The 288,358-nt window shown below is 45.7% G+C and overlaps 4 protein-coding genes and 1 long non-coding RNA gene across 32 annotated transcripts; 4 read left to right on the top strand and 1 right to left on the bottom strand.

The window, feature by feature from the left end:
• Positions 1-63,541: 63,541 nt before the first annotated feature.
• LOC106969022 (uncharacterized) lies at positions 63,542-173,555 on the bottom strand. 4 transcript variants are annotated; one of them, XR_008289091.1, is made up of 11 exons: positions 172,699-173,555; positions 171,812-171,949; positions 135,322-135,361; positions 126,483-126,603; positions 90,152-90,208; positions 82,271-82,438; positions 79,605-79,895; positions 76,875-77,012; positions 76,426-76,587; positions 69,905-70,037; positions 63,542-67,335 (listed from the first exon to the last, which is right to left on the bottom strand). It is a non-coding gene; the product is annotated as an uncharacterized LOC106969022 (long non-coding RNA). The 4 variants fall into 4 exon arrangements; XR_008289092.1 differs by lacking the exon at positions 135,322-135,361 and having other exon boundaries at positions 79,605-79,786; XR_008289094.1 differs by lacking the exons at positions 126,483-126,603; positions 135,322-135,361.
• A 24-nt stretch (positions 173,556-173,579) lies between these two features.
• On the top strand, positions 173,580-179,667 carry SRSF6 (serine and arginine rich splicing factor 6). The gene is made up of 6 exons (XM_027070137.2): positions 173,580-173,838; positions 174,062-174,210; positions 175,546-175,670; positions 176,033-176,241; positions 176,510-176,593; positions 176,691-179,667. The coding sequence occupies exons 1-6, from the start codon at positions 173,732-173,734 to the stop codon at positions 177,049-177,051; spliced, it is 1,035 nt and encodes a 344-aa protein (XP_026925938.1). The 5' UTR covers positions 173,580-173,731; the 3' UTR covers positions 177,052-179,667.
• A 3,889-nt stretch (positions 179,668-183,556) lies between these two features.
• On the top strand, positions 183,557-227,208 carry L3MBTL1 (L3MBTL histone methyl-lysine binding protein 1). 17 transcript variants are annotated; one of them, XM_053199924.1, is made up of 24 exons: positions 183,557-184,489; positions 186,539-188,622; positions 194,269-194,421; positions 194,574-194,800; positions 195,120-195,261; positions 195,478-195,628; positions 195,785-195,914; positions 196,558-196,642; positions 203,924-204,012; positions 204,533-204,637; positions 205,536-205,671; positions 206,005-206,114; positions 207,286-207,437; positions 207,873-207,949; positions 208,519-208,604; positions 208,804-208,914; positions 209,381-209,495; positions 210,336-210,435; positions 210,619-210,816; positions 210,907-210,956; positions 215,102-215,259; positions 215,690-215,752; positions 218,950-219,080; positions 220,613-221,715. In XM_053199924.1, the coding sequence occupies exons 3-24, from the start codon at positions 194,286-194,288 to the stop codon at positions 220,866-220,868; spliced, it is 2,808 nt and encodes a 935-aa protein (XP_053055899.1). In that variant the 5' UTR covers positions 183,557-184,489; positions 186,539-188,622; positions 194,269-194,285; the 3' UTR covers positions 220,869-221,715. The 17 variants fall into 17 exon arrangements, with proteins under 17 accessions (XP_053055899.1, XP_053055897.1, XP_053055898.1 ...); XM_053199922.1 differs by having other exon boundaries at positions 185,403-188,622; XM_053199923.1 differs by having other exon boundaries at positions 183,557-185,532.
• A 1,528-nt stretch (positions 227,209-228,736) lies between these two features.
• SGK2 (serum/glucocorticoid regulated kinase 2) lies at positions 228,737-251,735 on the top strand. 9 transcript variants are annotated; one of them, XM_015065399.3, is made up of 15 exons: positions 228,740-229,428; positions 234,140-234,384; positions 235,591-235,650; positions 236,162-236,211; positions 236,737-236,794; positions 236,997-237,080; positions 237,993-238,121; positions 239,182-239,294; positions 239,594-239,630; positions 240,619-240,705; positions 243,377-243,472; positions 244,369-244,524; positions 246,534-246,623; positions 250,029-250,227; positions 251,331-251,735. In XM_015065399.3, exons 3-14 carry the CDS (start codon positions 235,615-235,617, stop codon positions 250,191-250,193), a joined length of 1,101 nt encoding a protein of 366 aa, XP_014920885.1. In that variant the 5' UTR covers positions 228,740-229,428; positions 234,140-234,384; positions 235,591-235,614; the 3' UTR covers positions 250,194-250,227; positions 251,331-251,735. The 9 variants fall into 9 exon arrangements, 7 of the variants coding, with proteins under 7 accessions (XP_026925941.1, XP_014920885.1, XP_053055912.1 ...); XM_027070139.2 differs by having other exon boundaries at positions 228,746-229,428; positions 234,218-234,384; positions 237,990-238,121; XM_015065398.3 differs by having other exon boundaries at positions 228,746-229,428; positions 237,990-238,121.
• Positions 251,736-253,374: 1,639 nt separating this feature from the next.
• Positions 253,375-286,695, top strand: IFT52 (intraflagellar transport 52). Its single transcript, XM_015065400.3, has 14 exons — positions 253,375-253,529; positions 255,275-255,399; positions 256,256-256,343; positions 259,958-260,087; positions 260,372-260,447; positions 261,536-261,607; positions 267,100-267,226; positions 270,205-270,291; positions 272,883-272,951; positions 276,925-277,079; positions 281,399-281,486; positions 282,346-282,454; positions 284,910-285,055; positions 286,411-286,695. The coding sequence occupies exons 1-14, from the start codon at positions 253,509-253,511 to the stop codon at positions 286,456-286,458; spliced, it is 1,341 nt and encodes a 446-aa protein (XP_014920886.2). The 5' UTR covers positions 253,375-253,508; the 3' UTR covers positions 286,459-286,695.
• The last annotated feature ends 1,663 nt before the right edge of the window (positions 286,696-288,358 follow it).

Below are 288,358 nucleotides of genomic sequence, written 5' to 3'. Positions count from 1 at the left end.
ACGTGTCTTGGGCACAGAAGTGATGTTGTGTCCTCAGTACATCTTATCAAGTGGCACATGATATCGATGTGTCTCATTACGTGTCGTAAGTTCGATCACTTGGGTAAGGTGGTGCCTGCCAGGTTTCTTCACTGTAATGTTACTATTTTCTCTCTTAGTAATTAATAAACCTTTTGTGGAGAAATGTTTTGGGACCATGCAAATATCCTGTTTCTCATCATGCTTTTGCTTGCTACTTTTAGCACCGATCAATGGTACTTGCCCACAACAATTATTACGGCCATGTTGGCCTAGTGGCAATTCTCTATTTCCATCGTTCCTTCTACATTTGTTCATTGAAGTTCCTCTGCAAGGAAGAGCTGTCCCTTCTCCTCCAATAAATACAATTATTTTTACAGACTCATTAGTATTGATTCCATGGATTATGATCCCAATCTTACAGTAAATTCTAATATACCATTTTTTCTCTTTCTATCAACTTTCATTGATAGTTTGGTACATTCCTGCTCAGCCAATATACTATGCTAATCGGTACAATTTTATAATACATATTAGAATCTGGACATTGAATTCAAGTCTCCGTGTCATTTTTATTATGTTTCCAAAACTTCCTTGACTATTTCCCCCTATTTACCTTTCAGGACGAGTTTTTAAATAATTTTGTCAAGTTACACAATAAATTCCTAAGGGTGTTGGGTTGAAAGTGCATCGAATTTATTAACTAATTTGGGAGAAATTATTCTTTACAAAATTAAGTCTTACCATCCAAAAACATAATATGCCTCTCCATTTTTTAAGTTGGCTCCCATATGTGTCTGTGAAGTTTTGGTATTTATTTAATGTAAGTACTGCACCTTCTAGTTACAGAAGTTCCTAGAGTTCGGGGTTTTTTCCATGATGTGTGTGTGTGTGTGTGTGTATGTGTGTGTGTGTGTGTGTAACCAGACACCTTACTGAACTCTCTTATTGGTTCTAAATTTTTAGCTCATTTATTTTTTCAACAATTATTTACTGAGCACATACATACCATGTGCAAGGCACCGTTGTAAGAAATAGAGAGCTAATTTAATTCTGGCCCTCATAGAGCCTAAATTCTAGCAGGTCAGGTAGACAAATAAGAGAAAAACAAATAAGTCTTTATAAATAGTATTGTTATTTATAAAAAGGCAGTGTTAAATGTTTTTCACAAACTAAAGCAGCATTAGGAAATACAAAATGAAAGGATGGGGGCATTATTTTACACATAGTGATTAGGAAAACCTCCCTAAAGGAGTGGTACTTAGTCACAGACCTGAATAAAACTGAAGAATGAGCCAGGAAACCATCTGGGTGAAGAGCATTCTAGACGGCGGAAATAGCTTGTGCAAAGGTCCTGTGGCAGGAATTAGTTTGGCAGATCTGAAGCCTAGCAAACCCAGGGTAATAGGAACAGAGTGAGAGAGTATAGAGCAGAAGGGAGTGAGGTCAGAGACGTGGGCAGAAGTCAAGTCCTACCTGGTCTAAGGCCCTGAGTTTGTATTGCCTCCTAAGTGTGATGTGACACATGGATTCCAGCAGAGATTTTAATAAAGAGGCTGTGGAAGCCATCCCAGTGAGAGAAGACAGTGGCTGGGACCAGAGCTTTGGCTGTTGAATGATCAGAAGTCAGATTTCAGACATATTTCAAAAATAGTGCTGGAAGGACTGCTAACAGATTGAATGGGGGAAGTGAAGGAAGGAAAGAATAGTGGAAATGTACACCATAGCACACAGGTGGGCATAGATTTCACATAGCTCAAGGATCCAGACTCAGCCAACACTTATATAGTCAACACATAAGGTTTTAGTTAATGTTCTTTGTCATAAGAAAAGACAGGATCTGTCTTCTGGATCCTGTCTTTGTCCATCGAATCAATCCACACACTCCCAGAGATGATCAATATAGCAATTGAATTATGTCAAAAACACTGTGATGAAATTGAGAGACTGTAGGCCTAGCAGCCAGGGCTCTGGGCAAAGTTGAGCATATCAGGCAACCGCCCTGGGCTCACTGTCCTCACATAAAATGTAAGAATATAAAGGGACCCTCTTAGAGGTTTCTTCCAGTTCAGGTATTCCAGATTCTCCACAAACTGCATGAACACAGGGAACCTGACTCCAGGACAACAACTTAGAACGGACAAGCAGGAGAGAGCAGCCTGGTTCTGTTTGCCCAAGGACACGCTGGGTCTCCCCGTAGCCTGACTCTCTGCCGTGTAGAGCAGTGTTGGGGGGGGGGGGGGGCAGCATGAGATAATCCTGTAAGGTTCTCAGCACACAGCGCGACCTCGTCATACAAGGGCCACCTCACTTTTCCAGTTAACTGAGAGTTAACAGGCACGTACAGATCACCGATTTTCAACTGTATTATGCTTGTCAACCGACACTCTACTGAACACATTATATTTTATTGATGACTCAAGTACCCTTCAGGCTCCTTCCAGAGCCTGAAGGTCATGATTATAATCTCTAATTAGCTTTGTTCTGGAGCTGTGTGGGAGGGCTGGTTAACCAGAAGTTTCGGGTACATGAGTCCCGGATAACGAATTGCTGCCTCAACGGATTAAGAACAGATTTTGTTCATTTACTGAAGTGCTTGTTAATTGTGAATAATTACTGGAGGGTGTACTTTAGCCATCACCTACACATATAAATAACCATTTGTACCATGACTCCAGGCTATTAATACACTCCCAGGGCCGTTCTGATAGAAAGCTGGGAGAAGCATGGGGCGCACATCCTCTGTGTTAATTTCTGTTGGGCCTGACTTCAGAGGATGTCAGGAAAAGAAAAGAAAAACTCCACTGGGGTCTAAGTTAACCTGAATTAGTCAAGGTTTAAGCAACTAACATCCATAATGAAACCTGCTTAAGGAAAAGGTATTTTTGGAAGCCCCCCACCAAGGATTATAAACGAATTAAACTCTGTGATGCCTGCTCGATTTAAAGCAAAGCCCCCTGCTGTCTTCAAAGGCTTCTGCCTCATCAGCAAGGAGAAAAGAGGGGGGTGGTGGTGGTGGTGCTGGTGTTTACCAACCATCATCCGCCCTGCCTTCTTTCCTTCCAATGTTCGGTTTTAGGGGTTTAGAGTGAGTGAATGGTACAGGGGAATGAGCAGAGACAGAGAGAGGGCAGCTCGGACCTAACTACCTCATCAAATGACAGGTTCTGCAAGTTCCCCCCCAAAAAGTAAACTCATCCCAGTTTATCCCTGGGGCCTCACTGAATCACCCCTGATCCCTGTGACCACTCGCAGCTTCCTTCCGTCATCTTTGGGCTCTGCCTGAAACTCCCTCTCTAGCCTATCAGCTTCCATTCTAATACGTGTTCTTGCTTAACCATGTCATGTGCTACTGTTTGAATTGTGTCCGTGAAAAAGGTATTTTGAAGTACTAGCCCCAAGTACCTTATTTGGAAATAGGGTCTCTGCAGACATAATTAGTTAAGATGAGTTCACATGGGATTAAGGGGGTCCTAAATTCAGTATGAATGGTGGCCTTATCAGAAGAGAAGAACACACACACACACACACACACACACACACACACACACACCACAGAGGAGAAGGAAGATTGGAGTGATTATAAGCCAGAGAATGCTGATAAGCACCAGAAGCCAGGAAAAGGCAAGGAAGGATGCTTCCCTAGAGCCTTCAGAGACAGCAGGCCCCTGCCAACACGTTGATTTCAGACTTCTGGCCTCCAAAGCTACAAGCAAATAAATTTCTGTGTTAAGCCACCCAGTTTGTGGTAATTTATATAGCAGCCAAGGGAAACCAATACACTATGTGATACAGGCATGTTCAAACTTTTCTGTTCAGCCACCTTTTCTTCAAATCAAAACTTGTAGGGTGCTCAATCAGCTATTGGAAGAACTCTGATTAATGTAGTGGGGGGTCAGGATATCAGGCCCCCTCCTCCTCCTCACCCCCGCCACCCCCAAGACCATCATGCCTGACATCCCCTCTGACTCCATAAAACACAGTCCCACATGAGAAACTAGCAGGAAGGCACAGCACGGGCCTCTCCTGGATGTGAAAGTCAGCTTTCCCTACTACTAACTGTGTAGTCTTAATCTCCCAGAGCCTCAATTTCCTAATCAGTAAAATGCATATAAAACCACCATCTCAATTTGATCACTATCCCGCTTAAAGGAGACCCTGTTTGTAACACAGCCACTCTAGGCCTGTGTTAGGGGCTGAACTGCACACATACACACACACACACACACACACACACCTGCCCCCCACAATTCCTATGTTGAAGTCCTGAGCCCCAGGACCTCAGAATGTGACTACTGAGGTAAGGAAGTTAGAATGAGGTCATGACCCAATACGACTGGTGTGTGTACAAGAAGAGGCTAGGACACAGACACACACAGAGAGAAGCCCATGTGAAGACAGAGGGAGAAAACCTCTACAGCCATCTACAAGCCAGAGCGAGGGCCTCAGATGAACCAGTCCTGTCCACACCTTGACCTCAGACTTCTAGTCTCCAGAACTGTGAGAAGTTTCCAGTCTGTGGTATTTTGTTAGGTCAGCCCAAGCAAACTAACACAGCCTGGCATGTGGAGGGCATGTTGATTTCCTCTCCATTCCTCTGTGTCAGACTCACTGCCAAGTGTTTCACATTTGATTCATCCTAGACGTGATTCTTCTCCCATCCTGACATCTCTGAAAAGGGCCAGTGTCTGGCAGCCTATGGCAGCCAGGCCAGGCAGGCACATGACACCTCCCCAGTGCAGGTGCATGGCGTCCACTGATGGCTTGATTAGAACAAAAGGTAGAAGGAGGAGGAGTTTGCTTTCTGCTTGGGCCAAGACTTCCATCTTCTCCTGCCCTTGGACATGTGTGCTTATGGTTCTCGGGCCTTTAGAATCAGACTGGGACTCAGGCCTTGGGAACTGGACTGAATTCCTGCTTCTCCAGTTTACAAATGGCAGATCTTGGGGTTTCTCAGCCTCCGTAACCACGCAATCCAAGAGGGGTGCCTGGCTGGCTCAGTGGATAGAGCGTGCAACTCTTGATCTTGGGGTTGTGAGTTCAAGCCGTATGTTGGGCATAAGCCTGCTTCAACTAGAAAAAAATTGATGGGATGGATACATAGATAGACCTATAGATCCTATTTGTTGTGTTTCTCTGGAGAACCGTGACTAACACACAGCCATTTGAGGAATGAGCGAGTCCTGGCTATTGTCTGCCAACCCGCCCTTAACACCTCCTGGTAAATTCTAAAAATCCTAGCGTCAAAATTTGCAGAATGGGCAGCTTGGAGGGAAAAAAAATCCTGAGGGCAGATTTGAAAGCACTCTTCCAAGAATCCGTGCCGCATGAACCCTCTTGGGTAGCACAAAGGACAGGACTACATGGAAAAATACAGACATCAAAGACTGAGTCAAAAAGCTATTTAGAGAAATTGAACTCTGAAGGTGGAAAAGTTTTAGGAATAGCTTCAGGAGTTTATTTCGCTTATGTTTTCCTTCTAATGTATACAAACATGTGATATATGATGGAATCTATGTCTAAATGAATTTAAAAGAGGTCTTTCAATGAGTATAAAACAAAAATTCTAAATTATTAAAAAGCATGGAATCCAGCTTGGATGGCAGTATTTTTTCCTTCTTGGTAAAAGGCATAAAATAAAAGCACATCTTACACTTAATGGTCAGTGGCTTTGGTTTGATGGAATATGGTATTATTTTAATTGCCACAATCATTGTAGGCAGTAGGTATGTTTATCCCCACTTGACAGGCCAGAAACGGGCTAAGGTTAGACCTGCCTAGAACCACCCCACTAGCTACATCAGGCCACGCCTGCAACCCAGCCTTAGACCCCCAGACCCTTAGCACTCGGCTACCGATTCTACTCCCTCAAACTCTCCTCAGCTGCCCCCACCTAAACCTGAATTCCAATCCTGAATCCAGCCTCAGGCAGGAAGTTACTGCGGGGAAGTTAAATTAGTTAGTTTTTCATGCATATATAATGAACTGTTAGCAATAAATAAGCCTTTATGAGTGGCAGATTTATCCATTTTTATGGTGCAAAAGTAAAACCTGCCTGGCGTATATTTCTAACAGGTGCTGCCCCTCACACCTGCATATATAAATCACAGTGGCACGAGATGGCAGGCCAGGAAGGCCAGAAGCCTGGTTTACAAGACTCACAATCCTCACGGCCTCAAGAAGCCTGCAGTACACGTGGGCAGAAACTACACAGAGCGCTGGGGTGCAGACAATTTACTGGACGCAGGGCAGCTATTGTATGGTCATAAAGATGGTGTGTCAGAGGATTAGCATCGTCTGCCGGACACCAGGCACGGAGCGTCTAAATAAACACGGAGCATGCAGCTGGGAAAGGGAAGGGGGAGAGAGAGAAGCCATTCCCAGGATGGCTTGCGAAGCAGGCATCCACAGAGCACTCTGGAATGAAGCAAAGTCTTGGAGACAAATGCTTTGCAGCAGAATCACAGGGAAGGCTCATGGAAACAGACTGGGTGCGGGACTCCACCCCCAGAAATTCTGACTCAGGAGGTCTGGGCTGGGTCTGAGATTCTGTATTTGTCCCAGGCAATGCTGAAACTGCCAGCCTGTGGATCATACTTGGAGTATCAGTGTCTAGGTTGTATACTGACCAAAGGCACAGATATGTCACATGTTACTCAGGGTCCTGAAGTAATCAGCAGTCCTCCCAGGACTGTAAAAGGTACGATATGTACGAAGAGCCACCATCAGGTTGCCTGGAAGTTAAGAACATAGACTCTGGGGGGTGCCTTGGTGGCTCAGTCGGTTGAGCGTCTGACTTCAGCTCAGGTCATGATCCCACAGTTGAATTTGAGCCCCGCATCGGGCTCTGTGCTGACGTCTCAAAGCCTGGAGCCTGCTTCAGATTCTGTGTCCCTCTCTTGCTCTGCTCCTCCCCCACTCATGCTCTGTCTCTCTCTCTCTCTCTCTCAAGAATAAAAAAAAAAAAAAAAAAAAAAAAAAAAAGAACATGGACTCTGGAGTCCAGCTGCCTGGATAACTCTAGGAAAGTGACTTAACCTCTCGGGCCTTAGTCTCCTCATCTGCCAAATGGGGGTGAAAATAGTACCCGTAGGATAAGATGGTTATGATCGTTGAGTTATTATAGGCAGAGTTTTCTCTGCTCAGCAATTGTGAAACTGAGTGATGGATTGATGAAGGCTTATTGTACTATTACTTTCATGTTCTGTATAATTTTTCCATAATAAATTATTTTTATAAAGGCAATGATGACACTTATACCCAACTCAGGGAATACTGGATTCTACTGGAACACCCCCTCCCCTCCAAAAATAAGAAGCATGGGAACAGAATCTCTAGGCACAAATGTATGTTTGAGAAGTGGGAATGGACCAACACAACGACCTGAAGTAACTGCTTGTTTTTCTTGCATTTCACTTCATTTGCTTCAAAAAGTGAAGCGTAGAGAGGAGAGAGAGGCTTGTAGATGGGCAAGACCTCTCGCTGCCTCTCTGTGCTTTTTTATGAAGCTCTGGATCTCTGTGATTCTCCCCTGCCTCTGCCTCCCCCCTCCCTCTCCCTCCTCCCCCATCTCTCCTCCTCTCCATCTCCCTAGAGTTTGCAGCACGTGAGCACCTATGGAAGGAAGCAGAAGCATTTTCAGAACAGCAATTCCAGTTTTCACCTCTTGTATTAGCACGTTACTCCCAACGTTTTGGCATGCAATTATTTCTGTGATTAGTCTTGTAGGGGAGAGGAAGCGGCCAGATTTGTATCACCTGGGTTTCAATCCTGGCTTAGCCTCTTACCAGCTGTGTGGCCCTGGGTAAATAATCTCCTAGAGCTCCAGTCTGCTCATCCGGAGAATGCAGGTGACCCATGTGGGCCCCTGAAAGCAGGGCCTGAGACAAGGACATGGGTATGAGCATTCACTGGAGAGGCAATCCCAGGGAGCAGGAGAGCCAGACACGGAGGAGGGAAAGCCAGGAAGGGGCATGTTTCCAGGTCCGTGCTGGAGGCCACATGGCTCAGCTTTGTGAGAGACTCTAGGGTTCAAGGTGCCTCCCAGAACTGTCTACAGGAAGAGCACCAGGCATTAATCCAGCAGTATCCAATCCCCACTAGCTGAGTCCCCAGCGGTATTAACTCCCCCATATTCAGGATTGTGCCTGTGTGTGGACCGAGCATATGGCTACAGCTGAAGCAGGAGAAGGGTAACATGAGCAGGGGGCACTGGGGTGGGGGGCTGTCGTTGTGCATGGGACCATCCATGCCTGTGGCTGAGTCCAAGGTGAGCCAAGATGTGACACAGGGCACCAAAGTGACTGCTGTGGCCTTTAACAATTGCAGAACGACATTCTGCAGAACAACTGCACGAGGACACCAGCTAAGGCCTGTGACCCAGCTGATCCGCAGTAGGCTCCTTTCCTTTTCCCTGTCACCTTGCTAGGCTGGGAGCCGGGACCCTGTGGGCCTCTATCCTCACTCTCATCTTCCCCTGACTCTGAGCTCATAGGAGTTGCTCAGCAAATCTCTTTCCCATGGGTGTCACAAGTTCCAAAAAGGCCTAAGGAGAACGTTGACCTTTCATTTGTGCATTCTTTTCATCCCTTCAAAACATATGGTGGCACTCCTATCAGATACCCCACGCTGGTCTGGGATAACAAACGGGTGAAGTGTTTACCTGCTAAGATACTGGGATTCATTTGTTATAGCAGCAAGCATAACTCATACTAATGCTCTCTGCCCATAAAGAACTCCCTGTCTAGTAAGAGACAGGAGACATGTACCCAAGCATCCTAGCAGACAGGTGACTTACAGGAACTTCAGACCCTGGAGGACAGACTCTCGTGACGGCAGGTGGTTCCACTGTATTGCAGGACTGCTGACAGCACCAGCCACCGCCTGGATTTGCGCCACCTGTCACTCTGGGATCGGGGCAGGATTTCCAGAGGAACGGGCATTGTCGCTGGGCCTCAAAAGGAGGAGTAGGATCCACACCCACAGAGACTGGGAAAAGGCATTGCATCTGGATGACACAAAAGGAGCAAAGATACGGTGGGTGGAAACGCAGAGCCCTGTGTGGAATGGCAAGAGCCACCGGTGTTTGCCGAGCGGGAGCCACAGGCCAGACGCTGTGCTCAGATCTTTACATCTGTTGGCTCACTTGATCCCCCAACACCCTCATGAGGCAGGAACTGCGATGATCTCATTTCAGAAATGAGAAGCTGACGTACAGAGATGTGTGGTCACTCGCCCAAGTCACAGGAAGTGGCAGAGTCAGGACATGAATTCAGAGAGCCTGCCTCCAGAACCGTGCTTGCGACTGCCCACAGACCCTGTCCACAAGCCCTGATGTCGCCATAGCACTTTACAGTTTGCAAAACTCTTTTGGACTTCTTATCTGTTTTTTATCATGGCAACAGCAGCTGTTCCCATTTTGCAGATGAAGGAACCGTACTAAAGGTCTTGTGACTCAGCGGGGTCACACAGAGTAAGCACAGAGGCCAAGACTCAAATCCCATCCTCTGCCCCAGCTGAGGATGCGACAGCAAGGAGTCTGCAAAGCTGTCTCTCTTCTCCTGCTCTGCATCCGAGGTGAGGTGTCTATATTTAGATCATTACAAGGAGCTGCTGAGAGAATGTCCTCCGGCTATGAATTCAGCCTTACACACACATTCACTGCGGATCCAGGAGAAGGCCAGGAATAAACGGGTGGGAGAAGGTCCTTGATTCCAAATAGAAATCGAGTTGATCAAACACAGCCCAAGCACAAACAGAGGCTACGGGAGGGAAACCAGCTTTATCTCAAACCCTATGTACTCAGAAGCTTTTCCCAGAACCCAGGTCCCACTCTCAGGAAATTGCCATTTCATGCATGGGTTTATTTTTCCTGTGTACTTTGCAAGGCTCCGTGTTTCACTGACTCCTTATCTCCTTGGTCCAATTCCACAGACTGTTGGGTTGGAAAAAGTTCAAATCCATTCAGACCATGTTAGGGGCTGACTTGCAACCGGGAGAAGTGCTCGTGGGCAGGGCAAAGCCACCATCTCGCTGCCAGCTGCACTCGCTGAGGCCTCTCGAGAATGCAGTGTCTGCTGGGTCCGTGTGGCAAGGACAGCCTGCTGTTCATCAAAATGCACGCTCCCCTTCTGTGACTCACAGTGCTCTCTGAGGAGCCCAGCCCAGCCAGGAACTACATTTCCCAGTGACCCTTGCAGCTAAGTGAGGTCACGTGACCAATTATCACCAATCAAGGATGAGCAAAAGTGATTGTGTCTCTCCTGGGCAAGGCAGTTAGGAAACAGATGTGCTTTTTCCACTGGACACAGACCCTGAAACAGTGGAGCCAAAAGATGGAAGGAACCAGGGTATCCATAAGGAGAAATCATTTGTATTAGGTTACTAAAATGATGAGGGTTATTTGTTATAACAGCAAAAAATAGGCTGAACTAATGTATCTCCCTTCTTGACACCTGGCACCTATGGCCCCCCCACGGAAGGAGGGTTGGAGTCTCACTTGCTCCCTGAGGAGAGCTGTAATCTTCAACTGCTCCCTGTTGCATGCTGACCTGACCGTTGCAATTGAGTTCCTGCCTCAGTTTCCCTGAATAGAACAATAGATTCCCTTCAAGACAAAACTGGCTTTGATCCCATTTGGGACCAATGACTCAGACTTGGTCAACATCCTCCCACCCTAGTTCTGGACTGAGACATGTTCAAAATGAGACTACAGCCTCAAATGTCATAGGTGATGCCCACCTACCCCACAGTTCATGTGACCACTGCCCAGCAGCCCTGCCTTTAAATTGTGTTCCTGGGATGGATCCCTTTGATATTGGTACTGGTTGGGTTTGAGCCCACAATCTCTAGCCTTATTGGTGGTTTGATACCAGACCCTGGGGGGAGAATAGCATAAGAGGAAGAGTCCAATATAGACTCTAAAGAACCTAAACCAAACCCATAATTTTCAGGATAAAGTCTGTACTCCTCTGTTAGTCCCTGGAACCTACCTACTCATCTCGGTCCTCCCCATCTGCTCCCCCCCAACCTGCCTTCTCCCATCAACCCAGCCCACCTCTGCTCCCCCAAATGTCTGGCACTACATAGAACCCTACAGCTGTGTACATGCTGTCCCCTCCATCCCGAAGGCCCTTCTGACTTAAAATGGGATTTCAGAGTCCAGCAGGGGGTTGCTGCTGCTTTTTGCCTCCTCAGCATCCCTCCCTTTTCTAGAAATATAAACCCACTGTGGGGAACCTTAGCATATTAATTATAGCCAACTCCACCACCTTCCCCACCGGAGGGATGAGCATGAAATTATGCAGGGTTAGTCCAGGAAACTTAATGTTTAACGCCAAGGGAGATCAGCCCTCTTTCCTTTATAAGCTGCATGGAAGACATAAACTTAGGGCCTTCGGTTGATCATCTTGTCCCCACTCTATTTGAGAATGGAGCCAAGAGGCAGACCTCAGAATGGGGTGAGACAGGAGACCCTGAGTCATTGTCTGTTGGTCAGGACCCCTCTACCAAACCAATGCATCTGTCTTAAGCGTTGGCTAAAATTGCTAACAGCTCATAGATGAACCTTTTCTTACAACATTGCTCTTAGCCAAAGAGGCTCATTTGGCCTAGAAATTCTGAGGAGGTTATGCTCTACATTCCAGAGGGAGCCCATAGCCAATGCCTGCCTAATATGGGAGTACAAAAGGCCAATTGTCTTGCCTTAGAAGGGGACCATTCTGTGATGTTATTCCTACTCCAGAACTCTTCATGGGATCAGGCTGCAGCTAGACTCTAGCTGAAACCACGTTCTTCATGGACTCATGTCTCGCTTACAGACTCACTCCCTTGCTGCTCCTCCTGAGAGTATTCCCTTAATAAATCACATGCACAAGAATTCCCACTGCAAGCTCTGATTCTAGGGAATCCAACCTGAGACTCCTCTAGATCAAGCCACGCCTGAAGCCAGCCCACGACTTTGGAATTGAGTTTCTGAAGTTGTATTTGACCTTGGAGACCTTTAACTTTGTGAAAAATAAACATCCATGTAGCAATCTTTACTCTCAGTCTCACCTTCTTCTCAAGCCAGAATGAGGTAAGCTTGCAGCCTGCTGGCTCCCCGGAGACCCATGTGCCCAGCCCATGCAGGCAGACACCCCCACACCCCACACACCCATGCTACAAACAGAAACTGTCACACTTCCCCACACATCTTGGGAACTTTATTCAGTGTGTGATTCTAAAAAGGGCTGCCAGATCAGGCCAGATTTCAACTGCAATTAAAAGGACCAACTGCTTAGTATCTCTTTGGTCTGTGCTGAATACAAATAATGTTTGTATTTGTAATAAATGTTTAGAGAAAAACTGCTTCAGTTCTCGGCTTTAGAGAGTTGCATGCCTTTCAAAGATTCTTGCATCTGACTGTTAAAATGCAGAGATTGCTGGCTATTAGGATCTGTCCTGAAATCCTCCAAGATGTTGGCACTGTATAGTATTAGAAAATTATGGTGTTTTGCTGTGTCGCCACAAAAAGAAAGATTAAACACAAAGCCGAGCTTAATAAATAAAGTTGAAGGTTGCTGAGCAGAACGAGGAAGCCCACTCTTCATTCCTACGGCCAATGCCTTGAAAAGTCTGGAATGAATTACACACACCCCAAACTCCAAGCCTACCCATCCCCAGAGTTTTCAGTCCTTGTGTCTTCAGGATGGGCTGTTACAGGCGTTATGAGGTTTTCCCGCATGCTGTGGATTTCAGTTGCTATCAGGTACAAACCTCAGACCTCCCATTCAGTGTATGTGCATGAAAGTGACGGTTTATTGATGCTACTGCACCAAATTCCTATAAAGTGGTTAAATCATTATCATCCTCTGTGTTTTACAAAAGAGAAATCTCAAGCACAGAGAGCAGGCCACCCTGCCAGTAAGAGGCAGAGCAGAGACTTTAACAGAGGCCTCTCTGAATCCAATGTTCATGAAGCTATACTGCCTTGTGTGTCAAAGAATATAATGTGGATTTAGTCTTTATTTTCCTTAAATGTTCGATAGGCACCTGGGTGGCTCAGTCGGTTGAGCGTCTGACTTCAACTCTGGTCATGATCTCGTGGTTCATGAGTTCGAGCCCCACATCAAGCTCTGTGCTGACAGCTCAGAGCCTAGAGTCTCCTACAGATTCTGTGTCTCCCTCTGCCCCTCCCTGCTCACACTGTCTGTCTGTCTGTCTCTCTGAAATATAAATAAACATTAAAAAAATTTTTTTAAGTTTGATAACGCTGTACTGGGCACTGTGAACAAAGCTGATTCAGAGTGAAGATTTCCTTCTGAGATGACCCTTTTGCAGTCGCGGTGGCCATAAGTCTCCAAGGCCCAAATCCACTGGTCCCCAGTGGAGACCTGTTCAGAGACCTGGGGGTCAGAGCCGAGCTGCCTCATGACCACAGATGGGTATGTGAGGCCCACAGTTTCTGCCACCCATGTGACATGCCCCTCTAAGCCCCCATTTCCTCATTTGTAAAATGGGGACCATAATGCCTCCCTAGGAGTCTGTTTTGAAAGTTAAACATCACAAAAGTATGACATCTTAGCACAGGGTCTAATATATAAAAGCTGCTCAGTCATGTTTGTTTCTGAACCTGAATGGGTCCAACACGCTCATTTAACAGATGAGAATGCTGAGGCCCAGAGAGGGGCAGAGGTTTGCCAAGATCACACAGTGAGTCTGGCTAAAAGCCCTGCTATCTCTAAGCCCAAGGCTTTCCTCCCCTTCATCCTATGCCCTCCATCCTGAATCTGGGAAGGAGTGGTTCTGTCTCCCCTGGGCCTCACTAGAGGGGGTGTCAGTACCTCCCTGGGAAGGTGCTACATGCACAGACTTGCAGCTGAGGAAGATGAGCCGGCACAGTGTGGCAGGAGACCTCCGGTAGCAAGCATCTCCCTGACTTCTTTCTTCTGGGGTACAGGCTCCAACTGCCTCCTGCCAGGTGACCAACCTTTCCTGCCCCCTTCAACTTCATCTGTGGGGAGGCACCTGGGTAAGGCAGGGGAGACAAGAGCAGGGTATCCTCCATTGGGTAACAGTGGAGAAGGTGGCAGGGGCCAGTGAACAGAAACTAAACAGGCCACGTCATTCTGAAGCCTCGATGTCCCATGAGACACACAGCCTTGGGCTCCTCTTATACATCATTTTTTTTTTCAGATTAGCTTGTCGTGGATCTGAGCCCAGGGGAGTCCAGACCCTCAGCCCTGGCTGCCCAAGCAATGTTCACTAAATGCAGGCCTTTCGGCTTTAGCTGCTCCCGCCACTCTCTCCTCTGCCCTCCCTGCTCAGACCTAATCTTATTCCTGATTAAACTTTCTCTCCCTTCCATTTGTAATGGTGTGCAAGGATGTGAATTTTGAAGCCCCGTATAAATATGTGCTTTAGAATTAAACTGGTTCAGCAATTCCTGACCATGATTTCTCAGAAATTAAGCCCGGACAATTTGTTTGGCTGGAGCAGAACATCTGAAACATGCATGATGGAAACGCGGTGAGTGTGCTCAGAGCCAAGCAGCTTCCGAAACAGCAGCTCCTCGGAGCTCCGGCTGCGCGGGAACGTGCTGCCCCCTGGCAGCGTTCGCGGCTAGTGTCAGCCCAGCCCGGAGCCCCGAATCCCACACCCCTGGCCCTCCCCATGCAACCCATCCCAACTCCTGGGCACCTACTATGCGCCGGCCCTGGCCCTGGGGGTGCTTCCCTTCACTCTGAGAGGAGCCTGGAGCTCCAACAGGTGGAAGTAAATTTGGGAAAGCGAGAAGAGAGGAAGACTGATTTCCAGACACATCTGTGTCTGGTGCAGAGGGCCCTGAAATACTCATGCCCGCTACAACGTGGATGAGCCTCGAAAACATTCTGCTAAATGAGAGAAGCCAGACACAAAAGCCATATATGTAGGACTCCATTGATATGGAATGTCCAGAAGAGCCAAAGCCCTAAAGACAGAAAGGACATTAGCCCAGGGGCTAGGGATGGGAGGGGGAAGTGACTGCTAACGGAGATTCCATTTGCGATGATGAAAATGTTTTGGAACTAGGTGATGGTATAGTTGTACAACACTGTGTATGTACTTAATGCCACTGATTCGTGCACTTTAAAATGATCAATTTTTTATATGTATTTTACTACAATTTTAAAAAACCCAGATCTCCATAAGAACGTCAAGTCTCATCTTGCTCTGACTCCCTGGCCACGCCCCTACGGAGCCCCGCCCACCAAAACTTTCGCCAGAACCTTTCTGAGCATCCTTGGAGGCTGTTCTTGGCTCCCCTGCCGTTTCTACCAACCTCCTCTTCTGGTACCAGGCTGGCTGCAGTCACGCCATCTGCACCTGCCAAGACTTTCTGCGGCTCCATCTGGCTCTGTGGGGCATCCGACGTGGGGAGGGGGCTGGCATCAGCTGAGGGGATCATCTCCTTTCCTTGTAGGAGATGTTGGCATGAAAGCTGCAGACTTATAGGATTTCCTGGTGGTCTTAGTACAGCAAACTTTCCAGAAAGCTTCACAATGGCCCATGAGTAAGACCAAGGACCTGCTTAGTGATAGACACTGTGCTGGGCTCAGAAGCTCCCCTCTGGTTTGGTCTACCACCTCTAAGCCAAACTTGTGGATCTAGAACACATCTCCCAGGGGCTCCTAGGACTCTTGTGTTGATAGGATTCTGGCAGGCCTGTCTCCCCGCCTCCTAACCCCATCCTCTGGACACAAACATCTGGGTGCTCGCTTGCTCATCTCCAGTACATGGTTTAACCCTCACGCATATATGAGGCACAACTTAATATTTACATTTCATTGATGATAAAATGGAGGCTCCACAGGAAGTCAGTGCCTGGCCTGCCCCCCTTGTCCCTGGACTCTGCTGTCCCTAGGGGCTGGGCTCCCAACACACAGCAGGGGGCAGAGTTAGAGCTCTGGGTCATCAGGTGCTTCTCCCACCTGCCCAGGAACTCTGAGAAGGCAGGCAGTGACTCAGTTCCCTGTCTGGGTGCCCGAGGCCCAGCACAGAGTCACTAAGGCGGGAATAGCAGTGAGTCTTGGCTCAGAGGAACTGGGAGCAGGTCCCATGGAAACTGAGACAACAAGAACTGATTTGAGAAATGATTGCTGACCTGAATCTTTGCTCAGAACTTGAGATAAATGATGACTGAAACTGATTGGGGGTTGGGCATCTTACCTCACCTGCTTCAACTCTCCCTCTCTCTTCATTTTTAAGCTTTGGTTCTATATCACACACACACACATAAATCTAGCTTTTCACAGAATTGTTACAGAACAAGACATTTACCTCAATGGTCCCCTGTGTGCTCCCCACCCACCCCAACCTTGAGCAGTCAAACTGTTCTAAAAGGGGATGAAGAGTTGCTCAAGATCCTAGGATTCAGCCTTGAGCTGCTAGGATTAATTTTCTCCCACACTCATTGAATGACAGAATCAGGTTTTAGGAAGATCTTGCCAGGTTGGGATGGTGGGCCAAATCTAACCACGGAATGCACAAAGTAAAAATACCATCCCACACTGGGTTCAAACAAGATGCGACATTAAAGTGGGTCCACAGCGTGCTGGAGCACCCAAAGTGTCTAATTTTATGTTGGGCACATAAACACAAACACAGTGCTAAGACAAGGCAGGTGAGAGGGCCCATCTCCCACAAAGTGTTCAGGGTGTGCTGAGGTCCTTTCCACACTCCCCTCCAGGAGGAGTAAACTGGAGTCTTCCCAGAGGGGTTAGCCCCTCACTCTATCCTGCAAATGAACCTGTCTCCTTTCATCACCTCTCTGTTTCTCACATCATCATGTCCTCAGACTCCTAAGAAACAACAAAAGGACCCTGGCCTTGATCCTCTCCCTCACCTGCTGCATGTGGCCTAACCAAGCTCTCTGTCGGTTCTGTCTCCTGAACGCCTCCATTGCCCTCCCTGTCTTTCCAGTCCATCTATACCCTACTGGCCGGGCCCAGTAGCCGACTACCTGGTCCTCAACATCTCAGTGCCCATTCTCTATATTGTGTTTAACTCCGTTGTCCCATCCTGCAAAGGTCACCTCTGTCCCCAGCTGTGCACACTAACAGCCCAGCCTGGCACTCTCCTGCCCACCTTCTAGCCACCTGTCTCTCCCTCTCTACCTCACTATGTCCTAACTTCATGCCAGGCAATCCGTCTTTCTTCTTCAGTGTTGAAGGTGTCATCTCCTCGGACAGAAGCACCACTGACCTTCCGTTTCCCAAACTATAAAACTCCTATTCACATTTCAAAGACAGGCTCTGGGAAGACATGGGGCGTGTGGTCCCTCTGTCTTCCAGGCTCCCAGAGCACACAGAATTACACTTATCATGCCGCCCCTGACTTGTGACTACACATGTCTCCTCCCCTGACAGCGAGGACTTTGAGGACAGGCTCTGAGTCCTATTTACCTCCTAACCCCCTGCGCCCAGGATTGAGCCTTGTGCACAGCACTCACCAGTAAGTGTGCTTAGAATGAAGAGACACGGGTGGGTGCAGGGATGCATGGATAGAGGATTACTATGGCTGTGATCAGCATCAGCAGGACTTCAGACCACCTCCATCAACCTTCCACTAAATGAGCATGGGCTTCAGAACAGGCATGAGTTGGGGGTAAGGATCTACCATTCCTTTGGTGGCTTTTGGTCCCCTTGAGCCTTTCAAGGTGTGGACACCTCTCCGCATTGACGGGATCCCCAGGGTTTCAGGATCTATCTTTCTTCACGCAAGGCCCTTGCAGCAGTGACCTGTTCCAGCACTAGAGGAAGAGCAGCAGTGTTGGATTTACCCAGAAGCATCATGTGAGTCTACACAGACAGACCTTCCCAAGAAGCTGTAGCAGGTTGAGTGCCCAGGAATCAGACTCCGAGAGCAGCAAATGCTCCTGGGACTGCTCCCTGTGGGAGGCAGCAGAAAAGAAGCTGCCCTGTGACAACGCAACAGCTGACTCCATGGGACACTCTACCCAAACCTGGCCCTTCAGAGCTGAACCAAGCTGAGGAAGGGGTCTGGGCTTCCACATATGCATATCAGCACAGGCTGCCCTGGCAGGCAGGAGACACGACCTCGAGAGAAGTGGCTCCTTTCGGCCCAAGCAGTTGTGCAGAGTACCCACAGCTGAGGGCTGAGAGCCGGCAGCACCCCCCACGAGGGGAGGAAGTCCTTCAGTCCTGCCTGGGGATGTGGACAGCACGTCCGAGCACCCCCCCGTAGTCCCCGTGGCTCCTCCCCTGCTTCTGGAAGCCCTGCCGCTAGCACATCTGCAGAGTTCTCAGGGCCCACCCCATAGCGCTAAATCCCGTGCTCCCAACCGGACAGCCTCTAGTACCCAGCTCTACAGCACCCTCCCTGGACCTAGCACACCAGCACTTGCTCCCACGTGCACCCAGGCTTCCACCAGCAGAGGCGACCAGCTCCCGCAGCACCTTTGGGGTTTACCCCATTTCCTCACCAGTTCTGTTGAGACTTAACCCTGGCGTCACCTCTGGCTAAGAGGGAGGGAGGGGCAGACCCTCGGAGGAGCAGGAGGCCTTGCCGGACAGAGGCCCCGGCCTCACTTGCAGACACAGGGGGCAGGGCTGGAGGCCACTTCTGCAGGCTCAGATGATTCAGCGAATCTGGGACTCAAGATCAGGGGTGCAGTATATTGAATGTCCCTGTCACATGTGTCACAGTCCCATTCTTTCCCAGCCAGGGCCCTCACCACAGCCTAGTGGATGGAACCAGGTTGGAAATGTATCTTCTTTTGCTCTCAAGATGAAGTCCAGGGCTGGGCCTCGGCTCTCTCTGCCCAGCCTTTACAAGATCAGAGCTCCTTCCCTTGTTATCAACAAGGGCCTCTGGCTTTCACACATGACTTTTAATTGTCCATTAATCATTCATAGTCTTCCCTTATCTTTTTCCAATGTGTCAGCTGAGCTTAGCAATAGCTGTCCAATTCCTCTGAGTTTATAGAGACCTTGTGCTCCCACTTCTCAAATTCCCGACACCTTGCATCGTCACCTAGTGCCTTCCTGGCCTCAGAGCATCATCACAGCTCACCACTGGTGAGACGGTTCACATCTCCACTGCTACCTATGTCCAGAGCTATCTGTTCTTCACCTCCTGCCAGGGATGCAATCCCCATTGCCAGCTGGGCAGCAGGTGATCCGGCTCCAAAATCCCACGTTAACACTCGCGTTGTCAGACCACTCCCCACACCAACTGTCCCAGTTCAGGTGCCTCAAAAAGCAGACTCAGATGCAGATTAGAGCATAGGCTCTAATCCTACTGCTCTCTGGTCCGCTCCCAGCCCCGGGATGTATTAGTCAAGATAATATTAGCTGCTTTAGGGGCGCCTGGGTGGCTCTGTTGGTTGGTCATCTGACTTTGGCTCAGGTCATGATCTCCTGGTTTGTGGGTTTGAGCTCCATGTCGGGCTCTGTGCTGACAGCTCAGAGCCTGGAGCCTGCTTCAGATTCTGTGTCTCCCTCTCTCTCTCTCTGCCCCTCCCCTGCTCATACTCTGCCTCTCTCTCTCTCTCTCTCAAAAATACATGAAAACATTTCAAAAATTTAAAAACTATATTAGCTGCTGTAAAATATTTATACATACTAGCTCAGACCCAATATAAATTTATTTCTCTTCACATAAAGATTAAAGAGGTGTTTTGGATCAGTAGATGGCTCTCCTCCAAGGGATGATTCAGGGACCCAGGCTCTTTTTCTCTTGTGGAGAGGAGCCATCTTCATCACATAGCTTCCAAGGCCTCCACGCTTTTCACATGGCATAGACGGTGGGGTATGGTGGACACAGCTACGAGGCTTGCATGGGCCTGTCCTGGAAGTGACATGCATCACTCCGTTCACATTCCATCAACTAGAATAAGTCACAGGGCCACACCCAACTGCAAGAGAAGCTGGGAAGCATGACCGAGCTGTGTGCCCAGAAAGATGAGGCTTGGCCAACAGCCAGACACTTTCGAAAACATTCAAGAAGCCACAACTTTCCACTCTGGCATAAAACTAGAGAAATGTCAGAATCTCAGTCTGACCTCAACTCTGCCAATGATGCCAAAGTCCTGTGAAGTCATATGAAGTCATTCCAGAACTCTTGATTTCAAATCCCAACTTCTTGCACACCAGACCTTCTAGAACACACAATCTTCTCTTAAGCTTCCCACTAAAGCCTCCCCTACTCTTCCCATCGCACGTTGGAGCAACATCAGCTACAAATAGCTTATGTGAGATTTAGCACCAACGACAGAGAAGGAAGACAGGACGAAATTTTGGCTCAAGACCCAAGAAGCATCCTTATCTCCAGGAGAAAACCACAATAGCTTATTTCTTTACTTCTTCAGTCTCTTACAGGAGCTATGATAGTTTCTTACAATTTTTTTTTTTTTAAGATTCAAACACACAAAGGATCAGTGGTGGACAAGTTAATGAGAAATACAATTGTTGCAACTAGAGGTAAAGAGCTGATCATGGTGACAGGTAAAGGAATTACTGCATTTATTCAGGGTTTGTCAGTTTAAGTACAGGAAGTTAATGTTGGGGAAACACGCATGGTCTTTGAACCAAGTGAATAATGCAGCTGCTTCTTCCTGCCATTTTTTATAACTGTTATTAAATTAAATACACATAAGTTCAAATGCCCCCAAGGTAATGCATTCAGAATACCTTTGGGGAATAAGTCATATTTGCATTCTAAGATGCCAAGTTGAGCCTATATATTTATATCCCTTTCCTCCTTTCTGCCAATAGAAATGAATAGAGAAATCTAGAAATTTGATAAAAGGGAAGAAAGTAAAAGCTCAGAGAGTCAGGGGCTGGAGAAAAAGGTGAGATGTGAGACACTTGGCAAGGGGCAAATCTTAACTTGGTGTGAGTTGTGGGGACAGCAACAAGTCTAGAGGAAGCACAGAACCCACGTACTCTCAGGCCCAGATTCATCCCAGCACTTACTTATTTCCCTGGACGCCAGCCTGACTTCCAGCCACCAGCACCTGCAAGGTTTTGTCTGAAGACTCTCTGACCACAGAGCCAACTGTGTTTGAAGTAGCAAGCCTCTAGAAGCAGGCTCTGTAAAAATACCCCAACTCCCTCACCTCTCAGGTGGGATAAATCTGAGGCACATGCTCTCTACTGGTTCCCAGAGTTCCCTGGTGGGAATGAGCTGCAGGTGTCCCTGGAGGTAACCTGCCTGATTATGCACCTTGTCTTGGCTGCCTTTCCTTCCCTGACTCACTTCCTCACTCTTTGTCAGATGTGTCCTGAAATCACCTTTCCAGTAAACTAGCTGCACCTAAATTCTTTTTTTTAACAGTTTTTTAATGTTTTTATTTTATTTTTAAGAAAGAGAGAGAGAGAGAGAGAGCACGTGCACGAGCAGGGGAGGGGCAGAGAGACAGAAGGACAGAGGATCTGACTGAAGCAGGACTCCATGCTGACAGCAGAGAGCCTGATGCAGGGCTCGAACTCACGAACCGTGAGATTATGACCTGGGTTGAAGTCAGACACTTAACCAACTGAGCCACCCAGGACTCAGTTGCCCTTAAATTCTTATTTCCGGATCTGGGGAGACCCAAACTAAGCGGAGAGTTAACCCGAACTTTCTGAACATGTGGGTGGTGGGTCAAACAGAGTGGGGCCATTGCCACAGTGGGGTACTAGAGTGGGCAGTGGAGCCCATTAGGAGCGAGTGCTGTTGTCTCAGCTAATGTACAACTAATATGAACATGAGGAAGGATCTACCCATCTGGGAGGGCACCCCTTTAAATGCCTCCACCCTACCATACACACACACACACACACACACACACACACACACACACACACACATAACTAGACTGCCTCTCTTTCTTTGGGAAATATTTGAGCAGAGACTCATACAATATCTGATAGAATCCATCTCAGTCTTGGGCAAACATAAATCTCTCAAAGAATAAGAAAATAAAGAAATATCACCTACCATAAGAAAATATTTTGTGGCAAAAACAACAGCCTAATTCTGCAGTCTCTCCAAATGTTTTCCTGCAACTGTACTTGAGAAACCTTTAGGAAATCTCTCTTAAATATATGCAATAAGATCCAAAAACACATCGCAAGATGTTAACACTGGGGAAATCTAGGTGAAGGGTATGAGGGAACTCTCTGTAATATCTTTGCACCTTTATTGTAAATCTAAGACAGTTCCAAAATAAAACATAAAAACAAGACAAGACTAAACAAAACAAATGTTGCATCTATGAAGGAAATGCTCTGAAGCCAGAAAATACTTTCAGTAGGAAAAGCAAATATGGTCATCAAAATATCTAAATGTAGTGGAGGCCAAACAATTGATTGGATACTGCCAAAACTCAAACTAGCTATTTGGAAGATCAGTGTGAGCGATTTCCCCCAAATTCAGAAGAAAGGGACAAAAAAAAATAAATATGATGAGACAAGAGAAGAGAAATATAGAATGAATCCTGGAGGTTCCATAAGCGCCCATTTGGAATTCTAGAAAGAGTGAACAGGACAGATGGAGGAGAAGCAATAATGAAGGAAATAACAGAAGGAAAATTCCCTCAACCGTAAGCAATGGACCCGCTCCCAGGGATGGTAAGTAAGTGCTGGCAGGGAAACCTGCCATGAGTGGTGCTGTGGACAGGCGCCAAAGCTCATCCCCCAAGCCACACCTGAGCCTCTTGGCATCTGCCCAGGTGGACACGGCAAAGAAGAAATTCAAAGAGCACTGGCTTGTCTGAGTTGCAACACAACAATCAAAGCTGTGGAAAAGTCCACAATTCCTGACATCGCTCCTGGTGACCTAAGCATTTGCAAAGGTCCAGGACACCTGAGGAGAACATAAAGGAATCCTACAGAGCATAATTGCACAGCTCTGGGAAATGGACAAAGTGAGGGCAGCCTTGGAGGGGGTTTTCTTTGGGGTGGAGGGGGGAGATTAGGATTAAGTCCCAATGCCATGTTTCCTCACCCCCTTCCAGTTTCGCTGCCTTCCAATGCCTGCCCCCCAACCCCATCAATTTCCCTATCCAGGCTGCAAAAGCTTAGCCGACTTTGGACTCATTCCCAAATACCCCTCAGGTCTATTCGTGTCAAGATGATGACTTTTTTATGATTAGAGACTCCCTCGTATCTGCCCTTTCCATCCTCACAGCCTCAACCCAAGTCCAAGCCATTGGACTATTTAACAATATCTCATGTGGTCTTCATGCTTCCAGCCTCTGAAACTCAACAGTCTACTATTATCAACACTTGGATCAAACCAGCAGAGAGTAGTGAGAACTGTGGCAAACTGGAGAGCAAGCGCTCTGACTAAAGGAAACAGTCACTAATCACCTCTAGCCATTGTTTCCCGTGGGAACCTTGACCCAGAGAGGCCAGATCTTCCAGTTTTTAAAGAAAAAGAAATTCAGACTTCGCTGGTAAAAGCTCCTGTTCTTAAAAGTTGTCCCTAGCAACCACTGTTTTGCTTTGTCTCTATGAATGTGATTCCTCTAGGTACCTCATATGAATGTAATCATACAATATCTGTCCTTTTGTATCTAGTTTATCCCACTTAGCATAACGTCTTTCAGGTTCATCTATGTTGTGGCCTGTGTCAGGATTTCCTCCCCTTTTAAGGCTGAATACTATTCCACTGCATGGGTATACCACATTTTATCTAATCATCCATCAATGGACATTTCAGTTGTTTCCACATCTTGCCTATTATGAATAATGCTGCTATGAACATTTTCATACAAATATCTGTTCAAGCCTCTACTTTAAGTAGTTTCAGATATATACTGAGAAGCGGGAATTCTGGATCATATGTTAATTCTACATTTAATTTTTTTTAAGTTTATTTAGTTTTGACAGAGAGAGAGAGAGAGAGAGAGAGAGAGACAGAGCATGAGTGGGGGAGGGGCAGAGAGAGGGAGACACAGAATCCGAAGCAGATTCCAGGCTCTGAGCTGTCAGCACAGAGCCCCATGTGGGGCTCGAACTCACAGACCACGAGATCATGACCTGAGCCGAAGTCGGACGCTCAACCGACTGAGCCACCCAGGTGCCCCTCTACATTTAATTTTTTGAGGAACTTCCATAATGTTTTCCTGAATCATACATTTTTAAAACAGTGAATTCTATGGTATGTGGAATATATCTCAATTTCTTTTTAAATCTGAGCAATACAGAGGAAACAATGTGAAATGTTTTATAAGGCAACTAGCCTGGGCTCTTCAAAACGTCAATGTCATGAAAAATCAAAAAATGCAGGAGAAAAGTTATAGATTGAAAAACAATAAAGACACTCAGTGACAACAACAAAAATAGATGAGGGAATGTGGTAGGCACTGGAGGTTAGGTTATCCAATACCCAAACCCAACCCTTTCTTTCTTACCTTCCTCTACTATAAAGCCTGGAAAGGAGTGGGTGAGGGGGAGTCAATTTCCTGGCCTCTCTTGCAGCTCCAGATGGATGTGTGACACAGTTCTGGCCAATGAAATATAATGGGAACCTACTGAGAATTTCTGGGAAAGCCTTTGCTTTCATATCAATCCCTTCTTTCTGCCCGAGCATTCAGAGATGACAATAGAAATAGAACAGCCATCTTGCAACCATAGGTAATGAGTTCAACCACCAAAGCACCAACACATTAAGAACAGGGGAATGGAAATCCAGAGCTGAGTTCTTGATGGCACCTTTGGTCTGCCACACCAGCTCTGGACTCTCTATCTCTGGACTTCTTCTTATGTGAGATTAAAATCATCATCATCATCATCATCACCATCATCCTTTAAGTGAGTGACAAATTTTGTTACCTGCAGACAAGTGTATTCCCAAATGTTATAGGAAGACTTTCAGAAAGATGGCAAATTGCTTAACCTCCCTATACCTCAGTTTCCTCATCTATAAAATAAGAGTAATCATGGGGATTTGATGAAGAAACATCATAGTGTTGATGTGAGGGCGTAAGTACTTAACTACTCGTAAAGCACTTAAGAGGCAATAACCCAATGCATGTTAGCTGCTATTATGGTTACTATCATTATTACTATTTGTAATGTTATTATTGAAGAATGAGAGAATTTTCATGAAACCCCACTCTCTGAAGCCCATTGAATTGATCAAAAGTAGTCCAAAAGACTGGGGTGCCTGAGTAGCTCAGTCAGTTAAGCATCTGACTTCAGCTAAGGTCATGATCTCGTGGTCTGTGAGTTCAAGCCCTGTGTCAGGCTCTGTGCTGACAGCGCAGAGCCTGGAGCCTGCTTTGGATTCTGTATCTCCTTCTCTCTTTGCCCCTCCCCTGCTTACACTCTGTCTCTCTCTCTCTCTCTCTCTGAAAAATAAACATTAAAAATTAAAAAAAAAAAAGTAGTCCAAAAGAGAGATGGAGACTCCAGTGACAAACCTAGGCAACATCTATGAACCCATACCACAGATGCTGGCTTGTGAGGTCTGGCCCAGACCAAAGGGAGACACTGGGAGGCAGTGGGGTTTTGTGGGAAAGAGCATGGATTGTAGAATCAACTTGACTGGACTTTCTCCTGGGTCTACCATGCATTTGATTGAAAGGTCAATTAAGTCATGTAACCTCTAGAAGCATCTATTTCTTCATCTGTAAAATGATGATAATAATGGCAGTCCCTAATTCAAAACATTGTTGTGATGATCAGATGAAGTGCATAGTCTAGAGCCTGGACACCATATTATCCACCTCTGTGTGCATTAGCTGTTGCCATTGCTGTTGTTATTACTATTATCTCCAGAATCTTGAGAAAGGTGTTCAGTAAATACTTGTTGGAATCATGGCGGATAAATGGATGGATAGATGATCAATGAATGGTCAGATCGATGGTTCAATAGATGGATGGATGGATGGACAGACTCTCTTGGAGGTCAGGGAGTTGGTATTTAGAATCCCCTGTTGGTCTGAGAAGGGTTAACGACCTCAGTACACGCACAGCCCATTAGTTATGGAACCCATCTGGCCTCCCTTCTCTGCCCCTACAGAGTAAAAAAGATATCTTTGATTCACAGCCTCAGTGTACATAGCTCCCCCTTGGAAATCACTTCTTAACAAAACTCTGAAAGAAAAATACATCTTGCCACCACCATGAGAATTATAGGTTGTCAGCAGCCCAGCATTAGTGCATATCCCTAGACTTTATTTATTTTTAATAATAAAGCTGCTGGGCCCTTCAATAATGGGGGCCATGCCATCTTTGAATCTCCTGACTGCTGTCTGACAGGAAAGGGGGCCACCTATACCGCCCTACCTTAAGCAGGCAGACCAGCTTCAAGCAGACAGCACCATAAATCATAATTAGCTGCCACCTTCAAATGTGGGCGTGGAGGGTGAGGGGCAGTAAAGCCCACACCAATCTCAGGCACAAAGACAAACCTTAGCTTGATTCACTGCAAGGTAATTACAGGGACTGTCAGAAGCTGGTGCCGGCTTTACTTTCTAGTCAAAGAAGCTGCAGGAACTTAAAACCTCCATGCATTCAAAAATAATCACTGAATTCCTACAGTGAATTTGTGGGTCCATCACTCACTAAATAAAGACGTCTGCAAAGTACTTTGTTTCTTTCACGTGGACCCCAAAAAATGAGTTATTGCCTTTTCAGTGATCTGCAAAAGGGAGGGGGAAGAAAACCAGTGTTTATTAAGCATCTACTATGCACTGCACTAGACATTTTACATGTTATTTCTTTATTTCAATTGCCCATCTTGTGGGGCTGGCATTTTAGTTCCTCTCTTAGGAATATAGGGAGGAGACTGAGGTTTAGGAGTTAAATAATTTGCCCAGGGCACAAAGGTGAGAATGGAATCTGTACCCGTATTTGTATGACTCCAAAGCTGGTGTGAGTTTCTAGAAGGACTCACTTGTCATCCCGCGGCTGACACTGTTCCCTGTATGTTACAGATGGTGTCATTCTTGTAGACACTCTGCCCCAGCCAAACAGATAGATGCTTATGCTGAGCTAGCCTGGGCCTGCTGCCCACACACCCAAGTCAGTGAGACAGTAGTGAGAGATCTTCCAGATCACCCTTCTGCACACAGTGTTCCTGACTGGCCCCTTGAACCCTGTTCCAGGATTTCACTCCAGCATAACCATGGCCAGACACCTTTACCTAGTACATACCACCCCAAATGCTCAGGGCTGCCTCAGCCCTCCCTGGGTCGCTGGCTCATGACCACATCATCTTTCTTCTCTTCTCCCTGAAACAGATATTTATTGAGTACCTTCTCTGAACCATTCCCAATGCCAAGTTCTCAGGGTCCAGCAGTAAACAAGACAGCCACAGCTATAATCCTCATGGAGCTGTTAGTCTACTGAAGGAGGAAGACACTATATAATCAGAGACCAAACATCTCCAGAAATCATCTACTCAACACATCAATGTTTCCACTGAATCTGTAAAAGACCATCCAGCACTGAGTGAACACGATCCCATGGATGACCTTAGCTAACCCCCTACAAGGGTCTATGAGCTAAGTATTAATATTATTCCCAGTATATAGATGGAGAAACTGAGTCCCGGAGAGGCTAAGTAAACCCAAGAGCTCATAGTTGACAAGTGGAGGAGCCAAGGTCTGAGCCCAGGCTGTGTGATTCCTAGTATGATGGGCTCAGGTAGCCAATAACCTCATTTATTTAAAAACAAGTTTAAAAAATAATTCAGATGGAGGCTAGCATACTCATGCTGGCCAGACATCATCTTTTAAAGCAGCTCGTTTTCACCAATTGACAGGTGTCTGGGTGGCCCTAGGCACAGATCAGGACTCATTTCTTTGCCAGGAGAGTGGAGCAGAGGCTGAGGATAGAGGACGAGCCTTCCCGACAGCCCTTGGCAGGCCCCATCCATCTGGTCAGCTGGTGTCCCTTGCAAGAGGCCGCAGCTGTTGCCCCCTGTCCTCCCAAGCAGTGGGTGGGGCCGGCCACTCCGTGCAGACAGCAAGCCATTGATTTCAGATCTCTTCTCCCTCTCTTTCTCCCCCTCTCTCTGGATCCCAAGAATCCATTAACTACCCGTGCACATGCGGCCCGTCCGAGGATGGCTATTACCTTCTGTGCTCACAGCAGAGCTGCGCGTCTCTATCCAAGCACAGATGGAAGACAAGGGCGTGGGGTTAATTGATCAAGCAGCACCAGCTCCTGTGCAAGGGTTGGCATAAAATGGCTCGTTTCGCAGATGCGCAGGTCCCTTGCTCACCAGTCTCCCGTGACTAAACCAGGTCACTAACACGCTTTTGAACAAATACCCCCAAACTTACACAATCAGGTTCATCTTGTGTCCCCCAAAGCGGTCACCTTGGAATACCACAGTCACCTTCCTCCGTTCTGCAAACGTGATGAATACTAACTAGACACAAAGCAGGCAGTAGGGCTGAGAGGCAGAGGGTGGGTTACATACAATTCAGTGCAACTTAGTTCATATCAATCAACATTTCTTGAGCACCTACTAGGTACAAGGCCCCATGCATGGTGGACAATTAGAATATAAAGGTGGGTCCTACCATCAGGAGTGGGATAGACACACAAACAAAAGGGTTTTCTGAAGGCGGCGGGGTGTGAGGAGGGCAGGAAGTGTGCGGAGAGGGGGACACACAGGTTGGGGACAATACAAGAGAGATGGTGCTAAATCCTGGAAGAAATGGTAGTGGGTGTTAAGCTCAGAAAGGCAAGAAATGTCACAATAATTTTATTTTCTCTACACCTATCTCAGGTCCCAGCTTACAGAGCTGGCAGGAAATTCACATGTGGGGTTCCTTTCTTGTCCCCCAGGATCCTGTGAAGGTCACAAGGATCTTCATAGAACCAACTTTAGGGATGTCCAGTGGCCATAGGTCCACTGGTTGCCTTTGTTAGGATATTGCCCAAGCCCTTGGGGATCCTTCTTGGCAGATGACAAGGCTGCCCCCATGCCAAGCTGGGCTCAAGAAATTTCCCAGACTGGTACCTCCAATGCCAGGGACCCCCTCACAGTCATCTTAAAACCCCCTCACAGTCATCTTGTCTTGATCCAACTACCTCCAGGATTCCTTTCTGCTCACAGAATCCCAAACAACATGTTCTTCCTGGCCTTTGGGAATTTTCTCTCTCTCTCTCTCTCTCTCTCTCTCTCTCTCTCTCTCTCTCTCTTCCTCTGTCTGTCTCTCTCCCTACCCTCCCACCCCCTAGTTCTGTCCACTTGGTTCTACTTTATCTCCACCAAAGGCCTCTCTCCCTCCCCGCTTTGCAGAACCCCCTGTACTCAGTGAGCCTAGGTTATCAAAAATAACAGAATCAGGAAAGAGACCCTTCTACAGGCAATGTCTCCTTTAATCCTACAATGCAAGCTTCCCTTAGCAGGAGAGACAAAAGCCTCTCCACCTTGAAATAGGGAAGGCAAGAATACAACACGAATTAATGTAGTACGTTATCCCATCTGTCAAAGGAAGACTCAGAAACAGAAGTATTTAGAAAAGAAAAGGAAAAAAATCTTTTTCTTGCAAAGAGTGCAAGAGAGTCAGGCTTCAGAAGAACTGGCTCACCAAATTCAAAACAAAGCAATTATTTCAGGGAAAACAACTGCAAAATGCCCTGGCTCGCTGGGTTTACGTTCGCTTGTTCATGACTTGAAAACAGCAACTTCCTCACACGATGATCATATGCACAAAAGTATCTGCAGAGATCACAATAGCAGGACCCAAGGACAAACCTGTCTTTGTTAGAGAGGCCAGACTTAAGGGAAGTATTCGAGGATATATTGTCTGGGAGACCCTAACAGACTGGGTTTGTCTCAGGGTTTATGAGTCTCTGTCGGTTCAGGGTCTCCCCCCCCCCCCCCCCCCCCAGTGTATGTGAAGTGCTTGATCAGATTGGAAGCGGGGCAAAGTGGCTATTTTGGCTTCTTCAGACCACACAATCTATAGAGAAAATGCAATGGAAATCCAAACGAGGAGATCATAAAAGTGTGGGCGGTTTGGGCAGCTGGACGTGGGGAGGGCAGAGACAGAGACACATTCAGAGTGGCTGACATTGGATGACAGGGGCTGCGAGGCGAGGCTGGAAGAGCTGGCTGAAGGTCAGACCGAGGACCGTGGGTGGCCTTCTCTGATACCTCAGCTGGGCTGAGCAGAGTGTGTGGAGGATGGCAATTGTGTGCCAGTGCCCCAGGGCCTAAAACATCAGCCAGACCCCGAGGCCATTTAATCCAACATTTTCTGACACAGGTGAGGAAACCGAGGCCAGAGAGCTTGGCTGTGTCCCTACAATATCTTCAGCAGCAGCACATTTGGCCTTCAGGTCAGCGGACTGAGCAGGGGGAAGGGAGGCATGAGTTTTTGAAGAGTAAGAAAACATTTAGAGTCAGGTGTGGCTCATGAGGCAAGGATCAAGGTGAACAACGTCACTTCCTGCTAACAGTTTTGTAAAAGTAATTTTAAAGGATAAAGACAAGGATGAGAGCAAAATTCTTCCGCTGTTCACAGCCACTAACGGGCATTCCCAGGAGGGTCCAAGCACTGTGAACAGACTGATTGGGACATGGACACGGCCTCCCAAAAGGGTCAATCCTCATTCTGGCAATTACACTCTGGGTTCTTTTCTTTCTTCCTATATATTGCTCATTTTAATTAAAAATAATAATCCATGCTCACTCTGAAACATGTAAACAATAAAGAAGGAAATGGAGCGAAAAGTGAGGGCCCCCTTTAATAGCTACACCCGATCCCACCCTCCTCCCCAAAGACAAATGATCTTGGCAGTTCAGTGTCTACTTTTCCAGATGTTTGCACTGATTCACCAATTTGTATGCATACAAACTCATTTAATGAAGGGTTTTTCTATTCAAAGGGCATTACACAGTATATTCTTCAGTTCTGATTTTTTTTTCTCTCTATTCAATTTGGCATCACAAACATCTTTTCATGTCACATACTTGACCTCTTTCTTTCAAACAGCTGGAAATTATATTGTGTGGGTGCCCCATAACTGATGTAAATATTCCACATTAATGCGCATTCAGCTTATTTTCCAGTTTCTGACTAGTGTAAATAATGCCATCATGCTTGTGTATGTTTTTGTACATCTACACATATATCCTATAGAGTAGATTCCCAGAAGTGAAATGCTGAATCGGTGAATATGTATACTTTATACTCCTGGCACCAGCACAGTATGAGAAAGAGGTTCATTCTGTTCCCCCCTCACTAAATAAGGTATTAATGACCCCTTAAGAATATTTGTCAGGGGTGCCTGGCTGACTCAGTCGGTAGAGCATGCGACTCTTGATCTCGGGGTTGTGAGTTTGAGACCCATTTTGAGCATAAAGATTATATAAAAGACATAAAAAATATATTCGTAGTTTGATAGGTAGCAAATGGTATCACATCGCAATTTGTGCTATTTATTTATTTATTTATTTATTTATTTATTTATTTATTGGAAAGAGCGAGAGAGAGAAGGAGAGAGAATGAGCAGGGGAGGGGCAGAGAAAGAGGGAGAGAGAGAATCTTAAGTAAGTGGCATGCCCAGCATGGAGCCCAATGTGGGGCTCAATTTCACGACCCTGGGATCATGACCTGAGCTGAAATCAAGAGTCAAATGCTTAACTAAGTCACCCAGGCACCCCATGTGCTACTTTAATTATAAGTAAGGCTTATTGTAAGTAATAGCATTTTTTAAAATTCCAGTATAATTAGCATACAGTGTTCTATTAGTTTCAGGTGTACAACATAGTGTAATTCAATAATCCTTTACATTTGGGTTTATCATTGTTTTATTTGGGGTCCTCTGAGAAGCACACACCAAGGCAGGATTGAACAAGCAAGAGCCTTACTGGGGACAAAGGGAGGTGGGGGAGATGGGAGAGCTTTCAGACCCACATGCAGGTCTGATGTTTATCAAAGGAGAGGGAGAAGGAGGATTGTGCAGGATGATCCTCGGATCACAGTGCTGCTCTGAGAAAGCCTCCAGCAGACCAGCGGGGTGGTTTCCAAAGTGGAGGGGCTCTGTCACTGGCTGGGAACAGACTAGGGGAAGCACGACCCAGTGTGACCACCATAGTGGACCCAAAGATGCCTTAGCTTGAGACTGTCAGTCAGCTGTTTTTTCCCCCTACCAAAAGTTCTTCTGGAGGGAAATCTGACCAACCCACTTCTATGGCCACCACTGTAGTCCAGCTTTCTTCTTCTTGAAGTTGGCCTAATTTTCTAAGGCATCTTTGTGTTTTTGTTACAGATCTGCAGAAAATCTTCATATATTTGATAGAGTAGTTCTTGGTTGAATATCCTGCAAATATTTCCTCCCAGTCTGCTTTCTTTTAACTCTGTGTTTTGTTTCACTGGATAGAAGTTTTTTAAGTTTAAAAACCTTTTCATAGTAAAATCTGTTCATTGTTTCCATTAAGGTGTCTCTGTCTTACTTAAGAATGCTATCTTCTAGGGGCACCTGATGGCTCGGTTGGTTGAGTATCCAACTCTTGATTTCAGCTCAGGTCATGATCCCGGGGTCATGGGATTGAGCCCCATGTTGGGCTCTGCACTGAGCATGGAGCCTGCCTGGAATTCCCTCTCTCTTTCCCTTTGTCCCTCCTCCTACTCATATGCTCGCTCGCGCATGCTCTCTCTCGCTCAAATAAAAAAGAATGAAAAAGAATGCTATCTTCTTTTAGTACAAAGAAAAATGAGAGGAGGCTCCCATTACTTTATCTTGTACCTTCTCTGACTCTGCAGTACATTATGGATGTAATTTTAGTATAAATGACTATACTATGCACTGACCAGGGCTTGACTGAATTTGCTTGATTTTTTTTCCATCTAATTATTATAAAATATGTTTCCCTATTTTGTTACTATATTATAAAATATGTTTTGAAATCAATGGCAGGGCTCTGTTCATTCACATCAAAACCCATTTCTGGAAAAAAAAATCTCTGCAACTAAAGACATGGGCAAAAATTCAGCATTTGTGAGAAGAAGGTGGTGTTGCTTTCGTGATGAGCTGGGCCTGATGATGTGTGTGACCCCAGGTAGCAGCAAGGTGTGGGAAGAAACAAGGGGAGCCTGCACTCATAGTGCTCTGCTTCTACCCTCAGAGAGCTGGTGAGCCAGTTCTAAGGATGATGATCCAGCCCACAGATGCCTGGATCATTCCATCACAGCCTCCTTCTCGTTTTCTCCCTAGCAGCTCTCATAAGCTCTATTTGTTACATTTCTGGCTTGGAAGCAGAGGTTTCCTGGCCCCTTCATGGCTCACTGAGAGTCAGGTGTTTGTGGCATATCTGCTGACCACTAGCCCACTTGGAGAGGGATTGGGGGAGAAAAGGTCCACCTTACAGGACCACAGGAAGCAGGACCGTCTACTGCTCACACTTACCTTTCCTATCTTATTTTCCAGTGTCACTGTCCTCCTTCCAAGGGCCTCGCAGGGGACAACCCAGCATGTCCCAGGATGCCCTCTACCACACCCACCTTCCCTTGGCTTCTCCCAAGCCCCTCCCCTCCCCTGCACCGAGACCACAGCAATTAGCCCCAGACAATTATCAGTGATCCGGGGCTGTCTTGATCTTACATTTTTATGTCAGGATGAATTTGGATTCTGAAGTTGATCTTATTGTGAGGGTTTTATGAGGGAAAGATTAAATCGTCCTCTGATGTGTGCTTCATTAGGCCCCAAATCCTTGAAGAGTCATTAAAGCACCTTCTCACTGAAATGTTCTCAATCTCAGCCTGATGGATAGCCACAGGAATAATCTCCCCATTATTTGGGAGCTAAAATGGCTGGGAAGCTCTGCCAGATGTGATTTTGCAGCAGTCCTTTGAGCCTGGCTCTTTTGTGGCCTGTGATCCCTCAAATCCATGAGTGTAACAACGCCAGAGCCTGAGCCTGTTCTGCTTTTCCCAGGAAAAGTCATTCCTGCCCCTTCCTCTAAAGGGACAGCTTTTCCCTGAGTTGGCTACACTCTCACCATAAGCCCCCAGCTGTAGGTCTAGTCTGTGAGGTGGGTAGGGCTTAGTCCATGGTCAGAGCACAGCCTGGGACCAGGATCAGGGCTCAGTCTAGAAGTAGAGTCAGGCTCAGTCTGGGACCAGGATCAAGGCTCAGTCTGTGGCAAGGGTCAGGGCTCAGTCTTAGATGAGGATCAGTGCTCAGTCTATTACCAGAATCAAGGCTAAGTCTAGAAGCAGGGTTGGAGCTGTGTCTGGGTCCAGGGTCAGGATCCTGTCCACAGCCAAGATCAGGCTGTGGCCAGAGTCAGGGCTTTAGTCTATGACCTGGTTAACAGTCCAGTCTGTGGCCAAAGGCTCACTGACTGACCCTGGCCTGGCATCAACCCCATCTCAGCTCAGCGTACAAAGACTTGCCACCTTGCCTGAGTACTCCTACTCTCAAATATTAGCCAGACCTATGCCCAGGCAGGTTGTGCCAACAGCCACTGAGAAACTCAAACTATTTCAGATCAGAGACAGCAGACAGGAGTGCCTGTCGGTGAGGATCTGTATTAGAGGTGGCATAGGGGAAAGCTGAGGCAGAACTGTAAGGGGTCTGGAATGGTGACGGGAAAAGCCAATGTGACACCAGGGCCTCAGCCTCAGAAGTCCAAGGCAAAGGCAAAGAGATCTGGCATTATTTCCAACCCTTTTCCGGGAAGACTTAACCACTTGCTCATCTTTCTGATTTCAGCAACAGAAAGAGCCAAATCTATGGGGAAGGGTCCTTGCTGATGCCACGTTTCCTTCCAATCATGGCTAAGAGGAGAGCTGTTCTGCTTTAGTATGAAGCACGCTGGACTCGCTGGGAAGCCTTCGCAAATCGCTCTTCCTCTCTGGGCTTCAGAACACTGAAGGAAGAGCCCTGAAGGACTTTAATCAAGAGAGTGAGCACCATCGGGTTTGCATGTTTGAGTGATCACTCCGATTGCTGTGTGCAGGATAGATCAGAGGGGACAACAGTGGAGACCAAGAGGAAACTCTGCAGTGGTCAAGACAAGAGGTGCTGGAGGCCTGGGCTAGGGAGGGGGCAGAGGAAGTGGTGGCAGAAGGATACTTCTGAGAGCATTCAGTAGGCAGAATCCACAGGATTTGATGGCCAGCAGATATGGGGGTGAGGGAGGGCTCAAGGGGAACTGGTGAATTCCAAGGCTCTGCCTTGTGCTACAGGTGGGTACTAGTGAAACCCACTAACATGGGCAGGTTGGAAGATCAGGGTGGGTGGAGGAAGGTGTTGGTGAATTCCAGTCTAGAACTGTTGAGTTCAAGATGTCCATGGCACTTCCAAGTGGAGGCGTCCAAAAATGAATTGAGAATATAGGCCAGGAGTTCAGGTGGGCAAACTGGGCTGAAGATAGGAATTTGGGAGACTTGAACCCTTACCCAGGGATAATGTATAGGGAGAGAAGAGAAGGGGACCCAGGATGGAACCTTGGGACACTCCAACATTTAAGGAACCAACAGGGGGAGAGAAGTCAGCAAAGAAGCCTGAGGAGGAGTAAGGAGAGGTGGGGGAAACAAAGTCGAAGAGGTGGTGTGCATGTTGGGACCTATAGAAAGAATGATATTGAATATGGCCAGGAGACAGGCTGTGAGAACTCAAAGGGTACAGTGACCATGACCTTGGAAGTCACTGGTGACTGCAGAGAAAGCAGTTTCTGGAATCCTTCTAGGGGCAGAAGCCAGAGTGATGGAGTTGAAGGATGAACTGAGGAGTTGATGTGGAGATTGGAAGTGTAGACAACTCTGGAAAGGTCTGCTCTGGAGGGGATCAGGTAGGATCACAGCTGGAGAAAAGCCTGGAGTTTGAGGCAGAGAGGTATGTTCTAAGCACAAGAAGCCTTCATGCGAGTAAATGCTGGTGGGAGGGATCCACTAGAGGAAGAAATTAAAGGTACAGGAAAGAGAGCTGTTGGGGGAAAGAATGCATCATTGAATGTCTGTCACTTATCGTCATACAAGTCACTTCCCATACCCTTTTAGTATTTAATTCTGTCAACCTGCCTGTGGTGTCACATAACCATGCTCACTTCCCTCCCAGCACTTACCACAGTCAGTAAATTATTTTAATTATTCTTTGGCTTGTTTATTGACTCCTTTCCACAGATCTCAGCTCCAGGGATTCTCCAGTCCCCATCACTCCTATTTTACTTTGCTTGATTTTTCATCATGGCTCTTAAGACTACCTGATACTATATTACTTATGTGTTACCGGCTTTTGGTCTGTCTTCCCCACCAAAAATGTAAAGTCCAGGGGATATGGGACTAAACCTGTCTTGTCTCCGCTACACCCCAGCACCATAACTGGCCAAGATCATATTAGGCACACAATCCATGTATGGAATGAATGAATGATCTAAGAAAGACTGCTGAGAACTACAAAGTACTGTTCAAAGTGCAAGACAGGGAGAAAAGCCTGACACTGATCAGACCTCTACCATCTACCATATATATGGGTTCATTCATCCAAACTTCATAGCAACTTTTTGAGGTAGGAATGATAGGTGCCTTTTCAGAACTGAAGAAATTGGGCTCCAAAGAGCTTTTAAATGCTGTCAGAAATCACACAGCTAACATGTGCTGGGACCAGCACTGAAGGCCAGAATGCTTGGTTTGGTTTATTTGTTTTTCTCAAAAACCTGAGCTCCTTTCCTGCCTCACCCCCCCCAACCTCCTATGTCCCCATCCCCCACCCCATGGCCTCTGGGAACGATCACAAATCCCTCCCTCCACCTGTCCTCAGGACTGCAGGCCTGACACACCTCAGTGTGTGCTCCAGAACCAGACCCCTGGCTGCAGCCATACGGGGGGTGGAGGGGGAGCCCTCCACGGGGGGTTGGTGGTTGGGGCTGAGTGGAAGGACAGTCAGGAGAGAGATTTGAGAGAGAATGTGGACAGGACCTGATGGGTGAAGGGATATGGTGGCAAGAAAGAATGAGGTGCCCAAGATGGACTCCCAGGCTTCAGGCTCAAGGAGGGTGGGTGGCCAGTGCCGCTGAGGGCTGAGATCCAGAGAAGGGAAGCAGCAAGGGAAGGGAGCAGACAGGCCTGTGGACATCCAGGCGGTAGTGTCCAGTATAAAGCTCAGGGGAGCAGTCTGAGTTGGGAGTGGTCAATAGAGGCATCATGATGGATGCTCTTATAGAGGCAGCGTGGTGGGAGGGAGGGCCCAGGGTGGGCAGAAGAGGGTCTGTGAGCATGCTCAGAGGAGAAAGCAGTCAGTAAGATGGGACGAGAGCATCCCTTCTGAACTATGTAGCTGTGGAGACAAAAGACAAGACAAATGAGCTTTTCTGTGTGTTCACTCGACAGAATATTTTATAGCCTCCCTGGATAAACAAGCTGTCATCTACCACCAAACCCTCTATCAACTGAAGCAGCTTGGGGAAAAGATAATGCTGCAGGTTTGAATACTCTTAGCTGCTGTGCCTAATTACTACACAAGCAAACAAACCAGGAGAGTTGTAAGCAAAGAGGGGCTTGGCCGCTGCCTATGGAGGAGAGACATTTCCTTGCTCCCAGGGGAGGGATGGAAGACAAGCACAGACATTTATTGAGCACCTACTCTGTGCCACACACCTGGAACATGTCATCTTATTTAATACTGTATAAGAGGCATCATCCCCATTTTGCAGATGAGGAAACAGAGGCTCAGAGAGGCCTGACAATGCACCCAGCTTAAAGGATTCACCCAAGAGTCTTCCCAATGCACTTCACAGCCTCCCCGGAGAAGATCCAGGTTGTTCCCTTCCCTCCTTCCCCAAACCTGCAGCGTCAAGTCCAAATGCCATGCCCCTGATTGTGCAGCTCTGTTTACTATTCTTTTCATCAGGTGTCTGTTTGCAAGAAATAAAACTTTTGGGTTCAGCAGCAGAGCAATAACTATGAAGAAAACTGCCACTGAGAGCATGGAATTCAGCTCCCAGAATTACTGTATATTCAAAGCAGATTTCCAAAACACCATTTGACATAGGTGGTAATTCCAAGGGAACCCATTTGCCTCTTTCCTCCTGCCCTGCCCCAGGCACATACATCCAAGTTCAAATCAGCAAGAAGAAAAGGAGGTGAGGGGGCTGAAGGACAACTAGACTGCCCCTCAAGGAGATGCCAGCAGCCTTCTCTTTCAGGAGACAGACCAGCTCTCCTTCCTCACCCTGCAGATGGGGTCAGCAGCAGTGAACAGAGTGTGACAGAATTAGATCCCAATCCTCTTGCCTCCTAGCCCACTGCAATCTTCCCAAGACAAACTGCAGCTTCATAAGAAGCCAAGAAATCCATTTATGAGGAAAATTTATATATGTATTACTAGTAAGATTTAAATTAATTATTTTACTTTCAAAAAGAATCCCAATATGTAGCTTCCAATGCAAATGTGCAAAGATCACATTTCTATAAAAAAGAGAATGAATATCCAAAGAGCAACCAGAACGTTCCTAGCACTGTCTGTCATCATGAATTTGCATGACTGTACACGACACTCCAACCATACTGGCCTTTTTTTTTCAGTCTCCCAAGGCCCCCAACTTTGATCTTATCTCAGGACCTTTTCATTTGCTATTCTCTCTGCCTGGAAGATATATCTCTAGGCTTACACAACTAAACTCTTATCATTGAGATCTCAATTCAAATGTTACCTCCGCTAAGAAGCCTTCTTGGACTACCCTACCTCAGGCAACCACACTGTCACTCTATACCAGTGGATTTCAAACTTGAACATGTATCAGATTCACCTGGAGGGCTTCAAATACAGATTGCTGGGTCCCATTCCTCAGAGTTTCTAATTCAATAGGCCTGAGTGGGTCCTGATAATGTATATTTCTCACAAGTTTTCAGGTTGTGTTAATGCCATTAGTCTAGGAGCAAAGCTTTGAGAGCCACTGTTCTATAACATCACCCTGTTTTATTGTCTTCATGGTATTTATCACAGTCTGAAATTATCTTGGTAATCTATTCAGTTGCTTTACTATGGTCTGATTTTCATATTTATTGGCTGCTCCTGGGAAAGGGGTATCTGTCTGTTATTCATTATAGTATCCCCAGTACCCAGAGCAGAGCCAAGTACATGGTAGATGCTCAATGAGTATTTGAATAAATGAATTAGTGAATGGGTGGGTGGGTGGATAGAAGGACAGATGGAGGATGGATGGAGGATGGATGGATGATGGGTGGATGGGTGATGGAGGATGGATGGATGGATGATGAATGATGGATGGTGGATGATAGATGGATGGGTGAGTGATGGATGATTGTGAATGGATGGCTGATGGATGGAGGGAGGGGTAGTGAATGATGGATGATGGATAGACAGATGGATGGATGATGGATGATGGATGATGATGGATGGATGGATGGATGGATGGATGGACAGATGGATGAATAAATGAATGGATGCTCACCTCAGCCTCTGGATTCCTGCTTCTGTACATGCCATCTTTGTTCTACACCAAGTTGATCCACAGGTGAAAATAATCCCATCTTCAATTTCAAAATCCCACTGATAAAAAAGCAAGAATGTAGAACATTTTGCCAAAGATGTTGGAAGGCCATGGCCAGGAGACACATAATACAACACAGTAAGTGAATAAAACAGCACTTAGGCATGGCTGCTTTTAAAAGTCATTGGAGCTATCCTATCACCTTAAATGGTCCCCAGACAAAAACCATCTTGAAGGCTTCTCTCTCCATACCTCCTCCTCAGTGTCCTCCTCCTCCTTGCTCTTTTCCTCTTCAAATTTCTAAAAAATAATCTTTCTCATTTTCCCATGTAGAGCAGCTTGACCATAATTTTTTCATTGCTTGAAGACCCCAAGCACACCAGTACACCTCATCTGTCTTTAAAAATTCCTGCATCAGGGCGCCTGGGTGGCTCAGTCGGTTGAGCGTCCGACTTCAGCTCAGGTCACGATCTCGTAGTCCATGGGTTCAAGCCCCGCGTCGGGGTCTGGGCTGATGGCTCGGAGCCTGGAGCCTGCTTCCGATTCTGTGTCTCCCTCTCTCTCTGCCCCTCCCCCGTTCATGCTCTGTCTCTCTCTGTCTCAAAAATAAATAAACGTTAAAAAAAACATTTAAAAATTACTGCATCTTTGGGGCATCTGGGTGGCTCGGTCAGTTGAGCCGTCCCACTTCAGCTCAGGTCATGATCTTACAGTTTGTGAGTTCAAACCCTGCACGTGGCTTGCTGCTCTCAGGGCATAGTCTGCTTCAGATCTTCTGTCCCCATCGCCTCTGTCTGTACCCCGCTTGCGCTCTCTCTCTCTCAAAAATAAATAAAACATTTTAAAAAATCCCTGCATCTTGGAGACTCTTTCCTCTTTTCTAATATTCATACAGTCCCTCGTATCACTTCACCATGTGTGTCTGTCTCCTTGGCTAAAGAGGCAAGAGATTTAGACAAAGAATCCAAGTTCAAATTTAGTCTCTTTTCTGACAAGCTGTGTGAACCATGAACTTGGTCAAATTGTTGCCCTCTCGGAGCTTCAGTTTCCTGATGCACTCAGGAAAAATGCTGACTGTTCAACAGTACTTATAATCAGTGGCATTACAATATTCACCAAAAAAGCCTTCCAAACTATATAGCACATGAACATAACCTATTATCACTACCCCTAGTTTATAATTCCTTTGGGAATGAGGCTCATACCTTATGTGTGTTTTCGTCCACCCCTCCAATGCCTCACACATTGAAAACGCTTCATAAATGCCTTAAGAGGTAAATAAGCCTTTGGATAGCACACTAATGAACATTTAAAGAGGGAGTAAAACATCACCTTTTAAAACCTTCTCCTTCTCCCTCCCATGGCGAACTGTGCTCTGATTTGATTTTTCTCTGTTCTAGAAGCTCCACCCTGGCCCGTAGGCAGAAATTAGTCTGTGTGCAGTGAGATGACTGCCTCCTGATGGCACAGCCCAGATGACCAAACAATGAAGTGTTTGTTAGAAGGCCCTGGTGAAACATTGAGATCTCAAGACTTGTTTTTGATGCATTCAACAAGCTAATCCAGTGCCTCTTTGTTCAGAGAGGTTGGAATTTGCTGCTCTTCTGAAATTGTTGTCCCTAGTCACTTGGAGACCCCAGAAAAGGGGCTTCCTCTCAGAATAATCTGGTCACCCACATCCCTGAAGATGCCCCTCTCTCATCATGGGCAGGGGCCATCACCGCCCCGACCACTCTCACGTCTAGGCTCAAATATTGCCTTGGGACTATTTCATTTTTATTTTTATTTTTATTTTATTATTACTATTTTTTAGGGATTATTGAATCTTAAGAGACACAGAGGTACCTGGCAGTGGAGCTGCCACAATCTGTAACAAAAAGGCCCTACATGATGAGCTGTTTGCCTGTTGGGGGAAGGAAGAATCAAATAGGACTAAAGCCAATTCCCACCCAGGAATAGACCTCAGGCAGCACCGACGCCTGGACCTGCTGAGTGAGCTATGTCTAGAAAATTCACCTCTGGATCTCCCAGGTTCACAGCCATCACTCAGAAGGGCACTACAGCTGCACTTTACTGGTTTGTTGGCAGAGTGTCCAGAATAATCAGGGGGTTGGGGAGCACACCTGGAGACTATAATGACTCTTATGAGAATGGCAAAGGTTACCTTCTCTCGGCCAGCAGTAGCATCAGCAAAAACTGAGCATCTCCTTAGAAAATTTTGGGGAGCCCTACAAGACTAAATGTCTCTGGGAGTCCTCTGTGCTGTCTCATGCTTTCTATAGCTGGATTCTCTCTCTGGAACTTAAATCTTGAGCAGAGGTACAAAGTAACTTTTAAAAATATAGGGGTTAATCCCATCTCCCAGGGACTCTGCTTCCTACCCTCAGGAGCTGCCTTGATTTCCACACCTGCTCTCCAGCCCCCTTGGCTCTGAGGCTCTGAGGCTCTGAAGGCCCTGAGAAACTTCATCTTATGAGGGTGAGCCTCACTTAGTTGCTGAATCTTGTAATATGATCCTTGAGGAAAGCAGGACCATATTCTCTGAATTCTCCTCTTGGTTTCCCTACATACAGATAATGTAAACATTCAGCAAAGAGGCTGGACACATTCGCCTCAAATGATGAGGGACTGAACCACTTCCCCTTTCCTTCTGAAGCAGATATGCACCAAGAGGAGAATATACACTCTTTGTCCCAGATCTCCCAGGGCAGCAAAGAAGTTGATGGTAGAGCTTCAAACTTAGTGATCTTTGCTTGCCTTGTGAACTTCAGTGCCACTGTTAACTGTTCACACAGTGAGCAGGAAAAGTGGCTCTCAGAAGTAGAACCATTTTCCACAAGTAACTCATAGTCTTTCACTACCCCAGAAGGAGTAGAATTGACCCTACACCATTGGGATGTATCATACCAAGAATCCCTGGAGGATGAGAAATGCAATTCTCACCAACAATTTGGGGTAAGTATTGTTGCCTGAAGTTCTTTCTGTCCTCCCCAAAGAGCGTCACAAAATCCATTTGACTGGGTTTAATTTAACATACGTGGAAGCACATCTGCCCAACTCCCCAGCTCCATACTTCTCTTGTCCTGGCAGAGAGCCTACAGCTTCCTTAATGAACCCTGAGTAGGAGTCTGACCTTTCCCCCAGCAGAGAGCCTTCCTCTAAGAAGGCCAAGGAGTTCCCAAAGCATTCTTCCTGACATGTTCCCTTAGGGCACTATGTCAGTCAGACCAGGGAACTGATGTAAAAAACAACCCATTTCAGTGACATCAGGATACAAGACAGGTCAGTTAGAATTGTGGAAATTTCTCCTCTGGGCAGTCATTCAGAGACCCAGGTTCTTTCCCTCTTGTGGCTCCACCCTCCTCTCCGTGCTTGGAGTTCTCTCCATATATCCAGTGGATGGTGAAAAGGAGAGAAAGTTGAGAACTGCATAGGAAATTTTGCAAACCATGCTGGGAATTGGTCTATATTGCCCACATTCCATTGGTCAGAACTCAATCACGTGATCTCACCTAATTTCAAGGGAGTCTGGGAAATGTAGTCAAGCTCCATGCCCAGGAGGCAAAGGAATGCCACTGACCCTAAACATTTGTGTTGTCATGGAGTAGGGTCTGCCTCCCCTGGGCTGTGAGCATCTCAAAAGCAGGATCTATATTTGCCTCTCTGACTCATGACCCTCCAGGCTCTTGCAGGCATTTGATTTGCAATCTCAGTCCTGTTGTGTTTTCAAGTCTTCAATCGCTCATTCCCTCAATCATTCAGTCAGTCAGTCAGCAGTTGTTTGCAGGACAGTGGGGATGAAAACAAGAGATGGCTCTGTCCTCAGACAGCTCATAGCTTGTAGCAAAAGACAGACAAATACAGAAACACATCACTGAAAATGTAGGATGTGCTATGGACCCCAGATTTTTAAATTTGCATAGACACCATCAGCGTTTACCCACATCCCCTCGGCACTCGCCACTCCTGTGCAAGGTGATGGCTTCCTAGTGCAAGTACCTGCATCCCTCCCTTGAGTATCCCCTGTGTGCAGGCTAGAAGTACTGGAGAATAAATGTCCCCAGGAATAGCCTTCAAGCAACAACTCACCAAAGTTAGCGCAAAAACACCCCAGCTCCCTCGGCCCTCGGGGGGCATAACCATGCTGTATGTTCTAAACTGCCCATCAGGAGTTCCCAGTGGCCAATGGCAGTAACCTGCTCAATAAGACAGCCTATGCATTCCCTTCCCTGTCCAACCTTCCTGGTTGCCTCTTCAGATCCCCTCCCAGAAAAACTACTCGCATGCATATTTTTGTCTGCTTCTGGGGGAGCCCAATCTAGAACATGCACCAACAAATACATGAGGTGCACAGCCCTTTTACAGGTCTTCAGAGTCTGTTAACCTCAAATGGAAATGTACTGTTGGCTAGCCTGTAATGGATCAGGGGATATGTCTAAACAATTCACTAGTTTTTCTTTAAAACAATCATAAAAATCAGGCTCAAACTAACGAAATATAATAACATTATATTAAATATATTAATATAAAACAATAAGCATAATCATGAAAATGCTGCCCAAGCAAGCACAGAGGGCACGTGTTCCAGCAGGTGGGGCTGCTGGTGTTGTCTCCCTGTGGTCTCCCCGCACATTAAGTCAGCTCATTTAGTCCCTCATAGGGAGGCGGGGCCCCACAGCTGCAGTGACCTTCCCTTCAACTAACTCCATGGCTGTCTCTTCTTGAAAGAAGGAAGGCCTATGAAAATCATGCAGTAGATCAGGACTCTAGAATCTTCTACATGTTATTTCATCAGTTCCTCCAAACTGACCTTTGAGGAAGGCAGTATCATCTACCTCTCCTGTGGGGTAACAGGGGCTCAAGGGAATCAGGTAGCCTGTCCCAGATCACAGGGCCCAATCCACATGACTTGAAACCCACACTACTGCCTTCCCCCTTAGAGTGTGTGTGTGTGTGTGTGTGTGTGTGTGTGTGTGTGTGTGTGTGTGTGTATTTCCTGCATCTAGAGACTGGGATACGAGTGTTAATACTCAACCTCGGGTCTTGGAGGAGCCACAGTAGGAATGGTCATTCAGCCTTCAGGTTGCTGCTTCCCTTTGATCTGGAAGCTTCCCAGAAAAGAATCAAGGCAGAGTAGGCAGTGGGATAGCAGGACAAGAATTTGGAGCAGAAGAAACAAAGGGAAAAAAAAAATTTTTTTAATCATGAGCAAGGGCTCAGGAGACTGGTAGTACCCAGGGGCAATTTAAAGGAGGTATTTTTAAAGAATCTGATAGAAGCTTTGCACTAATAGTTTGCACGGACAGAGAAAACAAAATCTCTTTGTGTAATCTCATCATGTGGTCACAGGTAGGTGAAGCCAAAAATCTAGGGCTCCTACCTTTTTGGGCGACAAAAGGACTAAGTGGCAACATACATAAAGGGCCAGCACGAGGCTTGGCTGGCTCTCAGGAAGTGGCCCAATAAATGTTTGTCACTCCTCACACCTTTCCCCAGTTCTAGCTAATTAGAAGGTCCCCAGCCTGATTTTTCATTGCTAATGTTTGCCTTCCAGGATCCCATACTGCCTGCTTCTATCGAGAAGCTAAACCAATATTTCCAACCCATCAACACTTAAACACGAGGCCAATTTGTCCAATACACTGTCTATTTATTTTCCAGGCTGCAATCTTTATGATGCATATTCCTGAGGCAGTTAATTTGCTCTTGAATACATCTCTTTGTGTATTGGTTACCCATTTCATTAGCTGCGATATTGAGACTGGCTGGGACATGTGGGGGATTTTTCACTGAGTGAAAGAAGGTTTTTAATAAGCCCCATCATCGCTGGCTTTATGGTGCCATTTGATGAGCAACAAATGTATTCATTTGGCAGCTGCATTCCTTAATCAGGTATTCACTGGGTAACAGCATATATAAATATGGAGAAACACAGAATTTAGGGAGCTGAGTGCAATCATTTTCCACAGGGATTGGAGCATTGTCTGTATTCACCATCAGTTTTCAGGCAAGAGCCTCTCCTTGTGGTGCGTGGAATTCTGTCTTTAAGCACACCGTGCCCAGATCTAACTCATGGCCACTTATCAAGAGCACTCTTCCTCCGAGGCGCCAGATCCTCCAAGGGATGCTTGTCCCCTCTCCCACATCAAGTAAGTCCCCAGCATTTTGGCTTCTTTGACCGATGATACCAAACCTTCCCTGTGGCTCTCACTTTATTTGTTCTCAAAATGTCTCCAGATTTAAGTTATTGAAGTGTATTAGCTTTTTTTTTAAACAGGTTTACTGAAGTATAAATGACAAATTAAAATTGTATGTATTTAAGGTGTACAACTTGATGTTTTGATATACAGATAACTTGTGAAACGACCACCACAGTCAAGCTGATTCACATGTCCATCACTTCACAGGGTTACCATTTTCTTCTTCTTGGTGTGTGGTGAGCCCACTTAAGATCTACTTAACAAACTTCAAGTACACAATATAGTGAGTCATATTATTGTACGTTAGATCTCCAGAACGTACTCATCCTGCATAACTGAAACTTTGTACCCCTTTACCAACATCTCCCCATTTCCCTCTGCCCCCACCCTCGGCAACCTTCATTCTACTTTTTACTTCTATGGATTTGGCTGTTTTATATTCCATATAGAAATGAGATCATACAATATTTGTCTTTCTCTGTCTTGCTTATTTCACTTAACATAATATCCTCCAGGTTCATCCATGTTGTCAAAAATGGCAGGATTTCCTTCTTTTTTAAGGCTGAATAATATTGCACCTTTTTCCATTCATCCTTTGACAGACATCAGGTTGTTTCATTATCTTGGCTCTTGTGAATAATAAAGCAATGAACCTGGGAGTGTAGATATCTCTTCAAGATCCCAATTTCAGTTCCTTTGGATATATACTCAGAAGTGGGATTGCTGGATTGTATGAAATTTAAAAATAAATGAGGAACCTCCATACTGTTTTCCCCAGTGGCTGCACCAATTTACATTCCCACCAACAGTATACCAAGGTTCCCTTTTTTTCCACATCCTTGTCAGCACTTGTTATTTCTTATCTTTTTGATAATAGCCATGCTCGTCGGTGTGAGGTATGTTTCTAGGAATTTCTTTTGTTCTCCTTGGGCCTGGGACAGAAGCCGTTCCCTGAAGACAGTGAGACTGAGGAGGGTGAAGATCAGTGTGTATGTGGACATGCATGTGTATATACGCACATGTGTGTGTTAGGTGCCCCCACTGATAAGGAACATGTAAAATGCCCAGCTAGTGTGTCAGGTTAGGAACCCTGCCTGATTACTGCTGTGTCCGTGACACCGGGAGCAGGGCCTGGCACATCTCTGGCACATTCTCAACATAAGTTAAGGAAAGGACTCATCAATTAAGGACGTGTTCTCTGTCCAGTGCCTTCTAGACTATAAGTGAAAACTCCCAGATGTGCCAACAGAAGATGGCTTAGCAACAGACTTCCCTCCCCCTACTCCGGCCAACAGTGGCCTTTCTGAGACAACGCCTCCACTCTCTGAACCCTGAGGGAAGAAGAGGGGCAAAAAAAGGAGAATGGCAAAGGAAAAATGAGCAGATGGAAGAAACCTACCTACGTTGTTGGCAGCCATGAATAAGGAAAATTAATCTCAGTGTGGAAAGGGGAATGTTTGCAAGGACTTGTCCAGGATTATAATAAAAGGGAGAATTGCAGTAAATGTTGTAGAAATAACACAAATTTTTCTCTTGTATCTTGAACTCCCTGAACTTCTCTTTATAAATGCAGTGTAAAAACAGGCCCTGAATCATGGACAGGCAGGCTAGGATTTCTAACATGTAGGGAGCAGGAGGCCCAAGGCCATGACCAAAGGGATATGCTGGGCTCAGGTGTGGACAGTCTTGTTCAGATGGCAGGGCACCTGGACCAGAGTGCAGGCAACAGTGACATCACAGCAGCCCTGTGTTTCTAGTGTGTGGTCCTTGCTTAAAGGAGCAGAAAGATAGGAATCAGGAAGTATCTACACAGAGTGATAGACTAATAGCCCATCTCTTCCAAGGAGACCTCCCTGACTTTTTCCACTACACCTTTCTCCAGGATCAAGTGCCCCCATCAGCCTCCATATGTCCTACACTTAGCTCTACTTTACAAAGGACAGCTTTCCAAAGGACACCTCAACCACTGAGACCTCCTTATTGGCAAGAACCACATCTCACAAGACATGCAAAATAAAACGGAAAGGGAAGAGCCTGCCATTCAGGTTTTCTGTTTGGGGAAGAAAAAGATATCACTCTGGAACCAAAGACAGACTAAAGTTTTGCTACTCAAAGTTGTGCTATTCCAAAGCCCAGCAGCATGGGCACTGCCTGGAGCTGTTACAAAGGCAGCATTCCGGGCTCCATCCAGAGTCTGCATAGTAACAAATCCCCAGGTGACTTATATGTTCATTATAATTTGAGAAGCAATGGGCTAAAGAGTTGAAATTGGAATTTTGGGACTCTAAATCATTACCTCTCCAAACACCTACATTTCCATGTTGCTTTCAAAGTCGTGCTGATATATGATATATTTCTCTGATGTAATTTCTCCTTGTGCTCCCCCTGAATTGACTTGAACAGGGAGGAAGAGAATATTATGAAAGAAAAGGGAGGTCATTAATAGAGTGCCTACTCTAAGCCAATCAAATGCTGGCAGCTGTCACATGCATTCTCTTAGTAAGTCACCACAGCAAGCACTGCAATCATAACAATAATGGGTACCATTTTCCTAACGGAGTGAACTTGAGAATGGTTGAGTTAACTTTACCAAGTTCACACAATTTGGACTTGTTTTGCTGCAAGAAGCAGAGATCTCATGCTAACTCAAGCAAAGAGGGGTTACTATAAAGAAAGTAGATGACCCAACATTTTGGGATAGGAAACACAACAAAACGAAATCTTATGGACAACAGTATCTCTTTTTTTCTTGGGAATCTATCTGGCCCTTGAGATGGGATATTCTTGTGTAAATGACTTACTGAAGGGGCTTTCAGGAGAAAGAGAGAGAAGGAAGCAGGACAAGGAAGTGGAAAAAAGAGAGCTAAGCAAGGTGGAAACCAGCTTGGGTGGAAACCAAGCTTCAGCCTGATCTCACAGGGAGCTCAATAGTTATGAATGGAAACACAAAGTTGGTTCCCTCTTGAATAAAGGAAGCTGGCTTTTTGTACCCCATGTAAGTCAGTCATTGGCAGCCGGTGGCTGAGGGTGGGGAACTAACCAACGTGGCCGGGAAGTCATTAAGTCAAGGGTTTCTCTGGAGAAGGATCAACTATAAGGCATTAGCAGCCAACACTCACAGGATCTTGAGGGATTGAGGGATGGGGTGCCTGCCCAATGAAGGGGAGAAGCACCAACTGTGTGTGTGTGTGTGTGTGTGTGTGTGTGTGTGTCTTGGGGACAATCTCTACCCTAGTACAAGGGATCTCTGTATCTCTCTGTGCCCTGTTCCATTCTCTCCATCTCTGAAAGCAGTCCTCAATTTGCCCACACCTGTCCTCCAGAGCCTTCTAACCCCGGAGTGCACATGACCCAAAAGGACCCTTCCAGCCCAACAACACCTTTTGACTAAAGGTTTCAGCTCCCATGGTCACTGCTCAAGCATCTTAGCCAAATGTCTGAGAATGAAATCTGATTGGGCATCCAAATCATGGGTCTCAGCCAACAGATGGGGTGTCCTTAAGTCACATGTCCACCCCAGTCCAATCAGCTGAGCCTGGCATGACACAAGGGAATGTGATGAAGAGAAGTACAGGATGAGCCCATTCTTCTCAGAAAAGGTTTAGATCAAACAGGCAGTGGTGGAAATTTCTACTGCCCCTTAGCTGGAATCCAAGTTCACATTTCTCTGATTCCAAAGTTTATAGTCCTGCCACTTGACTTCCTTTTCATAGTGTAGCTGTTCAGAACAAAACTCCACAGGGCTTCAAAGCCAAGCTCTACGACATGCTAACCATGAAATCTCAGGTGAGTTGTATGACTTCCTTGTGTCTCCATTTCCTCATCTAGGAGGTAATAACAGTACCTGCCCCATAAGGTTGTTAGGAGGATTAAATGAGTTAATATTTGTAAAGCGCTTAGAATAATGTCTGGCACATTGTAAGCATGATAGAAGTGGTGGTTAAGTAAATGAATATAATAAATGAAATTTTCAACCTCCTAGAAGGAGGGAGAAGTTGCTGAACAGAAATGGCCCTAGAGGGCAGAAGCTGGCCAGCACTCCAGAGACTGTTGGCACGTTGACCTGTCCAGGATAGAGCGCTGGGAGACGGACAGGAGTGTCACCATCGTGTCTGAGGCAGGAAAGACTTTGCTGTCCCCTTTTCCAGGAAATCAGTGCCATGGCTTGGGGCAGGGTGACATGTCAAAGCTCACAAAGACCTGGTGACAATAATGACCAAGATTTCCAGTGTTCTGCTCTAGACCCTAGAACTGCTCATTCCAGGTTGAATTTGTCTTCCCTCCAAAAGTCATAGGCTGACATCCTAACCTCCTCCCACCTTCAAATGTGACCTTATTTGGAGACAGGATCTTTACAGAAGTAATTCAGTTAAGATGAAGTCTTTCGAGTGGGTCTCAACCCAATAAGACTGGTATTTTTTTAAGAGGGGGGATGTCTGGACACAGGCAGGCACAGGGGGAAGGCAATATGAAGAGCCACAGGGAGAAGGCAGCCACCTACATGCCAAAGGAGAGAGACCCGGAACAGGTGCTGCCTTACAGCCTCAGATGGAACCAGCCCCATCAACGCCTTGGTCTCAGACTTCCAGCCTCCAGAGCTGTGCGATGCGCTGCTGGTTAAGCCATCCGGTCTGTGGTAGCCCCAGCAAACTAATCCGGTGTCCTCGTCCGCACCAGACACACACTAGGCACTTCACAGGCCTCAGCTCAGTTCATCTTCTTACCCATCCTGTGAGGTAGGGTTTGTACTGTCCTGCTTCAGGGGTGAGGAAACTGCAGCACAGAGCAGGTGAGGACTCTGCAATCACGCGGTGAGTGAAAGGCAGAGCAGCACCTTAAACTCCTGTCAGCCGCAACAATGCCTGGCACACAGGAGACCCTCGCCCTGTTTTTGTGGAGTCTTGAGACACTGTCATTAGACCAAAGGCCAAGCTGACAACCAATCCTACGAAGCGCTGAGGAGTCAGAACTGTCCCCGCTCTGGGAAAGATCAGGTAAGAAGCCAGAACCCAGGGAGAAGCAGGTCTTGCCCAAACCCCTCACGTCTCAGGCTCCAGGAGGTCCAGGGGGGTTGTGCAGCACAACCTCTTCAGCACTTCCTCCTTCGCGGTTCCTGCACCATCCTCCAGAGCCATCCTCTGTTGAACTACCCCTTTGTTTCCCATCTCTGTGCAGGAGCTCGTGCTTCCTTCCTGAGAACCAGAGAACAGCTCTTAATTATCCCCCTGAAGGAGAAGGCCACATTTGAGGCTGGCTGTATTCCTGGCAGAAAAGTGCCTGCATCACACTAAAATAAACTCACTGACAACCCACTCTGGGCTTTCCTATCTGAGGCATAGAATAGACAATGCCATCCCTTTGCATGAGAAATGAGAAATCCACCAACAAAAGAGGCCCGGCAGAGCTAAGTCAGAGAAGAAAGGAGAGGTGACCTCAGACACAACACACATTGCTTTCTCTCCTAAATTACTTCTTTTAATGTATCTATGCTGAGTTTTTCTGACTATGGGGGAGAGAGTTAATTTGTAGGAAATTGGGAGAACACAATAAAAGCACAAAGAAGAAAAGTTAAATCATCTACAACCCCAGCTCTCAAAGATAACCACTGTTTATATGGGGGGGGTAGGGGGAGAAGAATTGTTTGTATGGGTACATGCAGACATGTAAAACTGATCCTGTTTTATTTCCCACTTTTCTCATTTGATATGTTGTAAAATTGTTTTCTGTGCTGAGTCAAAGGCTGGTGTTTGCTCTCCAACATCCACTCTCCCATTCTCCCCCTACTAACAGAATCCTCCCAAGTTTTTGATGATTAGCAGCAATTGTTTTTAAAAAAACTACATTTCCCAGATTCCCTTGCAGCTAGGGGGTAGCCATGTGACCCAGTTCTAACCAGTGGAAGTGATGTGTATACTATTTCCACACGTTGCACTAAAAGACACATGCCCTCCATTGCTCTCTTTGGCCACTTTCAGCTACCTCTCAGGGAATGAGGACAAAATGTGGGCGGCCTTGCACCATGCTGTACAGAGGCAGAGCAACAAGATAGAAGGAGGCTGGGTCCCTTAGTGACCTCATGGAGCAGAGCCGCTGTAAGCCCAGGACTGACTGTCTCCAGACCTCTGCATGAGGGAAAAGGAAACGTCCGCTGTGTTTAATTCATTGTTAATTTGGGTCTGAATCTATATCCTAATTCATGTCTCTGGATCTTCCTCCATGGTATAGTGTGAATGACTACATGTTTTTCTGCCATATGAATGTTTAGCATCAAATTTTATTGAATTAAAAAAAAAAGTTCTTGAATTGAACTAATTATAAATTGTTGGTCATTTGTGCAATAAATATCCTTGTACAAAATATCCTTTGGGTATATTTCTAATTATTTCTTAGGACATAATTACAGAGGTAGCACTCCTAAGTCAAATAACCCAAACTTTAAAACTATTTTTTATTCTTGGGGCACCTGGGTGGCTCAGTCAGTTATGCATCCAACTTCAGCTTAGGTCATGATTTTGCTGTTCATGGGTTCAAGCCCCCATCGGGCTCTGTGCTGACAGCTCAGAGCCTGGAGCCTACTTCAGATTCTGTGTCCCCATCTCTCTCTGCCCAACCTCCACTGCACTTGCACTCTTGTCTATCTCTCTCTAAAAAAATAAATAAACATTAAAAAATATTTTTTTCTTTCAAGATTATTATGTGTTTGTTGTAGGAAGGTATCTCGATTGAACATCCACCAGAACTTTCTCCTTTGCAAATCTTTATTTACACGGATTTGCAAGATTCACCCCATGGCTACTTTTATTTTTATTACCCTCTCCCTCCAGTATATATAGAAAGGAGTATAACTGGCCACACAAGCTCTGGAGTCAGATTTCCTGGGTTCATGTGCGTATAACCTTGGGAGAATTACTTAACCTCTCTATATTCAGCTTCCTCATTTTTCAAATTAGAGTTTCTAAAAGTGCCCACCTCAGAAGATATGAGAATTAAATCAATTAATACGGGTAGAGCATTTAGTGCCTACTATATAGGAAGTGGTCCCCAACCATTAGCTATTATTATTTTCATCGTTTCAAGAGTTCTTTATGACATTTGCTTTTCATTTAAAGATCTATTTAGATTGAGGCTAGGTTTAAACTATTTCTATTCATACTGCCCGCCATTGATATCTTGAATTTTCCATTTTTTAAAAAATGTATGTATTTATTTTGAGAGAGACAGAGACAGCACAAGCAGGGAAGGGGTACAGAGAAAGACAGAGAGGCAGAAAGAGAGAGAGAGACAGAGAGAGAGAGACAGAGAGAGAGAGACAGAGAGAGAATCCCAAGCAGGCTCTGCCCAGAGCCCAGTGCGAGGCTCAAACTCATGAACCCTGAGATCATGGCCTGAGCTGAAACCAATAGTCAGATGCTTAATCAACTGAGCCACCCAGGCGCCACCTGAATTTTCCATTCTTTAAGTGTTTGCTTCAGACCTTGATATTTTGAAATGCATTTTCTAGCCTTTTTTTTTTCAGAAAAAAAATATATACAAGTGATAAAATCTCTGTCTCTGTATACCTAACAATGTTTTTAAGTTGTCATCCAATATAAATGACCTCTTGCCTGGGCACAGAATTTTGGGGTAACTTTTCCTTCAAAGCTTTGCTCTGATTCTTTTCTTCTGTATTTAATATTTGTGAAGAAATCTGAGTCAAATCAGTCTGGTTTTTTCCCCTTGTTTCTTTTGAAAATGTTTACCTTCAAGTACACTTGTAAGATTGTTTCTTTATCCTTGAAATTTAAAATTTCTCCTGGCAGTGACTATGGGATGGCTTCTTTTTCTTATTTATATAGGAAGGCTTTCCAGCTATAGATTGAAATCTTTCTTTAGCTCAGTGGAGTTTTCTGTACCTGAACCTTTAGATACCACTGCTATTGTTGTGCCTTGCTGAAAAACAACAATGTTCCATGTTTCAAATCTCTCTTGCATACCCTCCATATCCTTCTTAGGCCCTCTGATCACTTTCAGCTCCTTGTGTTCTGAGACACTTCCCAGCCTCAAGGTTCATTGATTCCCCCTTCCAAATGTTTCTTAAATCTGCCTACCTCCCTCCACCCCAACGACTCCCACACTATCAGATCTCCCTGCTTTCAGTCCTGCACCTGTACAATTCATTCTCTACTGAGCAGGGGGGTGGGGAAAACACACCAGCATCTCTTTTAAAATGTAAATTATGTCATTCTTCTCTCAGGTTGTAACATCCTTCAGTGGTTTCTGGTTGCACTTAGAATGAAATCCAGCCACCTCCTGGCTTCCATACACTGCCTGGTTTGGCCCGTGGAACCTAAGAGTTGTCCACCAGCCCAGCCAACTCTGTCCTGTTGGGGTTGACGGCAACCCAGGATAGAGCTTGGGGTGCTGGCAGAGGCTAAGAAGGTAGAGCTTCTCTCATGGAATATGCCCAAAGTACAGCCATCAGGCTGAGGATAAAAAGAGGTGAAGATGCAAGAGGTGAGGGCACAGTATGGAGGAACAAGTGGTCCCAGTTTTAAAGGGCCAGTAGATTCTAGGTTCTGAAAATGTCTTAGAACCAGAAAGATGATAAAGAGCATGTTTATTGAGCACCTACTATGGGCACATGCTGTTCTATATATGGCTCACTTAATCTTTGCATCTTTATTAATTATTCCCTGTTTTGACCAAGAAATAGAAGCTCTGAGAAGATAAATAACTTGCCCAAGATCCCATGGTTAATAAAACAAAGATAAAATTCAGGTCTGCATGATTTCAAAGTTTCTGATCTTTCCCTCCATCTTGTGGCCTCCCTAAAAGGTGAGTTCCAACAAAGCATCTGGGGATGGAGCCAGGCAGAAGCGGAAGGCTTTAATAGGTCCCCAAGATGGGTAATCATCTCTTTGTTCTGCTCCAGAGACTTTCAATCTTTATATTAGACGAGGCTAAGTTTGGCTGAAGTAATAAACAGACCTCAAAATGTAGCAATCCTAGCAGATATTTCTGGCTGGAGGATAGCTTTTTCTCTTGTTGCCTCTTATGGATCCACTATGCTTGTCACCCTGTCTCCACCTTGCAGAAGGAGGCCCTTTGTCACCTGTTCTTCAGGATCCTTGGAAATGGCAGAGCCAAGAGATGAAAGGAGCCTGGATTCCTGAGTCACTATATGGGAGCCCATCTATCGAACGCCCAATTGTTCTGTATCATAAGCAAAAAACACAAAACTTTCATTGTTGAAAAGCCACTGAGGAGTGCCTGGGTGGCTCAGTCAGTTAAGCATCCGACTTCAGCTCAGATCATGATCTCACGGTTCTTGAGTTCAAGCCCCACATCGGGCTCTGTGCTGACAGCTCAGAGCCTGGAAACTGCTTCAGATTCTGTGTCTCCCTCTCTCTCTGCCCCTCCCCTACTCATGCTCTGTCTCTTGCTCTCTCAAAAATAAAAGACACATTAAAAAAATTTTTTTGATAAAAAAAGAAAAGAAAAGCCACTGAGATTTTGGAGTTGTTTGTTATAGCAACCAGCATTAATTACACTAACTAATACAAGTAACATCCCAAGTTTAAAAATTGAAGCTCCAAGAGCCACGGTTTATATTTAAGTCTGCCTCATATCCAGTTCAGAGCTCCTGCCCCCACGGCGCCCTGCCCCTGGTGACCTGGAGCCTGTCCTGGCTCAGCTTCTCGCTCTCTGGAACTCAGAGAAAGTTGCTTCTCCTCTCTGGGCCTCCTTTACCCATCTGCCGAATGAAAGCTCTGTCCTGGCTGGTGGCATGGGGCACTTTGAAGGCAAGTCTTACAGTTCCCCCGGCCCAAAGGCATCATTCCACAGTGATTCTATGTAGCATCACCACCCACGGTCCTTGGGTTCATTGCAAGAGGAGGGTCAAAAACTTTTTTTTTTCCCCAGAAGAGTTATTCCAGCTGATTATGCAATCATCTACATTTAGAATGCCTTTATAGTAACCATGGCAACCATGGCATGTGTGTGTTTCAAACTTTGTTCCAAAGCTGCTGATGAAGATTAAAAAAAAAATGGCTCTTTGTGTGGACATTACAAGGACTGAACTGGTTCTGTGCCCTCCTCTGTGGGGCTTAGTCTGGCTGCTGGCCATGAGGAGCCACGACCAGGAAGGGAAGGGCTTCCCTAATGGAGGTGACCATTATCTGAGCTGAACTTTGCCAAATGAACTGAGGTTTTCCAGGCACAGAAGAGAAACGGGGAACTCTGGCTGGAAGGTAGAGTGTGTGCAAAGGCCTGGAGAAATGAAGGTCCCTGATGTGTCTAGCAAGACAAGCAGATGGATATTTCTCGACTGTAAATATGAGGAGGAGACCGTGGCAGAGGCTAGGGAGTTAGACCACCAAGGAGTCTGTTATACCAAGCTCAGGAATTTAGACTCGAGTCTCAACTCCCCCGACCCTCCCCCCACATCACCTCCAGACCTTCTGAGTCAGCATCTTTCAGGGTGGACCCAGGCAGCCATATTTTTAAGGCCTTTGCAACAGTATGATGGTTGCTCAAAAGACTAAAAACAGAACTACCATGTGATCCAGCAATCTCACTTGTGGATATATGTCCAAAGCAATTGAAATCAGGGTCTCAACGAGGTATTTGTACATCCATGCTTGCTCCCAGCAGCATTACTCACAGTAGCCAAGAAGTAGAAGCCACCTAAGTGTCCACCAGTGGATGAAAGGATAGACAATACGGTCTACACAAACACTGAAATATTATCCGGTCTTCAAAGGAAGGAGATTCTGCTACGTGCCACAAAAGGGACGAGCACCTCCATCTTGAGGGCAGCGTGTTGAGTGAAATAAGCCAGACACTGAAACAAATATTCTATGCTTGCACTTATATGAGGTACCTCAAGCTATCAAATCCACAGGTGGCTGCTAGGGGCTGGGGGAAGGGAACGGGGAGCCGTTTCATGGGTAGAAGATGAAGAGGTGTTCTGTCGCACAACAATGTAAATATAATTAACATTCATCAACTGCATAATTAAAAATGGTTAAAATAGTACTTTTTTAAGTTAATTTTAATTTTTTTTAATGTTTATTTGTTTTTGAGAGAGAGAGACAGAGCATGAGCATGAGCAGGGGAGCGGCAGAGAGAGAGGGAGACACAGAATCTGAAACAGGCTCCAGGCTCTGAGTTGTCAGCACAGAGCCTGATGCAGGGCTCAAACCCATGAACCGTGAGATCACGACCTGAGCTGAAGTCAAAAGCTTAACCAATTGAGCCAGTTACATTTTACGCTATGTGTTTTCACCGCAATTTTAAAAAATAAAAACTTTCCAGGTGTATCTGGTGCCCCACTGCCAAGAGCCCTGGGGAGCCATGGAGGGATTACTGTTATGGGTGTTATGAGATCAAACATTTCAGAAGGAGCAACCTGGCTGAAAAAATGGAGCAGGGGGTCATGTGAGATCAAATCTGAAGGTGGGAGACTGCAGCAGCCAGCCAAGAGAGACTGGGCTTCTGAAGTCCAGAACTAGGCCGGGCGAGGGTAGGAGAGCTGAGAGATGTCTTGTGTAAGTGGGTTTTACTGTCCCCATTTTACAGGTGAGAAAATGGGGCTCCAAGAGGTGTCTACCTTGTAGCAGGCCCAGAGTAGAGAGGATTCATTTTTAGGTAAGTCTGGTTCCAGGGGGTCAAGGACACACGGCTTACTGTGCCCTTAGGAAGCACATCAAAAGATGTGTGTAGACTTCAGGAAAAGGGAGACTCTCTTGCTGGAGGAAATGGCTGAAAGGCCTCTAGGTCACGCCACAGGGGCTTAGGCCGGACCCCAGATAGGGTATATAACCCTGAAAGTCAAAGATGCTTGTGTCCAAAAGGCCTCTGGCTTCTAGAAGGCTGCTGCAAGCTTCAGGGACCAGAGCTACCCCTGATCTTGGCCAGAAGAGGCAACGTATGCCAGCAGGAACTCAGCCTCCTCCCAGGCCTCAAGGACATTTCATTCTCCCCTCCCACCTCAGGGCCTTTGCACTGCTCTTCCTCTTCAGGGAAATTCCTTTTATCTCCCACTTTCTCACATCTGCTTAACCTTTATTCCTCTTTCAAATAGCAGTTTTAATTGCAAACAAGCATTCCTTCACACACACGCACACGCACACACATGCACACCAGAGCAAGCCAGTGCTCCTCGTGGTCCCTTCTCATAGTCCCCTGTATTTCTACCAACCCAGTTGGTCCCCCAGAAGAAACATATGGCACAGCCAGGCTGAGTAACCCAAGGTTTAAAAGAGACCATTTACAAAGATAAGTCAAGGTGAAGGGAAACACAGAGTGGCTTAGGCGGTGCTCCAGAGCCAGAAACAGTGGGGCAACATTAACACCCCTTGGCCTAGTGGGGAGGAAGCTGTACCAGAACCTGAGAGCTGAGTGGAGAGCTGTACCATTCAGTAAGGACACAGCCAAGTTCCAGTGATCTGGGGGAATAACTACCCCATTTCCCTCCCTCCCTCTGGTCTCTGGCCAAGCCCCACTGGCCCACACCCCAACCTAAAAGCAGAGGACAGAAGAGCCATTGATGCAGTCCACAGTGATCAGCTTCCAGGGCACAGAGAAAGGGTAGAGGGGGGGAAGGTAGAGTGTGGATCTGGAGAGGCAAACAGAGAGCATGTAGCCCACCTGGCTCCACCCTATAATTAGGGGGATATGGAAGTCTGTTTGATTATTTAAAGCCTGACTGTCCCTGACAAGATGCTTTTGCTTTGCCACAGGGCAAGTTCTTTCACAACACCCGTTTGGGCGGTTGAAATGATTTTATTCTTGGGAGTCAATGGGCAGGCCATCTGACTGTCCCATTCGACCTTGAACTTCAGCCCCATCCAGGAGAGGGGCCTGGAGTAGATCAGCTGCACTGACATACGGTATCCCCCTCCACAGACGCAGAGCTGGACCCCACTGTCCCAGACTCAGTCTGGGACCCCAGGTGACCACAGTCCGACTGCCCACCAACTCCTTGGCAGTTCTCGTCCACCCTTCTGCCACATCTGATCCCTGTATATGAATACCAGCCTGATTGTCTTAAAGTCACCATGCCTCCTCCAATAGTGCGGTCAGGACCACAGACTGCCCATGACTGTTACTGCCTGCCCACCACCCAGTCCTGTGGCCAGATTATACCCCATCCTACCACACCTTACCCAGCCCAGTCCAATTGTCTTCCCTTATGGCTACTGCTAACAGCTTCTGCATAACATCCAACCAATTAAGATGGCCAGGGGGCGGAAGGCACCTGTAGGCTTTGTTCCCAAGACAAGCTTCAAGCCAGTAAGGTCTGGTTCTGCCTTCCCATCATATCGCTCCACATGGAGAAGAATATCAAGTTGGCTGTGTATGGATGTAAAAGTTGTTCACTGCACTGCCTAGCTGGATGGGACAGTGAGGGTTAAAACCCAGCCCATGCCCCCCTGGCCAAGCTATGCACCTGGCATGAGAACGCGTGCCTTTCTCTAATTTGAACAAAGATGTCTTTGGGCCAGCAGGCCACCTTGAAACAGATCCTATACAAAATCTGGGCAAAAGAGCTTGTGCCCAACACATCTGGGGCCTGGAATATTCTCTATATATCTCTGAATTTCAGGAAGTCAGATGGCTTCAAGGCCAGTCCTTCCTATGGAAATTCATTACACAAAAAAAAGACCTTCTGGAGTAACAAAAGATATCACTGCAATTACATTTATTAAAAAAAAAAAAAGCATGGCAATCAATGTCTCATGCACAGACTGTGTTTCAAATGCCCTTAATCAATGGCTGTGCTAATTACACATTTATTGCAATTAATTTCATTTCAATTATGCCTTAATTACTAACCTTGAGTGAGACTGGGCAGCTTAGAGAATTTGTGTCCCCACAGAGCTAGGACCCAGAGATAAGTTGCCATCGTCCTTCGACTGAAAGATGCTGCTGGGTTAAAAGTTGGTTTATTGGATCAAGGCCTTCTTTGGGGAGGAGGAGGCTGGTTTCTCCAGGGAGGCAATTCATAATGTGAGTCTGAAATTGAATGCAGGAAAGCAAGCAGCTGTGCTTACTAATTAACTGGAGCTGGTGTTTAATTTGCTTCGTATTGATGCCGATTCCTCACTGGTTCATTGGCTGTGGTCAGAGGATAAATGCCTTCAGAGTTCATGCTTTTGTGGTGTCCTCAGCCTCTGGCTTAGTCCCACCTGCTCCTTCCCTTCCCTCCAAAGGAGGGCTCTTTCTTACACCCTCCTCATGTCTACAAGGCTCAGCTCTGCATTTCTGGGGCAGGGTCCAGGGAAGGTGTCCTTGGCATTGATGGCCTGCCCATTGATTCCCAAGAATAAAACCATTTCAACAACCCAAACGGGTGTTGTGAGAGAACTTGCCCTGTGGCAAAGCAAAAGCATCTTGCATGATAGACAGAACTCAGGCTCTAGAACCCCCAAGTCCTAGGTCCAAGTCTCAGTTCTGATCATTCCTAGCTCTGTGGGGTTTTTTTTAATATGAAATTTATTGTCAGATTGGTTTCCATACAACACCCAGTGCTCATCCTAGCTCTGTGGTCTTGAGCAAGCCATTTAATCTCATGAGTCAAGTAAATGAAAAACAAAAGTGCCCAGCAGTTGGTAGGAGCTCCAAGTGTCAAGTGCCTTCCACAATAAACCCCTTTCTAGGGCTTACAGAAAACCTGTCTCTGGGACATTTCTTTGTTTCTAGGAGAGCAGATATTTCCACAAAACACCTTTTTGAACCAGCTCAGGAGGAGGGAACTGTAGAAATATCCTAGTCCAGATCTTCATCTTAAAGATGGGGAGACTGAGGGCAAGCAAGGGAAAGCTGGAGGGCATATTGTGAGTTGATGCCAGAATTAGACTAGAACTAGGTAACCTGATTCCCAATTCTAGAACTTCCCTGCCACATGACAAGATAGCCTCTTTAGAAAGCCATTTGTCAGTATCTGGTAAAGACCGAAGACATACAAATATCCCATATGTGTGATCAAGGAGAAAGGTATAAAGATGTTTCCATGCAGGATTGTTTGTCATCAGAAACAAAAGTATGGACAACCTAAAAATCCCTCAATAGAAAAACACAGAGGCAAATTGTGCTGGAATAGCCACAGCAGCTAAAATGCATGTACTTGATCTATGTCATCAGCATGGAGGAAATTCTAAAACTTAATGTTTGGGGGGCTCTTGGGTGGCTCAGTCAGTTAAGCGTCTGACTTTGGCTCAGGTCACGATCTCACGGTCTGTGAGTTCGACACCCGCGTCAGGCTCTGTGCTGGCAGCTCAGAGCCTGAAGCCTGCTTCGGATTCTGTGTCTCCCTCTCTTTCTGCCCCTCCCCCGCTCATGCTGTGTCTCTCCCTCTCTCAAGAATAAACATTAAAAAAACTTTTTAACTTAATGTTTGAATTTTTAAAATCAAGTCTCAAAATGTTTACAGCACAGTATCCCTTATTTAATTTCTTTTTGAGAGAGAGAGCACGTGAGAGCAGGAGAGGGGCAGAGAGAGGGAGAGAGGGAGATTCTCAAGCAGGCTCCACACTGTCAGTGCAGATCCTGATGTGGGGCTCAAATTCATGAACCTAGAGATCATGACCTGAGCCAACACCAAGAGTCACATGCTTAACCAACTGAACCACCCAGGTGCCCCACTTATGTTAATTTTTTAAATTCACAAAGGCAAAGAGAGAGATTATAAATACATCCATATGTAATGTAGGTATTAAAACATGAGCAGGAAGAATATGTCAACTGAGGACAGGGGTGACTGGAGGACTGGAGAATAGGATTGAGGAGGGGGCAAAGGGCACTTAGACACGAAGCATAGCATTTTACTTATCCTTTTAAGAAATATTTAAAGCAAATGATTAAATGTTCACATGTGCTAGTTTGGGATGATAGTGTCTTGGTTCTTCTTACTTTCCAAATTCCTCATTCTGTTTGCAACATTTCATCAACACAGAAGAAGTAAAATGGTCAAGCGTTGGTAATCATTATCGACTAAGAACAGAGATACTTAACTTTGAGACGATCGTAGGTTAACACTCAGTGCCACCAGAGATAATGTGACCACACATCCCAGCCTGACAGGCCCCAAACAGAGCTTGCAGGACATCAAAGATACTCAACAAATATTAAATGAATGGATTAATTAAAGAATTAAAACTTAGTAGCTACCCAAGAATGCATTTTCTCTCCTTTGCTTATAAAAGTTCACAGGAAAATCAGCAAAATGGACACAGTGAGACATAGATCAGTGATGAGTTCATTGCAGTTACTTAGATCCTAGACTCTTGGAGAGGGATGATGGTGGCAGGGATTAGGGAGAGGGTAGTAGAAATGGAGAGAAGTGGACAGATTTCAAACATAATTAGATGAAATTAGTAGGATGTGCTGATGGACTATTCATGGTGTCAAGTCCCATCTTGGACACAGTGCATCTAAGGAGCAACCCAACCTTCGAAGGGTAACATGCACCTTCAGTTTCCCTCCAGCACTGATAACATCTCTTCCTGGGGCTCTGTGTGCTGGGCTCAGCCCTACACCAGGGCAGTGCCCATTGGCTGAGTGCCCCCAGAGGGTTCCCTGCTTCCGTCCCGTGGATTTTCAGGAAGGCTCTGGTGACTCAAATGTTAGTTTGCAGGCTGTCAGGTGGACTTTGAAGCAGCAGGTTGGCCTAAGCAGAGAGAGGAAGGTCTCTCCCTCTCACCTCTGCATTGTCCAACTTCTGACAATTCAAGTGGCCTGGATAAGAATGTTCCCCAACCTCACTACTAGGCTTCTATCCTGACTGGATCCCCAGGGGGATCCACACTAGAGCCTGTCTGTCACCTGCAGGACAGGGGCTGGTGCCAATTACATAAAACTATGAAAGGGTTCCTGGCCCCCAAGTTGCTAAGGAAATGCTCTGCTCTGACAGCATTGGCACGCGTCCGATAGCCAACGTCTGCCTTCACATCCCTTAAAACGGAACATAGAGGAAAACCCTTCTGTGAGTGGAAGCTTGACAGTGCGAGTGAAAATTATGCAAAAAGTGATTAGCATAATCAAATCTTTGTGGGTCACGCTGGAAATGCCTTTTCTTCAAACATGAGTCTTGCTCTTGGGTCTCGTCCATTCTTTTTCTGTCTTGAAAAGTGTGGAAGTGTTGGCTTTATCCAGATGGACTCACTGACTCTGGGTGGCTGCAAATGGATTCCCCAAAGGCTGTGCACAGTTGGTTTTCTTTCAGCTTTTCTTAATTTTCATTTATTTTTCTTCTACCCTCACCTGGCACTGGGCCAGTGCTTTTGGGTTGAATAAATTTAAATGTCATTACTGATAATAGGAAAATCATGCCCACCTGTGAGCCATGCCACACACTATAACTTTCCAGAAGAGGGGATTATAGGCCATCAACAGCCTCCCTCCCACTTATCCATCAATCCATCAGCCACCAGTACACCAAGTCCCAGTTTAAGTTTCGTGCAGCTCCAGGGTGCCTCCAATTATCTCAATGACTCTTGCAAACTTCTCAAAAATTTCTCAAAACAAATTGAATTTTCATTCAGTATCCAGTTAAAAATAAGTTCATATCATGCGAGACTTCAAAGCAGAGTTTCTTTGCCTGGATTGGACAGGTCTATGGAAAGAATTCAGTGATCTTTGAACTTAGGCAGGAAAAAAATTACTCTTTTTTCCCACTGAAACTTAGTATTTTCTTCCATTATGAATATAGGCAACAAACCACAGTAGTATGAGAAGGACAAGGGGCGCCTGGATGGCTCAGCCGGTTAAACGCCTGACTTCGGCCCAGGTCATGATCTCATAGCTCATGGGTTCGAGCCCCACATCGGGCTCTCTGCTGACAGCGTGGAGCCTGGAGCTGCTTTGGATTCTGTGTCTCCCTCTCTCTCTGCCCCTCTCCTGCTCACACTCTCTCTATCTCTGTCAAAAATGAATAAACATTTTAAAAAAAGAAGAAGAAAAACCTGGGCTTTCACCATTTAAACCCATGGATTTTTTTCATATCACCTAACAGTTGCTATATACGTCATATATTTTGAAATATTTACATTCAACACTACTTACAAATTTTTTTATCATTTATTTATTTTTGTGAGACAGAGCACAAGTGGGGGAGGGGCAGAGAGAGAAGGAGACACAGAATCCGAAGCAGGCTCCAGACTCTGAGCAAGCATTCAGCACAGAGCCTGATGCGGGGCTCAAACCCACAAACTGTGAGATCATGACCTGCCAAAGAAGGTCACTTAACCAGCTGACCCACCCAGACGCCCCTACATTCAACACTATTTTAAATTCTCCTCTAGGTTGACAGTTAAAGCATTAATAAAGAAGCACACTTACCAAGATATCACAAAATTGTTTTTCTTAACATTTGTATACCTATCTTTCAATATAATTGGTTTTCTTTGGATTCCTATGTATTTGTTACACATTTAAAACCTTTATATTGAGCAGAGATCCATAGGCTTCACCTGGCTATTGGTGGGGAGGGATCCATAGAAAAGAACAAGTCTAGGAACTCTGCTGTGGAGGGGGAGAAAAAGGGGCACGAGGGGAAAAATTTTTAATTTAACAACCATGGACAGAGAAGCTGTTAAGATGCCATCTTGTTCTGAGCTTACACAAAGGATAAGATGTCCAAGGATAAAAGCAACAAGATTGCACCTCTCTTCCACCCCTCTTCCTAAACAACACTTCTCAAACTTTAATCTCATGTGGTAAAGAACTGGGGCACTTGGGTGGCTCAGTCAGTTAAGTGTCCGACTTCGGCTCAGGCCATGATCTCACGGTTTGTGCGTTGGAGCCCCGCATTGGGCTCTGTGCTGACAGCTCAGGGCCTGGAGCCTACTTCAGATTCTGTGTCTCCCTCTCTTTCTGCTCCTCCCCTGCTCATGCTCTGTCTCTCTTTCTAAAAAATAAATTAACATAAAAAAAATAAAATCATGAGGTAAAGAATTAAGCCTTGCCCAAGGAGAGATTCTGGCCTTTGTTCCTGGCTCCTAGGAGGTAACCTCCAAATCCTTAAAATTTCCTGGGAGATAGAGGTGAGAATTTGGAGGTGGTTTGTTATGCAGCTATAGGTGACTGATATACCCCTGAACACTAGTGCATACCCCACCTGACTGAACTTTCTGCCCCTCTATCTTCTGTAAGTCAGTCCCCCAAGACCCTATCCCATGTTAGAAGCAAACCTTGTGCCAGTTCCCAGCCCTCCCCCTTCACTTTCTCTGTTTCTATTTTGATTCTCATTAACTGTGTGATCTTGGAAAAAAATATTTAACTCCTCTGAGCTTCACTTCTGTAGAGTTGTTGGGAATGTTGGGAACACAAACATACCTTCATGTTTATAAACTCTCTAGGACAATTCTCAGTATGCAGAGGATGTTCAACAAATGGTAGTGGGTCAGCCATTCCAGATGGATTCCTGAGAACTAGTGTGAGCATCACTGCACTGAGGCACTACAGGATGAGCCAAAAGCTAAGATGGATGGATGATGGATACACAGGGATCTGGTTGGATAACTGAATAGATGAATGGAAAGATGGATGGATGGAGGAGGGATGGAAGGATGGATAAATTAAGATGTGTGTACCTTTGGAAGGGCATGTAAACAGATGGTTGAATCATTTATGGGTGGAGAACGGAGCCCCTCATCCCTGTGGACACCCAACTACCTCACATTTGCTTCTTTGCCTCTTCCTTCTAACTCCCACTCATTCTTTGCCTTCACAATCAACTCCTGGGTTTATTTTAAGTGTCCTATTGAACAAATCACAAAACCTAAATTGGCTGGTTGAGGGTTTCTAGCATTCTAATTGTGAAGCATGCTTCTGAATGACTTAGGAGCTGAGGGGAGCTTGAAAAAAGCCCAAGATGCTGAGAGAAAATGAGAAACATGACATTTTGAAAAGGAAGCCAATTTTCTTTAACTAAAACTGTTGCCTCTGTAAACCATATTATAAATCCAATAAATTCACATAATTCTATGGTAAGTCCTTCACAAAAGAGAGAGAGAGGAGGGGAAAGGAAGAAAGAGAAAAAAGGATAAGAAAAATGTTGCAGAGATTTCCAAAGCCTTCCACCCTTTAAAAACAACTGCTTTGAACCTTATCATAGTTATTAAGAGTTAAACTACCTGAATTCAAATACAGGCTCCATCAATTCCAAGTGGCATAACCTTGGGTAAATCATGTACCCTTTCCATGCCTCAATTCCTTCATTTATAAGATGCAGATGATAATAATACCTGCTTCATTGGGTAGCTGTGAGGATTACTGAGATAATATAGGTAAAGCCCTTAGAAATGTTCCAGGTATATGGTAAGTTCATGGTAAATGTGAGCAAATATTATTACTATTACTCCCACATACAGTCACTAGGTGAAGAACACAGCAGCAGGCAGGACTTGGGTGACCTAGATGCCCTAGGGAATACAAATGAACTTGTCACTGCTCTGAAGATTCTTATCATCCCCTACAGCTTCACATATTTATATTCTCTGCCCTGATTATCACCCCCAACCATGATCCTGACGTCATGTAACCCAAGTATGGATGTGGATTATGTGGTCCAGTCTCAACATAATGTTCTATTGAAAGAAACAATCCAGGAACCAAAAAGTAATTTAAAGTATTCAAATATTTGCTCAGCATCTCTAAGAATTTCAAAGGGAGACATGCATTAACACACAATAAGCATCTTTAAAACCTCCTCTCACTGCTGCTTTCAATCTCTCACATAGCATCTCCCCCGAAATTCACCCTCTCTCCTCACTCTCAACCTCCCAGCCATGAGGCTTTTCTATTTCTTACCCCTCCATGTATTCCCATATTAGCTCTTCACCACGTAAACCATCTCAACCATCTGACAGCATTAGTGCCTTCTGCCCATTTCCTACTTTACCTGGATTCTGAACAACAAAGGTGAGCTCAGGAGGTGACCAAGAAGGCCAGAATTCTTACCATAGAATCAGGGAAACTTAAAAATACTCATTCATAACTGTTGTCTCTGCTACACTAAGTTCTCTGAAATCTCCTGCCTTCGCTCAAGCTATTTCCTCTGCCTAGAATGCACTTCAATTCTTTTGAGAGGCTTTTGGTTGGATCTGCATCTGTGTTGTAACAGCTGGGAATGAGGCTGGGATGGAGAACAAAGGAGGTGTGAGGTCTAGTCTGGGCAGTCTGACTAATCTCCAGTCTGGTTTGGAAAATGCAGAATGTGCTCCCACATAGATTGGGTGACCCCTGGCTGAGCATGTGGTCCAGGAGACACAATGGCTAGTAAAGAGTTGAACTAATTGACCCCCAAAAACATAGGTCTTATGGCATTTAGGACAAAAGAGCCCCACGATGGGGACAAAAGGGAGGACTGGGAAGTAGGGCAATGTTCACCCACAATGTTCATAGCCACCAAATGCCACCCACTAGTCTCGATGAGGCAAGAGCCTCAGACTTGGAGGGTAGCACAAGATTCTCCAGACCAGCAGGCCCATGGTGGCATCTCTGTATCTTCACCTCCACCCCCTGCAATGTGGAGCCTGTTTCCCCTAGACCAGACCTTTGGAAAAACACCTTAGCAAGTTCATCTTTCACACTGTAGTTTACAGTTTTCAGTCTACTTTTACCTTTGTCCACATGAACCCATGAGACCACCAGGAGTGGAATCCCAGCTCTGGCCATAACTCCATTGACTTTGAGCATGTCACTACCCCTCTCTGGGGCTCAGTTTTCTTACCTGAAAAATGGGAGTGTGTTAGTCAGGATAAATTGAGTTATGCTGCGTAACAAACAAGGCTCAAAACTCAATGCCTTTATACTACAACAACTTATTTCTTGTTCATAATATCCAAGGTGAGCCTGTGAAGAATTCTGCTCAACACAATCACACAGACTGAGAGTCTGTACCCTCTTGTAGCTGAACCATCTGAAACACAGGCATCTATATTCATATGGCAGGAGAAGAACTAAATTAGAGCAGGCTTCTAACTACCTCAGAAGTGACATGCATTACTCCCACTCATATTTTATTGGCCAGAACTAGTCGCCTGGCTCTGCCTAATTCCAAAGAAACCAAGAAATATAAGAAAACAAATGGATCTTTAGTAAGCAATACTGTCTCTGCCACAAGGTACAATAATAATACCTCCCTTACAAGGTAACTCAAAGGATTAGATGAACAATTATATTTCAAAAGGATTTTAACATTTAAACCTCAGTAAAATATTTACTGTGCAGCTTCTATCTGCTAGGCCTGATGCTCAGTGCCAAGAATATCCTCATGGAGCTTACAGACTAGTGCATGAGACAGACAAAAATCAGATAATCCCACCAATGAGAGTGTAAGGAAGCACTGAGACAGGTGCACTGAGAGAGAGAGATGCATGGTGATGTAACAGGGAGCCCAGAATCATCTGGGGGTCCAGGAAGTATTCTCTGAGGTCATTCTTGAGTTAAGATCTGAAGGATCAGCAACGATTAAGTAGACAAGCAGTTAAAGAGAAGGTACAAAGAGCACTGATAGCAGGAGAAATAGTATAGACAAAGGCCCAGTGGCAGGAAAATTCCAGCTTGCTTGGAGAACTGAGAAAAAGTCCAAGAGGCTTGAGTCCTGAGACCAAAGGGCAGCATGGCATGAGAGAGAATCATTGAGTTCAGCAGGGGCCATACCTTGCAGGCCAGGACAAGGATTTATCAAACTGTGATAACAGTTAATTGTGGTCACCGTTACCACTTTGCAGAAGTAGAAACTGATCCCCTGAGAGGCCAGGAGACCCAGTTAGAGTCACACAGCCATCAGAGGAGGAGCTAGAAACCTGATTCAAGTCCTAACTACTGTGTGGCCTCCTCCAAAAGCTTCAGGGCAATTCAGGACTAACATCCTTCTCCCCCATCAGGAACGATCCTAGATCCTTCCTGGGGCGCATTCAGCCTCCCAGCCAGTGATGCATGCCAATACACAGTGTTGGCCTGGGCTGGGCCAGCCCCACGGGTGGTAGCTAGGATGGCTGAGGCCAAGAGCTGGGAAGAGACCACAGAGACCTCAGGCACTTCCCTTCCATACCAGCTGCACTGCTGTTGCACCACAGGGCTTTAGGCAAGTAATTTCCCCCTTCCAGCCCTCAGTCCCCCAATCTCTGAAATGAAAACATTGAACCAGATGGTCTTGAGGTCCCTTCCACCAACAGGAGGCTTAGGTGTGTTTTCCAGCTGAGTAATGAAGGGGGAAAGTGAATAGGCTCTGAACCCAGTCTTTATCTGGAGAACCGCAATTTGCCAAACAAGAAAATCAAAGGGAAATTGCAAAGATGATGAGGGATGAACCTTTTTTAGGAACAACAACCTAATCACAAGTCACTGCTAGAGAAGAAATGTCACAAAAACCTTGATTTGCAGCTTTAGGGAGCAGCATGCCATGGAAGACAGGCAATTAACAACGTGAGAAGCTTCTCAGAGGCACAGATGAATCATGGAAGGCAGTGCCTATAGGCTGGAAAGGATGCCAGACAGCACGTGATCAAAATCCTAGTCTGATTCATAAAGTCCTTGTGGAGCTGCTCCAGCAAGAAGCCAGTCTGAATCTTCCTGAACTCCCCTTGTAGTAGGAAGCTTCATACCCATTCCCCTTTTGGACAGTGGCCAGCACAGTGCAATGCACATAGAAAGAGCTCAATACATAATTTTGAATGAATGAATGAATGAATGAATGAATGGCCCTGGTGCTGCTCAAATAACTCTCTTGATATTTTCACCCAGGAGTCCTGGTGCTACTCTCCGGAGCATGCTTGGTGTCATGACTGTCTATCTTAGGAAGGGATCACCCAAAGCAGACCCTGATTCTGAAAGTGCTTTTAGGAACCTCTAGCTGGAGAGTGGGGAAATAATTTAGGGAAAGGAAGGAAGCTAATAGGGGGACATTAATGAACAGGTTACCACTGTGGGGAATTTTGGCTCAAAGATTTTTGCTTAAAGAAGATGATAGGGAACATGCTGGCCAAGATGGGAGCCACGAGCCACATGGAGCTATTGAGGACTTGAAGTGTGGCTAGTTCAAATCGAGATATAGAGTAACTATAAAATACACACCAGATTTTGAAGACCTAGTATTTAAAAAAAGTAAAATATCTCATTGATGATTTTTGTATTATTTATGTATTCAGGGGACAACATTTTGAATATATTGGGTTAAAATATAGTATTAAAACTGATCTTATGTGATAATTTCTTTTTGCCTTAAAAGAACATAGGTGGCTCACAATTATGGCTCACATTATATTTCTATTGTTCGATGCAGACATAGAACATACCTTAGAGTTACTCCTCCCAAGGGATGAGAGAGCTAAACTTCTACCCGCCAGTTTCTATGCATCATCGGTTGAGTGCTGCTCCCAGGGGTTAATTTCCCTGGTATTTCAACATGCCCCATGCACCAGCAAGTATCTGCAACCAGAGAAAACCCTCAGGCAGAGTTGCAGGATCTTGCCATAGGAAGCCACCAGCATGCGAGTGTAGGGGATGTGGGCAGAGTACCAGTAGCACCTGCTGTGCTGGGCCTTTCATCACAACTAATACACACCCCCAGGAAGCGGTAAGCCAAATTCCCTATTACACCATTATTACTCCTTCTTGCTCATTCAGTCATTCACGCATCTAGACAAAAAGCATCTGTACTATGGGAATGCTGGCACACCAAGACAGCCACCAGCAGTCTTATTTTATCAGTGCCTCGGAGGAGAAAAGAAAAGGAGGACGGCCCATGGACTGTTAGCAGAGCTCAGGGGGTGCTTGGTGTTGGGCCCTGGATCAAGGGAAGGAGCAGGGACTAACCTCAGAGGTGAAAGCATGAAGGCTTCACCCTAAGTGGTGCCCTCTGGCCCAGCCCAAGGGGAACTTGGTCTGAGCAGCTCTAAGGTTTAATTGAATTAAACCAAGACAAGTTCCATTCTCCAGAGAGCCTAACATGACAGCTGTTAGGCATGGCTGGGGAGACAGTACGCCTCAACCACTCCATTGGTGGGGGAGATATTCCTGCCCTAGGGTCATGGGGATGGATGGCTAATTTACCACACTTGACACTGGACAGATACGCTTGACGGCAATGTGTTGATCACACATACGGCCCAGGTGAGGAGGACACTGCATGTCACACAAGGCCACATGGGCATCTTATGCCAGAACAGAGTGCACCACCAAGGGCTGTGGGTGGCAGGCCTGTATTATCAAGAGAGTGAGGTGACCCTTTGTTCCCACGAGAGGATGTGATTGGCTTCCTTGAACAACCCCACGATCTGGCAGGGAATTGAAACCTGCTATTCAGGGATAAGAGGGAACTGCACCCGGTCCCCTTGAGAAGGAGGGTTGCTCAGCAAGGGTACCTTAACTGTGGAAGCAGAGTGGAAAGGGGAACCTGCAGTCAGGCCAGGCAAAGCCTCCCAGTTTCACCAGATGTAAACACAGCACACCACACTGTGCCTTAATTTTAATTAATGCGCCCCAGGGATGACAACAGCAGCAGCCACAAAACTCATCTGGGTTAGTGGTGTCAGCTCAGGTAGCCTCCACATGCACAGAATGTCAGACCCCCCCCCCATTCATTAATACTCAGTGCTGCCCAAAGTGGGCTCAGTGCTGTGCTTCAGCCTGAGGGGCGAGTGATGGAGACGCTCCGTTATGGGCACATTGCTGACCCTCCTGTCTCCTAAATCTCCCAGCCCCAGCTAGGTCAAACATCCCCACCCCCGGCTATTTGAATCCCTCGCTTTCTTTCTTACCTCTTGCATTTGGCACAAACAGACATTAATACATCTGCCCTTTGCTCCTTTAAGAAAACAGGCCCCATAACCCAGACATTTAGTTTTGCCCTACAGCACTGAACATGGAAGGAAGCTGGCTGTCAGTAATAAGGGTCCAACCTGGGACCCTGGCTTCTAGACCCCACCTCCCATCCCTCCATCTTGTCTGCTCCCGGTGACTTAGCACAGCCAATCAGAGGGCTGGGTTTGCTTTCTGCACTGGCCTTTCTCAACTTCTATAATCAATGCCTGGCTTGAGACACCATCTAGACTGAAGCCACAGAGAGATGCACTTTGTTCTGCTCTTAATGTAGCCCAGGCATCCAGCTAATAAGAGCTTCAGAACACTGCACCTCAGAGAGATGACCCCCCGAGGGCATATGCGAGACCCTATGTGGCTACTACTCTGCTTGGGTGGGAACTCCAAGCTACCAGTGCTTGAAACCCACCCCAGGTACCTCCTTCCAGCTGCATTCTGGAGGTCAGGTCCCACGCAGACCCACCGTCCAGTGCTGAGGGGGAGTGATGTCTGGGAACCAACTTCCCAAGCATCTGGAAGCATTCCTAGAGTCTGGCCAAATCTGTGTTGTTTACCAGAATGCCTCGGCTGGTAGCCTTATTAAATCCAATTTCCATCAGAATCTAGCAGTTAGGTCAGACCTGCCACTTTGGGCACTCAGGGACCATAACCCCACAGTCCAAAGAGGGGTTGAGAGACTCTATAAACAAGACACTAAAATTAGGCTTCAGATTCCTGGAGAAGCAAACAACACTGCCAAAGCTTTGTCGTGACTTATCCAGTGGGCAGCCTGCTAGGAACTTAGACTATGCTTCTGTTTCTGGGATCAGGGTTTTCTCTGCTTCAGTGAGAAGTCACCTTCTCTTGGGGCACCTGGGTGGCTCAGCCAGTTAAGAGTCCAACCTCGGCTCAGGTCATGATCTCATGGCTTGTGGGTTCAAGCTGAGAGCCTGCAGCCTGTTTCAGATTCCTCTTTCTCTGCCCCTCCCCTGCTTGCACTCTGTGTGTGTGTGTCTCTCTCTCTCAAAAAGAAATAAACATTAAAGAAAAAAGAAGAAATCACCTTCTCTTTCCTGGGAAGGTGGGGGGTGGGGCTCGTGCAGAGAGTGACCCCTCTGAGAAGGAGAAGAGGCCAGTTTGGGAGGTTCTGATAACTAGTTTGCTGGGGCTGGCACAGACAGGATGGCCCAAACAGCAGAAAGTGAATTCCTCCTGGTTTGGAGACTAGGAGTCCAAGATCAAGGTGTCAGCAAAGTTGATTTCTGCTGAGGCCTCTCTCCTTGGCTTGCGGATGGCCTCCTTCTCCCTGTGTCCTCACATGGTCTTTCCTCCATGTGTGTGCATATCTATGTCCTAATGTCTTCTTTTTTAATGTTTATTTATTTTTGAGAGAGAGAGAGAGAGAGAGAGAGAGAGACAGAGTGTGAGCAGGGAAGGGGCAGAGCGAGAGGGAGATACAGAGTCCAAAGCAGGCTCCAAGCTCTGAGCTGTCAACACAGAGCCCAATGCAGGGCTGGAACCCATGAACCATGAGATCATAACCTGAGCTGAAGTCGGACACTTAACCCACTGAGCCACCCAGGCGCCCCTGCTATGTCTTAATCCTTTAAGGACCAGTCCTAGGGGATTAAGGCCCACCATATGACCTCATTTTACCTTAATTACCACTTTAAAGGTACCATCTCCAAACACAGTCACATTCTGAGGTCCTGGGGGTTATAACTTCAACATATAAATTGGGGGCAGGGGGCATAATTCAGCCCATCCCTGACCCTTCCTCTTTCAGAGTCAGCAAGGTCAGGGTGCCTCGTACAGGGCAGGGTTTTATTTTCCTAGGAGACCAACAAGCCCCACCATGGAGTAAAGAATCAGAAGAAGGGCCTCTGTGTAAAATGGCCTAAAGAAGAGGGGGCAGCACCCCGAGAAGGAGACTGAGTAGAGGGGAAGATGAGGGCATTTGGATGGGGGCAAGAGATTAGGTCACCAGGTCAGAGCATGGATGTGAGCACATTTCCCTGGCAGTGTGTGTCCAGGAAGGATGACCGGCCCATGAAGAAGCTTGCAAGATAACAAGGGATATTTAGCTTTCAGAAGAAGGGGATGGGATTCCTATCATCACCTCCCAGCAGAAGGGTAACCAGTGTGCCCCAGAGAAAACATTGGACCCGTGGGTATAAACCAAAGAGAGGTATCTTTCAGGTACAGGAAAATAAAAACATTCTAGGCATTGAAATGTTCAGCCTTGGAGTAATCTGCTGCCACCAGTAGTGACCTCCCTTCACTCCAAGTATTTCATTCGGGCTGGAAGATCATCAGGGCACTTAGGGAAGTTTTCCTGTAACTCCCGAATCCCTGTGATGTATCAGATAAGAGACTGAGACTACATAATTTAGCTCACAGACTGCCCTTGTGGTCCTTCAGGCTGCTATAACACCAGCCTCTCTCTTTCCACACTGGATGAATTTAGAGTAGCTAATGACACATAATTCTGGCACGGAATTCATGACATCCATCCAAAATGTCCAAGCTACTTACTATATATTCATAGTAGCTACTACTGTAAATCAACAGATCTTCATACACACACACACACACACACACACACACACACACACACACAAACACCAGCAAGACAGTTTACCTAAAAAGTGTAAAAGAACTTCTGGGCCCTATCAAGAAATTAAGTCTTTTGGAAGAATTTGGCTGTGTGTCTATTGGGTCAGAAGTACAACATCACCTGGGGCGCCTGGGTGACTTATTCAGTTAAATGTCTGACTCTTGATTTTGGCTCAATTCATGATCTCAGGGTCGTGAGGTTGAGCCACGTTCAGCGTGAAGTCTACTTGAGGGTCTGTCTCTCTCTCTCTCTCTCTCTCTCTACCCCTCCCCTGCTTGTTCTCTCTCTCTCTCTAAAAACAAAATGCTAAGAAAAAAACCACAATATCACTCTAGAAGTCCCCCAAATTATGTCTACATCCCAATCCCAGTGAATACATTTTTTTATTGAGGTAAAATTCACAGAACATAAAATTAACTATTTTAAAGTGTACCATTCAGTAGCATTTAGTGCGTCCCCACTACCTCTCTCTAGCTCCAAAACGGTTCCATCAGCCCAATTGCAAACCCCCTTCCCATTTAGTCACCCCTCACATCTCACAGCCCCCAACCCCAGGCAACCACTGACCTACTTTCTGTCTCTATGATTTACCTCTTCTGGATATTTCATATGAATGAAATCATACAATGTGTGACCCTTTGTGTCTAGCTTTTTTTTTACTTAGTGTAACGCTTTTGAGGTCCATCCATGTGGTGGCACGCATCGGTATTTCATTCCTTTATATGGCTGAATGATATTCCATTGTCCTCAAACTTTGAATAAGATGCTTCTCTTTTTCACTTTGAAGCGGGCTCAGAAATTATGAAGCTGGTCTCAGCTGGCTCTCATGGGGGTTTGGAGCCAGTCACGCTCAGCAGGACTGCCGCCTGCCCTCCCTTCCATGCACCTTGCGCCATACAGCCGAAATGGTCTTCCTCGGGGAAGCCTGACCATGTCCCTCCCTGTGTAAGATCTTCCCACAACTGCCACTCATCTGCCCCCAGCCTGTCTGTGTCTCAGCCCCATGGCTGTGGGCCCCAGCTCTCTGAAGGACCAGGCTCTGGTGACTCTCCACGTGTCCCTCCTGCCCCCACCTCCCCCCTCGAATTGGTTCTAAGGTCCTAGTGCTCAAAAATCAGGCAAAAGTGGTGGATGGGCCATCAGATCAGTGGTGACAAAGCTGCAATTTGCCTCAAGGCTGACCTTCCAGGAAGACAGGCTGAGAGATTGATGAGTCCATTGAAGCTTTCACGCTGACACTTTTGGGGATCATGGCGCTTACTTACGAGGGGACTTATGTAACCAATGAGATATAAATAAGCACATTAAAGTATTCCTGCTCCAGCCCAGCTTAATGGCCAAGAAACTAATTGTCAGAAATTGGAAAGGGTCTGAAATAAATACGGCACTTCATGTCACATAGGGAACCCGGCCAAAGACGTCAGATTAAACGCAGGGATGTTGAGAGCATGCTTCCAGACACCCACGGAGCAGTTTTTTTTTTTCATTTTGGTCATTAGGTTCTCCACTTTCTCACATCAACCAACACAGAACAGTAACCAGCACCAGCTTGATTCTACCTCCTTCCCAGAGCCAGGAGAGTGAGCCAGAAGCCGTGGGTCCAGAGATCACCCGTCTGGCTTGTCCTCTCAGTGGCTGATGCCTCTATGGTCAGGAGTGTGTGACATCAGAACCTCAACCGGAAACAGGGGTGTCACAGGTCAGCCTTTGTAGACTGGGTTCCCAGTTGTCAAAGCTGACACCTGCCACCTCGGCCTTCCCCTGCTCCTCACCAGGCCCTGGGTCACCACCTCCAAGGTCTCACTCCACCAGGGCAGCTCTCTCCTTAGTCTCTCCCCCTCCAGATTCTTTCATGCCACCCTTCAGATGGGCTTATCTCCCCATCCAGACAGGAGCCCCCTGCCCTGGCTCCACCTTTCCCCAAGCTGCCATGTCTTCTCCTCCCCCCACCCCCCGCAACCGGCCATCCACATCTCCTGCCCAGCCTTCTTATCCTCCTCCAGGACCTCCAGCCTCCAGCTTCTGGAGTGCATCCCTCCTCCACACAGAGACCTTTCTGAAGCATAACACAACCCAACACCCTCCACCTAAACCTTCCAGCAGCCTTTAATCCCCAAGAGGAGGCCACATCTCAAGCTGGGCATTCTAGGACCATCTTGGCAGGGCCTCCTCCCCCTCATCTCTCATGTGGCAAACACCCTGCAGCACCTCCCACCCTCCTCAGGCCCCTTGCCTGCTCATCCTTCCCAAACCGTATCTCTCCCCCATTCATGCACCACTCCCTATTTCCTGCCTTCCCCCCCTGGGAGCCTTGGCTTCCCTATCTGTAAATGGATAGGTTTGGACCAGCTAATCCCCAAGGTTCCTCCCTCTTGGTTCTAAAAGAATAATGCAGCTTACCCTTTGTTCTGAGTATCCAAGTGCTTTCCATGGAAAACTCAGGAACAGCCAGCAAGGATCCCAGTGGACGCAGCGGGCGTTTTCTCTCTCACGCCTTTCCCCCCCTCACTACTTTCAGTGTATTTCACCATCTCATGAACAAAAATAACCTGGTTTGATTCCCTAAGGAAAAGAGAGGAAGCTGAGAGTTAAATCAGTGTCCACTCTCAAAAAATCAAAAGGAAAAGTAGAGAGAAAACAAAACAAAACATAGGAGACATCAAACCTATAGACTGACCAGATACCTTACCCCCCAGCAGCTGGGGACCCAAATGGGGCCAGAGGGACTTGGGAAGTTGAGGCAGGAAGAAAGGTTTGCCCACAGTTCCCTCATGGGATCCTACTCAGAGGTATCATGAAACATTGACACTTGTCAGTTTAGCTCAGACATACAACCATTCCCTTCTTACTTGACGTATCAGTTAAGGGCAAGCGCTCCCGCCAGTGGGAGGTCTGATTCTCAAGACGTAAAGTGTACAACTGTATTTGGGGAACTGGCAGCTTATCTGTCTCCTGCTTGATCCTCAAAGCAGATGTAGTCCAGCCATCTGGGGAGGAAGAAGGATGGGCTGGTGTGTCTTCAGATCATAGAGGACAGGGACCCCAGCTGTTACCTGTGGGTAGTACACCAGAGTTGAACAATAAAGAAAGGGACTTTTATTCCTATTCTTTTGTCACATGGTAATTATTTGGTTCTGTTTCAACCAACATATGCAGTACTTGGCTTGGGTGTTTTGTTTTGTTTTGTTTTGTTTTGTTTTGTTTTGTTTTGTTTTGTTTTTTAATGCGCCCACAGATGACAAAAGTTTTATTCCCCGGGTTGTTCGAGGAAACAAACTGATCCTGGAAGGCCAAATTACCTGTTGGTCATCTCCAGTGTGTTAAACTATCATCTATGGCATGGTCTGCAAACTATGTGACATAAGCCAAATCCAGCCTGCCATTTGTTTTTGTAAGTCCCACCAGCTTAGAATGTTTTTTTTTATTTTTTAATGATTTTTTCTTTTAGTCCAAAGAAGACTAGTGAAATGTGAAAATTACAGAAAATTCAAATTCCAGTGTTCACAAATAAAGTTTTATTGGAACACATCTGTGCACATTCATTTGCATAGTGCCTGTGGCTGCTTTTGCACTCCAACAGCAGCCTATGTAGCCCTTAAAGCCAAAAACGTTTACTATGTGGCACTTCACAGCGTTTGTCAACCCCAGCTCTGTATTTCCACATCCTGTTATTCAAGTATTAAAGAGTTAAGAATATATTTAAAAATGAAATTTTAATCAAACATCTGTGGAACCTTGAGTATATTCTTGAGGAACACTATTTGAAAACATACTTAAGGATTTTGTTTAGTAATGTGGGGTTTTTTTAGAAAAATCTTTTCCTCTTTAATTTTTTCGCTATGGAAAATTGTAAACATGTTCAGCAGTATACAGAAAATATAATGAGCCCCCATATACCCACCACCCAGCTTGAACAATTATTGATTTATGGCTGATCTGGTTTCAACTGTATCCCACCCACCTCCCCCTCCTACATTATTTTGAAGCGAATCCCAAACAGTATATAATTTCATCTGTAAATATTATGTGGCATACGCAGTTTTAAAATAAACTTTTACAACTGGGGAGACTGTGACAAGCTGCATATAATAAGGAGACTTCTGCTAAAGAGTCAGAAGCCCGTGGGGAGGGAGGTAGGACACACACTTTCTAACTGATTGAGAAACGCATGTCACTACCTGATTTTCCAACCAAACTCCAGGCTGGGTGACAGTCACCAGCCATCAGGATAGGGCAGCCTCTCCCTCCCCCATCTATCATGATCAAGGAAAATAAATTAAAGCTAGGGGCAACAAAAGGGGGCTGGTTAATATAATTCAAGACTGCAAAAGAGACAGACACACTTTCAGCTTAATGAGTTTGGAAAGCCATATGAGTACTGGCATAAGACGCACCCTGGCAGTGGGTGATGCTGGCTTTTTTTTCTCTTTAATAACCAGGGTCAACAGGAAAGAAGGAGAAGCAAGCTGCCTTTATGCAACCAGACCCTTTCTTTCATCTTCTCCCCTCTGCCACCTCAAGAACCCAAAAGACACCCCCAAATTCCACTACCCATGGTGGGGAGGGGGTGGAATAAGAAAAACAAGAGCCATGCAGGGGGTCAGGAATGGAGGGAGAGGCAGAGAGTGTGAGCAGGAAGCTTCCCCAGAGGTCAGACCTAGCTGGTCACTGCGGCCTGCATGCAAGGGGCCAGTTAGCTGGGTTAGGGATGTCATGCCCTAATAAAATTGGAGGGACAGCATTTATATGTCAGCTTGGCTTGGCTACAGCACCCCGTTTATTTAATCAACCACTAATCTAGATGTTGCTGTGGAGGTGTTTCGTAGATGTGGTTAATATCTACACTCAAGCAGAATCCTTTACTTTAAGTAAAGGAGATCATCCTCCATGATGTGAGTGGGCCCGCCTCATCTAATCAATTGAAAGGCCTTCAGAGCAAAACTGAGGTTTCTCTGGGATGAAGACATTCTGCCTCAAGACTGTGGCATGGGCTCCTGCCTGAGTCCCCAGCCTGATCCCCTGCCCCCCAAATGTCAGATGTGCCAGCCTCTGCAATCACCTGAGCCAATTCCTGGAAATAAATGTATGTATATAAACATATAACTGAAGAGAAGGATCAAATGTTAACTCATTTTCTCACAATTTTACAATCTGTAAAATTGTCCCCATTTTATAGATGAAGAAACTGACGCACAGAGAGGTTGGGATCACTGTGAGCCTGCCCTAAAGGGCTGATGGAGCGATGGAGCGTGAGAGCAAAGGTAAGGGAAGCATTTGTGCCTTCCTTGCAGGCTCACCTGAGAGGTTCCAGTTCACTCCAGGGGAGGCAAGAAGACACCCACCTGGAAAGGGGGGTGGACAGGAAGAAAACACTGAAAACCAAAGCAGATTGCACTTTCTGACCCCACTATAGCAGCATCAACAAAGCCCAGAGCAATCCCCATAAGTTATCCCGTCACATTTCCACGTTACCACAATGAACATCTAATATAGTAAATCTTTTCGTGTTCTCATTTACACTGTGTCCCCAATTTTATCTTACACTGTGCTTCAGGAGCTACTAATTCAATCAAAGATACCTTGATCAAGCCCTCTTGCTGTGGGAGAGGGAGAGAGATGATGCTGAAGACATCCATAGGAGGAGGCAGATGGTCCATGACGCCCAAGGAATCTTTGCTTGAGGAACCACATCCAGGGGCCCTGAGACGGGTGGTCTCTCGCAGGCATGTCATCCAGGCTCCTTCTCTGCTCCAGCTCCAATCTGGGGACCCAGCCATGCCTGTGTATGTGTCCCCCACCCTCTTCCTTGGAAACATACCTGACTGTTTTGTATTCCAAATGCAAACAGTCTGACAAGGTGTCAAAGTACCCTGAAATGCACAGAGATACCCGTGGAACACAGTCAGAGGAACGGTTCCTTTGGTAGGGCCAGCCCAGTGGGGGGCTCTCTAAATAACAGGGTCTGCCTGCTAGACAACCTCCGGAATAAATCCTACCTTTCTGGAAACTAGAAGAGCAGGAACTTGTTTTCCCAAGTGGAAGCCTCATCCACACATGATCTTTCAGCCCATGAGAAAAACCCAGTCTGGGGACACCAGGGGAACCCCAACACAATACAGGCCATGGTGAACAATGCAGCCCAACAAGCCAAAGGCTGTGCTGTTCCTGAGCTCACATGCTGGGGGTGAGCTTTGGAGGGCATTCCTTACGTGGCCCTCAAGCCAGCAGGACCCGGGGAACCTGAAAAAAAATGCCTCTTCAGCAGCCTTTTCTCCAGCTCTAACACTGACTCCTAAGCTCTCCCCACCATCCATTTCAACCACACCCTCTCTTACATCCCACCAGGCATCCTCCTTTCTTGGACTCAAGCAGTCCCCTGGGTGGACCCATCACCCTTACATCACACTGGTCTGTTAGTAGGAGGGTGTCTCCATGGAGCCAAGAGCTCTCTAGACTCCCAACCCAGGCAAGCTGTGCCTGATGTCCTCCCTCCCCGTCACCTTCTTCTTCACCTTCCCCTGACAGTCACAGGGTTTATTCTATGCCAGGACCTACTCTGGGTGCTGGAGAAACAGGAGTGAACAAGACAGACCTGGTCCATGCCCTTCTGGCGATTCCATGCTATTCATTTGTTCAGCCAACAAATACCCATAGAAAACCCACCACTATGTACTGGGCACAGTTCCAGGTGCTGGGGAAACAGAAGTGAACAAACAGAACAAAAATCCCTTCCCCCATAGAGTTTACATTCTAGATAAGACACTCCATAAATCATTACACAAATTATTAATTACAAATGTGTAGCTGCTACAGGGGCAGAGCTCAGGACATGAAGAAAGCATACAGCCAAAAATCTAACCTGGTGACCCCTTAGGAACCACATTAACAGAGGCTTCAAGGAAGAAGGGTAATTAGCTGGAAGGGTGAGGGTGGAACCTGAAATAAGGTAGTGGCAGGCTTGGGGTCTCCTGAGGCTGTGAAGAAGAGATCTGTTCCAGACCTCTCTCCTTGGTCTGTGCATGGCCGCCCTAAATTCACACAACCTGTCTCCATAAGGACATGGGGCATACTGGATTAGGACCCACCCTAAAGACTTCATTTTCACTGGGTTAAGAAACAAAATTCAGGGGGGCCTGGGTGGCTCAGTCAGTTAAGTGTCTGACTCTTGATTTCGGCTCAGGTCATGATCTCACAGTTCGTGAGTTCTAGTCCTAAGTCGGTTTCTGTGCTGACAGTGTAGAACCAACTCCGGATTCTCTGTCTCCCTCTCATTCTGCCTCTCTCTCTCTTTCTCTCTCTCAAAATAAATAAACTTTAAAAAATAAATAATAAAAAAATGTTTTTTAATTCAAACAAGTCCCTTTGAAGATCTAATTGGCTTTATTAAGCAGTTCATGAGGCAGGCAGCATCCCGCCTAGCAAGCAGAGAGGTCTGGGTTGTACAAAATGGAAGGTTTTCAAGGGAAGGAGGGTGGGGCAAGGAGGTTACTAGCAAAATAAAAGAAAGAAGCAGACCAGGACTCCATCTATTCTCACAAAAGGGAGCCAGGGTTATTGTTTTGCAGATGACCTTACTGGTGTTGATCAGAAAGTTTCAGATTGACCCCTAAAACATTCCTAGGATCTGTTGACACGCTAATATTTAAGTCTCAGTTTGCTGTCATGGGGTGGGGTGGCAAATGACTCCATTTGGGGCTTGTTTTTCTGTTTTCGACAACCAAATTACTTCTCTCAAGACCCTATCCCAAATAAGGTCACATTCTGAGGTACTGGGGGGGACAGGACTTCAACATGAATTTTGGGAATGATTCAACCCATAACACTGACTAAGAAAAGTTTGGTGGGGAGTGAGAAGTTTTCACAGCCTTTCATATTTTTAGAGAGACTCGGTCAAGAAAACCCCTATGTACCCTTTTTAACTAACTTGACAGTCTGATTGTTCATATGGGGCCATGCTTTACAGAAAGGACCATGCCGTCTGAGATTCCCAGTTCCCAGGGGTGAAAATCCTACCCCACAGACATTCCTGCCGGACACTTTAGCCAAGAATGGAACTAAAGGTTTGTTACCCAAAACTAAGTTTGCCTTTTAGTGGGTGTCAAGCCAAAAGAAAACGACCAAGCCACAGAATAGGAAAAGCAAGGGTTTTACTAGCAACAGGTAAAGGAGAACACCAGAGATATCTCCCAAAGCAGTGTCTCCTTGAGCAACAAAACTGGGGAAGTTTTAAGGTAAGGAGGCATACCTGTTCATGAATCAGCTTGCCCAATGGGGAATCCAGCATGGAATTGGGGCAAAAGTCATTTTAAGGGGACAGAGTTCAGGTCAAAGTCATGAAGGCCAGCAACAGTCAATATTGTCAATTCTCTGGCTTTAGTTGGTCGGTGTCTGAATACTCAAAGGGGCTTAGATCCTGCAAAGATAGAACATGCTTCAGGTCAGTCTTTACTTCTGAACCAGCACTAGAAGCTTTACCTCTGATTCATTGCCCCTGATATGATTAGGCTCTCTCCTGGCCTGATAGTGGCTCTTATATTCTTTTGTTCCCCTAAAATCATTATCTACTGGGGTCTATTTTTATGCAATCTCAACATATCCCAGGAATTTCTGTAAGAAATGTGCTTTGGGCATGGATCACAAGATGGGCAGAGACCTAAAACGACTTTTTGTATGTCTTGAAAGCTTTGTCTTTTATTTTTCCTGGGACCCCTAACTCTTTCTGCTGACAGGTTGGGCTAGCTACAAAGCGTGAGCCAGTGAAACGTAAGCAGGGCGTTGGGGAAGGCCGAGAAGGAAGCACAGTAGATTGTCCATTTTCCTGTCAGTTCCCAAAAATGTCTGGAACTTTATCTACAGTAAGACTGTCTCCTGTCAGAGGTCCCCCAATCTGAACCACAGTCACCCAGGGAACTTGTTAAAATACAGATTCCCGGGCCCTGCTTTGGAAAGACCCCAGACGTGTAATTTTCTTACATGCCCCAGGTGACTCAGGTCTCCAGTGGATTTGGAAGCTGATGGCACACAGGCCCTTTCTTCCACTGGGCCTGAACATAAACATGTACTCAGGGCTCTGTGGAACCCAGTGGTTTTGATCTGTGGGGAACTGGCACAATTCCTAGCCCTTGATTATCCCACTAAATTGTCTCAAGACAGATTCTGATTTCCATTTCTATTCCTGCCTCTCAGCTCTGATTACTTCAGCAAATGCTTTTCAATTGCCCCATTCTTTTCTTTCTTAAAGAACAGCCTCTAACTTCAATTTTTTTTTAAATATATATCAGCCATTTCCCACATTCTAGAAGCTTTGTGCTTTCTACCTCGGGGGAGGGTTTAAGAAAAGATTTTATTTCTCCTACTTTTGATTCCTTTAAGTCAACAGAGATACCCTTACACAACATTGATCGAACCTTTTAAATGTGGTTAGTTAGAGATGGCCACTGGAGAGTTACTCAGCTGACAGTTTGGATTGGCCCCATGGCTGATGCTGGCAGTTCCCTGCCCGTGGACCTCCACACACCATGGTCTGCTTAGGGCCAGCCCTGCAACTCACCTCCCGTGGCTGTGGGTACAGGCAAGACAAACCAGAGTCCTAAGGAGTTCACATCCCTGGAAGTAGCCCTCAACCAACTGGCAGACCAGGGATTGGTGGATAAATGCTCCAGCTTTTCTGTTTCTCCACAGAGAGAACTCAAAGCCATGTTCTACACTGGATCCCAGAGGTCCCTGGCTGAAATGAGGTCTGGTTGCTCACAGTGGCAACCTGCTCCATGATACACCCCTTACTGACTTCCTGCCCCTCCTTGTCTCACTTTCTTCATGCTTTACCAGATGCTTCCTGGGGTCACCTCCCAAGGAAATGACTTGCACTCAAATCTTTGTCTCAGCCAAAAGGAACTCAAAGCAAGATAGGCACTGTCCTAAACTGCTCTTCCTGTGCTAGATGGCAGCTCTTCCTCAAGAACTCAAATCCCAGACTGTATCGTATTTTAAATTTGGTTACAGGACATTTAAGGTGCAACATCATAGATCACAGCAGGTCTTTCTTGACCATGCTAAATTCAATCCCGTAATTCTATCTGAATGTTCCTCTGAGACTTGGGACCAAATCGGGCTTGAAGCTCAATAAATTGTCAGCATCTGCATTTCAACCAAAAGGCCAAAATAGAGCTTCTGGAGATGGGGTTGTAAACTGGTGCACCCACTTTGGAAAGTGGTCTAGCAGTTGCCCCAAATGTTAAACAAAGTTATCAGCTGATCCAATAGTTCCATCCCCAGGTCTATACTCAAGAGAACTGAAAATATGTGTCCTTATAAAACTTGTATAGGAACCGTCATCGCAGCGATATTCATAATAGCCAGAGTGTAGAAACAACCCAGGGGTACCTGCATGGCTCAGTTGGTTAAGCATCTGTTCATCTGTCCCACTCTTAATTTCAGCTCAGGTCATGGTCTCATAGTTCATGGGGGTCATAATCTCAGGATTCATGGGTTCAAGCCCTGTGTCAGGCTCCATGCTGGGCTCCATGCTGGGAGTGCACAGCCTGCTTAAGATTCTCTTTCTCTTTCTGCTCCTTCCTCTTTATCATTCTCCCTCTCTCTCTCTCCCTCTCTCTCTCTCTCTCTCTCCTTCGGAATAAAGAAATAAACTTTAAATCTTTTTTTTAAAAAATGAACTACTGGGACCTCATCAAAATAAAAAGCTTCTTCTGCACAGCAAAGTAAACAATCAGCAAAACTAAAAGGCAACTGACAGAATGGGAGAAGATATTTGCAAATGACATATCAGATAAAGAGTATCCAAAATCTACAAAGAACTTATCAAACTCAACACCCAAAAAACAAATAATCCAGTGAAGAAATGGGCAAAAGACATGAATAGACACTTCTCCAAAGAAGACATCCAGATGGCCCACCGACACATGAAAAAATGCTCAACATCACTCATCATCAGGGAAATACAAATCAAAACCCCAATGAGATACCACCTTACACCTGTCAGAATGGCTAACATTAACAACTCAGGCAACAACATATGGCGAGGATACGGAGAAAGAGGATTTCTTTTGAATTGTTGGTGGGAATGCAAGCTGGTGCAGCTACTCTGGAAAACAGTATGGAGGTTTCTCAAAAAACTAAAAATAGAACTACCCTACGACCCAGCAATTGCACTACTAGGCATTTATCCAAGGGATACAGGTGTGCTGTTTCAAAGGGACATATCCACCCCCATGTTTATAGCAGCACTATCAACAATAGCCAAAGTATGGACAGAGCCCAAATGTCCATCGATGGATGAATGGATAAAGAAAATGTGGCATATATATACAATATATATACAATGTATATATATATATATATATGTGTGTGTATGTATATACACTATATATATATATATACAGCAATCAAATGTGGTAGAAAATACACGTACAGCAGAAAATGTGGTATATATATACAATATATACACAATGTATATATATATATATACACACTGTATATATATATACACACACTATATATATATATGTATATATATATATATATATATATATATATATATATACATACACAGAAATCAAAAAGAATGAAATCTTGCCATTTGCAACTATGTGGATGGAACTGGAGGGTATTATGCTAAGTGAAATTAGTCAGAGAAAGACAAAAATCATACGACTTCACTCATATGAGGACTTTAAGAGACAAAACAGATGAACATAAGGGAAGGGAAACAAAAATAATATAAAAACAGGGAGGGGGACAAAACAAAAAAGACTCATAAATATGGAAAACAAACAGAGGGTTACTGGAGGCGGTGTGGGAGGGAGGATGGGCTACATGGGTAAGGGGCATTAAGGAATCTACTCCTGAAATTATTGCTTCACTATATACTAATTTTGATGTAAATTTTAAAAAATAAAAAATAAAGTTAAATTATAAAAAAAAAGTATAAACAACCCAAACATCCATTAGCTCTGGTGATGAATCAACAGCATGTGATGTGCCATCAATTGAATGTCATTCAGCCAAAAAGGAATGAAATATTAAAACCCACTACACCATGGATGAACCTGGAAAACATGATGCTAAGTGAAAGCAGCCAATCACAAAAGGCCACATATCAGATGATTCCATTTATATGAAATGTCCAGAATAGGCAGACTCACAGAGACAGAAAGTAAATGAGTGGTTACCAAGGATGTACGAAAAGTGACTGCTAACAGGTGTGGGGTTTCTTTGGGAGGTGATAAAAATGTTCTAAAATTAGACAGTGATGATGGTTGCACAACAATTCTGTGAAAATGCTAAAAAAAACCCCCACTGAATTGTATTCTTTTACAAGGCAAATTTTAATTTTATGTGAATTATAATTAATAAAGTGGTTATTTATTTAAGATGGAAGAGTGTGTATTTCTGAGATCCCCTGTGGAACTGTACCTCTAATTTTTTTCTACAACTTTCTCATTTTCCTGAAACATCTTTTCAAAGCCATGTCACAATCTCAGAAGAAAACGAAATGAAAAGTCTGACCGTGAGTCTTGATGTTGCCAAAGCTAAATTCCAAGCAGAGGCTGGACCCGTGAGCACCAGCGGGCACAGCAGAAAGAACACAAGGGGGTCTGGCTCTGCATCCTGGGGCAGCCACCTGCTGCTTCTGTGACCTCAGCAGGTGGTGCCTGGACACAGAGTTTTAAAAACATTAAATGAGCTACATCTAGGTGAAATATGTCTCAGCCAGGCAGAAATGAATCTTCTTAAAGCAACATTTGTGGGACAAAGGTTGTTCACCCATTTGCTCATTCAAGGCATCTGAATCTTGACCACAAGGGACCGGCTGACTCAGATGTCCCTCTGTAATAAAGTCAGAGGGACTCTATAACCCAGGAAGTCTTAAGGTCACAGAAGAATTCATTCAGAAAGACCAAGGTCATTCCCTGGGGTGAGGGCACAATACAGTTCAGCATGCAATTTCAACATCATGATGTTTAACCAACTATAAAAGTCTTAAAGTCTATAAAATCATCCCCACTTCAAAGAAGAGAAATTGAGTCTTAGGGAAATCAAATGATTGACTCCAGGTCACTCAACTAGAAACTGGCATTGCTGGGGCTAAACCCACATCTCCAGCCATACACCATATACACAGGCAGAAGTCAGGCAGGGCCAGGGCTTGGGTGGGATCAGGCTAAGGAATTCAAGGAAACAAGCATGGGGAAAAAGTTAGGGCCACATCCAAAGCTGCTTCCTCCACCAGAGAGGCCGTGAGCATGGCCATCTGAGATGACCATTGGAGGGAAGCCTAGAATGACCAACCATCCAGACTGGGACCACAGAGCCAGACAGCTTCCCAGAGAAGGCACACAATAGCCCTGTTCTGTGGAGATCATAAGGTAAGTGTGTGCACATGAGGAATGACAGGACTCACCCCAGCATGCAGTTAGTACCTTGGGGAGGCAGAATTCAAACGCAGGCCTATACGACTCCAAGCCCTATGCTCTTTGCCCCTTGGTACCTATTTGGGAAACCACTTAAAAAATTTTGTTGAACTTAGATAGGGGTGAAAGGACTGGAGCATGGCCCCAAAAGTAGCAGCTGCTTCTCAATTTGCAAATTATTTGTTCTTAGCTATAAAATGAAATAAAACCTATGCTATGAGGGGTGATGAGTTGACTGACATAAAGCACCTAGCAGGTGCTTGGCACATAGTAGATAGCCTAAATGCTGACTCTTTTTCCTCAACAGGAAGGTTGGTGGCCTGAGGTCAACAGCCTGCCCCTCAGTATAAATAAAAAGACAGAGAGGCACAGTTGTAGCACACAGAAATTACAAAACAGGGTGGGCAAGGCCTTGGGGAACATCCAATCCTATCCAGTAGATGGCGGCTTAAGAAACTGAGACTCAGGTTTAAAAAAATAAATTAAATAAATAAAAAAGGGGCACCTGGGTGGCTCAGTCAGTTGGGTGTCCGACTTCAGCTCAGGTCAAGGTCTCACAGCTCATGAGTTCGAGCCCTGCGTCAGGCTCTGTGCTGACAGCTCAGAGCCCGGAGCCTTCTTCGGATTCTCTCTCTCTCTCTCTCTCTCTCTCTCTCTCTCTCTCTCTCTCTATCTCCCTCTCTCCCCTCCTCTGCTCATGCTCTGTCTCTCTCTGTCTCAAAAATAAATAAACATTAAAAGTAATTTAAAAAAAAAAAAAAGAAACAGACTCAGGGGTGCCTGGGTGGCTCATTTGGTTAACATCTGACCCTTGGTTTCTGCTCAGGTCATGATCTCCTTGTTAGTGGGTTCAAGCCCTGTGTCTTCCCTCTCTCTCTCTCTCAAAATAAGTAAATAAACATTGAAGGAAGGAAGGAAAGAAGGAGGGGGGAAGGGAGTGAGGGAGGGGAGGAAGGAGGGAAGGAAGGAAGAAACTGAGAGGTGACAGCTTGCCCGTGGTCACCCACTAAAATGGCTTGGTCATTAAGAGATATTCCCAAGTTTTTTCCCTCAACTATGAGGAGCAAAAATAATTTCTCCTCCAGTAATCCTTGGCAACACTTAATAAAAACACTTCTCTAGCATAAATGCTAAAATTGCCTAAATATGGCTAACTCTTGGATAATGCTGGTTAATCCTGGCTAATGTTTGATTCTCTAAAGCGTCTTTTCCCATCAATAAACTTTTTTGTGGGAAACTCTCATTTGCCTTGTGTTTCTTATGGAAATGTGATTTGTACATACATCCTTTCTGCATAAATATTTAGCTCATCATTGTGCCGCACAAATTCCCTGCAAATTAGGTGGAAATCAGCCTCAGCTGACAGAAGCATCTATACTCATCCAGGGAAAAATCATTATTGTTTAGAACTTATTAAGCCCCGACAGTAAGTACTGGATGGGCCTAGGAACTTCAATAAATATTGAATGCAAATGTGAACCAAATGCTTGAGCTAAAGTTGTTCTTGTGATTTCTACCTACTAGGCACCAGCTAAGGTTGAGGGAAGAAAATGGGTTACAGCTTGGCTCTGCTAATTGCAAGCTATTTCAACCAAAGCAAATCACCAAGTACCTCCTCATCTATGAAATGGGTCTAACCAGCCCTACCTCATAGGGTTTTTTATCATAAAGATTAAATGAGATTACATGCATCAAGTACCCTGCATGAGGCCTGGCACATAGCTGATGTTCAATAATTGCCCATTTCTAACAAACTAATAAGCCCCAAGTGGGTGACATGTGGAACTGGTAGCTCACAAGTTGTTTACAGTTGTATCCCACCCCCGTGCTGCAAACATAATTGCAGCGATCACAACTATTGGAAGATTGCAGTCAACTCCACCAATATGATATAAAACTAAGCAGAGGACCAGTTTCTAGATAGCTTGGAATAAGAATCTACATATTTAGGGGCACCCTGTTGGCTCAGTCAGTTAAGCATTTGATTTAGGCTCAGGTCATGATCTCACAGTTCATGAGTTCTAGCCCCACATTGGGCTCTGTGCTGACAGCTCAGAGCCTGGAGCCTGCTTGGGATTCTGGGTCTCCCTCTCTCTCTGCCCCTCCCCTGCTCATGCTCTGTCTCTCTCTGTCTCAAAAATAAATAAACATTGGGGCACCTGGGTGGCTCGGTCGGTTGAGCGTCCGACTTCAGCTCAGGTCATGATCTCGCGGTTTGTGAGTTCGAGCCCCGCATCAGGTTCTGTGCTGACAGCTTGGAGCCTGGAGCCTGCTTCAAATTCTGTGTCTCCTTCTCTCTCTCTGCCCCTCCCCCACTCATAAGCTGTCTCTCTCTCTCTCTCTCTCTCTCTCAAAAATAAAAATAAACATTAAAAAAAATTTTTTTTTAATCTGAAAAAGTGACCTCCCCGTCTGCCCCCCACCCACACACAAACTTGCTCCTGAACTTGGAAACAGCCCCATCATCCACTTATCCTCCCAAGCTAGAAACACAGACATTATCCTTGATTTTCCTCTTTCCCTCCCCTGCCCCCACCACTTCCAGCCATTCACCAAGTCCTGTCAATGTGACCTCCTAAATCTCCCCTGGACTCAATCGCTTCTCTCCATCCCCATAACCACTGAGCCAAGCAAGATAACCACCATCTCTGGCCCGGAATATTGCAGTAGACTCCCACCTCTTGTCCCATACTCACCTTGGCTCCCCACACTTCCTCTCTCCATACCACAACTGGAGGAATTGCTCTTTTGAACTGTAAATAATAATTCTAACAATTAATAGTGAATGCTTACATTGTGCAAGGTATTGTTCTTATCTATGACTCTTCAGCCTAAAAGCTTGTACTTCCCATGGGACTTAGAATAAAGCCCCCAACTCCTTGCTTGAACCCTTCAAGGCCCTATATGTCCTGGCTCTCCCTCTTTTCTACTGCTCCTTCTCTCATTATTTCCCCTGATGGATCAAATCCCAGAAGGTCTCTTCCTGACCAGTAATTTTTGAACAATTTTGGAGATCACCTTTCTGCTTTTATTTTTCCATGGAGAACTGGTAAAGATAAACACAGCCAGCAATTCATTATAGCAGTGAAAACAGATTTTATTCAGTACCCACTGACCATAGGGGAAGTGCTGAGCTTGATTCTGATTATGCAGAGGTGACTGGGCATCATAAAGGGAGAATGGGGAAAGAGGGAGGGGGAATACTCATGAAAAATTACAAAAAGTGGGAAGGGAATGTTGGTCCACATGAAACCCACATGGATTTGCTAACTGGTGCCTACCAAAGTCAGGCCCCTACCCTCCCGCACAGGCTGGGAGTCAGGATCCCTATCTTGTTCCAGGTGTTGGCTGGAACAAACAGCAAATTCATTTGGCAGCCTTGATTTTTCTCAGGCAGGGACTTTAACAGGTCTGGGGTCATCCTAGGGAGGTTGCCTTCAGCCATTAGAAATTATGTTAATGTTTGTTCAAATCTTTACAGGCCAACGTTGAGGCTTAGTCAAGAAGAAGATTCAGAAGAGGTTGGCTGGAGCTTGGTCAAAGAGAGAATCTTTGTCAGTGACACTGAATGTCCATCTGTGCCAACTCCCCATCCCCATTCCAACTGTCCACACACACCCCAACTCCCACCCATCATCTTCCCAGGCCCTAGTTTAAAGCCTTCTTCATCAGGGCCCTCACTGGAGCACCTGCAGTGATGAGTATGAGACTAAAGGCAGTTCTGTTTATCCCTTTTAACAATCCATGTTTTGTTTTGTTTTGTCTGGTTTTGTTTTGTTTTGTTTTGTTTTGTTTTAATTTGGGAGACAGGGAGAGAGAATCCCAAGCAGGCTCCACGCTTAGCACAAGCCCAACACAGGACTCGATCCCACCACCATGGGACCACGACCTGAGCCAAAATCAAGAGTCGGATGCTCAACCAAGTAAGCCACACAGGCACCCCTCCATAGGTTCTCCCCCCCCACCTCCTGATGGCCTGGTGCACAACCCAACACACAGTAGGTGCTCAATGAATGTTTGTTGAGTTAATTAACAAAGCCCTCCAGTCTTCATCACAAATGTGTGGAATGCTCCTTCAAACCACCACCCCCAGGACCTGAGGTTGACTGGAAAATGACTCCCATGGAACAAATCACCCTCAGGCACTCAATAAAACTATTCAGTGCTCGCTGCTGCTGAAGGAACTGATTGCACTGCTTTGACCCTGAAAGTAATTACGTACACCAACATCCATCTGCTGGTGGGGTGGCCTGGAAGGGGGTCCTCACCTCCACGCAGCTCTGTCTTCTAAATAAACTCAAAAGATCATACGTTGTCACTTCCCCAGGATCATTGTCAGTTGTTAGAAATCAAACAAGGGGTAAGGAACATGTCCAACCATCTCCCCAGGCTCTAGCTGTGCGCCCTCCATCACCTCCAACTCAGACACAGAACACCGTGAGGCTTCTCCTCCCTGGGAAGTCAGCAGGAGGGTCCTGATCAAACAGCCGCTCTGCCCTCAGCCCATCATTATGATGTCTACATTCCAGGCATTCCAAAAACCTGGAAGTCAGCCTTGCTGCTTGTCTCGCTTCACCCACACATCCATCATTCACTCTTTCCACAAGCACCTATTGCTTGTAATAGGTGGAGCCTATTAGTGCTGGATTTATACTAATGAACAAGACAGGCATGGCCTTTCCCTTCATGGAGCTCACAGTCTAGAGAAGAAAATGGAGATTAACCAAATGGACAGACAAATGTTCAAGTTAAATTTAAAATGAACGCATCTATTATCTGCTGGGCTCTGTGCCAGGCCCTGTAGGGGAAGAAGGTAGCATGGGTGGGAGGTCATTGACCAAGATACCTCAATGTTCCCCTAAGCTTGACTATACCCTAGATAGTCCCTTCCTGACCACAGGCCCCTGACTTCCCTTTTCTTAGAGTGTTTACTTTAGAAATCTTGCAATTGTAAGTTCTTTCTCTGCCCCTTTGAGATATAAATCTTCTCCCAGCCTCTTGCCAGTTTTACAACCCTGATATGTCTTATTCAAGGACCTGGGTGCCATCCTTGAGAAATGTAATCATTAAGAAAGATAATACCTTCTCTCCCAGTCTCTGGGACAGTAGGAGCCTAACTTTAACAAATACCAATGAGCCAATACAAATAAACCAGTGCCCTCCGTTACTTTTCCATTAGCTTGAAAACCCTCTTGCCTTTTGTTTCAGTAGACTTGAGAGGTCAGTCTCTCTCCCCTACTGCAGTAGTCTTACATAAAGTCTCCCTCACCTGTTTAACTCCATCCAGTGCAATGTTTCTTTGGCATCACACAGAAATGAGTAAAGCATGGATCCTGACCCCCCCGCCAAAGAATTTAAAGTCTGATTAGGAAGACAAGTTAAAACTTTCAAAATTGTAGTAAAATCTATGGAGAAAAAAAAAAACAGAGGAAGCCATGAGAGGGTGTAACATGGGAAACAAACATAGATATGAAGGGGAATCAAGGAAGAACCCTCTGAGAAGTGACATCTCAGAAGGGACACATGGTCTAGGCAGAGGGACCAGTACACATAAGACCTTCAGATTAAACATTCAGCTTCAGATATATTGAGTTCCTGTCCCCATCAAGTCCTGTTGTATTTGCACATGTGTCTCTTCTTTCACATTCCAACGCATGGCTCCGACAGGGTGCTCCCCCAGCTCAGGAGCCATCCATGAATCTCCGGCACCCCCCTGAGGAAGTCTATTGCTCTTAACTTCCCCTGCCTTAGGTCAAGACTATGTTCAATCTGGCTCCTATTACCCCTCCAACCACATGGAGAGAAAGTGTCTCCGAGAAACATAAGCTTCTGGGGTGTGACAGAGGAGGGAGCTTCCTGCGCAGGCAGTCCCAAGACAAACCAGGAAGTAGGAATGCACAGCAGTGACGTGACTGAAGGTCAATTCATACAGCTCAAGTACTAATAGGACCGAAAATTCTTTACTAGTGGACTGAAAATAGAGTTATTCTGCCTTATTCTGTGACGCAGGGCCTTAAGCAACTAAGAAATGCAAGATCAGTCACTGCTGAATGTATTTCTGAAGCAAAAGATGTGCCTTGTGAATGGCTGTGCCCTGGGGCTTCACTAGCCCTACAGTCCCCTACTGACCCCCAACTCGTAGATGCAGAAGGAGCATCAAGGTTACCTTTACAGTGGGAGAGAACTAGGGTCTTGATTACATTACTACATTTGGACACCCACGAATTCCTGACTTGTGCCTCTCCACAGGATTCCTCAGGGAGGCCTCACCAGAGAAGAGTCACCAAACAGGACACGCTACGTTCTGCTGCGAGGAGCTAGGCCCCATGCCCCATCCACACAGCACAGAACTCCAAGGACCTAAGGCTGGAGCCCAGAGTTCAGGCTCATGACTGCTGGAGTTCCAGGAGCAGTGGGCTGGCCAAGAGGACACGCTGGCCTGGGAGCACCCCCTCAGGAAGGAAGGGGTGACTTATGTATACAATCCATGTGATCTCCTGCATAGGTGCATGATCTGATCACTTCACAGACTGACACCTATTAGACGGTCAACTCCTCCTCCTCCCTGGGGGCAGCGAGAGCCCATCTCCATCACCTCTGATCCTTCTTTTCCAACTCTCCCATCCTCCTGGCCCTGAGCACAGGACTGTCTCAGTTAGACCTTCTTCCTGGGTCGTGCTCTCCAACCCAGGGCAAAACCTGGGTTTTGTCTCTCCATTCCCCAAACAGCTTCTTTTCTTCACGTCTAGGACTTGTGCCTGCTTATGTCTCTGAGCTCTGGGCAAAGGCCCAAGAACTCAGCTCCTTCCCTGTCCAGAAGCTTCCTAAAGCCAGGCCAGCAAGTATCTTGGCAGAGACTCTTGCTACTGTGATGAGCTCTATCTGCATCCCATCAAGGGCGATGAGTTACTGTGGAGATAGGAGCAGGGCTTTTTTCTTTAATCCAATTAAGCCACATGCTGACTGTGATACTTTCTCCACTATCTAAGGCAGCAGGTACCTTTGCAATTACTTCCCCTCTGCTGAGGCTGCATGCCAGCCACCAATGGGGAGTCTCTGAGAGATAGAGATGAGGTTGTGCAATCACAAGGGCAAAGTGATGGGGGAGGGGACAGACCAGGGAGGGGGAGGACTGACCAGGGAGCACCTAAGATGAAGATCCACCAGGAGTGTGCAGCACAAGGCAAACCACGCCTGGGAGCCAGCTGAGACGTGACTTCCAGCTGCGTGCAAGGGCCTTAGAAACAAGGGGCTTTGTCTTAATTTGGGTTTCCCCAGAGCAGACCTGGAGACAAGGATTTATGTGCAGGCAGGCAGTTTGGGAAGTGACTGAGGAAGTAAAGTGGAAGAGTCAGGGAGTGAGACAGGGGAGCGAAGACAGCCAATAAAGTCTGCATTCCTGAGTGGGTTGGTCACTGGACAGGCCGGGTTTAATGCCACTTGGAACTCTTTAGGAGACCATGTGGAGCACACCCTAGAAGTATCCCCAAGGGGTGAGAAAGCCAGGTGTTCATTCACTGAAGTGACTGAATGGTGACCCTCAAAAAGATATGTCCACATTGTAACCCCTGCAATCTGTTAGTGTGAACTTAACTGGAAAAAGGGTCTTTGTCAATATAATTAAACATCTTGAGATGAGATCATCCTGGATTACCCACGGGGCGCCTAAATCGAAAGACAAGTGTCCTTATAAGAGATGTACAGGGAGGAAAAGAAAAGATGATGTGATGTCAGAGGCAGAGGTTGAAAGGATGCAGCCATGAGCCAAGGAACACTAAGAGCCACCAGAAGCTGGAAAAGTTAAGGAAGGATTCCCCCCAGAGCCTTCAGAGGGAGCAGGGCCCTGTGATACCTTGATTTCAGACTTCTGGCCTCCAGAACTGTGAGGGAAGAAATGTCTATGTTTTAAGGCACCCAATTAGTGATAATTTGTTACAGCTACCAGGACACTGATATATCCACCAACTCCCATCCCTTCTTGGTTATGGGTTACTCTTGGGGTCAACTCCCCAGCATTTCCAGCCTGTACTACCAGAAGCTGAGTGCCCTTCTGTAGCCAGAGAAAGACCTCGGGCAGAGAGACACTGGTGTTTGCAGTAGGAAGCCATCCTGTATGCAGAAATCTCCCACTGAAATGGCAGGTGACTTCTGGGGCACAGTGGGGTCGGGGGAGAGGGAGGGCACCGGCAGCCCCTGCACAGGGTGGCTGGATTTGGATCAGGGCCACCTTCTGGCCCACCTAACTATGTTCTCCAAGGGGACCCCCACCAGGAAACATGCTCCTCCTTAGGATTAGACCCTCAGGTGAGAAGAGAAACTCACAATAGGATGTGTCAGATGTGTGCCCACACACACGTCCCCTCACACACATCCTTCCAATGCCCTTGTAACATACAGAGGGCAGAATAATGGCGCCCAAAGCTGTCTGGTCCTAATCCCCAGAATCCCCGTGAATATGTGACCTTACATGGCAAGAGGGACTTTGCAGATGTGACTAAGTTGAGGGTCATGAGATGGAAGACTGTCCTGGATTGTCCAGATGGGCCCGGTGTTCTTACAAGAGTTCTTACAAGTGAAAGAGGGAGGCAGGTGGATCAGGGGTCAGAATCAGAAAGACAAAGATGCTATCCTGGTGGCTTTGAAGGTAGAGGAAGGGGCTGGAGCCAAGGAGCCTCTAGCAGTTGAGCAGTTGGAAAAGGCCAGAGGAAAAGATCTCCCCTACAACCTCCTGACACCTTGGTTTTAGGCCAGTGAGACCCATTTCAGACTTCTGGCCTCCAGAACGCAAGATGATGCATTTACATTGCTTTAAGCCACTGAGTTTATGGTAATTTGCACAGCGTAGGACACGAATACACTTTATAGACTTAAAGAAACCTTGAGATGAGCCCACAGGCTGTGAAGAACTGGATGCAGCTATTATCAGAGGCTCCCCTGGACTCTGCAGGATGCCGTTTCTGAGATGTTGCTCACCGCTGTGTCTCAGAGCCTAGCAGGACCCTTGGCGCGTGGCGGGAATTTGTCTCCTTTGCCTCATTTGATGGAATTATATTACATTTCTTTGCACACTTCATCACACCCAAGAGTGTTTCACACAAAGTAGTTGTTTAAAAATACTTGTCAAACAGTTAAATGTTTGGTCAATCGATAGGTTTTCAATTGAGTGAAACAAAACTGCTGCTCCTCGTGGTTTACTCTCTTGCTTTCTCCACTTCCTTCCCCAGCCCTGAAACAAGCCACCCACCTGAGCTCACTGCCTGGAGGACGCAGAACATCCTTCCAGTGAGCAGAAACAAAGACCCCTGCCTGGTTTGGGGCTCCATAAGTCTGGCCCTTGGGGACTGAAACAAAATGTTTGAGAGGAGCCTGGCCCAAATGTCCTTCTCCTCCCCACCAGCCATGAAGATAACTTCCCCTGGGACTAAGAGGGGGAGGACTGGACAGATCCAGCAGGAAAAGGGTCCTGCACCCCAGGGAGGCAGCAGGAGCCCAGGAAAGGAGGACTGGGGATAAGACCAGGCAGGGGGCATCAGGAGGCTAGAGGACTGGACGCCCCTGTGTATGATGTGGTATTTAAGACAGAACAGGGCAGACTTTAAGCAACATACTAAATGCTGTTGTGATTGTCATCAGAGCTGGGGGCCAGAGCAAACTCCTGTGCGTTGGGAGGGGCATGGGGGGGTGGTTCCCTGAAGGGCAGAGGTGTCTCTAGCATGATCCCAGGGCAAGAAATGAGGGGGTCTTGAACTGGACCACCAAAGACAGCCCTCGCCTGCTAAGGCCAAGGAGGAAATCTGGCTGGCATTCCAAGCCATATGGACACCTAGAAGTGCCAGCTGCTGGGGCTGAGCTGACCCTGCCCTGCGGGGGGCCAGCCAGAAACTCTTCACTATCTCTAAGGTGCCACTTGGGTCTGTGGGCTGCAGGAGCACCTGCTTCTCATGGTAACCTCAGCCCCATGTCCTCAGCCAAGGTGGGGAGGGGGAGGGGGGCCCAGGAGGGAAGAAGGGGGATTAGCAGACATCAGCCACAAAGACATCCATGCCCCCAGAGCAGGTTTCTCACGGGGGTCCCTGGGAGCAGCGTGGCCACAGTGACAGGGGGGCCTGCCATACCCCTCCCCACACATGCAAGATGGCAGCAGAAGAGTAGCCTTCTGAAATAACTGAGGGGACACTTTAGAGGGGCTTTATTACCAGCAAGAGGCCCAAAAGGGGCTGACGCCAGAATGATTTAATTTTCTGCAGAAGGGGCGATCTCATTTCACAGCACTAGAGAGAGGCTTTCGAGTTACATTTGTAATAAAGCATTTTATGGGGAAGAAACAAAATGAGAGTGAATTTCAATGTAAGAATAAGCAATGTTTTAGAGTTTTCTATCATTAGCAGAATTGGATCAACTCAAAACACAAACCAGGAATAATAAGCCGTCCCTCCCCGGGGACAACCTATGTATTAAATGAGGTATTGTGCACAAGGGACCCACCAGAGCCTACTATACAGTCAATAGAACCACGTAGGAGAGATCATTTTTTAACCTACCCTCTCTACTCTACAGCAAAATCATTTCTGGTAATAACTACTAATAATCTTTACTTTCCTGATTCATCCCTTAGTTTTTTTTTTTTAATGTTTTATTTATTTTGAGAGAGATACAGACAGCACAAGCAGGGGAGGGGCAGAGAGAGGGAGAGAGAGAATCCCAAGCAGGCTCTGTCAGTGCAGAGCCCGATGCAGGGCTCAAACTCAAGAACCGTGAGATCATGACCTGAGCTGAAACCAAGAGTTGGACGCATAACCGACTGAGCCACCCAGATGCCCCTGGGCCTTAGTTTTAAAATGACTAATAATTATCAACTTATACATAAAGGAAAATTTTTTATCTTACATATGTTATTCAGAGTCAATAAAATACTTACTGTAGGAATTAAAATTTTTACTTGCCAAGCAAAAACTTTCCCACGCCCTGTTTCGCCATTCTAAATCTTAAACACAAATAAAAGCTCCCAGTGGTCGTGCAGAATGATGGGATCAAAGTTGTTCAAGAGCTCCTTCATCATTTAGTTACTGGGCTATCACTGCTGATATTGAATTGGCTGTGGAAATACAGAAATATGCATACTGCAGGCATCAAAGACCCGAACAGGGCCCAAAGCAAACTTGGATGATTCTGGATCTTAAAGGAACTTACCTTCAAGATGGACACATGTAGCTGAGCCCACGTATGTAGAGGCCTGACATGGACTTGTCTGAATTAGCTTCCATGAAAAACACAATGTTTGTGAAAGTGTAAATGACTGAAATATGCTAATTTGAAACTTATTATGAGAACTCAGCAGTGACCACAGCCAATGAGATAGTTGATCAACCGAATATCTCAGGGTAAAAGAGTGTTTCACCAATGATATGGCATAAAATCCATTACAGTTTTTGTTTGTTTTTTAAGTAGGCTTCACGCCCAGCATGGGGCCCAGCACGGGGCCCATCACGGGGCCCATCACGGGGCCCATCACGGGGCTTGAACTCACGACCCTGAGATCAAGACCTGAGCTGAGATCAAGAGTTGGTCACTTAACTGACTGAGCCACCCAGGCACTCCACCATTATAATTTTTATATTCACTACAGATAATGCTCCCCATTACTGCCTGTGCCCAGGGCAGCGCCCTTCCCCATATGCTCTGACTGGAGCCCTTTCCCTTCTTTGGGGGATTTCCTACTTCAAAAAGTGAAAACAGGGGGCGCCTGAGTGGCTCAGTCTGTTAAGCGCCTGACTTCGGCTCGGGTCATGATCTCACGGTCTGTGAGTTTGGGCCCTGCGTCAGGCTCTGTGCTGACAGCTCAGAGCCTGGAGCCTGCTTTGGATTCTGTGTCTCCCTCTCTCTCTGCCCCTCCCATGCTCATGCTCTGTCTCTCTCTCTTGCTCTCTCTCGCTCTCAAAAATAAACATTAAAAAAAATTTTTAAGTGAAAATAGTTCACACTTATTGAGTGTCTGCCATTGTTCTAAGAGCTTGACATGTATTAACTCACTAACTAGAAACTGTCATTACTCCCATTTTACAGATAAAAACATTGATGCACTCAGAAGCTTAGGTATTGTATGCGGAAGTATTTTGTACTTGCCGTGAGGGTAGTACAAATATTCCTAGGGTTGGCAGTCATAATAGTGAAGATTTCATGCATTTGGTCGTGACAATGGACCGGAAATATCATGGAGCAAAAGCAAGGTAGATGTTTATGAGGCTGTTAACAACCTGGACAAAATTCTGCAGCCAAATTCAATAGCGCCAACATTCTGTTACCAAAACGGAGACTGTGAAGACAGCAAACGGTGTGACCATGTTTCCCGACGCCGAGCAGTCAGCTTCCAGAGAAGCAATTCAGCTCACAATTAGGGCAATTGTAAAGTTACATAGAAATGGCCTCAGTGTTCACCAGGCCCCCGGAAACCCAGCAGCCCCCAGCCCCCACCCCAGAGAAAGTTTCACAGGGATGGTTGGCTCTGTAGCTTAGCCAGAGGACAGAACTGTGAGCAGCAAGCTCCCACAAAGCTTTTCACAGAGATGCCAAACACAACCCATGGGCTAAGTACAAGGTGATCTGGAAAATCCATGAACCCTTCAATAGAGGCAGATACGTAGAATAAAGCTGTTTTTTACAAAAGCACATTTCATGAACACATAGGGTGCAGCCTGGATATTTCCACCTTGCCCCTTGTTGTCTTTCATTTGTTTAATACCTGGCCCCTAAAGCCACTCTTTTCTGCTCAATAGTGAGTACTGTGTAGAAGACAGGTCTTTAGCAGGACTGGGGTGCAGGGAGAGGACCAGCACTAGAGGTCCCAGGCTACCCACAGCTGACCCCAGGAGAAGCTAAACAATCCTAAGAGGGACTCATCCCAGAAGGTCACACAGACCACCTTTCCATCCAGCGCTAGTGTGGTCATGAACCTCTGTTTGCATGCTTCCAAGGACAGGGCGCTCACTGCTGCTCAAGACAGCCTGTGGACATCTCAGATGGTGAGAAGAGGCAGACTATTGCCCGAGCACCCCAGCTGCTCCCTGTCTCAACATGCAATCTATATCTGTGGCTGAGAAGGTCTTTCCAAGCTGTCCTCTCTGAAGCACCATGCCACCCCCCACAACCTCCTGCCCAGTCAAAATAAATCCTTCCTCTTCCACGTTATCCACCCTTGTTCTCAGCACACACAGCTGTCTGTGTTTCCACCTGTTTTATAGCTATCTGCCTCCTCCATTTGACTGTGAGGTCTTTGAAGCCATAAACTGAGTCTTTCTCCTTGATTCCAAATAGATGCTTAAAAAGCCTTTCATTAAAAAATGCAATTCTTTAACAACAATCACCAAGTTTCCTTGGCTCACTTGCGTGTATTCTCTCTCTCTCTCTCTCTCTCTCTCTCTCTCTCTCTCTCGGCCACGTGAGGAAACTGGAAGGAGGGCCCTCACTTCTGTGCTGGACACACCCCCACAGGGCAACAGTCACCTCTTCCTTCCCACACTCTCATCCCAATTCAATTTCCAGTTTCCCTCCCCCCCCCCCAGAGAAGGGGAGCTCAAAGCAATGGTTTTGGGATATCAAGTCAGCTTTCTAATCCAATGATCTGCCCCCTGATTCTCAAACTTGACCATGCATCAGAACCCTCCGGGGGGGCTCAAGTCACAGATTGCTGGAGCCCACCCTCAGAGTTTCCAATTCAGTGGGTCTGGGGTAGGACTCGAGAGTTTGCACTTCTAAACTCAGATGGTGCTCATGCTGCCGGTCCAGGGATCTCACTCTGAGAACCATGGTGGCACAGTGCTTCACTGAGGACAGTCCTTGAAAGACACATGGAGGCTCGGGCAATATTCTCTTTTTCTTACCCTCCAAGATGTCCACAGCTGTTTTAGGCAGCACTGAACACCTTGGAGGCATGTAAGCAGTGGCCACAAGACTATATCACACACACAGCATTTCCACTCATGATTTATCTGAGCTGTGTTTATATATCTCCAGCAACAAGATGCTCACTACTTGCGAAATTAGACTATCTTATCTTCAGTTATTTCTTATATTGAGGGACTTGTCATCTCCTACCTAGGGTTGTCGGATAAAACATAGGATATAGTTTATATTTGAATTTCTAATAAACAATGGGTAACTTTTTAGCAGTTGTGTCCCATACAAATAGAATGATTTTTATTTGCTAAGTCTGGCAACCCTATAGTCCTACCCATCAGCTCTCCAGGTGCCTAAGCCAAATGCATGCCAATCCCGAAGCAGCCAGATGAGCTCAATCTCAGGTGAAGCCACTTCCTCTACTTCTCAAAAACCATTTAAGCCAAAGCCAAGAGCAAACAGAGTCAGCCTCAGGAAATTCACTTGGCCAGAGCTGCTCTTGGAGCCCAGGTCTTACAGCTGGTCCAGGGCTGGGTTGCTGTCCGAAACATGACCTTCCACCTGGGCTCCCAGCAGTGGGTCTCCTTGCCTTTGAAGCAGCTAGACCTCCATTCCAGAGCCCTAGCAGACTGCCAATAGCTGTCATCCATCCACAACTACGCTGTGGATTAACGTTAGAGCCCCGATGGAAACTTGCTTCTTCTGATTCCATGTTGCAGCCTTGTCAATAATTCAAGAATCATTTACTGTGACATAACCCCAGGATCCAGTACAGGTGCCAAGTGGAACCTTCCTGTGCAAGTCTTGTCATTTCAAAACTTCATATACCATGGATCAGAAGGGTCCTGCCCACTTTGTGACATCCTTCTTACACACCATCCAGCCCAACCACCTCATAGATGACCAGAAAAAGAAAGGGACTCACCCAAGCTCAAATTCAAGTTAACAGCAGAGCTAGATAAGAATCTAAGCCTACTGATCTCAGCTCAGCCCTCATTCTACCCTGCCAGGGCTCCCTCCAACCAAAAGGGAACTATTGACAAGTTAAAACCGCAGAGGTATACCATTTTTCTCCCACGGAGCTAGCAACAGTAAAAAATTCTGACAATATCAAGCATTGGAGAGGATGTGGAGAAAATTGGACTCCCCTAGACCGCTGTTGGGAATGTAAATCGTTAGAGCGACTTTGGAGAGCAATTGGCAATACCTCGTAGAATTGAAAGTGCACGAACTGTACAACATAATGATTCCATGGCTTGTGACATGCCCCAGAGAAACACCACCACGTGTGCCAGACGAGATCCAGGGCACGGATGCTTATTGCAGCACTGTTTGTTATGGTGAAAAATTGGAAACAATCTAAATATGCAACAAGGCGAAAATGAGAAACAAAACATGGCCTAGCCACATGACAGAATACCTTGCAGCAGTTCGAACAAATGGATTAGAGATAAATTTATCAACAAGAATAGAGGTCAAAAGTGGCCTTATGTGAAAAAGCCAGGTGTAAAGAGACCCAGAGCAAATTTATGTACATATTGAAATGCATTTCCACAAAACAACCCCATGTATCTATTATTTATAATGTTATACATATGTATATAAAAACACAAAGGTTTCAAAACAATTTCTTTTAAAAGGCTTGCCCAGAAGGAAACACAGCTATTCATGAAAGCCATGATAGCGATTGATTCTGGGAAAGGGGCAAAGGATAAAATTTGAGGATGTCAATCAAAGGGCGCTTCAACTTTGTAATGTTTTATCTTTTATTAAAAATATACTTGAAGTAAATATAACAAGATGTTCACAGTTATTATCCCAGCAGCGAGCGTGCCAATTTACTACTTTTGTATTTTTATTTTGTTTTAACTTCTCAAATAATAAAGCACTATTCTGAGGCCCTGCTCTCTCCCCACACCCCAAGCCTACGTGACTGACCAAATACAAGTTTCTCAGATTTCAATAATTCATGGCCTGAAGCTGGGTGTGAGTGCAGAGCTCCATCCTTAAGGGAGAATGGAGGAACGCATTCAATACAGGCTAAAATCGCCCTCCCTCCATCCGGACGAGAGATGACCTTGGGTTTGAGTGAAATGGGAAAGGGTTTAATGTACTGGATGCTTCTCCCAATCTACTTCAGGGAGATGGAAGGAAACTTTCACCTGGTTCAATAATTTATAAGAACCTAAGCATGATGAGATGAAGAACCTTCCATAGGCAAGGGCTGTGAGTCTAGCAACAGCTCTTTGAGACCACTCTCTGGTTGGTCTCAGGGGAGGGTCTCAGCTTGAGGATGGAAAGAGGGAGCATGATCATCGTTGATGGGAGAGGTAAAACCCCAGTGGGCACACAGATCACATGGGGAGCCTGTTAAATGTAGATGTTGAGTCAGTAGGTCTGGAAGGAGGGAAGGCAGGGACAGGAAGCAGTGCTGGGGATGTTGCATTTCAATCAAGATCCCAGTGCTATGGGTGTGCCTGGTCCATGGACCCCACTTGGAGTATGAGTCTCCGCACCACCCACTGTCAACTACCACCTGCTCCTTCTCTTCATCGTCCTACTTATAAATAAAACCTTGAGTGTTGATGGTGTCTGATGGTACTGAGGGTCAGGAGAACCAGAAACACCTAACTCCTGCCTTCAGTACCAAGGGAGATGGCTACTGGGGACCAAAGCTCCCCTTGTTAGAGGCCATGGGTTCTGTGAAGCAGAGGAAGGGACCTGTTTGGAGCATGAGGCTTGACTGGGGTGACCAACTGCTCTAGTTTGCCAGGATTTTCAGTGCTAAAACCAGAAAAATCTCAGGCAAACCAGAACATGTTGGTCACCCTTACAAAACCCCACTTGGAATACGAATTCACGGTTATAGAAATGAGAAAGTGGTTCCCTCTGGGATGGGAAGGGGATGGAGGCATTGAGCCTCTGGCTCAGCTATCATCTGGCTACAACCTGACTCTACTCAGGTCACCCCTGGCCACTGGGCCACAATCATTGGCCCTTTGAGGCCTGGGTCCCAAACAGCTCTTATGTTATTCCTATCTGAAAAACAAAACAAAACAAAACTAACATCTTCTACAGCATCAACTTCATGAAGGAAGCTGGGGAGACATGAGCAGAAGAGAATCTTTCCTCAAATAGGAAAGACCAGCCTGAGTTTAAATTCTGGCAGCGCCATCTGTGAGCCATGTGACACGGGGCCGGCGAATTCATCCGTTGGGTGTTAGCTTCCTCATCTGTGAAATGGGGCTAAAAAGTGCCCCCCCCAAGACTGTGGTACAGATTAAGTGAGATGACATGAGGAAAGAGCCCGGCTCCCAGGTGGGCAGTCCATGGTCGCTGTCTCCCAAGCCCTCCATCACCCAGGGTCCGGTAGCACAGAGGGGCCATGCGTGAGAGAGGACACTTGTTCAGCGGGCTCTTCCTCCAGCTTCCTTCGCCATCCTTTCACTGCCCTTCTGCTTCCAGGAGGGGTGTGAAGGTCTCAAGTCCTATCAGCTGTTCTCCTGACTCAGCCTCGGGCAGTGAGCACGGAAATACCACAGGCAGAGCCTGTTCTGGTGACATTTCAAATCCAAAGTATCTTTCGCGTCCCCTCGCAGGCTGCATCTGGTCAGCGTCCATTGCTCAAAAACTCTTGTCTCTTTTTTCAAGGGCTGTTTCTCACTCTACTTCCCGCGGGGACGTCACTTGATAGTTTACAGAGCACCGCCCCATGCCCCATCGTATTTCATCCTCCCGGCAACCCTGCCAAGAAGGAAACTAATGCTCAAAAAGGTCAAATCAACTGCCCAAACTTACCCGGCTGGTTTGTGGCAGAGGCAGGATTTGTACCCAGGACCTCCTGACTCAGAGGAACTTAATTGACCACACCTGTCACTGCCCCAGGGGCCACCACCACACGGCTCCAGGCTTCCTCCAGCCTAACCCACTTTCATCACACAGCTCCCTCCTAGACCTCTCTTGCGCCCTCAGGAGCCCCTTTTTGATGTAAACAAACCCACCCCCATTTCACCAAAAGCTCAGCAACCAAGCCTTTTGTCTTACCTGACTTCTCTGTCCCCCAGACCCCCACTTGCCCTGGGGCCCTCTCCCCTCCCCCATGCACACACACCTTAGGGCACGAATCTGAATCCGGGGTAAGCACCCTCAGTAAACACCCTCGAAGCTGCTAGCGGCCACGCCAGGGCCAGGCTTCCCTGGGCCAGGTAGAGCTGTTTCTTCAAGCTCTCTTGTCCCCTCCTCATCACCGTCCCTTCTCCTGAAGACTCCCCACCCACCTCCAGACTCAGTCTCCCTCTCCACCCTATGTCCTGGCGCCTTCCAGAGCAGGGTTTCTCAACCTCAGTGCCATGGACATTTTGAGCCAGATAACTTTATTGTGGGGACTGTCAGTACACAGTAGGAGGCTGAACAGCATCCCTGGCCTCTACCCACTAGATGCCAGTAGCCTGTCCCCCCAGTTATGACAACCAAAAATGTCCCCAGACATTGTCCAATGTCTTCCAGGGGAAGAGAACCACCGGTCTAGAGCAACATCAGCATCTGGACTCCGGGTCCAGTGCCTTTGACCACTCCAGACCCAGTGACACCACTTCCATCTATCTGTCCCTTTCCTGGGGCAGCCACCTGCCTGCTCCACTGCCCAGGACCAGCCAGCAAGCAAGGCGAAGCCTGAGGACTGAATCCATCCACACCCACTCCCGCCAGGCTGCCTGCTTCCTAGCATTTCCCCCAACCTGTCATGAACTGTTCTTTGTTAGTATTTCTTCCCTTTGCCCATTCTCCTTTCTGCCTCCTCCACTGGGATACAAAGTCCTTAAAAGCAAGAACTTAACTATTCTCTTTACTGTTCTATCCCTGACACCAGCAGAGTGCCAGGCATAGAAAACATTTATGGAAGGAGGGAGAAGTGGGAAGGAGGAAAGGGAGTAAGAAAAGAAGGGGGAATAAAATCCCGAAGAGGACAGCACTGCAGAAGGCAAGGAGGTATTGATAGATGTAGCAACAAGAGTCAAATGTGACATCTGTGTCTTGAAACAATCTGTAGCTAATAAAAGGGATAATGCATCTCTAGATTCACTGACATGGAAACATCCCTAATAAAGCTGATTATTTATATGCCCATCTGTGTATTTATGTCCAAAGAACTATCTGAAAGAATGCTCACCAAAAGGCTGAAGATGTTGATCTCTGAGTGGTAAGATTTAGGGGGAGTTTTGCTTTCCCTTTACTTCAATTTCCTACAATAAGAATTACCCTCCGCAGCAGAAAATTTTATAAGTCATGTGTTTTCAAAGAATGTATTTTAAGATGGGGAAAATCTCATGTGAAAAGTTTGGACAGAGGGGCACCTGGATGGCTCAGTCAGTTGAGCATCTGACTCTTGATTTTGGCTCCTGGGGTCCTAGGATTGAGCCCTGCTTTGGGCTCCACGTGGCACCTGCTTGAGATTCTCTCTTTCTCTCCCTCTGCTCCTCTCCCTTGCTCATGCTCACTCTCTCTCTCTCTAAAATAAAAAAATGAAATAAGTTTAGAGGGAAAGTGAGATACCCAAAGAAAATACTTACTATACATAATATATAGCCCAATTAAAACAGCTTTTTAATTTTTATATGGAAAGAAATAAAAAAAAGATCAGGAGGTAATCCATCACATTCCAACAACAGTGGTTCTGAGATGCAGGCCACAGGTATACGATCCCTTTATCATTTCTCCTTTGAACGTCTTTATTTTCCAAACCCTGTAGAGCAGTGCTGTCCAATATGGTAGGAAGTAGTTATTAGCACTTGAAATATGCCATGCAAGATATGACTGAGGGCCTGAATTTTTTATATGATTTTATTAATTGCAATTACCGTTTCCATAACCTCACGTGCCTACTGGCTACTGAATACAGTAGCAGAGCTTTAACGTGAACAAATATCTTTTAATACTTAGAAAAAGAGCACTAGATGACATTTCTAAGTTAATAAATAAAAATTCAGAACAGAAAATCCAAATGCTGCCCCAGCGTCTGGCCCGATTCCAGCCCAATGCTGCATTCTGCATCTGTTTATTATAAGATCTAAATGCCCCATCCAAACTTTCTTGGCAGATGTATCATTTTTTTACACTTTTTAAAAAAACTGAAGGATGACTTCTTCATTTCTTATTCAGTAGTTGAAAGTGAGGCAGAGTCAATGAACTCACACATATTCCAGAAACTGACTTCCTTAGACCTTAACAGAAGGTACTTAAGTGCACAGATGTTTGCTCGTTTTAAAAAGAGGCCTTTGCTGCGTATGAAAAAACATTCTCCCTAATTTTTCGCTCAATTTGTTTTAAGTTGGTAATGAAATCTGTGAATCTGCGCTCCCTTTCTTCGGGAAAAATGGAATTTTGATATCTTTTAAAAATCAGAACGCAAGGGGATAATGGAGAAATCAGTCTCAATGGCACATTTCATGTTCGTTTCAGAGCCGTGATGTAAACATGATGATGCTACGCTTTTGGGGTCTTTGAGATTTTTGCCACAAGCCTAGGAGCTCAGGTGGATTACTGCCTAATGCATGCTTCTTTGGTCGATTTTTGTTAACAAATTGCATGTCTACTCGTTTGAAATAAAATCATGAAGTTGTAACGTCTTTGCACAAAGACTGCTCCATTCTGCTTGCCCTGTAGAGGAAGACTTTGTACTAATCACCCCCATGTTCTCCTGCAGTAAAGAGCTGAAGGAGGGACAGAAAGCCCACAATGATGGTGTTCTTCCCATGAGACAACTAGTCACACACAAAAGAGGTTTGAACAAGTATCTCCTCATAGGAGCCAGAGTAGAGAACAGAGAGAGTGCTGCTTGGCCTATGGTTTCACAAAATAAATAATAATGAAATAAAACACTGCACATTTGTGTCTTACTCACCACCTTAACGTATGGACTTTTGTAGATTTTGCATTCAAAGATGCAGAACAGGCTATAATGAACAACAAAAATGGTCCCCCAAATCTCACCACCCAGAGACAAAAATCATCCACTTTTGGAGAGCATTCTTCCACATCTCTCTCTATTCCAGCAGTCCTCAGTTGGGGAAGTTTTGTCACCAGGGGACATTTGGCAATGTCTGGAGACATATTTGGTTGTCACAACTGGGAGGGAGTGTTCCTGGCATCTAGTGGGTAGAGGCCAGAGATACTGCTAAACATCCTACAATGCACAGGACAGCCCCCCACCCCACGCAAAGAATTATCCAGCTCAAATGTCAGTAGCACTGAGGCAGAGAAATCCTACTATACAGATATGGATATGTAGCTCTGTGATCAAGTCCTGCCCATTCCCTAGAGGGGGCCTCATTCCATTTTTACCAGAACTCTGTAAGAAGCATTTACAGATTCTATAGCAGGAGAGACTGAGGCTCAGAGAAGTGAAGTGTCTTGCCCAAGGTTGCACAGCAGTTAGTCATAGGGCTGAGTCAGAAATCCAGGCTTGAGGGATTCCAAACCCCACCTTTCCCATCATCTGCAGATTTCCTCCCTTTTTCACCCCAAGACCTACTTTACAAAAGACAATTGGGGACTCTTGACCACTCTTCCAGAACCAAAGGGAGACAGGGCTTTAGTCTTCATGCACAGCGTTCAAGTGATTCTGTTATTTAAATACTCTCAATAATCTAATTTAGATTTTCATCAATACGATCTGTCAGGAATTAAAAGAATACTTTCAAGTCTCTCACTAATTGCTTTTCTATCAATTTCTGATTGGCATGTCCAACTTCATTTCTGTATATTTTTATAAGCTATATTGCACTCAAGGTTGTTATATCTTGGTTGTGGATGAAACCCCTATCAGTTTTTCAAGTGACCTTCTTAGTCTCATTGAGTAATGTCTACCTTGAATTCCCCTTCCTCTGATAATAGTGTTGTGACCCCTGCCTTCTTTTCGTTTTCATTTGTCCAATGTATTTGTGATTATTGTGCTTTAATTATTTAATTTCAGGGATGTGCTTTGAAGTGGCATCTGGCTGGATCTGGGTTGAATTCACCCAACATGAGAGTCATTTTCTTTTAATGGATAGAATTTTTTTTTCAATTCATAACAGATATCTTTGGCCTTAATTCCATTTTTTGTTTTATGTTTCATATGCTTCTCTTTTTCTCATTTTTCCTACCTTCTGCTAATTTGGTAAACAAAATGTTTTTAGTTCTACTGTTGATTATTTTTATATCTTTAAATAACATACTTTGCATCCATGTCTGAAGATACTAATTTCAGAAACTAAAAAAAATAGCAGTTGACTCCCTTTATGAAAGATAAGAAAATACCTTCCTTCATGCATCCTCACTCTCTTTTCACCCCCTCTTCTGGTTTTTAGTGGTATGATCTGAGAGTTTTTGTCTTGATCTTTTCTAGTATAATTGTAGGGTTATTTTGTTATATTTATTTTTTATTTTATTTTTTTTAAAGTTTATTTATTTATTTTGAGAGACAGAGAGAGACAGAGACAGGGAGCACAAGTGGGGGAGGGGTTGAGAGGAAGAGAGAAAAAGAGAATCCTAATCAGGCTCCGCACTGTCAGACGCTTACATATATATGCTCATCAGTCATTTGGGCTCTTCCCATAGTTAGGCTATAGTTGATAATGCTGCTATAAACATCAAGGTGCATGAACCCCCACAAATCTGTATTTTTTAATCCTTTGGGTAAATACCTAGTAGTGTAATTGCTGGATCGCAGGGTACTTCTACTTTTAACTTTTTAAGGAATCTCCATACTGTTTTCCAGAGTGGCTGCACCAGTTTGCATTCCCACCATCAGTGCAAGAGTGCTCCCCTTTCTCTGCATCCTTGCCAACATGTGTGGTTTCTTGTGTTGTTAATTTTAGCCATTCTGAGAGGTACGAGGTGACATCTCATCGTGGCTTTGTTTTCTATTTCCCTGATGATGAGAGATGTTGAGCATCTAATATGTCTGCTGGCCATCTGGTTGTCTTCTTTGGAAAAATGTCTATTCATGTCTTCTGCCCATTTCGTAACTGGATTATTTGTTTTTTCGGTGTTGAGTTTGAGAAGTTCTTACAGATTTTGGATACTAATCTTTTATCAGATATGTCATTTGCAGATATCTTCTTCCATTCTATAGGCTGCCTTTCAGTTTTGTTGATTGTTTCCTTTGCTGTGCAGAAGTTCTTTATCTTGATGAAGTCCCAATAGCTCATGTTTGCTTTTGCTTCCCTTGCCTCTGGAGACATGGCTAGTAAGAAGTTGCTTTGGCTGCAATCAAAGAGGTTGCTGTGTTCTCCTCTAGGATTTTGATCATTTCCTAACTCACATTTTGGTCTTTCATCCATTTTGAATTTATTTTTGTGTACAGTGTATGAAAGTGGTCCAGTTTCATTCTTCTGCATATTGCTGTCTGGTTTTCCCCAAACCATTTGTTGAAGAGACTTTTTTCCATTGGATATTTTTTCCTGCTTTGTCAAAGATTAGTTGACCATATAGTTGTGGGTCCATTTCTGGGTTTTCTGTTCTGTTCCATTGATATGTGTCTGCTTTTGTGCCAGTACCATACTGTCTTCATAACTACAGCTTTATAATATAGCTTGAAGTCTGGAATTGTGATGCCTTCAGGTTTGCTTTTCTTTTTCAGGACTGCTTTGGCTATTCAGGGTAATGCTAGTGGTATTTGGATGGGGATTGCATTAAATGTGTAGATTGCTTTGGGTAGTATAGACATCTTCACAATGTTTGTTCTTCCAATCCATCAGCATTGAATATTTTTCCATTTCTTTGTGTCCTCTTCAATTTCCTTCGTAAGTTTTCTATAGTTTTCAGAGTACAGATCTTTCACCTCATTGGTTTGATTTATTCCTACGTGCTTATGGTTTTTGGTGAAATTGCAAATGGTATCAATTTCTTGATTTTTCTGCTGCTCCATTATTGGTGTATAGAAATGCAACAGATTTCTGTACGTTGGTTTTATATCCTGTGACTTTGCTGATTCATGTATTAGTTCTAGCAATTTGGGGGTGGAGTCTTTCGAGTTTTCTACATAGAGTAGCATGTCATCTGCAAATAGTGAAAATTTGACTTCTCCCTTTCTGATTTAGATGCCTTTTATTTGTTTTTGTTTTCTGATTGCTGAGGCTAAGACTTCTGGTACTATGTTAAATAGTAAGAGTGGACATCCCTGTCTTGCTCTTGATGGCAGAGGAAAAGCTCTCAGTTTTTCCCCATTGAGGATGATATTAGTCATGGGTTTTCCATATATGGCCTTTGTTGAGATATGTTCCATCTATCCCTACTTTGTTGAAGGTTTTTATCAAGAATGGATGCTGTATTTTGTCAAATGCTTTCTCTGCATCTATTGAAAGGATCATATGGTTTTTATCCTTTCTTTTATTAATGTATTGTATCACATTCATTGATTTGCAAATATTGAACCAGCCCTGCAGCTGAGGAATACATCCCACTTGATCATGGTGAATAATTCTTTTAATGTACTGTTGGATTTGATTTGCTAGTATCTTGAGAATTTTTGCATCCAGGTTCATCAGGGATATTGGCCTGTAATTCTCCTTTTTAGTGGGTCTTTGTCTGGTTTTGGAATCAAGGTAATGCTGGCCTAGTAGAAGGAGTTTGGAAGTTTTCCTTCCATTTCTATTTTTTGGAACAGTTTGAAAAGAATAGGTATTAACTCTTCTTTAAATGTCTGTCTGGTAGAATTCCCCTGGGAAGCCATCTGGCCCTGTCTTTAGTTTGTTGGGAGATTTTTGATTGCTGATTCTATTTCTTTGCTGTTTATGGGTCTGTTCAAATTTTCTATTTCTTCCTGTTTCAGTTTTGGTAGTTTGTATGTTTCCAGGAATTTGTCCATTTCTTCCAGATTGCCCAGTTTGTTAACATACAGTTTTTCAAAATATTCTTTTATGATTATTTGTATTTCTGTGGTGTTGGTTGTGATCTCTCCTCTTTCATTCATGGTTTTATTTACTTGGGTCCTTTCTCTTTTCTTTCTGGTAAGTCTGGCTAGGGGTTTATCAATTTTATTAATTCTCTTTAAAAAGCAGCTCTTAGTTTCATTGACCTGTTCTACTGGGTTTTTTTGTTTGTTTGTTTTGTTTCTATATAATTTATTTCTGCTCTAGTCTTTATTATTTCCCTTCCCTTTATTTGCTGTTCCTTTTTTAACTCCTTTAGGTGTAAGGTTAGGTTGCATATTTGAGACTTTTCTTGCTTCTTGAGGTAGACCTGTACTGCAATATACTTCCCTCTTAAAACTGCCTTTGCTGCATCCCAAAGGTTTTGGACTATCATGTTTTCATTTTCATTTGCTTCCATGTACTTTTTTACTTCTCTAATTTCCTAGTTAACCCACTCATTCTTTAGTAAAATATTCTTTAACCCTCATGTTATGTGTGGTCTTTCCAAATTTTTTCTTGTGGTTGACTTCAAGTTTAATAGCACTGTGGTCTGAAAATGGAATGATCTCAATCTTTTTGTATTTGTGGTGGGCTAATTTGTGACCCAATATGTGATCTATTCTGGAGAATGTTCCATGTGCCCTCAAAAAGAATATGCATTCTGCTGCTTTAGGATGAAATGTTCTGAATATATTATCTGTTAAGTTCATCTATCCAGTGTGTCATTCAAAGCCATTGTTTCCTTATTGATTTTTCTGGTTAGATGATCTGCCCATTGTTGTGAGCTGTTAAAGTCCCCTGTTATTGTATTATTATCAATGAGTTTCTTTATATGTTTTATTAATTTATTTATATATTTGTATGTTCCCAGTTGGGGGCATAAATATTTACAATTGTTAGATCTTCTTTTTTTAAGCTCATTTACTTATTTTAAGACAGAGGGAGACAGAGCAAGCAGGGGAGGGGCAGAGAGAGAGGGAGAGAGAGAGAATCACAAGCATACTCCATGCTGTCAGCACAGAGCCAGACACAGGGCTCTATCTGACAAACCATGAGAACATGACCTGAGCCAAAACCAAGAATCAGATGTTTAACCAACTAAGCCACCCAGCTGCCCCTACAATTGTTAGATCTCCTTGATGGACCGACTCCTTAATTATGATATAATGCCCTTCTTCATTTCTTGTTACAGTCAATCTTTGTCTTAACCTCTAGTTTATATTAAATAAGTATGGCCACTCCAGCTTTCTTTTGATATCCATTAGCATGATAGATGGTTCTTCATCCACTCACTTTCAATCTGGAGGTGACTTTAGGTCTAAAATTAGTCTCTTGTAGGCAGCATATAGATGGATCTTGTTTTTAAGTTTGTTTGTTTGTTTATCCATTTTGATACCCTATGTCTTTTGATTGGAGCAGTTAGTCCATTTACATTCAGAGTGATTATTGAAGATATGAATTTAGTGCCATTGTGTTACCTGTAGAGTTGCTATTTCTAGTGATATTCTCTGTTCCTTTCTAGTCTTTGTGGTTTGGGGCCTTTTATTTCCTACTCAAACAGTCCCTTTTGATATTTCTTGCAGGCCTGGTTTAGTGAGCACAATCTCCTTTAGTTTCTGTTTGTCTGGGAAACTCTATCTCTCCTTCCATTCTGAATGACAGTCTTGCTAGACAAAGTATTTTTGGATGCATATTTTTCCTATTCAGCAGGTTGAATATATCCTGCCATTCCCTTCTGGCCTGCCATGTTTCTGTGGACAGATCTGCTGTGAACTTGATCTGTCTTCTCTTGTAGGTTAAGCACTTTTTTTTTCTCTTGCTACTTTCAGGATTCTTGCCGTGTCTTTGTATTTTGTGAATTTGACTACGATATGTCTAGATGATGGCCAGGTTTGTTGAATTTAATGGGAGCTCTCTGTGCTTCTTGGATTTTTATGTCTGTGTCCTTCCCCAGATCAGGGAAGTTTTTAGCTATAATTTGCTCAAATAAACCTTCTGCTCCTTTTTGTCTTTCTTCATCTTCTGGGATACCTATGATACAAATGTTATTACATTTTAAGAATCACTGAGTTCCGTAAGCCTAACTTCATGACCCATTATGTTTCTTTTCTTCTTCTTCTCAGCTTCATTATTTTCCATTATTTTATCTTCTATATCACCAATCATTCCTCTGCTTTGCTCATCCTCATTGTTATGGCATTCATTCAGGTTTGCATCTCTGCTATAGCATTTTTAATTTTGGCCTGACTAGATTTTAGCTCTTTTATCTCTGCAGAAAGGGATTCTCCAGTGTCTTCTATGATTTTTTGTCAAGACCAGGTAGAATCCTTATAACTGTTGTTTTAAATTGTAGTTCAGTCATCTGACTTATATCTGTATTGATTAAATCCCTGGCCATTACTCCTACTTCCTGTTCTTTCTTTTGGGATGAATTCCTCTGTCTTGTCCTTTTGTCCAGGTAAAAAAAAAAAAGCTAGATCCTAGGTATTTTTTGGTCTGCTTGTTAAAAGAAGCTAGATCCAAAAAATAAAAGCATTATATGTAATATATAATAACTAATATTCATATAATAATAATTAATATATAATATATAAATATTTAAATTTGGGGGGGGTGCCTGAGTGGCTCAGTCAGTTAAGCATCTGACTTCAGCTCAGGTCATAATCTCATGGTTTGTGGGTTCAAGCCCCATGTCAGCCTCTGTGCTGACAGCTCAGAGTCTGGAGCCTGCTTTGGATTCTGTGTCTCCCTCACTCTCTGCCCCTCCCCCACTGGCGGTCTCTCTCTCTCTCTCTCTCTCTCTCTCTCTCTCTCTCTCTCTGTCTCTCTCTCTCTCTCTCAAAAATAAACATTAAAATTTTTTAAAAAATACTTAGAAGGTTGGAGGAATGTCTCCACAGACCTGAAAATCAGACCTCTGAGGAGCCGGCACTGCTAGGCTGTGCTGGTATCTCAAGGGACCCCTTGAGGCTGGAACCAGACCTTATATTTCCTGTGCTCTAAGCCAAGCATTTAACATCCCCCTGCCAAGATCTGTAACCATGACAGGTCCTATGCAGAGATACTTCTGGGTCATGGTTCCCAACTTTGGCTGCACACTGAAATCACTTGAGAAATATTAAAAACACTGATGCATAGATCCTATGCATTGAAATTCTGAGTTAACTGGTCTGGGGTACTGCCAAGAATTGAGTTTTAAAAGCTCCCCAGGTGATTCTAATGTGTAGCCAAAGTTGAGGACCACTGACCTAGAATTATCTGTGCATAGGACCTGTTACCACCTCTGACAATAAGGAAAAGATTAGTGTTCACAGCCCTGGTTTTATCACATCATTGTAATCACGTGGGGAAACTTTTTGAAACTGGTGATGTCCCACTTTCCCCCAGAGGTCCTGATTTAATTCATTTGAGTTGAGCTCCACATTTGGAATTTTTAAATCCCACGAAATTCTAATGTGCAGTCAGGGTTTAGGTAGAGGAAAGACCCATAATGTTTCTTTCCCCAGTTTTGATGACTGGATAAGACATCATAAAGAGGCAAAAATGTCTAACATCATGTCAGCTTCAAGAATGCTAGGTTGGTGGGAGAAGTCTAACAATTAGATGATTTAATAGGGAGCCTCTTCACCATGAGACATTGGAAATGGGGATAAACTATCTCTCCTCTCCCGCCCCTCTCACTCTCTCTCACACACACACACGGCGGAGAGGACAGCATTAGGAGAAAATTATGAATGTAGGATTAAAAGGTAAGTTTTAACCTCCTTTAATATAATTGCAGGTTTGCTTTGGGCCACATTACCCTAGGTCAGTAGTTCCTAGCACAGCATCATTAGCATCACCTGCTATCTTGCCTGAAATGACAATTCTTGGGCCCCACCCCAGACCTACTGAGTCAGAAACTCTGGTGGTAGGGTCCGGCCATCTGTGTTTTAACAAATATTCTAGATGATTATCATACTCAAATTTGAGAACCATTTTCCATAGCTGTGATATCTGGAAAAGTCACACCAGAAAAAAACAAAATGCTAAAAGGCCTGTGTCCTCCTCTGCCCCAGGAACCCCTTCAGTAGACAACTACAGAGAGTAGCCTACCCTCCTTCTGGTAGACCAAGTACATCACCATAGCAACATGGATGCTCCTGGTGGGTCTCAGACATTCACCACAAGAACATCTTTTCTTAGAAGAATTTGTACATAAAATCAAACTCCTGTACCCTTTGTCGCTTTGCCTGTCTGTGACAACTAGTCCCAGCTCTTTGCCTTTTCCTTTGGCACGCTGAGAACTTATTTTTGTCTAATCCCACTTTGTCCTCTCAAATCAGTGCAGAGTCTTCCCAGATTTTGACAACAGATCAGCTGATGGTCCTAGCTTTTGCCTACTGTTGTGAATTTTGTTCCTTTAGCAATGCTTTCAGCAATGCCTCTGTCACATTTGGATTTTGGAGGGCTACATCAAATGCTTGACACTAATTGAACTCATAATAAACAAAAGCCCCTGATTTATTTTCCATGAGTAATTCTAAGCCACATCCTCTCCATGCATTTCAGCTGTTGGTATTTTGGATCCAGGTATATAATCTCATAACATCTCATGAGATTTTAGTATGTCATTGTTTCTTGATTCAATTTTGCCCAGATAGCAGACTTTGTTCATGTTGCGGTGACCAACTGTCCTGGTTTGCTTGGGACTGAGGAGTTTCCCAGGAACAGAACTTTCAGGAATAAACCCAGGAAAACTCCCTGGGAGCAGCTTTCAACCAGTAAAAGTAGGATCTGGTGGATAAACCAGCAAACTTGCCTCTTGGGGGGTATGATAGGCAGCCTCCAAGATGGTCCCCAATTACACCACCACTTAATATTCAGGCCCTTGTGAGATCTCCACCCTTTAAAGGTGGGCTAGACCTAGTGACCTGATTCCAATATAGTAAAAGTGATGGGATATCATTTCTGAGATTAAGTTACAAAAAGACTGAGACCTCTAACTTGCTGGCTTCCTCTCTGATTTTCTCCCTTGCTGTCTCTAAGAAAAGACAATTGCCATGTTGAAGGATACCCTACAAATGGGTCCACATGGCAAGGAACTTATGTCTCTAGACAATTGTTAGGAATTGAAATGTGTCTCCCCAAAAGATATATTGAAGTCTTAATCCCCAGTACCTCATAATGTGATCTTATTTAGAAATAAGGTCATTGTAGATGTGATTAGTTAGATGAGGTCATACTGGAGTAGGGTGGGTTCTTAATCCAATAGGACTGGTGTCCTTATAAGAAGAGAAGGGACACAAAAACACAGACACACAAGTGGAGAAAGTCATGTGAAGGCAGAGGCAGATTTCAGCTTCAAGCCAAGAAATACCAAGGATTGCCAGCCATCGCCAGAAGCATTACACGGCTACCATGAATATTTTTAACCTTCCTTGTGTCCTTTGCACAAGTTATCCCTCTCATTATGTGTCCTCTCCATCATCTTCATCATCATCATCATCATCATCATCATCATCATCATCATCATCCTTGTTAATTCTTCTGTTTGCCATGGGTGACCAACCATCCAGGTTTGCCCAGACATGAGGGGTTTCCTGAGACACAAAACTTTCAGTGTTAAAACCAGGATGACGCTGGGGTGCCTGGGTGGCTCAGTCGATTGAGTGTCTGACTTTGGCTCAGGTCATGATCTCACCATTCATGAGTTCGAGCCCTGCATCAGGCTCTGTGCTGACAGCTTGGAGCCTGGAGCCTGCTTCAGATTCTGTGTCTCCTTCTCTCTCTGCCCCTCCCCTACTTGCTCTCTCTCTCTCTCTCTCTCTCTCTCAAAACTAAACATAAAAAAAAAAAACCCAGGATGATCCCACGCAAACTGGGATGCATTGGTCACCCCAGCTGAGCTGCCATTTTTTCCACAACAGCTACTTAGAATCCAAAGACAACAGCCAAACATTTGCCTGAGGAAGACTCTTGCCTGTTCCATTCCTGCAGTTTCTCTGTACTTTCTACCTCAATTAGCTAGTCACTGAAAGCTACTGTTAATTAACAATATATTGTAGACCAGAACTAATTGCAATCAGTATTTTATTAATTTTCAAACAAAAGGTTGCCTTCAATTAACCAAGTGTGAAAAAGTTGATTACGGTGATTTGCACATATGCCCATAGTCACCATCACCAATTAGCATGCTGATGCCCCAAAAGCACTCATTAGTGCATGCAATGATGACATATTAACAAAAATAAACAGCTATGGTGCTGTGGCATTGTTTTTTTCTAAATTCCACCAAGGACAGGGAGGGAAACATAGTACTATTTATGCAGGATTGTAAAAGCAGTCTTTACATATAGTGACATGAATCACAAGCCACATTTTCAAAGTGTTTGCCAACTATGCGATCTCCTATAGGAGAAATCCCTTACCTGGAGATGCTATCATGCTTTGCATGCAGTTGGCACACCATAAATATTTGTTAACTAAAGTTGTTGAACATTAGAGCTACAAAGTTTCTCAGAACTAATTCTCCATGATCGTGAGGCTCAGAAAAATGAAGTGACTTTGCCAGGGTAGCACAGCTATGAAGTAGAACTAGGACCAAGGCCTTATTGTACAAAAGGGGTTGTTGACCTCAGCACTGCTGACATTTTGGGTTGGATAATTCTTTGGGGGGGGGGCTGTTGCATCCTTGGCCTCACCCACTAGATGTCAATAACAGCCCTTCACCCAGTCACGACAACCAGATTATCTCCAGACATTGCCCAATGTCCCCTGGTTGGGTGAGGGTAGAGGCAGAAGGGGAGCAGAGTTGCCCTCAGTTGAGGACCACTGTAAATGTGGACCCATGGTTCTCAAAGTGTGATCCCTAACGAGCAGCAGCAGCAGCAGCATCGCTGGGAGCTTGTTAAAAATGCAAATGTTGGAAGGCCCCACTCTAGAATCAGAAACTCTGGGAGTGGGTCCCAGGAATAAGGCCTCCAGGTGGATCTGATGCTCCTTCAAGTTTGACACAGCAGTGTCAGTTATATCTTACCTACATAAAGTGAAAGTTTTGTCCCTATTTCATAGACAAGGGAACTGAGGCCGAAGAGTCCTCATGCCTTCCCCAAGTTCTGATTTAGTCCTGACTTAGTAACAGGATGAACCTCACTCAGTATGATACCAGGGACTGCTGTTTCTGTTCTAACACACCTCCTTGAAGACAGGCAGCAGGGGATGAGGGAAGGCTGGCTTGGGGCACGGTCTGTCTCTTTCAGACCACGAATACCACAAAGGCCAGGCCACCAGCCCCAGGCCCCTTTGTAGTCGCTGTGGCCTTTAGAGTCTGAGGTAATGAAGACAAGCGTCAGTGCCTGGAGAAGCTTATTAAACCTGATGACAAACTAAATATACTGAGGTCAAACTGAGCACCTTTGGAGCAAAGGCACTGATATCTCCAGACCCTCTCCCACATGAGCATTCTGAACAAACCTTTATCGAAAAAATATTTCACCAACCCAGCTCACCAACTGTCTTTGATGGGAGTCTTTGCCACCACTCCCATGGCTACTACAAAAGCAGACATTTCATATACTATGACCTCACTCCCCTGGCCACAGCTGGGTACTTGACCTAAGGTGAACCCTTCCCTGGGATTTTGGACTTGGAACTAACAGAATTGAACTTATCCCTCCCTGGTGGTTGAAACTGTGAGCTCTCAGGCTCCATGTTGTTCTACTACTACAACTATTACCAGCACGTGTCTTTCACTTACAACCAAAGAGACCTGACTCAAATAAGCAAGACTTAAATACAAAAGAGTAAGTCCCTTTCATGACTAACCCAAGGAGAGGGTAATATTTTTCATGACATTCAGGAGACAAGGGGGAAATGTACTACTGTAGCCCTTACCTGTGACTCAAGGTTTTTTCTGGAAAGTTCCCTCCCATCTTCTCCATGTCCTGTGGCCTCTGAAGATGGTTCCAATCTTCCCTGAAAAACCAGAGCCATGCCAGACCCCTTGGCCCTGAAAGTCATCCTTGGATCTCCCCATCATGCCCAGCAATGATAGCTCAGACTGATAGCAAACTTCCGCATGGGAAGGAGGAAAGGAAAATATGAGTCAAAGGGACTACAAGTTACAAATGGATGGAGGCTGGTTCAATAGATGAGTAGATGCAGGAGTGATGGGGAAATCAGAGGCAAAATATTTACTGGAATAGCTACGAATCCAGACCTACCAGTTTCAATGAGGAGCCCAAATTCACTCCCCCCCGCCACACACACACCCAATATGCATCTTTGTATACCAATGGCAAAAAGTATCTGCGGCAAAGGCATGGCATCAATGCTTTGGGCTAGATGGGGGGATGAAGGGAGGGATGATAGATGGTGGAGGAATGAGGGATGCTGAATGGATGATGGATGGATGGATGGATGGACGGATGGACAGACAATGCTGAATCAGAGCATGGTAGAACTCTAGAGGCAGAATGAGGAACACCCGGCTGAGGTGAGGCCATTAGGCTGGTAGATCTCCTAGGTTGAATGGAACAAGTAGCTATGAATGGTATAGATAGAATACTGACCAGGGAGACAAAGACTCCCTGACCTGCCATGTGACTCTGAGCCACTCTCTACACTTCACCAAGCCTCATTTCTCTGTGTACACAAATGTAGGGCTGTCCTAGCTCTCCCTCTCTCTGGTCCCTTCTATCTCCCAGATCCAAGGAATCTTCATGAGATTGTGGTGTCCCCAAACCGTTAAAGCAGAGCCATGTTCCAGGCCCTCTGCAAAGCAGGTCTCACTGCCCATCTGCCAGTCCTGTTTACAGAGCGACACCGGGATGGGTGGGCAGTTGGGAGGTCTCCAACTTCTCTGAGAACATCTCTACAGATGCTTCTGAAAAGGGTGAGACGTGGGCCTTGCGATAAGTGAGAAGTCTGGAGTGCTGCCACTCAGTCCTGCCTGTCCCCACGCTCCCCAGACAGGCACCATCCATCCCCTGAATGCAAAGCACTGATAACTCCCCATGGGGGTTCTGGGTCCTTCCAGGAGATGAGGGCACCCTGCGCTTGCCCAGGTGTCGATGGATACATTCCTGGAAGCATTGGAACACTGGTGGTGATGGAAATGGTAACAATTCTACAGCCTCTGGGGTAGCACCCCTTTGTCCCGATTCAGTGCACTTCCTGCTTCTTACCGCCCGGGGCACTGTCAAGTCTCTTTTACAAAGAGGTTCCTCAGTCCCTAAGTAATCGGCTGACACAAAGGTAAACTGGTGAAGTGCTCTCAATTCTACATTCTCTTGTAAGCCCAGCCAGGGCATCTTGATGCATATCATTAACAAATAATTTCTTTTTATCATCAGTCACTGTCTCCTAGGTGCTGTGCCAGGAGAGTGGCTATGCAGGAGGTAGTCTCTCCCCAGTATAAGCCTGAGGGGTAAACTGAGGCTTAGAGAGGCTGCTAACCTGTCCAGGCTATATCATGAGCTATATCATGAGTGGCAGGCCTGAGATGAGAATTTTGGTCCATAGGCAGAGCCTGTGCCCTAACCACTGGGAAGCACTGCTTCCCAGATCTTAGCACCAAAGACTCTCTGGCTGCAGCTTCACTACAGCCTTTGCAGCTCCCGGTCCTGCCATACCTCTGCTCACACCGTTTTGCCTCCCCTCAATGCCCCAGGCTCCACTCATGGGTCCCCTCCTCCATGAAGACTTTCTAACCCTTCCGAGCCACCAAGGTAAAATGAGCCCATCTCTCCTTCATTCCCCCGGTGACTCTGCAGGTATATCTGTCACAAGAAACATTTCCACCATATGTGGAAAATGTCGATCTCAGCCTTCTGGCTTCTAGGCTTCTGGGAAATGCAGTCCTTGCCTTAGCCATCTCTGTTTGCCCAGGGTCTAGCTCAGCACTAGGCACATGGTAGCTCTCAGTAAATATTGAATGAAGAACCAAATGGACCAAAAGCTCATCAGAAACCCAATTTCAAGCTACTCAGGAGAACAAGTTCACAGGGCAGGGATGCCTGGCACACGCATGTGCTTGCTCATAAAAACTTGCTTCATGGTGAAAGAGAATGAATGAATGAACAATGAGCACAGCTGAGCATTTACACACTTCTAGTGAATGTCTTCCCAGGCATCCAGATATATCATAGGATTTAGAAAAAGAAACATCAGGGGGCTCCTGGGTGGCTCAGTCGGTCAAGTGTCCCACCTTGGCTCAGGTCATGATCTTGCAGTGTGTGAGTTCGAGCCCCGCGTCGGGCTCTGTGCTGACAGCTCAGAGCCTGGAGCCTGCTTTGGATTCTGTGTCTCCCTCTCTCTCTGTCCCTCCTCTGTGCGCACTCTCTCTCTCTCTCTAAGCTTTTTAAAAAATTAAAAAAACAAATGGAAACATTCAGGTACTTTTTAGTAAACTGACCATTAACTCTAAGGTCCCTATTACAGGCTGAATGTCTGTGTCCCCCCAGCCCTAAATTCCTATGTTGAAATTCTAATTCCAATGTGATGGCATTTGGAGCTGGGGCCTTTGGGAGGTGGCTTGCTCATGAGAGTGGAGCTTCCATAAATGGAATGAGTGTCCTTATAAGAAGAGGGCAGATTGCTAGCTGGCTCTTCCTCCACCACACAGGGGTACAAAGAACAGTCAGCAGTCTGCAACCCAGAAGAGGCCCTCGCCAGAGCCTAGCCCTGCCGGCATCCTGAGCCCCGTCTTCTCAGCCTCCAGAACTGTGAGAAATCAATGTCTGTTGTTTATGAGCCACTCAGCCTATGGAACTTCATTATAGCAGCCCACATTGACTGAACAGTCTCAGAGTAACTTTTTAAACCCTAAACCATCCTTCTGAGACAAGAGACCTTCAAAACGCAATAAGAAAATAAGCCTCAATTCAAAACCTTGACAATAGAAGGATATCAGTCACTCCGCATTGCAAACAGGCTTGGCCTAATTCTGGAGGGCTAATGAAATCCTCAAAATAAAATCGTGCTCTATAAAGTCTTTTTAGAGTTGAGTTCCCCCAGAAGGGGACCCTGAGACAAGGGTTCGGGTACAAGTGTTTTATTTGGGAGATGACCCCAGGAGGCACCAGCAGGGGAGAGGGGAGGAAAGACAGAGAAGGGATGGAACTAATAGCATGTTATCTACCCAGTTACCACCATGGGTGACTACAACTTGATCCTACAGGGACTCTGGGAGACGGTACTGACTCACCTCTGAATTGACCCACTGAAGGACAAAGGGATCTGGGTAGTTATTCTCCAATTCCAGGGGCATTAACTCCCCAGTAATTCCAGCCTGCCCACGCACCAGGGCTGAGGGATAGTCCTTGAGCAGAGAGTGGCCAGTGCCTCAAGTAGGATACCCTCAGCATATTTGGGAATGCTGAGGGCCAAATAGGAGTAGGAGTCATCACCAGTGTCTGCTACAAAGCCCAAGGGAAGAACTGAGTGTAACAACAGCGTTGGTCTCCAACTAACAAACTAGTAGCTATCAGAACCTGATGTAAACTAAGCCAGAAAGTGGGGCCCTGAGACAAAAGAAAGCTGTGGGAAGAGAAGAAGCTAGAACCTTCCATCTGCCTCCTCTCCTCCTCTTTTCTTTGGAGCATATATGTCTGCCTTTCGTCTGCTCTCCCTCTCCAACCTGGAATCTATTTTCTTCTTAGTCTGAGTCTTTCTTCCTCTTCCCCCTCAATATCTTCCACCCACCCCTCCTGTCCCTACTTTTCCCATCTCTTAAGAGCCCATAACACGAAAGCAAAGTATCTTGCTTAATATTTGTTTACTTGGGAACAGTGAGTTTTATGTACACTGTTCTTAATTAAAATCTCAGCAAGTTTCTATTTGTGGATGGAGAGGCATTCTGCCCAAGAAGGGGGGGCTTTAAAATCTTGGCATCTTCTTACTGATGCACCCCCAGCACTTGGAATGAACACTTGGGATTTAGTCTTTCATTTGGGGCCCATGAAGCTATTCATGTTCTCAGCAACACCAATTATTGGCAATTGCACTGTGTGAAGGAAGTGAATTTCCTCCCAGACATGCTGTAGTGGTGTTTCTCACTGCTTCATCTGTGTGGGTGGCCCGTTAGATAAATGCTCATCCAAAGTGTCATGCAGGGTATCTACGGTGAAGCACTTGGTCTCCACCCAAACCATAGTCTGGAGTAACTGCTCTGCCCTGTGCTTTTTGGGAGTCCCTTCTAAATGACTGCATCAAGAAAGAAAAGTTTCCCATTGTCTTCCAGACCCTCCTCTTCCCTCCCAATTCATTCTCTACATGCATTTCCTCAAGATCACTCAAGTGTCACCTCCTCCAAGAAGGCTTCCCTGGCTTCCTCAAGCTGGCAGGCATCCAGACCTCTATGTTCCCTGAATTTGGGACCACTTGCTTGTGTGGCATGCCTCAGATGGTGCTGTCTGCTCAGCAGGCTGTGGACCCATAGAGGACAGAGTCCCCATACTGGTCAACTAGTTTCACTGGGGGTTCAGCAGGGAGTACAAGTTTGGTAAATGTTAAATGGATGGATGGATGCCAGGACTTATTAGAGCTTGAGACCAACTTGTAGGAACTGAACTCTTGGGCTGACAGCCAGTGAGAAATATAAGGAACCCAGAGATCAGGAAGCCCAGTGTTTTCCACTCTGAGGGGAGGGATGGGTAAGAGGGGCCAGAGGACTAAACTTCTCCCATATGGAACCAGGATGCTCCACTCCTGTTGATTTTACATATTGGGGTTCTGGAAATAGAGTTTCACTTCTCTAAAAAGTCAGAGAACCATTGCGGTGCCTGGGTGGCTCAGTCGGTTGGGCATCTGACTTCAGCTCGGGTCATGATCTCATGATCCGTGAGTTTGAGCCCCGTGTCAAACTCCAGCTCAGAGCCTGGAGCCTGCTTCAGATTCTGTGTCTCCCTCTCTCTGACCCTCCCCTGTTCATGCTCTGTCTTTCTCTGTCTCAAAAATAAATAAACATTTTTTTTAAAAAGTCAGAAAACCATTATTCTACAGTTCCAGCTGCTGCATTTTTTAGAAGGGACATGACTTATTCCCCAGGGAGGCTGGTCTGGGACCTAAATTTACTGACTCCTGGTCCAGTGCTCACTCAGCTCAATACCACAGCCAAGTCTACCCACAGACATGGGTCTGCTTCCAAATGGGGGTCTTGCACCTGGAGGCCCAGACACAAGGGACATCTCCCCATCCCTGAGAGAGGGGTCTGGAATGAAGGCATGGGGGACAGGCAGCAGTGGGGGTGTGGGGCAGCAGGGCTGATACACCTGACCCATAGTGGGTGCAGGAATTCAACCTCCAGGTGTGGGAGGCCAGAGGGGATGGGATAGGGACTCCGGATCGAGGTGGAGCTCAGGAGCCTAGACCAGGTGGGGTGACCCAACACCAAGACAAGGTCCCTCCCCCAGCCTAGGCTGGCGGATCAGGGGTGGCCACAGCTCTGAAGGATAGAGGTCAGGAGCAGCCTGGAACACGCAGTGGAAAGGGAAAGTCCCCACTGGACCCAGGTTCCACCCTCCCCAAACCCTGCCTTGTAGGAAAGAGCAGAAACCCCAGCAGCCTCTGGGAGTCTGGGGAGGTGGCAGGGGCCGGGGGGCGGGGGGGGGGGGGTCCCAGTAGCTCTGAAGCCCTCTAGCAACAGCCAAGGAGCAGAGAGCCAGCGGCACCACCTCCTGGAGCCTTCGGGGAGTGCAGTTCACGCCCAGCCAGCCTCAGGCCCCCGGCAATAGGAGTTGCAGGGATGAGGAGATGCCATGCCCATAAGAGCAGATCAGCCGTTTATTGTTCCTTTTTCTACATGTTATCATGGAAAACTTTAAACATACCCAAAAGTAGTGAGAGCTGTAGTCACAAACTCCCAGATACCCATCACTCTGCTTCGCCCATTAGTGCATGGCTGATCTGGCTTCCTCTTTACCCTTCCCTCCTGCTTACCCCTTCCAAATTATTTCCCACCAAATTCCAGGCAACATAATATTTCACCCCTAAATGTGTTCTTATGTCTCTCTAAAATAAGTACTTTTACAAGGTAACCACAATACCATTGTCTCACCAAAAAAATCATAGAAGTCCTCGATATCCTCAAATATCCAAACAATATCTTGACAACTGGGTGTCTCATGAATTCATAAATGCTTTTCTACAGTTTATTCACCAGAATCCTAATAAAGTCTACATGTTGCAACTACATGTTGCAATGTCTTTTGAGTCTTTTTTTTTTCCAAACAATAGCAATTTATTATTTATTTTTGCTTACCGATCTTTGGGTTTTGACTGGGCGGTTCTTCTGCCCCACATGGTGGTGGTTCCAACACCTCCCTGCATTCAGCTGAGGTGCCTGGGTTCTCTTTCTTTGGGCCTCTCCATATGGCTTCTCTCTTCAGCAGCGAAAAGAGTGGGAGGTTTTTTTTAATCTATAGGTTTCTCCTCCATTTGGGTTTTTTTTGTGTGTTTGAGGGGAAGAATGGTTGTGGGGGGGATGGTTTTTGGTTTGTTTCTCTTGAGATTCATTTGTTGAAAGAACCTGGTCACATTTCCCACACTTGGGATTTTGTTGGTTTCACCCCTATGGTAACATTTAACATGTTCCTCAGACTTCTAAGTTGTACATTCTGTCAGTGGGAGTTGAATCCAAAGGTTTATTCAGATTCTGTCTGTCTTCATCTCTTGTTATGTCTGCTATCAGGAGGCAGGTGATGCCAACTGACCTCTCTACTGATGTCAGCAACCACCCATGGTCATTACCTAGATCTGTTATTTCCTTGGGTACTGCGGAACTTTGATATTCTAATTCCATCATTCACTGTTTACTTTTATTATTTTGTTTAATGTGTATCTATTTTTGAGAGAGAGAGGCAGAGCGTGAGTGGGGGAGAGGCAGAGAGAGAGAGGGAGACACAGAATCTGAAACAGGCTCCAGGCTCGAGCTGTCAGCACAAAGCCCAAAGTGGGGCTCGAACTCAGGAATGGTGAGATCATGACCTAGGCCGAAGTCAGACACTTAACCGACTGAGCCACCCAGGCACCCCCTCACTGTTTACTTTTAAATCCAAAAGTCATTATTGATTCAGAATTACTTCCAACAACAGAACAGGCCCCTTGAGAGAAAATCTACTTCTGGACCCTGGGACAAGTCTTTGCCCTTTTCTAGAACTGTGCTGTCCAATGAGGCAGCCACTACCCACATGTGGCTACTGGACACTTGAAAGGTGACCGAGCCAAATTTGAGATGTGCCATATGTGTAGAATATATTTCCAGTTTCAAAGACTTGGTATGAAAAACTAATCTTAAATATCTCATTCATAATTTTTATATGATTTGCATGTTGAAATAATATTTTGAATCGATTGAGTAGAATGAAACACATTATTAAAAACTTAATTTTACCTGTTCCCTTTTACTTTTTCAATGAGGCAACTAGAAAATTTTAAATTGTATATGCAGCTCACATTTATGGCTCACATTCTATTTCTGTTGACAGCATTGGTCTAGGATCTAGTTGTCTCAGTGAATTTGTTAACTCTTCCTTGAGCTCTTCCTGTGTGTCAGGCACTGTTCAGAAAATGCAGTAGCGAACAAAACAGACAAAGCCCCTGCTCTCATGGGGCTTGGATTCCAGAAAAGACATACAATTAGCAAACCTCAAGTACATTGGTGGTGAAAAAGGGTTGGGGACAGGGAGAGGTTAAGGAGGAGCCCTTGGATAAGGAGACCTTTGATCAGGAAACTTTTGAAAGAGGCAAAGAGTGACTTCTGTGCACATATGGGTGAAGAAGTCCAGACAGACCTTGGGGGTGAGATGACAGATTGCACAAAACCAATGTGAGAACTTTGGTAGAGCTTTAGCTTCCTTTTTTTTTTTATTTTTTAAAGTTGATTTATTTTAAGAGAGAGAGCAAGCAGGGGAGGGGCAGAGAGAGAGAAGGAGAGAATCCCAAGCAGGCTCCACGCTGCCAGCACAGAGCCCAATGCAGGGCTCCAACCCATGAACCACAAGACCACGACCTGAGCCAAAACCAAGAGTCAGACACCCAACTGAATGAACCACCCAGGTGCCCCCTTTCTTTTTTTTAAGAGGAGATACAATTTGCACATGGTAAAATTCACTTTTTTGAAGTACACATTTCAGTGAATTTTGACAAATACATGGAATCATGAAACCATGACCAAAATCAAGATATAGAATATTTCCATCGCCCAAAAACAATCCTCTTGCCACTTTCAAGTTAACCTCTCCTCTACCCTCCAGCTCTAACAACTGCTTATCTGTTTTCTGTCCCTATAGTTTTGTCTTTTCCAGAATGCCATGTAAATGGAAACATGTGAGTCTGCCTTCTTCCACTTAATACAAGGCTTTTAAAAGTTGCCTAATTATTGCATTTATCAGTAGTTTGTTCCTTTTTTATTGTTGAGTAGTATTCCACTGTATGGATGTGCCACAGTTTCTTCACCAGCTGATGGACAAAAGAAAACTAAAAGGTAATAAAGGAGAAAAAAGGAAACAAAAAGAAAGCACAATTAAATGGGAAATATGAAATAAAACAGCAAAAAATGAGGCCTAACATAACAGTGTTTATAATAAAGATAAATGGGTTGAAGTCATCAACCAAAAGATAGAGAATCTGGGGCACCAGATGGCTCAGTTGGTTGAGATCTGACTTGAGCTCAGGTCATGATCCCACAGGTTCATGGGTTTGAGTCCCACATCAGGCTCTCTGCTGTTAGCACAGAGACCACTTCAGATCCTCTGTCCCCCTCTCCCTCTGCCCCTCCCCCCCCTCTCAAAAACAAACATTAAAAAAAAAGAGAGAGAATCTAAGATTGAATAAGCAAAACAAGATCCAAGATGTGCTGTTTACAAGCAAATGCTTAAAACAAAAGGATATGGAGATTAAAGAGAAAAGAATTAAAAATTATATATCAGGCAAATATGAGCCAAAAGAAAGCTACAGTCACCTTAATAGTAGCAGTCCTAAGATGTGACAAACAGAATCCAATGCAAACCATAATATCATAAGAAAGAATAACAGATTTTCAAATAACCACCCACGAGCATATATTTCCATTAAAAAATGTAGCTTCAAAATACGTAAAATGCCAGCTTATAGAATTAGAGACAAAATTATTTATTTTTTTTTCTTTAATCTCTCCTGGAAATGAATCAGGCAGACAAACGAATATTTCAATCAGCAAGCTGATCCACGTATACAGAATGCTTAACCTTAGAATCAGCCAACATTCTTGTCAAGCACACACAGGACATTTATAAAAACTGTTAAAGTAAACCAAAATAAATTTCAAAAGATCAAAAGATCAATTAGGCTCTTTTGCTGACCATATGCAATAAAATCAGCAAAGATAACTGACAAATTCTCTTATATCTGGAAATTAACATACTACATAACTTATGGATTAATAACTATTTGTAGAATTATAAGAACTTATAGAATTATAAAACTAAGTACTACATGTCAAAATTTGGGAGAATAGACTAAAGCAATGCCTAGAGCAAAATGCCTAAGTTGAAAAATATCAGAAACAAAACAAATCAACATGGGGGAAAAAAAAGAGAGAGGCAGACCAAGAAACAGACTCTTAACTATAGGGAAGAAACTGATGGTTACCAGGGAGTGGTCGGTGGCGAGCTGGGTGAACTAGATGATGGGGATTAAGGAGTGTGCTCATCATGATGAGCGCTGGGTGATGTATGGAAGTGTCCAATCACTAAATTGTACACCTGAAACTAATAACACTGTATGTTAACTAACTAGAATATTTAAATAAAAACTTAAAGAAGAAAAAAAAAGAATTTATCATAAAACCAGAAAGATTTAATGCAAACAAGCTAAATGTTCAGTAAGGAAATTGGAAAAGAACAAGAGAGGTGATAAAAGCTTGGACTATAGTAGCAGAGGCGGAGGAAGATCTGGGATACTTTCAAAGACTCAGCAAAGAAGATGCATGTATGAATGTGGAACTCAGTGAGATAGTCATAACTAGACAGGTAGACCTGGAAGCGTCAGCATTTAGGTGATATTTAAAGCCACGGTCAGAGAGCAAGTGTAAGTAGAGAAAAGCATAGGACCTAGGTGAGGTGGGGGTCCCAGGATATGCTAGGCCCAGGATATCCCAGGATAGGATAGCCAGAAATGCTGCCTCAGACCAGCAAAGGTCACCAGAGCCTAGCATGTAAACCAGAATACCCAACAAGGAACATAATTGTCAGGCAGACCAGACGTCATCACCACCACCATCATCATCATCATCCCCATCACCACTATCATCCATCCATTCATTTATTCAATATCTCACGAAGACGGTATTAGTACCGTTATTACATGGAAGGGGACATGGAGATTGAGCAAGCTTCAGTAACTGCTCCCAACGGTGGTCAGATTCTACTCCAGACCTTGACACTGCATTGCCAGTACAAGGATGCTCATTGCCACGTTGTTTACAACAGCAAAAAACTGGACACAACCCAAATTGCTACCATTGAGGGAATGTTCAAACAACTATAGGTGTGAGTGATAGACCGATACATTTAAGATCTACTCTAAATTCTGTGATATTTAGAGTAAGATCTACTTTACAATCAGCAACAGGAGCATTGCCCATGGCGTCCACCGTGAGGGCTCAAGCCTTCCTCCACCGCTGATAGGCGTGTGGTGTGTGGCAAGTCACGTCACTCGTCTGAGGCTCAGCTTCCTCATCCATTCAGTGAGAGCCTCATCCTTTCTTAGTGAGGTCATAGGTCTACAGTGACAGCCAAATAGAAACAGACATGAGAGACTTTCATATCAGTAGAGGCCTTTGTAAATTTGGGGGGTGATGGTTGCTGCTTCCAGAACAGTGAACAGGGCTGGCTTTACACAGGCGACTCCTAGAATGTGGGGGAGGCCCTGTCCTGCCGGCAGTGTGACAGGGTCAGAGTTCAGGACCTCCATGCCTCTCTAGCTTTGCACACACACACAAAGAGAATCAGCCTTAGAGTCTAGCAACCAGGGCCTCCTTGCTTTGTACTCCTACTTTAGAGGGACATTCTCTGGCCTTCCAATGGCCAATGCCCCCTCAGAGGGCAACAAATCCGAACGATCAAGAGAATGTGCCTCCTGTAAGCCGCCACTCCCTCCTAGGTCATGCTGCAGTTCCCCAGGACCCCGAATTCCCTGCCTAAATGCCTGCCTCCAGGACCTTCTCCAATCCTTCTCTGGGTCCTTCTCCCCAGGGGTGCACTGACCCCAGTGTGTGCACCCCTAGTCCCAAAGGGCCAAAAGGAGGTTATTTGCAGGGGGGTGAGGAGGTGGGGAGGACTCAGACATGATCGCCTGCACGGAGGGAAACCCCTCACAGTGCAAGACAAAAGCGTGTGATAGAAAAGAGGCTCCAGACCAGAGCCTCCATTTGCACTTGGCCCCAGACCTCTCAAATACTGGGCTCGCACACAAACATCATAACCCTGATCTTACCCCTCCTCTTCCCCTGCAAGGCTGGTGATAAAACACAGGGAGCAAAAACAATCATTGCTGGAGGCCTAATTATGGCGAGCAGCCTGGTAGTGCTGTATATAGACTCCGCTTGGGGGGAAATGTGCTGATTTATGCAGTTCCCAACATTTAAAGGTGGAGACCAGACTGTGGCTGAATCAAATCTGATCGCTCTCTGGGACAAATTGGACCCCTGAGCCCTGAGCACAAATTTGTGAAGGACTGTCTGTCTCTCCTTCCCCCAGCCTGTACTGGCTTCCCCTGGGGCTCCCTGGGTTCCCTAAGCCAAAACCTCAAGGTGGCCTCACAGGTACTGAAGCAGAAGTCAGTCATTAGCGAGCATCTGCTCTGTGCCAGGTTCTGAGGAAACGCACTTCAAACCAAGGCCTCCGGAAGCTTCCAGCCTACTGAGCTCAGACCCTCTTTGGCATGAAGGCTGTCCGGCTGTGAAAGATGGCACCAAATCCCCCTCGCGTCTCACATCTGCACATCCTGCTATGTTACTTCAAATGCCCTCCCAGTCCGTCCTCTGGGCTCAATCAGGTGACTCGTGTGGGCCAAGAGGATGTCAGCAAACATGATGCGGGCAGAGGTTTGAAACGCTCTTGGGCCTGGGGCTTGTCCTCTCTGGCAGCTCTCGGAAGCCACTGTGTGAAAAAAGCTGGGCTAACATGCTGCAGAATGAGAGACCTCCGGAGCCATATGCAGAGAGAGCCCTGCCCACCATCTCAGACGACCCAGAGGAGGCCACCGTAAGCCAGCCAGACCTGGTCCCCCCACGCTGCAGACCACGAGCGAGCCCAGCCTAGCCCGCAAGAACCACCCGGCTGAGCTCTGCCCAAATTGCCAAACTACAGACTGTGAGTTCAGTGGATGGTGGTTGTTTTCAACCCTCCACAGCAAAGGAGAGAGCTGAGGAGGATGAGGGGGATTTACCAGGTGGACAAATAAGGAAAAATAAACCAGGCAGAGGGAACAGCACAAGCAAAGCCATGTGGGCTTGGAGGACTCTGTTTTCAGAGAAAGGAGTCACCCAAGATAACTGATTGCAGGGCCTCTGGGACAGATGGGGCCAGTGCCAAGTGTGGCAGTTTGGACTTTATCCAGAAAACAGTGGGAAGGCACAGGAGGAATCCTGAGCAAGGGAGGGCTAAGGCAAGGTGCACTGTGCAAAGGTCACTTTGGCAGCAGTGAGGGTGATCAGATGCCCAGCCTCCACCTCCAGCAATGGATGGGCCCCTCCAGCCTCTGCAGGGTGTCAGGCAACAGCCCTTCCTCCCTCCCGCCCTCACCCCTGACCTCACACAGGAGCTGCCGCTGAAGTCCCAAGACAAATGCGTTTTAAATGAACCAAGAGAAATCAGTTTCCAGAAACCAGTCTCCACGGGTGAGACAAGAGCAGTGCTGTCTCAAGGCCAGTGACAGGCATGCTGGAATCTCAGAGCCAGTGACAAGGGGGAGACAGCTGTGGACAGTGAGAGGACAGCTTCCCCAAATCATCCCCTTTTGGAGTTGGGTGGGACCTCAAGGGCCAGCTGGCCCAGCCCCCTCTGAAGTGGGTCCCTATCACATACCCTTTCTTACATACCTTCAGTGACAGGGTGCTCAGCACTATATTTGCCCAAAGTTCTTTATCACAGGCTTATGATTGGCTCATACCTCCTGCTTCTGCCCACACTAGCCCTCAGAGGTGGCAAGATGCCCACCGAAACCCCTCTTTGTCTCTTCTCCAGCCAGTACACAATTCTGGAGTGATCTGACTTGCACAGAATGGGAAGGGACAGCATGATCTCATTCCCCAAACCACATTGCTATCACCGTAGCCCACATAAGCTCTCCTGGCACTTACATCGGCCCCACCCCACATCACCTCCAGGCTCCCCTCCCAGGACAAGGTGGTGTTTTGCACATCCTTCTCTTACAGTTGAATTGCAATTCTTTGCCTACATGACAAGATGATTAAAAAACAGGCCCTGGAGGAAATCTGTCTTTGTCCCTGGCCTACCCCAGCCACAGCACAAGGTCTGCAGTAGAGTAGCAGCTCACCAAACATCCGCTGAATGAATGAGCCCATTCCCTACAGAGTAAGGGCTACAGGATGGGTTGCACTACTGGATGGATTGCACTGGGCCAAAGAGCCCAGTACCAAGCATGTGGGCTCAGGAGCTAGACTGCTTCAGCTCAAGTCTGCTGGCCCTCCCCCCTCAGGCCCACAGTTCCCAAAGTGTGTGCCAAGAAACCCCTGTGCACTGCAGCAAACACACAGGGGTAACATGGGTTATTTTAAGTGTTAGAAACACCGGTGTGTGTCACACAACTGCAAACCTATCATGACCTAAGTACACAGTGGCCACCCTGTGAACATTAATCTGTGCCACGTTCCCTCTGACAACACCGTATCTTTTCAAATCTGGGTTTTCAGTGGTTACAGAGATAAAAAGCAAACACCATGTGAAAATCAGTGTAGAGCAACAAATGAGGACAGCAATGTCCCATCTGACTCTAAGTTTTAAAAAGTTGTGCAATACCCAATGGGCACATACATCCCGTTGCTACATGATAGTGTTATATCAGATGGAATAAAATCTTTTTCTTTCAGTTTATGTGAGTTACTTTTTCAAATGGCTACTAAGCTGTGATGAAATAACTATCTTTAAGTTGTTTGTACCTAACTACTCGATAAATATGACTACTAGGGAGGTGTGGCTCAGTCAGTTAAGCATCTGGCTTCAGCTCAGGTCATGATCTCATGGCTCCTGAGTTCAAGCCCCGCGTTGGGCTCTGTGCTACCTGCTGGGAGCCTGGACCCTGCTTCTGATTCTGTGTCTCCTATCTGCCCCTCCCCTGCTCATGCGCTCTCTCTCTCTCTCAAAAATAATCATTAACAAAATTAAAAGAAAAAAAGACCAATAGGTATTTCTTTTGGCCTCTGGGCACTTGGAAAACTTACTGAAATACTGTGGGTACTGGGAACAGAGAAATTGTGGGAATCTCTGTTTTCAGCATTTTACTTCACTTCTCTGGTCCTCAGTTTCCCTAAGTATAAGTTGGGGATGATAATAACATATCATAAGGTTGTTGACAGGACTGAGAATATATGCAGTATTTAGGGTAGGACCTGGTACGTAACAACTGTTGTATACACATTATTACTACACAGAAAGGCCACATGAGTTAGTTGGCAAGATTATAGGGAAATGTCTAAAATGCAGCAGAGATCCATTTTCTAACATTCTCTTCTTTTGTTTTTTTAAACATTCTCCCCTTTTATTAATAACCATATTCCAAGTGCTTTGACACAAGTCACAGAGAGCACTGGACTGGGAGTCGGAAGGAGGCGTGTTCCAGGAGCAGCTCAGCTTTGAAACCTCAAGGAAAGCACCCCTTCTCCCTAAGCCTCAGTTTCCTCGTGTGTATGTCACCGGTGCAGTGGTGATGCACAGAGTCCAAGGAGAGAGAGTTAAGACTCTTTCTTGGAGGGTGCAAACACCCACAGGAACCAGACCACAGACGGAATCTATCCCCTATACAATAAACAGTGCAAATATCAGGAAGTGGGTGATTAATAGTGCTCAATTGACATGCTAATTACAAACCATTCTTATTACCTTGTTGCCGCAAGTTCCCCCAGGCTCTGGAGGCCACAACCTGAAAGAATGAGTTTCCCGGCTTAGTCTGAGTTGAAGGTAATTAAGCCCGTCAGAGCTACAAAACCACATGCTTCAAACTGATTCAGACCTTTCACTAAATTAGACCATCTCCGAATGTGTAGGAATAGTGAGGTTTTGCCAGCTGTATAATCAGTTCCGTATTCAATTCCTTTAAATAGAGATTTATTGATTAAGCAACCTACTGTTTTTAAAAGGTAGTTTTGTCTTTGAAAATAAATAAATAAATAAATAAAGCTTTCCTTTAAAAAAGATCTCAGTTTCCATCAGATCAAATTCCCTTTGCCTTTTGCCTCTAGGGTTCCTCAGGATTCTGATTTTTTTTTCGAATGTTAAGTTATTCCTTTATTAGATAGTCATTGAAATCGACCTCATTCCCATAGAGGAATGATTATGGGCACAGAAAATGCATTCATTCCTTTTACAAGGCTGGTGGCTGACAGAAGTGATTCTGCTGGTGGCTTCAACGGAAATGTTGCGTTTCATAAAACCAGCACTGAGATTGTTATAAAGCTGATTTGGGCATGTTTTCCTAAATTAAAAAAAAATGAAAATGGAAAAATGGTTTCTCTCAGATGAGGGCTCTACATGTAGAGATAGGACTTAGAGATCAAAACTCCCCCTACCTGCCCTAGCCACACACCCCTCCCACCCGCTAATGAAGAAGATGGGTGTCACTTCCTGACCTCACCCCCAGGGTTCCCCCAGGCCACCCAGGTCTGTCTCTGAGCCTGGAACAGAATGTAGACCTACCCATGGTTCCCAGATCCTCCCTATGGGCACAAGGCATTTAGATATCATGACCTAAGAATGCTCAGACTGAACAAAACGAATGATTACCATTTTGGCTTTTAAAAAATTACCTTACCCCATCCTTGAGACTTCCCCCATGACCTCATGCATACCTCTGGTAGAAGGGAAGGCATCCCACAGTTAGAGAGGGATGGAATCAGGACCAAAATCATCCTTCCCATAGGCTGCTAGAGCCAGACCGCCTGGGGTTCAAACGTTGCTCTGCCACTTACTAGCTGTGTGACTCTGAGCAAGTCACTTACCCTTTCTGTGCTTTGCTTTTCTCATCTGCCCAGTGGAAGTAACAATTGAGAACCAAGTGACTTAATATTCATAAAATGCTTATAAAAGACGCTGGAATACATTATTTGATGAAAGCAAGCTGCTGGTGTTTTGTCTTGTGTCTAACAACACACACAGCCTCCTGCATCTCTGCACCTCCTGCATCTCCTGCACCTCCTGCACACCTGCACCTCCTGCACCTCTGCACCTCCAGCACCTCCTGCACTCCTGCACCTCTGCACCTCCTGCATTCCTGTACCTCCTGCATCTCCTGCACACCTGCACCTCCTGCACCTCCAGCACCTCCTGCACTCCTGCACCTCTGCACCTCCTGCATTCCTGTACCTCCTGCATCTCCTGCACACCTGCACCTCCTGCACCTCTGCACCTCCTGCATCTCCTGCACCTCCTGCACCTCCTGCACACCTGCACCTCCTGCACCTCTGCACCTCCTGCACCTCTGCACCTCCTGCATTCCTGTACCTCCTGCATCTCCTGCACACCTGCACCTCCTGCACCTCTGCACCTCCTGCACACCTGCACCTCCTGTACCTCTGCACCTCCGGCACCTCCTGCACTCCTGCACCTCCTGCACCTCCTGCACCTTCTGCACCTCTGCACCTCCTGCACACCTGCACCTCCTGTACCTCTGCACCTCCGGCACCTCCTGCACTCCTGCACCTCCTGCACCTTCTGCACCTCTGCACCTCCTGCATTCCTGTACCTCCTGCATCTCCTGCACACCTGTACCTCCTTCACCTCCCTGCACCTTCTGTACCTCCTGTATCTCCTACACTCCTGCACCTCCTGCACTCCTGCACCTCCTACACCTTCTGTGCACCTACATTCCTGCACCTCCTGCACCTTCTGCAGTCCTGCATCTCCTACATCTCCTGCACCTCTTGCACCCCCCACACCTTCTGCACCTCCTGCATCTTCTGCACCTCCTGCACTCCTGCACCTTCTGCACACTTGCACCTTCTGTGCACCTGCATTCCTGCATCTCCTGCACCTCCTGCACCTTCTGTACTCCTGCACCTTCTGCACACCTGCCTTCCTGCACCTCCTGCACCCCTGCACCTCCGTACCTCCTGCACTCTTACATTTCCTGTACCTCCTGCACACCTGTACCTCCTGCATCTCCTGCACCTCCTGCACACCTGCACCTCCTGCACCTCTGCACCTCCAGCACCTCCTGCACTCCTGCACCTCCTGCATTCCTGTACCTCCTGCATCTCCTGCACACCTGCACCTCCTGCACCTCCTGCACACCTGCACCTCCTGTACCTCTGCACCTCCGGCACCTCCTGCATCTCCTGCACACCTGCACCTCCTGCACTCCTGCACCTCCTGCACTCCTGCACCTCCTACACCTTCTGTGCACCTACATTCCTGCACCTCCTGCACCTTCTGCAGTCCTGCATCTCCTACATCTCCTGCACCTCTTGCACCCCCCACACCTTCTGCACCTCCTGCATCTTCTGCACCTCCTGCACTCCTGCACCTTCTGCACACTTGCACCTTCTGTGCACCTGCATTCCTGCATCTCCTGCACCTTCTGCACTCCTGCACCTCCCGCACCTACTGCACCTCCTGCACCTTCTGTACTCCTGCACCTCCTACACCTTCTGTGCACCTACATTCCTGCACCTCCTGCACCTTCTGCAGTCCTGCATCTCCTACATCTCCTGCACCTCTTGCACCTCCCACACCTTCTGCACCTCCCACACCTTCTGCACCTCCTGCATCTTCTGCACCTCCTGCACTCCTGCACACCTGCACCTTCTGGGCACCTGCATTCCTGCACCTCCTGCACCTTCTGCACACCTGCCTTCCTGCACCTCCTGCACCCCTGCACCTCCTGCACCCCTGCACCTCCTGCACATTTGTACCTCCTGCACTCTTACATTTCCTGCACCTCCTGCACACCTGCACCTCCTATACATTTGTACCTTCTGCACTCCTGCACCTGCTACATCTCCTACACACCTGCACCTTCTGCACACCTGCACCTTCTGCACCTCCTATACACCTGCACTCCTGCACACCTGCACCTCCTGCACCTTCTGCACTCTTGCACCTCAGGATGGTCTACTTCCCTGGGGGGGCTCACTGCTCACTTTCTAACTTTTGGTCACTCCTGCCGTTCACTCCATACAAAAGTCTGTCAGGCTGTGACATTGCTCAACAACCTCTGATAATGTTCTAGTCTGTCCTCTTGCCTTTTCCACAGTAATTGTTCCAGACCTGCCTCTCCCACAAAACCTATGACCCTCACTCAGCCTATTTCTCCTTCTTCACAATGAAAATAATGTCATCAAATAGAACCCCCTCAACATCCTTACATACCTCTCACTCTGACCTGTTCCCAGCCACATGCCCTCACTTCACCACCATCCTCCCTGCCAGAGTGGAGAAGGTCCCATTACTTATCAATCTGAGACTGCTTCTCAACCGTGGTAGGGCCTGATAGTACAGTTGTGTGGGTTGTGCACTGCACAAGAGCACCTTGCCAAGGTGCTAGTAGGAACTAAAATCCAACCCACCTTTCTTTTCCAAGTCCTAGACCCTTGCATGAGATGTCTGGATATGCATGGCTTTTCTGATTCATCCACCCAGAGTGGCCCATTTTTCAAATGTGAACCAAAATACCATAGGCAAGTGGGAACCTTGGCTCCTTAGCTCAAAACTTCAGACACCTGTTCTTTCAGAGCCCTTTCTCACTCAATCACCTCTTTATTAGCCTCTCCTTCCCTACCAAGTTCTGTTGGTTCCAGAGCTGTCATGTGCAGAAGATAATGTTATAAAAAAAAATTGGCCAACACTTGGAAATGGGGCAAAGAAATTACTACGTTCCTTCAGTGTGAGGTGTTACTAGGCAGTTTCCCCCACCTCTCACTATCTGACTTTCTAGGAACTGTGCTGTCCAATACGGTAGCCGTCAGCTACATGTGGCTACTGAGCACTTGAAGTGTGGCTAGTACAAATTGAGTTGTGCTGTAAGTATAAAAATACATACTAGATTTCATGGACTTGGTACCAGAAGAAAATTTCCCTGGTCCATTTTCATCAGTAAGACATAAAAATTACAATCACACCTAATAACAGAGCTTCAAAATGCATGAAACAAAAATTAACAAAATCTAACCTAACACTCCTCTCTCAGTGACTGGTAGAAAAACTAAATTTTTAAAATAATTAAAAATGTAGATTTGAGCAATCTATAGCATAAACCGCCTCAATCTAACTTATATTAATAGAACACTGTACCCAACAATGGCAAAAAACATATTTTTTTCAAATGCTTATGGTACATTTACCCTAGGCCATTAGCCAAGTCTTAATAAAATTAAATTGAAGTAACACAGAGTACATTTTCTGACAATGACTGAATTAAATTTAAACTCATTAGCAATTTTAATTAATTAATAAAACCATTAGCAATTAGAAATCTAGAAAAAACAAACATTTGGATATTAAGCAATGGACTCATAATTATTGGGTCAATGAAGAAATCATAAGAGAAACTTTAAAACATATTTATATAAATAATAAATATACAATATATCAGAATATGTGGAATGCAGCTGAAGCAGTGCTTAGAGGGTTTTTTAAAATCTAAATATTTATGTTAGAAAATAACATAGATGTAAAATAAATGACCTAAGTTTCCACCTCAAGAAGCTAGAAAAAGAAAACAAAGCAAAGCCAAAGTAGGTAGAAACAGAGATTTTTTTTTAAAAAAAAGCAGAACTCATCAAAATAGAAAATGAACAATAGAGGAAAATTAACAAAGCCAAAAGCTGTTTCTCTGAAAAGATTAAAAAACCTAGCTTGACTGAAGAAAAGAAGAAAAAGAACCCAAATTACCAATATCAGAAATGAAGGAGGAGACAGCCTTACAAAGCCTATAGATATTAAGAAAATAATAATGGAAAATTATAAATAAGTTTATACTAAAAATTATTTAGAGAAGCTAGATAAAATAGACAAATTCCTTGGAAGAACAACTTCCCAAAACTGATTAACAAATCAAACAGAAAATCTAAATTGCCATATATCTAGTAAGAAATTGAATCCATAATTTAAAACCTTCCCATGAAGAAATCTACATGTAGTTTCACCAGTGAGTTTCATTAAGGAGGAATTAATTCTTCTCTTAAAAAATTCAGAAAATGGAAGAAAGAATGCTTCCCAACCCACTTTATGAGACCAGCATAACCTTAGTGACAAATCCGAAAAAGAAAGTACCAAGAAAGAAAGAAAGAAAGAAAGAGAAAGAAGATTCTAGGGGCTCCTGGCTGGCTCAGTCCATAGAGCATGCAACTCTTGATCTCACGGTTGTGAGTTAAAGCCCCACGCTGGATATGGAGGCTACATAAAAAAAAAAAAAAAAAAAAGTAAGCAGCAATAAAAAATTCCAGACCAATCTCATTCATGAACATAGATTCAAAATCCTTCAGAAAATATTAGCAAATAGAATTCAACAACATATATCAAAAGTATAATGTATCATGACCAAATTGGGTGTATTCTGGGAATCTAAATTTGGTTTAGCTTATGCAGAGCCAATAAATATAACTAACCATATTAACAGATTCAAAAGAAAAATTAAATACTTAAGTAGATGCAGGAAAACCATTTGAAAAAATAAATCAACAGCCATTCACTAAAAAAAAAACCTAGCAATTCAGAATTCAAAGGAGACTTCAATCTAATTGATGGCATCTTCAAAAAACATACAGCTAAGATTATATTTAATGGTTAAATATCCATTTTCACTACTTCTATTCGACAGTGTATCAAAGGTCCTAGACAGTGAATTAAAGCAAGGTAAAGAAGTGAAAGACATACACATTGGAAAGGAAGAAGTAAAAGTCTTTTTTCACAGATGACATGATTGTTCACACAGAAAATCTTAAGGAATCTACAAAACATCTACTAGAACTAATAAGTAAATTAGCAAACTTGGAGTTACAAGGACAATACACAAAAATCAATTGTACTTTTATATTCTAGTAGTGAAAATAGTTAAGTGAAATTAAAAAAACAATTTCTTTACTGTATTGTCAAATAACACAAAATACTTGGAAATAAATTTAACAGAAGACATTACCTCTATGTTAAAAACAACTACGATAAAAACATCTATATCAAAAACTACAAAACGCTACTGAGAGAAATCAAAGAAGACCGAAATGAGTGAAGAGGTATGCCAAACTGACCGATTGGAATATTCAACATCTTTAAGGTGTCCATTATCTATAAATGTAGTGCGATCTCAACCAGAATCTGATCAGTCCATTTTGTAGAATCTGACAAGCTGATTCTAAAATTTACGTACAAATGTAAAGGATCTAGAAATATCCAAAGCAATCTTGATAAAGGACAAATTGGAAGGACTAAGCAGCCTGACTTAAATAGGCAATGTGCTATAATACCACACTAAGCCAGGAATTGCAGCACTGGTAACAAGAACAGACAAATACATCAGTGGAACAAACTAGAGAGCACAGAAACACATTCTCATCCACGGGGGCATCAGATTTTTGATGAATGTGCCAAAGTGATCCAAAACAAAAAGCAATGTTTTCAACAAATTTTTCTGAGACAACTGGATATCCAATGTAAAAAAAAAAACAAAAACAAAAAACCTCAATCCTCACCACCTCACACCAGGTACCAAAGTTAAGTCAAGATGGATCTTGCACATAAACGTAAAAGCTGAAAAGCACAAAACTTCTAGAAGAAAATGTAGAAGACTTTCTGTTCAAATGAGGGAGTAGGCTTCTTACATAGGACTTACAAAGCAGTAAGCACCAAAAAAATTGTTTAAAAATATCATAAAAGTGACAATCATAAAAGAAAAAATTTATAAATTAGACTTCTCACAATTTTAAAACTTCTACTCATCAAAAGACTTCTATAAGAAAACAAATATACAGGGTGCCTGGGTGGCTCAGTCGGTTATGTATCCAACGTCAGCTCAGGTCATGATACTGTGGTTCATGAGTTCAAGCCCCATATCGGGCTCTGTGCTGACAGCTCAGAGACTGGAGACTGCTTCAGATTCTATGTCTCCCTCTCTCTCTCTGCCCCTCCCCAGCTCATACTCTCTCTGTCTCTGTCTCAAAAATAGACATTTAAAAAAATTTTTTTAAAGAAAAAGAATATGCAATTCTCTGAGGAAAAAAATGCATGAATAATAGATACCTAACAGATAGCCAGTATTCAGAGAATATTTAGAAGAAAAAAAAAAAAACCTCCTACCACTCAATATTTTTTTCAAAGCCTATATAAAAATGGTAACGGGGCACCTGGGTGGCTCAGTCGGTTTAAGCACCCGACTTTGGCTCAGGTCATGATCTCATGGTTCGTGAGTTGGAGCCCTGCATCAGGCTCTCTGCTGTCAGCACACAGCCCATTTTGGATCCTCTGTCCCCCTCTCCCTGCCCTTTGCCTGCTTGAGCTCTCTCTCTCTCTCTCAAAAATAAACATTTAACAGCTTTTAACAAACACTTCACAAAAGAAAACATATGAAAAAGTGTTTGTCGTTATTCATAAGGGGAAAGTAAACTAAAATCATAACGAGATGCCCCTATTTACCAAAACGGCAACATTTAAAAACCAACAACAATTTTTGTTAAGACTGTAGCATAACCAGAATTCACACTTTGTTGAGGGAAGCATAAGATGGCAAGAACATTTTGGAAAAAGATCTAACCACACACCTACCCTATGACCAGCCATCCCACTCCAGAGCATTAACCCAAGAGAATGGAAAGCCAGTCTACCAAAACACTCACACACAAATGTTCACAGCAGCTTTACTCATGATAATCAAAAGCGGAAACCAGCTCAGAAGAATGATAAACCCACTATGATATATTCATAAAACAGAATATTGAGCAATGAAAAAGTAGTATAAATAAACTTCAAAAATATTATGCAGTGTGAAAGACTTATTAAAAAGCATTGATAGGGGCACCTGGGTGGCTCAGTTGGTTAAGCATCTGACTTCGGCTCAGGTCATGAAGGTCCATGAGTTTGAGCCCCATGTCGGGCTCTATGCTGACAGCTCAGAGTCTGGAGCCTGCTTGGGATTCTGTGTCTCCCACTCTCTCTGCTCCTCCCCTGCTCATGCTGTTTCTCTCTACCTTTCAAAAATAAATAACCCCCCCCCAAAAAAAAACCAGCATTGATAATTGGTTAAGATCGTGGAGGAGTAGGGTGACCCTAAGCTTGCCTCCTCTTCCAACAGCTAGATAAATATCAAATCATTCTGAACACCCAAGAAATCAATTGTAAGTTTAGAGAACAAAGCTGCACATCTACAAAGAGGAAAAAAACAACTTGTGGAAGGTAGGGACTGCGGAGAGTTGAGTTGTGGGAGACCACAGGCACTGCAGTGGGAAGGGATCCCTGATCAAGGAGAGGTGAGCCAAGAGTGAAGGAAAAAATAAAAAGAGTGAAAAGCCACGCAGGGGACTGCACAAGAAAACTGCTCCCCAAAACCACTGACAGGAAAAAAGGAGAGGATTTTAACACTACCAGTTTTTTATAAACAGTGGAGCACAGAATCTGAAGTTTTGGAGCCCAGTGCCTGGTGGCACTTGGGAGAGGAAGCTGGGTAGAGCTCAAGGAAAGCCAGTTCAGACTGTGGATCCCCCGCCAGTCTAGGAGAAGCCGTTCCCCTGCTTGGAGTGCATTTGGTAGGGGTGATACAGCCTCTGTACAGGCAAGAGACCTGGTGGGCACCATAGAGCTGCCTCATTCAACAGCACAGGAACAAAGATGCCTCTGCAAACTCTGGTGGCAGCTGTGTGTTGCGATTTATCGTAAACTCTGAGCCGCTGCCCCTGCGGGCACGGGCCACAGCATGGCAAGACCCTCTCCCAGAGGATCAGCACAGGTTGAGCCACAGGGTCTCTGAAGCGTGGGGTTTTGAAACACAGCCACACCTGATATAAAACTCAGGAGGGCAGAGCAGCCTGGCAGGTGAACAGCTCTGACACAGGCAGGGTGAAGGTAGGGAGGTGGTGGAAGCCAGGGACACAGGAGGGGTGACTAATTGCGCATCTACGAGGGCTTGAATTTACAAATCCGCAGACTAGAGAGCCAGGTGAAGTCATTTTGACCATTGGCCGACCAGCACTGATCTACCTCAGTGAGCTAAACAGCGCCATCAAGTGGAGAACGGAGCGCTTATACCAAGCCCCAACCCCTTAAGCTTTGCAGGTTTATCTCCACTAGGGCCCACCCGCCTGAGAATCAGAGCACCAAGCCCCTCCCCCAGAAGGCCAGCACAAACTCCTCCCAAGCACCAAGCCTGATCATAGAGTGCTGCAAAGCTTCAGATCTAGGTGAAACAGGATCTAGCTTCCTTTGGATTTTGTTTGTTTGGTTGTTTTCTTTCTCTTTTTGGTTTTGGTTTTCTTTTATTCAGAAAGAGCCCATTTTTAATTTAATTTAACTTTTAATTTTTTTCTTTTTTCCCCTTTTCTTTAATGTTTATTTTTGAGAGAGGGAGAGTGTGGGAGTAGGGAAGCAGAGGAGGGGCAGGGAGAGGGGAGGACAGATCCAAAGTGGGCTCTGTGCTGACCGCAGCAAGCCTGACATGGGGCTCAAACCCACGAACCATGAGATCGTGACCTGAGCTGAAGTCACACACTTAACTGACTGAGCCACCCAGGCAGCCCCCTTTTCTTTTTTCTACCAAGCTTCTCTTAAAAAGCAGTCTGGGGCACGTGGGTGACTCAGTTGGTTGAGCGTCCAACTTTGGCTCAGATCATGATCTCACAGCTCATGAGTTCGAGCCTCACATCAGGCTTGCTGCTATCAGCACAGAGCCCACTTTGGATCCTCTGTCCCCCTCTCACTCTCTCATTCTGCCTCGTCCCCACTCACACTTTCTCTCTTAAAAATAAGCAAACACTAAAAAAAAAGAAAGAAAGCAAACAAAAGTACACGTAGGATCTAGCTTCCTCTATCATTTTTTAATTAAAAAATTTTTCTTTTCTTTTATCATTATTATTATTATTATTATTATCAAATGAAAGAACAGGAAGAAATGACAGCCTTCCTCCCTGAATATAAAATACAATTATGGAAAATAATAAAGCTGAAAATATGAGGGAAAGAAAGGCAATGGACCACAAAGGTAGAGTTACAGAACTCAGCAACTTCTTCAAATGTAATAATATTCTTATCATAGGAGTCCCAGAAAATGAAGAGAGAGAAAAAGGGGCAGGTTTATTTGAGCAAATTACAGCTGAAAACTTCCCTAATCTGGAGAAGGACACAGACATCGAATCCAAGAAGCACAGAGAACTCCCATTAAATTCAATACAAGCTGGCTATTGCCAAGGCATATCATAGTCAAATTCACAAAATATGCAGACAAAGAAAGAATCCTGAAAGCAGCAAGGGAAAAAAAGTCCTTGACCTACAAGGGAAGACGGATCCAATCAGATTCACAGCAGATCTGTCCACAGAAATGTGCCAGGCCAGAAAAGAGGGGCAGGATATAGTCAGTGTGCTAAATGGGAAAAATATGCAGTGAAGAATATTTATCCAGCAGTCTGTCATTCAGAATAGAAAGAAAGACAAAGAGTTTACCAGATGAAAAAAAAAAAAAAAACAACTAAAGGATTTGTGACCACTAAACCGGCCCTGCAAGAAATATTAAGGGGGACTCTGAGTGGGGAATAAAAAGACCAAAAGCCACAAAGACTAGAAAGGAATGGAGAACATCAGCAGAAACACCAACTTTAAAGGTAACATAATGGCACAAAACTCATATCTTTCAATAGTTACCTTGAATGCAAATGGATTTAATACTCTAATCAAAAGACATAGGGTATCAGAATGGATTAAAAAAAAAAAAACACAAGACCTATCTATATGCTGCCTAAAGGAGACTCATTTTAGACCTAAAAACATCAATAGATTGAAAGAAAGGAGATAAAAAAAGAAAGAAAAGAAAGAAAGTGAGGGGACAGAAAATCATCTATCATGTTAATGGACACCAAAACAAAGCCAGAACAGCCATACTTATATCAAACTAGATTTTAAACCAAAGACTATAAGAAGAGATGAAGGGCATTATATCATACTTAAGGGGTCTATCCATCAAGAAGATCTAACAGTTGAAAATACTTATTCCCCCAATTTGAAACACCCAAATGTATAAGTCAATTAATAACAAACATGAAGAAACTCACTGATAATAATAGGGATTTTAACAGCCCACTCACAGCAATGGGCAGATCATCTAAGCAGAAAATCAACAAGGAAACAATGGCTTTGAATGACACACTGGACCAGATGGACTTTAACAAATATATTCAGAACGTTCCATTCTAAAGTAGCAGAATACACATTCTTTTCGAGTGCATGTGGAACATTCTCCAGAATAGATCATATACTGGGTCACAAATTAGCCCTCAACAAGTACAAAAAGATTGAGATCGTACCATGCATATTTTCAGATCACAATGCTATGAAACTTGCAGTCAACCATAGGAAATTTTTGGAGAGACCAACAAATACATGGAGGTTAAAGAACATCCTACTAAAGAATGAATGTGTTAACCAGGAAATTAAATGACAAATAAAAAAGTACATGGAATGAAAATAAAAACACAACAGTCTAAAACTGTTGGGATGCAGCAAAGACAGTTCTTCTTTATATTTTTTAAATTTTTTTAAATGTTTATTTATTTATAAGAGAGACACAGAGCACGAACAGGGGAGGGGTATAGAGAGAGGGAGACACAGAACCCGAAGCAGGCTCCAGGCTCTGAGCTATCAGCACAGAGCCCAATGTGGGGCTTGAACTCACCAATCATGAGATCATGACCTGAGCTGAAGTCAGATGTTCAACCAACTGAGCCACTGGGCGTCCCAGCAAAGGCAGTTCTAAGAGGGAAATATATTGCAATACAGGCCTACCTAAAGAAGCAAAAAAAAGTCTCCAATAGACAATCTAACCTTTCTCCTAAAGGAACTAGAAAAGGAACAGCAAGCAAATAGAGCCTAAAGCCATCAGAGGAAGGGAAAAAATGACTAGAGCAGAAATAAATGATATAGAATAAAAAACCAAACAGAACAGATCAACAAAACTAAGAGCTGATTCTTTTTTTTTTATTTTTTTAAATGTTTATTTATTTTTGAGACAAAGAAAGTCAGAGCATAAACGTGAGAGGGTCAGAGAGAGGGAGACACAGAATCCGAAGCAGGCTCCAGGTTCTGGGCTGTCAGCACAGAGTCCGACGTGGGGCTCAAAGTCATGAACTGTGAGATCATGACTCGACCTGCAGTCGGCCACTTAACCGACTGAGCCACCCAGGTGCCACAAGAGCTGATTCTTCAAAAGAGTTAATAAAATTGATAACCCCCTAGCCAATCTTATCAAAAAGAAAAGAGAAAGGACCTAAATAAATAAAACAGTGAGTGAAAGAGGAGCAATCACAATCAACACCACAGGAATACAAACAATTATAAGAGAATATTATGAAAACTTATATGTTAACAAACTGGGCAATCTGGAAGAAATGGACAAATTCCTGGAAACATACAACTATCAAAACTGAAACAGGAAGAAATAGAAAATTTGAACAGACCCATAAACAGCAAAGAAATTGAATCAGTAATCAAAAATCTCCCAACAAACCAAAGACAGGGCAGATGGCTTCCCAGGGGAATTCTACCAGACAGACATTTAAAGAAGAGTTATACCTATTCTATTCAAACTGTTCCAAAAAACAGAAATGGAAGGAAAACTTCCAAACTCCTTCTACTAGGCCAGCATTACCTTGATTCCAAAACCAGACAAAGACCCTACTAAAAAGAGAATTACAGGCCAGTATCCCTGATGAACCTGGATGCAAAAATTCTCAACAAGATACTAGCAAATCGAATCCAACAGTACATTAAAAGAATTATTCACCATGATCAAGTGGGATGTATTCCTCGGCTGCAGGGCTGGTTCAATTTTCACAAATCAATGAACGTGATACACCACATTAATATAAGAAAGGATAAGAACCACACGATCCTCTCAATCAATGCAGGGAAAGCATTTGACAAAATGCAGCATCCATTCTTGATAAAACTCCTCAACAAAATAAAGATAGATGGAACATACCTCAACATCAAAAGGCCATATATGAAAGATCCACAGCTAATATCATCCTCAATGGGGAAAAACTGAGAGCCTTTCCCCTATGGTCAGAAACAAGACAGGGATAACCACTCTCCCCATTACTATTTAACACAGTACTGGAAGTCTTAGCCTCAGCAATCAAACAAACAAACAAACAAACAAAATTAAAAGCAGCCAAATCGTCAAGGAAGAAGTCAAGCTTTCACTATTTACAGACGACATGATACTCCATGTAGAAAACCCAAATGACACCACCCAAAAATTGCTGGAACTAATACGTGAATGCAGCAGTCACAGGATATAAAACCAACATAGAGAAATCTGTTGCATTTCTACACACCAATAATGAAGCAGCGGAAAAAGGAATCAACAAATCAATCTCATTTGCAATTGCACCAAAAACAATTGGATATCTAGGAATAGACCTAACCAAAGAGGTAAATGATCTGTACTCTGAAAACTATAGAACACTTATTAAGGAAATTGAAGAGGACACACAAAAAATGGAAAAGCATTCCATGCTCATGGATTGGAGAAACAAACATTATTAAATGGGTAGTCTATACTACCCAAAGCAATCTATACATTTAATATAATCCCCATCCAAATACCACAGAGCTAGAACAAACAATATTAAAATTTGTGTGGAACCACAAAAGGCCCTGAACAGCCAAAACAATCCTGAAAAAGAAAAAGAAAACTGGAGGCATCATGATTCCAGCTTTCCAAGCTGTATTACAAAGCTGTAGTCATGAAGACAGTATGGTATTGACACAAAAACAGACACATATCGATGAAACAGAATAAAAAATCCAGAAATGGACCCACAACTATATGGTCAATTGATCTTCAGCAGAGCAGGAAAGAATATCCAATGGAAAGAAAGACAGTCTTTTCAACAAATGGTTTTGGGAAAACTGAACAGCAACACGCAGAAGAATGAAACTGGACCACTTTCTTACACAATACACAAAAGTAAATTCAAAATGGATGAAAGACCTAAATGTGAGACAGGAAATGATCAAAATCCTAGAGAACACAGGCAGCAACCTCTTTGACCTCAGCCAGTGCAACTTCACTAGACATGTCGCCAAAGACAAGGAAAACAAAAGCAAGCATAAACTATTGGGACTTCATCAAGATAAAAAGCTTCTGCACAGTGAAGGAAACAATCAACAAAACTAAGAAGCAGCCTACAGAATGGGAGAAGATACTTGCAAATGTCCTATCTGATAAAAGGTTAGTATCCAAAATCTATAAAGAACTTCTTAAACTCAACACCCAAAAAACAAATGATCCAGTTAAGAAATGGGCAGAAGGGGCACCTGGAATGGCTCATTTGGCTGTGTGTCAGACTCTTGATTTTGGCTCAGGTCATGATCCAAGTGTTGTGGGATCAAGCCCCGAGTTGGGCTCTGTGCTGAGCATGGAGCCTGCTTAAGATTCTCTCTTTCTCTCCCTCTGCCTCTATCCCCTGCTCCCACTCATGCACTCAGAAAGAAAGAAAGAAAGAAAGAAAGAAAGAAAGAAAGAAAGAAAGAAAGAAAGAAAGAAAGAAAGAGAGAAAGAAAGATATGAACAGATACTTTTCCAAAGAAGACATCCAGATGGCTAACAGACACATAAAAAGATGCTCAACATCACACATCATCAGGAAAATACAAATCAAAACCACAATGAGATACCAGCTCACACCTGTCAGAATGGCTAAAATTAACAACACAAGAAACAACCAGTGTTGGCAAGGATGTGGAGAAAGAGAAACCCTCCTGCACTGTTGGTGGGAATGCAAAGTGGTGCAGCCACTCTGAAGAACAGTATGGAGGTTCCTCAAAAAGTTAAAATAGAACTACCCTACAACCCAGCAATTGCACTACTAGGTATTTACTGAAAGGATACAAAAGTACAAATTCAAAGGGTTATATGCACCTTGATGTTTATAGCATCATTATCAACAATAGCTAAACTATGAAGAGAGCCCAACTACGAATGGATAAAGAAGATGTTGTATGTATATTTCTAAAGGAATATTACTCAGCCAATAAAAAGAATGAAATCTTGCCATTTGCAACAGCGTGGATGGAGCTAGAGTGCATTATACTAAGTGAAATAAGTCAGTCAGAGAAAGATAAATATCGTATGATTTCATTCATATGTGGAATTTAACAAACAAACCAGATGAACATATGGGGAGGGGCAGGGGAAAAAGGGAGAGGGAAACAAACCACAAGAGACTCTTAAAGTTATGAAACAAACCGAGGGTTGATGGAGGCAGGTGGGTGGGGGGATGGGCCAGATGAGTGATGGGTGTTAAGGAGGGTACCTGTTATGATGAGCACTGGGTGTTATAGGTAAGTGGTGAATCACTAAATTCAACTCCTGAAACCAATATTGCACCATCTGGTAACTAACTAGAATTGGAATAAAAATCTGAAAAGAAAAAGAAGCATTGTTATGCTTAAAATCATATGATTTTATCTACATGAAATTCTAGAACAGACAAAACTAATACAGCATGAAAAACTTTTCCTTTCCTCAATTTATTTGCCACCTATGTGATGGTGTCTCCCAAGTGTCCTTCTTGAGCTCTGTCCAGACATCTCTATTTGGATGTCCCATCAGACTCAGCATGGCCAAAACTAACCTTATCATCTTTCCCCCAAAACCTACTGCTGCTCGTCCTGCAGGCAGATGTCAGGGAATGGCAGACATGGCTGCCCGCACAGTTGCTCAAGCCATAGCTTGGGTATTACTCACTCTCTCTCTCACCCCCACAGCAGATCAATTACCAAGTGCTATCAAATCTATCTCTTGGGTCTCTATCCATCCTCTTGTCTGCCCCTCCACTTGGCCCAGGTACCTTTTATCTCTCTTCTAAATGGCTGAAGCAGCTGTTAACTCATCTTTCTGTCCACTGTCTCCCATTCATCCCCCAGAGAAGCCAAAGAGATCTTTCTAAACCACAAATCTGATCCTATCACCTCTATCCCACTTTCCACTTACGAGTCTTTGAGGGTTTCCCATTGCTCTCAAGACCAAGATCAAACTCTGAGTCATGACATACTGGCTTCACGGTATGTTCAGCCTCCACCAACATACATCACTTTCAGCCCCTTGCTTCTGTCTTCACCCCTTAACCAAGGAGAGAGAGTATTGCTGTGGGTCAAGCTCGAGGTCTAGGGCACTAAACTAGTATATGGTACAGGCTGAAGACCTGGAACACTTCACAGAGGTGAGAATGTCTTTCCCTCCTCAGAAAACTATCTGTGAGGTGTCTCAGGAAGTCAGAGAGCAGAGGCTGCTTCTTCTAGGGTGACAGCCTGCCCTCTCTCACACATCCCTCTGACCTGTCACTCCCAAGAGGGCAGGGATGGGCAGGGGTTGGGCTATCACAGTGAAGAAAAGCCTGGAGTGGGGGGAAAGCCAGCTTTTCTTTACCTTTCAGGAGAAGTTTGTCCCTGGCCTTCTTATTAGCAACCTCCATTTTAATTCCTGACACCTCAACATCAGAGTTTGCGACCAAGCCCAAAGCGTTCCTTTGCTAAGGACTGTCCTCTGCACATATACCTCACAGCGCTGGGCACAATAAGCGTCTAACTAAACCTTATTAATGGAGTGTACAATACACATTTCCCCTTAGATCCGAGCTCACAAGCCAGCAGATGAGCCTGAATAGGCTACAAAAAATGAAATAAAGAAAAGGGAGAGTGTGAGGCTGGGCAGAGGGGCCTCACCTCCTTAGAGGTACCTCACAAAGTGACCATACACTACCTTTGGGGTCCACCTGTGGCTTTAGGTACTGGCCCTGCACGTCACTCACTGTGTGACCTTGGCCTCAGTCTCCTCCTGGGCGAAGACCAGGAGATATCCCTGTCTCCCGTCCACCCTCCCCGCCCCCACCCCCCCAGCCTGGCAAAGGAGCAGTGGGACTTACAGGGTTCATGGCTCACGTGTGATGCTAGCTTTCCAGAAGGGTCCCAACTTGAATGCTTCCTAAAGAACACTAGGCCATTCTCTTTCTTTGGTAACTTCCACATTTACATATAAATTGCTACCTAATGGCTCTGCCCTCCTTTATCTTAGCTCCACGTTCTAATGAGCTGGAAAAATGGTCCTGTGTGAGGAATAAGGAAGGAAAACAGTGGTTCCTCCCTTACTGTGCAGTGGGGAAGGCAAGGAGTGAAGGAAGGGGGAACACGATGCCCTTTCCCCACTGGGACATATGTCCCAATGTCCCAGAAAAGGGAAAAAAGCATTTTTGTATCAGTTTGAAACATGGTAGAAAATCAAGTGTGAAAATATGTGAAATCCACAACACAGTTTGTGAAAAGTGAGTCATAATTCTATTTGTTCTGCCCGGTCTGCACATCGCAAATTTTTCATCCAGACAGAAATTGAAAATAAAGATGGACTGGGAGCGCCACCTGGGTGAGGTCTGTCACTACCTCTGCTGCTCAAAGTCAGAGATCTCTGCTGATCCCTGGGGATGTGAGAGAGATGTTACAAAGTCCCTTCCTCCCAATACACCCGCGCGCGCGCGCGCACACACACACACACACACACACACACACACACTATCAGGTGCCCAGCCCCTCTTAAAGCCATTTCTATTGAATTTCTACAATCCATGAAGTCCAGACTCCCATTTAGAGATTGAGGATCCATCCCCAGCTAAGCACCTGGCAGTCCTGGAATTCACACCCAGGCCTGTCTGATTCTAAGTCCCAAGTTCATTTACATTTCACCACTGAATGTGTCCACTGGAACAGAGGTTCTTAACTGAGGTCTGTGGATACAATGCAGGGGCTCCATGGATGAAAAAAAAAATCTTACATCTTCATTTCCTCCTATTTCTAACTGAAACTCAGCATTTCCTCTAAATCTGAATGTGGGCAATAAATCAGTACCTGTGACTTTGTCACCAATAGTGAGGCACAGATATTTGCACATACTTCATATGTTGCTGATATCACAAAATGTCATTTATGTTTATCACTCTTTGAAAATGTCAGTAGTTATTAGACCCACTGCAAGATCTTGTCATTTAATGTGTTAACAGAGAAGCACTGTGGTAGACAGGTGGTTCCCAGAAAATAAAGCTCTGTTGTGCAGCATTTGCTAATTCCCTTGGTGTAAATATTCCTACCATTGCCAATTTCAAGGATGACTATGTTTAACAACTGGTTTGCAAATTTCCTGAAGATTTAACGATCAATGCTTAGAAGCAGGGACAAGATGGCTTTAGCACACCATTGGCGATGGAATGGATTAACCTGGGTTTGCCCCCCTCCCTATCAGCACCTGTCTTTCCTGAAACTCTTTGTGGCCTTCAGTAAAATGATGTTAATAATAACAATAATAGATTTGAAATACATATACTAAATCCTTACTCTATGCACTTAACATGAACAATATCATTTAGTCTGCCAACGACCCTTTAAGGCAGGTATTATTGAAGTGGTTCTTATTGGAGGCAGGGAGATGTGATTTTACCTCTTGGGGACATTTGGCAATATTGGGAGACATTCGTGATTGTCATAACTGGGTTTGCTACTGGCATCTAGTGGGTAGATGCTGCTAAACACCCTCTAATGTATAGAACACACACACCACTGGAGAAAGAATTATCTAGCTCAAAATGTCAATAGTGCCAGAGTTAAGAAATCCTGTATTACTGTTGGTCCCATTTTATAGCTGGGAAAACTGCAGCCCAGAGATTAATGTACCCAAGTTCACAGAGCTAACATATAATGAGTTCTTTGGGAAGACTAGTTCCTACTCCCTGACTCCCTCACTAGATGTAGAGAGGAGTTTCCTGGAAAGAAAGCAGCCTGCTGGGGTTAGTCTTGGCAACGGGGGTCTCAAGGAGGCTCAGGCATTACATGTTGGAGGATTTAACCCCGGCTGCTTCTAAAAAGTTTGAAGGAGACTTGACCCCAGAAATGATTCCCAAGGTGGGTCAACCAGATGGCCCATTGGGCTGTCCTTTAAGACAATAAAATGGAAAGGGGAGGTGAGGATTGCTCTCCCGCAAATATTTATTAAGCACCTACTATGTGCCAGCACTATTCTAGGTGCTGAGAATAGGGAACAAGACAAAAGTGGCTCTTGCTCTCATGGAGTGTACAATCTGGTGGAGAGTACAGAAAAGCAAATTTTAAATGGGTTAAAATAATTACAGTTCATGACAGATGCTATGAAGGAAGCAAGTAAGGTACTATGATAAACAATTTTCGATGGACTTGCTTTAGATAGGGTGATCAAGGAAGTCTTCTCTGAAGAGGTGACATGTGAGCTAAGACCTGAAGAATGAGAAGCCAGCCATGGGAAGAGAGGAGAGAAGAAGCAACAATCCACAGGGATTAGTAGGTAATGGGAGTGAGGAGGGAAATAGGTTAACATGTTCTAGTCATCAAAAGGAGGTCACTATGACTAGACCACAGAGGACCAAGGGCAGGGGAAATTCAGGACCTAAGAGTAAGAGATCAGCAGGGTCCACCCACCCTGTGTGCAGAGGACTCCAAACAGGTGTGACAAAGTAAGTCCCAGGCTCTGAGAGCTAGGCAAGTGGGGGATGGGGGGGGGGGGCGGGGGACTATAGGTACCTAGACCAGTTCTGGCCTCTTCTAAGAACTCCCCCACCCAACTTTCTTTTCTTTTTTAAGTGTTTATTTTTGAGAGAGAGAGACAGAGACAGAGACAGAGCATGAGTGGGAGAGGGGCAGAGAGAAAGGAAAACAGAATATGAAGCAGGCTCCAGGCTCTGAGCTGTCAACACAGAGCCCAACGCGGGGCTGAAACTCACAATCCAGGAGATCATGACCTGAGCCAAATAACCGACTGAGCCACCCGGGCATCCCACCCTCCCACCCAACTTTCTTAACCCAATACATCTGCTGACCCAAGACTCCCAGATGCTAGGACCCGAAACACATCAGAGAGAGTGTGTGTGTGTGTGTGTGTGTGTGTGTGTGTGTGCGTGTGTGTGTGTAATAATGATGATGACCAAATAGTCAAACAGTATTGAGGAAATCTTCAGCTCCAAGGTGAATCACAGCAGTAGAAAACAACATGCCTGGCTCTCTGCTGAGAAAGTTGCATTGATAATTAGTCATATGCGTAGCCACAGTCCACTTATGCCTAATCACTGAGCTGTTCAACAGCAGAGGGATGGGCTGGTGCTCCGGAGTTGGAATGAACCCTACTGAGTAGGTTAACAAATCCAGTACTAAGCTTTTTAAACAGAATCCCAGAATTCTGCAACAGGGAGGCTCAGCTCAGAGGACAGGGGATGGCAGGAGGCTGAGGAGGGAGGGCAGTGGAGGAGGAGAGGAAACAGGCACAGAGTGAGCACATAGTCTATGTCGGCTGCTCTGCAAAGCTTCACTGCACACCTATGATCTTGTTGAATCCCCACAACAACCCTTGTGGAGGTACTGTTTCCCCCATTTTCCACACAGGGACTTCAGACTCAGGTCCAGGAGTGGGACCCAGGGCCCCCTTTTCTTCACTAAAGTTCCCACCCAAAGTTGGGATTTCACTGCCAGTAATTCAAGGAGCTTCTTTATCCACTCAGAACTTAAATAAATGAGTAGAGGAGTTCTGTGCATCTGAGACAAATATGGCCCTGATATAGGGAGGTCATGCAAAACAGAAGAACTTGCCAGAACTCTCCAGAAATAGTGAATTCTCAGGAGGTGAGCAAAGCTACTGGGACCTGGGGGATCTGTTTGACTTCGTAAAGGGAATAATGTTTTTGAAACTATCAAATTGGGGCACCTGGCTGGCTCAGTCAGAGGAGCATGCGACTCTTGATCTTGGGGTCGTGAGTTCAAGCCCCACATGGGGTGTAGAGATTACTAAAATAAATAAAACTTTAAAAAAAGAGAAGCTATCAAAAACATCCATATATTTTGCATCCTCACGAATCATGATGTTCTGTGTCCCTTCTTCACCCCACCACTCCTCGGCCAGTTGGATCAAGGACATTTATTACTTTAGAAGGAGTGCAGATACCACAGAAATCATAAGGTCATAGTTTAGCGTTGAGTCTATACAGAGACAGTAGTCTTAAAACCTGGCCAGAGAAAAGAGAGAGAGAGCTTCTTAATTCCAGAACCTACTCTACAAATCAAGGGTAACGTTTGGAGGTCTGAGCCTGAAGTTTATGAAAAGCAGTCATGAGATGGGACTCAGGTAATGAGATCAGGAAAGTGCCCATTCCATGAGAAGATGGTGGTCTCTTCTAGGCCTGGGGGTGAAACCAGGGAAAAAGAGATTCGGAGAGAATGTGAATGGGAGAAAGTCACTGCTCTCAGGGACTAGTACCCCTACCTCCCTTGGCCTTGGCCCCAAAGTGGGAAGGTAAGAAAATTGCATCCCCAGTAAGTGGGGGAAAAAGGAAAGATCAGAGGGTGCATTGTTTCACTGAAGCTCTATGAGGAAACTGTGGCTGTGGTTCCCCCACACCCACTTGAAGCAGCCAAGACAGTGAAGAAACATCAGTAGGCTTCAGGCATTTGTCAGGATTTAGTCAGAGAAACAGCCACCATCTTGTCTGCCAGAGTGCTGACCTGAGTGGACACATAAGAGCTTGCAGGGAAATCCAAGAAGCTGTTCCTGTCTGCAAAGGGAGAATGCGGACCTCCTTTGTGGGGGAGTCACGGCAATGGAGATGGAGAAAAGAGAGCAGATTTGAAAGATGCTTGGAGGTGGGTCAGAAAGATCAGAACGGTACAGTTGGGGAGGGTGCCAGAAGGAGAGGAGCCACCGTGGACCCCAGATGCCTGGTTTGAGCAGCTGAGTGGCCTAAGTGCAATCTACCAAGATGGGGAAGACAGGGGAGGGTGCATGCAAGGCCAGGACCACAGTGAGATGGGTGAAGTGCCTGCCTTAGGCACCAAATACGAGGGTGTGCCACAAAACCTCAGTAATCAAGAAAAATAATGATTTAATGCAATTTTTTAAATCAAAATTAATACAAAAAAAATCCATGATGAACACGATCAGTATTACTGATTTTTCCTTTTGCTTTGGGCTTCAATATGGCTCAGCCTGGCACTATTACTGATCCTGTCTTGATTTAAAATTCTGATACTTTGTTCATCATGGATTTTTTTTTTTTTGCATTCACTTCTGTGTTTTAAGTATTGCATTAAAATATCATTTGATGGTTGTGGGTTTCAGTGCCCTCTTAAGTGCTGTGCTGGGTATAAGGGCTTCACTCACTCTAGTCCCAGCACCGAGTAGGTCTGAGAATAGAAGGCTAACTAAGATACAGTCTTGGAAATATGCCGGAATGAAATGGGATGGCAGATGTTAAGTCCCCAGACCAAGGTAGGTCTTCAATACATGCTGTAATGGACTCAGTGGGCACCTCTGGCTTGAATCCTCCAGGCCTTACCATTTCAAGACACGCCAGCTACCAAAACCTGCATTTCCTTCCTGAGGATTATCCTGGCCACCAAGTGAGATAGGTTAGAAGCACTGGGGAATGAACATCCCTGTGGCAGCCTTCAACCAACCATCCCCAGGAACCAGTGTGTAAATATCCCAGCTCCCTGGCCTCTCAGATGGGGTCACCGTGAGGTATATGTGTAACACCATTTCCAGAGTCCCCAGGTGAGATTAAGCTCCATCACCCACAGTGCTACTGGCTTGACAACATACCTCTAAGCTCTGTCCCCTCCCCACCTCCCCACCCACCTACTGATGTCTCCTGGGATCATCTCCCGAGTAAACTTCATGTAGTTCAATCTTTTTCTCAAGGCCTGCTTCTAGGGCAACCAAGATAAATGGATGTCTTTCCTTCACTTGCCCTCTTCTCTGTGGAAACACAGAATGTTCTGCACAAACTTGGAAGTCTGAGCGTGTCCTTGAAGGAGAGACCCCTGACTCCAGCACTCTCCTGGCAGGGAAGTCGGTAGGGGTAATTGTCAGCCAGTCCTGGGAAGCCTGGATCTAAAGTGGGCTGGCTGTGTTTCTGTAATCTCTGCACCTAGAGTTGAAAAATAATTGGCAGACACCTTTCCTGGCCATTAATTCTTTACAGCAGACACTGAGCCCTTGGGGCAAAAACTGGTTGTGCGCAGTTACTGCCAGGCTGGCCCTGAATTCAGAACAAGGAGCATGACTTTCCCCTCACCCTCTCTACAGACCATCAGCCTTCTTCTCCTTCCTTCTCCTTCCTCCATCCACCCCCTGGCCCAAGAATGGCCAGAAAAGGCTGTTTATGTAGGCTGGAGGAGACAAGAATTAGCCCTTAATCCAGAAGGACTCAGGTTTGAAAGCCATGGGTAAAATTGTGAAGCGTGGAGACATCATTCATGCTTTCTTTTTAGAAAGCATTTGTTCACCACCTACACGTTTTCCCACAATCACCATAAGGCCTGCAACAATCTTGTGCAGTAAATATTATTTCTGTGCCCACTTTACAGGCTCAGAGAGGGCAAGTGTCTTAGTTTAAGTGACAAAGAGCCTCCCCTTGACCAAAATGCAATCAGACTCCTTTGAACCTTCTTCCCAATGAGGCCCTGACTTTGGGGATTCTGTGTTCGCCTCTGCTGTTATACACAACTTTAGCAAGAATCATGCTAGGTTGGTTAAGCTGGAATCCCTCCCGCCTTAATATCTGATCTTCCTCTATGTTCAACCACGTCCCTCGTCCCCCACCACCCCCCTAACCACCCTGGTCTGCCTTTAGCAGGTTAGGTCAGAGTCCGGTTAGATCAGTTTAAGTAGAATTCCCCGTACACCCGGGGTGCCTCAGTGTCTCAGTCTGACCCTTGATTTCAGCTCAGGTCATGATCTCAGTTTCAAGAGTTTGAGCCCCACATCAGGCTCTGCACTGACAGTGTGGAGCCCGCTGGGGATTCATTCTCTCTCTCTCTCTCTCTCTCTCTCTCTCTCTCTCTCTCTCTCTCTCCCCCTCCCTCCCTCTCTCCCTCTCTCTCTGCTCCTCCCCCCATCTTGCACTCTGTCTCTCTCAAAATAAACTTAAAAAAAAATCTCCCTTACTCCTTATGTTTCCTCTTAGTAATTTCCCGTCCACTTTTCAGCTATAAATTACTTGTCCTTGTTGTGTTCGGAGGTGAGCTCGATTTCTCTCCCCTGCTGCAAACCCCATTACAATCACCCCTACACCTATCCCCGGGCACCTGCTGAATTAAGTCTGCTTGCCGGTTCTTAACAAGTGTCATGAACAATTTTCTCCTTAAACAGGTCACATAGAGAAGACATCGATTTAGATCCAGGTCTGTTTGACTCCAAAGGCCTTTCTCTTCCCTATGTCATGTGTTGTTTCTCTTCCTTCAGTAAACATTTCCTGAGCACCTACTATGTGCCAGGCCCTATGCTGAGCCCAGAGGAAGACACAAAGATGAATAAGAAATATTTCTTTCCTCTAAGAGGGAGAAATAAAATCTTCCTCATTCTGCCTGTTCTCTACCCCAGCGGTCAGCACCTGTTTTTATAGTACTTCAGCCACAGGGGCTTGAGCTACTAGGGCAGATTTGACTAGGTAGCCACAAAGCCAAACTATTGACTGCCTGACCCTTTACAGAAAAAGTTGGTCACCGCTGGTCTACACCACACCAGGCATTGAAGGTACACTGTCTTAGTTACTCCTCAAATCAACTCTATGAGGCTCATCCTTCGATTGATTACACCCATTTTACAGATGAGGAATGAGGCTCCAGGATATGAAGTGGAAAGGTATAAAGTTGGATGATCCCAAAGCCCTCCCCCCTCACCCCCTTCCAGATGCCCCTTCTCTGCTCTAAATCACATCTAAAATGTTGGTGGCCAAAGTTTTGAAACACTGACATTGACACTTGAAACAGCCCACAACCCCCACCAGGAGTGGGCCACTAGGCCACTGGACTCTGCCAGGCTGGTCTTAGAGCTGAAGCCAGTCTGGTCTCCCGTGGAGGTCTGTCTCCAGCTGGAACAAGAGGCCTTTCATGTGCTAATCTGCAATCTCAGGCAGGGTAATTATTTCTGTTGGTTTTATTATTGAACCTTGTGGGAAGGACAGAGTGGCAACCACAAGGGGCCACTAGAAGCCATACATCAGTAAGTTCTGACCAGGGCTAGATGGTGTGCAAACAGAACCGCCAGGGAAGGCGGGCGGAGCTGAGCCGGCTGCTCGGTTACCTCGGCACGCTTCTCCACAAGCCAAAGTTGAACACCTTGCTGGGAACACCTGCGTCTCTCCACCCAGGGCTTGATCTCTCTTGGCCACTCAGGCAAGCTGGAAGTGCCAGAGTGAACACTCTTGGAAGCAGCCTGCAACCAACACAGCTGGCCAGCTGATGTACAGGTAATGCGGCTTCCTCGCGCCTAGCTCTGAGGTGTGTTCACCGGCTCCCAGAGTCCCCAGCGGAACAAAGCTGCCCTTGCCACCATTGTCATCAGCCCGATAATAAGCCCTTCCCTGGCTTTCTTCCCTTCCCTGTCGTGTCTTCCCCTCCCAGTGACATTTCCTGGCATCACCTCCCAAATAAACCACTTGCCCTTTCATCTTGTCTCAGGGTCGGCTTCCAGAAGAACCCAAAACAAGGCAAGCCCCACGCCTTCTCACCTGATCTCTACCTCAGCCCTGGGAGCCGGGATCATCCCCATTTTTCAGAGGTGGAGACTGAGGCACTCATAGAATTTAGGCAGTCAGAACCCCAAGGGATTAGTAAGAGCCAGAGGCTCAAGAAAGGTTTCTGGGGGGCTGGGGGGACATATTTGAGCCTGTCTTCTTGACCACAGAGCAAAACTGTCCCAGACCCAGGCTGAGCCCCAAACTTAGAGCTCATTCTGTTCCAGTTCCTGCTCCTGTCTCCCCCAAGGCCATTCCCCCAGAGTCCTCCATCAGTGACGATAGATGGAACTGGATCAGAGGTTGCTTCTAGAATCAACCTATCATAAAAGATAGAGAACTAAGAGTTCTTAGCTTGTAACCAGTCCATAAAAATGATCTCCATGGCTATGTTAAGCAGGGGTGGGGGAAAGGAAGTGTGGATAAAATTTGCATTTATTCAACAATAATAGCCAACACTTATTTAGTGCCTACTGTGGTGTCTCTCCCAATTGGATGGGGGTCCCCAAATGTAGGGCAACTAGATTGGGTGGAAGCCAGAGGCACGGGCAGTGAAATAATTCAGGCAAGGTAGAATAAAGGATAGAAGTTTGTTGAATGCACGGGCCAGACAGCAAAGCAGAGACTGTCTGCCACAGGGCAATGGGGGGGGGGGGGGGGGTGTTTAAAGGGGGAAGGTGAGGAAGTAGGAGAATGCACGGAATTTTCCTTTTTTGGTACCTGTGCCTGGTTGTAAGTAGCTCATTGGTTAGTTAAGGCTTGTGGATGTTTTGAGGTGGGTCACCTGATGGGCCTGTTTGCATCAGCTCATTGGTCACTCTGGACCCTTTTGCCTTGCTCTACCTTGCAGTGCTCAAGCCTGTTGCCTAAAAGTGACCTCTACATCTACTATGAGCTAGGCACTACTCTAAAACCTTACAATAAACTGACTTTTTAAAATTCTCACTCTTTGAGACAGGTACTATTACTTTGAGGCACAAAGAGGTTAAGAAATGTGTCCAAGGTCACACAGCTAGCAACTGAAAGAGCTGGAAACAGAACCGAAGCGATTTGGCTCCAGAAATATGCTTTTAATCCTTGTTAATAAGATAAACAAACACAGAAACTAATATTGTATGTTAATTATATTTCCTTTTTTTTTAAGTTTATTTATTTATTTGGAGAGAGAGAGAGAACAAGCATGGGAGGGGTAGAGAAAGAGGGAGAGAGAGAATTCCAAGCAGGCTCCTCACTGTCAGCACAGAACCCAACGTGGGTCTTGAATTCACAAACCATGAGATCATGACCTGAATCGAAAGCAAGAGCCAGATGCTCAAAAATGAGCCACCTATATCTTTTTTTTCTTTAAGTTTAGAAAATGAGCAAAAGCATATTAAAAATTGTAAGAGTTTATTGGAGTAAAAACCTATTTGAATCTGGCAGCATTGATCCACTCCTCCCACAGGATTAGGAGGAAAGACAAAAAGAGAAGGCGGGGAAATGAAAGGAAATTATTCGGTGGGCTGTAGCTTAAAGACTGGTGGGCTCTTTGTGACTGGTTGTCCTTAGTATTTGCCTGATTTGGAAAAGCCTAGTTGACTATGATGGGCTTCGATTTCTTGCCCTTCATGCATTTACAGAGCTGGGGTTTTGTTTACTTACACAGGCCACCGAAATATTAACATGTTCCTGTTGAATCTATTTAACACTGTGTTCACCACGCTGTGCCTGTAGCAGAAAGCGAGGCCACCAGAGACACTGCAGGAGACAGCACCCCTTTAAGGCCAGGAGGGCCCAGTTTTAGTTTTTGGTGAGATGAGTAGGAAGCTCAGCTGGGGGTTGCGTGGAGGCACCGGGATGGAGGAGGGGAGACTTAACTGAGGCTCTCTGGGAACAACAAAGATGCCCCAAAGTACTTGATGCTCTTGGTTTTGCTTTTCTTGTTTTTATCATTTTTATTGGTGTATAATTTATATACGGTAAAATTCACCCATTTAAAGTATCCAGTTTGGGGTGCCGGGGTGACTCAATCAGTTAAGCATCACACTTCCACTCAGGTCATGATCTCACAGTTCGTGAGTTCAAGCCCCACATCGGGCTCTGCGCTGACAGCTCAGAGCCTGGAGCCTGCTTCACATTCTATGTCTCCCTCTCTCTCTGCCCCTCCCCCATTCATGCTCTGTCTGTCTCTGTCTCTGTCTCAGAAAAATAAATTAAAACATTAAAAAAAATATACGTAAGTGGCACCTGGGTGGCTCAGTGGGTTAAGGGTCTGACTTCAGCTCAGGTCATGATCTCATGGTTTGTGAGTTTGAGCCCCAGGTCAGGTTCTGTGCTGACAGCTCAGAGCCTGGAGCCTGCTACAAATTCTGTGTCTCCCTCTTTCTTGGCCCTTCCCCCGCTTACACTCTGTCTCTCTCCCAAAAATAAATGAAAACAGTAATAAATAAATAAATTTATTAAAGCATCCTGTTCAATGAGTTTGGGTAAATGCATAATTGTGTGTGAATACCACCACAATCATGGTATGGGTCATTCCTTTCACTGAAAGAAGTTCCTTCCTGCTTCTCTGCAGTCAGCTCTCTCCTCCAAACACCAGCCCCTGCCACCAGGAATTGGCTTCCTGTTCTTTTAGTCCTGCCTTTTCTAGAACATGATATAAATGGACTCAAACATCATGCGGTTTTTTGCGTCAGGCTCATCCCACTTGGTATAATGCATTTGAGATTCATCCACACTGTTGTATTGTTCCTGTGTATTTCTGAGTAGTATTCCATTTTACAAATAGGCCCCCTTCAGTTTATCCATTCACCTACTGACATAGACATTTGGGCTGTTTCCAGTTTGAGACTGTTATGGATAGAGCTGCTGTGAACATTCCTGTACAAGATCTTCCTGGTTTATACAAAGTTTTTCATTAATTGAGTTTTAACTGCCAAATAATACATGAATGCATTCTTTCTCTTATCAAAACAATACCAAAGTAAGGTGAAAATCCTCACACACTGCACTGGCAATGCTTTTCAAACTTTAACACAAATCCTCCTGGGAAGCTTGTTTAAATGCTTGTTTTAGTCCAGTAGGTCTGGGTGGAACCTGAGATCCTGCGTGTCTAACAAGCTCCCAGGGAATGCTGCCAGGAACAGGGGCTCCAAAGACCCAAGAGCCCGGGCCAGTATTTCTCATAGCACGATCACCTGACCATCTGCTTCACAGTCACACTGGAAGATGCTGAACATGCATATTCTGAGGCCCTGCCCTGCACCCAGTGACTCCACCTACGAGGGATGGAGCCCGTAGACCTTCATATTTAAATGGTGCTCACCAATATCTGAGGACCACTGCTTTGGGCCTACAATTTTTGGAAGAGCTGACTGGGTCTGTCTCGTTCCCTGTTATCCCCCTGAGCCTAGCACAGAGCCCGGGCCATGCAAGGTACCTTTTAAAAAGACTTATTTTCCCTCACTCTGCTAGGAACTGGGTTCTACACCCTGGGCACACACCCTGGACGCTCTCTGGCATGGTGCAGTTCGCTTGACTCCTCTGTTCTAGGACATTAGAAACCACCATTTGATGCAGCTTTTGCTGCCAGAATAAGGGCTGTGGTGATAAGCAAGGGCACGCACAAGACATTTGGGAATATGTTTCAGCCTGAACGTATCCAAATAACAGCATGTAGAACTAAAGATGGGTAAAATGTCTGCAAGCCACAGCCTAGTGTCTGGCGGAAAAACAGAAACCTACGCGCACCAGCTCAGGGGAAGACCTGGGAAGAGAGCCCAGCATTGCCTCCCATGGGACTCTGACAAGCATGGAGACCACAGTATCCACGAAGTACGCCATGGGTTCTTGTATTTGTCTTCGGAGTTTCCCCATGGCCTCGTGCTCTTCACCGGACATGAGGCCAACTAGGACTTTCCTCATCAGCACTTTTTCTCCCGGCTGCCCCAGGACTGAGCCTACCTGCCAATAAGCACCGGATTTCCATTCTGCTGCCTCACCTGCTCCCATTCTCAAGACAAACATTGTTTGCCACAACTGGGCTATTCCAGAATTCCAGTTAGGTTCCTTGTAAGAGAGGTAGGGCTGAGTGAGGAATTGGACACCAGGCAGCTCATAACTGGCCTGGAGAACAATATGGCCACAGCAGCAGCAACGGGCAGGTGCAGAGAAGTCCAGGGGGGCAAGGTCAGCCTGAGGGCCACCCTGAAGAAGGTCCCAATGAGTCTGAGTACAGAGTGCTTAGCAGCCACGGTGACAAACAGACTGAAAAGCAAGCCCCAGAAGAGATGTTTCGGAGACTGTGGACATCTAGCCAGAAGAGAGGACTTACTTGAACAGAAGGTCTGAGGGCTGCCCCCAAACATCTGGACGACCTAGGTGTGGGAAACAGATGTGGTTATTTGAACAGCCTCAGGGACACAATCAGGACCAGTGGCTAGATAAGTCAAGGAAGCAATTTTTCACTTTTATAAAGAATTTACTCAAAATGAGAGATGTCCAAAAATGGACTTAGCTGTCTGGTTAGGCAGTAAACTCTCAACTTGGGAGATGTTCAAGTAAGGGCCAGAAAACCTGGGAGTGAATAAGGTGTTGACAATCAGAAGATTTAGATTGAGGGACCTTCAAAGACCTCCTCTCTCTGAGCTTCATTGACCCCTGGACCAGGCAGCCAGTGGAATTTACCTACCGCTGTAATCATACAAATGGCCACCAGATGGCGACAGACCCCCACCTTCCCAGTTAAGGAGCACTGGGTCTGCAGAAACCTAACTGGAAGACAAAACCAAAATAGTTAACTGATTCAGACAAAGTGACATTCATGGGCAAAGACTATGAATCAAATCCTCAGGAGCTAATTAGTCCAGCACAACCCAGAGTGCTCCAGGTCAAGTAAATTATAATTTCTTGTTTTACAGAGATATTCCTTTTTTAAAAAAAATCTTCCATCGAAGTACAACATACATACAGCAAGGAACACAAATCAGAAGTGCACAGCTCAATGAATTCTCTCAAACAGGGCACACCTGTGTAACAAGCACCCACCTCAAGATACAAGCTAGGACCCGAAGTCCAGAAGCCTCCTTCCTGGTCACCACCCCCACTGTGACTTCTGATACCATAGATCGGTTTGGCTTCTTCTTCAGCTTTACATACATGGAACCATATGGTATGGGTTCCTTCGTATCTTGCTTAGATGCTTATGTCGTGAAATCCACTGATTGGGCTGTGTACTGTAGTTCAATCTCATTGCTGGGTAGTAGTGTGTGGTATGAATAAACCACAAATGATTGGACCACGCTCTTTTTGATGCGCATCTGAGTGGTTTCCAGTTTGGGGACTCCCACGTATAATGCCGCTACGGATTTCTAGTACATTCCTTTGGAAGAGCATATGTACACGTTTCTTTAACAGAATTGCCAGGTCACAGCGGTGGGCGGTGGGCTAGCAGCTTTCAGCTTTAGTTGCCACTATCACACAGTTCCCAAAGTGCACCAATTGCCATTCCCACTGAACATGTACGAGAATTCCTGTGGCTGTCTAGCCACACCAGGATCCTGTCTAGGTAAGTTCCAGTGGAAGAGATGTGGGATCTGGAGTGAGCAACCCTGCAGAGGGTCTGAGTGTCCAGGCAGCATGAGTGAGTGGGGCTTGAATCAGAAGGAAGAAGAGTCCATTCCATCAGCAGGCCCTGATGACCCCTGCAGCAATAATACCTGCTAAATGGACATACTCGCTCCATGAGTTCGCAACAAATGCCTGAGCGGCGCTACTCTCACTGAGCACTCACTGCATGCCTGGCACTTCTCAGGGCTGGAGACGGCACACAGAGGAAACAGACAACGTTCCTGCACTAACGAAGCTCACGTTCTAGCGGGGGTGGGCACAGACAGTAAATAATATGTTAAGTGATGAGAGTTCTATATAGAAAAATAAAACAGCATAAGAAGATATAGAGTGCAGGGGCGCCTGGGTGATTCAGTCGGTTGCGCATTGGCTCAGGTCATGACCTCATGGTTGGTAGGGTCAGGCCCTGCGTCAGGCTCTCTGATATCAGCTTGGAACCTGCTTAGGATCCTCTCTCTCCCTCTCTCTCTCTACCCCTCCCCTGCTCACTCTCTCTCTCTCTCAAAAACAAATAAAACATTTAAAAAAAAAAAGATCTAGAGTTCAGAGAGGGATGCTAGTTTAAAATGGGGGTTATTGGGGCTCCTGGGTGGCTCAATCGGTTAAGCAATCGACTTTGGCTCAAGTCATGATCTCACAGTTTGTGAGTTTGAAGCCCATCAGCTGCTGTCAGCACAGAGCCGGCCGGCTTCAGATCCTCTGTCCCCCTCACTCTCTGCCCCTCCCCTGCTCTCACTCTCAAAAATAAAATAAAACATAAATAAAATACAATTAAATAAAACAAAACAAAACAAAATAAAATGGGGGTTACAATGAGATGTCACCTCACACCTGTCAGAACAGCTGCTTTCAACATGTGTTGGTGAGGATGTGGACAAAAGGGAAGCTTGTGCATTGTTGTCGGGAATGCAAATTGGTGCAGCCACTAGGAAAACAACGGGAGGGTTCCTCAAAAAATTAAAAATATAAATACCATATGATCCAGCAATCTCACTTCTGGGTATATATTCAAAGGAAATGAAAGCACTATTTCAAAAAGATACCACTTTTTGAATATGTTCATTTCAGCATTATTCACAATAGCCAAGACGTGGAAATAACATAGGTGTCCACCGACAGAAGAACAGATAAAGAATGTGGCATATGTATATGGAATATTATTCAGGCATTAAAAAAAAGAAAACCCTGCCTTTTGTGACAACATGGCTGGATCTTGAGGGCACTGTGCTAAGTGAAATAAGTCAGACAGAGAAAGACAAATACCACATGTTCTCACTTATATATGGAATCTAAAAAAGCTAAACTTGTAGAAACAGTTGCCAGGGGCCAGGGTGGGGGGGAATGAGATGTCGGTGAAAGGGTACAGACTCTCAGTTATAAGATGAGTAAGTTCTGGGGATCTAATGTACAGCATGGTGACTATAATTCACAATAGACAACACTGTATTAACAACTGGAAAAATGCTGAGAGCAGATCGTAAATGTTATCACCCACATATAAAAATGGTAATTATGTTAAGGGGACGGAGGGGTTAATTAACCTGATTGTGATCATCATTTTGCAACATACATGTGTATTGAATCATCACATATTACGCCTTAAATGTATGTCAATGATATCTCTATAAAGCTGGGGGGAAAATAACATATCAAAGAATAAAATAAGTAGTTACAGGGGTGAGAAGGTGACTTTGAACAGAAACCAGAGATGAGGAGACAAGTCACAGGAAAAGAGAGCTCCAGACACAGAGAGGCATTCAATGCAAAGGCCCTGTGGTGGGTGTGTGCTTGACATATTCAAGGCACAGTAAGGAGCAGATAGAAGGAGGAGTAAGGAACACTGAGAGCAAGTTAGTGGGGACATGATTATGTAGGACCTAACCTCACTGATGCTGAGAGACAACCACAAGTCCAACCCCACATACACATGCATACTCATATAACGTGCTGGGGCTTGGGAGGTTGAGAAGGTTATTGTTGTTTAAAAAAATGAAATCATGCATATATTAACCCTGGCCTTTCTCACTTAACAACATACCATGAGCATCTCTATAAGTCTATATCAGGGGTTCGGGTAGGCAAACATTTTCTATGAAGACCCAGCTATTAAATATTTGAGACTCTGTGGGAGACAGTCTCTATTGCAACTACTCAATACTGCTGTTGTGGTTGAAGAGCAGACACGGTATACGTGAATGAATGGCTGTGTTCCACCAGAACTTTACTTACACAACAGCTGGCAGGCCAGATTTGGCCTAAGGTGTGTTTACAAACCCTGATGCATAGCTCCCCTGTTGTATTCCCAATGCCAAGAGCAGTGGCTGGCACACAGAAGGCACACAATAAGTATTTGTCAAATCGATAAATCTAACATTCTTTTTAGTGATTAGAGTATTCCACTGCTAGAATATCATCTTAGGGCCTAAGGTTTTACAAATCAATCCTCTTGTCAAAAAGATTTCTAGGAGTACGGTGGCTGGGTCAAAGCCTCGTGAACTTTCTGTTTGTCGAAGGTCACCACCTCCTTGAGACCCTTTCCTCTCTTGGCTTCTTCTGTGACACTGTATTCTTTGGTTTCTTTCCCTATCTCCCTTCCCAGTCTCCTTTCCTGTATTTAAGTTTCAGAGTCCCTCTGGCAGGCAGAATAGTGCCCCCACAAAAGATGTGCATGTCCTAATCCCTAGAATTTAAGATGTTACCTTACTTACATGGCAAAAGAGACTTTGCAGAAGTGATTAGGTCAAGGATCTTCGGATGGAGAGTGTATCTTGGAGTATCCAAGTGGGCCCAATGTAATCACGGCTGGGGGTGGGGGTGGGGGTGAGGGACTTATAAGAGGAAAGCAAGAAACTCAGCATCAGAGGAGGAGATCTGGCAATGGAAGCAGAGGTCAGGGTCAGAGTAACCAGATGCAAGAAGGTCTCAACCAAAATTCATGGTTTCAACGATGGAGGAAGGAACCACAAGCCAAAGAATGCAGACAGTCTCTAGAAGTTGGAAAAGGCAAGGAGACAGATACTCCCCTAGAGCCTTCAGAAGGAGTGCAGCCAGGCTGACACCAATTTTAACCCAGTGAACCACTTGACTCCTGCCCTCTGGAACTGCAAGCTAATAAATTTGTGTTGGCTTTCAACCCTTCAGTTGATGGTAATTTGTTACAGCAGCCATACAGCTTACACATAGGAGTTAATACAGTCCCCCAGGGCATAGTTCTGAATTTTCTTCTGCTCTCAGTCTACTTTTTTGGGGGGTTTCATCTAGTATTTGACAAACTCACAGATTTATATCTCGGGTCCCCTCTGTGCATTTTTTCCACTTGACATAAATAGAGTTAATTTATTTGTAGGTTCTTAATGTAAGCATTATACCAGGCATGTGCTTGGATGCTGTGGGCTCAAATTCATGTATTGAGAAAGAAAAAAAAATTATATGTTCACAGTTAATTATACTTAGAGCCTTACATTTTCTTGTCATATTGCTCAGATGACACCAGATATGTAAATATTTCAGTATATCCCCAGTCTTCTTTTTTTAATGTTTATTTATTTATTTTGAGAGAGAGAGAGAGAGAGAGAGCGCGCGCAGGAGGGGCAGAGAGAGGGAGAGAGAGAATCCAAAGCAGGTTCCACACTGCCAGAGCTCAACACAGGGCTCAAACACACGAACTGTGAGATCATGACCTGAGCCAAAACCAAGAGTCCGATATCAACAGACTGAGCCACCAAAGTATCCTCCCCAGTCTTCTTGGGTGGTGAAACCTCATTATCCTTCCACTTTTGCTGAAAATTCTGGTTACTCCTTGAATACTCAGAACACAAGGGAAGCCCATTCTCAGTGACACACATCCCCTCACTGTCACAAGCAACACCTTAGGTGTCAATTCTATGCTTTAGCAGACATTTGTCAACATTTCAAAACATTTTGTTAACCCCCCAATTTTTTTTACTGAATTATAATTGACATACAATGTTATATCAGCTTCAGGTGTGCAACAGATTGATCCAAAAACTATACATCACTCAATGTTCACCACCTTAAGTGTGGTCACCATCTGTCACCACACCATATCATTACAATACTATTGACCATATTCCCTGTGCTATACTTTTCGTCTCCATGACTTATAACTGAAAGTTTGTACCTCTTAATGCTCTTCACTCAATCTATTTTTAGTTGTCACAGCTGGGGGGAGGGAAAGAGCTACTGGTGTCTAACAGGTAGATGCCAGCCAGGAACACTGCTAAACATCCTGCAGTGCACAGGACAGCCCCCACAACAGAAAATTACCTGGCCCCAAATGTCAGTAATGCTTAGGTTGAAAAACCCTGTCTAGATGAACCCTGTACAGATGTTTTTCAAAAAGGGTTTGGATTAGCTTGGCAACATTTAATCCAATACCGCAATTGAAATGTACCTTTAATCTCATCACTTCCGAGCTCTTTCAATCATCTGATTCACATTTCTTTCAAACTCTGTCCCTGACAATTTCCATTTCTGAATTCCATTTCTACAGCAACACCTGCATACATTCACTCCACTCCATGTAAACACACTTGAGTTGCCAAGTTCAACCCAAATCCATTCAAGATGACAGCTTCTGGAATGCTAAGTTTTCCAGACATAATATAGCAAAACCTATCACAATTCAGTTTATACCCACTTCAAATCACATGGTACTTGGGATTGAAAACCACAACAATGTGTGCTCTAAACTATCCTTTACAATCTGGGTATTTATGGATGGATTCAAAGTTATTAACTCTCTTTTGGATCAGACTGAGGCCACTCTCTCTTGCTGACAGACTTCGGCAGTTACCTCCACAATTTTAGAATCAGCAATAGTGATCGTTATCTGCCACAACTGTAGGTATCTAAAAGAAGTGGCCTCCTGTGCTATACATCCATCATTTCTCCCTTGAGTCTTTCTTCCAAAATATCAACAGAGGTGAGTTAGATCATCAACAAGACTCTACAGAATGCTGATGGCCCAACAGTACCTTCAATGATGATCATTTGAGACTGTCTTCTGTAGTTGGTGGGTTGATGGTTTTTTGTTAAGAGTAGCCACTGGGGGGCGCCTGGCTGGCTCAGTCCATGGAGCATGTGACTCTTGATCTGGGAGTAGTGAGTTCCAGCTGCACATAGGACACAGAGATAACTTAAAAACCCAAACAAACAAGAAAACAAACAAAAGTAGCCATTGGCCTTTGGGGAGAGGTTAGAGGAAGCAAAGGATGATGTTAGCTGCATCTTTCTCTTTGGGCACATTAACTGCAAAGACAGAAGGTGACACCCCATTGCCTATATTCATCTTTTAGTAAGTACTACCCCATTACCTTCCCAAATAGAATGTTCAGTCCAACCGACACTGTATCACCGCCATTTCCTGATGCACCTCTTCCCATAATGAATTTTAACATTTTTAAAAATAGTGACAATTTGATGAGTGAAAAAATGTCGCACTGTTGAATTTTCTTTTCCCTAATTACTATATCCCACGAATTTTTATAGATCTATATTCTTGTGTTGTATTTAACTTTTAAGCACTACCTAGCCTTTACCGCTAGATGCGAGCATTAACACTTCTCCCCCTGTCGTGATAATCAGTTTGCTTCTAGACTTTGCTAAAAGTTCCCTGGAAGGCCAAATCGCCCTCTCTCAACCAGCTAAAGAATATCAAGGTTGAACCGCTCAAAAAGAAATGGAATATTCGGAAATGCCTGAACAGCCAGTGTTATCTCACCGATACTGTTTCTTCTCTTGGCTTCTGTAACACCGTGCTATCCCGTCTTTCCTCACCTCTCTACTCCCTCGTTCCCAGTCTCCTTTCCTGTAGTCAAATTTCAGAGTACACTAGTGCTTTCTGCTCTCCACTTAAACTTACTCCTTCGGGGTTTTCATGTAGTTCTCCAGCTTTAAAAGGCATGTCCAATGAAACACTAAAAAAAAAAAAAATGTATATTTCTATCGAATACACGGGGGCTTGCAACCTGTTGGTTCACGGGACTCTCCATGAGGAGGAGAAAAAGAGAGCACCTGTGTAGGAGGGCTGCCAGGTCTTGATTAACTTTCTTGGGCCAGAGACCTCGGTCGTACTCCCTTTGGGAGCACCCACAGCGAGAGTGGAATTACCACGTACACAACAATCTACAGGTGACTTGCCAGTGTTTCAAGAAAAGACCCATGGAGGGGGACGAGCAGCGAGGCGGTCAAGGCTGATGATAGCTGTGAGACCACCAGGGATAGAGGCCCGCAAGGCTGTATGCTCGTAACGCGAAACGTGCGGGTCACCACTACTCCGGAGGGTAAACCTCGGATTAGGTGAAACGGGATAATCATGGGTCGGAGCGCGCGTTACCCGCCGAGCGGAGCGTGAGCCGATCAGTGGAGGAAATTTGCAGCCTCGTTTTAAGGAGCCAATCAGAGACCACAGAGTCCTATTAACGACAACATCAGGAACCAATGAAAACCGGGAGTCCTCCGGGACTGCCTCCCAAGCTCCTGTCCCGGAGAGATCACACCAAGGTTTTTTAAAAACTACAAATTAGAAGACAAGTCTGTGGCTCGACGACGGGAAACTACGTTTACAATAATGGGTGGGGAAAATTGTGTAAGCGAGCAGAACTGCACTTCCCCAAAACCTCGCGGAAGTGGACCTGCAAGTCACCCCCGAGCCCTGGGCTCCAGAGCGGGAGGGTACGTGTTGCGCGCTGACGCCACGCGCTGGCCCCGCCCCCAGCTCGCCCTCCCTTATAGTGCAGCTCTGGCGCGCGCGCACCATTGTGTGGCTGGACTCGGCCGCCGCTGCGGTGTGAGGCGCGTGTTCGGGCTCTCGCCGTCCCCGCACCCGCACCGCGGCTCCTGCTTTGCGGTCAGCCGTTCGACGCCAGCCTTCGGGCCCCTCGCCCGCCACAGACATGCCGCGCGTCTACATAGGACGCCTTAGCTACAACGTCCGGGAAAAGGACATCCAGCGCTTTTTTAGCGGCTATGGCCGTCTCCTCGAAATAGACCTCAAAAATGGGTGAGTCCGGCCTGGGAGCCCGCGTCCGTCCGCAGTGTCCTGGGTCTGGCGGCGACGGGGTCCGCTGGACAGAAGATGGCCCAGGCCGCGGCGCCGCGTGGCAGGGCCTCCAAAATGGCGGCGGCGCGGGGTCGCGGGAGCGCGCGCGGAGGGTGGGCGCGCGGGCGTGCGCGCCCCCGGCCTAACGTCGCCTGCCGGTTCCCGGCTCTCGCACCGCCCCCAGGTACGGCTTCGTGGAGTTCGAGGACTCCCGCGACGCCGACGACGCCGTTTACGAACTGAACGGCAAAGAGCTTTGCGGCGAGCGCGTGATCGTGGAGCACGCCCGGGGCCCGCGCCGCGATCGCGACGGCTACAGCTACGGAAGCCGCAGTGAGTCCCACCCCCGCGCGCTCCGCGTCCTTGGGATCCTGGGGGGCGGGCGCAGGCTTAGGGTGGGCGGGGTGGGGCCTCCCAGCCCGGGCAGGCGCGGTGGCAGGGGTCCACTGGCTCCAGTGTCCCCGGGCGCCGCTGCCTTCACGCCTGCCCGGGACAGCTACGGGACGCCGGAGCGCGGGGATTGGGTTGTGGGTTTTGCCTAGCCAGGGTTGGGCTGTTTTGGGGCTTATATATTTAATTTTGTTGTGGGGTTTTTTTGTTGTTGTTTTTTTTTTTTGCTAAGTTGGGGGCGGGGGGTGGCTTGGGCCCCTGTCAGCACTGTCGTGGGCTCTGCCCACGGAGGAAGTGAGGGATGGCAGTATTTGTTGTATCCCCTTGCTTACCTGACAGTGCTTTAGCTAGAAATGTGAATGTTTTAGAGTAGAAGTTGAGGGCAGGCTGGGGTGGAGGTGGGGTGGGGACGGGGTTAGGGGAGGAGTTTTAAGTTTAGGTCTTAGAGTTATTAAAATTGGCGGGGGCCAAAGAAAATACTATTTTTAACTAATGTGGTATAGTACCACACAGATTTAAATAAGCTTTATGCTGCATTTGAATTATTTGGGGCATGTTACTGGGAGGAGGTGGGAGGGGTTTGGTTATGTTAAATGTTTGATGTTGAAATTGTTGCATGTTGAATTCAAACTTTTTAACAAGTCCTTGATGTTTCAATTTGAAAGTGACCAATGGGGCTGAGGCTGTGTCCACTGAGGCTAAGATGACTGCCTTTCCTGATTGGCCTTGGCTTTTCCATACATTGTGTGACCCTTGCCCTATGACCCTTTGGCTGACCTTACCGGAAGCCATGACGACAGCAGCCTTTTGCCATTAGACGCAGGGTGATGGTGAGGATTCCAAGGGTTAGACAAAACTGGTTAATCTGAACTAGGTGACTGTTACCTTGCGTGTTTTGTGGCCAAACCACCACCAAAAACCTCACACTGTGATGTAAGTACTTAGTGTAACTAGTAAACATTTTTGTAAAATGTAGAAATGCATGTAATCAGTTAAGTTTTATATTTTACAATGTTCTGTAAAATAAAACTTAGCGAGGTAAATTGAATAAAGGAGCAGTCACTCTCTAACAGATTGTAGGAGAAGTTTAGTTGGATTTAGTCTATTTGACTTGCCCTTAATTTAATTTATGGCAAATCACAACTGTATCGAAGGTTTAGCAGTATAATAGCAAAGTCCTACTCCAGTAAATAAAAGTTGATATGTTTGTACTAACTTTCAAAAAACATGCATCCCTGTCATTACAAAGCATCTAATTATTCTCTTCATGTGATAAAGGTGGTGGAGGTGGATACAGCAGTCGGAGAACCTCTGGCAGAGACAAATATGGACCACCTGTTCGTACAGAATTCAGGCTTATTGTAGAAAATCTTTCTAGTCGTTGCAGTTGGCAAGATTTAAAGGTATGTGCTATAATTTGAGATAAAAATGATACGGCTGGGGCACCTGGGTGGCTCAGTTAAACATCTGACTCTTGATTTCAGCTCAGGTCATGATCTCACAGTTGGGTGGGTTTGAGCCCCACATCCGGGCTCCGCGCTGATAGCTCGGCGCCTGCTTGGGATCCTCTCTCGCTCTCTCTCTGCTGCTCCGCCTACCCGTGTGTGTGCTCTCTTTCAAAATAAATTAAAAAAAAAAAAAAAGATATGGCTAATGTTTAAAAGGTAGGCTTTTGCTTCACTTTTTTCTTAAATTTCTGAGAATCCAGTACAGTACGTAGGTTTTTTTCATTACATTTCTGAGTTTAATCTTGTTGCTTCTTTAGGATTTCATGAGACAAGCAGGTGAAGTAACCTATGCGGATGCTCACAAAGAACGCACAAATGAAGGCGTGATTGAGTTTCGTTCCTACTCTGACATGAAGCGTGCTTTGGATAAACTGGATGGTACAGAAATAAATGGCAGAAATATCAGGCTCATTGAGGATAAACCACGAACGAGCCACAGGCGGTCTTACTCTGGAAGCAGATCAAGGTAATTTGTTGAAATACAGGGAAAGGAGAAGAAACCATATTTGCTAACAGCAAAGAAAAATTCAAGCAGCAGTATTTCAATTGATGCTTAGTTGAAATTCAGTATGTAGTCTCTTTTGTGTTGTGCATCATTGAGGTTCTTTTCAATGTTTTAAGGTGGACTTAATTTATGGTAAGAAATTATATTTTGTTTACTGTTTTTTGTAAATGACACAAAAGTTTGTGTTGAGATATGAGATTAATGTTTTTTATTGCATCTTTTGTTACAGGTCACGGTCTAGAAGAAGGTCACGAAGTAGGAGTCGCAGGAGCAGCCGCAGTAGATCTCGAAGTATCTCAAAAAGTCGCTCCAGGTAAATAATGAGCTGTTAGATCTTTTTTTTCTGAATGTTACTCTATTTGTATGTTCTGGCAAGGTATTGAGAAAAAAATCTGGCTCTTCTTGTCCAGATCCAGGTCTCGGAGCAAAGGTCGATCACGTTCTCGATCAAAAGGCAGGAAATCCAGATCAAAAAGCAAATCTAAGCCCAAGTCTGATCGGGGCTCCCGTTCACGCTCTCGAAGCAGATCTAAGGAGTATGAGAAATCTCGAAGCAGGTCTCGTTCTCGATCTCGTTCCCCCAAAGAAAATGGAAAAGGTGATATAAAGTCAAAATCTAGATCAAGGAGCCAGTCTCGTTCAAATTCACCCCTACCTGCTCCACCCTCAAAGGCACGTTCTGTGTCCCCTCCACCAAAAAGAGCTTCAAGATCCCGTTCTAGATCTCGTTCAAAGTCGAGGTCACGGTCCAGATCGAGTTCCAGAGATTAACTTAGAACTCTACATTCTTTGCACACTATTATGGAACACTTTCCTACTTGCTTAAGCAGTTACTCTTCCATGTTTGTACTTGGCCTCTTTGCAAGAGGAATCTCCTGAAAACAGGGGCACACAGAAATTTGATTTGTGGCCAAATTTGATGAAAAAGATGAGGTTCTAAAGAAATGGTGGCATGAAGTCAAAGATCCTCTCCCTTCTTTGTAGAATTAAGATAACTTTGATTTTATAGCTTTTGAGCTAAAATAACTTTTGTAAAGATTAAGCTCATTTAGATTTTTTTTAAGTATTTCAGCAGGATCTGCTGCAGGGGTTTTGTTGTTTTGTTTGCTTACTTTTAAATTAACCGTTTCAAGCTTTGAATACCTAAGGCTTTAGAGGGAGAACCCAATTTTCAATTATGTTGGCTTTTTATAAGCTTGAGTTATGTAAGATTTCAATAAAAATTTGCTACCAAGATAATTGCCTTACTGAATAGGTCACTATTAAATTCCTTTAAATATTGGTAATCTACTCTTTGTGGAAACGATGTAAATTCAAAGTGTAAAAGAAGGCAAGCCTCAGACCAGCAATAAATTATTGGATTTGGATAACATTTTGTGCTGTTAATCAAATTTGCCAAAGTCCTATCTGCCCCTTTGAGTTTAAAAGGTATTTCGTGGTCCGTCTATTACACAATTTTGCCTAAGTTAGTGGATTTTAAATGATGAAAACTTTTCAACTTTAATTGAACTCTTGAAGAAGTAGTTCTTAATACTTGAGAACCCGTTTAGCCTGGTAATCCCACTTTATGGAGAAATGGTCAGTGTAATTAGTGTTTTGTTAGAATATGGTTCCATGGTCTTTAGTGTTTGTTGTATGAAAATGGAAGTAGCCTTTCTTTGGAAATTTAGCGTATTCTTGTTCAAAGTAGAAAAGCAAATACTGCATTTTCAGCTGGAAGATTATTATATTTAACAGGCACTTAACAGGTTGCTTGGTAAAATTGGTTGCTGATTAGAGTGAAATTCCACCCAGCCATCAGTCGTTAATGGTTGATGGGGTTATGTGATAATTGATTAGATCATCCTTGTAACTTTACAGCATATGGTGGGCTTGAAAAGAATTTACACAGGTAACCTCTAAATTTTCTGTACTTTAATATATGCTGTGGAAGCCAAATTATACTGCAAATTTGTACGAGTTACTGGATAACCAATGGGTCCATGCATCTATAAACCTAATTAGTTGAAGTTGCAATTTGAGAAATGAATTACCCCCTATTTTTATGTTCAGATACTTTAATTCCATTTAAAAGCACTCATTAATCTTGGTTTGAAACCAAGATACCGATTGTTTGATTCTGCTTTATTATCTTCTAGGATCTGTCACTGCATAAGGTGTCAAGGACTGGATTGTACTATAGTGGGGCATAGTGGCATAGTGCTCATCATGCCGCAGATGTGACTAGAAAGCATGATAATCTAGAGTTGGTTTGTAGGTTCCAATAATCCAGAAGGCATACCTGAGATGAGGCTGCTTGAGAAAATTGAGTCAAAGATTTAGGTGTCAAAATCCCAGAGTAGCTGGGAGGAGTACTTGCTAGTGCATAGAAAGATTTGTTATTCAGAAATTTCTGAGCTTCCTGTTAGAAAATTTTAGAGCCTACTCTTAGGAAAATAGTGCCCCAAAAGGCTGATGCTTCTTCCATGACCTTATTTTCTTTTCTTTACTCTCATACTGTTTTAAAGTTTAGATATTCACAAGAAATGGGTTTTTTCCCCAGTATAAACTTCAGAATTTGAAAGAAGACACTAGTGTCTGTGATTGTAGTTATTTTCCTACTTGAAAGAACAGAAGTTACAATTCACGAAGAGGCACATCTCCAGCTGCCTTTCAAAATTTGGTTAAAGAACAAGTTGGTTTAAGAATTGGCTTTGACCAAAGTTTTCTCGTTTTCAGGGAAAGAACAAAAAAGCTTTTAAAACCACAGCCTTTTAAAAAGGAAGGAGGGGGGAATATTGCAGTGTGAAATTTGACTTTGTAAAAGTGTAAAACATCTTTCAACTGGGCTTTCTTGTGTTAGTCTAACCTCACATGGTAATGGGCAGGTTTACCTACGTTGTTAGCTTGCTTGCCCCCAAAGTGGGTAATTATATGGGTAAGTGCCTACGCCCATAAAAGTTTCCTGGTAATAGCAAAGACCAACTTATTGAGAATCTAGTCCTATTCTATCCCTGTGGACCTCAATGTCATTGGATATACCTAAACCACTATAACACTGGCCCACTTGAGAACAGAGTTGACTGCTGAAATGTTTATTAGTTCCTTGCTAACTTATCAGTAGAATCTGAGAGTCTGCAACATGCCATGTGTAAATCCTTGGCTAGATAGAGTATTAAACTGAGCGCAAAAATAGAAATGAGCAACATCTCGATTCCCCTTTCTTTTTACCTGATAGTGTTGACTGACACGCCATAGTGCCTTTAAGGCCAATTTGAGTCCTACCAGTTCCTGTGATTTACGTTCCAGTCCTGTGTTGTTACTACCTTTCATCTTGGTATCTTCTTTTCCCCACTTTGTTAACCTACTTTATGCTTTATCTCCTCAATAAAATGCTTACTGAGGGTTGCTCGTTTTGGATTTATTGTGTATTCCCACTTAGTACCAAATATTTGGTAAATGGTTTTTTCAACTAGAGTTGCCAGTTGGCAAGCCATTCCTGACTTGAGTATGAGGAAAAGGGCTTTTCAGTTCCTCAGACACCTGTTTTAGGATCGACATAGTGGATGGTTTATCTTGGGCAAGTCGTTGTGCTTTAATGTCATCCATGAAATTGGCAAGGACAAGCCGTGAGTTGTGGAGATTAAAGATGACGATCAGGAAACCTGGCTGGCCCCATCAGTGGAGCATAGATAGACTCTTGACCTTGGGGTTTATGGCTTGAGCCCCATGTTGGGTGTAGAGATTACTTAAAATCTTTTTTTAAAAATAGAGGTTAATATCAGGAACATGTTGTCATATGACATGTAATAGCCATAATAAGTACTATCTGCTGTTGTGAAGGATTAACCATATGAAACTTTTTTGTATTGTCTTGCTTTGTTTTCACATAAAATTTACCTGTTACCTTAATAGTGGTTTGAGCATTTTCTGTGACGTATTTTTCAGGTAAACCAGGAAGCTTTAATCACCTTTTCCAAAGTCCTTAACCTAATTTCCTTAATTTAGACTTGGAGCACTCTAAACTTCGGCAGTTTACATTTAGGAAACCTCACATTTTTATTATTTACCTTGTTTTCAGAAGGCAGTTTTCTGACTTTATCCAATTTCAGTCCTATGGCTGTTGGATGTTTTGTTCTTAAGTTTTGACTTAATTGCAAAATTAATATATACTTGGGAATATAAGGTATCTTTCCTTCAGAGCTCACTGGCTAAGGTAGCTGCCGTTAACAGTATCTGTCACTGCCCAGAATTATTTGATCATAAAACCTATTCTTCCCAATAAGCTGTTAGTCCTTACCATGAGTGGTGTTCTGCAGTTTGCTTTTACTAAGATCTGCTATTTTAAATGGCTGACTAGTATACTCCTGAGTGATATATAGTAAGCATACTTGTTCAGTATCCTCATTGTTCTATTTAATCCCTTGGCTTGTGTAGCAGGAATGAAAAATACTATTTTTAATGTTCAATTATCAAACGATAAAGTTTTTTTACATGGTTTGGTACCTACTAATTACCAATTTACACATTAAATTTTGAACTTTTTGAGGCAATGACCACATCTTGAATAAGATGGATCTATGTATGTTTAACACCAGGTTTCCATTTGCCAAAAGGATGAGTTCATGCAATTGTGTAATTGATCTAGGTCCTCAATAGCTTGTTTAGATTTGCTTGGCTAGGTTACCGCAACCCTACAGATGGGCCCTCAGTATAGTACTTAAGTGATTAACCTTTTATAATACTTGAATAGAAAGGAGTCAAAAATTGAGAGGTCTAAAAAGGGTAACGTGGCAAATTTCACCTTTGACCCCATGGAAGAAGCCAGGAACACTAGTTTCTTGTGTATCCTTCTGGAGATGTAAATCTAAAAGAACTGGTATTTCCCGGGTAGTCTCATCAGAGCTCATTGGAATTTTGCAAAAGCAGGTGGTACTGAGTATTACAGCTCAAGCACTAGGAAACTTAGTAATTAAGTTTTTATTTACTGTTTACACTCGTTTATACCCATTTTCAATATCATTTCTGAGGAAATCATGGAATTAGCATGAAGATTTATTAGCAGAGGCAGGCTTTAAATCCTGGTTCAGTTCCTAACAGCCCTAAAGCGTTAAAGAAAAACAAAAAAACAATGTCAGATAATTCCTCCTAGTGAAAAGCACTCAGATTAAGGAAGGCTCAGAGAGTAGAGAATGAATAGACTTTTTAAGTAATAATTTTGATAAACAGAAAAATCTTGTACAAAAAACTGTATACCCTTTTCCCATCACTAATTATATTTTGTTTCATTTACAAAAATTTTTTTCCTGAATCATATGAAAATAAATTAGAGACATCTTGCTGTTTTTTCCTTAAAAACTAATTCCTAGGAATGGGACATTCTCTGTTAAACTACAGTGCCTACCAAAAATAACATCAATAAAGTACTGTTGTTTAATCCATGCTCCATAGATCTGTCTCAGTTGACCACTAATAATTCTTTGTCTTTGTTTTCTATTGGTTCAGGATCATTTGCCACGTTTTGTTGTCATGGCTTTTCGGTCTCCTTTAATCTGGACCACGTCCTCAGCCTTTTTCTTGGCCTTGTCATTTTTGAAAAGTAGAGGACAGTTATTTGTAGAATTGCCCTCAATTTGGGTTTGTCTGCTGTCTCCTCATTGCATTTTTAGCAGGAATATCACAAGAATGAGATTATCTTCAGCTCATCATGTCCAGTCATCTTATAATAACCTGTAAGGCAGTACTTCCTGTGAATAGACTGTCTTATAAATAAAGTTAAGAAAAGGGGTTTTTGTTTTTAGGAAGAGAAGGAGCTAATACTCAAGTTTAAGAGCTGCTGAAGGGAGAGCTTGGATAGCATCAGAGAGTACACCATTACCACTGAAAGCTGGAGTGTGGTTCTTCTAGCCCAGGGCCAAAAAGGGAGCAGGAGGCTACTTTAAATAGAGGAGAGATTAATAGATTCCATAGAAAATAAGCCATGTTCTCTTGTGTAAAATCATGCCCTCTAGTATTGTTGTGGGGGTAAATGCTGTTATCAAAGCATTGGCACAGTCACTCCATGGACTAAAATACTCTGTAGTCAAACCCTAATACTTTCTTTCCTAGCCAATTGAGGAAAAGGTAGGCAAAGCACAGTTGCTGATTATGGTGCCCAAGTATCTGATTAAGTGACCACTGCTACTTTTTAGCTATTCATGAACAGCCTTGAGTATACTATTTAAATATATTGCTGTTACTTTGATTTTATGAGTTTGCAAGCACCAGTTAGAGAATAGTATGGTGAACCAACTCCTGAATACTTAATTCAGCTTTAACAATGTATGTCTGTCGATTTCCTCTCCAGATAATTTTGAAGGAAATCCTAGATACTCCAGCTGAAGACCGTTCACTATATATGACTAAAAGACCTAAATCTCTTTGTGCTCTTGTCCCTTGCAGTATATTTTTTGAAGGCCACTATTGAGTAGTTTTTCAGTCTTGATTTTGCTGATTGCATGCTAATGATATTTAGCATGTTCTAGACTAGATCTAAGAACAATATGATGGTTCTCAGAGTGTGCCTGGCCCAGTAACATCAGCATCATATGGGAATTTGTTAAAAACAGAGTTTCTCAAGCCCCACCCTAGAATCAGAAACTAAGTGGAGTCCAGCCATAGGTGTTACAATAAGCCTTCCAAGTGATTCTGGTGCTTATTCAAACTTGAGACCCATTATTCTAGAGGTTTTATCAGATTCTGTTTTGTTTTCCTTCCCAAAACTACTTGGGTATCTTTTTGTCATTGGCAGCCATTGATGATCTTTTCCTGAATCTATTATTAAACCCGCAAACCGTGATTTTACACACTTTTTTTTTTTTTTTTTTTTAAATCCATTGGAGTTCTCCTTATTGATGTTGCCTTGTTCTGTCTTTGGTTCATGAAAGTCAACTCAGGTTGCCTCATGAGTTCATTTGAAGCAACCCTAATAATCTTTATCAGTTTCTTTTCTTTCTAATATGATGAGATTTCCAGGCTCCTCTCTCTAATCTCAGATCTGGAGGCAGCCATTTCTCCAGTGAGCTCTGGTTATCTTTATTTGGAAATGGTATTTTGTGAGTATAGTCTGGACTTTTGGGTGTTCATTGCTACTAGTTGGATCTTTTTCAGGCCCCACAAATCATAGTACTGTCTGCTCTTGGGAAGGTCTTCTGCAGGCTAAACATCCACTCAGCCCTTTTCAGTTCATCAGTTTTGAATTTGGTTTGTCAGTATCCTTACAGAATGGGGCCCACTAGTAGCAACAGCACTCTAGATGTTCAGCTGAATTCTGGGCCAGTTCTGGGAAAGGAGTGAGGAAACTTTAGTATTCTTGCAGAATCTCTTCACCTTCAGAGAAGGGTTTAAAGTAAATAATGTGTCCTCTTGTTCTGGGTGATAGGAGTAGAGGGAGAAGGAAATTCAGAGCCTAAATTTCAGTGTGATTGTAGCATACACAGCAGCATTATAATTGGGATGCACAAATAAGATCTTAAATTACAGCTTGTATCCACCTTTGCTATAGATGACATTCCCTTGCGGACCCAGCAGGAACTCAAGCCTGGAAAGCTGTGGCTGTGATTATAGTAAGATGATCAGTATGATACCCGAGTCATAATAGTCTAAATTCACATTCAGTAAATACTTCTTAAAGGCCTTTCCAGATTCTTTTATAGGTGTGTGTGAGTGTGTATATATGTGTGTGTATATCCCCATCCTCCCTTAATGAGCAGAGTACCTCCTGTCCTTTGATTTTGACCAGTGGAATTTTGGTAGGCATGACATGTTTAGTAGACTAGATACTGCCCTCCCCTTCCCCAAAGATGCCTGTCTTCTAACCCTGTAACTTGTGAATATGTTACCTAACGTGGTAAAGGGAACTTTGTAGGTGTGACTAAATTAAGGTCTGGAAATGGGAAGCTTATCCTGGATTATCCAAGCGGGCTCAGTGTAATCACAATAGGCTGGAAGGTAAAAGGACCAGAAAAAGCTGATGCGAAAATAAGCAAAGTCAGACACCAGAAGATGCTACGCTGTGGCTTTGAAAACAGAAGGAACCTCAAGACAAGGAAACAGTTCTCTAAAGCCTCTGGAGGGAGCACAGCCCTGCCCACAGTTTAACCTTGTGAAGGTCCTCTCCAGGCTAAACATCCCCTCAATCCATTTGGACTAATGAAACCCATTTTGGACTTCAGAGCTCCACAACTGCAAGGTAATAAATTTTTGTTTTAATAAGTCACCAAATTTATGGGAATTAGTTACTGTAGCTACAGGAAACATACAACATGACTAAAGGCTTAAATGCTTACACAAATGGACTTGGTCTTTTGCATCTCTACCATCACTATGAGAATAATATCCCTCTGTCAGCCTGCTGGTCCTAGGATATGAGACAGGTGTCGGGGTAAGGGAAGGTGCCTGTTAGCCTCAAGCCTACAGCTTGAGACCGCCCAGCCTAAATCCACCAACCTGTGTACGAAGAAGAAAAACTTTTAGGGGGTTAGTAATTTCATTTTGCCTAAACAAATAGACACTTTCCATTTGGCCCTCCCACACCACCACGCCTCCATTCTCTGTTCTGAGCCCCAGGAAGTTAATCTCTATTGGCTCCGTCCACATACTCTTTTGCCCTCTGATTTCTGATTAGGTTCAGCCATTAGGGAAAAGCAGTGGGAAAGGAGAGCGAAAAGATTGAGATTGAAACACCTATTTCCACAGCCTCCTCTCTGTAGGGTTCAGGCTGGTGGTGGTCCTCATCTGAAGGGCATAGTGTGCTACATATGGCCCTCTTGTTCCGAGTCCTGGTAACCACAGTCTCCCCTTTTCTTTCCTAGCCCCAGTGGTTTTACTCTAATAATTGTGATTTTCCAACAACCTGCCCATCCCTTTAAAAATAGACCCTTTGTCAAATTCTCTTCAGATTTACTCAGTTGGAGTGTGTGCCATGTTTCTTAACAGATAACAAATATTTCGTATTTCAATAAAGTATAAAACCTTACACTAACTTGATGATGTTGCTAAATAAAGCAAAGTTGAAAGGTTGACTTTTTTCATTTCCTGTCCAAAGCCAGGGAGAGGTTCTTGAGTTATTAAGTACACCAAGGAACTTTATTTTTGCCTCTCAGTAGATAAGCTTTTCTAAGGGAGATGCCCACCTACTCTGCCACCCCCATACCTGGCCAACACTGTCCAAGTAGCTGGTTTGTACCAGAAAGCCAATGTGTGTTCCTTGAGTGGAAGAAGGGAGATTGGAAGGTAAGTTCCAACCTCATCCAAACAGCTGATTGTGGGATATGATGTGCTATGGACTGAATGTTTATATCTTCCCAAAATTCATGTAGAAACATCCCCAATGTGATGATATTTGGAGGTACGGATTCTGGGAGGTAATTAGGTCATGAAGGTGGCGCCCTCATGATTAGAATTAGCACCCGTATAAAAGATCCCTTGCTCCTCCTGCCGTGTGAGGACAGAGCAGGGAGATGACTGTTGGTGAAGCCAGGAAGCAGGCTGGCCTTCACTAGACATGAAATCTGCCAATGCCTTGATCTTGGATTTTCTAGCCTCCAGAACTGTGAGAAATAAGCTTTTTTTGTAAGTCACCTAGTATAGTCTGTGGTGTTCTGTCATAGCCTAAATGGAGGTATCTGATAAATGACATCAGAAGATGCCCTGGAGCAGATAGAGTCAGAGTAAAGCAAAATAATGGCTTGTATAGACTTCGGTTCTTGGTCCACCTTTCCTAGGTGGTGTTTGTCCCCTTGACAAGGTAAATTCCTTGGGGAGAAAATCCTTGGTACTGGGAAATAAAACCCCTTGAGACCCAGTGAGACCCAATTTGGGCTTTGATCATTTGTGTTGTTTTAAGCCACCAGTTTGTTCCTTGATAGAAAGTGAATATGGCTTGGTCAGCTGATTCTTTTTTTGTTGGGTTCCTCAGGATCATCATAAGACAAATTCTTGAGAACAAGGTTCAGATATTTACAGAGTGAGGGTAAAGGAAATGAAATAGCTGAAGCTCTGGGCTTCACTGAAACAAGTTTTTTCCTAGCGGTTACAAATAGAAGCTTCAGTTCCCAAACCCAAATGTAAACTTAGTCAACGTCTGAAGTTTTGGGTAATAAAAACCCATGCTCTGGGGGAAGCAGGACCTGAAGCTAATCATATTTGGAAACTTGTGTCTTGTTTCTCCCCTGCCTTTCCCACTATGGAGCCCACAATTACATTGTCTGGGGATGTGGTCTTTTCATGCGTTTTTCAGTACCTGCTCCTGGTATCACCTGGACTTAAGATCCCATCTCCTGCCATGAAGTGTGTGATGAAACCCCGGTCCTTAGCAGCTGGTCCCTGTCTATCCAATAACAGCCTCCAGGACAAGAAGGACACCAGGCCACCCCTTCCTTATTGCTCTGTTTCCCTCTTGTTTCTGACTCCTGTTCGTTCCCCTTATTGCAAATTCAACCATGAATTCACTCTTCTTCCTCCTTTGCTGGTTTCCTTTTTTTCTTGTAATATTTTACCTAGGATTTTGGCATGTTTATGCTAGAAAGGGCTTCCTGTTAGTAAAATCTTCTGTCAGAACCAGAGATGTTTGCACACTTACATAAAGGGCATGTTTTGATGATTTTCCTAAAACAGTGACTGCACCAAGAGTGAACTAAATTTTGTAGGAACAGAAAGTCGTTGGCTGCTCACAACAGTTTTCTCTGTGCTTCTGCTATCAACATTTCAATCAAATTTGGGTCCACTGGGGTGGAAGGTTAACTTGGAGAAGACCTTGGGGCTATTGACATATAGAAGGGGGGCGTCACTTGAGGGAAAGATTGGACTCGCTCACTTGCTTTTGAGGGCATTCTGGCATAGCACAACAAACGCTGGCTCTGTGAGAGAACCTTCCCCAAATCACATCAACTTGGGAGGAGCTCTGCATCCCCGAAGGTGTTCAAGCAAGCAAGACCACCAAAAGTATCTGGACCAACCAAATACTGGTAACGGGCAGAATAATGTCTTAGCAACTCCTGTTCGTTCCTGCATCCTGCTGGCTCAGATTCCACTTGTCTGTCTGAATCACTGTCTGAAAGATGCATTTGTAATTGAGAAGCCATGTGTTTGTGTAGTCCCATCACTTTCTTGTAATCTGAATACCTAAAATAAACCTTTTGGAAAATCTAGAACAAGCAGTCTGGGTAGAGATGAGAGAAAAAAAAGAGCGGATGGTTGTGTGTGTATTGGTGTGTATAAAGAGACTTACATTGTTATGGCAACCAGCATCCTCAACTGATGCAGTTCTGTTCCCAATAATATGAGATGTGATTAAAAATTGACATTGCAGCAAGGAAGAACACGTAATGCGTTGGCGTGGCAACCAGAATAAAGTCTGGTTTATTTAAACCAGGTTTAAATCTGATGATCACAATTTGGGAATTTGCCTACAATTAGGAATCTTTTTCTCATTGGGACCAAGTCAGGAGGCTGGAGGTCTGACTGTGGTCATAATCTTAGCAGGCCAAATGGACAGCAGTGTCCTTTTTCTGTAAAATGAGGGATTAGGTTAAATCCTTTGGTGTGGGAGAGGAGCCCCCAGCTCTAGGCTGGACCAAGAGTTGCCCTGTTTTCATCTGCATGCAGTATGTTATTACATCCACTTTCCAGTTAGATCAAGGGAACTGAAGCACAGGGAAGCAGTGACTTGCTCAAGGTAACACCAAAACAGGAACTATATGCCATGAAGTAGGTTAGTCTTTACAAATGGAGAAATTAGTGCCAGGATTAAATGATGTCCTCCAGGTCACACTAGTAGCTGTGGCAACAGGGTCATCCAAACGCAGGTTTGGTCAGTGCCGCCCTTTACGCCAGGCAGGGTCAGAATCGGAACCCACGCCCCCCTAGGCCTTTTCCTCTGGTCGCACGCCCCTTCACCCGTTGTGAGGCCGTTGTCTGAGGCTCCTTGGCTCCCCTTCTCCAGGCTGGGGGTGGGGCGGCGCGGTAGGAGGGCGTTGGGCACCGCAGCGCCCTAGCCGGGACGCGTGCGGGAGTGCAACCCCGTCTTTTGTCACTGGCCACTCCGCTAGGGCCCAGCAGGGTCGCTCTCCGGCTCGGCGGGTCCCGCGCCCCCTGCACCCAGTTGGCCGAGATGCGGAGGGTGGGGGGCAGGATGAATCTCCACCGAGAAGGCAAGGGGAGAGGCCACTAGGCCCACGCGGCCGGGCCCGCGCCCCCTGCTCCCACTCGGCGCTCGCCCCGCGTCCTGCAGGGAGGCGGGCCCGCCCCTTCTGCGCGCAGGCGCGCGCCGCGCGGGGCTCGGACGGCGGCTCGGCACCGGGCGGCCACGGGCGGGCCTCGCAGGTAAGGGACCCCGAGGCGGGGGCTCGGCCCAGGGTATGGGGTGCCGCCCGCCTTGCCGCAGGTGCCCAGCGCGCGGTCCGGGCGCGCGGCTCGTGGCGAGTGCCTCCGGCGGTGGACGCGGGCTGGGGACGAGGGCGGGGGGAGCGGGTTGGAAGGGGTCCGGGCGGAGCGCTACCGGGGCTGGGGCCGGCCGTTGCGGGGCTGGGGGCCGCGACCGCGCGTGGGAGAGGCGGCGGCTCCGTCTTCAGCGAAATGCAGTCAATTAAGAGTTTTTCATTAATACGACGGAAGGTGTAGAGGGCGGGCTTTGGGGTTTCTTAGGAAATGGGTCATCTGGCAAACTTTCTTCTTCCTACCGTTGGTTTCCGATTTTTATAACGGGAAATGGGATTATTATTTTGCCATAAAGGGAAAGAATAAAAAGAATTCCGCCATTTTGGCGTTTTAAAAAGTAACCGTTGCGCGTGGCCGACGGGTCGGTGGCCGCCCCGCCCGCCGCCGTCTGTACCAGTCCTCCGAGGGCGGGCGGGCGGCGGTCCCGACCCCGGAGCCCGCTTTCGCCCCTCCCGCGTCTCGGCCGCAGCTGCTGGGGGCAGGCCCCAAGTTTGTGGCGCCCGATCTCGCTGGGGCTGAGTGTGTGTGTGTTGAGGCGAGTGGGGATGTCTGGGGCGCTAACCCCACTCCCAACACCTAGAGCCAGGGCCTTTATTGAGCGTCTGGTGTATACGAAGCCTTGAAGGGCAAGCAGTGGGAAGAACCTTAGCAGATAGGAAGGGAAAATAAACAGGGACATACTCATTCAATAAATGTTTACCGAGCATATGCTATGTGCCAGAGACCGCTCTGTCCCAGGGACCCAATGACTGTTTTAGGTCGGGTTCCCTGAAACCAGACTCCGGGAGGGAGATGTGAGCGCAGACTTACTGGAGTGCCCTTGGGAGTATCACCTGTAGGACAGTGAAGACAGCAAAGTGGTGGGCAGAAGTTGAACTGCCAACGTAGTCTCTGCAGAGGCCTCAACCTGTCCCAGGGATAGCTCTGGAAGGGACATGGCCCTGCTGAGATCACACAAATTGAGGCAAGGGGCAAGGCCCTTCTGCCCTTTATCAACTAGTCTGACAGGATGGCTGCTTCCAGGAGAGGGCACTTGGGCGAGGCAGCTCCCCTGGCTGAGGGCAATTCCCAGAGAAGCTGACTGCCCAGGGCTGCCTTCAGGGTGGCTGACTGCCTCTTTATCCCCTCCTCCCCTAGCCTCTGAGCAACGCTGGAGGAAATTGTATTCTAGCCCCTAAGGAATGAATGGCTAAACCATTGATGTATTTCAATATCATTGTTTCTAATATGTTGACCACCTTTTACTCCCAGCTCTCTGATTCATTCATTCAGTGACTGTTGAGTGCAACCTCTGTGTCAGGCTTTTTACACATCAGCTGCTTTGTGCCATCTCAGAGACCCACAAGTTAATGCATAATTAGACTGTGGTGGAATGGAGCACAGTCAAGGAGATGATTAACTTTGTTTTGGGGTGAATTTGGGGAACACTTCAAGGAAGAGGTGTCACTCAAGCTGGATCTTGGAGGGTGATTAGGATTTTTCCAGACCTATGGGATATGGAAAGGTACCAAGCAGAAGGAACCATATATGCGCAGGACACAGAAGTGGGGTTCTGAAGTTGCAAGCAGGCTCTAGGGGTGGGAGTGGATGTTCCTGGCACCTGGCTCAGGCCCGGGAGCCATTTCGGACTGGTTGTGCTATTGTGTGTACCAGATGGGACAGTGTTTATGAAAATGCCACATGGGCTGCAAGCACAAGGGGTGGCAGCGGCAGAGGAGGAACGAATTCAAATCACAGAGAAAGCAGTTTCGGGCCTCAGAACTCATGGTCTAGCTGGGGAGGAAGAACACAAGCAGTAGGTGCTTCTTGGCAGGAGCCCAAGGCTACCGTGTGTTGGGTCCCCACATCACAGATGCACTGTGTCCCCTTTCCTCCTGCATATTCAAGGATTTGTCTTCTAGACTGAGTCTTCCCTGCCCTGTCAGTTTTTTCCTCTCCATAGGCTCATTTTCCTCAGGTACAAACATGATGTGACATCTCCTATTTAAAAACAAACCAGCAAACACCCCACACCCCTTCCTTGAGACCACATCAGTCTCCAAACACCATCCCCCAACTCCATGCTCTCCTTCACATTACAACCTCCTTAAGAGAGTTGGTAGTCCCGTTGTTTCCACTTCCTTTTCTCCTATTCTCCCATGAGGATCAATCCTTACTGTTAGTTTCCCCCACTAGAATGTGGATTCAGTGACAGGGGTTGTCTATTTTGTTCATTGATAAATCTGCATTGCCTGGAACAGGGCCTGGCACATAGTAGGTGCTCAATAAGTATTGAGCTAATCCATGATCTCTCTCTAGAACCCACTCCGGCCAGGTTTTTATGTCCACAGCTCCTTGGAAGTGGCTGTTGTCAAGGTTTCTAATGACTCCTTTTTGCTCCAACGGTCCACTCCCTCACCTGACTTGATTTTGGCCCCCTTTCCTGAAAACTTTGCTCATGTGTCCTCCAGAAGCTCAGACTCTTCTGGATTCCCCCTGACCTCATGAGAAGCTCTATTACTAGATCTTCTTCCTCCTCCCAACCTATAAATCTTGGTGAGCTCCAAAGCTCCTACCTTGTTCTTTGTACTCAGCTTTATGGTTTTCAACGCCAGCTATACATGATGGCTTTCAAATTTATATCTCCAGCCCAACCCTATCCCTTATTTCTACAATATATGCTTCATGAGAGCACTCTTTTTTGAGACTGTCTTTGCAGGGCACAGAACGGTGCTGACACCTAGTTGGCCCTCCAGTGTTTGCTGAAACGAGGGCAACAAACTGAATAGCAGGGCAGTCCCCTTAGCCTCCCTTCCTGGATACACCTAAAGCATGTGATAAGTTTGGAAACAGAATGAAATTCTTCCAGGAGTAACCATACTGACTTTTTTTTTTTTATTTTTTTTGATTCTGTTTATTTTTGAGAGAGAGAGAGAGAGAGAGAGAGAGAGACAGAGTGAGAGCAGAGGAGAGGCAGACAGAATCTGAAATAGGCTCCAAGCTCTGAACTGTCAGCACAGAGCCCGACGTGGGGCTCGAACTCACGAACTACAAGACCATGACCATGACCATGACCAAGTCTGACACTCAACTGACTGAACCACTCAGGCATCCTACCACATTGACTCTTAATGACTGCCAAGGTTTTGAGTAAAAAGATTGACTCTATTGAAAAGCACTTAAAATGGTACATCAACTGTGCAAAACAAAATAAGGAGAATTGAAATTCAGGGAGTTCTATTTTATAATTTTAACACGGGACACACCTTGGTTTGAACGTTGCCTGAATTAATCAGGTTATGTATCTAGCCTTTGCCTACCTGATTACATACTCTATAATACAGAGGATGGACTCTATTTTAAGGAAGAAAATCTGGAAAATAAATGAATGCACAAGAATAGCAGGAGGGAGGCTGGGAGAGACAGTGAGCACTGTAAGCTGATTTTGCCAACAAGCTACCAAGCTTCCTGGGATTTCTGTTAAAAGGGAGTGGAGTTGGATTTGTCGAAGGTCTGCTCTGCTGCTACCAAGACTTTACGTATTTTGTCCATTTAGTCTTCACCACAGCCATTTGAGGCATATACCGTTGCCACATTTTACACATGAAGAAACTGAGCCTCAAAGAGGGTAAGCTACTTAGAAGCACAGGTGTAAGTGGTGGAGCTGAGATTCATAGTCGTAAGTCAGTCTTAAGCCTAGGCTTAAGACGTTAATCCTTTAACGTGTATGCCAGAAGCCATTGTTAATTACTGCTAACTCCTTAAAGCAACCCAGTATCAATCACATATACAGAGCTTTTTATTAACAAGTTGAAATTACTGAAATACAACACATTTTTTTAGCACCTACTGTGTGCAGGCACTATTCTGAGGACTGGCCATAGAGCAGTGGCCAAGACAGATAACAGATCTTTGCCTTCATGGAACTTCTGTCTCAGTGGGGTTGACTGATCAAACACAAATAAGTAAATGAAGATAATTATTGATCGTAATGAAGGATGTGAAGGAAATAAACACAGTAATGGGATAGGCAGTAGTGGAATGGGTGAGGGGTGTGCTGCTTTAAATTGAATGGCCAGGAAAGACCTCTTCTGAGGAGATGGCCACTGAGCCAAGGCCTGGAGGATGGGAGGGGGACAGCCAAGCAAAGAGGATGGGGAAGAGCATTCTAAGCAGAGGGAACAGCAAGGATCAAGGGCTCTGTGGTGGGAATGTTTGTTAATCAACAGAAGGAAACCAGTGTTTGTTGAGGGTGGAGAACAGGGGAAGATTGATGGAGGATAAGGTCAGAGGGGAAGACAGGGGTCAGATTCTATAGGATAAAGCACTTGGATTTTGTTCTAAGGACAGTGGAGAGCCATAGAAGAATTTTAGATAGGGAAATAATGTGATTCGGTTTACATTTTTAAAGCTTTCTCTTGCCTGGGAATAGACTATAGGGGGCAGGCAAGGAAGGAGGGAAATGAGTTAGGAGGCAGTTCCTCAAGTCCAAGGAGAGCTGATAGCAGTTGGCACTAGTGTGGCAGCAAGGAAATGGAGAGAAGTTGTCAGACTTTGAGATGTGTTTTGTAGGTAGTGCCGACAGGCCAATTATAATATGTGTACAGTTTTGCTGTATAATACAGTAACTGTGGTCACTGTGGCTATTCCAATTTAAATGAAGATAAAAAAAATTCAGTTCTTTGTTCACACTAGCCACATTTCGAGTGCTCCGTAACCACGTGTGGCTAGCGACTACTGTGTTGGACAATATAGGCCTAAGATATTTCTATCATCACAGAAGATTCTACTGGACAGTGCTGGTAAGGCACTAACAGTGGCCAAGATAGTTTAAGAGTTAAGTAAATGATAGATATTAAATATATTTGTTATGTCATTAGGTGTTTTTTCCCCATATATTTACCTGTTCAACCACCTCTGTATTAAATGCCTCTTTCGCCCTTGCATTATTTATAGCAAACTCATGCACTGTCTGGGCTCTCAGATACCTCTGTGCTCTTCACATGCATGCATTTGTTCAACAGATGTTACGGTGTGCACTCTGTGCTTGGGGTTGAAGGATTGTGGGCAGGTGTTATAAAGGACTGTGATCAGGAAAGATCATCTCCCAGGAAAATGGACCTTGTGAGTGAGAGAGAACCTGGTACTTGAGGGCTCTAAATTTCCAGAGGGAGAAGGGATTGATTCTAGTGGGGCTGGAGGTCAGGGTTGAGAGAGGGGAGTTTGGACTTAGCCTGGGCTACGCCGTGACAGCTGGCCAGACAGAACCTCGGCCCAAGACCTACTCCCCAGAGTCAGTTCAGAACATCACAGTTTACAGAGCACCCTCACGCATGCCCATTTCCCAGAGTCTGGGGGAGATGCAGGGCCTGGCCAGAGCCCTCATCTGGGTGACCTGGTTGGAGCCAGGAGCCAGAGTTTATGTTGGTCTCCTAAGACAGTCTGCTCTACCTAGGGTTGAGGATTTTCTCTGCAGGTTGCCAGCCTGAGGGTGACCAGCTGCTCCTCAAAGAAGCCCCCTCCCGCCCTGATTGCCATAGGGGTTGTCTTCAGCTTGTAGGCCTACCAGCATGGAGGGGAATGCCGAAATGGAGATGCTGAGGACACTGAAGGGGCCCTCCACAGGAGAGGTCAACGTGCACCTGGTGGCCAGAGACAGCTCAGGTTCTGGCTCTCACCTGTCCACTACTGCCTTCATCATCCCAGGTGGGCCAAGCCAGGGGTCTGGGGAGAAGGAGCATACCTGCTTAGGCAGGTATGGAGCCTGAGAAAGACAAACCTTCACCTGCCCACACACATGCATGGGGCACGACCACCAGGCTTACCTGTGTCATGACAGTCCGTGTATTTGTTCACAGCCAGCTCGGCCACCCTTGGCCTGCCCAGCAGTGCCCTAGACGTGTCCTGTTTTCCGCGGGAACCGATCCATGTGGGCGCTCCGGAGCGAGTGGCGGGCACTGTACCTGTCACGGCCACCGTTCTGCCGCAGTTAAGCGCCGGGCCTGTGGCCAGCTCCAGCGCCACCACAGTGCGGCTCCTGGAGTGGACGGAGGCCGCAGCCCCGCCTCCTGGGAGCGGCCTGCGGGTCAGTGTCTGTGGGGATTGGTGGGCCCCCAGCGAGCCGCACCTGAGGGGCAGGGCCAGCGGGCCAGGGGCGGGGCTCGAGGCGAAGGAGGGGGAAGGGGCCTCGATGAAGGGTTCCGGGGTGCGGCTTTGAGTGCGGGACTCTAGGGGCATGGCTGGGGTGGAGGCGCTCGGAGTCTGGAGGGCTGCTGGGGGTGTGGCTTGGAGCCTGGCACCCGGAGCCGAGCCTTGCGGAGTAAGGCGGCTTGAGGGGACTGTGCCGAGTGGGGACGGGTCGAGGGGGTACGGGAGTCCTGTCCTCAGACGGTCCTGCGCTCCAGTTCCGGATAAGCGAGTACGCACCGCTGAACATGGTAGGAGCAGAGCAGCCCCCGAGCCCAGAGCTGCGGCCAGAAGGTGTGGCAGAGTATGAAGATGGCGAGGCCCCGGAGGGAGGTGGCGATGCGGGCACCCAACAGCCTGGTAGGACCCCCACCCACCAAGTCCCCAGACTGGGGCCTTGCACGGGTGGGGCGAGGCCCGAGCTCCCCAAGGAGTTTCCATGGTTAGGGGTTGGGGTGAGGGTGCCCTGGTTCTGTGAGTGCACCCAGGGATTGGTCCTGAGGGGGCGTGGGCTCTGAGGTGGGCGGGGCCTGACAGATGGGTGGGAGGCCTGAGGCCCCTTTGGCCCCCCCCCAGCGGACCTCCCCCAGGACCCTCCAGAAGATCCCCCGCAGGACCCCCCAGAAGATGATGGGAACTGTCGGTGCCAGGAGTGTGGACCTCAGCAAAGCGCAGGTCCGGATCCCGGTTCTTCCAATGATGACTGCCCACCGCTGTTCCAAGAGCGGTAAGGAGGAGGGGATTGCAACCCTACTTGCTCTGGCTGTGAGGCGGGGGGAGGGGGGGGGAAGGGGGAGGCAAGCCCTCTTCCTGTTCAGGGCTTAGGAGAGGGACTGGGTGGTGCAGGGTGCGTGCTTCCTTCTCTCAGGCCTTCCTCCCTCAGGTCAGTCATAGTGGAGAACTCCGGCCAGAGCTCCAGCACCAGCGCTTCTGAACTCCTCAAACCCATGAAGAAGAGGAAGCGCAGGGAATACCACAGCCCATCAGAGGAGGAGTCGGAGCCAGAGGCCTTGGTAGGAAGAGGGCAGCGGGGAGGGAGAGCGGAGGCTAGAGACTGCCTCAGTTCCCACGACCCTCTCTGTTAATCCAGGCTGTGGGGCTGGGCCAGAGAAGACACATGATGGCTCACTCATCATATTTTTGGGGTCCCATTTTGATTCAGGTCCTGTACTTGGTTAGAGGAAAATGATTAAATCACCCTCCTGCTTTCTGGAGCTCCCATCTCAGTCTCGTGTCAGGGCTAAGTCACAGTCACATAAAGCAGCACCCAAGTAGGTGTGTAGGCGTAGGCAAATGGAAAGCTCCATCACCGGAGACCAGTCACACGGCCGGAGGCCTGGGAGCACAGGGCTCTAGTTGCAGAGAAGCTGGAAGAAACAGAGCATGAAAGTTCCAGTGGGCAGGTAAAATCCACACAGAGCAGTTCTGAGGGGAATGAGGAAGATTGTCATCAGACTGCGTCACTAGGGGCTGTATGGTCATGTGAGTGCACCTCAACCTCATAAGGGGTTGTCCGCTGGAGCTGTGTTCCAGCTGGTAGCCTAGCAGAAATTCCACTTGTTTGTGACTGAACACCGTGTGGCCAGGGAGCCAGGCAGGGGAATAGAGTCTGGGACTTCAACCCTTGAGGACAGGAATAAGGCTTGCCTTCCACAGGAGAAGCAAGAAGAAGGAAAGGATCCAGAGGGACAGCCTGCTGCTAGCACCCCAGAAAGTGAGGAGTGGAACAGCAGCCAGCCTGGTATGGTGGCCTGTGTGTGTGTATATATATTGGTGCGATGTGTGTATATGCTTTTGGAGGTGTGAGGCTGGGAGTATGGGTTAGGAATGTGATGGTGGGTGGTATATATATAGATGAGTATGAACTGGTGTATGTGCGACAGAGGGAGAAAAAATGAGCGAGAGAGACAATGATTCTGATTTATGTGCTGGTATGCGTATATGGGGAGAACTGTATCATGTAGTTGTGTATTCTCTGTTATCTAGTTGTGAATAGGCCTCACTGCCAGGCTCAGTATCCAAAGACTTAAACAGCTTTTAATGGTACCACATGGCGTTGCTTCCCTTTGGTGGTGTGAGCAAGTTCATACCAGTCATTCCTCTGACCTTGCTATTTGGGCCTCCATTCTGGCCCTTTGGTTCCAAGAAAAGTGGAACAAAAGTCATTCATAGTCAGCTCTGGCCCTCAGCCCTTCTCCATTCCCATGTGACAGCAGTCCGCTAAGCTAAGTAACATTTATCACACTTCTTGTTTAATGTCTACCTTCCTCCCTCAAAGCTGTATTAATCATTGTATCCTCGGTACTTAGCTTAGCGACTGGTGTTGAGTAGACTCTCAATAAATGTTTATTCAGTGCATGAATGGATGAGTCGTATGTTGGTGGTTCCACTTGGACCATGGTTCAGTTGCATGATTTACTGTCTTTCCTGTCCCAGAGAGAGCCAGAGGCTGAGGTGAGTTCTTAAGACATTCTGCCTTGACAGATCATTGCCAGCCAGAGGAACCCAGGCTGTGCCCAGGGTTCCAAACTCTGTAGTGCCTATTGGAAATTTTGCCCATCACATCCAAACCAAATTTTCACTGCTGTCTCTCACCCAAGGCTCTCACATCAGAAGCCGAAAGCGTAGCTCTCATTGGTTTATGACCTCTTAAGTCTTATTCAGAGGAAGGAGACAGTGTCTAACTCCTCAAGACAGTGGTTCAACTGCTCTGTCTTACTTAGGGAGCTAGATTCATGAATCAGCATTCTTTTAGCTGGGTCCTCTTGTCCAGTACAGAGTTATCTTTTGATTCATACTTCTCACCATACTGCTCACCATCTTCTGGATATTTTCCCTTTTCTGTCTTTTTTCCTTTTTTCAAGGAAAGATACTCTGTTAGTCAACAGAAGTTTGCATTTATGGCTAAATTTTTTCCCACTCATTTTTGGGGTCTTTTGGCAGAAGAATCTAGGGCTCAGGGTGCGGGTGGCAGGTTTGCTTGAGTGTCCTGTGTGTGTGTGTGGAGAATCTGTGTTCTGTTTACACTGTTTGGCGGTTAGATGGCCAGCTGCTGGGCTCATGTTGTACAAGACTGACGTTATCTAGTCCTTACAGGATGTTCCAATAGTTTACGGTTTAGAGCCGTGTAACTCATGTGTGTACTCAGGCGCTCTCTCTCTCTCTCTCTCTCTCTCTCTCTCGCATATATCTGCTTTATCGTTGCAACAGCCACTTTGTTTGAAGAATCGTTTTCTAACACACCATGGTAAAAGTCTTTACAGTATATTTAGTCATTAACAGTTATTCTGATATTCTCATGTCCCCTCTCGTTCTGCCCACATCCAGATCAGGTGGGATTCTTTGGGGTCAACTTGTTACAGCCTTTTCACATTCAGAGCAGTCCTGCAAGCATCTTCTTCTGTTTCCTTATAGTTGCCTGAGACATACATTTTTGCCCATTCTTAATCAAGTTGTTTATCTTCTTATTATTGATTCTTTATATAGTCTGGATAGAAGTCCTTTATCAAACATATATGCTAAAAAAAAATATTTTCTCCCAGTCTTTGGCTTGCTTTTTCCTTTCTAAATGATGTTTTCTGAGGAGCGGAATGTTTTCATTCTGATTGGTGTCCGCTCTATCCAGTTTTCGCAGTTAGTGCTTCATATGTATTTTTACAAGGTACAGGTTTTTTTAGCGGCTTTATTGAGATGGAATTCATAAACCATGCAGCCCATCCATTTGAATTGTACAATTCAGTGGGTTTTCGTGTACTCACAGAGTTGTGTAACCACCACCACAATCAATTTCAAAACATTTTTTTCATCACTCCAAAAAGAAACCCTGGGTCCCTTAGCTATCATTCCCCCCAAAACCACCAATACCCCTGTAGTCCTAGGCAATCCCAGGTTTATTTTCTGTGGATGTGGATTTGCCTAGTCTGGACATTTCACATACATGGGATCACATAATATGGTGGCTCTTTGTGACTGGCTTCTTTCACTTAGCACAGTGTTTTAAAGGTTTATCCATGGGGTAGCGGCCATTGGTACCCCATTCCTTTCTATTGCTGAGTAATATTCCATTGTGTGGTTATATCACACTTTGTTTATTTATTGATTGATGGATATGGGGTGCTTCCACTTTGGGGCTATTATGAGTAATGCTGATATGAATATCCATGTATAAGTTTTTGTGTGGATATGTTTTCATTCTTCTTGATTGTGTACCCAGGAGTGAATTGCTGGGTTATATGGTAACTCTATGTTTAGCCTTTTAAGGAACTGCTAGACTGTTTTCCTAAGTGGCTGTGCCATTTTACATTCCCACCAGTTTGAGAGTTCCAGTTTATTCACACCCTCATCAATGCTTGTTATTGTCTCTTTTTTATTATAGCCATCCTCGTGGGTGTGAAGTAATATCTCATTGTGGTTTTGATTTGCATTTCACTGATGGCTAATGATGTTGAGCATCTTTTCATGTGCTTATTGGCCATTTATATATTTTCTTTAGATAAATATTTATTCAGATCCATGCCATTTTTTAATTTGGTATAGGAAACACATTTTATATTGAAATACAAAGAGTGTGCCGTAAAGTTGGGGAGCAAGTTGAGAATATGAGTGTGTGCTTTGGTACAAGTCATTTATCAGTAGGACTCTTACACAACAGTGCCTTCTTAACTGAGGTCCCTAATCTAAATTTATGTGCAAAATTCTGTGAATTGCGTATTTTTCTGGGTAGATGGTCCATGACTTTCATGAGATTTTCAGAAAGGTCCATTTGTACTTACTAGAAACTGAAGGCCAAGTGAAGAATAGACCATAGCATTATGGAGCCCAGCCTCTTTGGCTTGGTGTTCCCAGGCATAGATCCTTGCCAGGTACATGTTGACCTCAAGTGGCAGGCTCTTTATTAAGTTTTCTGTCTTGAAATGAACTGATTCTGAACTGGCTAACCATGCTGCAGAAGAGATAGGCAAATACTGGCTAACCATACCGCAGAAGAGATAGGCAAATACATGTTTCTGTGGCAAATTTAAAACAAAAAGATCCAGCACATGGTTGGCACCCTGGTGACTACTTGTGATTGGTTGTTCTTGAGCCATAGCATTCTGTTCTTTAGGTTTTCCTTCTCTCCTGTAGACCTTAGAGTGGAAAGTCTGGCTAGAACCATTAATCTGCAAATTATCTCCACCTAAACTACTGAAGCAGCGCTCAAGAAGCGTCCCAAGAGAGTCAGCACAAAGAGAGGAAATGGGAAGCAATTGGTGTATTTCTAGGGTTCCCATCATTGAGGAGCAGGGTTGGGGTGGGAGAAAGAACCACCGATGGCAAGAGAAGAGGAAGAAGATACAGCTAAGAGAGTGCAGCAAGAAGGAAGTACTCAGATGGAAGGGGGCTTGGTAGCACAGGGACATCAAGACATTTGAGGAATGAGGGGTGCCTGCATGGCTCAGTTGGTTAAGCCTCAGATCATGATCTGACGGTTCATGAGTTCGAGCCCTGTGTTGGGCTCTGTGCTGACAGTGCAGAGCCTGCTTAGGATTCTCTCCCTTCCTCTCTCTCTGCCTCTGTCTCTCCCTCTCTGTCTCTCTCTCTCAAAAATACATAAATAAACTTTAAAGAGAGAGAGAAGGCACCTGGGTGATTCAGTCAGTTAAGCGTTTGACTTTGGCTCAGGTCATGATCTCACAGTTTGTGAGTTCAAGTCCCACATCAGGCTCTCTGCTGTCAGCACAGAGCCCTCTTCGGAGCCTCTGTCCCCCTCTCTTTCTGCTCCTCCCCTGCTCTCTCTCTGTCTCTGTCTCTATCAAAAATAATGAATGAAAAAAAAATTTTTAAACAGGTAGTTATGGAATAGTATAATAACTGTTGTGGTTGAGGTATGTAGGTACAAAGGACTGTCACGGAACAAGTGCTGCCTCATAAAGCCAAGGAAGGCTGCACAGGGTAGGTGGGATGATGTTACTTCCCTCTGTGTGTCTATACATCCATACATCCCTGCATCCGTACATCCAGTCGTCCACATATCCGTGCATACACACATACATCCTCCTAGTCATTCACTTAACAAACAATTGGTGATTATCTTTCTGTGTAAAACCCTGTGCTAGTGCCGGAGCTGTGGGTGAGAAGAAGATAAGAGGATGGGACACAGTGGGGACAGCATCTATGAGGCAGAGGGATGAGGATGTGCAAAGGCACAGAAGCACACAGGGACGTGGAAATGCATGGTAAGCTAGTCACTGACAGCTTTGTGTGCTGCAGAAAGGTGTTTGGACTTTTGGTTGTAAATCAGAAGCCATTGTGGATGTAAAGCAAAGAAAGAAATGATTTTTATTTTAGAGCTATTCTGGCAATAGACTGAATCTGAGGCAGAGAGATCAGTCCAGGGGCTCTTGAACCAGGCTCAAAGTGAGACCAACAGTGAGCATAGAGAGAGGTGGGGATAGGTTCGAGAGACAGGTAGAAGTTGGAGTCAGCAGAACTCAGGGACTGAAGGCAGCTGGACGTGAAAAAAGAGACATAAAGGATCCCTCTCATGTTCCTGGCTTATGTGACTGAATGGATACTCGTGCCATCGACCAGGATGGACTAGACTGAGAAGACCACAGCTTTGGCAGAGAAGTTATGAATTTGGTTTTGGACAGCTTGAGCTAGCTGAAGAAACTGCTAGTCAAGAGCATCTGGTCTAAGGAAGCAGGAATAAGCAAAGGAGCATTTCTGGAAGTCAAAAGAGGATGAGTACCACAGCTGGCCTATGCGGTACCTTGACACACATTGTAAACAGGTGCCCTTTCTGAGCAGACCCAATTAGAAAAAGGCAACCTTTTTTCACAGTAGACTTAGCCACATGGCTCGGCAAGGAGCCTAGGCTGGATTTCAGCCCATTCACCCTCTTGGCTGGGCACCTGTGTACAGTGTGCATACTGTACAACTGTACGCAGAAGCGTTGGGACTCATCTGGTCTTGAGGATGTAGCTAACAGCTCAGCCTGTTATTCACCATGGGTAAAGGATGCAGGAAACCAGAGGAGGCTGGGGCTTGGTCAGGGAGGAGACGTCTAGTCATTACTGAAGGGTTTAGTAGTCGGACCTCTCTCCACTGGATTCCATTTCTCATCTCTTTTCTCATCTGTGAAAAGGATTACCATGAGTCCTACCTATCTCCTTGAGACATTGTGTGAAGATTAAAGGGGACCACATATGTGAGGTCTCTGAGGCATCCCTGTACCCCCAGTTTCTGGCACCAGCCTTGGCACACAGGAAGCCCCACTCAATGGTGAAGCCTTCACTCAGTGGTGAAGGAATGGTTAAGGGAAATGGAAATGGTGATGATGGTAAACTGTAAAGTCTATATACCTGTTATGCATTGTGACTAGTGAGAGAATGCAGATAATAAAGGGTTAGGGAGGCAAGTGGCATGGTTGGGGGTTGGAAGGGTAAGACACAGAAGATGGGGAGGCCAGAGGTCTCTACTGTGGCCTGGGCAGCAGAGGGGGGGTGTCTTAGAGCTTGGCCACATTGGAGTGTGGCTGAGGGGAGAAGAACTTAGAGTTAGGAGCCCAGGAGGGGCAGAGCTTCCTGAGGTGAGAAGTCCAACAAGTGGCTCATGTACGGTTTAGGAAGAGTGAGAAGTGAGAACGTCTGGGGAGAAAGGCTCAGGGGTTGTGAAGGGCTGGTGATAATAGTGGTGATTTGGAAAAAGTGAAGAGGTATTATGCAGGATAACGTAGAATGGCAGTGGCAAGACGCGGGGAGACGATGCCAGGGCTGGCGTCCCAAAGCCTACTCTCTCCTCCCTTGGCATGCTCTGTAAGTCTGCATAAAGGCCAAGTGGGAGAACTGAGGATTTCTTGAGGGAACACAAGTGATGTGTTCAAGGGACAATCCAGGTTTCACTCAGGACAGAGGGTAGTGGGAAGAGATGTACTCTGGGTTGGTGTGTAGGTGTAGATCTCTGAGACAGTCTGATGGCTTGGTTGATCAGTTGATGAAGAAAAGACTTGCTTTGGCCCAGCTGGGTCAGATGGTGGGGATCTCAAGGCTCAGTACAGTGGCCAGGGAACTTAGGCAGCTCCTAGGGAGATGCTTCTAGCCACTGCGGTTCCAGCTAAAGAAGAAAAGCTTCTTCCTGAGTAACAAATCACTCCACATCTGAATGATCCAGGGCAGTAGCCAAGAGAGCCAGAGCATGGCAGAGCTAGAATCCAGATCAGACAGACTTCATGGAACCCTAGGAAGACCAGTAACACAAGACCAGCACTTTGCATTTCAAGAAGATCTTTTACTCACAGCATTTCATTTACTTCTGCAAATGACTCCCTGTGGTAGATGAAGTTGTCTGCGTATCTTAGATGACAAAATTGAGTCAGTGAAGTTTCTAGAAGAAGCTGGAGCTATTTACCCAAGGGATATGAATTGATTTTTGCAGGTTTTTGCCTCTTTCATTATCTGTAGACTTCAGCTAAAGGCAGCTCAGGCTGACTTGTGAGCCTACCTTACACATTGCCACCTATTCTAGTCTTTAAAGGATGTTTCTCTCTGTTCTGTAGGCCTGGTCTCCATCTTACACTAACCTAAAGGTCCCGTAGGGAAATTTCTCTCCCTCTCCCCAGGAGGGATCTCCTCTGGATATTCCTAACCACAATGTGTGTGTGTGTGTGTGTGTGTGTGTGTGTGTGTGCGCGCGCGCGCGCGCGTGTGCGCACACAGGTGCGTACACACATGGCATGTGTATGTCAAGGAGGTGGGACCTCAATTTAATTGCTAAATAATACAAAGTACTTTTGCTAACGGTGGTCTGGGGATGAGGGTGGGGCAGACAGAATCTGGTGCAGCCCCGCCTGAGACTGAGTCTCCCCTGAAGTCTGAACCCCTGCTGTCCGGTGCTGGCATGGCTGGGAGGGCCCAGAGGGCAGCATGTGATCATAGACAAAGGTTTGTTTTGGAGGTAAGGTAGAGATGAGTCAGGGGAAACTCAGGAGAAGAATCTATCGGGAGCAGTCCAGAGGTTAAGTCTGTCTGTCTCCTGTCCACAGCATCAGGGGAGAAGAAGGAAGGCTGGTCGTGGGAGCCCTACCTAGAGGAGCAGAAGGCTGTCACCGCCCCTGTCAGCCTCTTCCAGGACGTGAGTCAGGCAATTTCTACCTAGGAAGAGCTTGCATACCCAGTCCAGGAACTCACCACCAACCTCAGACCTTCTGGTGTTCTGTGTGTCTGATATCCCTCAAAAGACTGGTAGAATGGAAGGGGGAGAGGCTGGTTAGGGTCCCAGAGTAGAGAAGGGCTCACTCTTGAGAGGCGCCCAGGATAGGAGGAAGTAGAGAGGTGGGACCCTGGCTCACCCATCACTGGACCTGTGGACTTTTGAATCCTGGTACCTTCTGCTCAGTTCTTGTATGCGGATCTCTCTATGACTTGGGTAAGAGCAAGCCCTTAAATCCAGCCCTGACTTAGCCCACATTTTTGAGAGGACCTGGGAGCTAGTGTGTCCTGGTGTGGATCCCTGTACTAAAGATTCCCAAATAAGCTAACACTTTGGTAATACCAGGCGGGTGGGGTCTAAAGGCAGCTCCTTCACCCCAAGCCCACTAGGCAAGGCTAAGGCTGGATGGAGGCTGGGTCCTCTCCAATCTGTGCGTTGACAGTACCAGGCGGTCACTCATAATAAGAATGGCTTCAGACTGGGCATGAAGTTGGAAGGCATCGACCCTCAACACCCGTCCATGTACTTCATCCTCACAGTGGCTGAGGTGAGCTGAGACTTGCTCCCATATTCTGGTGATGTCTCTCTGGGTAGCCTGATGGGGACTGCTAGGGACATGGAGGTCCTGACTCAGATGACGGAGACACTGCCCTGCCCTCAGAAAGCACCCAGTCTTTAGGGGGTTATGGTGGAACCCACCGAAAGCTAAAATAGGAACAAAACCTAAATATTGGGCGTGGAGACGTTACTGAATGGTGCATCCTGCAGTGCTGGGGAGCCTGAGGAGGAGGGATCCCGAGGGCAGAGGTGTTGGCATGAGTCCAACCATGATCTCGTCCTCTGGGAGCTCACACTTGTGTGGGAATCAGCCAGATAAACACATCAGCAGCTTACCACACGGGGCAGCAGATGTGAGCAGGGCAGCCCCAAGGGGGCAAGAGGAGCTTCATAGAGGAAAGGCCTCCTGCCAAGCATTGAGGGATAAATTGTGAGTGAGTAGGTGTTCCAGGCAGAAGAAGCAAAAGTCATGGGCATAGAACAGGGAGCCAAGTTCAAGGAGCTGCCATCAGCTTAGTGAGGTCACAGCAGTGTGAGGGGGGAGCAGTGAGAGACGGTAGCAGAAGGAAGGGTCATCAGGGGCCCTCTGAACAGGCCTGAGCCTCGGTAGGTGCCCTTGCGGTTCTGTCCAGGGCTCAAAAGGGCAGGAGGATGTCCTAGACTCTTCCTGTCTCACATGCAGACTCGGCTCATGAGTACATGATCTGTCCTCAATGCAGGATGGGAGAGTGTGGGGCAAGGTTCAGGATGGGGGAAGAGTGGTGGGCTGGGGACCTTGCTAGCGTTCGAGACCCTTGAGACCAGCAGGCTGTGCCAGGAGAGGTGAGGGAGAGGGGGTGGGAGTCTGCTGGCATCAGAGTCCCTGTGATTCCCCCTCATGGGGCTAGGTGTGTGGCTACCGCCTACGTCTACACTTCGATGGGTATTCCGAGTGCCATGACTTCTGGATCAATGCCAACTCCCCTGACATTCACCCCGCTGGCTGGTTTGAGAAGACTGGGCACAAACTGCAGCCCCCCAAAGGTAAGGCCTAGCCAGGTTGGTCACAGTGAGGCAGTGAGCCCTCAGACCCATTGGTTCTTCCCTGTGGGACCTTCTCCCCTGTTCCCCATTCCACCACTAGCCTCTTTTAATCTCATCCTGCTGTGACTAGGCCCCAGGGCTTCTGCTTTGCCCTTGCCCTTGGAGTGACGACCCGGGTCATGTCCCACCTCAGCAGGGTCTCCCTGGGCAGGTTCTTGAGGGTTGGGAGGTCCTTGGGCTTTCCTGATTCTGCTGCTTCAGCGCGGGGTGTCCTCGTGATGGCCCAGCCTCTGTCTGCACGGCACTCTGTTCTTCCCCGCCTGAGGGGCCTAGGTTACAAGGAGGAGGAGTTCAGCTGGAGCCAGTACCTGCGCAGCACAAGAGCTCAGGCCGCCCCCAAGCACCTGTTTGTGAACCAGAGCCACGTGAGTGGCCCCGAGCAAGTGAGAGCGTATTCCCACCCTCTGGGACAGAATCCCAGCAGAAGAGAGCTCATCTACCAGTGCTCTCAGCTCACACCAAATGGGAGGGGCGCTCTGGGCAGGCCCAGGGCCAGAGGGAGACCTGGTTATGGGGTCTGCCCAGTTTCCCCTCCTCCCTACTGCAGAAACCCTGTCCTCTGGGCACCCACCATCTCACCCTGGGCACTGGGATGCCACTGTCCTTATTTCTTGCATCGCTTTGCTCTGCAGACCTGGGGGTAAGGTCCAAGCCTCTGTTCTGGGAGCTTGCTTTTTCCTTCCTTTTGACCAACACCGCGACTCTCCCATTTAGTCCCAACGTTCACTCCTTGTCTTTTTCTCTGTTCAAGGCAGCTGGCAACTATATCCAGCAGTCGAAGTAGCTCCTAATCTCCAGCCAGAAGTCCGCAAGATTTAGGGAACCCCCATTAAAATTGTTACCAGGTCAAGAGTGCAGGGTCCCCAGGGGTCAGGGCGTCCACCATGCCATTCAGGCAGTTACTCTCCCACCCGGGTCTGGCCCCACAGACCATACCTACAGGTTCCCAGGTGACTGGTGGGGTTCTACCTGCTATTATGAAAGGGAATGCAGACTTTTAAGTCAAACTGTTTAAATCCCAGTCCCACCATTGACTAGCACTGTGTTCCTGCGCAAATTATGTAATCTATAAAATGGAGATGATAATACTTACCTCCACAGGGTTGTTGCAAAGGTCAAGGGAGGTGATGACTTTTGAAGCTTACGCCCAATGGATGCTCTTCCTCCCCTCTCCCTGCCTCACGACAGCTTCTCCCTCCCAGCACCCACTAGTGACCCAGCCACCTCAATGCAAGCTAGGCCAGGCTGGTCTGTGTAGGAGAGGCTTAGACTCAACCAGACAGACTCTCTGGGTGAATGCGTGGCTTTCTGCCTGCCTCTCATCTTCCACCACAGTGAGGCTTCCTTCCTTGGAGGCCACAAGTTCCCAAGTGGCTCGGGGTTGGGGTTATGATTCTGCCCTGGAAGGACCCTCTTTCTCAGCCTGTTTCTCCCGTGCCCCCTACCCTACCCCACCCCAGGCATAACTCCTGGAGAACCTACTCCTTCCTTTGCCAGTGGGTTCTGGGTTAGTGCTAGCCAGCCTGTTATGGCAGCCTCTCTTCTTGCCCGCAGAGTCCCCCACCCCTGGGCTTCCAGGTGGGCATGAAGCTGGAAGCTGTTGACCGCATGAACCCGTCCCTTGTCTGTGTGGCCAGTGTGACCGACGTGGTGGACAGCCGCTTCTTGGTGCACTTTGACAACTGGGATGATACTTACGACTACTGGTAGTGGGAGGGCCCAGACTTGGCTGGGGTCGGTGGAGGGGGGCGGCGTGCGGTGGTGGTGAGGGGATGGTGGGGGCAGGAGGCAATACTTTCAGACCTCAGGCACCATGTAACCCCAACCTGGTCCTGACATTGATATTTGCTCTGGGGCATCACGGACTGTCCTGTGGCTTTGATCTATATCATAAGAAATACAATGCAAAATTAAATGTTTCATCCTAAAAATACCAAGGTTAGGATGAGCAAACCTGTGATTCATGATTTTCCCTTATACGTTATGGTAGTCTTAGAGTTTGTAGTTAATGCTACAGTTTTCTGACTTCATCAGCCGTCTGTGTAGCTCTCACTAAGCAGTAGAATGAGGTTGGGTGCTGGAGCTGTGCTGTCATAGGCCTCAAAGTGTCACTTGGGACAGTGAAGTATTCTTGGTTTCAGGTGTGATCCCAGCAGCCCCTACATCCACCCAGTGGGCTGGTGCCAGAAGCAAGGAAAGCCCCTCACCCCTCCACAAGGTGACCCTGCAGCCTGAGCAAATGCCCCTTTCCAGGCCTGACCCCACAGCCCTCCTCCTGATCCCTTACCTCAGTAGCTGGATCTTTAGGGTCTGGGTGAGGGGACACATGTATCCTGGAGCCTCATCGTCTTTGCCTGGGAGTTGAGAAACCTTTGATTTAAGGAGAGACCTGTCAACCCCTGACCTGTTGAGGTTTAAAGGAAGAAAGTTAGACGACCCCCCTCAGCAAGGGAGCAGGAATCCAGAGCAGAGAAAATGTGTCCTTTCCTTTCAGAGTATTACTCTGATGCACACACAGGAGAGGTTCAGACGGGGCTGGGCTTGAGCTGGAGCAGCAGGACCAAGAAGGGGGAAGGGGGGGCCAGCGTTCCCAGACAGCCCTGTGAACTGCTTGGTGATATGCTTGGTTCCGGCTAGCACCCTTCTGCCTCAGGAGCCCCTGCCAGCAGCTGGCTCTGGTGGTGTTGGGGGGATTGTACCCTGTCTGTTCTCCGGGTCCTGTTTGGGGAGAGAGAACTTCCCTAGTGTGCCACAGTGCCTAGACATTGCTCTCATCCTCTCCTCTAGACTACCCAGACCCTGACAGCTTCTGTTGGGAGAAATATCTGGAAGAAACCGGGGCCTCTGCTGTGCCTACCTGGGCTTTCAAGGTGGTGAGTCAGCTTTCTCTGCCCCCAGAGCTGACCTCTGGGAAGGCATGGAGCACTTGGCCAGCCACATGGAATGGAGGCCAAGTGGAGTGCTCCCCCTTTGGCAGGCCACAATTTCCAAGTCACAGCAGTTGGGCTCCTTTCTTGGGGCCTCAGCTCTACTGAGCTAGGCCTTGGCCTGAAGGCTGCTGTCCCCCTGCAGCGACCCCCACACAGCTTCCTGGTCAACATGAAGCTGGAGGCCGTGGACCGCAGGAACCCAGCCCTGATTCGTGTGGCCAGCGTGGAGGATGTGGAGGACCATCGGATAAAGGTGGCTCCGGGCCCCTCAGGCCAGGGGAGTGGACAGGCTGTTTGGGCAGGAATTCTGTGGACTGGTTAGAGGTCAAGGGCGTGGCATGAGTCAGACATAAGGGAGGCCACAGGTTGTGGGAAGGGAGCTCTACATTCGAGGTCGAAGATCTGGGGTCAAACTTTAGCCTCATCCAGAGTGAGCTTGGGCAAGTCATTTCCCCTCTCTGAGCCTATAAAGTGGGCCTAATGATCCTTTTCCTGTGTGTGGATTGATGCGAGATGCCAGTAACTTAATGAGTGAAGCCCTTGGAAAAAGTGGTGGTGGAGGTGGATTCTGGTGAGGTTGGTGCCTTGGTTCTTCCAATCCAGGATCTTGCTTCTGACAGGCCCCAAGGACGTGGAGAGCCTCCTGGAGCCTGGAGGTCCTCCTGGCTGAGCTGGGCTCCATGAGGAATACCTGACCTCCAAGGGCCTTTCCTCCCCAGCTCCACTTTGATGGCTGGAGTCACGCCTATGACTTCTGGATTGACGCCGACCATCCCGACATCCACCCTGCGGGCTGGTGCTCCAAGACAGGGCATCCTCTGCAGCCTCCTCTCCGTGTGTACTTTTCGGACCTTCTGACCCTTCTCCTACTGATGTCCACCTCAACCCCACAAGCTCTGACAGTCCCCTTCCTGCAGCTTGCCCAGGGGATTCTGACTGTGCACACGTGAACCCTAGTGCCTATAGTGAGCTCTGGAATTCCGCATTTCCCCTGCCTCACTGGTCTCTGCCACACTGAGCCGTTGTTGGGTTTAGGGTACTGAGATGTGCAGGGCGAGCTCGCTTGGGAGCATGTACCTAGGAAGGAGTTATGCACCCAGGGAGTTCTCTCAGCATCCACCAGAGCCACACAGAGCAGACGTTATGTTTGCTGAGGAAACCAGGTTTCTTTAAATAAAATCCTGATCTCTGCAGGTAGGGTTGAGGTCAGGTCACTGCACCACTCAGTTCCAAGTCACGTCGGGTATTGATCCTTCTCAGTTATTCTCCAAATCTGAGTAGGGCCTAAAGAAAGTTACTAACACCTTGAGAATGAAACAGGGAAACAGAATAACATGAACCTATCTGATGCAGCTTCTCAGGTACAGCTGTACCTACACCAGCTCTGAGTTGATCTTCTCCCAGAGGGTTTTCCTTCTCTCAGGGGCAGAGATCATGGCCTGAGGTTTGAACAGAGTGTATGAGAGCCAAGCCCTCATTCTCCAAAGAGGGGCAGATACCCAGTAGCAGGAAATGATGTCACAGTCTAGGTTAGGGCCCCTGTAGCTGAGGAACTTGCTCCTAGTTCTAACCTTCCCCCTAGAAACTGTTCCTTCCCTGCCCTCCATCCCCTCATCTCACACCACCACCCCCGCCAAAGACGTTGTGCTGACTCTTTTCTTCCTGCTGCCCCAGGACCCAGAGAGCCCAGCTCTGCCTCCCCTGGGGGCTGTCCCCCTCTCAGCTATCGGAGCCTGCCACACACCAGGACCTCCAAGTACAACTTTCACCACCGGTGAGTGAAGGGCCCCTGCTGAGACCCCCAGGCCTTGTTCAGAGAGGGGCTCTTTGAACCTGCTGTGCGCAGCCAATCGGGATTCACCAGGACACTCTCCCAGTGGGGCCAGAGTTGGGAAGGGCTCAGTGGGAACAAGCATATTCAACCCAGCTTATGCCACCTTCTTCTTCGCTTCCCCAGGAAGTGCCCCACTCCTGGTTGTGATGGTTCTGGTCACGTCACAGGCAAGTTCACAGCTCACCATTGCCTCTCAGGCTGCCCACTGGCCGAGAGGAACCAGAATCGGCTGAAGGCAGAGCTGTCCGACACGGAGGCCTCGGCCCGTAAGAGGAACCTCTCAGGCTTCTCCCTAAGGAAGAAGCCTCGCCATCATGGCCGGTGCGGAGGGCAAGGGTGCAGGGCCTCGTGTCCTCTTGGGCCAGGCCAGGCACTGATTCCCTGCCACGGACCCGGTCCCTCTCTCTCCAGGATTGGACGCCCTCCAAAGTATCGGAAGATCCCGCAAGAAGATTTCCCAAGTAAGTCCTGGGTCATCTATTCCCATGCCCTCCACAAGGTGTTCACAGTGAGTGCTTAGTAATTGGTGGGATGAGTCACTAGGGGGACCTAGAGGGGGCAACTGGAAGGGAGGCCTCCTCTTCCTCTCGGGCACTTGCAGAGCATAAGAGCAGTGGCAAGAACACGGGTGACCATGGGTTCCAGTCCTGCTTCTCCCATGGCCTTGCTGTGGGTCTGCAGAAGGGACTCTGAGCCTCTTTGGGCCTCTGGTTCTCCACTGTGCAGCAGGAGGATGCCCCCCAGCCCCGTTCCCCTTGATTCTAGGCCTCCTGGGAGGGAGGCCATGGCGTTCACTTTCTAGCTGTGTGACCTTAAGCAAATCGCTTCATATCTCTGAGTCTCAGTCTCATTTGAAGACATGAGTAATACTTTCAAGTGTCAAGTACCTGATATAATAGTAGTTACCAGTACTGTTTACTGAGCCCCTACTACGGGCCAGGCACTGTTGCAGGTGCCATACGTATACTGTCACTGACCCTCTCAGGCATCCTGTAATGTGGACGGCATTCTCTTCTTCTGAGAGAAGAGGAACAGGAGGAGGCTCAGAGGCTGAAGCCGCTTGCCCAAGGTCATTCGGCTCATAAGGGGCAGAGCTGGCATTCAAACTCAGAGCTGACTCCTGCTCTGTGCTGCTGGCGTAACAGGCAAGAAGCACCTAACCCAGATGTCCGTCCACCTCTCGGTCTCCTTCGCCTTAGCTTGGGTGCCACAACCAAGTGTCACAGACTCGGTAGCTTACACAACAGAAATTTATTTTCTCATACTTACAGAGGCTAAAGGTCCAAGATCAGGTATCTGCTAGTTTCTCCTGAGACCTCGCTCCTTGGCTTGCAGGTGGCCGCTCTCTTGCTGAATGTGTCCTCACGTGGTCTGCCCTATATGCGTGTGTCCTCCCAGTGTCTCTCTACATGTGTTCAAGGACCCCCGATTGGAGAAGAGCCCACCCTAACAGCCTTGTTTTAACTTAATCACCTGTTTAAAGACCCATCTCCAAATACAGTTGGCCCTTGAACAACAGCGACTTGAACTGCACACAGTCCTGTAAAAGTAGTTTTTCATGATTTTCTGAATAATGTTTTCTTTTCTCTAGCTACCTTCGTTGTAATAATACAGTATATAATACATATGACATACAAAATATATGTTAAATGACCGTTTATGTCATTGGTAAGGCTTCTAGTCAGCTGTAGGCTATTAGTAGTAAAGTTTTGGGGGAGTCAAAGTTGCACATGGATTTTTGACTGCGTGCGGTGTTGGTGCCCCTAACCCCCACATTATTCAGGGTTAACTGCACAGCCCCATTCAGAGGTACTGGGGGTTGGGCTTCAACATATGCATTTGGGGGAATACGGTTAAGCCCATAACATGCTCCAAAGGGAGGGACAAGGTGACTGAGCCTTCCGTTGGGTGACAAATTCATCTTACATCTTCAGGACAGGGCCTGGGGTGCCTGGTGGTTCAGTCACTTAAGCGTCCAACTTCGACTCAGGTCATGATCTTGCAGTTCGTGGGTTCAAGCCCCATGTCAGGCTCTGTGCTGACAGCCTGGAGCCTGCTTCAGATTCTGTGTCTCCCTCTCTCTCTGCCCCTCCCCCGCTCACACTCTGTCTCTCAAAAATAAACAAACATTAAAAAACTTTTTTTGTTTTAATTCAGCACAGAGCCTGATACACGGCAGGAGCTCTAGGGATCATGCCTTATTTGAGTTGAATGCACACCGTGTTAAGGCTAGAAGAGACCATGAGAGATAGCCTGGCTCATTGCAGTTTCTGGGCAGGACTTAAGGTGTTCCGGTTCTTCAGGAACAGTCTCTGCAACCCAGATGATCTGTAGCATGGTGGTTAAGAGCACAGCCCTGGACTTGGGCAGCCATTTATGGGCTGTGAGACCTTGGGGAGGGACCCCTGTCTGAGCCTCAGCTTGCTTATCTGTGCAATGCTGAAAATATGCCCACCTCAAAAGCTGGTAGGAGGCTTCTCATTTAGAGAAGGTCAGGTAAAGGGCTTAGCACAATTATGTACTGGTATTATTAGCCTTGTCTATTGGCTCACCTCTTCTTGCTGCCATTCCATGCTGTCTCCTCCTGGTGGAAACAGACGGCACTTCCTGCAGCTTCAGGCTTGAGTGAGAAGGGGCTTGGCCAGCCTTCAGGCCCTCGGAGTTAGGACTTCTGAGGATGGGACTGCAGTGGGCACCTCTTCTACCCACCTAGGGGACATCTGGCCAGCTTCCCCTCCAGGGTCTGGCTCTGGCCACCAGAGGGCGTGTGCCTGTGTGTTCATTCCAAAAGTATCCCAAGAACTTGGGAAGCTAAATCTTTCCAGAGACTGAGGCTGTGGCCCAGAGAGGGCAAGGAAGGGCTTACCTCATCATCATCATCATCATCATCATCATCATCATCATGCTATAGAATGAATGTTTGTGTCCGCCCAACAAAGTCATATGTTCAAACCTAATCCCCAATGTGATGATATTTGGAGGTGGGGCCTAGGAAATGATCAGGTCAAGAGGGTGGAGCCCTCAGAAATGCGGCTAGTGCCCTTATAAAAGAGACCCCAGAGCCTTCCCTTTTTCCTTCCACCATATGGCAACACAGTGAAAAGTCGGCCATCTGTTAACCAGGGAGTGGGCCTTCACCATATAGTGTATCTGCTGGTGCCTTGATCTTGGACTAACCAGCCTCCAGAACTGTGAGGAGTAAATTTCTGCTGTTTATAAGCCAAAAAAAACAGAAGAACCTGCCCCTAGAAGGCTTGCAGTTAGATAAGACACCCTGACTGCCTGTGAAAGTTCCCATCCTGGGCTCCAGGGAAGAAGGATTAGGAGCAAAGCTCCCTACAGCCTCTCAGCCTTGTCCCTCACCTGGTTCCTGGAGAACCAGAAAGAGGACTTGAAACAGGAGGCCAAGGCTGTGGCCGGGCAGATGAAGTGTTTGTGGTGGTAACTGTCAGGAGAGATCCCGGCTGTGCTGCAGGCAAGTGCTGAGAGCAGGTGGAGCCGGGGGAGCAGCAGGTCCTTCACGGTGCGGAAGCCTGGGCTGTTTGTGGAGTGTGGCCCAGAGCTTGGGTCTGATAAGCAGACATGGCAGCAGGCAGGCAGGCAGGCCGAGCTACAGAGCAGCCCGTGGGGCTGGTGACAGGATCCCAGAGGCTCCAAGAGTGACTGGAGGTGCAGAGGAGTCAGGGTGAAAGGCTGAAGCTAAGGGCCAAAGGGGCGGGGAAAGCCGGTCTGTGATGAGCTGGGGGAGGGCCCCTGGGGAGGCGGCAATGGCAAGCTGCAGCCGTGTGTCTAGAACTAAAAGCTCAGTGAACAGGAGGGAGGCAGCTCTCTTGGACTGTGGGCAGAGAGAGGCAGGGCAAGCCCCATGGGACAGTGGCCACATGGCCCAAGGCCAGTCGAGGCTGGTAAGGTAGGCGGGGGCCAGGTGTGTCCGAGCCTCCAAGAGTAGACGAAGTCCAGGCAGGTGAGCTCCAGGCCTGGTCAAGGAGGAGGCCAAACAGCGTCAGTCATGAGATCATACAGCAGCTGAGGCTGGAGGCCAAGAGCCAGGACTACAGGAGCAGGTCAGAAAGCAGGGTGACAGGCAGGGTGGAGTTGGCGAGCGGGTCAGGGATCACCTTCTAGGTGCTGGAACAGGCTGGGGAGTGGGTGGGGGGAAGAATGGAGCTGGAGGCAGTGGCAGACGCTTGCGGCTGGGTTCTCAGACAGAAGCACCCTGACTCCGCCAGAGTCAGGCAGGAAAAGAGGGCAAACAGAACAGGCTTCTGCTGTCAGGGCTGAGCTTCTCGGATGTTGGAGGCCATCCTGCTACAAGGTATCTAGAGAACAGTCAGGGGTGCTACAGCACCTCCTTGCCGGGGCCCCGGGTGATGCAGCCTCAGAGAGAGAGGGCTGGGCGGGTCCTAAGCCGACTCCCGAGAGTCTGTAATGCGAGGCGCTCGCTTCACCAGGAGGAATGGGCAGTGGCTGAGGAGTCAGATCTCCCTGTTGGCTGTGCAAGACTCTCAGGAGGCCCTGGTCCTCCCTAGGGGCATGGGTAGGAGTGGGCCTCAGGGACCAGCTTAGTCCTCAGCGCCAGCCTGCCAGCCTCTGCCTCTGCCTTCAGCACTAGCTCCCGACGCCGTGCACCAGTCCCTCTTCACGTCAGCCCTGTCGGCCCGCCCTGACCGCTCGCTGTCGGTGTGCTGGGAGCAGCACTGCAAGCTCCTGCCGGGAGTGGCAGGCATCTCGGCCTCAGCAGTTGCCAAGTGGACCATTGACGAGGTGAGAGCAAGGACCCCTCCCCACTCCTCTTCCCCACTTGGTGCTGTCACCACACCACACCCTGGAAGGAGGGTTCAGGAAAGGCCCTTGTCAGGCAGAGCAGGCACTGCACCTGACACTACCTCCCTCTCATCCCTCCCGTCCACAGCCCCTCCTGGTGCCCGGCGGGGGCCGAGACGTGGGCCAGCAGGCCTACCCCGGTGGGTGGGGAGAGGGACGTGCTGCTGGTTCACGTGGAGTCCAGCAGGAGAGACAGGCTTCCCCTGGGCCTCTCCTTGCTCACCCGGCACCAGAGACACAAGGATCCTCTTGGGCTGACAAGAAGAAGCAACACTGTCGAAGCCCAGAGAGCACCAAGTCCACCTGGGCCCGCCTCTCCCCTTCCCCCTCCCCCCAGCCCCTTGGCAACACGTCTTCTTTGGTTTCCAAGGTCTTCAGCTTCGTTCAGACCCTGACTGGCTGTGAGGACCAGGCACGACTCTTCAAAGATGAGGTGAGGTGAGGTACAAGTGCAGAGCGGGGACAGAAGGGTCACTCAGTGAGATGGCAGGGAGCAGGTGGCCTCACCAGCACTGCCCCCTCTGCTAGGGAGGGCCCTCTGTTGTCCGGCCTGTGGGAGACTGGTCACAGTGGCCCATGCCTCTAGGAAAAATCGGGTATAGGCCGTGGCCCAGCTTGTGAACCCGCTGTGTTCAGAGCGTCCTCAGGAAGGAAAATGCCTCCTGGAGACAGGGCTCCATTCACTCCTCTCTGCTCTCTGCCCAGCTTGTTTTCCAAACCTAGGCTTCACCAGGGACAGTAAGTTAAAGTGTGTCTTGAATGGCACAGGTATTGCCTTTTACTTCAAGGATCCTAACACATACTTAAAACCGAGACCCAAAAGCTTACCAAGGATAAGAAGCCATGAGTTGTACATAAAAGAACCCTAGCTTTGCAGACAGTGTAGATGTGAATCCCAGTTCTGCTGGTTTGGGCTCTTTATTGTCTCTGAGTCCACATCTTCTTATCTATAAGATGGAAGTAGAGCGGGTATAACGACAACCTTGCAGGGCCATTGTGAGCGTTGGAAATGGTGAACGGATCGTTGTACCAGACTGTCTAGTATAACTATATCACCACCATGCTGTAGAATAGTATATAAATCCTATCACTATACAAGAGTGCCTGATACAGTGGGGGCTCAATGGTGGTTCTGACTTTTAATAGTTGTCCTTAAGTAAAGAACTTTACTGTGACTCTCCTAGTTTACACAATTTGAAACTAGAAGGGACCTTGGAGTTTGTTTAGATCTTCTTTCCAAAGAATACATGCATCCCCCTTCACCCAGCAGCATGTAGTCTCAGCCTCTCCAGGTCAGGTGCCCAGAAGAAAGAAGTCTGCTCCTCTTCCCCTAGAAGCTTCTCTTTATCCAGACCCAACACAGTCAGCCGTTTCTTCATAGTGTCCTTGTGTGGTGGAGCCCCCAGACTCCTCCCCATGTGGGGTGTGGCCTCGTAGGCTGGTGATCTTACTGTCACATATGTGTCCACAGCTGTACCCTGGTTTCAGATGCCTTGTGACCAGCACAGAACACACTGGCTGTGTTCTGCCCCCTCCTAGATGTTTTTTGATTTTATATTTAAAAGGATTTTATAGAGCAGTTTTAGGTTCACAGCAAAATTGAGAGAAACGTACAGAGATTTTCCATATACCCCCATCCCTGACATGTGCACAGCCTCCCCAGTTATCACCTCCACTCAGAGTGGTGCACTTGTTATAACTGACAAACTGATACCTAGATTGTTTTTTAATGGAGATAAAAATGTACATGGAACGAAAATGCATGCATCTTAAAAGTACAATTCCACAAGTGTTGTGAAATGTGTACACCTGGAACCCAGTACTTCAGTCAAGATATAAAACATTTCCATCATACCAGAACGTTCTTTCATGACCCCTTTGTCAGTGTCCGCCCTCATGGGCAACCACTGTTGTAATCTGTAGCACCATAGGTTAGTGTTACCTGTTGTTGAACTTCTTATAAATGAGTCCAGCTTCTATTCTTTGGTGTCTGTCTCTTTTCACTCAGTGTAATGTTTTCGAGGTCCATCCGTGTTATTGTGTATACTGGTGGTTTGTTCATTTTTATTGCTGAGTAGTGCTCCATTTTATGAGTAGCCCACAGTTCTCCTGTTAATGGATATTTGGGTGGTTTTCTTTTCCCCTAGATATGAACTATATATATATATATATATATATATATATATACACATACAAATATATATATATATATATTTTAGTAACATTTAAGTTTGCATGAGCTTTGTTACAGCCATATCAGACCAGTTTGGAGGTCATGAAAGTCCCCAAGTGCCTTTTATATCAATTATCCATTGTAGTCTAACCACATCTTCCACTTTGTTACTTGTACCACTGGGTTTGTTTTTTTTTTAATTAACCTAATGTAAAACTTTACATTTATCCCTATTAAATGTTATTTTGTTGGTTTCATAGTCTCATTGTTTTAAATCTTGATTCTGTCATTCTGATATTAATGAGCCTTTCCAGTCTCATACAACTTGTCGTTTGATAACTAAGCCTTCTGTGTTTTAAGTCACACCTTCACCATGCGTGTTTAATGAAATAGAACCATGTGGTACCCTGCAGAGGTCTTCCTTTGGTGACAAGAGTCTTAAGTGCTCTTTGAGTGCATGTGTTCAGCCAGCCACAGAACCACACAAGAATTTGGTCCTCATCTCTCTCCCCAGGGCATCTACCTCATCTCTCAGTTCAGCATGGTCTGTGATACAAAAGCAATGGCCAAAGGGGGCAAAGGGTGGACTGCCAGCAACAAATGGAGTCTCAGTGGGGAGCAGGACCTTTGTGAGGGCTGAGGATGATCTTTTCCAGGACCTGGTCCACGGCATCAACTTCCCCAAGGAGGCGCATGCTCCAGGGAGTGGCCTTTGTCTGGCTGGACTGATGCATTCAGACACACGGGTCAAGAATCTCTCCAGCCGGGACACAGACCAGTCATGAGAGGGATATTTCATTAGTGAGAAGTTAGAGAGCAAAGCAGACAGATGGTCTTATGGGTAGTCAGCCTGTCCAGTCTGGCAGTTGGCACTGACGGCCCTAAGGAAAGTCTGCCCAGATTCAGATTAAATCACCTCCCTTCCTCTCTGCCTTCCTAACCCCCCTCTTAAGAATAATAGCTCATAGGTAATACTGTGTACCTCATAACTGCATCACCCAGACACGCTCACAGTGTCTGCCTGTTTACTGTCAGCAGCACTAACACTCACCAGTGGGTTTATGGGGGGACTGCAAGCAGCCAGTGTTTTGAGGCCACTGTCAGTGACGACTGAGAAGATATTATGCAAACACACATTGAAATCAGACCAGTCAACAGAAAGAAAGAGAAAGTGTATGTGTGTGAACATGGGGAAACCAGTGGATATCTCTCTTTCCTTCTCTGTCCCCATTGCTGTCTTCCTTTTTTCCTTTCTCCTTCCCTTCTCCTTTCTCCTTTTCCTTCCTCTTCCCGTCTCTGTCCTCCGTCCCTCCTCCCATATATCCTTTACTCCCTATTCTCTTTCTCCCTTCCCCACTCCCCATGGATACCCCACCTCTCCTTCACGCCTTGCCTTCCCTGCGGCCCTCTCCACCTTCTCCCCACTTTCCTTCCACCTCCCTCCCCCAACCCCTCAGATGATTGACGGCGAGGCCTTCCTTTTGCTGACACAGGCGGACATTGTGAAGATCATGAGCGTCAAGCTGGGCCCAGCCTTGAAGATCTATAACGCCATTCTCATGTTCAAAAACGCCGATGACACCTTAAAGTGAGTGGCTCAGGGCTGGGCTCTCCTCCAGCCTGAGCTGGGCCTCCCTCTACAGCTGATGCTTCCTTCCTGACTTGAGTTCCTCATATCCCCCCCCGCCTACTCCCAACACCCTCTACATCTTACCAGGGGTCCTCCTTCTCTCCGGGGCTGCTTCCTACAAGGTACGTGGGAGCAGAGGAGCCCTGGGGAATTTGGAGTCCTGGCTCCCGCGTCCTGGGGCTCATCTGCCACCAGGCACACCAGTGAAAGTGTGACCGGGCTGGAGGAGCGTTACCAATGGAGCAGATTGGAGGTGCCCTGCCTATGGCAGCCCCACACCTCCAGCTGACTTGTTTTATCACCAAAGGGTCTTTTTCTTAGCCGTTAAGGACAATCTGGTAGAATGGGAGGCCTCCTGTCAGAGGCTCATTTCTCTTTGGCATCTCTCCATGCTTTTCTTTCCTTGGCTCCTACCCAGAAGTAACCTTGCCATACACATCTTTACTCACTCTGCTGTCTGGTTTTCCGGGGCAGGGCCCATGCCATCACCCACCCAGACCACTGGCTCTTCCCTCTTGGATGGGTGAGCCTCAGAAGCATGTTTTCATAGGCCCACTGGGAGTTTCTGGCTGCCTTTCTCCCTTTTACCCACAAGTGGGGGATTCCAAGCCAAGATGCCTTTGTAAGCATGCCCAGTTCTGGATCGGCTAGCATTTTAGTGGCCCACGCCAAGTCCTGTTTCTAGCAGAATAGGTGATTAGAGCCTGTTTTACCTCTGCAGAAAAGGTCAAGGCTCCATGGATGTTCCCCATATACCCTTCCTCTATCAGGTGTGGGGAAGAGGCAGCTCAAGGGTATGTCAGACAAGCTCGGGTCTTTGGCCAGAGGGAAAGCTCCAGCAGGCATGATGGTCCCCAAAGCTGGGCATAGGGCATAGCGTCCTTCCCTGCAGCCATGCATCTCAGCCAAGACATTGCCCATGGGGTGAGGGCCCCACACCTGCCAAGCCTCAGGCTGTGGGAATATGCCACTATGTCTAGCACACATACCTCATGACATCACATTCGACCTGTCCCTTAAATGTCTTGCTTTTGCGGAGTCTTACAAAGCCCACTTGCACTTGGGCCTTGGGAAGGCGAATTCCTCTAGCTTTGAATTCTCTGTGGCCCCTACCTTTCGTACCACCCTCCGTCTGTCCTGCACTGCCAGCCAGGTGCCTGCTGGGGCTCTGGGACTTAGACCTTTCTGTCCAAGTGGGGGCCTAGCCTCCACCGAGCCACTGCCAGGCCAGCCGGGGTGGGGCAGAGGCAGAGGGCCCGGCGGGAGCTGGCCCTACACAGAGGTGAGGAGCAACCAAACCACGCTTCTGTGGCCCCAGGTGCTGAGATGGGCCCGTGGGGTGCAGAGCCAGGCCGCTTCCCTCAGTCACATGGTGTGTGTGCACCTAGGGCACCCTTGGGAGTGTTTGACAGGTGCAGCTATGAGGCTCGATGCTGGGAAAATGTCAAGGGCTATTATTGTTAAAATATGAAGCTTTATCTTCCCCACAGAAGTGGGACACTCAAAGCTCTGTTGATTTCCTGCCACAGTCCAGTAGGAGACCCTCTCTTACATGGGGTCACACAGCTTTGCCAGCACAGCCATTCAGCCACCCAGCTGAACTCCCACCTGGCTTCGGACGTTCCTTCCCTTCGGCCCCGAGAGGCAGCTCTGAGCACAGGCTTCCCGAGAGGAAAGTGGGCAGTCTCTGCCTCTGGCTGGCACTCGGGTTTACGGAGGTTGCATTGCCCCCTTGGCCAAGAGTAAGGAGGAGCGAGTCTGAGCCTCTCTGACTTGGTTGCTTGGGTGGTGGCAAAACTCACCAGCTCCTTGGCTTTGCTCCTTTTTGAAACTGAGGAGAGATGCTCACTGGCTTTGTGGTGTGAAGAGGAGGCAGCAAGTGCTCATAGCTGTGCTGCGGGACCTCACCTGTCCTAGCGAGTAGGGCTGGGACAGCTTTGCCATGTGGATCTACCAACCACACTTCTAGTGCTTGCCCACGGGAAGGGCAAGGTGGACTTAGGGCCTTGAGAAAAGGACCCCCAGGCTCTGAACTTTGAGACCTCGGCACTTTCTGCACCAACGTCAGACTCTTTGGGGGAAAAAAAAAAAACATAAAAAGAAGGAAAGAAATCTGCCCTACTGCCCCTTCACCCCCGTCCTGTCCCCAGACAAGATCATCGCACCTTGACCTGGGTGCCCAGTGAAGGGAGAGGGTTGGTGCCAGTGCCCATGCTATGTGCCTCTGCCCTGCTCTCCAGCAGCAGACACCGCTTACACTTTGGCCCCAGCAGCCGCGACCAGCCCTTGCCCCGCCCTGGCTTAGGGCGCTGAGGACCTTTCTGTTTAATTTCTGAAGCAGAGAGAATGATCCCAGAGTTTGAAAATGAAGCCTGTTTGCACTTTCATTCACATGCACTTTGGTGGAATTGTTTTTGTACTTACCGTGTGTGTGTGTGTGTGCGTGTGCGTGTGCGTGCATGTGTGTTCTTTAAGAGAATCCTCTGGTTTAAGATAAAATGACTCTTGACTCTTGAGAGAGAAGAAGTTAAAACTGTGGTGTTTTGTCAGTGTATTGAAACAACATAAATAAACTTGGAACATCTGGATGATATATAGTCAGAGTCTGTTTGTATTTTCATGGTAAAACATCCAGAAAACATGAAATGTATATCAATAGTGCCATCACTGAAGAGAATAAAGTATTCTTTTTGTTGTTAGGAGTCCTTATTCTATTTTAAAGATAGGAAACAAAGGATAAAGATAAATGGATATACTTGTCTACACTGAGAAATGTAAACAATGGGAACCCCCAAAGAATAGTGTGGAAAGGGCCTGATCCTTGACAGTTTAAAAATGGTCAAGGGCAGAAAATTCAATGAAGCCTCCAGTTTTTAAAATAACATCATACTTTCAGGTGGGGAAATGTCAAGCTGAATGGTTAGACTCTGTTAAGTTTCCCAGAGACTGAGCAGGTGGGCAAGTGGCAGAAATGCCCTGTTCGATCACATCAACCCCTTTCTTGTCACTATCCTTAATTTCTTTGCCCTGCTGCTCTTCTAGACTACTTAGCTAGAGTACCAACCATGGAACTGTCCAAAGCCCATCTTCTCCACACCTTTCCCGAGAGCTTATCTGACTAAGGGGATTGGTGCCATGGTTGACTGATGGTCTCTGGCTTCTGTGTGGACCCTCAAGGCTGCCCAGGAAACAGTTGGTTTTTTGTGGGGGTTATCTTTGATTTACCTTTTCATACTCTTCAAACATCTTGCCCCATTACCTTCCCTGTTGTCTCAATACATGTGTTCATCATCTATATCACAGAGAAAATGAAAGTCATCAGGAGGAATACCTCCACCCTCCTGCCACTTCATCTGCCAATCTCCTCCCATCCATTTCCATTCTTACTTCTTTCCTCCCTGTTATAGTAGAAGAGTTGATCCTTCCACTTGTAGAAGCTAGTCCTCTACCAGCCATGGCTGCTGTAAAAGGAAAAGAAACATTAAGAGACAAGACAGGACTTTTGGAAATTTAAAATTGGTTGCAGAGATAATTCGACACATGGGTTGAAAGATAAAGTTGATGTTGCCCAGGAAGTGGAATAAGAAGACAAGGAAATGAAAAACGGGAAATAATATTAAAGGACTAGCTGGAGGTCCAATATACAACTTATAGGAATGCCAATAAAAGAGAACAAAGAAATTATATTAAAAAAAAAAACTTTTACTAAAAGGAAATTTCACAGAGTTGCAAGACTATAGTTACCAAGTTGAAAGGTTATACTGAATGCCTGAAACAGTGGGTGAAAAGGAATGACACTAAGCTACATTACTGTGAAATATAAGAATAATGACAACAATGGATTTAAAAGCTTCCAGAGGGAATAAAACAGGTCTCATCCAAAGGAACATGAATCAATAGCATTGACCTCTCAACAGCAATGCTGGAAGCAAGAGAGTGTAGCAATGTTTCCACAATTCCAACGGAAAGTTACTTCCATCCTAGAATTCTGTACCCACCTGAGCTGTCAATCAAATGTGAAGGCAGAAAGAGCATTTTCAAACATACGTTTCAAACTTTTATCTCCTGTGAACCTTTCCTCAGAAAGCCACTGGAGGATGTGCTCCATTAAAATGAGAGAGTAAATCAAAAAAGAGGAAGATCCCCAAAATGCAAAGGCATTTCAGGGCATCTGGGTAGCCCTGTCCGTTAGGCGTCCGGCTCCTGATTTCAGCTCACACTTTGTGAGATCAAGCCCTGAGTCAGGCTCTGAGTTGACAGCATGGAGCCTGCTTGGGATTCTCTCTCCCTTTCTGTCTGCCCCTCCCCCACTCGTGTGCGCACGCTCTCTCTCGCTCTCTCTCTCTCTCTTTCTCTTTCAAATAAACATTTTTTTAAATGCAAGGATAGTTCAAAATAAAGTCAGTCTATGTATACACCACATTACTAGAGTGAAGGGGGGAGGAAACACAATCATCTCCATTGATGCAGAAAAGGTATTTGCCAAAATCCAACACTGTTTCACAAGAAAAACAGAAAGCTAGGAATAGAGGGGGAAGTTTCTCAACATGATAAAAGACATCTACAAAAAACCCCACAGCTAATATCATCCTCAGTGGTAAGAGACTTTCTCCCTAAGATTGGAACCAGACATGGAAGCCCACTTTTCACCACTGCTTTTCATACTGGAAGTTCTAGACAGAGCAATTAGATAAGAGAAATAAATAAAAGGCACCCAAATTGGGATGGAATAAGTAAAACTATTCATGGATGACATGATCTTATATAAAAAAAATCCACAAGAGATCTGCCATAGCTGCTAATTTAAGCAAAATCACAGGGTATAAGATTAACACATGCAAAAATCGCTTGTGTTTCTATACCCCTGCAACAAACAATACAAAAAGGAAAACAGGAAAGAAACTCTACTTACAACAGCATCTAAAAAAATGAAATACCTAGGAACAAATTTAAAGAAGGAGGTGAAAGGCTTATATACTAAAAGCTACAAAACCATTGCTGAAAGAAATTTAAGAAGACCTACATTCATGGAAAGACATCTGTGTTCATGGGTAGGAAGACTTAATACTGCTAACATGTGAACACTACCCAAAGTAACCTGTAGACTCAAAACCTATTGAAATGCCAATGGCCTTTTTTCAGGAATAGAAAAGCTGATCTTCACATCCATATGGAATAACAAGAGGATCTCAAAAGCCAAAACAATCTTGAAAACGGACAAAGTTGGAGGACACAGATCTTCTGATTCAAAACTTGCTGCCAATATAATCAAAACTGTGATATTGGCATAAGGATAGACGTAAAGACCAATTGAATAGAATTGAAAGTTCAAAAACTAACCCATACATCTATGGCTAGTTGATTTTTTATTAGAATTCCATTCAGTGGGGGAAGAACAGTCTCTTCATCAACTGGTACTGAGACAACTGGATCTCCACTTGTGAAAAAATGCAGTTAGATGCCTACCTTATACCACATAAAAAATGAACCCCAAATGGGTCAATGACCTAAATATAAGAGCTAAAACTGTAGAGGTAAAATAAAACATGGAGGCAAATCTTTATGACTTTGGAACTGAAGGTGAATTCTGGATATGACACCAAATGCACAAGCAACAAAAGAGAAAACAGACAAGTTGAAGTTCATCAAAATGAAAGACTTTGGTGCATCAAAGGACTTCATCAAGAAAGTGAAAAGACAACCTATAGAATGGCAGGAAATACTTGTAAATTGTCTATCTGACAAGAGTTCAATATCCAGAACGTACAGAGAACTCCTAAAGCCAAACAACAAAACGACAAATAACCCAAATAAAAAATGGGCAGAGGGCTTGCCTAGACATCTCTCCAAAGACTACCATAATGGCCAATAAACACATGATAAGATGCTCCACATCATTTGTCATTAGAGAAATGCCAATCAAAGCCACACAAGCTGCCACTTCACACCCACCAGGATGGCTGTCAGCATAAAAATGGAGAAGAATCATTGTTGGCAAGGGTGGAGAAGCTGCTGGCTGGAATGTAAAATGGTGCAGCCACTGTGGGAAACAGGTTGGCTGCTTGAGGAGGAGTTTGGTCCCTCAAAAAGCCAGACATAGAATTACCACATTACTCAGAAATTCCAGGTATGCACCTGAAAGATCTGAAAAGAGACCTTGTGTGCCACTGTTCACTGCAGCATTATTCACAATAGCCAAGAGGTGGAAAGGACCCAAGTGTCCACCGGTAGATTGATGGGTAGACAAAATGTGGTCTATCCATACTACAGAGTATTACTCAACCATAAAGAAGGATTAAACCCAGGGGCACCTGGGTGGCTCAGTCGGTTAAGCGTCTTGACTCTTAATCTTGGCTCAGGTCATGATCTCATGGTTCATGAGATCAAGCCCCATATTGGGCTTCGTGCTGGCAGTGTGCTTGGGACTCTCTCTCCCATCCTCTCTGCCCTCCCCCACTTCTCAAATAAATAAATAAACATTTTTTAAAAAGGATTAAACAACATGGATGAACCTTGAAAACATGATGCTAAGTGGAATAAGCCAGGCACAAAAGGACAAATACTGCATGATTCCACTTAACAAGAAGTATCTAGCATAGGCACGTTCATGGAGACAGAAAGTAGACTGGAGGTTACCAGGGACTGGGGCAAAGGGGGATGGACAGTTATTGCTTACTGGCCATAGAGTTTCTCTCTGAGGTGATGGAAAAGTCTTGTAAATAGATAACGATGATGGTTGTACAACAGTGTGAATGTACCTAATGTCACTGAGCTGTCCACTTAAAGATGGTTGAGGTGGCACATTTTGTTGTATAGATTTACCCACAATTTCAAAATTAGGAAAGAAAGAAAACAGAAAGAGGAAGGAAGGAAGGAAGGAAGGAAGGAAGGAAGGAAGGAAGGAAGGAAGGAAGGAAGGAAGACAGAAAACATAGGCGTCCACGAAGTAGGACATCCAACAAGGAGAGAGATGAAGGGAATGTCCAGAGTGATGGGAAGGAAGGGCCAGGTTGACAACTGAACAAGTGTCCAGGTGAGAAGAGAAGAATGAAAATGTTCAGAAAGGATGAAAACAAAACAAACAAATGAATCAAAACGGCTGTATTATTGTATTAAGAGGATATTTTCAGCTCTATCAGACAGTTTAAGAGAGAAGTGTGTGTGTGTGTGTGTGTGTGTGTGTGTGTGTGTGTGTGTGTGTGTGTGTTTGGTGTGTATTTGATATTTCAAACCATCAAAGGAGGTAGTATTAATTAACTTTAGGAAACGCAGAAGCGTGAGTTTGGATGGGTGAGATCTAAAGGTTCTCGTTCCGTAGTAGAAAGGAGTCCACTTGATAATTTTTAAAATCATAAGGAGGAGGAATATCAGGATAATCATGCTATTTAGACACATGGAGATCAATTCCCAAGGAAGCAGCTTTTTAAAAAGTTGAGGAGTGGGAAAGGACCTGATCTTTTTCATTATCCACCTCATAGTCCTATTTGATTTGGGGGGAATGGCGGAGAAGGGAGGGTGCAAGAGAGCAAGGGGCAGAGACAAAGTGAGTGAGAGAGAGAGAGAGAGAGAAGTGGGGCTCACCCGAAGCGGGGCTTGTGCTCACCTGATGTGGGACTTGAACTCGAGAACCGTGAGATCATGAGCCAAAGTAAGATGTTTAATGACTGTGCCACCCAAGCGCCTGTCCTATTTGATTTTTTTAAGCTTTTGTACATTCATCCATTTCTAAAAATATTTTTTTCAGAAAGAAACCTGGGGCCCCTCTCAGGACTATGTGTGAACACTGGCCCAAAGGTCCTGTGCCCAGCTCATGTGAGTGACAGATTTTTCCCTATGAATCCTGTGGCCCTTATCCCCTCTGCCTGTGGATGAACCTGCAGGTGAGAGAAAGGGTGTGTGCAGGTGGAGGAAGTGGTAGGAGTGTGGGTGGGGGCCGAGGAAGCACAGAAAAGTGGGCTGAGGAACGTCAAAGTGGAGGGAATATCCATGGACGTGGGTTCCCATTGGTTCAGTCTCTGGCTCCCCTTCTCATCCCTGAAAACATGTCTTTGGCCTTCATACCCAAACGACAGAGTCCGGCCAGCCAGAGGGAGGGGAGGGGACAGGGAGGGTGGCAGGGGAAGGAGGAGGAGGAGGACAGAGAAGAGATGCACCCCTGCGGTGGCCTTGCTGCAGGAGTGGCCTGGCTATTTTCTGCAGCATCGGGGGAGGGAAAGGCAAGTGGAAGCACTGCTGATAGCCATGTCAGTTGGCCCAGCTTTTTACACGAATTTGGTAGATAGGTCAAAATGAACCCAGCCCTCCCCCCGGGCAGTTTATCAGACAGAAACAGGAGTGCAAGGCCACAGGACATTAACACATCCATGTTCTCCACGGCCTTGTTAGAATTATTGTGAAATTGGTAGCGGCTTAAATGTCCAACAGCAAAGAAACGGTAAATAGGGAACAGGGATACAGAAATTAATCCTACATTATACAATGTGAGGCAGATGGGTTTTTTTAAAAAAACAACTGAATCTCTCTTTTTTTTAATTTTTTTAATGTTTATTTTTGACAGAGAGAGAGAGAGAGAGAGACAGAGCATGAGCGGGGGAGAGGCAGAGAGAGAGGGAGACACAGAATCGGAAGCAGGCTCCAGGCTCTGAGCTGTCAGCACAGAGCCCGACACGGGGCTCGAACCCACGGACCGTGAGATCATGACCTGGGCCGAAGTCGGACACTCAACCGATTGAGCCACCCAGGTGCCCCAAATCTCTTATGTGTTGACATGGAAAGATGTGTGTGAGAAAAAGTGAGTTGCTATGCATATGTATAGTATGGCCTGTTTTTCTGGGAAAACTAGTATAAGATATATAGGTTGTAGACAAAGGTCCAAAAGGATGGTCACCATTTAGTTTACAGCAGTTACTTTGGAAATGAGATTAAAGATGGGTTAGAGGAGAAGATTTCACTTTATTCCATGTTCTACATGCTGGAATTTTTCAAAACGGTTTATGCAGAACCATCGTGTGGGGTTGTTAAAAACCAGCTTTGGGAATGCAGGGGGAGGAGAAGCCTGGTGGAGCTGAAGCAGGGCCGCTCAGGAGGGGGGCAGGACCCAGGGCTCGGCCCTGATTTGCTCCTGGCACGTGGGCAAGCCACGGCCCCTGTTTGGGCGGAGGCTGGACGCTTGGTGCTGTGTGTGCTGCTGACGGTGGGGACGAGGGCACGCAGGGCCACCCTAGGGCACATCAGAGCAGCCGGGCCTTCAGGCGCTAGAGTGAGTTAGAAGTTGCTGACATGCTAATGAAAAGGCAATGGAGGAAGCTGCGTGACAGACCCTGAGTTGCCAACTGAGGAGGGCTCCCCGGGCAGAACTTTTCTCACCTGTGCAGCAGGCCAGGCCCTGCCCCTGCCCTGAGTTAGAACCCTCAGTCTGGGCAGCTGCAGATGAACCAGGACAAAGCCTTCCTTCCATGCAAGCTGGGGAGGGCTGAGCCCTGGTTCCTGAGCCTCGGGTCTCCAAAGGGCAGAGTGGAGCAGGGGCTCAGCTCGGCTGCAGTTCTCTTCCCAGGACGGTTCCCCGAGCGGTGCCAGAGCAGGTGAGCTCTGGGCAGCAGACTTTGGCTCAGCATGAGGGTGTGCCAGAGTCTTCAGGCAAGGAGGCTGGCTCAGGACGGAATGAGCCGTCCATCCCCAGAGGTGTCTGGGGACAGGCTAACTGCAGAGGCTGTGGTCCCCTTCCAGGAAGGGGTGGAGAGGACGGTTGTGTGAGACAAGCCCTTTCAATGGCCAGTCCTCCAGGCACTAAGGGAAAGGGGATGCGATTTAGCTGGTGGAGTCAGGGAAGGTTATGTGGGAGACTAGCATTTGGGCTGAACCTGGGGGCCATTTCAGAGAACACAAATGTGACCATGTGGCAAGGGACCTCAGAGACCCTCCCTGTGAGGCAGGACACACAGGATCCTCATCAATCCACATGAGGCTCAGGGAGCTGGAGTCACTCGCCCAAGGTCACACAACTTGAATTGTACAGTAGCTCTTAAAAGTTCAGAGGGTCCCTGGGGCAGGGCCTGTCTAGAAGCCAGTGGGTACAGCTGGGCATCTTGATTCAGGTCCAGAGTTAATTAGTAACGAAAGGCCCTGCAGCCAGCTCCCCGCTGGTTTGGGAGCCAAGCGAGTGGGTGACAGGTCGCTCCCGGCTGGGAAGGTTGTCCAGCAAGTCAGGACTGGGTTTCAGGTCAGACGGACCATGCCGAGAGACAGGAGGGCAGAGCTGTGCCCAGGACTGCTCCCCAGGACCTGAGCTTGGACCCAGAGTTTTCAGGTGAGAGGCTCAGGCATGAGCAGGACCCCTGCCTGCCAGCCTGCTGGGCTGCCAAGCTGACACACGAGGTACCTGGCTCCTTTCCTTTCTGGCTACCAGTTTCCTCCCTTTCCTTCCTAACACCGTCTTTCCTAATTCCCTTCCTTCCTTTTTCTTTCCTAACTGTCCCTGCCTTCCTCTCTTCTCTCCTAATTTCCTTCCTTCCTAGCTTCTTCTCCCCTCTCTCCTTTCCTTCCTTCCCTCTCAACTACCTCTCTGCCTCCTGGGCCACCCGATTTCCTTTCTTCCTAACTAATCCCTTATACCCTCACTTCCTTCCCTCTAACTCCATGCCTTCCTCTTCTAAATTCCTAACTTCTTCCTGAAATTCCAGGACACAGGCTTTGGAGTCAGACTACTTAGGCTCAAATTCCAGTTAGATCCTTTACTAGCTAGGGGTCTTGATCAAGCCACTTCAACTCTCCATGCCTCAGTTTCCTCCTCCTCAAAACAGGGATAATGATGAAGTTTACTAACCCCTGGTGCTGTGGGAACAAAGTAAGACCAAGCTGGCACTTGGTTGCATTGTTACTGGTATGTCATTGGTATGCACTGGGCAGACAGGCATGTAAATGAATAAATTCCAGCAGAATGAAGACAAGTGTAATAACAGCAGTGGGCCCAAAGAAGGGGACAAGAGTTTATGGGATCGGGGCCAGGGAATGATCTGGCAAGACTTTTGGGGAAAGCATACGAGGCTGAATGCAAAGGGCTAGCTGAGAAGACCAGAACGGTCAAAGCAGTGCACCAAGGACAGGGAACTGTGTGACCCCCACCCTCACTGTGTCCAGCAGGCCCAAGGACGAGTGAGCAGGTCCATGAGCTGGTGGGACAGAGGCATGCAAGTCTAGGCTGGGGCACTTAGAAGGAAGGGGCGGGCTTGTGGGGCTCAGGGAGGGACTTGGGCCACACCCTGGGAGTTCCCAGGGGTCTCTATAGGTCTGAATAGTCAGGAGAAGGTATTGATGCCCAGCCTCTGGCCAGACAATCAGAAGACTATGCTGCAGGAGTGATAGCAGCCATAGGCTGAGAGCTGCACAGGTGTGAGTACCAGTCAAGGCAATGGGAGTGTGGTGGGAAGTGCACATGTCAGAGTTCTCCCCAGGCCTTAGTGCCGGAATATTAAGTGAACAGCAACACCTTGAGACATTTTACACAAAGGTACAAATACAAAAATTACCCTAACCCACTGTCCCCTTGGGTCACAACCCTCTAGCCTTTTTTGGTGGCTACGCACAAATGTATCTGTGCATACATGTCTTTCTTTTCTTTTTTTTTTTTTAATTTTTTTAATGTTCATTTATTCTTGAGAGAGAGACAGACAGACAGAACACAAGCAGGGGAGGGAAAGAGAGAGAGGGAGACACAGAATCCAAAGTAGGCTCCAGGCTCTGAGCTGTCAGCACAGAGCCCAACACAAGGCTCAAACCCATGAACCACAAGATCATGACCTGAGCCAAAATCAGACACTCAACCTGCTGAGCCACCCAGGCGCCCCACATTCTTATAAAGATGGTATCCCTGATATACCTATCATTTTGAAAAGTCCTTTTTTGCTTGACATTGTATGACACACATATTCCCGTTTTGATTTACAAAGCCTTAGCTATTATTTTTCAATTGGGTAATTTTCCACCTTATACATGTACTATAATCGATCTTATCAGCTTGTTCCTGATTCATTAGTCAAATACGTACTGAGCACCGATCATATTGCTGGTCCTTATCTAGGTGCTGGGGATTCAACAGTGAACAAGAAAGGTCTTTGCGCTCATAGAGCCAATGTTCTAGTTTAAGACGGAAAACAAAGAGTTGATGATAAGGTGTCAGCATGGTACGTGTTATAAAATAAAAGACAAAGCAGAAAAAGTGGATCAAGAGTGGGTGGGAGTAGGGTTGTACAGTGACCAGCCATCCTGGTTTGCCCCAAAGCTGTACTAACTTTAGCATTGAGAGTCTCACATCCCAGGAAACCCTTAGTCCCAGACAAACCAGGGTATTCAGTCACTCATAATCTCAGAAAAGGCCTCTCTGAGAGGTGACATTTGAGCAGAGGCCTCTGGGATATTAGTGGAAGCCTAGCCATGCACAAGTCTGGGGGAAAAGCATTCTAGATGGAGTGGAAAGTAAATGCCAGGGGCAGGAGGCCAGAGGGCACTCTGTGTGTTTGAGTGACAGCAAGAAAGCCAGAGAGGCTGGAGTGTAGTGACAGGGAGAGCATGGGAACCAAGGTGGAGAGGGTGATAGGAGCTAGGTCTCACGGAATCTTGCAGACCATGGTAGACTTTGGATTTTAATCCTAGGTGTGACCGGAAGCAACCAGAGTTTTCGAGCAGCCAGCTCATGTGATCCACTTAGATTTTTTTTTTTTTAAGTGGCTCTCTGGAGTTGGGTGGAGAAAGATTGTAGAGGGTAAAGATAAACGTCAGGAAACAGTAGGGAAGCTATTGCAATAGTCCACGCCAAGTGGTGACCGTGGCTCAGACAGGGAGGTTGCAGCAGAACTGGCGAGTAGCAGTGCTTTCTGGATTTAATTTGAAGGTAGAGTCTCATGGGGATTCATGGTGGACTGGAGGTGGGTGAGGGTGCCATATTTCTAGATTGAACTCCAAGTTGCCAGCTTGAACTTTTGAGCAGGTGGTAGATGGAAGACTGACAGAGGGGCAGGGTGGGGCCGAGTGGAAGGGATGTGAGCCAGGACTCTTGTTTTGGATGTGTTACGAGTGAGGTGCCTCCAGGGACCCAACTAGTGAGCTGCTGAGGGAGCAGTTAGAGATATAAACCCAGATTTAGTGCAGGAGAGAGTCGGAACTAGGGAGACAAGTTTGGGAATTGTGGAGTGTATAGCTGGTACTTAAAGCCATGAAACTGGTTGTGATTGACTCAGAAACAAGTATAGATAGAGATCTGGGGACTATGGGGATAGGCCAGTGGCAAAAGAGGAGACAAATCCAGCAGAAGAGATGGAGAAAGAGGTGAGGTGGAAGGAAAACCAGGCGATCCCAAAGCCAAGTGGGAAGACCGGTGTGCCACCACTGGCTCTGGAATGCGGGGGTCCCGGGCCCGCTGCTTTTGTGGAGTGCTGGGATTAAAGCCTCTTTGGAATGGGTTCAAGAGAGAAAAGAAGGAGTGTAAACTGAGCCCAGACAACTCTTTCGAGGAATTTAACTGGAAAGGAGAACAGAGAAGCAGAACTGTGTCTGGAGAGGGACGTAAGGTCAAGAGAGGGAGTTTTACAGCCAGCGGGTCTTCTGACGTGCTCTGAGCCGGGCATTTCAGTTATGATTATGGTCACTATTCTTCTCCTGTTCTAAAACAGTGCTGCTGAATAAAGGCATCATCAGTGTCTTGTCACTGAGAAGACATGTCCTTGTTCTGGGTATGTGTTTTGTCAACATGACATCCTGCCCATCTGTGTATTGGTTCAACATTTCTGTGTGGTTGAAAGATGGAAGACTCTGATATTGTTCACTCTGGCTTTCTTTGCTGCCACCCTCAGGTCCCCTGCTCTTCGGAGCCCAGAGAGAACCGCCGAGGCCATTGGGCTCAGGTCCCTTTCTGTCCAACCTTCTTAGCCCCAGCCTATGGATCCCTCCACTGTGGTGAATTGCAGAGGCTTAAGTGTAGCATATGGTTGCCACACAGAAAGTTCCAGAAAGGCAGGGTCTGGGTCAGGCCCTGTCAACTCTTTCATTCCTCAGAACAACCCTCAGGATCTCCTGGGGAGAGGAAGGGACCCCACGAGTACCTAATGACTGCACCATGCAGCCAGGCCTTCATGAGCCAGGGTGCTGACTGGGACCCTGCTTCCTATCGCTCACAAAGCTGGAGAGCTCTGGGCTGACCTGTCCTGCCCTGGAGACAGTAGGCCAGAGTCCTGAAGCAGCCAGCAAGGAAGGGCCCAAATGGCCAAGTGTTTGGCAGTCAAAGACCAAGGCCAGCTGCATTGAGCCAGATACCTATGCTCTGAAACATCTGTAGATTCTCAGGAGGCAAAGAGCTCTCAGCTGCCATGATTGAGGTCTCTGGAACCTTATGATGGCCTGTCTACACCAGGCCTGGGCAGGCCCCAGGGAGCATGTCTTCTTACAGACAAGTCCCCTACACACACACACACACACACACACACACACACACACACACTCACTAATATACACCAATATGAACAGACACACAATAACCTATAAATACACATGTGGTTACACATGCAGTCATACACATGCATTGACACCTATACTCATCTGCAGACACACACACAGACTCACACTCACACACATACATACAACACATCAACATATATAAAGATACACACTGACACCGACATGTTGACTCACTACACAGAAGCCCATCGATACACACACAGAGAACACAGTTACAGATGCACAGACACACTGACAAGATTAAATACACGGTCACATTGATGCACACTAATAAGCAGAACACATGCAGTTCTACACATAGACTCAGACACACTAACACAAAAGCCTTCACGTGCAGGGACACGCAGATACACCAGACACACTGAAGCACATCGATGCACGAAACACCTGTACACACACTCACACACACCACACACACAGCCTGACCCCCACACAAACGCATTCTAAAAAGCCCCAAGCATCAGCAGGGCATTCCTACAGCTGTTGCCCACCCCCTTCCACCCACCCTCCAGGGGGAGGCGATGTCCCTGAGGGAACAGAGGTCTCTGGTCTCATCTTAAGCACTGCTGGATCCCATGTGACATCAACAGCCCTCTGCTGCTGCTGGGAGTTCTGAGCTGGGCGCTGGGGCAGGGCCGGCGCCAGGCACAGACACTTTGGCCCTTGTTGGGAGAACAGAGAGAGGCTCTCTTGTCCACTGCCTGTCTTCCGGCTCCAACTGCTGGTTCCCTCCGGGGCCTCTCCTCAGGCTGTGCAGGTACGTGGGGCTGGAGAGGCCAGGGCCTGGCAAAGGGGCCTACAGGGTCAGCCCAGGACAGGGTGTGGCGGTGTGGTGGGCCCCCTGGGGGAGCCCGAACCCTGGGGCACTGGCTGAAGCCAGGCTACGTTTCTCAGGCAGTTCTCCGGCTTGTTCTCTCAGGGCCCCACAAGGTTGGGCCTCTTGGAACAGCCTGGGCTGGGCGATTCCCTCCTTTCCCCTGTGGTCACTTCATCAGCTCCCAAGAAGGCCATGGGGTGGTTGCTGTAGGATCCTGCCTTGTAAAGATGGGTGGTTTCTACCCAGAGAGGCTAAGCTGCAGCCCAGGCCCCACAGTGGGTCAAGGCTGGGGTCTTGGGATATACAGTAGCGGGCAGCCTCCATGAGCATCTGGGTTCTTGGCCTTGGCCTTCCAAACAGGGGTGAGTCTGTGGGGCACTGGGCATCCTGAGCCAGGGCCTGGGCACACCAGCCTCCTTCACCCTGCAGGCCCAGGGGGCAGGAAAACACTGTGCTCCTAGCTGCCTAGACCAGGTGGTCACACTCTTCACTATTTGATTTCAAACAGACACTAGCCAGGCTTGGGTCTCTTCATGGCTCGGGCCCAAGGCCCCCAGGGCAGCTGGCATTCCAGGGGCATTAGGTAGAAGTCCTTGTGGCAGGGAGATAATAGTCAATATGACACAGATCCCAGCCCAGGGTGTCCACAGGAATTTGGGGTCACAACATGCCTGTCTGGGAGCCTGGGGAGCCCAGCCTGCCGCTCACAAACTGTGTAGCCCCAGGCGAACCCCTTTCTAGACCTCAGGTTCCCCACCTGTGAAAGGGGGGCAAGGTTTGGGACTTTATGCTCTGCAAGGGTCCTTCCAGCCCTGGCCATCCTAGACTTCTGGATCTGCCCTGGCTCACAGGGATCTTACTGTCCTGGCTGTCCCCAGCCCTTGAAAAGATTCAGCTTGGGAGGGATACCCTGGGCCATTCTCCCTGGCTCTCTCTTGAGATGTTTGATTAGAGATGCTGGGTCCAGGGCACCTCAGTTCTTTTCCCATGCAGGGGGCACTGGCCTCGGGTAGGAGATGCTCAGACTATGGCAGGTGCACAGGGCCAGGGAGGGGTGGACAGTGCAGCGGCGCCTGAAACTCTAGACAGGTCATGCTCCTTCCCCAACAACAGCTCTCTCATGCCTGGTCCCCCTTGTGCCCCCAGAACCCACCTGATCACGGTTACAGAATGGACTCTAGCCCGGCGGGCAGCCCCAGTCCTCAGGTGAGTGAGTCTTGGTTCCCCCATCCACCACCAGGGGGCTCACTTCTTCCCACACTGGAGGAAGCCTAAGGACGCACAGGCCAGCCTGGTGGGCCAACACAGAGCAGGACTGGGGGGCCGACAGGGGTCACTGTGAGCTCATGGAAATGGGCTAATTTGCAGGGCAAGTAGGGCATAGAGTTGGGCAAGAGATTCAAGAAGAAGATGGGATACACAATTGGCCCTGAGGACCCCTGGATTCTAATGCCAGTGGAGCTGCCTGTAAGTCCTTGGATGGCTTTTCTCAGGGTCTCAGTTTCCTCACCCTCATAATTGGCACAATAGTCAGCAGCCTCCCAAGGCTGTTAGGAGGAGCAGGTGAGATGGTGGATGGGTTGGTAGACGAGTGGAAAGAAGGAAGGAAGCAGGCCTGTAGAGAAGGGAGCAGAGCCTAGGCCAGAGAAATGGGAGGTGCAGAGGATCCTAACACAGTCCCTGATGATCTTAATAACTTTTCTGTAAATATCTTTAGCCCTCAAGGGCCAATGGGAACGTCAACCTGGGGCCTTCAGCCAACCCAAAGTAAGTTCTGGTCTCTCAAGCAACTTTCTTCCTCCTTGGCTCTCCTCGTACCTGGCTCCCTTCTCCTTGAGAATAAAATCCAAGTTCTCTGGTCTATTGCCAAGACCCTCTGCCATCTGGAACCCAGGACTGTCCCCCTGCTTTATCTCCCACTACTTCCCTAGCCTTTGCTCATGATGAGCCCTGTGCCTGAAATGCACCCCAAAGTCTTCATTGTTAGCAGCTCCCCACCCTTCAGGCCCTTCTCGGGCTTTGGGGGCCAGATCCCTTGTCTTCTATACAGTTGTGTCTGGTTTTCTCCCCAACTTGCCTGTTGGTTGCTTGACTGGATCCCCAGGGGCAGGGGCCTGTCCTCGAAGCCCTCTTGGCTGGGAGATCATGGCATGCTTCAGTGGTGAGGAGGCTTGGCTCTTGAAAAGCGCCCTCTGTTCCCCAGCTTCAAAGTTAAAAAGAAGCCTGGATACGATCTCAGGAGCCAGGTTTCCCAAATTCACAAACACTGACTGTTCTTTTCCCCTCCCCCAGTGCCCGGCCCACCGACTTTGACTTCCTGAAAGTCATTGGCAAAGGGAGCTACGGCAAGGTGAGTGATACAGTGAGGCTGGGAGGCCTGGGTCTTCCCTTCCCCGGCCTCCTCCACCCTCTGCCTGTCACTTGCATGTGCAAAGAGGGAGCTCACAGCCTGCAGAATCATGGACGTGGGGCCAGAACTGGGGGCTCCTGAGAAATAAGAAGTTCAGAGGAGTAGGTCCCCTGTGGGGCCTTGCATTTGTGCTTCTGCTCAGGTGCTCCTGGCCAAGCGCAAGTCTGACGGGATGTTCTACGCAGTGAAGGTGCTGCAGAAAAAGTCCATCTTACAGAAGAAAGAGGTATCCAAGCTTGCACACGGGCATTTCCCCTCCTGCTTCTTGTTCCCAGGCTAAGGTGGTTTCCCAAGCTCTTGGGTGCCAACTCTGAAGGACCCATGGAGCTGGGTGCAGCGGTGGTCATTGCAGGGGGCAGCCAGGTGGTGCTGAGGGCACTGACCTTTCTCAAGGAGGGCAAGCCAATCGACTCACCCATAGGACCTTCAGAAGGAAGGTCCCAGCCCTCTGCCTTTGCCTGGGGAATTCAGGGCTCTGTGGCAGTCCTCCGCCCTGTCTAGGTGCCAGTCTCCCTATCTGTGCAGTGTCGGGGGCACACTTGATACCCTCCAAAGGCCCCTCAAAGCCACAGCCATCCCGGAGTTCTAGATGCTTCAGCTGACTTGAGTCTCTTTAATGCCAACCCCATGAGGGGGATAAAACAGGCCCTGAGAGAGGCTTGAATATCAATCAGAGGACTTGGGCGAGGGAATTAATGATAACAAGGACATCAAGAGGGCAGATGGGGGAGGTCTTTGCGAAGGAGGTGGCCTGGCAGCTGGCCTTGAACGTAGGATTCTGATGGTCTGAAAAGAGGACGTCCAGGCAGGGAAAACAGCATGAACAAAAGCATGAATGTAGTAATCATACACACTTTCCTTATCACCCAGAGGAGGGCAGCAGGGGTTTCTGACCCCTGGGGCTGGAGCTGTACCTACGTGCTGTGGCTGGGAATGAGGCTGATCCGTTTAGAATCCTGGCCAGTAAGCAAGGAGCCTGGCTCTGAGGGGAATAAGGAACCACAGCCGTTATTTGAGCAGGGGCATGAGAAGGCCCTGGGCCCAGCAACCCCCACCAGTGAGGCCATGTGGGTGGTGCCAGGGTAGAAGGGGTTGTGCTGGGTTGTGACATGGGCCCCTGTCTATGACCCCACAGCAGAACCACATCATGGCGGAGCGCAGCGTGCTTCTGAAGAGCGTGCAGCACCCCTTCCTTGTGGGCCTACGCTACTCCTTCCAGACGCCCGAGAAGCTCTACTTTGTGCTCGACTATGTCAACGGGGGAGAGGTGGGTGGGCCCACAGGAAGCCTCCCCTGGGCTGGCTCTGACATGCCCATTGTGTATCAGGTTCTGGAATGATCTCACCTCATCCTTACAACAGACCCATTTTGTAGCTGAAGAAACCGAGGCTTGGGAGGTAACTCACTTGCTCAAGGCCACCCAGCCTGCTGTACCTAGCAGAGCCAGGATTTGAATGCAAGTCTGTCTGGCTCCCAGCCATGAGCATTTCTTGACTGCCCCACGCAAAGCTGCCTAGACACTCTTCAGGGCACCTGGGCAAAGTCAGTGTTAGTGGAACTCTGTGGTCAAGATTTCCAGTGTCCCCATTTTATACCACAGGCCACTGGGTGGGGGTGGTCCCTGTGGTAAATTGAGACCTGAGGTCACCTGGTCACCCAGAAGCACAGCTGGGATAAACTGGGCTCCATCCTGGACTTCACTCTGTCTCTCTGAGCAAGTGACCCCAGATGTTGTCTGTGTGACCTCATGACTTTTGGCCTGATACCAAAGAGGAGAGTTTTTGCTTTGCATCCTTAAGTCCCCTGGTGCAGCTAAGGCCTTTCTAGGCCAGCAAAACAGACCAAAGCAATTGGCCCATGGACAGATATAGGCTGGGCTCAGTTTGACAGCTATAATAATCTTACTGCCCAGGTGGGAGGAAAAACACATCTTTGAATGACCCAGGTTCAAATGGCAGCTCTGTCAGTTATGAGCTACATGACCTTGGACAAGTCACCTGGCCCCTCCCACTTTCCTCTTTGGTGAAACTGGCATCATATTTGATACCTGGAAGGTAGTCATGAGGATTAAATGAGATAAGAGTTGTGAAGGGGTCTGGCTTGGAGCCTGGAACCCAGTACCTGTCAATCCATGTGAATTAGTCTCTCCTGCTGACCCTTTGGACGCACACAACTACGGTATGGGGTGGGGGCCAGCATGCTCTTTTTCATATGAGTACATTGCAGCTCACAGAGGGGGTGACTTGGCCAGCTGCCCCCCACCCTGCACTCTAGGAGCTGGAGCCCCCCCACCTAGAGGACTTCTCATGCACCTCCTCCCCCTCCAGCTCTTCTTCCACCTGCAGCGGGAGCGCCGGTTCCTGGAGCCCCGGGCCCGGTTCTACGCCGCCGAGGTGGCCAGCGCCATTGGCTACCTGCACTCCCTCAACATCATTTACAGGTGAGGCCTGCCTGTGGCTCAGAGCCAGGCCTGGGCTGTCTGCTGCAAATGACAGGGGTTGTGTGGACCCCTAGGTCCCGATGAAACGCCAGTGAACTTGGTCCTCTGTCTGAGGAGGATGGTTCAGCAGTGGGAGTAGGGATCCTCCTTTCTAGGATCAAGTGCCCATTCTCCTTGGTCTCCCCCTCTACATGTTTGAGAGCCTCCATGAATAGTCCTCCCACCAGGACTCTAGAGTCCCAACTCTCCTCACTAAGTGGTTGAGACATTACAGTGCTCTTTCCTCTTGTTTTCTGTAGGGACCTGAAACCAGAGAACATTCTCTTGGACTGCCAGGTTGGTGTATGTGTGTGTGCATAGGTGCACATGTGTGCTATGTGCTTACAAGTGTGCATGCATGCATTGTACGTGCGTGCATATGGGTAGGGATGCATTCAAGTATGTGTGCATGTGTATCCATGTGCGTGCATACGCATGTAAGTGCACATCGCATGTGCATGTGTGTGTATATGAGGTCTGTACGAGCAAGGGTGGAGCCAAGTGGAGGCTCTTGGATTTTGTAGTCTCTCCATGTCCTAGACTGGGTTCCCTGGAAACAGATGGAGTGTTGAATGCAGATGGTTACTGGGGAATGCTCTAAGAGATTTGGTTTTAAGGGGGTGAGGAGGCAAGATTGGATAGAGGTGGAAGCCCACCTGCATTGTGGTTGCAGATGAGGAGGCCTCAGGTGATATTACAGGGGTGGCGAGGGCCCCAGCTGGGACAACTCTTTGGAACTGTTCCAAATTAAGGCGAGGAGGCTGGGCTTTTGTGTCCCTGCATTGACCTGTCATTGGGTGTGGATTGTCCCTTGGGAGGGGCATAACTTTGAGAGAAGGCAGTGTCCCACCAGTCGGGGGGCGGGGGGAGGGGATAGGCATGACAGTCCCTAAAGACGGGATCTGAGCAGAGTCCCACGCTACCCACTGTCTCCACACCATCCACTAGCCACTCTCCTGCCCAGCTGCCCAGTTGCTTTCTGAGTCTCCAGCCCTCTGTCAGGGCAGCTGCCACCACCAGACCCCTCCAGCAAGGACATTCATGGGGCTGCCATTGTTGTAGAGCACGGCTGAGTCTATGATAAATTGGGAGCAGACAGTGGAATGCTATCTCCCCACCTTGCCCCTTGTATTGCTCCTGGCATCCAGTGGAACATATAGCCAGTGCCAGAGGCATAAGTCTCCGTAGCTGCTGGCCTGGGGTATACTACCTGGGCTTTGGGGTTAGGCCTGACCATACCTTGAGCTTAGACCACTCTCCTGCCCCTGCCCCCCCTCCCCTGCAGGGACATGTGGTACTGACGGATTTTGGCCTCTGCAAGGAGGGTGTAGAGCCCGAGGAGACCACATCCACGTTCTGTGGCACCCCCGAGGTAAGCCAAACCTTGTAGGGGAGGTCAGAGGTCAAGCCATAAGTGGTTGAGCCTCAACTCCTGCTTAGAACCAACAGGTTACACTGGGCAGGGGCGGAAGAATGCTCACGCCTTTCACCCAAGCCCTTGCCCTGATCTGGCTGTGCACTCTGCCTTGGTTTCCTCATCTGTGTAACGGCAGCACTAGCTCAGGGGGCTGCTGGGCCCCGGCCAGCAGGTGGTGAAGCTCTGTAGCAATGCAGACCTATAGAAATAGAAATAGCCATGCAAACCATATAGTCAATGTAAAGTTTTCCAGTAGCCACATTAAAAAAGTAAAAAGAAGGGCACCTGGGTGGCTCAGTCGGTTAAGTGTCCAACTCTTGATCGCGGCTCAGGTCATGATCTCACAGTTCATGGTATTGAGCTCTGCATCGGGCTCTGTGCTGACAGCATGGAGCCTACTTGGGATTCTCTCCCTCCCTCTCTCTTTGCCCCTTCCCCACTTGCGTGTGCTCTCACACCCTCTCTCTCTCTAAAAAAAAAATAAACATTTAAAAAAAATAAAAAGTAAAACGAAACAGGTGGAATGCATTTTAGTAGTACGTTTTCATTAAACCAATATATACAAAATATTGTCATTTTAACATACAATCAATATAAAATTGTTGAGATAATTTATTCCTTTTTTCTAACTAAGTCTTTGAAATCCAGAGCATATTTTACACTTTCAGTCCACCTCAGCTAAAATCAGCCTCATTTCAAGTGTTCAGGAGCCACATGTAATAAGTGGCTGCCGTATGGGACAGCACTGCCCCACAGGGTGAGGGCCGTGTGGAGCAGGAGGGCTTGGCCTGACAGTTAAGATCAGGACTTGGGAGTGTAAAACACTGGTCTGTCTCCCTCTGCCAGCCACCAAGAACCTGGAGGGCTCAAATTTGTGGGTCTCAGCAGTAGCTCCTACATGTGTATCTGTCCTGCCAAGGCCTCCCTGTAGCCTTGGGGTTAAAATCTTTCCTTGAACTCCCACCCTTGGACCTGGGATGCAAAGGACTTCCCGGTTGACAGATATCTGGGTGGGGGCTAGAAGGCAGAGGCCGCACGGCAGAAGCTCCTCCTGATGGGACATGGGACAAGACTTTAGCGGCTCCATTGTTCTCCATATGCTTGAACATCTGGATCTCAGATCTCAGCTGGGCTTCCTCCATTTGGTTTTGGGACAGCTGATGGACAGGTGACTACTCCGAGCAGGAGCCATTGTCTGTGTTTGTATATGGCAGGATGTCTTCTGGACAGAGCTGGTGTCCCAAAGCCTGACAGCCCAGCCATCCCTTCCTTGGACATTGTCAGCGGCGAGGAGCAGGGCATATGACACCCTGGCTTGTGCAGGAGACATGTGGCCCCAACATGTCATCTCTTCCATAACTCAGCCCCTGCTGTGATGCCAGAAAGCATAGACAAGAGTGACGATAGTTGTGACCACTGTTTAAGGCCTACACATGTACCATATTCCACACAGATTAGCACATAACCTTAAAAGAGAGATCCTGGAACCCCATTTTATGGAGGAGGAAATCAAGGTTCTAGTAGGTTAAATGAGCCCTATATAGGGCTCAGGTCTGTGTAACTTCCTGCCCTTCCCAGACCCACACAGTCTCTCAAAATGGCTTTGTCTGTTGCTGTCCCTTTCCTCATGGCAGAGATGGCAGGCTAAGAGGTCGCCAAGCCCTTGGGTTTGGCAGAAAACACTGTCATGCCTCAGGTCCTCTTCTCATTGGAAGGCACAGCTCTGTGACATACATTCATCTGTCAATATGAACTCAAGTGTCACCTTTTCTTTCCCGATTCCTATCCATCTCTCTGTTACTACGGTTTCCAGTACAAGCACGTGCCATGTTTACTAACACTTTACCATTAGTCTCCCCAATGCACTGTGAGTACTCACAGGGCTTTCCTATTCCCAGGACACTGATTGGATGCTTTGTGCAAATTAGATAAAGGCACCCCCTTGGGCAGATTCACTAGAAAAAGTTACCCCATTAAATATTAATAAAGTTGCCAGATATAGCCCTATACTAGGGTTATGGCTTGGTGAGTTGATCACAGCCAGGCTTGCATCCCCCTGTCTCCTTTTGGCTAGTACTTTTGTATGGTGCACAACATATACAACTGTACAAGGCAGTCCTGCCTGATCTTCCCTATGTCCCCAGCACGTTGGCAAAGGGTCATACACAGAGTAAGCCTTTGAGAAATGGATGCTGAATGAACATATGCACACAGCCAGGTGAATATCACAGCAGGAGCAACCCTTGGTGATCTTTTCTTCCCAGTGCCTTGTTTACAAACGGGGAGACTGAGGGGCCCCTGAGTGGCTCAGTGGGTTAAGCATCCTACTTCAGCTCAGGTAGTGATCTCATGGCTCGTGAGTTCGAGGCCCACATCAGGCTCTGTGCTGACCGCTGAGAGCCTGGAGCCTGCTTTGGATTCTGTCTCCCCCTCTCTCTGCCCTTCCCCTGCTTGTGCTGCATTTCTCTCTCTCTCTCTCTCTCCCTCTCTCTCTCTCTCTCTCTCTCTCTCTCTCTCTCAAAAAGAAATAAACATATAAAAAATAAAAATTTTTTTAAAATAAAAATAAAACAAATGGGGAGACTGAGTCCGAGTGTCTTAAATAACGTATGTTTCTTCTCAATAGTACTTGGCTCCAGAAGTGCTCCGTAAAGAGCCTTATGACCGGGCGGTGGACTGGTGGTGCTTGGGGGCCGTTCTCTACGAGATGCTGCAAGGCCTGGTGAGTAGGGTGTAAACATCTGCAAGGGACCTGTGGCTTGGTCCCTTGGGGGTGGATCTCTGCCTTGTGTGGCCATTCAGACTCCTCAAGGAACCGAAAGAGCGCTCGCTCTCTACTTCAAGCTAAAAAAGATGATGTGAGGATTATGTATATTTTTCAGTAATGTTAGTTCAGCGCTTTACAACACACACACTTTGGCACCTTGAAACAGCCTTTGGAGGCTGCCACTATAGGAAATGGAGCTGTTCTTATGTACAGAGAGGGAAACAGGCCCAGAAAGATCCCAAGGATGGTAGTTTGTGGAGCCAGCCCTGGGCCCCATCCTAAGCTGCCTGCTTAGTTGGAGGCTTGGGTAGACTCACCCCAGTGCAGGCATTGCTCGGGGCGGCTTTGTCAACAGAGCTCGGGGGATGTGAAAGAGCAGGCTCTGTGGAGTCAGGACAAAGAAGAGCCAGTGGAGGAGGTGGGGGTGGAGAGCACCAGGAAAGAGTGGGCTCTGGGCACATTTTGGGGCTGGCTCTTTTCCTGGCCATGTGGCTTGATCTCTCTGAGCCTTGTGTTCTCATCAACAAATTACTGCTTGCCTTCAGAGATGGCTGTGAGGGGTGGGCCGGAATGACAAGGGGGGAAGTGTTAACTTTGCAAAGTGCAGAGTTGGTGCACAAGCAGGGGTAAGAGAGGTGGGATGGGGCAGGCTCCCGGGAGGTCCCTTCTCAGCCTTCCCAGCAGCCAGAAGCCCAGAGGTCTCTGTCTCTCTCCGATCTGCCATGTGAGCCATTGCATAACACGCAGTCTGGCTAAATCTTTCCATTACCTGGCTTTGCCCCAACACTCCCTGAGACCTTCCCCCCGCTTTGGTGTGGATGAGCCTCCAGCTTCTCTCTCTCTCTCACCAGCCACCCTTCTACAGCCAAGACGTGTCCCAGATGTATGAGAATATTCTGTACCAGCCGCTACAGATCCCAGGGGGCCAGACGGTGGCCGCCTGCGACCTCCTGCAAGGCCTTCTCCACAAGGACCAGAGGCAGCGGCTGGGCTCCAAATCAGACTTTGTAGGTGAACTGCCAGTGGACCACTGGCCCCTGACAGGGCACTCAGCATCCTGCAGAAGCGGCTGAGAAGCACAGCGGTGTGCATCCAGCTGCCCTCTAAAACCAGGCACTGCTAACTCCTTCCTCTGGAAATTCACAGCTGCTGCTGCTTAATTACTTCCTTTAGTTTGGTTCTTTTATTCAGCCAATGTTTACTGAGCACCTACTATGCACCAGACATCAAGCTAGGTGCTAGGGATTCAATGGGCTGGGTCCTTGGCTTTATTAAGTTGGGGTGGGGGGGGGGGGCAGACAACAAACATCATGGTGTATAATTATTGTGGAGTGTGACAAGTACCAGGAAGTAAATGAAGCAAGATAGACGATAATGAGAGGGAGTAAATTCACACTGGCATGGTGAGGGAGGTCCACTCTGAGGAGGTAACAATTAAGTTGAGACTTGAAGGATGAGAGGAACCACTCATGCAGAGAGCTGAGAGGAGGCATCCCAGACACAGGGCACAGCATGTGCAAAGGTCCTGTGGCAGAAACAAGAAGCATAGTACACTTTAGGGGATTTTGAATAGGGGTGTGGTAAGACCCAATTTCAGTTTTAAGAAATTCCTCTGGCTTCTGTGCAGAGAGAGGACTGGACTTGTTTTGTGCCAGTGCCAGGCTGGGCACTCAGGATATAGAGATGAATAGTTTGTCCATTCCTGCAATGAGTTCATGATTTTTTTTTTCATTAAAGTAGCACTTAAAAAATAATCTTACATTCTCCAGTCAACCAAAGACCGTTTGAATTTATAAGAGGAAGACCACAGTGCATTTCTCCCTGGAAGTTTGCTTTCTCTTTCTGGCAGAGTGGTTGCGATGCACAGACTATGAGACAGACTACCTGGGTTCAGATCCCTCCTCCACCTTACTAGTCCTTACTGGTTGTAGAGCCTTGGGCAAACTTCTCTTCTTAAGCCTCAGTTTCCCCACTGGCAATAATGGCAACTAGCTCATACCTTCTACAAAGATCACGTGAATTAATATATACAAAGCGCTTAGGCCAGTGCCTGGCACATAGTAAGTGCTTTTTAAGCATTTGTACCCCACATGCCAGATGCTGTGAAGCGTAACAATCTTTAGGGCATTTGTCTACCCATCCCTGGCCAGCCATCCTTAAAGCCAGGGAGACTTTGATGAACACTGTTCCCCTTCTTCCAGGTGGAAATTTGCATCTTAAAAAATATGTATGATTTTTCAAATAAGGTGTATATTCACATAGATCATAATTCAAAGGATATTCAGAAAAAGTTCCTCTAGTGACTCAGTTCCTTAGTTTAAAGGCAACCAGTGTTATCTGTTTCTTGGGTACTCAGTATATCATGGATCTGGCTTTTTAACAAGTCCACAGGGTGGGGAGGGTGTGGTGTAGGGAGCTGGAGAATCATTCCTTGCAAAACACAGATCGAGAGAGGGTCCTGCTGGGATAGGAGGCACTTGATGATGACATTGGCTTAGACTAGGAAAGAAATAGTGATTCATGCCCGAGGCTGAGTCTTAAATTCTGGGTCTCCGGGAAACTGTAGCTTTTCTTGGGGCTTTACTTCCTTAACCTTCCTTACTGACTTGATGTAATCTTTTCCTTTGGTTTGTATTCTAGAAGAATCAAGATGCACTGAGGCAGGTGGGTGGGGTTGCAAGAGCCCCTGGGAACCCCAAGGGCAGGTCCTGCTATCTTACTCATGGACATACCTCCAAAGCATACCATGGTGCTGGCACAGAGTAGGTGCTCAGTAAATAATTGTGAATAAACAAATGCTCTGGGGGAGAAGGGTTTGGGTTCTAGATGAGAGAAGAGGCCTGGCTACAAAACACCCCTTTGTCCCAGGAAACCAGCCGGAAGTGCAGATTACTTTCCCAATAAAGGTTTTATGGCTTGACAGCCAGCTGCCAGTAGTGTTGGAGATCTGGGACATGGGGGTGGGTGGTGGAGAGGGGTGCTATAGGGAACACTGATCAGCACCTTCTTCCTGCAGCTTGAGATAAAGAACCATGTATTCTTCAGCCCCATAAACTGGGATGACCTGTACCACAAGAGGCTGACTCCACCCTTCAACCCAAATGTGGTAAGAGGTCACCATGTTCCAGATTCTGGATTCCCAGGGCTAATGGGAGCTTGGAGGGTATCTGGACCAACCCTCTTTCTGCAGGTGGTAAAACCAAGGGCCCAAGAGGCTCAATGATATGTCTGAGACCACATGGTGAATTAGAGGCAGAACTGGTTCCAAAACCCAGAAGTCCCGACTTCCAGCCCAGCTCTGTGTGATGAGCCACGCAGCCCTTCCTTCATTTTCAACACCAATAACCCTCATTGCTGTTTAAAGCACTCTCTGGGGGCACCTGACTGGCTCAGTAGAAGAGAGTGTGACTCTTGATCTCAGGGTTGTAGGTTCAAGCCCCATGCTGGGTGTAGAGATTACTTAAAAATAAAATCTCAGGGCGCCTGGGTGGTTCAGTCCATTAAGCATCCGACTCTTGATAGCTCAGGTCATGATCTCACCGTCGTGAGATTGAGCCCTGTGTTGGGCTCCGCGCTGACAGCGTGGAGCCTGCTTGGATTTCTCCCTCTCCCCCGCCCCTCCCCCACTCTCAAAATAAATAAATAAAACATTTTTTAAACCTCAAAAAGAAAGAAAGAAAGAAAGTGGTCTGTCACACCCAGACAGAACCAAGCCCTATAAAAATGTCTTTTTCTGTCTTTAACCTTTTTTCTCCTGATAATAAAAACGACATGTATTTATTGTAGCAAATATATAAAACAGAGTTTAAGGCAACAGGGAGGAAAAGCTTACTATCTCACTGCCCGAGAGAAACTACTGCTGACGTGTTCCCTACAGTCTTTTTCTGTGTTTCTTACACAGGTTATACTTTATACATAGAGGTATCTTCTCCCCTTACTTTTTCTTTTCTGCTAAAAACTATGTCATTATTTCCCCAAATCATGTAAAACTTTTATAAGTATTATTTTAAATGGCTACATAATATTTAAACCCTATGTTGGTAAGTAACAATCTATCCAACCATGCTCCTAATGGTGAGCTTTATGTTACTACCATTCTTTCTTTATCATAATGCACTGATGAACACCTTTAAGTGTGTATCTTTAAAAAATGTTTTTTAATATTTATTTTTGAGAGAGAGAGAGAGAGACAGAGCACGAGTGGGGGAGGGGCAGAGAGAGAGGGAGAATCCAAAACATTGCATTGGGGCAGAATCCAAAACAGGCTCCAGGCTCTGAGCTGTCAGCACAGAGCCCAATGCAGGGCTCAAACCCACGAACCATGAGATCATGACCTGAGCCGAAGTCAGATGCTTAACTCACTGAGCCATGCAGGTGCCTCTTTAAGCATGTATCTTTGCTCAGAGTTCTGATTATTCCCTTAAGATGGATTTCAGATGGGGAATTGTCAGGTCAAAGTATGTGAACACTTTTAGGCTCCTTTTTTTTTTTTTTTTTAAAGTAATCTCTACACCCAACATGGGGCTTGAACTTATAACCCCAAGATCAAGAGTCAACACTCCACACACTGAGCCAGCCAGTCTGGTTCTTGATTCATAACTGTTTAGGCTCTTGATTCCTACTGCTTTAACTGTGTGGTGGGGAGGAGAATCAGCTTCCTGCCAGAGCGTCTGCTGGAGAATTCTTGTCTGTCTCTGCAACATGTGCAGTTCATTGTTTTTAACTTCGCAAATTTGTTAAGTAAAAAATGGTATCTCATATTGTTTTAACTTATATTTCTTTGATTTATAGTGAATGCAGTTAGTGTTTGAATGTTAATTAGCAGTGGTAGTATGCATGAAAGGAGCCTCATTCGAAGCGGACATTGGAGGGTCTCTCAGCCACCTGCGGTGTCCAATAGGGTCAAGCCCTTTCCATCCATGTAGTTTGCATATGTCAACACTGCAGTGTGAACTCGCTATTTACACCTGGCCTTTTGTCGATTACCCACTCACGAACGTATCTTTGAGCTCCAGATTCTTGACAGTGGTTGTCAGATAGGTTACGCTCAGTCCAGGTACCTGAAAAATTTCTTTATCTGGGAACGTAAAAAAGACCCGGAGGATAATATTGAACATACACCCTGGAGAGAGACCAATATAAAAAATACTAGACAGGGAGGTAACAGAATGCAGTGAATAGACTTTAAAGTAAGACACGCTGGGTGTGGATTCCTGGTTCTGCCACCTACCCACCTCTGTGAGGACTTGGATAAGTATCTTTAGTATCGATATCATTTGTAGAAAACAGATAATGTCTGTCTTGTCTAGGACCACACAGCTAACAAGAGCCAGGGCCAGGATCTACACTCTGGTCTTGGAACTCTCAGCCCTGAACTGAGACTGCTGTGCCTGGTCGCCTTTTAAAGAAGCTGGAAATCATGGTCTATTTGGTTCTACAACCTAAGGCTTGCACACTCAAGCACATACGTACACCCTTCCACCTGTTCACCTGCTTACTTCGGAAAACCCAGGTGGCCTAGCATTCTCCACAGACTGTGCCTTCTTCACAAAGAGACTAGTTTGGTTAGCTCATGCTGCGTAACAAGTCACCCCCAAACTATGTGACTTAAAACAACAATTTTGTATTTTGCCCCAATTCTCTGGGTTGGTTGGGTGAGTTTTTTTGGCCTGGGCCAGGCCAGCTAGTCTCTGCTGCGCTCTCTCATGTCAGTGGTTTAGAGGTGCCTCACTCAAATGCCTGGGAGTTGGCCAGCAGCTGGGGAGACTGGGTTCTCCTTCTAAGGCCTCTCGTAGTCCAGCAGCCTGGCCTGGGCTTGTTCAGGAGGTGGCCCAGGGTTCCAAGTGCTGCAAGAGAGAACAACTCCCAATGTGCATCTTTCAAACCATTGCTTGAACCACATCTGGTAACAGATTGCCCCAAACAAGTCACATGGCTAACCCATATTATAAGTATGGAGAGATGGACTCTACCTCTGGATGGCAAATGCAGGATTTGTGACCATTTCTACAATCTCATACACAGGTCTTCCTCCAAAACGGTGAAAGCAGCCAGTCACTCTCTACCATATTACCCTATTCTATCTTCTTCATAAGGCCTGTCAACAACCCAGGTTGTCTATTTGCCTATTTGTGTACATGCTTATTATCAATCCTCCTACCCTCTGCATAATATAGGCTCCATGAGAGCCGGGGCCCACTCTATTTTGTTCCTCTGTGTCCCCAGTGCCATGAATAGTGGCTGATAGACAGTCAGTAAGTGTATGTTGACCAGACTTGTCTGAGGGTTGATGTGAAGCAGGCAGGGTGCCAGGAGGTTAGAGGAATTGATATGTGGTTAGTGGACCATGTGGAATAAAATGATTAATGTAAACACATGGGTAAGTGATAGCTAAAGATAGGTGTCCGCAAGGCATTCAGAGGGGAGGCCTAACATCGCTCTCAGGGCTCGTGGGTTCCTTTGGTGGCTCTGACCCTAGTGTTCCCATCTCACCATTGGTTTATATTCACAGGCAGGACCTGCTGACTTGAAACACTTTGACCCAGAGTTCACCCAGGAAGTTGTGTCAAAGTCCATTGGCTGCACTCCCGACACTGTGGCCAGCAGCTCTGGGGCCTCAAGTGCATTCCTGGGATTTTCCTATGCACCAGAGGATGATGCCATCTTGGACTACTAGAAGAGAAGCACTCTGTAACCACTGAAGACAGCTGGTATCCCTAAGGACTTGCCTTCCTTACCTTCAGCTGCTAGTAACAGAGACTCAAAGTAACAATGGCTTAAATAAGGTTACATATATGTTTCCAGCATATGAATGAGGAATGTTGTTAGGTAGTCCAAGGCTGCTGGTTCCACAGGTCATCAGATACTAAGAGGCTTTCTGTATCTCTTCTCTGCCATCCTTGGCAATTGGCTTCCAGTATCAGGATTGCTGCATTGATACAAAGTGGTTACTGGAGCTCTAGCCACTGCTTCTGTGTCCTGGGCAGGGAAAAAGGAGGCAAGGAGTGAAGAGCAAAACAGCACCTTTAGGGAGCTTCCCCAGAAGCCCCAACCAATGGCTTCGGCTCATTAGCCACCCACTCCTACTTGTAATGGAGGCTGGGATATGTGGTTTATTAGCTGGGTACATTACTACCCCTAAGAACATAGGGCTCTGATACTACAGGAGAAGGGAGAAATGTTCAGTAGGCAACCAGGATCTCTCTACCAAAGGACCTCTTGGTGTTAGGATCTTTAACTCAATGTGTAAAATGACAGAAATGTAGTAAGCCTATAGGCGATCACCCAACATGCTCTTATTTTTCTCTTTTGATGGTATCTTTCTTTGTTGTGGATGGTATTGGATATTTATTATTAGGTTTGTCTGCCTGGCATCTGAACCCTTTCCTATATTCAGGGAATGTCCTATCTAATAAGCCTTTATGAGGGGGCAATAATTACCTCTACTTACAGTAGCTGAAAATGCTAGATACTGACTGTCCCAGCCTCCTCTGCTGCTGGGGCCAGGCATGTGGCCCAGGGATGCACCTGTGCCAGAGTTTGACGCAAGGGAGGGACTAGAAGCTTTTATGTGGTAGCTATGGCAACAGTACTCACAAAAGTGAGTAGGATGGATCATGCTGCCTTACTTCAGTGGCAAAGTAGTCTTCCCTGCCCCCGCTCCCAAACCTGTGTTTCATCGGCTGTTTCAGGGTAGGCTTACTAGGTTTTTGGCTTGTGGACAAGGAGACAACTTTAACATCAGTGTGTGCTGGCAGTTTTATTGTCTTTTCCTGTTAATCTCACTCTTGCTCTTCCATTTGTGTTTGCCCAGCTCCCTGCCCCAGGAATAATGGGGGATGAAGCTGGAAGATCATGGAAAACACACCTACGACACTAACACAGACCTACTGGAGATCTAAGCTGGGTCAGGAAGAGTTACCATTACCCTTTGGCATGTGCTGAGAACTTTGAAACACTCTGATTTGATTTCCATCATAGCAGTGTCTGTTATTTGACAAGTGTGTGGAACAAGATGTGGGAGTGGCCAAAATTTCCCCAACTTCCCAAAGCAAAAAGCAACCGAGTATAATTGTTGGAAACATGATAGTACTGTCACAAGTATACAACCCACTATGGGTTGTGAAACACATAATGGTTCCATGTGTTCTAAGACTGTAAAATCACAAAATTTTCACCAAGACAGAAAATAAAAATGTAGAAAAACTATGATATTGATCATGCTTTTCCTATGTTTTTTGAGCACATTCTGATCTTTACATGCATTATCTACAATCCTCACAAGAAACCAGCATTTAGAAATTATTAACCTCACTTTTCAGATAAATATTCACTCTGAGAGATTAAGCAACTTGCCCAAGGTCACCCAGCTGGTACAAGGCACAGCCAGGAACTGAACTTGGTGGCTGCTGCTTTTAAAACCCATGCTCTTCTACAGCCTCCATCAGTGGGAGAAATGCTCTGAGCAGGTACTCCTTTGGTTTTATAGGAAACACTGACTGCACATCAGGCAGAAGAACTCCAAACCTGTCCAAACTGTCGAGTGGCACGCCCTATGTACCCTTTCTAGTAGAATATATCACTTCTTTTTTTTAATGTGTACTTATTTGAGAGAGAGCATGCAGGCACAAGCAGGGGAGGGGCAGAGAGATAGGGTGAGAGAGAATCCCAAGCAGGCTCCAGGCTGCCAGCACAGAGCTCCACGTGAGGCTTGAACTTAGGAACCATGCATGAGATAATGATCTGAGCCAAAATCAAGAGTCAGATGCTTAACCAACTGAGCAACCCAGGCTCCCCTCACTTCCATTTGTATTAATTTCACACCAAAATACAGCATCTCCACGAAGAGAATTCTCAACCATCCTCTTCACTTTTTAACTTTGCAGTGGCAGTAGTTGTGTAAAGGCAACAAGAGTTGTGTGTTTCAAGCTCCTAAGACTCCTACTGCTCTGTACTTAACTGAAGATTGTAACAAACGTAAATGTGAACCAAAACCGTGGTGTGTCTCTGCTCGTTTGCGCCGGTGAGGCGGCGGCACTGCACACAGTCCACACACTCTCAGGGCAGGCAAGGGCTCCCCTGGAACAAATTGTGGCCTGTTGGTGGTTACTAGAGCCTGGTTTTTCATTTTGATGGCGATGGCTCTTTGGTGTAGCAGTTCCTTCTCCAGCCCATGCCTTATCAATATTACTCCGCTCATCCGGAGCGCCTTTCAGATCAGCTCTGGACCCTCACAGCTCCCTTAGTGCAGTTTATATTTTCACTGTTTGGTCGGATCTGGCCAAGGTCCAACTCCCCGTCTGGGAAGGCCTAGAGGGCGAGTTCACCGTCATATCCTGGGCCTAGCACTTTGGCGCTCAGAGATGCGGGGCTAACTAAAGAGGAAGAACTATCTCGAGTGACCATTCGCACCACTAAACTTGTCCATCTTTCGCGGGGAAGGCTTCCCGAGGTGCCAAGTCGCCGAAACCCTTCCACAGCACGCATAAGAACCTCTCATCTGGCGTTTCCGACAGCTAGACTTCGTCCTCCACTCTCCGCCCGGATTCGTCCCGGAGCTGTGCGCCTGCGCTCTTGGGAGTTGAGGATGGGGCATTTCCCACCCGCCACCGCCGGAAGCCTTCACTTTCCTCCCTCAGGGTGGAGCGAAGTTTGGGCCCCAGGGTCCTACTACTTATATCAGTCTCCAATAATACTTGATATTAAAGTACGAAACGAGATGGGTTTATTTTTGGCCTAAAGTTAATTCACGTTCGGTTTGGGTTTACCCCTCAACCAATGTAATGGTACAGTCCCATATTAGCTCCGCCCCCTGACCTCCAGCCCCGTGACGCTCAAGGCGAAATGGCGTCTTCCGTTCTGTCGTCATCACGTTGCTGCGGAGGTAGGTCCACGCCGCAGTGCACGCCTCCCCAGCGCGCTGCCTCGCCTACGCCGTTGCTAAGCGGCCTTGGATACCTGGCCGCAGGATGCTGGGCGGTGTCAGGTGAGGATGGTGGTCACTGGGCCTCAGGTAAGAAGGGCTCCGACTGTGATGGGCCGGCATGGCCGTTGTAGCGTCCTGGGAGCTGGCGGGGGCCTCGCCGGCCTGTTCCTGGGGCCTCTGGACCAGTCTTGTGGAAAATCGAGGTCTTATGAGATAAAGTAAACTGAGGCCGCAGATACAGGCCCGGATTCCGAACTTCGGACTGCATTCGAATCTCCGTTGCCTGTGGCTGGGCTGTTTAGTTCTCTTGCTGAGTATCAGAGAGCATTGTGTCATCCCGTTTTCCTAGGAATCCTAGGAAATTGTTGGGAATTTGTCCTACAGCAAAAATAACGGCAAAGACAGACGTGTATAAATTCCAATAGGGTTTGTGAAGGCGAAATAATTGAAAAGATGTTCATGAAAGCAGTGGTGGAGTTCATTAGGGCATAATCATGCACTAGATCATGCAGCCACTATCCTAACCATGGAGACTTTTAGTTAACTGAGAAAGGCTGGATAGGGTATTGTATGTACACATTGGGAAAACAATAGTGTACAAGGATGGTTGGAACATGGAAAGATAGTGATGTTGTAATCATGAGGTTTGTTTTGTTGAGCTTACAAAATGATTTTAAAGTTCAATTGGAAGAAAAAATATGAGACTAGCCAGGAAAATTCTAAAAAGTTAGTGAGGATTAGTTCTCCAGCACCACCAGATATTATAACATATTATAAAGTTATAATAATTAAAATAGTATAGAAATGAGCAGGAACTTACATGCAGATAGAAAATAATGGAATTCAGAATAGATCCAAATACAAATACTTCTAGAGATTTATTATGTAGTCAAGGGGTATTTCAAATCAGCATTAAGAAGATGGTTTGATGTCAGGCAGCTTTATTGTAATTAAAAAAAAATAGTAATGAAGCTTATTTTGATCACCCAAATAAATTCCAAACAGACCAAATTTAACTTAACCACATAACAAAGTACTGGAAGAAAGCATTGTATTTGTAAACTTAGCACAGCAAAAAAAAATTTTTTCTAAATATGTCATGTAATCCAAAAGCTAGAAAGGAAAAGATAAATACTATTGACTCCAAAAAATGTAAAACCTCTGTTTGGCTTCCAAAATTCCACCAAGCCAAACCAAAAAAGCTACTAGAAGCTGAGTCTAAAGACAGGTAAATCTATGAAAGTAATTAATGTCAGTTAGAAAAATATTAAACCAGGGGCGCGTGGGTGGCTCAGTCAGTTAAGCGTCCAGCTCTTGATTTCAGCACAGATCATGATCTCATGGTTAGTGAATTCAAGCCCCACATGGGGCCCTGCAGTTTGGAGCCTGTTTGGGATTCTCTCTCCCTTTCTCTCTGCCCCTCCCTCCCTCATGCTCTCTTTTTCTCTCAAAATAAATAAATAAACATTAAAAAAATAAAGAATCTGAAGGGCTATACCCCACACTTAACAGTAGTTAGCAGTCAGAAATCAGGTGGGCATCATGGTCTCAGGGCATAAAGGTAGGGTGATGGCAGGGCAGGGTCCTGAGAATAGGCTGGTGGGAAGGCCAGGGCCAGAGACAGGAAGCAAAAGCCAGAGATAGCCTCAGATTTCTGCAGCTGTGAGTATGCATTTCACTCTCAATCTTTGAGAATTGTAGGGATTTGATAACTAGGTTGCAGCTGTATTTCCTCTCTTGATAAATTAGAAGAAGACTATTTTTTCCATTTATGGTCTTTCAGAATATTGTTTGTTGTTTCATTTTTTCTGATCTCTTCTTTTTTCCATAAGGTAACCATGGAGAAAGAGCTTCGGAGCACCATTCTTTTCAATGCGTACAAAAAAGAAGTATTTACCACCAACAATGGCTATAAATCCATGCAGAAAAGACTTCGGAGTAATTGGAAGATTCAGAGGTGACCATATATATTGTTTTCCTTTCTAAGTGATGACAATAGCCTGCTGGTAATATTGGAAAGTCTTTACTTTCTTATGTAAGAGGTTGTTTAGGCAGGAGAAATTCAATATGAAGAACATTCAGAAGTAAATAAATTGATTATAGAGGCGCCTGGGTGGCTCAGTTGGTTGAGCAACCAACTCCTAATTTCGACTCCAGTCATGACCCCAGGGTCATGGGATTGAGCCCTACGTTGGGCCCCTCACTGAGCGTGGAATCTACTTGAGATTCTCTCTCTCCCTCTGCCCCTCTCCTCTGCTTGCTCGCTGCCTCTCAAAAAAAAAAAGTAAATAAATTATTATAAAAACATATTTTTTTAAAGTTGGCAATTAGTATATTAAGTTGTCCCCCAAATCACAAATCAAATAATTATTCTAATTATACATACACAACTTTTTAAGAGGTTAGAGGCTTTCTCCATATTTTAACTTCGGGCAATACTTCAGTTTAGGGAAAGGAAAGATGAGAATTCCTCTCTGCCTTTGTTGTGTGTGTAAATGGTTTTTCTTAATGGGTAAGGTTATTTAATTATACAAACTAATGTAGAGTTGATTGAATTAGTAGTTGGAGGACTCTTTATACTCTTGTATGTTTAATTTGGGCATCTTGGCCTAGGGGAAGTATTTGAGCAGAGGCTGATCTCAGACAAGCCTGTAGAGGGGATTCTCACTTTGGGAGAGAGGCTGTACCTGTTACCTCTAAATCCCTTCATCTCTGGGCCTCTGTGGCCTCTGGTTCCATACAGTCTAGAGGCTAGAGTAATTCATAAATTGCTTTAAATTATGGATCTAATACTTTAAAAATCCTATTTCTAGTTTAAAAGATGAAATCACATCTGAGAAGCTAATTGGGGTGAAACTGTGGATTACAGCTGGGCCAAGGGAAAAATTTACTGCAGCTGAGGTAAGTAATATCCAAAAACAAGAAATACAATGAGATGATTGGCACATGAGCTCTGAAATTCCGGATATGAATCCCACTTCACCATACACTGTATCACCTTAAGGTAATCACTTTCATCTCTTTTTTCATCGTGGAGTTGTTGTGATCATTAACTGAGATAATGCATATAAAGTGCCAGACACATAGTTGAGGCTAATTAAATACTAGCCATACTTGTTTGCCACATTTGAAAATGGGAAAATTCCTTTTAAATTTAAGCTGTTTTTAATTCTATTTCATAGAGTAGACAAACATAAAACCCAGAACACAAGTATTGGTAAAAATGTAGAGAAATTGGAACCCATGTGCACTGTTGATGAAAAGGTAAAATGGCACAGCCATTATGGAAAACAGCATGGCAGTGCCTCAACAATTAAAAATAGAATTATCATATGATCCAGCAATCCTACTTCTAGATATATATCCAAAAAAATTGAAAGCAGAATCTCAAAGAGCTATTTGTACATTCATGTCTAAAGCAGCATTGTTCACAATAGCCAACAGGCAGAAGCAACCTAAGTCTACCAACAGATGAATGGATAAACAACAAAATGTGGCATACATGTGATAAATTACTATTCAGCCTTAAAAAGAGAGGCAATTCTGATACATGCTACACCATGGGTGAATATTGAGGATGTTAGGCTAAATGAAATAAGCCAGTTACAAAAAGACCAATACTGTATGATGCCATTTATACGACATACCTAGAGTAGTCAAATTCATATAAAGTTAGAATCGTGGTATTTTGATAGAGGTTACATTGAATGTGTACATTGCTTTGGGTAGTATAGACATCTTAACAGTATTTGTTCTTCCAATCCATGTACATGGAATGTTTTTTCCATTTCTTTCTGTCATCTTCAGTCTTTATAGAACTAGAGTGTATTATGCTAAGGGAAATAAGTCAGAGAAAGACAAATATCCTATGATTTCACTCATATGTGGAATTTAAGAAACAAAACAGATGAACATAGGGGAAGGGAAGGAAAAATAAGATAAAAACAGAGAGAGAAACAAACCATAAGAGACTCTTAAGGATAGAGAACAAACTGTGAGGGTTGTTGGAGGGAGGTGGGTGGGGAGGTGAGCTAAATGGGTGATGGGCTTTAAGGAGGCCACTTGCTGGGATGAGCACTGGGTGTTATATGTAAATGATGAGTCACTGGGTTCTACTTCTGAAACCAGTACTACAGTGTATGTTAACTAACTTGAATTTAAATAAATAAACTAAAAGAAAAAAAAATCGAGGTAGCCAGTGTTCGAGGAGGGGGAAATGGGGAGTTGTTTAATGGGTATTGAGCTTCGGTTTTGCAAGATGAAAAGAGTTTTAGGGATGGATTGTGGTGATGGTTGCAAATAATGTGAATGTGCTTAACACTACTTAACACTACTTAATAGTTAAGATGGTAAATTTTATGTTATGTGTATTTTACCACAACTAAACAGAAACCCCAGAACACAGCAAGAGCCTTTCTCACAGAGATGTGAAAGTGCTTTGGTGCTCAGGGAGGGTTGTGGGGAGTAGGGAGGTGGTGGCAGGGTGGCACCAGTGTGGTCCAGTCTTCTGCTCTGACTTTGGATGGGGACATAGGGAGGAGGTCTACAGGGAAGCATTTCTGTTCTTTTGTTTGTTGACCCAACTGCAAGGCCACCTTGTCACCTGAGAAGAGACATAACTGATCAGATTCATTGAGAGAAGGAACAGGAATTCCTATTAGGAACATGGAGGTGGCCAGCTGCCCCCACCCAGTGAGAGCCTGAGGGAAATGTACACACAGTGTGCAGTGGCCTGCAAAGGAATACTATATTCCATATTCCCCGTTGATTTGGAGTGGCCTCACGCTGCACGCTACCTCCCTTCTCCTCCTCCTCTACTCCCCTCCCCCGCCCCCCAACTTCCCTTCTCCAACTAGTGAAGACAAAGAGACGTGAGGAGGTTTTGCTGAGGAGCAGGCAGTGTCAGGAAAGCCAGGGCATCTGGAAAGAGGGTCAGAGATAGGTGCCTGGTCCTTTCCCCAGGAGGGAACAGGCACTAGGTCAAACCTTACTTCGAGCTCTTAGAGATGGAAGGCAGTGGCTTCCACATGATAGAATCCCTTGAGAGGCATATTTAGCCTAATAAAATGTTCTCACACCAGACCAGTTCCTGGCACCTTGCCTTCACTTTAGAGGTGGAGCGAGGTAGGAAGGAAAGGCAGAAGCACTTTTAACTTTTTTATTTTATTTTATTTTTAAATTTTAGTTAACATGCAATGCAACATTGGTTTCAGGAGTAGAATTCAGTGACTCATCACTTTACATACACCTTTATTATTCTGAATTGAAAAGCCCAGGTAATATAACCCACCACCATTGAAAAAAGTGTCTCAACTGTAATGTAGTTAAAAAAAATGAGTTATAAAAGAACATGTGTACTTCAAATTGTCAATGTTTTGGTGTGTATAAACACTAGAAGAATATCAGTTTGTTACTGCTTGAGCATACATACACTAGAGCACCTCTTGATATTCCACATTTTGAAACAAAGGCTAAATAGGTATGTAGGATCCCCATGAAGGGCACAGTCTTGTGCAGAGTTCAGGATCTGTGAAATTATGTCTCATTTGGGAGCAAGCCCCCTTGGTGATGTTAACTGTTGCACTATGTCTTCTATATTTGGGGGGCTGGGAGAGAGAAGGAAATCCAGGGAGTGTGCAAGAGCACAAAGGTTTGTCTGTAGTAAAGCTGGGCTGGGCCAGTGGTTTCCAAAGTGGGATGTGTGTGATCAATCACTGAGGTGCCGGGGGAAATGATATTTGTCATATCTTTATTATCCTTCACATTTTTCCTTTTTGGGAGTATGTTCTATAATTATATAAATATACATACTTTACTTTCACATTATTTGCTGTTGGGGTGCTTGAGGAAAGTTGAGGGACTATTGGTCTAGACCACTCACCCCAGGTTTTCTCAGGCTGGGTCAGCAAGGTCAGCCCTAGATTTTTCTCCCTTCTCTAGCTTTGTGAAAACAAGAGAGAGCTTCCTAGAAGATAAGCAGATGCCATGCGTTTCTCACTAGGGCTTGATCAGTCAGTGACTTGACCAGAATTGCTCCCTGGGGGTGGTGTACAATACTCTCATCCTGAGTCCATGGCTGGCAGGGGAAGGTATGGTCTGGAGCGATAGTGTTCAACCACGGGTGATTTTTTTCTACACACTCTCCCCTGGCCCCAGGGGACATTTGGCCATGTCTGAAGACATCGTTGGTTGTTGGCAGGAGAGGGTTGGTGCAATTGGCATCTGGTAGATTGAGACCGGGGATGCTGCTCAATGACCTGTGAGCTTCTTTTAGCTAATACTTTCCACTTTGAGTTTGCTTTCCAGATAGTCAGTGTGGAAAATGTCAATTCAGTTTGAGTATTTTGGGACTTTGTACTTAAAAACAAGCTTGAAATCCTACATAGAGAGTACATTTTATATATCTTACAGATATTTATATTTAAGTGCCTCATAGATTTATTTATTTTTCTTCATAGTACTTTGGACAGAAGTCTTTGGGGTATATTCATAGATTTTTTTTTTCTTTTATGTAGTTTGAAGTCCTGAAGAAATACCTTGATGGTGGTGGTGATATCCTTGTGATGCTAGGAGAGGGTGGGGAATCCAGATACGACACCAATATTAACTTTCTCCTGGAAGAATATGGAATCATGATTAATAATGGTAATTATTATCATTTTAGTAGAGGTAGCCATTTCCTATTTATTATACATACTGTAGTCCTCTGGACCTAATAGTACAATGGGAAGAGCCCTGGGCTGAGGGTGCATGGTCCAGCATTCTGATCTCAGTGGCGGTCTCAGCCTTCTGGGGCTAGGCTTTTTCCATTTATAAAGTGGAAGGAATTGCAACAGAGTTCCAGGGTTTCTTACAGGTCAAGTTTGTATTCATCTAATATCAAACCTATTTCTAATTAAGGTGCAACTTCCTCTCTTTGCCCTTTAAAGATGCTGTGGTTAGAAATGTATATTATAAGTATTTCCATCCTAAAGAAGCTCTGGTTTCCAATGGAGTCTTGAATAGGTAAGCATGTTGAAAGCAGAAATGTTTTTACAAATAATTCCTATCTTCTCTCCTCTCTTCTCACACATTCTTTTCGCTGGCCCTTCTTTCTTGCCTTTTTGTTTTATTTCACCATATTGTAACTTATTTTATTATATTACTTCTCGTTCCTCAAGTTATATTCCTCCCATCTTTTGAAACCTTATTCCACATTCACCTTTTTGTCAGTTAGAATGCATTCAGCTATAAGCACAGAAAACCCTATTCAAATGGGATTAAACAATAAAGAGACTTTACTGATTCATGTCATCGAAAAGCCCAGAAATAGGGCAGGGTTAAGGTGTGGATTGAAAATTCATGATGTTGTCGGGCTCCAGTTCCATTGCTCTCCAGTTCTCTTGGCGTTGCTCTCCTTTGTGTGTGGGCTCAGTAGTTTTAGCAGTTCCCAAATTTATATCCGCACGCCACATCATGAGAGCCTGTCTTGGTCACAGCGTTCCCAGCAAGAGTAGTCCTGCAATTTGCTCTGGTGGAGCTGGCCTAGGCCACATGCCCATCCTGAACTGGTCACTGTGGCAGGAGACATAGAATACCCTGATGGTATGGTGAGGTCATATTCTCTACCCCTGGAGCCTGGGATGAAGTTAATTTTTTTTCTGATTTACTGGATCTTAGAGGATAAATTAGGGGCTTTGGCGAAGTGGGAGATGAATGCATGAGAGGAACACCATCAGGTGGCCTCTGTGAGCTTTTCCCTATATTCAAAAATTTTCATTCCACGCTTGAATTCGCTACATGCCAGGCACTCTGCTGAGTCTGATGATATGGAGTCTAGAATATAGGACTAGAATGTGGGTCTAGTCTAGAATGTGGTCTAGTATATTGATCCTTCCCTCAGGAGTCAAGAAAGAACTGATTCTCATATTTTAATGTTAACTTTTGCAAGCTACACAAAGTGGTGTAGGTGTATAAATGTACCTTTATTTAAATTTCAAGAATTACATTTTGAACAAGTCTGAAAAATGCTTGCAGTTCATTCATACTTATTATTAATGAATGGGGTGTGAAATTCTAAAAATTTTTTGTTCACTAGATTTTTTTTCTTCAAGGGAAATCAGCCGAGCTGCAGGGAAGGCTGTGCCTGGAATCATTGACGAGGAGAGCAGTGGAAACAATGCCCAGTGAGTGTGTTTTCTGAGGCTACCTAAAGAGGATGTATTTATCATTTTAAAGAGTTTTCTTTTTCAAGTGAAGAGTTTTCATTTCTGATTACAAAAGTCATTCTTACCAAAAAAACCAATGTGAATAGTTCAAAGGAAGAAAATAGAAGCCCTCCACTTTGTAAATGTATGCTCCTTTCCCCAAAGATAATTATTCTTTTTTTTTAATTTTTTTTAATGTTTATTTATTTTTGAAGGAGAGAGAGACAGAGTGTGGGTGGGGGAGGGGCAGAGAGAGAGGGAGACACAGAATCCGAAGCAGGCACCAGGCTCCGAGCTGTCAGCACAGAGCCCGATGCGGGGCTCGAACTCACAAACTGCGAGATTGTGACCTGAGCTGAAGTCGGACGCTCAACCGACTGAGCCACCCAGGCGCCCCAAGACAATTATGCTTAATACTCTGGTATTTAGATTTCTAGATTTTTTTCATATATAAAAATACAGATAGGTACCATATCCTTTTAATGACTAGATTAAATTTGAGTTATTCTAAGTTATCTAACCAATCTCCTATTACTGAACATTTAGGTCATTTATGACATTTTGCTTTATGTATTTATGTATTCATTTATTTATTTTAAAGTTTTTACTTAATCTCTACCCCCAACGTGGGGCTTGAACTCATGACCCTAAGATCAAGAGTTGCATGCTCTTTTGACTGAGCCAGTCAGGAGCCCTGGTGATATTTTGTTTTAATAGTTAAACCTAACGTTTATTGAACACTTACTCTGTGACAGGAATTTTTACCTCTTTCTAATCATCACAACACACTAAGATTATAGACGAGATACCAGAGAGGTTAATTGCCCAAGCTCACTTGACCAATAAGTGTCAGAACTTAGTTTTAAACTTCTGCTCCATGGCCTGTACTCTGAACTTCTGCTCCATGTTGATATTACAAACAGAATTTTATACTTGTTACTATAAATGAAGCACTTGGTGAATGTCTTTGTATGTACAATTTTTGTGCACTTATACAGATATTTTAGTAAGGCTAGATTCATAGCATTAGAATCTCTGGGTCAAGGGTTTTCCAATTGATGCATTGCCAAATGTGATACTTTGGTAAATTGCCCTCCAGGTAGTTTATAGCACTTATTGTCCCTATGAACGTGCTCCTTTTTCCTCTCTTGCCAGCTTGCAGTATTCTAGTGAAGGCGATATCTCTTTCTTTTAATTTGCATTTCTTTGATTATTACTGAGTAGGATGACCTTTAAAATCTTTTGGCTGATTGCATTTCTTCTGTGAATTTCCTCTTCACTACTTTATGCCCATTTTTATTGTGATGGTTTGTCTTTTCTTATGCATTTATAAGACTTCCCTGTGTTGCAGATATTTTTTCCAGTTTACCTTTCTATTTTGAGGGTATTTCACCCCATAGGACTTGAACATTTTATGGAGTTAAAGCATATTATAAAACTCTAGTGATTAAAATAATGTGGTACTAACACAGAAATAGTGAAAAATAAATAAATTAGAATCAGACTCAATATATATGAGAGGTGGGAATTATTAGTTTATAGTAAAAGTGACGTTACAAACTATTGGAGAATGGATAGCACAATTGCGGGTAACCATTTGACAAAATATTTCCATTTTCACAACACACTCATATATTTCAGATGGATTAAAATTTTAAATGTTAAAAATATAAAACCATAAAAGTACTAAAAAAAAAGTATGGGTGAATATTTTATAATCTTAGAGTAGGGAAGATCTTTCTTAGGATAAAACCAAGGTAAAGTCGTAAAGGGGAAAAACGTACGGCAATATATATCATAGAGTTAATATTATTGATATTCAAGAACCATAATCTAATTTTTTTAAATTTGTGTTCAAGTTAGTTAACATATAGTACAATAAATTCAGGAGTAGAATCCAGTAATTCATCACCTACATATAACACCCAGTGCTCATCCTAACAAGTATCCTCCTTAATGCCCCTTGCCCATTTAGCCTGTCCCACCACCCAAAATCCTTCTAGCAACCCTCAGTTTGTTCTCTGTATTTAAGAGTCTCTTATGTTTTGTCCCCCTCCCTGTTTTTATATTATTTTTGCTTCCCTTCCTTTATGCTCATGTGGTTTTTTTCTTTTTTTAATTTTTTTTTTAAATGTTTATTTATTTTTGAGAGTGAGAGAGACAGAGCATGAGTGGGAGAGGGGCAGACAGAGAGGGAGATACAGAATCTGAAGCAGGCTCCAGGCTCTGAGCTGTCAGCACAGAGCCCAACATGGGGCTCAAACTCACGAACCGTGAGATCATGACCTGAGCTGAAGTCAGACACTTAATCGACTGAGCCACCCAGGCGCCCCTATGTTCATCTGTTTTGTGTCTTAAATTCCACATATGAGTTAAGTCATATGATATTTGTCTTTCTCTGACTGACCAATTTCACTTAGCATAATACACTCTGGTTCCATCCATGTTGTTGCAAATGGCAAGATCTCATTCTTTTATATTGTCGAGTAATATTCCATTGTATATACTTACCATATCTTTATGCATTCATCAGCCAACAGACATTTGGGCTCTTTCTGTACTTTGGCTATTGTCAGTAGTGCTACTATAAACATTGTGGTGCATGTGTCCCTTAGAAACAGCACGCCTGTATACTTTGGATAAATACCTAGTAGTGCAATTGCTGGGTTGTAGGGTAGTTCTATTTTTAATTTTTTGAGGAACCTGCATACTGTTTTCCAGAGTGGCTGCACCAGTTTGCATTCCCACCAGCAGTGCAAAAGAGATCCTCTTTCTCCACATCCTCGCCAACATCTGTTGTTGCCTGACTTGTTAATGTTAGCCATTCTAACAGGTGTGAAGTGGTCTCTCATTGTGGTTTTGATTTGTATTTCCCTGATGATGAGTAATGTTGAGCATCTTTTCATGTGTCTGTTAGCCATCTGGATGTCTTCATTGGAAAAGTGTCTATTCATGTCTTTTGCCCATTTCTCTACTGGATTATTTGTTTTTTGGGTGTTGAGTTTATAGATTTTGGATAGTAACCTTTTATCTGATATGTCGTTTGCAAATATCTTCTCCCATTCCATTGGCGTTTAGTTTTGCTGATTGTTTCCTTCACTGTGCAGGGGAGGGGCAGAGAGAGAGGGGGAGACAGAAGATCTGAAGTGGGCTCTGCATTGACAGACTGACAACAGCTAGCCCCGATGCGGGGCTCAAACTCACAAACTGTGAGATCATGACCTAAGCCAAAGTCAGATGCTCAACTGACTGAGCCACCCAGGTGTCCCGATCATAATCTAATTCTTAAGCTTTGTGTCAGCTTATCCAGTTGGTGTAGGTAAAAGCACTTGGACTTGGAGGTAGAAATTTTTATTTTTGTGTCTTACTTGCAAGGTGACCCAAGCACGTTACTCTTAGCTTCTGTTCCCATGTCTGTGTAATGGAGACAACATGAATCTTACAAAGTTGTTGGGAAAATCCAGTGAGGCCATACTTGTAGAAGTGCTTGGTAAGGCACATGACATAGTATCTTACCTGCTGTTGCATTATTATGTCCTCAGTAGTTGTGAAGGGCAGAGGGCTGGTTGGTTATTTTCTGGGTCATCCTGGAAGCAGCACTTTCTGGGCAGGCTTTGAAATGTGGAGAACTAGTTGTGCTTTATGTTTGGAGATATCTTGACCTATTGGAGTCTCAGGTTCTCATTTTGCCCATATTCTATCATGTCCCTTTTCCCTTCTCTCAGCCGTAGCCTCACCGGCTTTGTTTCAATTCCTTAAATACACTACGTTCATTCCCACCTTAGGACCTCTACATATAAGGCCCTAAGGCCTTACATTTAAAGTTGGGAATACACTTTCCCAGTTATTCAGTCTGCGAATCTTACTCATTCGTGTGTGGTTTGGAAAAGTCCTGTTTTTGTTTTTTGCATGGGTGTATAGCCTTATGCTCAAAGTCTTATCAAAATGTCAGTCTGATTGATTTCTTAGTAATAATAAAAGAAATAGAGGAGTTTAAATAATAGCTGACAGTTTTCATCATATGACTCAAGTGTCCGTTTTCCCTTCCTCCTTGAGAATCATCTCCTTAGAGTGCGTTTGGGGAAAGTGTGGGGCAAGGATATGCACCGACATCCATGTAACCATTTTCCCCACATCCCTTTACTTCCTGCATGGCAACTATTCATTTAAAAAAAATTTTTTTTAACGTTTATTTATTTTTGAGACATAGAGAGACAGAGCATGAGTGGAGGAGGGACAGAGAGAGAGGGAGACACAGAATCGGAAGCAGGCTCCAGGCTCTGAGCCATCAGCCCAGAGCCCGACGCGGGGCTCGAACTCACGGACCACGAGATCGTGACCTGAGCCGAAGTCGGACGCTTAACCGACTGAGCCACCCAGGTGCCCCGGCAACTGTTCATTTATTTCTGCTTCTGGCCTAGGATTCATGGCCTATGGTCCCCTTCCCTGGGCTACTGCTTGGGTAGGGATGAAAAGGGGAGAATGGAGAATGTGGGGCAGGTGCCACTTCTCACCCACAATATGACGCAGAAGTCAGAGGGATAGGTGAGACTTGACTGAAGGGAGGGGAAGACTTAACCCTAGCAGGAAATCATTGTGAACTTAAGCTAAAAAGAAAATTCTTTTAGCTTGGTCTAAGAGAAAGGAAAATTAACATTATCTTTATAGGGAGCTCTTCATGGGTGCTTCCCCCCACCCCCTGCCGATTTCTAACTTTATGCTTTGTTATAAGATTCCTGTTGCTCTCCATTCTGAGAGCACTTCCTTCAAATAACTACCTTTGCAGAGCTCCATCTTACTTTCAGTAAAACCTTAACCCCTCCTGCAGGGGTTGTCCATACTGCAGGGTCTGCATCCCACCCTTACCCGCCCCTCCCCCCCCCTCCACCATCCTATACCCTTTCCAGGAGTACATTGCCTCAAGTCAGACTGATTCACTCTAGATACTCTTAAGTCTTGTTAGGACACAGTAGGGGAACGACTCCAAGGCAGGTCTGTGTAGCAGGTCTTTATTCACATAAGTACTCACTGGTAACACAGCCTTCTAATGACAGCCACTCATTCCTGGAGATAACACCAGTCAGATCTCTAAGGAAGAGGAAAATGTTTACCTGGAAGACATTGTCACACAGAGCAAGCTCATTTATAGCTCTAGTTCAGCTCTTAGATGAGACTCCTCTTCCTCCTCCTCCTCCATAGGGATTTCTTTAGTTCTTCTAGTTACAGTCATTTACACATACAATTAGAAGTTGTTAATTTACATTGATATATTTTTGAATGCTTTATTAAACCAGTAGCTAGAGTTATACCAGTTTTTGAGTTAACAAACTAAAGCTTAGAGAAAATTTTTTTTGCATGTTTTTTTTTTTAATTTTATGTTTGATTTTGAATTGTTCAAGAAGCACTGAGATTATCTTCAAAAATTTATTCATTTTTTTAAAAATTTTGATGATTTCTTTCATTTCTTACAGGGCTCTCACCTTTGTCTATCCTTTTGGTGCCACGTTGAGTGTCATGAAACCAGCAGTGGCTGTTCTGTCCACAGGCTCTGTCTGTTTCCCGCTGAACAGACCCATTCTGGCTTTCTATCACTCGAAGGTACAGCCTTTCTTAGATATGGGTGGATATGTTATTTTTATTATTGAAATAATAAAAACTACTATTTCCAGAGGGGTTTCATGTATTTTCTCATTGGTCTTTACAACAGCCCTGTGAGGTAGTACTTCAATTAACTATACTTTACTTATGGGGAAGTAGCAGATCGTCCAATAATCGATGGAGTCAAGACTTAAACCCAGCTCTTATCATTCTAAATCCACAGCTATTCCACTGTAGCATGAGGCTGTCTATATTATAACCGTCTGTAACTACAGGCTGTCATTCTGAGTGTAAGAGGACCCATTCAGGGAAAGGTTGAGTTAACAAACTATACCAAAACACACAGAATTGTGCTGCCTTTATTTTAGTTTGTCCCAGAGCAACATGTCAGAAGACTAGTTGCTCAGTTGTCATCCTGGAGACCCCACAAAATGTGGGAGCATGTAGTCCCAGAGGACATAGCCCCTCTCATTGCGACCCCACTTATCCACTGCCTTAAAAAATTTTTTTTAAATATTTATTTTTGAGAAACAGAGAGACAGAACATGAGTGGGGGAGGGGCAGAGAGAGACGGAGACACAGAATCTGAAGCAGGCTCCAGGCTCCGAGCTGTCAGCACAGAGCCCGATGGGGGGCTTGAACCCACAAGCCATGAAATCATGACCTGAGCCGAAGTCAGACATTCAACCGAGCCACCCAGGTGCCCCACCACTGCCTTTTAATTCATGTTTTGCTGAATTCACCTTTATTTGTCTACCAATCACCAGCTGACCTCCCAGTTTTTCTTTAGTTCCTCATATCCTATTTTTCTTTGTGGGATTTAGGTATTTTTCCCTTACATATTTAAAAGCTCTGACCTCATTTTATTAGAAAGTAAATAAATATCTATGCTGTGTTTGAAAGTGATATTTAGACAAAATTCAAAATAGTTATTATGGTTGTTATTCTCTCCCAAAAAACTGGAAATATTTCTTTAAAATTAAAGTATTAAATGATTTAAGATGTGGAAATAATTGGTCTACATAAACTGTCACTTAGTAGGCACAAAAGTAATGAGACACTGTCTTAAGGGGCCTCTGGTAGTGTAATACCAGAACTATAATTATTTTTTTATTTTTTAACACAGAGATTCTACCTGGCTTAATTAGTGGATTTTTATGAAGCATCTATTAGATACAGAGTTCTATGCTAACTGTGGTGATTCTTCTTGAACTCATGAGATTATCATCTGCCCATTGCCTAACTATTTAAAGCCTGTTTTCCTAACAGGTGTTTAGTCCTGCCTTATAAATACAATCTTTCAGAGAGGATGTTGCCTGTCACTTTTAAGTTTGTTGGATAAACCAGTGGAAGGGGGGGAGCAGTGCTGTCTCCTTGCCCAGGGCCATTGCCTTCTTGAGCTTGTCATGATCTTTTCTAGGTGTTTTACTAGGATAGACTCAATATCGAAAGAGCAAATCAGTCCTTGAGTAGATATACTCTTATTTAATTGGAACAAATTACAGACAAAAGCTGGAAAAGGAAGCTGAAGACAACGGTAGGATCTCCATAGGATCTCCATCAGACAGAATAAAAGGATTAAAGGAAGATCTGTAATCTATTTGAAATAAATGAGGTAGGGAAAAAAAATAATATTAAAGAAAAATTCTAGGCCTAACTGTGGGTAGTAGTAAGAAGGAAAGTCCTTTCCTCTTCCTGTATTTAGTTACATATGTCAGTTCAAATCGCAGCAGAGTTCACTCGGCGCTCCCCCATTCTTTCTGTGCGTTTCCACCAGATTCACTTCCTGTTCTCAGTAACTGATGTGTTTTCAATGGTTGTGTTATAGCAATAGTGTTATTTTTCCTGTGAGACATTTGCTTTTAATGTGGTACGAGTCACAGTTCGTTTTGCAAATTTTGTTTTATTTATAGAATTTGTCTATTTGTATCTCTTGAGAGTCCTTCTTTCATAGTACCTTACAGCTGTGCCAATTCCCTGATGCTGCTAGAAAAACCGCATTCGTTTTGCAGTTTGAACATTGCTCTGTTTTTCCCATTACAAAAGTAATTTATGCTCCTTGTAGACAAATTGAAAATACAGTCATGATAGAAAAAAAAAAGAATGCCTCTCACTACAAAACTGATGTCTTGATCATTTTGCTTTGGCTTATGTTTGCTGGTTTGCTTCATGGGCTTTACACTAGGGTGACTGTACAGCGTCTGGTATACTGTTTTTTTTTTTAACCTAATGTTATGACAAAAGCATTCTTCCATGTCACTGAAAACCCTGTGTCACTATAACTTCACCACTGGAGGAGTTCTGTTATTCTTAACCACTTCTTCTGTGGTGAACATTTGGATTTCTCACTTTTTGTGATTATGACTGTAAAATTGTCCAGAGAGTCTTACCTGCTGTGTTGCATATGTTGACAGTTTCAGCAGTAATGTGTGAAAGAACTTATTTCACTGAGACTTGACCAACGCTGTTGATAGCCATCTTTTTCATATTTATTAATCTGATCGGCAAAAATATTTTGTTTTGATTTTTTTTAAATCACTAATTAAAGTGTTTTCTTATTAACCGATTCTTTCTTTTATGAATATTTCTTGCTCGTGGATTAGTGTTCTGTTTGGATCTTAAACACTGTCTTTTGGTACTCTAAAATATCTTTAAATCTTTACAGGTTGCTTTTGGATATTTTTTTCCTTTAAAATTCTAATCTTCATTTACAGGTTAACTGGGAAAATACTGTAGAACCAGTTCACATTGCTTTTTTGTTAAAGTCAAATAGAAGGATATGGAAGTGTCTAAAATGAGAAGCATGTGGGAATGTAGTTGTGGTCATAGTTGATATTTTTAGACCATTAAAATCCTGATATGAATTGGCGCTTAGTATATAAGACAGTTGCTCACATGATTCTGATGATGAGTTGTTGGAGACCAGGATGCTTGGGGTGCATTTCACGATCTATGTGACACTACTTTGTCATCAACAGAACCAGGGGGGGAAGCTGGCAGTTCTTGGCTCCTGTCACATGTTCAGTGATCAATATTTGGATAAAGAAGAAAACAGCAAAATCATGGTAAGCTCTTCTCTCTCATCACATTAATGTATAATGTGTATGATTTTCATGTCATTAAAAAAAATACTGCTAAGTTCATCTATTCATTTAAAACCAGCTCTTCAGGGGTGCCTGGCTGGTTCCATCGGAAGAACATGGAACTCCTGATCTTGGGGTCGTGAGTTCGAGCCCCACACTGGGTGCAGAGATTACTAAAAAGAAATAAATAAACTTAAAAAAAAAAAAAGATAGTAACAAAATAGAGAACAGCTCTTCAGCTCAGTTCCTCACACTAAGGATACAAAGTTGAGTCAGGCATAGTCATTGCTTTGAAAAAGTTTATAGTACATTGAGAGAGAGCATGAGAGACAGAGACATATGTTTAGAAGGATGAGGTAAAGAGCATCTGGGTAGCTCAGTCAGTTGAGTGATTTCGGCTTGGGTCATGATCCCAGGGTCATGGGATCAAGCCCCACATTGGGCTCCCCTCTGAGCATGGAGCTTAGGATTCTTTCTCTCTTGCCCTTCTCCCTCCCTCACAGGTGTTCTCTGTCTCCCTCTTTAAAAAAAGAAAAGAGGGGCGCCTGGGTGGCTCAGTCGGTTGAGCGTCCGACTTCGGCTCAGGTCACGGTCTCGCAGTCCGTGAGTTCGAGCCCCGCGTCAGGCTCTGAGCTGACAGCTCAGAGCCTGGAGCCTGCTTCCGATTCTGTGTTTCCCTCTCTCTCTGCCCCTCCCCCGTTCATGCTCTGTCTCTCTCTGTCTCAAAAATAAATAAATGTTAAAAAAAAAAAAATTAAAAAAAAGAAGAAAAGAGAAGGGAAGGATATGGTGAATGTTTTCAAGCATGCCAAATTGGGGTGGGAGCCAACCCTGGAGGTGAGGAGTAAGCTCAACCAGGGCCTCACACGTAAAGCCCAGGAACTTGAACTTTCTGCAGAAAGCTGTGGAGAGCCCATGTAGAGTGTCCAGCAGCCTTGAGCACGGTCAGATCTGTGTTTCAGAAAAACTCTTCTGTCAGGCATGTGGCAGGTGAGAGAGAGGAGGTGGAGTCAGTTATGAGGTTGATAGAGTCGGCCAGGCAGCAAGGGATGCTGACATGAGTGAAGGTAGGGAAGTCGAGAATGAGGGGAAGGGCCGGCTGGCAGGAGCGGTGTCAGGAGGGGTTATGACAGGACTGGTCACTGGTTGATGTGGGGAATGAGGTAAAGGCATTGCAGTTGTTTGTCAGCTTTGTGTGGTGGAAACATGTCCTGTGAAGAATGACAGACGGTGGGTGCCAGAGCTGGACATTGGTGTGATTCTGGTGACTCACTTGCTAGAGGAAGGAGGTCCCCTGAACTTTTTCATTAATGGAACAAATTCCTTCAGCCTTAAGGACTGTTACTGGATTGAGAGATTAAGATCTTGTTTCTATGGAATCTACATGAAATTCTAGTGTCTCTAGACACATTTCAGTGGTATCTAGATATAGTCCACTTTCTTTTTTTTTTTTTAAGTTTGTTTATTTTTGAGAGAGTGAGAGAGAGAGAAAATGAGTGGGAAAGGGGCGGAGAGAGAGAATGCCAAGCAGGCTCTGCACCATCAGCATGGAGCCCAACATGGAGCTCAATCCCAGCTGAGACCCCATGAGATCCCCTGTGAGACCATGACTTGAACTGAAATAAAGAGTCAGATGCCCAGTGCACTGAGCCACCCAGGCGCCCTGATACAGTCTACTTTATAGCACATTTGTTTTTTTAAATAATTTTAAAATTATTTTCTAAAGTGATTTATTTATTTATTTATTTATTTAAATAATTTGGTGGGGGGGAGAGCACAAGCAGGGAAGGGGCAGAGAGAAGGGGACAGAGGATCCAAAGAGGGCTCTGTGCTGACAGGCTGACAGCAGTGAGCCCGATATGGGGCTCAAACTCACAAACCGTGAGATCATGACCTGAGCCAAAGTCAGACGCTCAACCGACTGAACCACCCAGGTGCCCCTTATTTATTTGTTTTTAAATGTTTATTTATTTTTGAGAGAGAGTGTATGATTGTGGGAAGGGCAGAGAGAGAGAGGAACAGAGGATCCAAAACAGGTTCTGCACTGATAGCAGAGAGCCCAACATGGGGCTCGAACCCACAAACTGTGAGATCGTGACCTGAGCTGAAGTTGGATGCTCAATTGATTGGGCCACCGAGGCGTCCCAGTTTTTTAATTTATTTTTTTAAGTAATCTTTATACCCAACGTGGGACTCGAACTCATGACCCCAAGATCTAGAGTTGCATGCTCTTCTGACTGAGCCGGCCAGGTGCCCCTGTCATGGGCACATTTAAACAGGAGTTGTTTTGGGATTGATCATGAGCAAGTTTTAATAAATTCTGGCCTGTGGTTAGAGGTGAAAGTGCCCTAAGACAAATAATCACTTTCCAGTAGTAAAAGTGACATTAGGTTGAGGAAAACTTTGAATTCGTATGATTTCACCAAGGGAATGGTGGTTACTCTTTTTTTTTTAATCACTGCTGTATAGTCTTTTTCCCTTTATCATTTTTTCTTAATTGATGTAGTTATCTAGTCCCACTTTGGTTTTCTCAAATAACCAAGTGTAACTCTGTGTTTGTTTTTTAAATCCAGGATGTTGTTTTCCAGTGGCTCACGACAGGAGACATCCACTTAAACCAGATTGATGCTGAGGACCCAGAGGTAGGGGTCTGTGAATCATTAAAAAACTTCAAAGTGAGTGACACCTGGCTGGCTCGGTCAGAAGAGCATCCGACTATTGATCTCCAGGTCATGAGTCCGAGCCTCACATTTGGCGTGGAACTTACTTAAAGAAAAAAAAAAAACAAAAAAAACCCTTCTAAGTGAACAAATGGGTCCAGCCTGCCAGCACCAGCTCCAAAGGATTATGTATCTCTTACTTTATCTGTAAGACAGATGGAAAGAAGTGATGCTTTCTGGGGTGATGAAAACCACATTATAAAAAAATGATCAGTGAATTATAGAATTAATTGAGATGGGAACCTCTTTATATGTATATGCCAAGCTTTCAAGATCATTATTTGTAGAGAAATACTTCTTTCAGAAATACGAAGGATATAAAAATAACTTTTTATGAATAAACATCATCTGAATTTAAATTTTAAACTATAATTTTGGTGCCTTTAGGAACAACAGTCCTAAAACCTTTAGGATACTATTTATCAGATGATGAAGAGTGAGACCAGCGTGGAAATAGGGGCCAGAAACCTGCTTTTCTGTCCTGCTCCATTCTGGCCATCAGACCTTAAGCAGGCTATTTCTTTCTTTTTTGATTTATTTTATTTATTTTTTTAACATTTATTTATTATTAAGAGACAGAGAGACACAGAGCATGAGCAGGGGAGGGGCCGAGAGATGGAGAGACACAGAATCCGAAGCAGGCTCCAGGCTCCAAGCTGTCAGCACAGAGCCCGACGCAGGGCTCAAACTCACAAACTGCGAGACCATGACCTGAGCCGAAGTTGGACGCTCAACTGACTGAGCCACCCAGGCGCCCCATTAAGCAGGCTATTTCTAACCCTTTCTTGTCCTGGTTTTCTCATCTCTCACAGACACACCAATATCTGTACTCTCTGTCTCACAGGATAATTGTGAGACCTCAATTAATAGATGTATACTTACTTATTAAATTAAAAGGTGTAGGAAGTGCTATACAGCTGTCAGACTTTCTTAAACCCTTGTATGTATTATATACAAGCACTGTGTATCATATACTTCCACATAGATCATCTTATATAATCCTTACAACAGCCCTGGGAAGGAGATGGTCTTATTCTCATCTTAGAGATGAGGAAATGGAAATTCTGCAAGATTGCAGTATGCCCCAAGAGCAAACACTTGCAGAGCCAGAACTGAAACCCAGGTCTCGATTCAAAGTCTGCTTGTTCTGGAGCGCCTGGATGACTTAGTCAGTTAAGCATCCGACTCTAGATTTTGGTTTAGGTCATGATCTCATAGTTTGTGAGATTGAGCCCTGTGTTGGGCTCTGTGCTGACAGTGTGGAGCCTGCTTGGGATTCTCTTTCTCCCTCTCTCTGCCCCTCGCTCCCACGCGTGCGTGAGTGTTTTCTTTCTCTCTCAAAATAAATAAAAACCCCAAAAATGTTTATTTAAAAAAATAAAAAAATTAAAACAAAAAACAAAAACCCAAAGTCTACTTGCTCTACAATTGTGTCTCTGTTTCTTAAACTCTGAAGTGTCAGGAAAGTGATTTCCTGGCTGCGGATAGCAGGGAGTGGGTAAGAATATGGTCAGAAATGGTGGACTGCTGCCTGCTTCCTCCCTCAGCTGAGGCTGTGGCCTCCCCAAAACCGACTTGGGTTAGGAAACAGAAGAGCCCCGTGTCTAAAACATTCCCTCATACGGAAACATGAAGTAGACGGATGTTTTGCTTAAATTCCTCCCGAAAAGTGATATAAGCCTCCCAAATAAAACAATTGGGGTACAGTCAGGAATTCACTTTTCAGATCTCACAGGACCCAACTCTTGAGTGGATGGCATCTTTGGCAGCTGCCAGTCCTAGTTAGGGCATTGGGGGCCGAGGGAAGCAGCACTACGAGATGCTGTGTCTGCTCCTGGTCTTTGTGGCCACCTGCTCTTACTAAGTTTCTGCCATTCCTGTTTTCTAGCTGAGGAAATGGAAGTAAGTACATTCTTCAAGGTCCCTGCTGAGATTGATACCTGGCCAGCCATAACTAATGCCCATGTCAGGCTGATTCTGGAGCCTGTGCTTTTCTGCTGCTCTGTTGTTGACTGTCTACCGCACGTGACACTGGACTGGTTCAGAAGGGAAGTGTGAATAGGGAGCCAGAGGAAGATGGGGTCGTTGAGGCCTTTCTCTAAAATCATGCAGTCTCCTGTATGTTATGCATATGAGACCTGGTGCAAATGTCCTTTGCATTGTAAGGCTTTGGCAAGTAAAATGCTGGGCCCAGTAATGCTGCAAAGTAAGAAATTCTGAAAATCCAAACTTCATATGATTTCAGATGAAATCTTATGTTGGAATAGGTTTCAAACCCAGCTCAGTTTCAAATGTTACTTAATGAAATGGTAGCTGAGTAAAGAGCTAAGAGGATTTACATGACAAGTTTTAATCTCTAAATCTGCTAGGAAGTCATGAAAACCAGTGGTCTTGGAAACACTCTTATGTTTCTGTCTGGACATCTAAGGTCTTGATGGTTTTCTGAACTAGGATTTGGTAGCAAGTCTCTGTGCAAAGATGCGAACCATCCTCAGGACCTTTGGGATGCTTGGCCCTTACTGATGTTCCTGCTGTGCGTGTCCTGACACAGTCAGGGCCTTTGTTATTGCTCTCACCTTCAACCCCCATTCTGTTACCGGGTTGAAACCTCTAACACAGACATATCTCTTGGGACATACATCTCTTGGGATATAGAGAAAAACGAGCCTGTTTGTATAGGCTTATTTCCGTAATGCTTAAGTGTGTTTCCTCAAGTTCTAGCACTGGAAAATGTGGAATACATTGTTGCAGGGGACTTCAGAGGGCAATTAGGAGTCAACTTATTGTTGTCAGCACGCCTTTATTTAAAGTTAAATGTACTTTTTAGGTAGGTAATGCATTCACAGTTGGGAATTCAAAAGCATATGCAATGAACAGTTTCCCTCCTGTTTTTGCTGAACCACTTTGTCCCCCTCCCCAGTGACAACAATCTCAACTGTTTCTTGTATATTCTTCCAGAGATGTTTTATGTATCTATAAGCAAAAAAGTATGTGTGTGTATCTCCTTCCTTTTTGTTTTACACAAATGGTACTATATACACTGTGTGTATTCACCACCTTAGTTTTTAAAATTGGCAATATGTCTTAGAGATGTTTCCTTATTTATATATAAAGAGCTTTCTTTCTATTTTTGTTCATTTTGTTTCTTTAAGACTATTTTCTAATGTTTGTACTGTAGTATGTTTAACCAGTCTCCTATTGATGGACATTTAGGTTTTCCTGGTCTTTTACAGTTACCAGCACACAGCATGTGTCATCATTTAGGGCTCTCAGCAGTGCTGGAGGCATGTCCTTGGTTAGGTGAGAAGGGCTGGGATCTAGTGTCCAAGTGGGAGGGTCATCTGTGCCGGGGTCACAGGTGGTTCATACATATAACAGGAGAGGAAGCCGAGTATAAGGCCTAGATGCTGGTGGGTGGATAGCTGTAGTGGGAGCTTGTGGACTGTCTTTTATGATTGCTTCTGTTTTCTCAACTGAAATAGAAAATAAGGTCTTCAGCTAAAATTAAGAAAGGTAAAATTGTTTGAGATGGATGAAGTAACAAAAGGAAGGTATTGCCTAGGACAATGGGAAGTGAATGAACTAGGCAAATACAGCTGATTGCTGAGCACTTGAGATCAGTGGTCACGAAATCAAAAGGAGGCCAGTCGGCATGGTTGTTTATCCAGCTGTGTTCAGTACTGCATGAGGAATTACAGAGTTGGATTTAACCAGCATTGGGGTTTAGCCAAGTGACTTTTATTCCTCTTTCCACATGAAATGGCTTATTTAAGGTTTAGTTGTTAGTGACCAGAGACAGTGAAATCTCTTGGCAAGAGCAGAACTATTGCAGAGTTAGACAGATGAAATTCTTACTCCTGCCGTGCTGTGTGATGAACCCTCTTGTGGCTTTCAGATTTCCGACTACATGATGCTGCCCGACACAGCCACCCTGTCAGAGCGGCTTCGAGTGTGTCTCCAGGAGGGCGATGAGAACCCAAGAGACTTTACCACCCTCTTCGATCTGTCCATTTACCAGCTGGATACCACTTCCCTCCCCAAGGTCATCAAGTCAGTACCTGTAGCTCTCAGCTGCACTGCACTTCATTCTTGAGTGTTTGGTTTGAAAACATGAGCCTGGGGACGGGAGATAGGGTCATGGCATATGTGGTATGCAAAACATGTTCTCAGATCTCTGATGAGATCGACAAAGATAGCTGAGAAAATTGGGGTGGGGGTTGCAGTTATTAGTCTCCTGTTGTGTCCCAGGCTCTGTATCAGGCATTTGGGGCAACCAGCTTGTCCTGGTTTGCTTGGGACTTTCCTGGTTTCCGCAAAGAGGGTCTCATGCCCCCAGGAACCCCAAGTAAAGTGAGTTGGTTAGGCAAGGTGCCCTGCAGGCACTGCATGTTATTACTTCACTTCATACTTTGAATTGCCTCTGAATTACCTGCTGCATTTCCAGCTGAGGAAACAGGTTTAGGGAGGGTAAGGTCTTCTCCCAAGGTGGGAGCCTGAGTGGCTTTCAGACTGGGGCTTTCCCTTATTTCATTGCCTGCTCTGTTGCCTGCTTGTTGTTATTGTCCATTCCTAATGACAGGGACAGGGACTGAGGGCAACATTTTTCAGCCTCTTTGGCCAGGCATGGGGTTTACATCTGGATAAACCAAAGGCTGAGGGTGTAAACTACCGATGAGTGTCTAACTTCCTACTGCTGTATTTATGTTCAGGTTCCCCAGATACTTACTGACCACCTCCTGTGCCAGGCACTGTGTCCACAGTTCATGGTTTAATGGAGGAAACAGACAGAGGCTGTGGTGCAAGGTCATTGTATTAATGCTAAACATGGGCATAATGAAGAGTGAGAATTTGACTCTTAAAGGGGTGAGCAGGGAAGCCTTTATGAAAGAGGGGCCCTCTTAGCCAGGCATTGATTCTTTCAACAAACAATTTAGGGGGCCTTGTGTCTGCTTGGCACTGTACTGGGTACTCCCCCGTAAGGGGTGAAGAGGCTTCAGGAGATGGCAGGGATGTTCAGAGAGAGAGGTGGGCAATGATGTAGCTTTTGTGCAAAGCCCACATGTTCACATGTGTAGGTGTGTCCAGGCAAGGAAGTTTATTTCTAACTGCTCTTTGAACTGCATTTAGTCTTGACTTCAAATGAGGCCAACTTAGTAATAGTTGAAAGCTTGGTCCTCTGAAGTCCCCTGCAACAATCTGTTCTGTGTTCTCCAGCACTGGCACTTGAGGAGACCTGCCTGAGCATCACAGAAATAGAAGCCAAGGCAGACAGCCTGAGGCTCGGCAAGGGCCTAATTTGTGAATGGGATGCTAGTAAAGACCTCTAGAGGAGGGACAGGATTGAATCTGTTTTCTAAAACCAGATAAAACAATGCCTTGCGGCAGTTTATACAATTGATGGGGGGGGGGGGGGGAGTAGAAGAAGCCAGCTAGGCGACTGTTGACAGTAGATTGGAGGGTTGAGGGGCGACACTGGTGGGAGCAGTAGCTGTGGTTTCAAGAGATGTTTGGGAAGAAAGAATCCTAAGCCACAGGCCATGGAAGGCTGTGATGGCAAGGTCAGAGATAGTGGTTTCTCCCTCAGGGATCTGGGCACCTGGCAGTGCTGTGGACTGGCTCTCAGGATGCGGGGAGAGGAGAGAGAGGAGTTCTGCTCCAGGCGCCTCCATCTGATGTGGCTGAGAGGTTGCCCTGTGAAGAATGCAGGTGGAACCACCAGTGTAGATGTTGAAGAGGCCTAGAGAAGGTGATTAGAAAAGTGGGGGAAGGGCTAGGTACTCTCAAGGACAGCACTGGAGTGGGAATTGGGCTGGAGACAGGGCCTCACAGCTACCCTTGCTTTTGAGGAGGAGAAGAGGAGGGCCTTTGGCAAGCTGGGGAGAAGGAGCTGGAGGGGCAGGGGAGTGCGGGCAGCAGGAGAGTCCCTGGAAGGGTGTGGGGCAGGGAGTAGGAAAGAACTGGGAAACTGGGAAACCACATGGCCTGGAGATGGGCCTGGGGCTCCTCCTCCTCTGTGGTTGGAACTTTTCTCAGAATAACAAAAGGCACAGCAGGCTGCCCCACTTGTGAGTTACAGTCCACCCAGTTTCTGCCTTTGCTTTCTGTCATCTTCTGATGTGGTTTACATCAGGGTGTTGTGACTGTGCTGAATGTGGGATTGATTGGAACCATTATTTTAGTGCCATCAGAGTCAAGTAGTAGATATTTTGGAGCTTAGATAGCTCTTTTAATTGAATTTGTCTTTTATACCAAAGCAAAGGACAGTAGTTATGGGCCAGTTTCTATATGGTGCTCTTAGGAATTTATATTTGCTAGTAACATCTTTTGAATACAATTCCTCTTTTCTAAGTAAAAATTCGATTAGCCTTTAAATATTTAAACATCTGAATGATGTTGCTCTGAAGTAACTTCATTTGTCCATCTGGTATTTACTGATGCCTGTGGGGGTGAGGTAGAGACAAAGAGCGTGGAGTCCCTGCCTTCTGAGTTCATGGACTGATGGGTTGGGGACCGAGACATAGAGTGGTGAAAACACAGTGCCAGAGGTCAGGCCAGGGTGTTCTGGAAATAGATAACTCAGCCCCATTTCATAGGTTTCTATTTAGCATTGGCATTTGTTCCTCCCCTTATCCCCCCCACCCAGCACCCCCACACCACAGTCAGCTTTCTGAATTAGGTTTTCTTGGTTTTAAGATTAGTTTCTCCATGCATCCCCCACTCCCATCAAGCGCACGGTGACTCGTAGGTGGAGGAAGATTTGGGCGAGTTGCGAGCTGAGCAAGAAAGAGAAGATGCACTGGCGTTTGTTTTATTATTCACACAGGGCTTCAGTGTAGCCAGCTCCATCTGCAGACAGAGAGCAAAACATCATGGCTGGGATGGCCAAGGCCAGAAAATCATGGCAGCAGGGTTCTTCATGTGCCAGTGGTGGGACCTTTAGCTTAAACATTGCCCCTAATGACATTCTGCCTTCAGTATAGACCGAGTCATGGGGCTTTGGGTTGGCAGGGATTGGCCAGCTCTGAGTTCTGATCTTGCCTTTGTCACTCCTTACCCATGTGACCTTGGGAAGCTTCTTTATCTCTATACTTCTGCTTTTTTTTCTATAAGAGATTATACCCACTGACCAGGGTTGTTTTGCAGTCGGTACTCAGTGAAAGTTATTCCTGTTCCCTCCCTAGGGATCTTCTGCATTGCCAGGAAAGCTTCTTCTCCCCAGGCACCTGGGAATGGTGGAGGCGGTGATAGCAGTCAGCTCAGCTAAGTGCCTTTCTGAAGTCACAGACCTCTTTCCTTTCTAAAATCACTTGTCCATAGAAGCAGGCATGAACTTTGTTCACACCCATTGACATTTGCTTATTTAGCTTAATTTTAAAAGGTCACAAATGTGTTCATAGTTTAAATTAGGTGAGTATATTTTAATTTGCCTCATTTCCAGAGGAGTTCAGCCAGCTTACAAAATTATTACGGTGCAAAAGGATAAAAGGAATGTTTGAGAGAATGGAGGCAGAGGGGAAGCCATAATCAAAAAGAAACACAGGGGTAAGGTCAGCACTTGACTCTGTAAACTCATCACTGGCGTTCTCCCTCTGCTGTAGCCACTCTGGCTGCCCTGAGGTTCTGTGAAAATATCTAGCACCCTTATTCCTGTTCTCCTTGCTCTTGCCTCTGCCTGGGAGACTTTTGAAAGTAAGTGCATGACTTCCTCCCTCACTTCACTCAGGGCTTTTCTCACTTCTCTCACTTCTTCACTCAGGGCTATACCCCCTGCCTCTTCCCTGTCTTTATCCCTCTGTCCTGGTTTGCTTTTCTTCTTACTACGTATTGGTACCTGTCATCTAAGGTCTTGTTTATTGTGTGTCTCTCCTCTAGTAGAATGTAAGTTCACGAGGGCTGCCTTGGTCTCTTGTCTTCACCGTTGCTGTTCTCCTGGTGTATAAAACCGCCTGGTGCACAGTACATATTCAGTAAATACTTGCTGAGTGAGCACACAGAAGTATATATTGTACAGATCTGTTCAGTTGCAAGAAGCAGACTTCAGATTTGACTCCTGTCTCTTGGTAGTGAAAAAAAATAAGGAAACAGAGTGAGTTACCACATTTGTAGTGTCCACTGGGTAAAAATAAAAAGCCTGTCTAGGAGAAGCCTGATATGAAACTTGAAAAAACTTTCCCCTTCAGTTCACAGTATAGTTGTGCCGTGTGATACAGTAGGGAATATTCGTGAAAGGATTGTTACATTACATATACTAACACATTTTGTGTGCATCACGTGATTTGATGGAGAACAGCACAGTGTGGTCAGTTAGATGTGCTTTGCCACAGTGTCTCATCCTGATTCCTGCTTTTTTTGTCTTCTTGCTAACACAGGGCCCATGAACAGCTAAATGTGAAACATGAACCTCTCCAGCTCATCCAACCTCAGTTTGAGACCCCACTGCCAGCCCTTCAGCCAGCGGTGAGTAGGTGTGCATGGGGGATCCTGCTACAGAACCCTACTGTTTGTCCTTACTTTCCAGCTGGGCCATCACATGGGTCCTTCTCCCAACCATGTGTAGTTGTACACCCAATGCATGTGGTACTTCTCAGGAAGTTGTGTTTCTCTGGCTCTAAACATGCAGAGACCAAACCTATTAGTACTCCTTAGGGACTTCCACTGGGTGTAGCTCCCAACTGAGAAATCAAGGGCGTGGACTTTTCTGGTCGTTAAGCATTTCCCATCTGTGTACTTGGAGGGCATATAGGAGAAATCCTGGGTGGAAAGGAGGAAATGCTTTGTACTGCAGCTTTCTAGGCAACAGGCCCTCAGATTCATAGCACAGTCTGTAGCCCAGGGGGTAGTCACGTGTGCACAGGTCACTTTCAACATTCCAGTCCAGCATTAAGTCAACTTACCTTCAAAACTCTCTTATCCCACCACATTCTGGAATACACTTTCTACATGGATCTACATCTGCTTCCCCAATTTCTGCCCCTAATGAACTCATAGTTAAATGAGAAACAAGTTGTCCAATCAGATGTTCAACACAAATAAGCATAATTATCCCCAAGCTTTTGTCCTTGCACAAGTTAGTGGGCACTGGTGTGTCAGTTTGATCAGTTCAGTGCTGTTTTAGAGCTGGTTCTGTTTGATTGCTTACAGTGCACTAGTCCTCTTGCTTGATATGGTCTAACGGGTTAGGGCAGGAGGAGGTGACAGGCATTTGGGTGGTTCATCCCAGGGAAGGGCTGAATTGGCTTCTCATTTCCTTCCATCTTATCACTGTCAGTTGTGGCTTTGCATGCCTTCTTTCATGAAAGACCTGATTTCCTTTCAGGTTTTCCCTCCCAGCTTCAGGGAGTTACCACCTCCCCCACTGGAGCTGTTTGACTTGGATGAGACATTCTCTTCAGAGAAGGCCCGCCTCGCTCAGATTACCAATAAGTGTAAGTTTGGCCAGGTTTTTTGTTTGTTTGTTTTCTTTTGTAAGTTTTATGTAGTTGTGAACTTCTGAGATTTGCCATGAGAGAAAGCTAGAGTTTGTTCAGGGAGAACAAAATATGAATGGCAGTGTAAAATGAGAGTTTCTGTTTATTTCATGTAAATGATGTTGGTTGTTTCTCTCAGGCCAGTTTGCTCAGTGAGTTAGAACATGATGCAAAGCAGAAGCCAAGGTCTCAGCTTTAACCCCTATAGGTCTTTAGTTCTGACTTATTGAGTAACCATAGGATGCATTCTGACCCTGGCTGCCACTTAGCAAGTCTAGGTCATTGGTCATACGAGCCGTTAACTAAGAAAATTCAGTCAAGGCCAGAAGAATTATAGAGACTTCAGATCGGAAGGGATCCTGGGAGAGTTATATGTACCCACCTTGACATGTGGATGAAGAGGTGAGGCCCCAAGCCTCATGCCTATGAGGTGAGTGGTTCTCCTGACTCTTGGCCCAGTGCTCCCCTGACATGCATAGCAAATGGGCCTGCACACACAGGTGCTCAGAGGCATAAAATTAACCATCCATTTTGAGGCAGTGACCCCACTCCTGAGAATCTAATCTAAGGAGATATGTGAAGGCATATAGATGATTACTATGTTATTTATTTTTTAAATTAGGAATAAAAATTATTTACCCATTGGGAATAGGCTTAGGGTACACTAGCAGGGGAATGGTAGTAAATTGTGTCACATTTATTTGATGGGATGACATGTCATTATAAAAGAGGTTTCCAGGGGCCAGGGAGTGACACTGATAGAACTTAAGTGAGAATCCTAAATGAGGAAGGGCAGGATATAAAATTCCATGTTCACTAGGATCCTAACTATGAACAACATCTATATGTACCCAAGGACCAGGAAGGAGACTGCAAAAATAAAAACAGTTCAGTGTAGAACACCTTAACTGCATCTCTCTTCTTTGTCCAGCCTTGTGGTAAGTGCTGAACAATCAAAAATTAGCAAGATGTAGTGATTGGTGCAGTAGGAATAACACACCTGTGAAGGGTCAGATGGTTTGACCCAGCATTTCTGTTTCTAATTTATCCAGTTTATCCAAAGAAATCCTTGTAGAAATGTGAAGCAAAAAATTATAGCTATAGAGATATTAATTGTAGCATTAAAAAATTGCCAACAGTCTAATGGCCCATCAGTAGAGGGTTTGGTTTAAAAAATAATGAAATATTATACGTCTGTTAAAGGAAAGATACAGAGCATAAGCTTTGACATAAGATGTCCATGAGACATCATTAAATAATGAAAGCAACTTACAGAACTATTATAGTTTGATCCTATTTTTTACACATATGTAAATATGTAGGCATACATGGCAATAATTACCTTAGGTGGTATCAGTGGAGATAGAGTTGGGGCAAGAGATTTTTGCAGCTGTATGGTTTGATTTTTTTTTTTTTTTTTTTTTTTGAGAGAGAGAGAGTGTGTGTGCATGCACGAGTAGGGGAGGGGCAGAGGGAAAGGGAGAGAGAGAATCTCAAGCAGACTCCATGCCCAGTGTGGAGCCTGACGTGGGGCTTGATCTCACGACTGACCGTGAGATCATGACCTGGGCTGAAATCAAGAGTCAGATGCTTAACTGACTGAGCCACCGAGGCGCCCCTATGGTTTGAATATTTTAATAAAAAACTTACATTTCTATCATAGCTTTAAAAAATGCACATCAGAAGGGGAAAACAGAAAGGAATTACAGTATAGTGTAAGAAGGGCTGTAATGGCTGTCCATCCTTGATATAGGGCTGCTGGGGATGGCTGCACAGAGATATGTTATTGGTGGAATTATGAGTGATTTTTTTCTTCTTTCATTTCCTTTTCTATAATATTGCTATAATAAATGCTATTTAAAATACCCATATGCCCTTCTCATAATGGTCCTTGCTACATTCAGAGAATGGTAATTTGATTTCCCTCTAGTTCCTCCTATTCTTTGTAATGTAGGAATGCTGGATCTGGGAATAGGAGAGCCAGAGCCATTCCAGCTTTATTCTAAAGTGTATTTATTTAATTTTGAGAGAAAGAGAGAGGGAGAGGGAGAGAGAATACCAAGCAGGCTCCACATTGTCAGCATGGAGCCCGATGCTCGAACTCACTAACTGCAAGACCATGACCTGAGCTGAAATCAAGAGTCGGATGATGCTTAACTGACTGAGCCACCCAGGCGCCCCCAGCTTTATTCTAATTAGGAGTGTCACACTTTTGTCCTGATTTATAAAAGCAGCACATCAGAGATCTCTTTAGTTTGTTACTGTATAGGTCCTGTGGTCACATTACCCTAGGAAAAGTGAGTGATCTTGAGAGGTATAGGAACCTGACAAGGGGACACCTATACCACAGTAAGTCTGTACTTTGGAAAGGACAGGAAATAAGGGTTAATCTGACTGCTCCAACTGTGCTTAGGTACTGAAGAAGACCTGGAATTCTACGTCAGGAAGTGTGGTGATATTCTTGGAGTAACCAGTAAACTACCAAAGGACCAACAAGATGCCAAACATATCCTTGAGCACATCTTCTTCCAAGTAGTGGAGTTCAAGAAGTTGAATCAGGTAGAGCCTAGAAAGCCCACTGAAGTGGAAGCTCTTTGAGTGGTGGTATCTTCCATAAACTGGACTTCTCGTATTTTATGCTATTCATTCATTCTGCAAGTATTTATTAAGTATCTACTAGGTAAACAAAACAGACAATGATCCCTGCACTTATGTTCTAGCTGAAGCTTGACAGAAGACAATAAACATAGTAGATAAGTAAATCACACGGTATGCTAGAAGGTGATGGCATAGAAAAAGTAGAGCAGGGATCAAGCGTGCTGAATGTGGCAGTATTAAAGAGGGTGGTTAGGGTAGGTCTCACTACAAAGGAGATATTGGAGCAAAGGCCTGAAAGTGTTGAGGATTTTGCCATGCAGACAGCTGGGAGATGAGTGTCCCTGGCAGAGGGAGACCTGTACAAAGTCCTGAAGGCTGGGCTTGGCCTGGCTTTTTTGAGGCATAGCAGTGATGTCAATGTTGCTAGAGAGACCTGAGCACAGGATACAGAAGCAGGCCATGAGGTCAGCACCTCATGACGGAAATCATCTTTCTCTGGACTGAGGATCAAGGGCTTTAAAATTATGCCTGGCCTTCATTTTGTCTATCCCTTGATGAGATTTCTAAAATTAAATGTTCAACCACCGTTGGAAATGGGCATTTATATACTACCTATTCTACCAATGGGAGAATAAATTTGTCCCACTTTTCTGGAGAGCTTTTTTATATTGCTCAAAAGTCCTCAAAATGTATGTACCTTTGACACAGCAATTCTAATCCTCAGAATTTGTCTTAGTAATATAATCCTGAATGTGTGTAGATTTGCCAACCAGGATGCTCCATGTAGCACTGTTTTAACAGAAGAAAAATCTTCATCAGTATGGAGCTAGTTAAGTACCAAGGGTGCATCCCTAAGATTAAAAATGTTTAGAAGAATGTTTAAGGACTTGGGAAGACATTCAGGATATGGTAAATGGGGTTGGGGGGAAGGGCTGGAGCACAGAAGTGAGTTGATATAACTGCGGAGCACTGAAATGTGGAATTTTGCTCAGGTAGGTTCTCAGCAGTACTCACCCTGCTGACAAGGCAGAGACAGGCCCCTAAGACCAAGATAAGAAGTCTGGTGTGGTATTTGGCTTGGTGCCTTCAACTGTATTTGCTCCCCCTCATTGCGGTGGGTGGCGGGCAGTAGTCAGAAGCCCTGTCCTGATAGTGAAAACTTGATCCTCCAGCTGGACTCAGCCTTAAAGCCAGAGATTACTATATGTCCCAATTAATGATGGTTCAGAATCTTAATCAAAGTATAAAACACCAGACTTCCCATTTCATGCTTTGTACTGAAATACTAAAATTCTGTGTCTTATTTCTTCATTCAGGAACATGACATTGATACAAGTGAACCAGCCTTCCAGAACAATTTCTGAGGACCATGCCTCTTGAAGCATCTTCTGCCTCCTGATTCCTTTGTAAACTATTTTTGAATTGTTTCTCAATTCCTTATCAACATTGTCTATACACTCTTTCTTCCATGAGTTGTGGAAGGTCTGTGCGTCTTCTGTAGTGCCCAGATAGGTATAGTGTTTCTAACAAGATCCTTATGTAAGATACATTCCATTTTTAAGATTAAACCTACTGAATCTGTACTTTTATAATTTATGAAAGTCTTTCATTGAAGTCTTTTCTTCCAACTGTAGTTCTGAATTTGAGTCTCCTTTATCAAAGGCATAAATGTCAATATTATGAATATTATTCAGCTTTTGGACTACCTCAAGGATATAAAACAAACTTAACCCACATGACCTGTTTGCCAAATGTGCTTAATGAAAAAGATGAAATAGTAGATAGATACCTTCCTTACATAGATCACTCACCCCTTCCTTTCTCAGCTACCCCCAGGACACAACCATTTGGAGGCTGTTGTCTCCATTCACACTTTACCACCCTCCTCTGAGCTCCTGAAGCACTGAATTGTCATTTTCGGTTATGATGATGTGATCATCTGTCCCATGGACAATGGGAAAGACTGTACGTGCTTGAATGGGACAGCTGGGTACTGGATACACTGGGGACCGGCATTGGTGGACCCTCAAAGCCAGATAGAAGATTGCAGAGCCACTACCAGTGTGTAAGGAATGTGTTGCAATGGGAACAGTTTAGCTGGTGGGTTCTATAAAGATGGGAACTGTGGAAGGAAGGCCATTTATGGAGAGTGTGATATAACCCCAAGAGGAAGTAATGCGGATGAACTCAAGTGCTGTTGTAAGAAAGGTGGCATTTTGAAATAGATTTGGTCTGATGGTTGGAAGGTCAGATTGGCAAGATTTTGAGCCTGATATCCTGGGAAGTGGTGGAGCTATTGGAAGATGGAGATTCTGAGAAGTGAGCTGCTTTGGAGCATATGAATCCAGTTGAGATGACGGCAATTCATAGCAGTGGAAATAACCAGTAAATAGCTAGAAATCCGAGGTTTAGAAAAGATATCGGTATTGTTCATATGGAGTTGATAATTGAAGTCATGAGAACAGTCCACCAAGGAATTAACATTTTTAGAAATTCAGAGCCTTGGAAATAAAGGCTCACATCCTGAATTTCAAATTATTTATTCACGTTAAAGCTCTGTTCACAGGCTTCCATTCTCTCACACACTGGAGCCCTAGTGCGGGGCTTATTCAGAGTAGCCAAGTCAGAGCAGAGTCTTGGGGAAGGAGGAGACCACTTTGCTCAGAGGGTAGAATCTGGAGGCCAGCTGAGAGAAAACTAGCCATAGAACAACTGGAGTGTTGTGGCAATGTATTTGGAATACATTTCATAAATGTACTCAACTATTGTCTCCCAGCCCATATCCTCTTCTCTTACACTGTGGGTTTAATGCTCCTGCAATTGAGAGATGAGGTCCATGTTCCCTCCCTCTGAATTAGGCACTATGGTGGAAGTGACACTGACTTGTGAAGCTAGGTCATAAAAGGCTATACAGCTTCTGCCTAGTTCTCTTGGGACACTCACCTTTAGAGCTACAAGCCAACAATGGAAGAAGTCTGAGGCCACTTGGATAGACTATATGGATGGGCCACATATAGGTGTCCTGGCCAACAGCTAGAGGTCCCAACCTATACCAGTATCTACACCTGCTAAACATGTGAGTGAAGATGACTCCAAAGTGATTCCTGTCTCCAGCATCAAGTCATCCCTAGCCTTTGAGTTGTCTGAGCTGAGGCGGCAGACATCATGAAGCAGACAAGCTGTCCCTGTACCTTTCTCAATTCCTGATCCACAGAATCCACAAACATTATAAAATCACAGTTTAAGCTACTTATTTTGAATAGT

Source organism: Acinonyx jubatus, chromosome A3 (genome assembly GCF_027475565.1).
Source record: "Acinonyx jubatus isolate Ajub_Pintada_27869175 chromosome A3, VMU_Ajub_asm_v1.0, whole genome shotgun sequence".
Taxonomy (NCBI): domain Eukaryota; kingdom Metazoa; phylum Chordata; class Mammalia; order Carnivora; family Felidae; genus Acinonyx; species Acinonyx jubatus.
This window is presented reverse-complemented; position numbering and strand designations above follow the sequence as displayed.

Bases quoted from the DNA above. Each gene is read 5' to 3' on its own strand.
- SRSF6 (XM_027070137.2), top strand. From the start codon at position 173,732: ATGCCGCGCGTCTACATAGGACGCCTTAGCTACAACGTCCGGGAAAAG. The intron at 176,242-176,509 runs GTAATTTGTTGA...CTTTTGTTACAG, and splicing joins TACTCTGGAAGCAGATCAAG to GTCACGGTCTAGAAGAAGGT. The intron at 176,594-176,690 runs GTAAATAATGAG...CTTCTTGTCCAG, and splicing joins ATCTCAAAAAGTCGCTCCAG to ATCCAGGTCTCGGAGCAAAG.
- L3MBTL1 (XM_053199924.1), top strand. From the start codon at position 194,286: ATGGAGGGGAATGCCGAAATGGAGATGCTGAGGACACTGAAGGGGCCC. The intron at 205,672-206,004 runs GTAAGGCCTAGC...TGAGGGGCCTAG, and splicing joins CAAACTGCAGCCCCCCAAAG to GTTACAAGGAGGAGGAGTTC. The intron at 210,817-210,906 runs GTGCGGAGGGCA...CTCTCTCTCCAG, and splicing joins AAGCCTCGCCATCATGGCCG to GATTGGACGCCCTCCAAAGT.
- SGK2 (XM_053199937.1), top strand. From the start codon at position 235,615: ATGGACTCTAGCCCGGCGGGCAGCCCCAGTCCTCAG. The intron at 238,122-239,181 runs GTGGGTGGGCCC...CTCCCCCTCCAG, and splicing joins ACTATGTCAACGGGGGAGAG to CTCTTCTTCCACCTGCAGCG. The intron at 239,295-239,593 runs GTGAGGCCTGCC...TGTTTTCTGTAG, and splicing joins TCCCTCAACATCATTTACAG to GGACCTGAAACCAGAGAACA.
- IFT52 (XM_015065400.3), top strand. From the start codon at position 253,509: ATGGTGGTCACTGGGCCTCAG. The intron at 272,952-276,924 runs GTAGGGGTCTGT...TGTGGCTTTCAG, and splicing joins TTGATGCTGAGGACCCAGAG to ATTTCCGACTACATGATGCT. The intron at 285,056-286,410 runs GTAGAGCCTAGA...TTCTTCATTCAG, and splicing joins AGTTCAAGAAGTTGAATCAG to GAACATGACATTGATACAAG.